General features: G+C 42.7%; 1 protein-coding gene across 5 annotated transcripts; it reads left to right on the plus strand.

Annotated features, from left to right (window-relative positions):
* Positions 1–28,707: 28,707 nt before the first annotated feature.
* LOC105017552 (MAM domain-containing glycosylphosphatidylinositol anchor protein 2) lies at positions 28,708–229,280 on the plus strand. Of its 5 annotated transcripts, none has more exons than XM_020056496.2 (18): positions 28,708–29,777; positions 109,244–109,383; positions 120,069–120,243; positions 136,257–136,453; positions 139,475–139,613; positions 141,182–141,451; positions 154,451–154,542; positions 154,640–154,877; positions 167,875–168,195; positions 185,846–186,115; positions 196,078–196,226; positions 200,321–200,498; positions 210,710–210,730; positions 212,742–212,897; positions 217,215–217,376; positions 223,394–223,524; positions 223,643–223,742; positions 225,108–229,280. In XM_020056496.2, exons 1-18 carry the CDS (start codon positions 29,705–29,707, stop codon positions 225,194–225,196), a joined length of 2,901 nt encoding a protein of 966 aa, XP_019912055.2. In that variant the 5' UTR covers positions 28,708–29,704; the 3' UTR covers positions 225,197–229,280. The 5 variants fall into 5 exon arrangements, with proteins under 5 accessions (XP_019912055.2, XP_019912058.2, XP_019912056.2 ...); XM_020056499.2 differs by having other exon boundaries at positions 167,902–168,195; XM_020056497.2 differs by having other exon boundaries at positions 139,478–139,613.
* The last annotated feature ends 59,078 nt before the right edge of the window (positions 229,281–288,358 follow it).

Consider the following 288,358-nt stretch of genomic DNA (forward strand, 5'->3'; position numbering starts at 1 on the left):
GGCAGATTTATAAAACATATTTGCCTTTCTTATCTGGAAAGCTGCAGGGTGTGCAGGCATTTGATCCAACACTGTGTCACACCTAAGCTTTTCAAGGTATTGTACTTTGCTATTTAGGCTGACATGTGGTTAGAATGGGGTTCAGGTGGAGGCCTATAAACATTAGTTTTCTTGATAGATGGTTAACCACAACCAAATATTTATGTTTCCATTAAATGATTCCCAAATTCAATCAAATGCATAAAATAGGCAACTCGAATAGGCAATGGCATAAAGCAGTCAAGGTTGCTAGATATGTTTATATACAAACATTAATCAGGGGAGATCTGTCATTTATAAAGAGCCTGCAAGTTGTTTGTTAATTCCACTATTAGAATATCCTTCAGTGGAAACGTGACTGGTGACAACATTAGGCTAATGCTTAGCTTAAATTAGCAAAAACAATAAATAATGACAACTTACAATCTACATTCAAGGGGTTAAGGGAGGCACGGCTGGCCTTTTCGTTAGATAGGTTTTTGGAGGCAGATTGGGTTGCAGGACGCAAGGAGAGTGATGTACACAAATCCATTGAACTAACGGATGTGTAGCCTACTTACGCGTTGTTGGGCAGTATTCATAAACTAGTGCAGAGTAAACACTAGAGCCGAGTAAACACTAGAGCCGAGCATTCACAACATTAATGCCTACTCTCCAATGATTTGAAAAAAAACAATACCTGTGAAGCGCCAAAAAAATTACAGGCAAACAATAAGTGCAGGCAAATATTTGCAATCCTGACAGCTCCCGCTAAAGTCAAGCACTAACTACAGTATGGATGGCTCTAAGGCTCAAACATTTTAAATGCATTTACAGTGACAAAGAGATAACAGTACGCCGTAATATAATATAGGCATTTGTGTGTGTGTGTGAAAGAGGGAGGCAGAAAGAGAGAGAATGTGAGGTATGAACAGAGATTGGGCCGCAACACCGCAAATCGGCAGGCAAGTGGACCACTCTGAGTAGGAGCAAGTATAGCGATGACAAAATACCTTTTCCAGAGCCTCGTTACTGGCCCAACAACCAGCGGCCCAGCAGGAATGTTGCTGATTCTCCCAGTTACTCACTCCGGCATTGCCCACCGGTTCTCATCATGATAGATCCCCAAACTATTATTGGTCTACTAATTACTAACAGCCTTTAGTATTTATATTTCATTACAGTACAGTACTATCCATTAATTACCACAATTATAGTTATATACCGGTACAGCTTAAATGTAGGCTGTGTCTTCATTATCATGAAGGCCATAAGATTATATAGCTCTTCCTGACTAATTCCTTTTGACCAACCTGCCCTCTGTGACAGGACATTATCAGCAACTGTTTGGTACATAACACATAACTAAAGTTGGTCTGATTGTACAGGTATGATTATATTGACTACTATACATAGTACATACAATATATAATAGAAATATGATTGTCTTATTACATTTATTTTGTATGAAGTCCTATCTTGGTACAATGCCACAAAGAGTTTAACTGAGATATTCTACTAAATTCCAGCAGAATGTAACTGTGATAGACAGAATAGAAACAGAATATATGCACTCTACAATAAGTGGTTCTTCAACCTGTATACGGGTGCTTAGAACGTGTTTATTTTTTTACATTTAAAAAAGGCAGTATGAAAGCACAAAACACATGGTTTACTGTTTGAACCTTTGTTTTGTGGGACTCTGTAATTCTTCAGAGAAATAACCAATAACAAATTCCTAGTTGTACATTGATGAACTATTTTCCCAATGTCAATAGATTGAAATTATTCAAATTAGTTAATTATCTAAGTAACAGTACTACCACATAAGATCTTTCATTAGTCTTTCCACCTCCAGTGCCATCCGTTAACCTTGTAGCAGAAAGGTGGAGGGTAATACTATTTATCATTGTTTCAGTTAATGATAGCCACAGTAAATGACTACTTCCTTTAATCATTCCTATACTGAAAAAAAAACAAAAAAAAAACGATTCCTGCTTATGCTTTGATTATACTTCATGACGTTAAAAAATCCTTGTTAAAATTATAGTGAGCCAAAGTCCGCATAGGGAAAATCTTTAACGTCTGTTCAGCCATGCACAAATGTGTTATAACAGTAAAAGATGTAATTTCAATTACATTTTTAATACACTTTTTATACCTACAGTGGTCCTGGAACTTACAATAAAATTAAGGATCTGTGATATGACCGTCTTAAAATAATTCCATATGTTAGCTTTGTATATGTCATGAAGTAAAGGCTTACACTTCGCGTTCTACCCCACATAAGCAATCCAGAGCCCCACTCAAAAGCTTTACCGTACTCCTTTGCTTGTTGAGCAGTTTAAGAACTTACTGCTGAGAACAGCAATAAAGCAGCAGAGTTGAGGAGGTGAAAAGAGAAAGACAGAGAGATAGGGAGAGAGAGTAAATTCTTGTCTATTCCAATCTGATGGATCCCATCCTCACCTGGCAGCAGAGACAGTTTAGGGCTGACTCAGGAACTGCCACTGAGGAAAAGGCTCATTGAATATCTAAAGCCATGTTCACACTGGCAACTGGAAGAAACTAAAATCCAAATTGAATCCATTTTTGTATGCAGTCTGAATCAAATATACCAAAACGCCTCTAAAACCACATTCATAATTGGTTATAAATTAGATACAAATATAATTCCTGGCAATGTAGCATTTCTCTGTGGTCAAATAAAACCGTGTTGACAGTTATTTATCATATTTGGATAGACATACAGAAATTCTGTAGGTCCTGTCTCATCAATGGTAGATTTATCAGGTACTAACATCTAGAACATTTCCATGTGTTACACTAGGTAATGATTCCACATCAATGGAAGGAGGCAATAGTTGTCGCCCAGCACAATACTAATCCACCAAGGATTGACTCCCAGGCCCATGAACTGTCCTGGAGCCTTCCCTAGGGCACTCAGATTTGCCCAGTTGAATATGTGGCTCATGTCAATAAAGCATCAGGGGGTTTCTTATTCCTGGGCCTTTGTAAAAAAACCTGAACCCCATCGAATCCAGACACTTCCACCTTCCATCAAATCTAGGAGTGTGATCCTCTAAATGTATTAACTAAATTAGGGTTGTAAACATTAAAACAATCCTCTTCACTGAATCAAAATTGGTCTTTTTTTTTTAATATTAATTTCCCTTCAGTTTTTCTATGCTGAACATGTGAAACGCAAAATCCCAGTACAGACTACGCAGTCCTCCAAAACACATTATAGCCTAACACGATTGATTACAAAAGCCTGCAGAAAGGTGGGTGATTTAAATAAAAGACATTGTGCGATACAGATTAACGAAACATAATGTGCTTGGAACTGCCCCTCCTACCGCTTCCTCCTCTGCCCATCAGTTTATGTTCAGTCTTCGTTCTGTTGTTTGTGTGTGTGTGTTTGGAATATCACAGCCTAGTCTTTTTTCAAGATGATCGACCCCTACTTTAATGAAGTTGCAAACCAATAAATTGCAAGTTACAGCGTTCCACTGCGAAGTACAGCTTTTGAATAGCGATAGATAGGTGGTCCTATAATACACAATGCTGACTCAGTCTCCCTGATGGCTGATGTACAGTATCTGTACCACGCCTTTTCTTTCTCTCGCTCTCCACCTTGCTGTGAAAGATGCAAGAATATCTGTTATTGGAGGTAGCCTATAGCAACTTATCGGTCTCCTGCCATGAAGAGACAGCAGCAAAGCCCTGTATGTCTAGCAATATTTTTCAGAAGTGAAATGAGATTGTCTTGTAATGCAGGTGGAATTGAGGTACCTGCAATGGAAAATGCTTTACCATCTGAAAGAGCCAGACCCACCGTGAAGGGCAGCAGCCGTGTGAACTATATGCAGTACACATAACTATATTGCACCTTAGCGGTCGTTTACAAAATCAGCAATAGGAGCGTATACTTATTTAATATTGTATTCAAATTTGAATGACAAAAAATGTATATATATATATACGACAGTCACATGCCTAATATCAACCAATTAGCGGACTGCTAAGAACAAAACAAGAAGAATCTCGACCAAACAAAGTAGACCTGTTTGAGCCACAATCTTGACCAACCTACGCCATTATGCAATAAGCACACAGCATGGCGTTTCAAGGTGGCTGGTGGGCCAGTGGTTAGGGAATCTGGAGGGAACCGACCAAGACAGGCCATATCAGTGGCAGATCTTACCATCTACCCAGGTCCAGTCACAAGCTGAAACATTCTCCAAACTCAGACTGACAAATACTATATGACAATTGAACAGCCCTATTCCTTTCTTTGTGAGACTATCTAACTCATGTTGCTCTGTATATGTATGTATATTATGAACTGTAAATCACAGTCTAAGTTGTGACCGATGACCTGATTAGTTAACAAGACGATTCAATGGGATGATTGAATGTTCCACCTGATTGTATTTTAAATAAATTTTTGTTTTCTGTTCCAGGCCAATTCCCATAGGAAGTGAATACAGTCCGTAGGCATGGTGGAGTCTGGGTTTTTAACAATGTAATGGCTTTGATTGTTGAATGAATGGGGAACAGGATATATTGAGTTTGAGGGAAATTAGATGGACGGCTCCCTTCTGGGCTGCACCACCTCCTGTCTTTCTTTGTTCTTAGTTTATTGGTTCCTTGTGTGTTAGTGTCGTTTTCAATTGCATGGTTTGTAAAATGTTCCTGGGTCAGTTACAAAGGCTTATGCTTAATCAAAACATTAACTTTTTTAACCAAAAAAGTTAATGTTTTGATTGTGTATTTCTTATAATTGTGTATTTCTTATAATTATAGTATATTATACTACACTCACCTAAAGGATTATTAGGAACACCATACTAATACTGTGTTTGACCCCCTTTCGCCTTCAGAACTGCCTTAATTCTACGTGGCATTGATTAGAAATGTTGGCCCATATTGATAGGATAGCATCTTGCTGTTGATGGAGATTTGTGGGATGCACATCCAGGGCACGAAGCACCCGTTCCACCACATCCCAAAGATGCTCTATTGGGTTGAGATCTGGTGACTGTGGGGGCCATTTCAATACAGTGAACTCATTGTCATGTTCAAGAAACCAATTTGAAATGATTCGAGCTTTGTGACATGGTGCATTATCCTGCTGGAAGTAGCCATCAGAGGATGGGTACATGGTGGTCATAAAGGGATGGACATGGTCAGAAACAATGCTCAGGTAGGCTGTGGCATTTAAACAATGCCCAATTGGCACTAAGGGGCCTAAAGTGTGCCAAGAAAACATCCCCCACACCATTACACCACCACCACCAGCCTGCACAGTGGTAACAAGGCATGATGGATCCATGTTCTCATTCTGTTTACGCCAAATTCTGACTCTACCATCTGAATGTCTCAACAGAAATCGAGACTCATCAGACCAGACAACATTCTTCCAGTCTTCAACTGTCCAATTTTGGTGAGCTCGTGCAAATTGTAGCCTCTTTTTCCTATCTGTAGTGGAGATGAGTGGTACCCAGTGGGGTCTTCTGCTATTGTAGCCCATCCGTCTCAAGGTTGTGTGTGTTGTGGCTTCACAAATGCTTTGCTGCATACCTCGGTTGCAACAAGTGGTTATTTCAGTCAAAGTTGCTCTTCTATCAGCTTGAATCAGTCGGCCCATTCTCATCTGACCTCTAGCATCAACAAGGCATTTTCGCCCACAGGACTGCCACATACTGGATGTTTTTCCCTTTTCACACCATTCTTTGTAAACCCTAGAAATGGTTGTGTGTGAAAATCCCAGTAACTGAGCAGATTGTGAAATACTCAGACCGGCCCGTCTGGCACCAACAACCATGCCACGCTCAAACTTGCTTAAATCACCTTTCTTTCCCATTCTGACATTCAGTTTGGAGTTCAGGAGATTGTCTTGACCAGGCCCACACCCCTAAATGCATTAAAGCAACTGCCATTTGATTGGTTGATTAGATAATTGCATTCATGAGAAATTGAACAGGTGTTCCTAATAATCCTTTAGGTGAGTGTATAATATCTGTGTTTTGGTCTCTACTACACCCTACCTCTTTCTTTATCATGTTATAAAATTATATTTAAACCGTTTTTTAACTGTTTAAATGAAATGTTTGAAATACATGTGGTGTTTTTGAGTCACAAATGTACAAACTGACACTTTTTTTCTTGGCTAGCTAGCGTTAGTTTTTTTTAAGGCATCTGGACACAGTGCCAGCTTTTTGTTTCACTTGGCTGCCTGTCTCTGATCTTTTAAGAACATTATGTGTGGAGTTGCCTGAAGTTTGAGAGGATAAAAAGATAGAGAAATACAGCAGTGCTGAGGCAGAGAGCTTATAGTGACAACAACTGGCTACTAAACTGAATATTGTGTGGTGAACTTTCTGATGCCTAAAGCTGCTAAGGCCTCACCAAAGTGTCAAAAACAATTGCTCTACGTAAGACGCTGCAAGACTCATCCACAGACTCCATTACCATCATCTACCATTCCCTGACCACCTCTCTCTGCTCAAGCCATGACCTGACCATCTCCATTTCTGGAGGATGAAGACTTGGTCTCTTTTGGTTGACCTATCATGAAATAGTAATGCTTGCTTTTTTTCTCTTGAAAGGTTTTCCTTACATTTCCTACCCCATTTCATGACATCCAATTTGTGACTAATGCCCTGCTGCACCGCAGTGACCTCCAGAAGATGCTGAGACATGTCCTATAAAGCATAAATGACGCCATTTTGGTTCTTATCGCATTACTCGCTCAACAAAGAAGTCTAGACCGGAATCCTTTCATGCCCTAGCCAAGGAGTTGTTACAGCACGATGAAACAAGACAACCATTGATACAATTCATCACCTCCTAAAGCCAGGGTGGCCAAATGCACTGATCTCTGCGGGATCCCAGGCTAATCTGCAAGCAGGATTTGAAACCTGGACTCACAAAGCAATTCAGATGTTTGACCATTTGTTATAATACTTCGTAGCTTTCTAGCCTCGGTAGTTTGATTAGAACAGGTTGCAGCTAACTCATTTGTAAAATGTTTTCAAAGATATTGTGTGCTAGCAAGTTAAACGGCTATCTAGGCTTTTGAAGGGAAAGACTATTGATTCACAAGTTAAAAAAAATATGTAGCATTTTCGAACTGAACTCCTGAGTAAGCAAAATCACAAGCACCGCCACCAACTGGCTTACACACTGGTCTGATTCATCTCCTTTACATTCTCATTATGCAATTAATCACTATTACACTTTTAATTGTTTGCTGGCACCTTTTTAATATTACTAGCTTGAGTTATCTTGGGTGGCAAAGAATATGGTCATTGCTTTTTTGGGTGCTTTGTGACTCCCACTTCCTGTTCTGGTTCATAGGACTGTGAAGATACTTTTGGTTGCATTGCTTATGTTATACAGATGGGTGTCTGAACTGCGTACTAATGGCCTGAATAGACAACTCAGAAACTTTCTACACAACTACTCCCCTTACAAATAGGTAATGCAGTCAATCCCTCTTCCACTTTAAGCCAGTAGGGACTGAGTCTGAGATGCATATCATTGACATTCGCCCTCCATGATATACGTGCCAGTCTGTTCTGGACCAAATTCAATTTGCCTATATCCTTCTTTGCCACAGTGTGAACAAAGCTTGAGAAAATTCAGCTTTTATATACAATGGGATAAACTTTTAGATGAAACTTAATTCAGTTTTATAGAACTTATAAAACGTATCATTTCTTTCACCATACACATTCTCCGCTCTACTGTAAAATGTAAAGACTTTGTGGATTTAAACTACATTAGGGATTTTAAAGAATGATATATAATGAACTAATAAATATTCCCAATTGAACTAAAGAGAAATAGTTCCAGGACAAGAGAGCTCCAGGATCAACATTGAAAGTCCTGATGGCACTTTCAGATGGCAGAATCAGTCCTGAGAGCATATAGGCAGACGAGAGCCCAGGTAGGATATAAACTAAGTCTGCAGGAATCTGGTAAGGCCCCCTCCATCAGCATGGGTCTAGTACTGAGCACGCATGAGAAAGAATTACCCTCCTGTATCAACCGGAATACGTTAGCCCACTATTGATTCACAAGCCGTGCAAATGCTCTGTGTGATCAGAGGTAGAATCAGAGTCTTTATTTCACCTCTACACGCGTACACACGCACATTATATCACACCGAAAAATAACACACCCAGAACCTCACCCACACACAAACTCACATACACTCGTATACATTATTGATGCGCTGGGCTTATCAAATTGAAATAGAGAAATGGGAATGTGAATTAATCATAGAGGGCTGAAGTCACTGGGAGCTCTCTTGGAGAGGGTAGAGGGGCATAGCAGCAACCGCCGGGCGAGTAGAAGAGTGTAGACCTCCACTCTGACAACTGGCCCCAGTTCACTTCCTGTCCTTCTACCCCTCTGTCTTAACCCTTTCAATTTTTGCAGATCTATACATTTTGATGATGAAGGTCATGCCATTATAACCCCGCCCCACCTCTCATATTTAGTCTGTATCTTTCTCTCCAACCCCAACCTCACTCTCCCTCCATCCCTCTCTCCCCCTCCATCCCTCTCTCCCTCTCCATCCCTCTCTCCCCCTCCATCCCTCTCTCCCTCTCCATCCCCCTCCATCCCTCTCTCCCCCTCCATCCCTCTCTCTCTCTCATCCCTCCATCCCCCTCCGCCCCTCTCGCTGTATCTAAATCTGTTCTGCTCTGGCAGTCTCTCTGCTTTAATCCTATCTGATGAGGACCCGGTGGTCCTGCAGCATAGAGCAATGTATGCTAATTTCGACTGGTTGCTAAAATGGAAATTATACCATAGCTCTTAGAGCCAGCAAACTGATAATGTAGTCAGAAAAGACACTGTTCTATTATTACGCAAGTTGGGGGGAAAATGAAAATATATGAAGGTTGTCAGATTTGATTAAACAATGAATAATACATCAAGGGGCTACGGAGGTTTAAAGAGAAAAAAACGTTATGATGAGGACTTTTATGTGTTGTCTGAGAAACAGCTTTAGACATTAGTCAGTTAAAGATCAAGACAGAGAGAGAGTGAGAGAGAGAGAGAGAGATTGTGAATGTGTGTGTATACATCAGAAACTCTGTGTTCAGTAAATTGTGTACATTGGGGGTAAGATAAATTCTGACATGTTTTCTCTTTTATGCATTTCAGCACGTCTTCCAGAATAAAGGACGTACAACTCACACAATGACATTCTGTAAAATAGCTACAGGTAATATTTACCTCCCCTAAGGCCTTCCGAAAGAATTAAAACATGATAATATGCACATTAGTGATCATCTGTAACCTCCTGTCACAGTTCAATTGTAATGATTTGATTTGGGGAGCAGGATGCATGTATCTCAGTACTGAGTAGTCAGTGACGTGGTTAGATGGCATTGTGTTCTGATTTAAATCAGGTGTCTGTAGTTCACAAACCTGTAATAGGAAGCACTTTGTGTTCATAAAGTGCCAAAGTTGAGGTATTGACCGCAGGTTCTTTGTGTGAAAGATACCATATGGCGATACATTTCTGCAAGATAGCAAATGAAACAACTTGTATCTCTGTATTGCCCCATCACTCACTGAAGTATCATTATTCCAACTCCAAGCACCGAAGACTAAACTAAAACAACAACATATTAATGCTATTAACAAGAGGGAGCGGCATCTCACAGCAAAAAATGATTTTGTGATGTTGCATTAACATATTTGGAGTCCACTGTAATGTGAAATCACTTATGGAATTGAGTGAATGCTTGTACAGTGAGGGTCAAGTCACTGGGGAGTGCAACTATAAAAAATGGGACCAAACAGATCCCTCCAATGCTAGGCACAATGTTGCTAGCTAGCTTTCAGGGAACATGTCACCCAAGACAGATCTAGAGGAATACAGGTTGATTTGAACTTTCACTGAAGATCAGATCAAATTGGAAAGCATTGCTTAGCCAACGTTGGGATTGGTGGCAGGAAAGCCCCACAGAACATGGCTGTTTAGACCAAGGAAGTGAGGGATGGTCATTTCACCAATCAATAATCAACTACACCAAGGCAGAGATAATAAAAAAGAAAAAACTGTGATGGCTCCTTAGAAGATTTCCCTGCTGCATCATAAGAAAACTTGAGTGGTTGCCAGGAGTAATCAAATACTCAAACTTCTGCCATAGGAGGCCCGTGGGCCCTTCCAATGAGACCAGGTCTACGTCGCCAAGGATTGAGCCAGCTTTCAATGGTCCCTTGTCTAGTTGAGTGGTGCCGAACACTAATCAAGCGTAAATACCTGTCTCTGGACAGTCCTGCTGGTAACAGTTTACAGCTTGGAGATACATAACCCAAGTCACAGTTAGGTTGTCGCTATGAGATGGTGGCACAGGTGGGTTCCAAGGTACCCCAGCTTGAGTCCTGGAAGTCATTTGAAATACATAAACGATTACTAGAAAGAGAACTTAAGGTTGTGACCTTAACCCCGGTTATCTCAGAGTATTTCCCCAGACCATCTTCCTAGTGTGAACGATGAATGAGTCTTACTTTTTTAAATTACTTGGAGGAAGAGGTAGCTTCCCCTCTTTTCTGTCCGCTGTGACTTAGAGACACTGCATCAGGTGAAAGAGCCAACCCACACGGATCTCGACATACAGCCAATCATGGCTGGTGTAATGTGATAAGAGCTTCTAATGAATACCCAAGGGGCATCCCATAGTAAAATACCAAACTCAAACTCTCAGAGAACCAGGATTACAGTATAAACCTTAATGGTGCACTGTGTAGAATCTTGACTCTGATGTTAATAAGAATTAATTTAATCACATGACTTATCGCCTCCTCTTCTTTCCTTACCGAATGAGATCAGGATAGTACCAGCTAGTCCACGTGGTTTATGGTGAGGAGGATAGTACCAGCTAGTCCTAGTGATTAATGGTGGGGAGGATAGTACCAGCTAGTCCATGTGGTTTATGGTGAGGAGGATAGTACCAGCTAGTCCACATGGTTTATGGTGGGGAGGATAGTACCAGCTAGTCCTAGTGGTTTATGGTGGGGAGGATAGTACCAGCTAGTCCACGTGGTTTATGATGGGGAGGATAGTACCAGCTAGTCCTAGTGATTTATGGTGGGGAGGATAGTACCAGCTAGTCCTAGTGGTTTATGGTGGGGAGGATAGTACCAGCTAGTCCATGTGGTTTATGGTGGGGAGGATAGTACCAGCTAGTCCACGTGGTTTATGGTGAGGAGGATAGTACCAGCTAGTCCTAGTGATTTATGGTGGGGAGGATAGTACCAGCTAGTCCATGTGGTTTATGGTGAGGAGGATAGTACCAGCTAGTCCATGTGGTTTATGGTGGGGAGGATAGTACCAGCTAGTCCTAGTGATTTATGGTGGGGAGGATAGTACCAGCAAGTCCTAGTGGTTTATGGTGGGGAGGATAGTACCAGCTAGTCCACGTGGTTTATGGTGGGGAGGATAGTACCAGCTAGTCCTAGTGGTTTATGGTGGGGAGGATAGTACTAGCTAGCCCACGTGGTTTATGGTCGGGAGGATAGTATTGCGAGTGTCTAAAGCTAGTATAAGGAGATTACAAGTCAGTGCAAATGACAAACGTTATTCAAAACATTAATTGCAGATTTCTTATGATAATTTCTTCCTGTATTTATGCTAATAGTACAGAGGAAATCTCACGTATGGCCCCTTTAAGTATAAATAAATAAATACAATATATACATAATTATTGGGAAAAATGATAGTCATAACGCAATACCATGCAGAGAGCAACTCGTTATTTTTGGCACATTCCAAATGAACAAATAAAACCCAACCTGTGTAACTTCCTTATCTTAATGTAATTGTAATCCTGTAAACAGGATTACGGCGCACAGGATTATGTTACAGTAGTTACTTTTAGTAGTTACCTTTACTCAGTGACCACAGAGCATAAATCAATATGCCGGTAATAAGGTCAGGTGGTGCTAGAACCTCTCTTATCTCTTTCACATACAAAAGTCTATTTATAGAATCCTACCTCGTGACTAAAATACTGCCCTGGAAGGCCTTGTGTCAGTGCAATCCCTCAACAATCACAGGAGGAAATGAAATCAATATTTTATATCGGATATCGAATTCTAATTCTACTACTGTGATACATCATTCCACTTGGAAGCGTAGGGACATGGTCGGTGCGATCCTTAGCTCAGAAATGGACAGCCAGGCGATCCGGTCATCTTAGCCAGCACTTCATGAGTTGAACCTATCTCATTAGTCTTCAGGGCGATGGTTCTGGCCCGTCTTCAGCCACAGACCCAGTATTCCACTGTCATGGGGTTAATTCTAATAACCTGAAATATAATAGCATTCCTTAATCAAGTCCCCGTTTTTCCTTCCATTTCCATTCGGGTTCTGGGAAAGAGAGAGGGAGTCAGATTTCCTTGAAGTTAATAACATTGTCACAGTACCTTATGAAATCAACAGCGTGTAAACAATAACATCTGGAAAATACATGACGCATGTAATGTCTGCTCAGCCTCTATACCCCCTGCCTCAGAGAGAGAGAGAGAGAGAAAGGGGGGAGAAAGGGTTGAGAGAAAAGAGACAGAGGAAGGGGTAGATGAAAAGAGGAAGGGAAAGAGAAAGAACGTGAAAGGGGAAGAGAGACAAGCACAATCTATAGAAGGGACAATGAGCTAGGAGAGTGATGGAAGCGTAACCAAACACACAGAGTGAGGTAGGATGAGAGACTAATGGGACCAGGGCAGAATAAAAAATTGACGGAGAGGGAGAGAGACCAAGATGAAAAGTCTTTAAACCTTCAAGGCTACCCTCCTCTTGTAATTAGTCAAACCCACAGCGGTAAAAAAGATAGAGACCTGCAGTCTGGTATAAGAGGCTAACACAAGGATGAAAAACTGAGTCAGGCCTTCCAGCCTACACTCCGAAGCTTAACAAACTGAGACGTCTTTATATAACAACTCAGCTGTCATGACAGGATAGGACACCTGAATTTGATCAGAGAAACTGAGTGGTGTCCTTCCTAATAAAAACACGTGACAGATTAGCGTGGTGGCAATCTCACGTTGGATCATCCAACATACAGACGCGTGGACCCCTGAAAACAGGGCCGCTGACGTTAAATTGACAGGTAACGAGGACCCGCCTATTAAATAACATGTTAAAAGACGCGAGCAAACCTAATCTTCTCACACGGTCTCCCCCGTTACAGGATCGTCTTAAATAGAACGGGGCGCTCTCGCTTTCTCACTCACTGCTGTCTGGCAGGACTGTGAGCTCTGACAGTTGGTGTTGGCTGACCTCCCAAGTCGTCACTGTATGCCTCTCCCTCTGATGGAGAGCCAGCTGGCTGAGCTGAGCCCGATCCACATTCCACCGCCAGCACACCGGAGACTGAGCGAACCCAAGACAGGACAGAAGAGGGGAGGGAAGGACAGGGTCGGACGGGTGGGAGTCTATCAGGTTGTCCTTCGGGTCAGTTTGTCAGCCTTTGTTGTTGTGACCGCTTGAGAGCAGGGAAGTCACCTCGCTTTGCAGGATGTCAACCGCTGTTCGGCAGCTCAGGCTACCGTGGCGGCATTCCTGCTGTGTTACCGCTTAGTCATGCTGCTGCTCGTCAGATAAAATCCCATCGTCTTAAAATCTTTTTTTTCCACCCATTTTTTCCCCCCTTGTTCGAAAAGGCAGATGCTGAAGTGGTTGAAAGAGGTGGAGAGGCAGAGCAGCAGAGAGTTGCAGAGAGTGGTAAGGAAATGTAGAGAGATACTGGCTGAGACAGGTGGAAAGAGAGAATGGGTTCAGAGATGCATGGAGAGAGGTACGGCTGTAGAAGAAGAGAGGCATTGAGAAAGATGGGAGCATCTATTTATTACACTCCCCTCTGATCTCCTGTGTACCTGTGGGCCATTAGGAGTAGCATTGGGGTCAGCAGTGCTGAGGGAAGCAGTCAGGCCACTGTCAAACAGTAATTAGAAGGTCCCAGTCCAATCCCCACACACAAACACACATCTGTCAGACAAAGGGCAGGCCAGGTTTCGTCATCCAGAATCTATACCTGGTCAAATAATGATCGGATATACAGCAAGAGGCCATTATTTAAATTGTTAAAAATGTCTTCATAATTCTCTAGTGTAATGAACCTCTCAGTAAATGCGGTACGTTTAGTTCACCTTAACATCTGCTACATTACAGGACAGTTTTTACTGAACAATATGCTCTTGTAGGTTATTGAACAGCCTTTGAGATATGTTTGTTCCATTTGGTAGATTTCCCAGGGGTATGGCTTGAATCAATTGATGATCCATTTACCAGTTTGAACCCCCATCCAAACCCTAACTTTTCCACTGGACGTGAATTTCCCACGATACAAAAATAACAGTTTCTGTAACACAAATTCAGAAAAGTCCTTCCCCATTTCGTTCTGTTTGCTGATGCTGCACAATGTTTTGTCCATTGCAAACCAAATATATTGCAACAGAATCTCTAGAATCAATAAACTCCAGGCCCTTTCCGTTTAGCTGAACATTCCACGAGTCCACGTGTAATTAATGCATGCCTGGTTAGTTAGACTTCCCACTGCAGTTTCACCTTCTGAAATGAATGCAAATTCCTTAAATGAAACTTCTAGATCTATTTTGTGTTCATTTCAGTGCTGCAGAGTGAGAAGGAGACTGAGCCCCCTTAGTAATGTGTAGGCCTGCCAGATTCACAGTTATTCACCGTCACGTTGAGATAAATGCAGCATTTGTGAATCTCCATTACCCAGTGTTTTTCTGCATCTGATATACATTAGTTACATGTAAGTAAGCTCGTTGGATGCCTGCCCAGCAATTAATCGACAGGCAGAAAATGTAGCAAATGGTGAAAAATAAGTAGAATATGCAAGGCTTCCATTCTTCACTACCTAACGCTCTCTACCTCCCTCCATACTGTTTTTGAGCGGATGTTTGTTCAAGTCAACATCCAGATTTTGGACAGGAATTAGCATACTAACAGTACACAGACTCAAATGAAAGGGAAAGAGAAATGGGAATAGCAAATGTGGCTTTATCTCAGAAGTAATTTGCATCACCTTCTCTCTCAACAAAACATTAATCTAATTTCCTAATTAGCATGGGAGCAGATTTACAGTTCAGGGCCTCATGAAATCAAGGAGGAGATGCAACATGCTGAAAATTCAACAGAGACTCAGGTGCACCAGCGACAAACCTAAATTATCATGACAATGTGATCTCCTGCGCTTCGAAGAGGTGAGAAGGGCATAGGTCCGCTTGAACGAATAAATATGTATGAACCGCTAACACTACTAAAGCAGAATCCCAAAGAATGTCTGGATAAACTTTTGTGAAATTCAAACCCAGTAAAATGCAAGAACCACTGCACAAAAGACTCTAAGAACTTATAGTAGCGTTGTGCAACAAAAGTTCAGTAATGTACTGTGCGGCCGTTTGCTCCTTGTAACTGTAAAACATCATCAATCTTTAACACGTTGACAGAACGGCACAGAGCGAGTTGACATTGTTCCCAAAAGCACACTTGACTGCAGCTTTGGCAAAATAACTCATGACTTTACTCTAAGTTGTAGCACTTTGCAGCACTTTGGCTTTTTCATAACACCTCAACCGTCCGGATAAGTGCATTCCCAGCTGACTCCAAGTCGGATCGCGTTGCTCAATCCGGCTACATCCGTCACGGCACTGGTGGGGGGCAGGTTTGTGCAACTGAGAAAGGTGCCATGTGTGAGGACAGGCAGGCGGTTTAGTGACAGGCAAAGTGACAGGCAAAGTCTTCAGGTAAGAGGTTTGATCCGAGCAGGCTACATCTCCAATGCACCTCATGACATCCATCACCTGCTTCGTAGGTTTGCCTAGTATTCAAGAGTGTTGGGCCTGCAAACGAAGGACACAGATTCTAAATCCTGAGCCGACAAGGGTGAAAACCCTGTTACGGAGTTAACTGTAACTGCCGCCAGATCACTGGTGTAAATAAAACGGTGTTCTCAGCATAATGTAGCCAAGTGGAACTAAGGTACATTTTTCAATGTTTCAGGTTTGAAAGATGGACGCGTGGTGCACAGGTCACAGCATTCAGCAGTTTCCATGTCAGACACGAGAAAAACACTCACCTTTGTTTCCGGACCAAGGTAGAAGGCTCTCGGTGTAGCATCCAGGCTTTCGTTTGATTGTAAATATTTATTGTTGTGTTATTGTCACATTGATGTCACACTAAGTGTTGTCATACGAAGTTAGAAAACGGATGCATGGTTGCTTCTTAGGAAAACACAGTGACGAACATAGTCACCCAGACAGACTGGGTTACACATTAAGAAACGTGACCTTTTATCTATATTGTATTTCCTGAATTACATTTAAGGGATGTATTATGCTAATATCCTTTGGTGGTTATAGGTAGTGGCTGGCGCTAATGGCTGTCATTGTGTAGGAGTGTGAACTAATCTATTGTAACCTGAAAGCACTGATTGTAATATTTTATTCAGCAAAATCACTGTAAAAAAAACTCTTTGTTGAGGCTGATTCTTATCGCTCATAAACTTTATTGGAATTCAAACTGTGCATTTTACTGTTATTTTCGGTGTGCAATTAGCATTTGGTAAAAATTAACTTGGCTACTTTTTATAAAACATCACAGACTGTTTGCCCGTTATTATAGACGCAAAACCTGTTTGCTGCATTAATCCAGTGTTACAATACTTGGTCAAATGTATGTCTATGTCTAGCATAGGCTATATATAAGTATATAATAAAACCCACAAGGTGCAGGATAACCTGCGATGACACAATGGGTGAGCCAGTAACTCCATTGTGTGCTGGACATTTCATTCTAAGAAGGCGTTTTACCTGGCAATACAGACACCGATAACCATTTCTGTTTTCTTAATACTGTATGTAAAAGGGCACATGACTGTTTCCATTCAAGTTCAAAACGGTACACGTCAGTACCAGTCCTGATCAGTATCACTGACTTCTAATCATCCCTGCAAAACTCTTGGTGTCTAAAGGTGAATTTATACTACCACAGAAAGTGGGTGCATGGTCACCGTTTGTGGAAAGACTGCGTGAATTTGTTTAGTTTTTTCAGGGTTCTTTCTGTGCTTGTACGTGTGGCCTTTTTTATTGAAGCTAAAGATCAGATGTTTGCAAGCACAACTCATTGGGGACAAATGGTTCAGTAGTATCCCCCGGCCTTTGCAGTTAACGGTGTCATTACAGAGCACATCTCAAACACAAGGAAGTCTTGGGATCTGTATGACAATCTTATCATTTTTATTTTAAACCAAAGTCAAGGTGAAAACTACAGCGTGGCCCAAGCAAAAAGGCATCATCTGCTGTAGGTCTACCAGAGAGTGAAACAAAAACCAAGGCAATTATTACATCTACACCGAGGAAAAGAGAGCACACAGAATGAAAAGCTAGCAGTTTGTGTGTGTGAGTGATGATCCCAACCTAATGGGATCTTTCCAGTCCTTGTTTTGGTTTTATCTTGCCCTTATTTGGGCTTTCCTTCCTGTCTTCCCTCCCGGACTCAGTTGATCAGTTTCATTCTTCTCACCTGTGTTTATACTCATCTGTGCCCGGTTTCCCTAATATGTAGGGGCAAAAAAGATCCTCAGATTGAAAAACCATTCCCACTTTGTGTGCGCGCGTATAGCATGTGTGTGCGCACCCGTTTGTCTTGATCAAAGACATTTTACCAGTCCATTACTTTTCAAAGGACGCCGCAACAGAACCGGATGCTGGTTGAAAATGAGGGCATGACAGAGTGTGATGGTGCAAGACAAACAACATTTATCAATCACAAGATTAAAGAAACATGAGGCCTACTGGGGTGACTGGCTTCAGGGTGTTCCAGCTAGAAGATAAACCACCGTTAATCTACTGAAGTAGTACTTTACAGACTTTATAAGAACTTTCAACCACATTTAAATACACCCTTTAAACAGGACTTGTCCAGCGGCCAGATATAAATAGGAAATATTTATTTGTATTTTAGTGCCCTGTTCCCTGAATGAAATTCACAGATCAAAAAATTCACCCTATAAACAATTTAGACCACGGCCATCATTCAAAGATGTAGGGGTGGAAAATAGCATAGAGGTATGAGTTTTGTTTTCACCCCTTCGGGGTTTGAAGTAGTTGATTTCAGATGACATTTATAGCACCAACTCCTCAGTATTGTGAATATGTACTGTATACATACTGTCATGTGATTAGACTTCTTTACTCTGCCAAGGTTAAATTATGTAAATGTAATGTTGTCTGTGTATGATCCATATGTAAAATTCCACCATCGTGAATAATTTTTTTTATTCTCACAGCTCAATGGAATGTGATTGATGACGTGATTTTCTATTTTATCAGGTGGATACAATACCTTTAGACAAAGCTTTGTCCTGGTATATTTCATCAACATGTTCTGATTTACCCCATAATTCATTGCTTTGTGCTATTGCTCCTGTCTTCAATAAAGCTTTAGAAAATAGCTCATTTTCAAAATCATACAGTCTATGCCATACACGCAACAAATAATAATTACAATTGAAATTAATATAATGGATTCAGATTTTTCTGGGGTTTTTCAACCAAGCAACCATTATCTACATCAATTCTAAAAATAAGTAGTCAAACAAACATTTGTAATTGTTTTAAAATGACAAAGTATGTCACTTTCTCAAAGCGCTTGCCCAGGTACAATAACAACTGACATATGTTTACTTTTGAAAAAAGGCTAACAATTATGATTTTTATTCACTCTGCTGGTCTTAGCTACTGCAATTTAAAGTGGAGTTGATTACTAATCTCATTTGCTGTCGCTCTTCATTGGAGGAAGTTGGTGTGCTCTGAGTGAGAGATGCACTAGATTTATTTTCTCTGCACAAGAGCAGTCAAGGATAGAATAATTCAGGCTAACTGCTAACCTAACCTGTCCTTTGATTCGTGTCTTTCCACTGGAGAATAAAATTATAAAGAACACCGCCTTTAAGGAGGCTGCTGGATATAATACAATGGAAGTTCCATTTTACCAGACACTATTGTAGTGTTAAAAGGAGGTAAATAATGAAGAAAGGTCAGGTCGGCTTTCAGAGTATGAGATGCTCTATTGACAAAGACATGAGCAGACATAACAAATGCCAAAGCAAACAGTCAAGACAGACTCCTGGGAGAAAATTCTACTATGGTTCAGTCACATTCTTAATACCCTTGTGAATCTCTGTTTAAACCTAGTTTTGCTTCATAATGTGCTTTGCGACAATTGGTTTACAGTAATCAAATTCAACATATTACAACATTTTGAATACAGGTTTCAAAAGACAGACAGACCATATTTCACTTCAGTTGATGAAATTAACCACTACCTCAGTGTTGTTGACAGAAGAATAAGCCCTCATTTCTAGACCATAAGAAAACTACTACTTCCTCGATAAGACTCAAAGGTCTCACAGAGACTTAATTAACTTCAGAACAGCCTGCAGGATAAACTTGTATTCTGTATAAATAGTCAGAAAAAGTCACTGTTCATTTGTGCTTACAAACGCTTAACAATGCAGGGTAAATGAGCAGGTCAAAGTAGACAAATTCATTCTTCAAGTAGGAGTTATTAAAACGTTACACATGGGTACCTTTGTATATAATGACCATGACTTCATAGATAAGGGTTAGGGTAGCCGTAACAAATGTCAACAGCAGCTCAAAGAAAAGAGAAGGGTATGTTTGTGTACAAGAGCAGTGTATCAGTTGATTTTGTTCTCTGTTTGGGTTGAACTTTATAGCCCCTGTTAAAATCTTAATGTTTTGATCAGGTCAGGATTTTAATTTCGATTTCCTATTCATTAGGACTGTATTCAATTAACTCACTGAATGAATCAATGTACCGTACTGAGCTCGTTGAATCAAACAATCAATCTGCTGATTTACAATTAATCCTTTGGGACAGAATCAATCTGCTGACTCCACTTGGGTTACTGTATAATGAATGAATTCACCCAATCTTCAAGTGCTGTTGTCGGTAGGTCATTGTGGTCACTGAAAAATGTACATCATACGAATCACGGCAGTGGTCTTTGCCTTGAAAAGGAAGAGTTTCAGCAGTCAGTGACTAGTTTTAACTTTGCCCAGATGAAAATGTTGCTCTGTATTTAAGCCCTAAATTTAACTCAACAACTCATTGAATCTATTGATAATTCAGCCTGCCCTTGGAGTCTTAGTGGTGGGATGCAAAGAAAGCACTGTCGCTGACAGCCTCTTGATAACAACTGCCATGAACCGCTGCACCTCGTTGTACCTCAGCCTACCTTCCTCACACCCAGGTTATGTGTGTAAACTCTGTCGACAGCTCCTCCGCTGACACGAATTCTCAGGGCGTCTGAAACGTTAACCAGGCTGGAGAGACCCGGGAGGGAGGCGGCGAGAGGCCGCGCGGTTATGGACCTTCACGCTATCAGGGGAAAGGGGGAGAGAGAAAGAGGGGGAGACTGAACACCTAGCAAGGGACAGGGGACTGTATGAAAAGCCTTTCGGAGGGGCCAGCAGAGAGAACGAGAGAGAGAGTTTGTGTGGGTTGGAACCTTTGTAGAAAAGACACACATGTCAAGACTGTCATAACCGCCTTCTGCTTCTACAACCAGGCAGAGGCATGCCCCTCAGTCTCACCGTGTGGAGGGAAACAAGGCAGTTGGCAACCGTGATGCTCTACCTCTTAAGGAATCATATATACTGCCATTTTTTAATACTGCATGTGCTCACAATTGGTCTGGGTGAAATATCACATCTTCTTTTGGAACAATTGATATTTTTTTAATGAGCAATGAGCTATCTCCATTCTGATATGTTTTATTTTTCATAAATCATGCGGTGTATCTCACAGGTGTGGCTAATTGTCTCGTTATCAACCAAGTGCTAGGTGGACAACTGCAGGATGCTGTCTGGAAGCCTGGTGGATTTAGATGTTTTTATATTAGCTTGATTTGAAACTAGCACTAGCTATACAGCAATAATAATGTAATGTATCTTAAAAGATGTAACTAACTCAGCAATTACCTAAATAAATAACGTTGCCACTTATTTACATAGCTTGAAAAATACTTAGAAGCACTGAAGCCAAAGTTATAATTTAGTTAAGTCAATGTACATAATATGAATAACCTTGAGTGAGACCTTAGTTCCTCTGTGCTTTAGCCCAAAAGGCTAATGCTTGTGGGAAACAGCAAAACATGATCTGGCTGTCAACCAAGTTAATTGTGTGTGCAGAAAAAAGTACTACAAAATACCATCCAAAAATCTAATTTTTCTCTCTCCAAAATCTTTGTTTTCTCCATTGAGATTAAATTTTTTTTGTGAACCTTCTTTCGTTGTTTAACAACCCACTGTGTAATGTCCAGGCCTGTCCTCTTATTCTCTGGAGTTCCAAGAGGTCTCAGTTCACCTTGCAGTGAGTCATGTGAAAATTATGCCTTTTCCATTCAAAAACCAAAACACATGCAGCACCTCCTTGGAGGCCTGCCTAACCACTACACTCCATATGGGCTAAAAAGCATTACGCTAAAGACATCTAAGACTGGTCTTCTGAGCGGAGGAAGGTAATAGCGAAGTGTTGGGCCATCAACGTGACGCTTGGAATCCTGCCGTTTTGGGACTCCTGTGTCATGTTCACAACTCCTACAACTCCCCTGGTGACTGTCGAACAAAGACAGTCTCGTGGAGCAGATAGAAGTTCAAAGTAATCATTCGCTTCAAATGCCACATTTCAGTAGTGATTGTTGACAATTTGAAAGGAGAAACACAGCCTAACACAAAGGCGAACAGGAGCAGGGTCTGTGTTCATTACTGAGCCCTGACGAGGCTGGAGGTGGGCTTTGTTGTTGCAGCACGATCCTCACTGTGTACAGGCTTCCAAGCATGGCGATGGAACTGGAACTACTTTTCCCACAGGTGGCCGCTGGGCTATTGAAGGACAGCATTCTGGAAGCAGCGGAACGGAAAGACTGCACAGTGTTTCGTTCTGGAATTGTTCATGTGTGTCGTATTGCCAGCGGATGCAGAATACCGCCTCAATGTAGAAATGCAATAGCCTCACGTAACCTTGCACGTTGATTATCATAAACGATCAGATTCATGTTTAACCCTAATGGGGGCAGTGTGTGGGTGTGAAAGAGAGAACACAGGCATGTGTGCGCGCGTGGAGACTAAATAGCTGGTTCAGTCATGAAACACATATTTGGGATTTACTGTATTATTTCCTGCCATATACAACTTTCTCAAGCTGTAATTTGTCTGAACGTCATTTAATGTATTTCTTAGTCCCAACCCCATTGCCATGGAACTAAAAAGCCTCAGGGTTCAGGTCTGGCTGATTGTTATAGGCGAATCTATCACAGCAACCTCTCAATTACACACTTTGGCTGGATTCTGGACTTATTTGGCTGTTCTGTATATTCTGTATTGATGCTTTAAAGAGGTCAGTGTAATGCATACCGTGGAGTCATTGACACAGTCAGAAACTCTGGTCTATAAGCGGTAAAGAGGTTAATGGAACTTAATGGAAACATTATGAATCTTCTCACTGACCAAGAGCAAGATTTGCTTACATTTATGCTATTATTTGAATGTGTATTTCACACAGTCATATACTCTAATCCTGAGAAGGAATTTCGAAATGTTATGCAGCAACAAAACTGCCAAATATATCAAAATCAGACTTGAGTAACTACATTGTGGGCCTGTTACAATACATAAACCATTATGGATTTGATGATTATTCACTTTGTTAGATTAATTTTTGACTGTGTGCCAATGTTTCCGCCTTCCACTGACTTCCATAACCACATATTTACTCTACAATTTGTCCTGTTATCCTGGTCAAACATATTTGACTATAAGCCAAGCTACCCTAGTATGTTAAATAGGGATTCTATGTGAGCAAATAACAAAACAGTTGGATACGTATTGTGTACGTACCAAATTATCAAAGTAATGCAACAGCCAATGCCTCTGTGTACAAAATTAATTTCCCACTTACTCTGAATAACTTACTGGTTGTATCGCCTTAAGCTCCAATGACTGAAGCCAAAAGCTTCCTCTGCAAGCATAGATCAGACTCTCACAGTACTTCAAAAATTCAAAAAAATGATTTTTAAACTAAAGAAATGTTGCTTTACAACCAAATGCTGCTTTACAACGATGTTTTGGATTATTGTGTTACCACATGACCCAGGTGTACTTCCTCTCCAACTTATTAATCGACGGCCTGATATTCTTCTTTATTGTCCCTCTCTAATGCAGAGTAGAGTTTATTGTTCCTTCAGTGACGGCATGTCTTCTGTGACCAGAGGCAGCAGGCTTCCAGAAATCTCCTTGCTATCACTACCATGCTTGACCTTTGATAGGGGGCTCTTACTGTGGAATTTGGCTAAAAAGCACCTGGAAGCATGGACCAGCCATAGCCTTTTGACGCCCCTAAGCAAGATTTAGAATTATGTAAATTCGTGAACAAAGTCTAATAAAAGTAATCTGCCTCAAAAGATTAAGAAATTAATCTGAATATGCAACCAAGAATTATTATTCAGTGAGTTGACAATTTGAGAATTTGCGAGTTTAACCATATTCAAATGGATTTACTTCATAGGGAAAATGATGGAATACATTATGTAAGGCATATATACACAAAAGGGATGAGCTACAAGTTACAAGGCATTACTTAAAAAAGCATTGACAACTTAGATATATACGTGAACAAAGAGATGCCTACTATTTCAGGCCTTGAGGGCTAACCTAAAAGAAAAACATTGTACAATCTTATCAGTGGAGAGCAGAGCCGAATAAGAAACACTCCCAAGTTATAGTAACCTTGAACTAATCAATCGTCAATTTTCCCAGAGCTGTGTGTGGGGTGATAAGAACAATGAAGAAAAGGGGAACATTCCTGAGAAAGATCATCCCATGTGGCGCAGGCAATCTTTCGCTGCACCAAACTGACCACCGCAGTCTAGGTTTGAGCCCTATTGGATATGACAAGATTTGACAGGGAAAAATGGGGCAAAAAACTATCCATTTAATAAAACAGAGGGGGACACATCTCATCCCGTAGCTGAGGTTACTACTACGAGCCAGTATGTTTCAGCTGTAGCCCTTGGTGGCAGGCAGCTCATTTTGGGAGCTGGGCTCACACCAAATATTTAGCATTGTATCCATATTTATATCCATATATATATATATATAATATAATATAAAATCTTGGAGGGAGAATTCCAATGACAAAAACAATGGAGGTCAAAACCCCTGGACATGTGGCCTGTATGCACAGTCAGCATTCGGCCATGATTTCTATAGATAATTACTAAATAAATGAATTTTAAGAAAAAGAAACCTATTGAAAACCTACTAAAGCACACTGAATTGCTTCTATGTATGAATTATGCTATATAAATAAACTTGCTTGCTGGCTACTGATGCACAACCAAAAAATTTGCCCGGATGACTGATTCATCCAAAGTGGATTCATCCAAATAAACATAACATTCCGACAGCATAGTAACAAGCATGCTATTGGTGGTGAAATGTGCTGGGGCTACTAGCTGCCTCTGGAAGGAACCAGAAAATCCCCTCATCAGATCATTTAAATGAGAATGTCACGCCGTCCTTCTCAGGTGAAGCTGAAGCGCACGTGGGTCATGCAGTGTCGCAATGATCAAAAAACACACGAGCATGTACACATCTGACCCGCAAACGGTATTGTTTTAGAATGGTCTAGTCTAAGTTAGGCTCTAAATCCAATTGAGATTGGATGGCAGCAACTGAAACTATCAGTGTATGCTGGAAAACAAAATCTTGGTGAGTACAATTGCTTTTCTGCATCTTAAGAGTGGGCTAAAATATAACTCAACACTACAACCATCTCCATATGTAATTAAAACATCTGTACCTTTAACTTAGGACATCTAAAACCAGGGACTCAAGATAGAGAGACTTACACAGGGTTTTCCAGATATCTGGGAAATGAAACTGAAAGGGAATTTCCCTCCATCCGTAAAGACTAGTGGCATCTGACGAGTAAACCAACCCTGAGATGTGTTGTTCTGAAATTGTTCTACCCTAACCAGGAGGAAAAGTATCCTCAGAGCTTTTGTAGCAGAGTGTTATTGACAACATGGATAATGACGTGACTTAAGTGAGGTCTAAATGACCTTTTGATACAGGATGTTAATGACATAAATATAAAAATGTTGTATTTGTTCGGTAGGGTTCATTTTATATCTCATTGTTTTTTGGTTGAGAATAACACAAACAGGTTGAATTGGGCGAGAGCCAGTGCACGCTGAGCACATATGGTTAACATGAGACATTGGGAGAGCTGAGCTCCAGCACTTCCACTGGCCAGCAGGCTATGTCATATACAACTGCTTCTATTTTATTGTCAGACGCTATTTTTGACGGCCGTCCTATCCTATCAAGGGTATGGGTTAGAGCCAACCCTGTCGCCACAACCCTGTCGCCACACACAAAGCTCCCCCTTTCAAAATCCCAACTTAACCCCTGGTCACAAATATGCAAAAACAGAGAGCATCAGAAAGGGGGCGAACTGTTTTTCAAACTGTATCTCCACTATACTCCAATACAGGTCCCACTGGCACTCTCCACACAGAACCCATCACATCTACTGGCCTTTAGAGTATTTTAAATGTACATTACAGCACTCTCCTCGGAATCTCCATCCCCTGTATAATGCAAGTGCAGCCCCATCCATCTACTTTGGGCATTATGATTGGGGATAGGCGGACATGATGGATCTGAAAGTATCCATTATGGTTCACTGCGGACGAGTGGACCTATAGGGAGTCTGATCAGCAGTAGACAGATGGGGGGCTAAACTCTACAGGGCCCCTGGTGCCCCTCCTCCCCAACGGTGCAGGACTCGGTACTGGATGAACAACTCTAAGGAACATGGAGAAGACAAAATGATCCACGGCTGACAGATGGAGGTATTAATATCAACTGCAACTACGGAAAACATATAGGCTTTTTGAAAACATAAACATGCCACCAAAGACGCACAAACACACACACACACACACACACTGTCATGCACGCACACACAGACTTTAGCAGACATGATAACAACACACACTTCTGCTCAAGAAGCGTGGCTGAGATAAAACAAAGCCCACTTGAAAAAATAAGAAAGAGTCAAAAGGTCCCGGCCCTTATCTTCCCTGTGTTCCACATTGTGACTATCTATCTTGACGGGGAACCACTTTAATCTCAAATTGATAGATTGTTCTAATCACTCGGTTATTTGTGGTGAATTCAAAATGAATTTGCACATCTCTTAGACCATTTCATCAACTCGTCTAAGCTCTTCTCAACATCGTACATTTATCACGGCTAAAACAGTCAATTTTTGTCATGGCCTTTGCATAACAAATGAGTCCGTTTTTTTTCCAGCCACAGTGAAACTGGGGGGGGGGGGGTGAATCTGTCTCTGTCCATTCATTAGTCAGCTAAGTGCCCACATTGGACCTAATATCTCAGTCACCACTGGCCTGATTTGGACAAAACTTTGTCAGTTCAATTACCTGCTAAAAAGATGCAGCATTTTCAATATTACTCTAATTATCCCAAGGGGGTGCTGATAGCAGTCCATTGAAATGTGTTTTAGTACATCTCAGACACCACTGCTGTGATGTTCACCAAACCGGAGTGATTGATGAGCATTGCTGTGTGTGCTTGAGCCCACATTTATACAGTTACACAGAATGGCTAAAACATAAGTATTTTATATTGTATTAATGTAGTGATATTTGACACGTCACCATGTTGTTATAAGACTGTGATGTGTCATAGAAATCAATTCAAATTAAATAGTATTTTACCAGAAATCTTCTACATACTATAGGAAAAAAAATGGAAAAGTGGTCATAGTTTATTTACCATCAGCATTTCCGGCCTAAGCTCTTTCTCAAAGCCAGGCAATCTCTGACCACGGATATGGAAACATTGCTTCTCACCAAAACCCGACACAATGGGCAAGCTGTTGTTAATTTACCGCCATTAGATGGCGCTGCTTACATAATCAGTCTCAGTTTTATCAGAGGTGACAAGTACTCTTCATCATTCATTTTGCCCTCCATCAATGATGTGGACGGAAACAACATCAGCATGCAGGCCAGTATAGTAGGCAGTCTGTTTATGGACACATGCCAAGAGTCGTGTTTAAATATTTATGATATTAAATCAGGACAGGCCAACAAATATATTAATAGCAGATTGTTATTATTCATTTTTCTTTATAAGCCCATCCCTTGGTATGGTCAGATGACAGGGTTACCTGGAAAATAAGTTTATTCTAAAAACAGGCTTAGTTAGTTTAAAAACAAGCTTCTTCGTGTCCTATCTCCCTCAGGACATTGATTGGACACACAATACCCCATAATGACAATGAAAACACGCTTTTAGAAATGTGTGTCCGTTTATTGAAATAAAAATGGAATTATCTCAACTACATAAGTATCCAGACCATTTGCCATGACACTCAAAACTGAGCTCCAAATTGAGGTTAAAACCATGTTTAAATGTTTCTAGAACTTGATTGTAGTCCACATCGGGCAAATTAAATTGATTGGACCTGATTTAGAAAGCCGCATTTGTCTATTCACTGTGCACGTCAAAGCAAAAAGCCAATAAATCCAAAGAACTATGCTTCTCAGCGGCAGTGAGTGGGAGACTGGTCAGGATTTAAGAAAGAATGAACAGAGCAAAATGCATGGTGTAAAATACATTGAAGAAAACATGATCCAGAGCACACAGGACATTAGACTGGGGCGAGGCAAAACAACACTGGAGTGGCTTCAAGACAATTTTGTGAATGTCCTTGAGTGGCCAAGCCAAAGCATGGACTTAAATCACATAGAATATATGTGGGGAGACCTGAAGATAGCAGTTCACTGAGTCACTCCCCATCCAATCTAACAGAGTTTAGGAGGATAAGAGGATCTACTAGGAAGAATGGGAGAAACCCAAATCCTGCTTTGTAAAGTTGGTAGGCATACCAAAAAAGATTAGAAACTATGATCACTGCCAAATATTGCTTCTACAATGTTCTGAATGAAGGCTCAGATTACTTTAAAGTGGCACAATTTTCCAAAGACTTGTTTTCGCTTTTCATTACAGGGTATGTGTGTAGATTGATGGCACATGTTTTTTAATCAATTATAAATTAAGTCTATAACAACAAAACGTGGAAAAAGTGAATGGGTCTGAATACTTTCTGACGGCCTACGTTAATGAATAGCCTAAGTGCCCGCAGCCAACGCATTCAGGTGTTTTTTGGTAGCTGTGGACCTACTGTCTCTTTTCACAGCATAAAGGTTTCGTGATTTTTAAGCATGTACCTACAAGCCCGTTGCCCATTGTAGCTAAGCTGTATGAGCAGCCCTTTGCACTGCCAATCACCTGAAAAAGATCAACGAAAAAGTCTTAACTAGAAGTAAGTTAACATGTCGAATATGACTGGGCTTCACGATGTTTGTTTGGTGTTGATTGCAGTGGTCAGATATCTCTCCTGAATCCAAATGAATCTCTCTCTCTCTCTGTCCATCCAGCAGCTGCACTCACACACGCCTCGACTGACGCTGCGCGTAGACTTCCATACAGATGAGGGCTGGAAGCCACGCACACTTTGACGTAACGAGAGACCGGTTGCAGTTCTGCTCGGTATCGGTAGCAACGCAGCACATATTGCGCAACATGACAACGCTCGGCACGCACCATAGCCGCCAGTCCAGCAGGTAAAATACCTATCCTATAGGGTGGGAAGAGAACAGACGACAAGCTCCTCGTTTTATTCTACACCGGAATCATCCAGGGAATCAGATGCACGCGCCCCTCTCAACCTCTCTCTCTCTCTCAGCACCAGACTCACCCTCCTCTAGCTCCGGATCAGAGATGACTTGCGTACCGCGTCGGATGCAGTGGAGATGTATCCGTGAGTGAGTGAGCACACCAGCCATCCCCTGAAGACCCGTCATTTGTCAAATACGTGTTTTCCTCAGCAGCAAATCAAGGAGAATCTCGTTGGGATCCAAATGGCAGCGTTTTTAACAAATTCCAGTTCATGGATTCTATCTAAACAGACCTGGAATAATCCATGACCCTGGATATCATCTCAAACTGTCCGCAGCTTGGAGCATCGGTGTGACCACTCAGTGAGGAACCCTGGGGTCAGCACTAACGTAAAGACTGGGAGAACAAACATACACAATTATTGGATCCCACTGACATATTCTAGATGGTTAATATGCTACACTGTCATCATTAACAGTGGGCTAGGGCGGTAGTCTCCCTTCCTTGGGTCTATTTAGTAGAGAACCGCCAAGAAAGCCGTTGGTTCACTATACGCGCAGCAAAACGTTTCTTTTTCTAAAACAAAATCGTCAGTCCTTGATTTATTGTTACTCTGTTTGCTACTGAGGTGAAAAATGGCATTTTACCTTCTGCTTTCATAAATTACCGTCGCAAACCATTCAGAACATACATTAGTCAACGCGCAGATTGGAGCGGCAGCGGGGTATTCAGTGTTCTCTATGCACGTTCCACCTCGCAAACCTCCTTCCTCTACCCTGAAAGGACTTCCCGTTGAGTGCTGGATATGTTGAGATTAACGTGAAGAATGGACCTAATAATCTCTGTTCTTGGGCTCCTGACGCTGTCACTGGAAGGCATCCGTTGCCAAGGAGTTTACGGTAAGTGTCTCTTCATCTGACCGACTGCAACGTACGTGATCATGACCTTGCAAAATATATGCCTATAATTTCAATCGCACATCTGGCGTCATAGTAAATATCGAAACACTCATATGCATGCTCCATGTTGCAAAGTGAATTGAGTTACATTCACAATATAAAGGTGAGATATGGCAGGAGAGCTGTCTATCACCCAGTGGTGAGTGACCCCGGGCCAGGATACTGAACGGAAATAATTCGGTATCCTGAACATTCCCATTCATCACAAACGAAAAGTCTATACATAGCCCATCAATGATGTCTATTGATAAAGATCACCTTTTTGTTTGCACACAAAGTAGAATGCAACCGGTGGCACAGACGCTTGCTGGACTGAGTGGTCATGAGTGCTGACAGCAGTGGTGCTCTCATCCCTGTGGTTATAACATGAATCATATGAGCCCGCGAAGGAGCCACCTCAACTTCGAGCTGGATACAAAGGGTCAGACAGTAACGACCTGCAGCTGTGGCTACCAGTGGCACTGACCCGAGAGAGATGACTGTAGACCGGAGAGAATGCACTGGCCGGATCCAGGCTTCAACCGCCAACGAGGCAGATGCCTCCGAACCAAGCAGACGTGCTTTTAACCAGTGGCCTCATCCAGAGACGCAGGGACGACCGTCAGTCTGAAGGGTTCAATAGAGATGGATGACGGTGATGACATACATCTGTTCTCGTGTGTTAGAATAACATCGGCGCGGGAGCGCACCAGGGCTGCAGGCATTCTTCTGTGCAATGATGAAATGCATGACATTGCCACAGAGGCATGTAACATCTGTGTGCTGCTTGATGGCGCCACGGCATGTCCCCACTGCTGTTGACCAATGAGGAGTTTGCAGTCAGACGACGCTGGGTCAAGTAGGAACTGGTGGTGGCATAATATTGACGCAGTGCCAAGCTGGCATGCTTCGCCGTTATTCATGTTTCTGATGTCTGTGGTGCAAGAAAAATGTGTATTTTATGATCGTCATCAGTCTCTCTTGAACCCTCTACTCCAACTGTCTTTATCTTGATAACGCCGTCCAGTGAATAGCACAAATGCTTACTTGGGTACCGTTTCGTGGAGTTTGTCTCATCCGATGGTTATTGCACTAAAAGGTACATAGGGAGGTTATCCAACTGGAATGGAAGCTTGAAAGACTTGTTGATGATCTAATCTGACATTGTAATAAACACACATCAAGCACCTCCACAACTGACTTTGTGTTGCTGAGTTGTATCCAAGCTTCTGGGGTGGAGCTGGGACTTCCAAACCTTTGTCCCCCATAACCCAAGAGGATATTTTCTCTTGGTCTGATGTTTGAAGTTGGGTTTCCACGAGGGAGACTGGTGTTCAGAACCAACCCATATCAATAGATCACAGTCATAGCAGTGCATTGTATTGCATATACAATTCTGCCAAAACACCTGCGAATGATTGGCATTTTGACTTCTTGTGACATTTGCAAATGTTTTAGTTAGACATTACAATGGAAAGGCCTAATCAGTATTCAGGACCTTCATGGCACTTCCGATATGCCGTCAGGAATGACCTAATCCCAGAGATACCCAAGTGGGCTCTCGGACCTTCAGTGAATCAAACGCATGCCATATCAAAGCTTTTGCCTCCAAGGTCCTCACGGCATATTATACTGTGATGTGACTGGACCATCCATACTCATGTACAGTATGTCAACAGGCAGGCACTCACTTATTGAATAAATCATGCCCTGTAATGCCTGGTACAAGTACAGGGAGACTTCTGCCTTAAAACTAAAGGCCTGCTAATTGACGTCAGCACTGAACAGCAGCCCTTGGTTGAATAGAGAGACAGAGAGAGAAAGACAGAGAGAGAGAAAGAGAGAGAGAGAAAGCGAGAGAGAGAAAGAGAGGGGGAACGATGGAATTGTTGGTGCCCTTGTCTTGTTCAGCGAAGACAGAGAAGAGGGAAACTAAAGGGGCGTTGATCCCCCACCCACCAAATCTTCCCAGGGTTCTTTGCTTTTTGTCGGCACCCTCTCTTATAGGGCTTGTGGTTCAGTGGCTTTCTATGTGTGGGGGCTGAGTGGATGGGCTTATTTATAGTGACATCCCCAATGGGGAATTAGATATTACATGGCTTTAAGAGAGAGAAAAAGAGAGAGAGGGAGAACGTGAGAGAGAATGGGAAGGGCGGAATGGAATGGGGAGAGAAAGCAAGACTGATACACTGAGTTGTCTTATTTTAATGAGAAATACTTACTGCACAAAAAAACAGCATGTTACCCCCCCCCCCTCCCCCGCGCACCCACACCCAAGAGAAAACGCCATGAGGACTAAGACCACTAAAGGCTCCTAACCACCTATCCTCCCTCAGCAAGTTTATAATAACACCTCACGAACACAAGCCTGCCCTGCTTCACAGCTACATATGCTAAATCACTACAGTTGGCTTTTGGCAAAGACTTTAATGTATGTGAGCTACCACGTGTATATGCACTGTTGATCGTGCCCCATTATGTTGAAATGAGCTTCTGGAATAGTACACTGTATATGTTAAAAGCAGTTTGTGTATTCTGAATGTCTCCAGAGGAATGTTTATTAGATAGAAATCAAACATATCACACGTAGTTGACAGATTGGAATGTCAATAGGCATTGTCCCACTGTTTAGGAATTATGGGAAGCTGACAGAAAGTATGATGCATCATCATGATGCCAAATTGGATATAATTACAGTGAGGAAAGCCACAAATGATTTTGATGATTCTCTAAAAAGATATCTTGACTTACCAATTATTTTGTATGTCTTAAATATTGTGTTTCCTGTTGCATGATGGCAGATATTCACACCCTACACGAATTTAAGAAATGCAACAAATGAATATGAGGCTTAAATGAGACTGTGCACAGTGTTCTCTTCTCTGTTGGTGTTGTGGATGTCAGCCTTACTCAGGGTCAATACGATGTGTTAGCAGTCTGGGATGATTCAATTGCTCAGACTCATTATTGATGGTTGGTGGTGGTTCTGTGCTACAAAGCTGCAGGCCACATTATACTAAATATGCCCTATCTTCATTTGAAATACCTGTTGTTTTAGGAATTGCCCAACTTGTAGTTTTTTTAATGGTTTATACATACTTTTTATCTATATTTCCAGGACATTTGACTTTTTAATCAAACAAAAAAGTTATCAGCCCTACAAATATGTCTATTAATTATAATGTACTTAATTATTATCTGTTGCTGGAGGAGTTATTGTCCTGCTTTAGGAGACTGGCTCAGATTTAGATATGGCATCTGTACAGTACTGGTTTGCTACAACATGTGTTCTTCTCTCTCTCGCTCTGTCTTTCCCTCTCTGTATCTCACTAACACCCAAAGACCAATGATGGATTAAAAAATGTTAAGCCATCATTGGTCTTTATGTGCCAATTATTTGGCAATGTTATACTATTCCAATATGGTCCAATTGAGCTGGTTGGCAGCCATATTGAAAATAACCACCAGGGGGTTAATGGTTAAAACCTGTGATGTTTAGACATGTCCTAGTTGTGTGTTAAGTGTGGCCACAATTTCTTTGCTTAACCGATGGACTGTGTCAGTTTTTCCTATTTATCAAATTTTTCTTTTTTTGTTCTTCACCTCAGTCCCACTCTTTCTCGCTCATTGATTAGGTAATGCCTTCCTCTGCTCCGAAGCTATCCTCTGCTCCGTTTGGTCTTTCCTCTGCTCCGTTTGGTCTCTGGGGGTACGATAAGCTTCCAGTACCTCGGCCAGGACTGTCGTCTTCCATCTCAAGACATGGAGTACCAGCTCCACCAAACTCTCAAGTGGCAATTACTCTATATAGTTGCAGAGCAGTCAGCCAATGTGCGATGCGTTTAAAATATTGCATAATATAAGGGAGAGGAACAAGGCTTGTTTCCTTCGTTTCTTGTTTTGAGGAACATTACTCCTTATGATATGATGATGCTGGAGCTGTGAGTTAAAGTAGAATATTCGTCAGGAGACATCGCCTTCAGTTTGTTCACTTTGCATCACAGCCTCTGACAGACAACTGCCTTGGGACGCTGAGCTCTGACGCCGAGCTCCGAGATGCTCCTGATCATGTTCCTCCATTGCTCCACAGAAGCAACAGAAGCGAAGTCCCCGCCACTTCTTTCCCTCTCTTGCACTGCCATTGAAGTCCCCGCGATTCCTGGGGTTTCTTTTCATGAGGCTTGGTTCAGACGCTCTGGCTTCTAAGCTATGCAAATGCATTCCGCCAGAGAAACTAAAGCCGCCTTTGTTGGTTCTGAGAAGCCTCCTCCTCCTCAGAGTTCTTCATCAATTCTCTTGGATCGGGACCCTTCCACTTCCCACCGTAATGAGACAGCAGAGAGCTCCCCCTCCCTGGTTCTTTCTCTGGCGTTATCCCTGCCTGTCTCCCTCACCCTGGTTCTTTCTCTGGCGTTATCCCTGCCTGTCTCCCCCTCCCTGGTTCTTTCTCTGGCGTTATCCCTGCCTGTCTCCCTCTCCCTGGTTCTTTCTCTGGCGTTATCCCTGCCTGTCTCCCTCTCCCTGGTTCTTTCTCTGGTGTTATCCCTGCCTGTCTCCCTCTCCCTTTCTATTTCCCATTTTTCTATCCCTGTCCTATATGTTGTACCTCTCCTCCTGTCTTTCTCTCACACCCACCGCTTGTCGCCTCCGCCTGTAAACTCTGCTAGCATACAAGCCACGAGGGGTGAATGGGGAAGGGAAGTAGAAAGGAGTGAAGGAAGGGGGAGAAGTTCTGTACAGCCGAGTGCCAATTTGGAGCAGCGGACCGGTGGGCGTATGGGGACTAGTGTGTAACCTGGGGCGGGGGATCGGGTTGCTGCTACTCACTCTGAGGCTGGAACTTCCTCGCACGAAGTGTCAGTTCGCATGTGACCCAGTCTTGGGAGGCTTTGGTGCTCTGCGGTGCTTGGATAGCAGGCACCCAGGAGTTCTACTTCATACCTGGGAATGGAAACAGACTCACACTGATTGCTGCTATTTTCCCGTTTGAAGTGGAAGTTACTCATTCTGAAGAGCTCTCCAAAGACCCAGTGTTTGGAAAGTTCACTTTGTATAATGGTGGAAAAGCCGGAGCTAGGTTATTACCATGACATGGCAGCCAGTACATACTTAAAGGAGCAATATTTAGAATGTAATATCAGAAAATGTCAGTGCATATAGTATCTGCAGTGATAATGGAATGACTGTTTTATAATATTAGATCACCCAAAAGTTTTTTTTTGGGTGCATAGAGATTGCCATTCTAAAATGCAGACATTGTACTGGATAATAGAAACCAGACCGGCTTCCGTTGTCAAATGGAAAAGCGACACCCTCAGCTCTTTCTCAAGCACATCGACAGACAAGTGAAATTCCTCTGTGCTCTTCTGGTTGCTAAAATGTCACCACATTTACGTGAGACAGCAAGCATTGAATAGTGTGGGAAATCATTGCGCCATCTACGTCGAAATGGAATATGTTTTCAAATATATTTCTTTAAATGTTGTTTGACTGGGGTGAGTTGGTTACAATTCAAACTATTGTTGCTGCGATTCACCTGGCTTCCATTTGGAGAATACATTCTACACATTGCTCCTTTAAGTCTGCACTGCTACATCATCTGCTCTGTTACTTACACAGAATAGCAGCTGTCATAAGACCTAGAGAGTTCTGTGAGGGGGCGCACTTTTGAATAGCCTATTCATGTGCAAATACCAGGTATCATCGGTATAGAGTAATCTCATTTGAATGGCGAATCAATTAAAAGACTGGTACTTGACTACGGCAAACTTTAAATGGTCAATGCCAATGCTGTCATTTTGCATGATTCCATACTCTTTATAGCGGCCTTGGTGATAGCTGTAAACTGGCAACATCTCCTGTGAGGATGTTGGACAGTACCAGAAACACCAGTCACCACTGGTCATCAACATAGACCTATGCTGCTGGACAGAAAAGGCTTATACTGTGCCATTGTAACCTGGCTACCTTATTGTAGAATTGTATCCTAGCTTGCTCACTAGTCCAGCTCCCTAAAGTAAAAAGCTCCGGTTATGTCCTGTCCAGCCCTGCTCTGATATTGACGTGATAAGGCAAATTGTTATTTGTTACATCAGGTTGTAAATATGAATACATATTTTGACTATAGAGAAAGAACACAAAACATACACTGTATTCTTAGACAATAACACCATCTAATCTAGGTTTGATATCTAGGACTGAATGTAACAGTTAATACAGCAACGTATTAGATTTACTATATATCCTAGGCTAGTCACTAGTAAGATGCTATTATAATGTACTAGACTTGGGACAGTATGCTTTTACTGATTATGATGTCAAGCCTACTCATCGAAAGTTCTCTATTCATTTTTTATTTGATTGATGGAACCACCTCGCTTGATCAGTTTGAAAAAATCTTAAATGTTAGTCATTTCACTGATATTCTTGTGCATTTGTGCATTCATCTGAAGAGGGCTTGCAGGACAACCACGGAAACCAGTATCAATTTGACTAATGATGTAACTTTTAGCAAAGTGCTGGAATACTTTACAGGGATATTTAATGGGGAGAGAAACAGGGAATGGACACATTGTAGGTGTTCAGGACCCTGCATGGCATTTTATTAACATGAACATTTATCAGCAGTGGCAGGGGAGGAGGTGAAGGAGTAACCCAAAACAGGGGAGGAGGTGAAGGAGTAATCAAAAACAGTTGAGGAAGTGAGGGAGTAACCCAAAACAGGGGAGGAGGTGAGGGAGTAACCCAAAATAGGGGAGTAAGTGAGGGAGTAACCCAAAACAGGGGAGGAGGTGAGGGAGTAACCCAAAAACAGGGGAGGAGGTGAGGGAGTAACCCAAAACAGGGGAGGAGGTGAGGGAGTAACCCAAAAACAGGGGAGGAGGTGAGGGAGTAACCCAAAACAGGGGAGGAGGTGAGGGAGTAACCCAAAACAGGGGAGGAGGTGAGGGAGTAACCCAAAACAGGGGAGGAGGTGAAGGAGTAATCAAAAACAGGGGAGGAAGTGAGGGAGTAACCCAAAACAGGGGAGGAGGTGAGGGAGTAACCCAAAATAGGGGAGTAAGTGAGGGAGTAACCCAAAATAGGGGAGTAAGTGAGGGAGTAACCCAAAACAGGGGAGGAGGTGAGGGAGTAACCCAAAACAGGGGAGGAGGTGAGGGAGTAACCCAAAACAGGGGAGGAGGTGAAGGAGTAACCCAAAACAGGGGAGGAGGTGAAGGAGTAATCAAAAACAGGGGAGGAAGTGAGGGAGTAACCCAAAACAGGGGAGGAGGTGAGGGAGTAACCCAAAATAGGGGAGTAAGTGAGGGAGTAACCCAAAACAGGGGAGGAGGTGAAGGAGTAACCCAAAACAGGGGAGGAGGTGAAGGAGTAATCAAAAACAGGGGAGGAAGTGAGGGAGTAACCCAAAACAGGGGAGGAGGTGAGGGAGTAATCAAAAACAGGGGAGGAGGCGTCATATCTGGAGCGGCGTCCCAGTATCGGTATTTGAGGAATGGGTACTGGCGATCGTAAGTTCAGCAGCCGTTCCACTCTTCTCCTCCGGGCTGGCCACGAGACCAGAGGTGGGCAAAGGCTGAAACTAGTTAGGAGTAATTCCCCTTAGTTGCAATTGTCATGAAGGGAGATGACAAGAGCCTGGATTAAGACCTGTGTGCGGAAAGGGCGTATGCATGTTGTAGAGCATGAGCCAGCAAGAGCAAGTTATCGATGTTAGTGGAGAACTTGCGTCTCATGTGAAAAAAGAAGTCAACATCTTGGAAAGCTTTTTTATTTAGCTTTATTATTATTGGTATTTATATTATATACATTTATATACAAATGTACTATATACATTTGCAATGGATATGTAATCTTCGCAGACAGAAGTAACCTAAGTTAACAAATTACCCAGTAAAATTTGCGATCATTTAATCATAAACAATCAAGTGAAATGCAATGTCATTGTGTGGAAAAGATGTAAAAAATCGACACCCCTGGCTATAGTGAATTGTGATTGCCAGTTTCGCTGAAATAACTTCATGTAGCCGTTTTTTGTAACTGCATACTTGTCTCTTACATTGATTGGAAATAATTTATAGCCACTCTTTACAGTACTAATTCAACTGTGTCATGTTAGAGCGCTTTCTGGCATGCACGGTCTGCTTCAAGTCCATACACAGCATTTCAATAGGACTGAGATCTGGGCTTTGACTTGGCCAGTACGCAACTTTCTATTTCTTATTTTCCAGCCATTTTGTTTTGTGATGTTGGTGTGTTTTGGATCATTATCTTGTTGCAAAATCCATGTTCTGTTCAGGTTCTGCTTTTTGAAAGATGGTTCCATATGTTTCTCAATAATTCCCTGGTAAAATATTGAAGTTATAGTTGATTCAATGATGGCAAGTTGGCCCTGAGGCAGCAAAGCAAAGCAGACAGATTTGTGAACAATATTTGAGAGAGGCCTTTTGTGTACATAGAGAAAAGTTTTATGATAAATGGGGGCAAAAACAAAAGTGTTGCGTTTATATTTTTGTTCAGTGTGGAATGCTATAATGGTCTGGGTGTTGTTTAGGGCCCTCTAACCCTATACCCTCCATTGTGTAACGTGGCCATCTTTTTTTACCCACTGTAGCCAAAACGCAAATGGCAAAATTAGGATGGAGGTAAAGAATCCTGCTCCCCATGGCTCCACATCCAGCGGCCTCAAAAACATGTACAAAAAGCATTATTGTTATACAATGGGCAGGATAGGCTATAAATGGGAATTCCAAACCCCAGTTTGTACTGTGTACTTGGGCGGATCTTAGCTTTCACTCCCATGGGTGTGAGGCATAGCTGAGCCCGTCCTACCTGTAAAATCTTACTCTCTACCTGATTTCTCAGGTCCAACATATAGGGAAGGAATACTGCGTTTTAATACTTTTTGCCAATGATTTTATGACATTTTATATCTATACAGTTAGATGTATACATGTAAAGTGTTGAACCTATATTTCATGAGGTGGTATAAAAGATCCCAGAAATGTTTCATGAACACTAAAAAACTAATGTTTAGCACACATTTGTTTACACAGTATTAGAATTCTTCCTTTGTCAAGAGGATCCAATCCATCAGACAGATATGGTAGAAATTGTTGCATATTGCATTTCGAATTTTGCTCATTGTACCATGATGAACAGAGGCTGTCATTAGGCTACAGAAATTCATACCTGCAGTTACAAGGCATCCTTGATGGCTGCTGTTGGACCTGGATCATCACTGTCTTCCCTGACATTCTCAAATGACGCTGCCATGCTGCTACTGCTGTCATTGTCACTGTTAGTAGACTTACTCACATTAGGCCTCTCAATCTTCTCATCCTGCTGCTGTCATTCTCACTGTTAGTAGACCAATTCTCATTGGGCCTATCAATCTTCTTATGCCTCTGCTGCTTTAAAACTTTCCTAAAGACATTTGTCAAGGGCAGATATAACATAGTGTTTTGCATATAGATATAGCTTTTCTTTTCTGTTTTGAGCAGCAGACCTACAGTATTTTGGTAAAAAAAAATATGTTATGTTAAATTAACAAGCTATCTTTCACAGCTCAGAATTTAGCTAACTAGCTGGCAAGATTGGGTGTTACATCCCTGCACTCACCTATCGCGAATCCTTCACACCAGTCAATGCTCTGCCTTTGGTTGTATTATGTTTTTAGCGTTTATCTAGTTAGCTGCTAAGACTAGAGTCTAGATAAACACATTGTTTCTGTTAGTCCCCTTGTAGACGGTAAAGGTTGGAAATTACAAATATCTCTTTTAACACATGATATAATGTTAAACTGCTAGCTTGTCAGTTAAACATTATCCATTTGGCTTTACCCTGTCTGGATGTACATCTTGATGAACAATACAGGCCACATAACATTGTAAATGCAGGCTAGTTTATGTAGCTTTGTCATTAACTATGAACGTGATGACAGTATGTGTTTGCTCATGAAACTCCTTTATCATTCCAACTTCAAACATACACACACACTAACCATAATTAATCCAAGACTGGAGTTTAGGAGGTATCCCTGCTAAAGTATCAGGAACACACTTCAGCCTTTCAGTGACGCCGGAGAAATGCAGGGGAGTCTGATTGGTCGGCTGATGCGGCACCACACAGACTTCTACTGGCTGCGTTGGTCCTCCAGCCCACACCATTGGCCCACACAGACATTATAAGGGCTGCTTCTGTGAAGTGATGTCTGTTGTCATGGCGATGCTACACAAGGTGTCGCAATGCTATTTTCACGTCCCCTGTCTTCCCCTCGCTGGCCCCCGCCATCACTTGTTCCCTCCTTCCTTATCTCTTTCCACCCCTTTCTTTCCCTCTTTCCTCTCCAGCTCACCTCTCCCTCGTTCTCTCCATTTATCTGTCGCTGTTTCATGCCAGGGAATCAATCCCTGAAATAAATGTGAAGTGATTGCGTCCCGAAAGCTCCTCGCGGCAGCAGCCTCACACGTGCAGGAGCTCAAGAGAGTGCCCGGGGAGAGACGCAATGGGAGAGAGAGCAACAACATGAAGAGGGAGCGGCAGAGGGAGAGAGTCTTCAGAAATCACCTCCATGTCATCCTTAGCAAGGCGACCGAAGGAAGAGGAAGAGGGCTACTTATCTTTGTAGCGAGTAATGTTTAAGTAGCTCTGACAAGCAGGAACAGTGGCCAGGTAAGCGAGTTGACACTGATGCCTTCAGTAGTCTGCTCACTTTAAACCCCCGTGATAAAGAGCTCAGTCAGCGGGGGAGGGGGGGGAACACTGCGACCCCCCCCCCCCACACCCGATACTCCCTCTCTCTTTCTCATCTTCTTCCTCCCTTTTCTCTCTTCTCGTTACACGGAGAGACATTCAACAGAACGGCAAACACACACAGGAGACATGCTGACACTGTGGCAGATCGGCTCACACTGTTCACAGTGTGGTTTCCGTGTGTGTGTGTGTGTGTGTGTGTGTGTGTGTATGCGCGTGTATCGTTTATGTAGGGCACCGCTTTGTGATGTCGACAGAGAGACAGAAATATTCACGCGGCGTTCATTGTGCGATGCGTCGGGGCGTTTGTTCGTACATTGGTTCGTTCACACATCAAACAAACAGTCACTCCAGGACGGGAAGCATGATTCAGGATTTGTCTCAGGGGTGTCTGTGAACATGTGACGGAGACATTATGTATCTTATTTCACCTACTCCCAGGCCATATCCAAAATGGCTCTCCATTCTCCACATGGAGCACTTCTTGTGATCAGAGGCCCGCACACCTCACTCCGACACTCTTTAAAGAGGATATCTACCAGCGCAGTTGCTATTTGATTCCTCGCCATCGGAATACTTAGGTCTATAACGGTTGTTTGATACTGTTGTTTGAAACTGTCCGTTTTAACTCAGTCACCACTGCCAGATATAGACTTACTCCGGTACTTGTAGGATCTCAAATGGCTTTATTCCTTGTTCTTGTGTGTCAAATCCACTTCGTACCTCATCTAGTGTTTCCCAGAAGGTGTTGCTCTCTTGGGGATATGCTCTGAGTTTGGTGAACTGAATCCTATAGGGAAGTGAGGGACGTTAACTGTCACATGTAACACAATTCAGTCACAATTCGCCATCACCAGACAAGGAGCAATTCTGGATACATTTTTTCTTTAGGTTTTAACAATGGCCCCTTGCACCGAAACATAAGATCAAGTCGTACGCGCAGATATTCACCGAGCAAGAAACCATTTCACACCTATATCCCCCTTTAGGTCCTCACACACTCGCCTGTCCCCCACGGCTTGGTGGAGAGCAGGGAAATCATAAAGAATTCATGTAGAAGCGCTACTGTAGCTTCTAGAGATGAAAAAATGAAGAAAACAAAAAAGAGACAAGAGGATTCCAAGCTGCCGGCCAGGCGGAAAAGACCAAACCCCTCCGTGACCAAGTGGGCAAGGTGCCGAGCACTCCCACAGACACCAGTAATCCTCTAAACCAAATATAGTGGTTTATGGGTTGGGGTCAATTGTTTGATCGCGCACACTGAATGGACTGCTGACCTGCCATAGGAAACATGTGAAAAAGGTAATTCCCAGATCATACAATATGTGATTCAGTACGACAGGAGCCCAACCGAAATTACTACAAATAAGGTCCAATTCAGTACAGGTCTGTATCCTGATGCTAATGCTCTTAAGACATTGTTCCATTACAAAATCCTTATCAAAAGATTTTTTCTATCTTTGGAGACGTTCATACATTTATAAAAAAAACAATAGCTCACCCCCAAAGAAACATTTTCCAGCTCCCATCTACTGCTTGCTATTAATATTTGATGTCATATTTTGTTATGAATAGGGAGAGGAACTAAATGAAAGGTGATTTCAAGCAAAACATTGTATTAGCGGTGGAGGAGGATGGCTACTTACTTTCCTCGCTCTTTCCACTCCGAGGAGAAGTATGTTAAAAACAAGGCCGTCCCGCTATGTGAACAGATATGTGCACACACCCACAGCTGTGTTCTGAAGTGCTGACTGGCTGCTGACATTTGAATTCCAACAACAAAAAAAACCTGAGATTAGGAAGGCATAGGCAACATAGTGCGGGGACAGAGATCCGGGAATAATCTCTCGCTAGGTAACCTTGCTTCAATATTTGCGTTCCTCTGTACTGTCTTTAAAAGTCCATTAACTTAGCTGTGAATTAAACAACATGTTTTGCCCTTCCTTAAGCCGGATCTTTTTAGCAATTTGCCTAGGGACTAAGTTAGACCTTGTGTTTTGTAAAATTTTTAGAAATGTGAATTAAAAGGACGAATCCCATTTGCACTCCATTACCTTAGTGCACTACTTTAGACCAGAGTCCTATGGGCCCTAGTGTGCCATTTGGAGTGCAGCCTAAAGTGTCCAAACCAGCGCTCTCTCACTGTCATGTTGGTGTTTACTGCTTTGTGCCTGCATGGCTGTCCTCTCATCCGGTCCATTATAGTATAAAGTATTCACTAGGCTGTGCTTTGAGTCACCATTCATGGAGCGAGACAGAGAGAGCACAGCAACACTGCCTCATAAACCTGTCCTTTAGCACCACAGGAGAGAAAGCAGGACAGAGAGAGAGAGAATGGGAAGAGAGGGGGAGACGGTGATATCAAGAGAGAAAGGGGAGAGAGAGGTAGAAAACCAGGGAGAGATCGATAAATGAGTCAAATAAAGATAGAAAAGCATTTCTGTCGGATGAGGCGATGTCAGAGGAACAGGTGGATAAAGAGAGAGAAAACAACAAACGAGATATGCTGATACATGACTGGCAGGCCGAGCGGGAGAGTTGGATGGAGAGAGAATGGGAGATATATAGAAAAAGAGAGCCTCTGAAATGGAGTGTTTTTACTGATTGGACTTGAAGTAGAGACCTTTCAACACTATGATCTAAGTGTCTACGACAGATGCCCACAGCAAACCACCACACACACACACACACACACACACACACACACACACACACACAAACACAACAGCAGGAAGTGACAGTCATTGTCAACATCACCCAGTCTTTTCACAGGGAGGTCTGACTCTCATTCTCCCCCATCCCCCCCATGTTCTCCTTCTCGATTGATCCTTCTCTTCCTCTTATCGTCGTCTCCCTCCATCTGTCTATTTCCCTAATCTACCCCTTTTCTCGCTTCCATCGCCCTTCATCTCTTTCTTTCTCCTCCTAGTGTGTATGGTGCTGGCAGCGTGTGGGCTGTTTTCAATGCTCAGGCCTCAGGGGCCAAGAACTGGAGACTCAGTGAATGACATTGGCCTCTTTTTGGAGAGCTAGCCTGTAGCCTCCACTCCTCAGTCGAAAGGAAGCTCAGCTAACTTTTTAAAGTGTTTTTGTATAGTATAAACATATACTATGATTATAGCTAATATGTCAACTCCCTCCTTCCAGCAGCAATGTGAAGCTGCTCTTGGCTTAATGTGAACGGCAACCTTCTCACGAACCTGTACATTTTAGGAAATTAAGAATCTGCGATAATTAGATAACTACCAGAAAATCTATTCAACACTAATACCTAAAATAAGTCCTTAGGCTTCAAAAGCTGTGCCAACAGAAAGGAAATTATATTAAAAAAAAAGAAATACTTTATTCCAAGTACTTCATATCAAGTCTTTAATGCGGTTTGGGTCTTTGTGTTTGATTTATGGATTACAATGTAAAAAAAGATTCAAAGCACAATGAAACCACATAAAGTGCATCTGGATAAGAAGATGAAATATGTTTTTTGGAATGTTTTTGAATGTAAACCCATAGTAAATATAAAGATACACAGAAAGTGTTTTAAAATATAATCAAGATTCTTTTGAAATACATATAGTTGTCTTTCAACATCAATATTGGCATTTTGTAAAGTTATGTAAACATTTTTGTGGGCTTCAGTGTATTTGAAGGTACATATTTCTCACACAATGACAAAAGGGTATTAGGTTATAACCCAATAATTGATTGATGATAAGGGCCATTGCAGAATATTTGTTTGTGGACTTTCAAAAAAAGAATTACAAAGCTTTATTTAAAATAGTAAATTTAATTGAAATTGTTTTGTAATTTTCCGCACCTAATGACACAACCACACTGTTCAAAGTTATCCTGTGATTGATTCAATTTGTCTCTGTAAAAAAATAACATAGAGTGAGGAAAGATAAATGCAAGTTAATTTGTTGTTCAATATGTAAGTATCATTATTAGGATAATGAGAAAATGTAGAGATTGGCCTCACTGGATGTCTGGTTTTAATCTCTTATGCTTTTAAACATCTTATCTTGCCACCACAGCTCTGCTTTTAGAAGACTGTGGATAATTAAACATTTTCAGACTTTATGATTCCTTTACATGTCTTATGCATGTTTGATGAAAGAGAAGTATGCATCTACAAGTTTTATTTTGCAGCCGGTAGTTCAATGAGATCTAATGGATCATGATCAAAACCATCAATGGTGATGTATTCTCAAATTCTTTGCTTGCAATGGTTGAGGCAAATACAGCATCGTGCAATTTTCACTTTAACACCTTAACATACTGCTAGTCGACTGAGCAGTGCTTATCGATGCCTGCCAAAAATGGCAAACTGGGAAATGATCAGATACTTACTTCATTGTTAAACATACTAAAAAACAAAATAATTGATTTAATCCTGCACTGGACAAGTTTTGAAAAACTAACTGTTTAGAAGCTGTAATGAAAGAAAAAACATGAAAATGTATGACGGTTTGTCTCTAATTAAGTTGAAAAAAAAAAAAAAATCAAACACCTTTAACAGTAGTGTTTCCAGTTTCTGGCATGATGTTGTGGACCACTTGTTTAGGGGGTGTTACGACACACCTGGTCATGGTTCATTTGTTTTCTTTACACTCCAGCAAAGTTAAGATTTAGTCTCTTGTTCTGGGGATTCATGGTGCTTCATTTGAACAGTGTAGAGGCTTGTTTCAGGTTTAGGAGGTGATACTGTAGATGGCCCTATACATACTCAACTTGACGAACAACCCATTTGGCGAAACGGTTGAATTCAGTATTTCTCCACAAACATTATTACAAGAGCATTAGGATGACACTTTAATTCCACTGTTATATTCCCAAGTAAGTCAGTTGTGAACCAAATCTCATTTTCATGGCTACCCGGCCAGAGATATTCAATTGCCAAAGAAACAAAGAAAAACATAAATAATGTAAAAAATCAAAATAAATACCAACACACATATTGTTAGTGTAATCGTTATTTGGGAGGATGTACTCTCTGCTGCAACAAAGCCCACGTGTCAAATGCTCTTGTACATTGTTTATACTCGATGGGAGCCATGTCACGCTTGCCTTCACATTCTCTCATAATAGCAATCATGATGGCAGTATATACGGCAGCCTACTGGAAATAGCCTCCCTAATCTCTTAATAACACACTCTCCAGGTGGCCAGGACGTGCTACTGTTGGTTTTAGTGCTACAGAACAGGATGTCCTATATAGCTAGTCTCTCCCTTAGAACTTAGGAATGGAGTTAATGGATTCGGAGGAAGCCATTTCCATTAGCAAACGAGGCAGTCTAACGTGGACCCAGGCCTCGGTAGTAGTTGCCTTCTGCGGTGTGTGTTTATGGTTGGTGGCAGCCGTGTGCGTGTGCAGCGTTTCTGCGGAATTTGTGCGGGGTTGGGCGTAGCGGTGTGTGTTGGTCCAATAGCATGTTGAGGCTAGGTTAATTGTCCTTCTGAATGTCCACTTAAATCTACCCTCAGCTCCGGGGCGAGGCCGGAATGGCGGCGTGTCGCTCCAAGACTCCCCATTTTGACATTTACATTTTAGTAATGTAGGAGACGCTCTTATCCACAGTGACACACAGGATTGCGTGCTACATTATCACGCTGTTTCGTACTGGTACCTCCACAACCCTTTTGTTGTAAGCGTCATGGTCTACCGACTAAGCCGTGCATATGGACCTCTCTCTTGGAATAGCTCGCAACTCAAGAGGAGAAAAAAAAAGGAGAAGGAATATACATGTGATGTAAATCAGCGGTTCCCCAACTCCAGACCTCCAGTAGCCCTACGTGTTTTTTTGCTGTTGCCCCAAACAAATGGAAGCTGATAACTACAACTAATCAAAGTCTCTGCGATTAGTTTACCAAATGGAAACAGGTCTGCTTGCTTCGGGCTACAAGAAAATATGTGGGTGTGGGTAATCGAGGACTGGCGTTGAGAAACACTGCTCAACACTGGATTACGTCAAAGGCACTCCTGTTGCTCTCCTTCACAAACCTCCCCCGTAAATCCGAGGACCGAAAACCAAACTAAACACTTCGTAGATCACTACTTTTGACTAGCGTAGTGAAGCACACCGCAAATATGACGCCAATTGGGACAGCCAGAGAGATAGGTTGGCCGTCATTTAGGGCTGCAATTAGGAAGGAATGAATAATAGACTAGTAACCAGACAGCAGAGGGGTGAGACTTGGTCGACTATTCGGTTTTGCAAGTGTGGCTGCAGTGAACAAGTGCCTGTCGAAAGGGGAATGCTATGGTTCGGATGTGCAGTATGGATCTGTGCAGTATGTAGAGTATGCGTAATGTATATACGTTCCTTTAGCACTGTAAGGAATATTCTCATTAGCATGCATACAGGCGAGGTATCCAAAGTTTCCCGATTTCCACTCCTCACACGTCAGACACTTGCCCTTGTCAACCTCCATGAATTATTTCGAGATGGGGGGAGGTGTTGTCATTCAAACCTGGCAGGGCTGAGCCCGCCTCCCACGCCGTTCTGGGCCCTTACAGTAGACTGTCTGGCCGTCCTCCAGTCTCCCTGCCTGTCGCGCGTCTAAACGGGTCTACTCTGCAGTGTAGGGCTGCGTTCCAAAAGGCACCGCATTCCCTACAAAGCTCACTGTTTTGGACCAGAGCCCAAGGAAAGTAGCGCGCTCTCCAAGGGACAGGGCGCCGATTGGGACACTGCGAAGGGACCTCTTGCCGAAATAATCAACGTTCCTCTGGTACCCAGGTGGGCGGCAGGTGAGCCGCTGAAGGCCGACAGAGGTGTTCGGCTCATGGCCTGGCCTTTTCCTGAACTAGGGAGCGGTGTTACTGTTAAATGACAACCAGAGGGTCACCCAGAGGTTCCTTCACTCTGTGGATGAGGATGCCTCATTTTGGAGGGGGCGGGGGGGTTGAAGCTTGATCAGAAGAAAGCATGACTAGTGCTTCCTGCTAGTTCCATTGTGCTCCGGTGAAGCAGGCATATACACAGACACACACTCACACACACTGATCCACCTCCTGGGAGCAAGACAGTCTCTTCCTGCTGCTGAGGCCTATGGGTAGCTGACGCCCCTAATGAACATCAGCAATATTTGTGTGTTTCTGTGTGTCTGTTGGTGTGTGTGCGTGTGTGTGAGAAGATGGTATGTATGACGGTGTGTGTGTGTGTGTGTGCTGCAGGCGCCCATCAGCCCGGTGGAGCGACCTCCTGCTGACTCACACACTTCAGAGGAGGAGGGAGGATGAGGGAAATGAGAAAGATCTGTCATTCTCTCCCTCTTTCCCCTTTTGCTACACTCCTTTATTCCTCACCGGATGTACCATGACCTGGTTCTGTGAAGGAGGTTGCATAATACACTGCCAGGGTTTCTGGGTTAGGCGGGGATGGAGGGAGGAGGAGACGACGGAGGTAGAGGAGGAGAAAGAACGGGAGGAGGGGATACAGGAGATGGAGGAGGGAGGAGGAGGTGGAGAAGTAGTAGGAGGGAGGGAAGAGGAGATGCTGGAGTGGAAGCGAAAGAGGTGGAGGAGACAGAGGAGGGGAATGAGGATATGAAAGAGGAGGATGAGGAAGGGGGAATTGTGCAGCGATAAGCTGTGTTGACAGCTTTGGCTTTCTCCTTCTTACCACCTACACACACACACACACACACACACGGCAGGAGTTGAGAGGATGCTGAGTGGGAGAAAGCCTACAGTGAGACGGCAGGGAGAAGGTCACTAACCATGGGAAACATGCGCTTTCTACTGTAACAAGACAAGAGGGTCAGGACTGAATACTGCGGAGCACACCACTGTACACACTCATTAAATGCATTCAAACATTCATACACACATACAGTGGGGAGAACAAGTATTTGATACACTGCCGATTTTGCAGGTTTTCCTACTTACAAAGCAGGTAAAGTTCTGTAATTTTTATCATAGGTACTCTTCAACTTTGAGAGATGGAATCTTAAAAAAAAATCCAGAAAATCACATTGTATGATTTTTTTATAATTAATTTGCATTTTATTGCATGACATAAGTATTTGATCACCTACCAACCAGTAAGAATTCCGCCTCTCACAGACCTGTTAGTTTTTCTTTAAGAAGCCTTCCTGTTCTCCACTCATTACCTGTATTAACTGCACCTGTTTGAACTTGTTACCTGTATAAAAGACACCTGTCCACACACTCAATCAAACAGACTCCAACCTCTCCACAATGGCCAAGACCAGAGAGCTGTGTAAGGACATCAGGGATACAATTGTAGACCTGCACAAGGCTGGGATGGGCTACAGGACAATAGGCAAGCAGCTTGGTGAGAAGGCAACAACTGTTGGCGCAATTATTAGAAAATGGAACAAGTTCAAGATGACGGTCAATGGGGCTCCATGCCCCATTGATCTCACCTCGTTGGGCATCAATGATCATGAGGAAGGTGAGGGATCAGCCCAGAATAACACGGCAGGACCTGGTCAATGACCTGAAGAAAGCTGGGACCACAGTCTCAAAGAAAACCATTAGTAACACACTACGCCGTCATGGATTAAAATCCTGCAGCGCACGCAAGCCAGCGCATGTCCAGGCCCGTCTGAAGTTTGCCAGTGACCATCTGGATGATCCAGAGGATGAATGGGAGAAGGTCATGTGGTCTGATGGGACAAAAATAGATATTTTTGGTCTAAACCAGGAAGAAGAAGGATGAGCACAACCCCAAGAACACCATCCCAACCGTGAAGCATGGAGGTGGAAACATCATTCTTTGGGGATGCTTTTCTGCAAAGGGGACAGGACGACTGCACCGTATTGAGGGGAGGATGGATGGGGCCATGTATCACGAGATCTTGGCCAACAACCTCCTTCCCTCAGTAAGAGCATTGAAGATGTGTCGTGGCTGGGTCTTCCAGCATGACAATGACCCGAAACACACAGCCAGGACAACTAAGGAGTGGCTCCGTAAGAAGCATCTCAAGGTCCTGGAGTGGCCTAGCCAGTCTCCAGACCTGAACCCAATAGAAAATCTTTGGAGGGAGCTGAAAGTACTTATTGCCCAGCGACAGCACCGAAACCTGAAGGATCTGGAGAAGGTCTGTATGGAGGAGTGGGCTGCTGCAGTGTGTGCAATTCAGGTCAAGAACTACAGGAAACATATGATCTCTGTAATTGCAAACAAAGGCTTCTGTACCAAATATTAAGTTCTGCTTTTCTGAGGTATCAAATAATTATGTCATGCAATGAAATGCAAATGAATTACTTAAAACTCATACAATGTGATTTTCTGGATTTTTCTTTTAGATTCCGTCACTCACAGTTGAAGAGTACCTATGATAAAAATGACAGACTTCTACATGCTTTGTTAGTGGGAAAACCAGCACAATTGGAAGTGTATCTAATACTTGTTCTCCCCACTGTACATACATGCTACCACTTACGTCTCCGCGTGCATGCAGGCCCTCACCCGCAAACAGTCAGGCGAGCACACACAGGCATAAATGAACACACTCTTGCTCCATTTGTTTCCCCATTAAAAGGCTTGCCGCGCATGTTATAGGGCCATTTCACACCGAGCAAACGGGCGACAGCCACGATGATGAGGTTATTAAACCGCTGCCCACGCCGAGAGAGCGCAGCTTCCTGGGGGGTGCGCGGCTCTCTGTCAGCATAGATAGCCATGATTTGCCAGGCCAGGCCTTTTTGTGGTCATACATTCTGCCTATGACCGAAATCAGTCTGTTTTAAACCATAATAATCTTTGACTGAAATAGCTGTTGTACAGGAAACAATAGTTTGTCTGTGACTGAGATAACTGTTGTACAGGAACAATAGTCTGTGAAGTGGATGACAGTTTTACTGTAAACAATAGACTTTCTGTGACTGACATAACTCTTCTCTATAGGAAACAATAGTCTGTCTGTGACTTAACTCATTGGCTTTTTCTTAGACACAGCTGAATGTTGCTGTTTATCTGATAGGTCACCATATAAGCATGTGGCTTGTCAAACATGATCCATCAGTGAGCAAAGCTGAGCAGACAGCAGGCTCTATAGCCAGACAGTAGCCTCTGTACCCAGACACTGGTCTCCATACCCAGACAATAGCCTCTATACACAGACTCTATCATCTATACCAAGACAATAGACTTTATACCCAGAGTATAGCCTCTATACACAGACTCTATCATCTATACCAAGACAATAGCCTTTATACCCAGAGTATAGCCTCTATACCCATCACTAGCCTCTATACCCAACACTAGCCTCTATACCCAGACAGTAAGCTCTATACCCAGACAGTAAGCTCTATACCCAGACACTAGACTCTGTACGCAGACTATAGCCTCTATACCCAGACACTAGCCTCTATGCCCAAAACTAGCCTCTGTACCCAGACACTAGCCTCTATACCCAACACTAGCCTCTGTACCCAGACATTAGCCTCTATACCCAGACACTGGCCTCTGTACCCAGACACTAGTCTCTATACCCAGACACTAGCCTCTATGCCCAGACACTAGCCTCTGTACCCAGACACTAGCCTCTATGTCTAGACACTAGCCTCTATGTCTAGACACTAGCCTCTATGTCTAGACACTAGCCTCTGTTCCCAGACACTAGGCTCTATACCCAGACACTGGACTCTGTACCCAGACATTAGCCTTTATACCCAGACACTGGCCTCTGTAACCAGACACTAGCCTCTATGCCCAGACACTAGCCTCTGTACCCAGACACTAGCCTCTATGCCTAGACACTAACCTCTGTACCCAGACACTAACCTCTGTACCCAGACACTAGCCTCTGTACCCAGACACTAGCCTCTGTACCCAGACACTGGCCTCTGTACCCAGACACTGGCCTCTATACCCAGACACTGGCCTCTATACCCAGACACTGGCCTCTATACCCAGACACTGGCCTCTATACCCAGACACTGGCCTCTATACCCAGACACTGGCCTCTATACCCAGACACTGGCCTCTATACCCAGACACTGGCCTCTATACCCAGACACTGGCCTCTATACCCAGACACTGGCCGCTGTTAGAAATCGGCCGTTTCGTATAGTGGTTGTAATAATTAGCATACCCGTTTGTCAAGGGAGAGAGAAAGTATATTATTTATTGCAGCATTAGAAAGTCTTGTTCATGAGGTTACGGACCTGGTCTTCCTTACACAACCTCAATCTCATCTCAGTCAATCTCTTCTCACTGTAATGTTGGTTACCAGCTAGCCTATACATTAAGGGCGTTTCTAACTTTTTAGGAGTCAACCCCCATGCCATATGGCCATCGTAAACATTCCTGTCATTAGAGCGCTACCTACTGAGAGATAATCTAAACAGAGGTGTTTCTGTTGTTCTCATTATCTAGGCACATTCACTTCCAATGAAACGTACATTCATATTGTAATTGTTAATGCTCAGATTCTACAGTCCCCCCTATCAAACATTTAAAGAAAAACATTACATGTTTGATAAAACATTACAATTCAATTCCTAATGAAAAGAAAAGGCCCATACGCATATGTTACAAATGACTAAAATGAAAGAACAAAATGAGTATCTGACCAATCAGGTCCTATTGTTCCTCAAATGAAAATGAATGTAAACAAGACAATTGACACACCACACTCCGACACATAACTCAATGTATGACAGTCATCAATCCTGTCCCCACCTCAGATTATAAAGGTCAAGAAACATTGACATCAACAGGTCATTATCAGTGTTAACGGTGTTCAGCAGAAAACCAGACTCAACATGACATCATGATTAAAACATTTCCCCCAAAGTCCATCGAACAATCAAAACCCCCCTTGTCCGTATCATGATCCATGCGACAAAATCATACAAAAGACTTATGCATATCCTGTTGTACCTGTGACAGATTTCTACCTTTAAAATAGGGAAAACATCTACCTTTGACAGGGACCACCTATAATAGGGAACAATTCACTGTCCAAACAAACCATGATAGCCATCATAATGTAGATCATTAAGCATCATCACAAATACGCCGAAGTCCAATACTGGGATTGTCATCGTATAGAGTTTCCCACCCGTCTTGCGAGAAACAAACCTTCATACATATGAAATCACCATATCAGTTCATTTAGGAAAATCTTAGATTGTAAGGAAAGAAGTTAGTTTCCAATCAAGTGTCCTTCAGTTCTTGTCTTCAGTTTCTTTGTCTTGCCTCAGTGATGAAAGTTCCAAAATCAGTTATTGCAGTCAGTGTGATGTGGACCCAGCAATTTGCCTGGTTGTCCTAACAAGTCAGTGTAGGTGTATAATGGATAAGTGAGTTTCCAACACTTCACTTAATCAAGATTAACACCACAACAGTGTATTCCACTGTGTTGGGACCCTGTGACCTTTCCAGTCAACTGGCCCGTGGTACTCTGACCTGTAGTATTTGGAGTCCTTTAGGACTCAGGTGGATTCTCCTCATCTCACTGTCAACGATTCATCTATAAATGGAGTGTGAAGCCAAGTGATCTGACCCTGGCATCGTTCTGCCATGTGAGTGGTCAGGAAAATATGAAACAGATTCAACCAATGTGGTTGTAGAAGTCCTTCTTGAACATGTTGCTGGTACTCACACACTCAGTTGTCTGTGTCCAGTCAGTGACATGATGTATCATCAGAAAAGGGGTTGTGATGTCCTGATCTGTTGAAAGTATAACTGCAAAACAACGATTAGTGTGGTTCAACAGTCCATCGGACTTTCATCCACTGGGTATGGTTCCGTCAACTCCCAACAATGAAGACAATAGATCAGTCCTGAAAACTTGTGGATCTCAGAAGTTCCATCATAAGAGTGAAGTGTACACTCTATTCAGACAAGTTTCCATAAAAGTCTATGTCAAAGTTCCTTTCCCATCCAGAACTGGCTTGGTTGTTTTATGACTCCTTGTGCTATATTAATGCCCGATAGCAGCTAGCAGTGGAATAAAATTGTCAGACTTGACTTTGCTTAGCCAAATCAGAAATGGTTAGATCTATACTATTCAACCATTAAAATGTTCGACCTTACATCAACCAAAACAATTTCCAAATAAACCAATTAAAAACATCCTGTAAATGGAAAATGTAAAACATAACAGATGCCAATGCTCCGTTATAGCTATGCAAACAGGAAAAACTAATTTTTTCACAAAACTCCTTATAAATACCAATTTGATTTGCCTTGAGCCCTAAGCTCAACTCTTTCCAATCATAATCAATTATCATATCATACATCCCCCCTGCCTTCACTTCATTAAGTCAATGGAAAATGACACCATGAGTGAATGCAAAACAATGACAAATAAGGCTACAGGAGGCGCCATCCTGAACCCACACTGGCCATCTTTTCAGGACAGACATGAAAAATAGAGAATTGGTAGTAGGGATGGATCTATAATCCATTCGATAAGGAGTTGCATCCTGTATATTCATCAAAACAAAGTGAACAAGTTAAAAAAACACAAACATTCACTAATACAAAGACATCAATGTGCAACACGGTCGCTTGTGCGAAGGAATTATAAACCATATAACCCATTAACAAATTTTACCACATAGCTAAACAGCTCTCAAATTTGTCTTTGCCACAGTACCATCACACAGGTCTGTGAAATTGGCTATCATGCATTTATAATATCCTGTAGTTTCTTGGCACATGCCTAACTAAATTGTTCGGCCCCCAGGGGATAAACTGTGCAACTAAATTGTAGGAGTGAAAACTCCAGCCCATGTGCAGTGGTTCACCTGTTGCAACCACCAGGGCAATTGTATTAGCATAGCGACAGCAACAACTTTAGAATTTTTACAGGCAACGGCCAAACTACCTCATGAAAAACAGTGTCTTGAGTAACCTCCTAAATTTTAGGGAATTCGCAAAGTTAGATTCATTTTTATTCCAAATAGTGGCGGTCAGCTAAACCTTAAATCACAACTTTATGCTTTTTCTTTGTTCTATCATCAACAATGGGGGATGACTTTTGGTCTCTACCCTCACTTCAGTTGGTTTCAAAATCATACATTTCAACATTAAAGCTATTGAGAGGAAAATATATTTAGCTTTCACTTAATGTTTGTTTATCCCAAAACTGTATATGCTTTTGTTGATAAAATTACCATAGATGAGACCAGACTGAACACTCGAATTCAACCCTTAGTAATAGGCTACTCTGATGTAATGGGAAAGGTTGCTACTATGAGCTCCACCCATTTATGGCAATCCATTAAAAAGGCCAAATGTTAGTTTATGGTCCTCAGACTATCCTATCAATTTAGCCGACATCCTTGATTAACTGGAGATTTTGATTTAGTGTCCAACCCATCTAATATTTTCGCAGTTTGTAGAAATGTGCTCATCATTATCTATACAACAACTCAACATTAGGGTGGAAATTAAGAAACTCTTAAGAATGGCAATCCAGACAGAAAACAGATGTATGACGTCACTAAAATCAAGGTACAATAAGTAATCCAAAGGAAACTCAATGTAGGCCTTAAACACGGTTACATCAATTACCTATTTGTTCATTAGTCAATTTACCATTTTAGAATTTAAACTCCATTAACGAGTATCAGGTGTTGGTTTTGAAAACAAGCATTATCCCAGTTATCGTTGGTAAATACAAATAAGAGAAACTATATTATTTAACCAAACTCAATTCAGCATTTAAAATACATCTAATTGTTATGTTGGGGAATAAACTCGCTTCAGCTGTATTACCCTTTTTTTTTTTTTTTTTTTAAGGCTATGACTATATTGGATTCAAATTCAGTCCTCATGGAACACAGCGTGTCTCCTTAACGTACAAGTCTATCACCATGTGGATTCTTCATCCTACCACTTATACAATATATAAGGAGAGCGAAAACACAATACGTTAACCTTTTTGTAAGACAACCTTGAGACTATTTTACCAGATTAGAAAATCATTGTACCAAATTCTAATTCATCATAGGTTTCAGATGTACCCACTTGTGCTAGCGAACAGCTCAGCAAGCAACAGACAAGTACCACGTGGTGGGCCTTGATTAAGGCCTACCTACATTGTGAGACCCCCCTTGAGGCCTTACGGTTTTAAACATTATCATCAACTCAATAAATACGTTTGACTCAAAATTACATAAGTACACATGACAAAACAGGTTATTTCTTGAATACCTATTAAAACATGTTCAAGCATGACAGAACAAAACAGGCTATTTCGAATGCCTATTAAAACATGCTATATAACATTCAATTGCTTCTCAAACTACATGTAATATTTAAATAAGCTTGGCTATTACCGAGGAAGGTGATCAGGTTTCCTTGATAAGTTCCAGCTTCATTTAATGATTAAGTACGATACATTTTTAGGAAATAAACATTTAAGAACTCTGAATCAATGATTATGAAAGCTCACGTCAGTTCCTAGTATTGTCCATGATTCCAGGATCCCATAAGAGAGACTCCATCTTGAGACTACTCTCGGTCAGCCAGGTGGTCAAACAGAATGAATCTTCGTCCATTTCGATTGTCTCCTTTTGCGCCTTTCGACTTTTGTCCTTTCTCGGCCATCTTAACTTTCCTCTGTCTTCTCTCTTCGTCTGTACCACACTCTCCATCTGTCCATATACAACTTCCTCGGAATCCATCTTGTTTAGCCGGAAAACGTTCTTTTTCTTTCTGTCCATTTCGAGTCCAGGCATCGTTGTTAATGATCCTTTTCGTTCTTGATGGTATCCTATTCGCGCCTTGCTTTTTAAACACGAACGCATCATGCGCGTCAGAGGCTGCAGTCCTCTTGTTGTATTTGTACAACTGGACGGCATTATATTTTTACTTGTACAAGTCACTGTATAATTGCCGAAAAATACAATATCACACACTAATCCCGAAAAGGAAAATGTAGTGTCATCATACTATGGCGACATGGAATACAGTTCAGCACTGAAGCACACCGGTCAACGCCCCAACAAATTGAGACGGACTGTCCGCACCCGCAGACAGATTCCACGCAATAAAAATCACGGCCTAGTCGGGTCGTCATAGGGCTTGTTTGACAAACTAACGCTTTTTGCAATCTTGACAGTTCGTTCTATGGCGTAGTTTTATGACTCACTGTTCAGTTGTTTTCAGCAACCAGTAACCGGGAAAAACAACTTCTTCCTCGCGATTGCAAATCGAGCCCCTAAGCTCTCCAACCAAAGTTCAGCAGAATCGTTAAAACATATCCATCGGGTCGCGGCAGCATCGTGTTAGAAATCGGCCGTTTCGTATAGTGGTTGTAATAATTAGCATACCCGTTTGTCAAGGGAGAGAGAAAGTATATTATTTATTGCAGCATTAGAAAGTCTTGTTCATGAGGTTACGGACCTGGTCTTCCTTACACAACCTCAATCTCATCTCAGTCAATCTCTTCTCACTGTAATGTTGGTTACCAGCTAGCCTATACATTAAGGGCGTTTCTAACTTTTTAGGAGTCAACCCCCATGCCATATGGCCATCGTAAACATTCCTGTCATTAGAGCGCTACCTACTGAGAGATAATCTAAACAGAGGTGTTTCTGTTGTTCTCATTATCTAGGCACATTCACTTCCAATGAAACGTACATTCATATTGTAATTGTTAATGCTCAGATTCTACACCGCCATACACATGCCCATCTCAGTAGCGCCGGCCATTTCCCATGTTCCCTGGTTTTCAGCTGGCTCATCATTTCCTGTCCTGGCCATGTCCCAGTCTCTATTTGGGATATATTTTCTTCCAACATGGCTTGACAACAATCACTCCACACCAACAAAACATAAAGTATTGACCGGCGATTACATTAATACAACCGTAGCTCCATAAATCTCAGTGTAGCCTGGTCAGGCACTGCCAGTGCTGTGGACTACAGTAACAGAACAACAGCTTCGTTAGCCTGCTCAGCGTAGCTCGACGTAAGCTCAATGTAGCCTGATATTGCCCAGCCAGGGAAGTGCCAGAGAGTTTCGAGAGCCCAGGGCTCTAGGACTAGCAAGCTGGAACGGGAGGCTGTCTCCAGGCCATAGACCATTAGTCAATTCCCTGTCACACAGTGGTGCAGATGAAGCCAGTGCGAGTCAGACTGGTCCGTTAACTGCCGCCTGGATGTACACTGCAGATTACTGTACATACATGATGGAATAATTCAGATTCATGTGAAATTAAAATGCAATGCTTTAAACCACTTTGTGGGGTAATTGTAAATCTGTGTATTTACACTGTGTGCTTAGTCCATATTTACCAGAATACAAAAGGGGAAATATTGACTATAATAAATTCCTTTGTGTTTCTCTGATTTTGTGGATTGCATTTACGTAGGGGCTCTTCCCCAGACAAATAAATTGCTCAGGAAGGTAATGTCCATCGCTTTCTGAATGACAACACACACGCTGTACAAAGGACGGAAAAGTGAATTCACATTCGGACATTCACAAAGTGAAGCTATAAATTGGATCTTTCCTAGGCTGGGACAAATAAGGACCATCGTGCACTCTGCTATTTACCCTTCTTGTAAGATCATCTTTTGTTATTGTTTTACAGTCCAAACAGCTGTTGAATTCGGCCCGTAGAACGGTTTTGGGGAGTGGGTGGATGAGATTAGGGAGTGTGTGATTGGCTACATTTCACAGATCCAACACCATCCCAAAAAGACAGATCGATACCTGCTGCAAGTCATTGTTGGGCCCAATAATCACCTCAGGTGTATACTTTTTATGTGCAAAAGCGAATAATTGTTTAACATTACATTACATTGTATAACATTACATTATTGATTCAAATGTTGTCCTACCACTTGTACACTTCATTGACATAATCAACCTATTATCAAGTCTTTTATTTGATGCAGGGGCAAACACAAAAATGTGCACCATCTTGGGGTCTCCAGGACCAGGATTGGGAAACGCTGCAGTAAACACTGGGGATGACTATACAGATCTGTGTTCCGTATTCACCCCTAGAAAAAAGATTCCAAAAGGATTTTTTGGCTGTCCCTGTGGGGAAACACTTTGAATTAACCCGACTTCAATCCTGGGTATAAAACTTTTGGTTCCAAGTAGAACCCTCTCAGGATTTCATGTACAACCCCTGTCCACGTAGGTTTCGGTATGAAACCCAAAGCGGTCCTACCAGAAAACAGAAATGGTTCTCACAGGAACAGCTGAACTCTTCTGTTGCCCTTTCTGTCTAAGTGTATAATGCTGTTCATTCCTCTCTCCATACTTTCCTATGAACCGGTTGAGGCTCCTCATTTGTCTTCAACACCACAGGGTTTCTGCTGTTGAAAGAGAATGCAATGTGTCTGTGAGATGAAGGGAGCAAGAAGCAGCTCACTAAGGAGCACCCTGCCTTGCCTATCGTTTGTTCACAGGCCTCACTTGCTGAGAGAAAAGAAAGGGAATGAGAGAAACACTGGAAAAAAAGGTAATTTGATTCAACCTCAAGAAGGTGCTTAATTCCCTGGTATCAAACTTCAACAGGCAGTTGGTTAACCCAGGAATAATAAAATGCAATATCCTTCCACTAAAGAGGTACCTTGAGCTCAATGCACAAACAGCCATTTCAACATTTTAATAAAAGTCTTATTTATCCTAATCTCCATGTTTATCTGCCTAGGTCGTGTCCTGAATCCTTGGGCTTATTTCCTCCTTTCTGCATTTAACTTGCAGTCCCATTTCCCGGTTCTTGGTTTATCTCACACAAAGCCAAGGTGCATCAATATAAGCCAACAAGACAAGATGTCTCTTCATTGGCCAATCAGTTTTAAGCATTAGCCGTTACGGTGAGAAAGAGAGAGAGAGAGGGAGAGAGAGAGCCAGAGAGAGAGAGAGAGATAGAGATGTACTGTCTCATACAGGAGGAGAAGTGGAGATAAGATTAAATTATTTCCTTTGAAGGTGCGTCAGGCAGCTGTGGCAGTGGTAGCCACAGCGATGTCTGCATCAGACACGAGAGCAAGGCCATTATTAATATGCAGTGACACAGGCATACATACTGTATGAAATGATCCTGGACATTTCGTCATGGATCATAAAATTCCACAAGGTGCCTTTTCCTCAATGCATACTGAGAGCCACTGCCGCTTCCGCACCTCGCATATAAATCACCACGGTCGATGTGCTAGAGAGAGAGAGAGCGGGGGGGAGAGAGACAGAGGGACTGTTAGAGAGAGGGGGGGACAGGGAGGCGGGTCACAGAGGGAGGGGGAAGAGATAAAGAGAGAGATGAGAGAGAGGTATAGGGAGAGGGGAAAGGCTGGGGTGAAAGAAAACTACCATAGTGTTTTATTACAGCACGCGGCCCAGACAGAATCATATTAGTTTTGAGCCGTTAGACTCAACAGCAGTTGTTGGCCGTGCTTTTTTATGTGTGACAAGAAGGCCACTAGGCCACTGGACAGTCTGGTTTTTCTGGACAGTCTGGAAGTGGGCATTGTAGGGGGGGGGTCGTGTTGAGGAAATGTGACTTGGCCCTCTTAAAAGTAGTGTACATAGAAAATAGGGAACCATGTGGGACGCCAGGACACGTGTGTGTGTGTGTATATATACATATATACTGTATACACACTGTTGGTAAATCAAAAGTCTCAGTATAGCTACAGTACAACACACTGTAATAGTACTGTCAAGGGACGTATCTGTCAGCAATATGCACTGTAAAGGCAATGTCTCCCAGGGCTATATATGTAAAGAGAAGTATCTCTCAGAGAAACCTCACCATGAACCTCACCACCATCTCTCTGTACAATACACTGTAGATGGAAGTTTCCCCTAGTATACACAGTAACGAGAAGTAACTCTCAGTACACAGTACATGTGAAGTAACTCTCAGTACACCGTAACGAGAAGTAACTCTCAGTACACAGTACATGTGAAGTAACTCTCAGTACACCGTAACGAGAAGTAACTCTCAGTACACAGTACATGTGAAGTAACTCTCAGTACACAGTACACGTGAAGTAACTCTCAGTACACAGTACACGTGAAGTAACTCTCAGTACACAGTACACGTGAAGTAACTCTCAGTACACAGTACACGTGAAGTAACTCTCAGTACACAGTACACGTGAAGTAACTCTCAGTACACAGTACATGTGAAGTAACTCTCAGTACACAGTACACGTGAAGTAACTCTCAGTACACACTACACGTGAAGTAACTCTCAGTACACAGTACATGAGAAGTAACTCTCAGTACACAGTACACGAGTAGTAACTCTCAGTACACAGTACATGTGAAGTAACTCTCAGTACACAGTACACGTGAAGTAACTCTCAGTACACAGTACATGTGAAGCAACTCTCAGTACACAGTACATGTGAAGTAACTCTCAGTACACAGTACATGTGAAGCAACTGTCAGTATACTGTAAAGGGAGGTCCTTTTAGGTTAGATTTCCTCTTTTACACCTGGGTTCAAATTCTCTGGGTAACTGGACTTGGCTTGTCTTGACGTGGCTTGTTTAAATGGAACCAATCAAATCGGCCCACAAGCACAACCCCGTCTCAAGACCCTTGAGATGAATGTAAGTGGTTAATGTATGATAAGGAAGCCCAGTGCTGATTCACTTTTTAAAATAATTCACACCCAGTGTTGTTCTTCTAACAGGTACTACAGTGTAGAATTGGAAACACCCAATACTTCACTGGTTTATATTGTAATAATAGAAAACAATGTTTTTTCATCAACGGAAAAATACTTCTTGGACTCTACTTGGAGTAGCTGAAGGATTTCTATTGCCGCCCCGCATTTTCAGAAATGTTCAGAAATGAATTGCCTCCTATTTTTAAGAATACACACGTCTGCCTATATGCTGATGACACAATCCTTTATATCAGGTAAAATATAAAAGCGTAGATACTTTTTATTCAAATAACTATCTTAACAATATAAAAAGGGTTTCTTTCTAATAATGTGAGTCCTATATCTTTATATTTGTTAGCTGGCAAAAAACTCCCAAACTAATAATTTTACAATTATTGCAAGAGATAAAAATGCTTGAAATATTTTACTGTTAATAGTTGTTTTAAAGTATCTCGGTTTGAGAATAGATTCTGAAAAATCTATTAGAAAGGATATTGATGAGTGTTCTGAAAATGGGACAATTAGCCAAATGGGACATGTAACCTCCTGAGCTTTGATAATGTATGCATTTTTTATTTTCTCTTAGCTATTTGGGATTAGTAGGACCTGATAAGTATAAGTATATAATATCTAAGCATGGCGCAGACAACTGTCCTCTAATAAGGACAATACGTTTAAGTTAAGCAGAATGAAGTACGTGGTGCAGGAAGCCTAAAACAGTGTCCTCATATGTGGATACAGAGTCTCAGGAGGTTAAGGTAGGTGACGGAAATCTTTGAATGTGTCCCATGTTTTTAATACCCACCCCATAAAAGAAATAAACTATAAGCTCACAAAGACCGTAGTTACAAATATATAGTGTACATTATGAGGTTGAAGATCTTTCAGATATGAAGTCCCGACAGACTGGAATACTATAGTTTACGTTTTGCAAAGCATAGAGCCCCTGAATGGTGCAGCAGTAAAGCCGTTGTCATGCCGATTTCTGCGTCAATGCCAGACCCGGATTCGAATCCCGGATCAGCCCAGGGGTTCTGCAGACCTATGCAGTTGGCCATTGCGGTCTGGATTTTCAGGTTTGGCATCTGAATATGGTTGTCTTGCCTCAAAATGCTCCAGCGACTCCACATAGCGGCTTGGGAGCCTGTGAGCTCGATCAAGGTGGAAGGCAGAAGAGTGCCTTCCTTTCTTGCGTGTAAGGATTCATAACAACTGCAACGGCACTGGATATGCTTGGGTAGATGCATAAAATCTCAGCATATATTGGCTGAAGTCTGTTGGAGATTGCTGCATTGAATCAGTGCTTTAATAATGAACGGTATGTCACAGAAACATTCAAATGGGGTAAAAGTGAATGTAAAAAAGCCCCTTTTCAATAATTAAGATAAAACTGTTTTATTCAACAGTTTTTCACTATGTTCATTACTGCTCACAGTGTAACACCAATCATCACGTAATCATCACAGTGTAACACCAAGTCAGTTAAACTTCATGGATATCGATCTGTCCATTTAGGAAGCATAAGCGATTGTGAATCAATGTCACCTGGTTTGGTGTAAAAGAAAGTGACAACAGGTTCACTGGAGAGGCAAGAGCAAGACGACCCCCAAAAAGAGCATGGTTCTGCAGGTGGTGGCCATGGACAATTGCTCTCTCCTTATCCTTCCTGACTGATTCTTCTCTAGTTTTACATTTTGATGGTGTCCTTGTCACTACTGGTAGCATGAGGCAGTACCTGCAGCCCATTCAGGTTGCACAGACGGGTCCAGCTCCTCCAGGATGGCACATGCCGTAGTTAGAAGGTTTGCTGTGTCACCCAGTACAGTCTCAAGAGCATGGAGAACATTCCAGGAGACAGCCCATCACTTGAGGAGAGGTGGACAGGGCCGTAGAAGGGCATCAACCTAGCAGCAGGACCGGTATCTGCTCCTTTGTGCGAGGAGGAACAGGAGGAGCACTGCCAGAGCCCTCCAGAATGACCTCCAGTGGGCTAGTGGTGTGGATGTTTCTGACCAAACTGTCAGAAACAGACTCCATGAGGGTGGCATGAGGGCCCAACGTCCTCTAGTGGGTCCTGTGCTCACAGCCCAGCACCGTGCAGCTGTCCACCAATGGTGCCCTGTTCTCTTCACAGATAAGAGCAGGATCACAATGAGCACATGTGACAGACTTGAAAGAGTGGAGATGCCACGGTGAACGTTATGCTGCATGCAACATCATCCAGTATGACCAGTTTGGTGGTGGGTCAGTGATGGTCTGGGGAGGCATTTATTAGGAGGGTCCCACAGACCTTCACGTGCTAGCCAATGGTACCCTGACTGCTGTTAGTTACTGGGATGAAATCGTCAGACCCATCGTCAGACCTTACGCTGGTACAGTGGGCACTGGGTTCCTCCTAGTGCAGGACAATGCCCAGCCTCATGTGGCCAGAGTATGTAGGCAGTTTCTGGATGACGAAGGTACTGATGCTATTGACTGGCCCTCATGTTTCCTAGACCAGAAACCAATTGAGAAGCTCTGGGACATTATGTTTTGGTGCATCCAATGCCATCAAGTAGCACCACAGACTGTCCAGAAGCTCATTGATGCCCTGATCCAGGTGTGGGAGGAGATCCCACAGGACACCATCCGCTGTCTCATAAGGAGCATGCCCAGATGTTGTCGAGAGGTCATACAGGCAAGTGGGGGCTATACACACTACTGAGTCACATTATGAGTTGCCGTGAAGAAATTCTCACAAGTTGGAACAGCCTGTGATTTCAATTGTTTACTTTGGTTTTCAGTATGAACTTATCTTCAATATACAGCTTCGGAAAAAATTAAGAGACCACTGTAACTTTTTCTTTCCTTTCCAAGAAAGTTGAAAAGGAAAGTTTTGAGTGAGGAAGAGAAGCGTTCAATATGCAGTGGTCTCTTCATTTTAACCCTTCTGTTCCTCACTCAAAACCTTCCTTTTTGACTTTTTTGGAAATGAAAGAAAAAGGTGCAGTGGTCTCTTCATTTTTTTCCTGGAGCTGTATTTTGTTCATCGAGACCAGATGTGTCCCTTAAGTTTTTTGGGCAGTGTTTATATATATGCACCAATTAGCCATGACATTATGACCACCTGCCTAATATTCTGTAGGTCCCCCTTTTTACACAAAAACAGCCCTGACCCGTTGAGGCATGGACCCCACTAGACCTCTGAAGCTGTGGTATCTGGCACCAAGACGTTGGCAGCAGATCCTTTAAGTCCTGCAAGTTGCGTGGTGGGGCCTCCATGGATCGGACTTGTTTGTCAAGGACATCCTACAGATGCTCGATTGGATTGAGATCTGTGGAATTTGGAGGCCAAATCAACACCTTGAACTCGCTGTTCCTGTGCCTCAAACCATTCCTGAATTGTTTTTGTTTTGTGGCAGGGCGCATTATCCTGCTGAATGTGGCCAATGCCATCAGGGAATACCGTTGTCATGAAAGAGTGCACATGGTCTGGAACAATGCTCAGGTAGATGGTATGTGTCAAAGTAACGTCCACATGAATTGCAGGACCCACGGTTTCCTAGCAGAACATTGCCCAAAGCATCACACTGCCAACACAGGCTTGCCTTTTTCCCATTGTGTTGTCCAGGTGATGTAAAAGTAAATGTGATTCATCAGACCAGGCCACCTTCTTCCATTGCTCCGTGGTCCAGTTCTGATGCTCAAGTGCCCCATTGTTGGCGCTTTCGGCAGTGGACAGGGGTCAGCATGGGCACCCTGACTGTTCTGCGGCTACGCAGCCCCATACAGAACAAACTGCAATGCACTGTGTGTTCTGACACCTGTCTATCAGTACCAGAATTAACTATTTCTGCAATTTGAGCTACAGTAGCTCGTCTGTTGGATCGGACCACACAGGCCAGCCTTCGCTCCCCACATGCATCAGTGAGCCTTGGCTGCCCATGACCATGTCGCCGGTTCACCGCTTTTCCTTCCTTGGACCACTTTTGATAGGTACTGACCACTGCAGACCGGGAACACCCCACAAGGGCTGCGGTTTTGGAGATGCTCTGATCCAGTCGTCTAGCCATCACAATTTGGCCCTTGTCAAAGTCGCTCAGATCCTTACGCTTGTCCATTTTTCCTGATTCTTACACATCAACTTTGAGGACAGAATATTCACTTGCTGCCTAATATATCCTACCCACTGGCATGTGCCATGAAAACAAGATTATCAGTGTTATTCAATTCACCTGTAGGTGGTCATAATGTTCTGGCCGATCGGTGTAACAGTAGTGCTAAAAAGGTCTGTACATACATTCCTTTGATTACCCAGGACTCTAAAACACTCATTAAAACCTATTAGGTGTCAAGTAGTAGGAGATCTCGAGGTTAAACAACAGTACCCATGCACAAAATGGTTGTTGAACGACTGGATAATTGAAATTTCTACCCCTCCCACCCCTTGTCGTCTCTCTCCTCCTCATCCATCTGTCATCCCCTTGATAGATAATCCAAATGAGCTGTCATCCATGATTGATTTTTACATTTTCATATTTCAGGGATGATGCCTTTCGCTTTGTGTAAGCATAATTAGGAAGACGCCTGTTACCCACAGCTTGGCATGGTTGAGGCCGATCACAGTCTGTTTGTGAGCGCGCGCGCGCGCATGTGTGTGTATGTGTGTGTGTGTGTGTGGGGGGGGGGCATGCACTTGTGGGTATGTCTGTGTGGGATGTAATGGCATGTAAGTAAATCTGGAGAAGGAGCAGATCACTATGTGAGCATGCATGCATATTGGCAATTGATTGTACGCAAATGCATTTATGCAGTGGTAGTCTCATGATCCAAATTAGATAAATAATACTAGACGTTTACAGACGCGTTAAGATTTCTGGTTGTCCTTTTTCATTTCTTCCCAAGATAAAGGTTGCACTAGGTTGTTTACTGACATTTTCACGTTTTCTCTGTGGTGTTCGAGCTTTCATCCAAGTTTTCTACTCTACAGATGCTTACTGGTGTTAGGCTGCTTCATTCGCTGGAGAGGCGTTGCCATGGTAGCTCTGCACGTCTTTGTATGTCACAGTATGGTTACACTTGAGCAGCCAACAGCGAGACCGTATTTCGTCAGTGTTGACACCATGTCATTGTCGGAGACACCTACTGTAAATGAATGACAATCTGCGACCACTTTTTGCTATTCGGTTTTGCTTGTCATGTGTAGGTCATAAGAATGTCCTCTTTCAAATCATATACTCAGTACTAAAACCCCTGCATTGTTCAATTCCATTTCAGTCTAAAATTGAATAACAAATAAAATAATTGATTATTACGTTTTACTAAAAGTGTGTTGAACCATTCTCATTCTGGACAGGTGGCAAGATGTTGTTCATTCTGGACAGTGATATAATCTCAGGGTTGTGGGGTTTTATTATAGTACAGTTGGCTAAACAAGGCACCATCACTTATTTCAACTACATGGGAGAAATGGACTGTGTCCAAACTTTCCACTCTGGGGGTAGATCAGGCATACACACACACACACACACACACACACACACGTGCATACGTGCACAAAGATACACACGCATCTTTTAGATAGCGTTAGATTGACTGCTACACAGTTTACTGTGTGTGAAATGGAGAAAACAAATGGCGGCATGTTCCTCATCCACATACTTCCCAAGCTGCCTTGAAATTGTTGGTCAAGGCTGTCAAGGCGGGCCTTAACTTGGACTGACTTGGACTGACATGGACAGCAGGGAGGAAAAAAGATTTCCATCAGGATCAATGACAGACTCTTCTCCTCGCGTATCTTCCAACAACCCAACAACCCTCATTGTTATTCGCCCTAAAGCGAGAAACTCTCAACCATCCAGTAACATCATAGAACAATGGAACGGCAGGTTGATGGTGATAATATCCCGGTTTCGGAGTTGTCGTGTGACCCAAATGTCACCGGCTTGGCTTAATAGTTCTATAATGTCTGGATATTATAATCACCTGATTATGTAGAATGTTGCAGAAGTCTGTCATCGCCCCTCTGATTAAAATCCCCAGCGGTTGTGGTAGCGCAGGAATCTCCATAAGTCATTACAAAGGAGAATTATTTATTTCGATGTGCCGGAAATTACTTTCACTGCGAATTACTTAACAGATGGTTATAACCAGTGTCGTTGACCTGTAATACGTAATGACACGTACGTCCGTGTCATTTCCGTCCGCTATCCCCCCATGCAATGCCCAGTGACATGGGAAATGATCTGTTGGGCCTGGAACATGTAGCCATCGCATAGGGACACCGTGGCCTCGTGTCCGGGTTGCAGAGCCTCATTGCTAATCACGGCCACACTGCTGACGGAGTGTGTCTGCAAACACAGAGCTCCTCAGTGGGCTGCCCCGTGCCCTGTGTAACATACTGCCTGGTCTCTGCCGCCGGAGCTGTCCGCGAAGACGTCTCCTCTCTCTTATCCCCATGTAGACACACGTAAGGCTGGAGAAACACTAACAGATGTGATCTGCCCACATACAAAACAGTTGGCTACTTGGTGTTTAGGAGTGGTGGACTTTGACATGTGGTCCCATGAATGCTTGTTTTGCTAACAGTTTAATTGGGTGGATATGGGTCAGACTCTGTCTTGTTAGCATCCATTGCTAATTATTTTTGTCCCGTTTCAGGAAGACTGAACACGACCTCTATATTAGACGTTTTATAACGGTTCTTTTAAAGAGATTTCAGATAAATTGCCTAGCTGAACACATTGGTGGTATTGTCATTGCAGTTTTCCTTCAGCATTTCATTTAACAGAATCTGGTTCTTTAATGAAGCAGCGTGTTTTATATAACAGTCACAGTCTTCAGAAAGACAACCGGGTATTCCCCTGATGACATGATTAAATAACACTGGTTGAAAATGACACATTTGATTTCATGATTGCAGAACCGAGAAAACAGCCCCCAATTTATTATGTGACACCTTTAGTCCTTTTTAAGATGATTTAGATGATCCTGTGTTCATAATTAAAATAAAATGTTATTTCATAGAGATAGGAATAATTTCAAGGGTGTGAGTTCCCAAGAGATTACCTGTGAGAGCGGTTGGCAGTTCTGATAGGTAAAGTATAATATATACAGCTTCGGAAAAAATGAAGAGACCACTGCACCTTTTTCAAAAAGGAAGGTTTTGAGTGAGGAACAGAAGGGTTAAAATTAAGTGACCACTGCAAATTGAACACTTCTGTTCCTCACTCAAAACTTTCCTTTTCAACTTTTTTGGAATGGAAACAAAAAGGTGCAGTAGACTCTTCATATTTTCCGGAGCTGTAAAAAGATAGGTGCATGGATGGATAGACAGGTAATTGTTTAACCATTGTCATTACTTTTATATTTCAGTATGAAAAAACGTTACCGCACTTTAAACATAATTTCTCTAAAATAGCTATCTGTTCAACTGTACATAGGGAATTATAATGGGGACGGCAAGGGATTTTATTTATTACACCAACGAAGCAACTTGAGGGAGTGAATCTATGACCTGAATCTGTTAGTCTAACACCTTTACCAATTACTTGAAGGGTTCTAGCTGAACCTCTCGGCAAGGTCATTGGTGTTAAAGCTACAGTGTTACTCAGGAATGTAATGGTGAAATAGTCATTTGTATGGTAAGTGAGAGATTATGGCTCCTGAGAGAGAAATTCTCCTTTCCTTTCTTTTCCATGACCATGTTATTATAGTGTTGGTCTCCTCAACTCTCCCTGCAGCTCAGCATAAGCCTTGTTTCTCCTGTTCCCAAGTTGTCTCTGCAACAAATAACCTCCTCAAGCTTTATGACACCTATCAGAGAGAAGCATCTCAGATCAGACCAATCCCGTCCTTCCTATCTCTTGTTTGCTCCTGCTTTGTTTCTCCAGTAACACATCCGCTACTAACCTCGCATTCGTTCCTCCACTGACCCGGGCCCCTGCTAACCTCGCATTCGTTCCTCCACTGACCCAGGCCCCTGCTAACCTCGCATTCGTTCCTCCACTGACCCAGGCCCCTGCTAACCTCGCATTCATTCCTCCACTGACCCGGGCCCCTGCTAACCTCGCATTCGTTCCTCCACTGACCCGGGCCCCTGCTAAACCTGCGTTTGTTGCTCCATTGATCTGGACCCTGCTAAAAGTATGTTTTTTCCTCCACTAAATCTGAGTTTGATGTCAGGGCTGGTTTCTAAGGAGAGCAACTGAGGAAGCGAGAATTGTTCTGCAGTGGGGAAGGCATTAGGAGACACTCCAGTCTGACAGGTATCTATAGACGCCATTGACTTTAAGTTAAAGCGCTGTGTGAGGTGATCAATCATAAGAGATGACTCCGGACAGAGGCTCTGGGTGATGCATTGACCCCCTCATCCTGCTTCACTCTCTCTGCAGTGGCACTCCACCATCAGGGCAAAATTACCTCAGCAACCCACACTCCTCTCCACTCCGTTCATCTCCCCTCCCCTTCTGCACTCCAGAAACCGCCCCATTTTACTATTCACAGAGCAACTCCGTTTTTTATTAGCTCCTACATTATGTTGCGGTTCTACGACACAGTCTGTGCTTTACTACTGTACGCACTGTTTGTTTAAATTGGAGTTCATGATCTACTTGCAGTTACACAAAAACACATTGTTATTATACCTTATAGCTACAGAATGTAAGATATATGGCCTGTCAAATTTTCAATCTACGTTACTGTTGTTTATCTGTCTTGAGGTGCTCTCACAAAAATGTTGAACATAGAATAACATTCAGAGTATCAGTAAATTTGAATAAAGGCAATATTTATTCTGTAAAGAAACTATATGAAGTGGGTGGTTCCACCAATTCTGTCCTAACATTGTTTTCCCATTTCAAGAGGATCAATTACATATTTATATACAGTAGTATATATAAGTGCTGGCCTATTAAGTGCCAAATAAAGTAACTAGCTTGACAGTTTAATCAGTCATGTGTCTCCTTGAGACAGGAGGAACTAAAGCGTGTTGTGTAACAACACAGAGTGGAATTTTCAATGCGAGCTTAAATATTGGACAGACATAAAAGGTTCACTAATCGCATGAAATGAACTGTAATCTTCAAATAAGGCTTTTTCCAAGCAACAAACACACAAGGATCGTGAAACTGTTTTGATTTAAGCCGGTTGAAATCTCAGAGGGCCCCAACATCGATGGAGGGCGTTGTCAAAATCCCACATTTATTAATACAGACTTAATTGATTCTCTGTGTGGTCTATATTATAGAGTACTATAGAGTAATGTAATATAACAGCCTATAAGGGGGTGTAAGATATTAACCAATATACCACCGCTAATAGTTGTTCTTACACACAACGCAACATAATAGCCTGGATTGGCCATGCAGCACGAGTATGGTTATTATAAACTGGTTACCAATGCAAAAGAAGCATAAAAAACATAAAATTGCTAAGACTGGAATAGGGTGATTAGAAAATCGCAGGAGTGTAACTGTTTGAGTAATCATTAGAGAGGGTTCAGCCAACACAGGACATGTTGTCTCACCAAGTTCTGTCTTAGATCTGACTGACAGATCCTTGTAGAAGTCTTTGATAACCCTAGTTTAACATCAAGGGATCTACAGGCCTCTTTCTCCACGTTGCACGTTGAAGTGCACGAGTCAACTGTCTGCAAGAGTCCGCACCTAGTTGGCATTCATGAGAGGTCAGGATGGATGAAGAATATCAAGACATGACTGACGTCTGCCAGATAAAACCTGGTAAAAACTCCAAACTACTGGAACACTGTGCTCTGGTCAGATGAGTTACAGGTGGAGGTGTTCGGCCACAATGCTAGACGTCATGTTTGGCCAAAAGAAAAACAGTGCCTTTGAACAGAACGACCTTATACCAAGCATTCAGGAAATGGTATTATGGTTTGGGACTATTTGGCTGCCTCAGATCCTGGAGAACTTGCCATCACTGTCAACCAGAAATTCCATATTATAACTTTTAATATTTTAGGAGAACGGGAAGAAATATTTTAAAAACAGCCTGAATGTAAACCAACAGGGCAATAATCCAAAACACACCAGCAATGCTACAACAAAATGTGTCAGAAGGTAGACATGGAGGGTTATGGAATGGTTGCTGATGTAAGAAACTAATCAGTTATATGAGGTAATATAAGCCAAAGGGGGCAACGACAGCTATTGAATCTGGTGTTGCACTCATTTTTTCCACACTATGAAATCCATTTCTGTTGGTTTTTGATGAATAAGTGATTGCAGTTTCATTTGTTGAATTAACTTACCTTCATCTGTCAATAGTGTTGAAGTCCATAGTATGTCCAAATATATATATTTATTTAAATAGAACTTTCCCGGGGGTGTACTTACTTTTTCACATTACTGTATTTTAGCCAGTCAGCATTCAGGGATCACATTGCCTGGTTTGAAATATAGAACAGACAGGTACAGTGGTAAAAGGACATTTAAAGCCAGTGAGGAACAGAAGGGTTAAAATTAAGAGACCACTGAAAATTGAATGCATCTTTCTCCTTTTTGGAAAGGAGAGAAAAAGGTGCAGTGGTCTCTTGTTTTTTTTCCAGGGCTGTATAGTAATTAATAATTTGAACAGAAAAGTATAGTGCAAAGACAGAGCTATACTCATTTAGGATAACCAAACCTTTGCTTTCCTGAAAAGAACTCTGAGGAGGTTGTCTGAGGAGGCCCTGCAATCCTCATTTCACAGCACGGTTCTGTATGCATCCCACCCTGCTGTCTTTTACTGTACATACAATCATTAATCTGAATTTGGGTGATAAACAGAGGTCTCTACCTGAGTAGAGCTTCTCTTCGAATATATGGGGATAGAATTTAGTTACTCAGGCTATGAAAAGGGTACTCATGCTGTTGAAAGACCAGCGTGCTGAAAAGGCCTACATTATTCTTAAATTTCTTGGAAGGTGGGGACAAAAATGTAACCTTTGTTGCACTTAGGAGGTTGCATGTACATCTGCAAGAAAAGAGAGCTCAACTGCTCTGTCCTTGTTAGAATAGGCTTACGACGTGCCCTTAACAGAAATGACGCTTTCAGTGCTCTGCCAGTAAATGTACACACCCACAAGCACACCCAGACAGCCTTTCTTCTTCTCCTTTCTGTCTTTCTCTCTCTTTTTCTTTTTGATCTGTAGCCCCCCAACCCCCCCCCCCCCCCCTTCCCGATACACTGCTCAATTTTATGCTGCCGTGACCCTCTCACCACATGAGGTGTCATTCTGGCAAACAAAATGTCAGCTTGGTTTTGGAAGGGGAAGAAGTATTTCAATCACCTGTGTGTATCAGTCCTGGGCTGTGGGTGAGAGAGCAAGTGTGTTCCATATGCATGATGTTCTTTGCAAGAATACAAGCCTGAAATACTTCTGATGAGATGGAATGACTGCGCATCCACTTTGGGCTAAATTTGAAAATAAAACTCTGTCAACCAATGGAGGATAAATCTGCCTCTTAGCCTGATTCATAGTCCATCTGCCAGTCGTCGATTGACTGAAATCTTTTCAGACGGCGGCATCGTAAAAGCACGATTGATACGCTGCATTGAGATTGGTCATGGCCGATTATGAAAAGTATAAACACAGAGACAGCTGACAGCCATTTTATACACAAAGCTACCACCTTGGAAGCTTCTTTTGATGTATGGCAGATCCATGATAGGAATACATAAATGTGCTGTAAATACTGTTCTTTGGAAACTAATCAGACCCCTTCACTTTCTCTATATCTTCTTGTTTTATAGACTTCATTGATCATCATTTTTTTAATTTTATTTTTATATCAACCTACATGTGATAGGCCATAATGGCAGAAAACAAACAATATTTATTTTTTAATTTGAGCCAGTTTGTTAAATATGTAGTCTAATAACTGAAAAGTAAATAAATATTCCTTCACCCTGAAACACCAGATTGAACTCAGATGCTTCCTGTGTCCTTTTTGATCATCCTTGAGATGTCTCTAGAGTCCATCTGTGACAAATTGAATTGACTGGACATGATTTAAAAATGCACAAACCTGTCTTGGCAAAATGCCTCCAGGTCATGCAGAGTCTTTAGTCATTTTGCATGAACCACTCGTTTGAGATCTCCCCAGAGTGGCACAATGATATTAAGGTCAGGAGACTGTGATGGCCACTTCAAAACCTTTTTCTGCTGTAACCACTGGAGGGTCAACTTGGCCTTGTGCTTAGGGTCATTGTCGTGCTGGAAAGTCCAAGAGCGTCACAAGAATGCACATTTTCTGCCAGTATTTTCTGATAACATGCATTCATCTTGTCTTAAATTTTCACACGATTCCCCGTGCCTATAGAGCTCACACCCCCCCAAAACATCAGTGAGCCACAACCATACTTCACAGTGGGGATGGTATAGGCTCTGTGCACAAGCGTATGGACGAACTTCCGCTTTAGCCAGATGTCGGCATATCATTTTCCGGTTTACCCGCGTTGCCCAACATTTCAGTTTTTAGTAGATGTCTCCAAGACCTGCCTAAAGTAAGCATTAGTGATGTCCATCGAATTGTTGATGCCTGGTCCCCTGCTCCAACAAGCAAGCGGAACAAGGGATTCAAACTCTACGTATCGAGTTATCTGTACAACTACGAGGATAAGTAGTTTACTGTGGTGTGCCGGCCGGCTATCGGCTAAGCTAGTTAGCAACGGGTTCCTTTTTAGTGTAGTATTATGCAGGACAATAGAATGCATAAAAATTCACCCTAGCCTCAAAAACGGCAAAAGAACGCTGGCTGAGCTGGAACGCTAGTGCTTCACCATAGCAAGTGAATTGAAACAAATCTTCGTTCAGCCTCTTCTAACCTGAATGAAGCTTAAAATTCCATAGCCTAAAAAAAAGCACCAAAACAGGTTACTACTGTAACCTCGTTTCAGAACGAAACTGAAAAATAACAACTGGCATAGGAAGTAAACATCTGGTCCTATATGGTATTAATTGCGCTTAAACCAGCGTTACGTGGAAGTATATAAAAAAATCGCCTTTTCTGACTATTTCTAGTCTAGCGTTTGAAGTCATTGAATGGCGCAAGCCATATTTTATTAAAAAGAGGACATTCTCCTGATTAAAATGATGCCCCACTTGTACCTTGAAACTTAAATGAGTCACGTACATTATATTTCTTTTTTTTCCGTACAACAGCATCACTCATCTTGTTGTGAGTTTAGGTGTTTACTAATGCGGATGAGTATTAGTAAGTAAACCGGAAACTGCAATACCGACTTCTAGACAAAAGCGGAAGTTCCTCACTACGCTGGTGCACAGAGTCTATTCTGTTCACTATAGGGCTTGTTGACCCCTCTCCAAACATAGCGCTTATGGTTACCATAACGCTCTATTTTGGTTTTGTCACGCCAAACTACAATGTGGCAGAAGCTATGAGGCGTGTCAAGGTGTTGTCGGGTATATTGTAACCAGGCTTTTTTGTGGCATTGGGGTATTAAATTCTTCTTTCTGGCACCTGAACCATTTAGCTAATTTTTGTTCAAGTAGCGTCGTATTGTGGTCCTTGAAAGAACCACACAGTCTTTTTCCAGCGGAGCCTGTATTTCTCCTGAGGTTACCTGTGGGTTTTTCTTTGTATCCCGAATAATTCTTCTGGCAGTTTTGGTCTACCTGATCTAGGCTTGGTATCAAGAGATCCCCAAATGTTCCACTGAATAAGTGATTGAATAGTACTGACTAGCATTTTCTTTGGATATCTTTTTATATCCTTTTCCATATTTCCATTACTTGTTACGCAGGTCTTTTGACAGTTCTTTTCTGCTCCCCATGGCTCAGTATCTAGCCTGCTCAGTGCATCCACGTGAGAGCTAACAAACTCATTGACTATTTATACACAGACACTAATTGCAATTTAAGAAGCCACAGTTGTGGGAAATTCTCCTTTAATTGACATTTTCACCTATGTGTGTCACCATTTGTGTCTGTAACAAGGCCAAACATTTAAGGGTATGTAAACTTTTGACCAGGGCCATTTTGGTGGTTTCTGTTATTATCATGATTTAAAAAGAAACCAAACTGCTATGTGATAATACATGGTTTCATATGATCACTATCCATTTATAAAATAGTTTTTTGCATGATCAGTCATATTTTCAAAATCAATGCCATTATGTCACAGTTTCTGCCAGGGTATGCAAACTTATAAGCACAGCTGTGTCACTGATGTGCTTTTACAGTGTAACTTAACTTTCCCCAGTACATCCATTCTAGACCTTGCGTGAGTTGGCACTGTGTCAAGTATACTCTATCTCCACAAACTCCCTCAACCAGCCTCTTCTGGTGACCTCTCAGAGGTCAGCCTTATTATTTTTACTCTATTCAACATTAATATGGAAAATAATATTTAATATTTGCATCATGTTTGAACATGCTGACCCATTTGCTCGTGGGATGCCTTCCTCAGGATTTCAGTCTGTTTGACAGCCAGACCTTGCATACAACCCAGCTCCTCTGAGCTTAGTGTAGGCCCACACCAGGTTCACCCTGCCAAGGAGGCAGAATAGTTTATCGTCTTTAAATGCTAGGTCTGCATTTTAAATGGCACCCTCTTCCTCAGGCCTTGACGAAGCATTTATTTTCATCTTTATTTTACTAGGCAAGTCAATCGTGAACAGACCTGCCAGTCATTGGCGTAGTCGCAAGCCAGCTAAACCCAGATTATTTACTTACCAAGGTGACTTGCTACTAGCCTGATCTTACACTACATAGCCTGCTAGTCATACTATCTAGTGGTAGGCTTCATGCAAGGCTGCATTCATTCATGCACACAACAGCTAGCTGTCCAAGTAGGTTTTAGCAGTCATATAGATTCAATTGGAGTCTATAGTACCTAGCTAATAACTATAAGAGCATTACACTAAATCATCCTGCATTCTACCTGTTTTCCATCTGGCTAGCTGATCATGGACATCAGTCCACCACTTGTTTATTTTAGGTCATATCAAATGTAAATAACAGCATTTGATTTTTTACAGTTAGGCATTAAAAACATCAAATAGACAGGAGAAAACACAAGCAAAACAAAGATAGCTACCAAATGTTACCTCAGTGTGTTTTGGTTGACAGTCTGCTGAAGTTAATGTAACTAGACTTCATTTCACATACTTGCCAATGGGAGAATACAATTAGCAATCTAAATATGATATTTACTAACATATAAAAATGAATACAGTTTCTTATGTTTTGTTGTTGTCTGGATGTCAATGACAGAAATGTTGGGAGAAACCTTTCAGGTCGAGTGAAAGCCTCCTGGTGGAAGTATTCACGTTAAGTCAGCATGCCAAAACTCAAAATTTGCTCATTTCTAACAAAGAGCTTTGGAGTCAGTTATTACTTTAGTGATCAACAATGGCCATAACGATCCTTCTAATAAACGTTGTTCAAAATAAAATTAATAGAAATGTATCTGTATTTGAATCTTTACTTCCTAAAGCGTTTCACTTCCCCTTTAACACTTATTTTGAATGGTAAAGTTACATAGCATGTAAATTACTTCAGCAGCACTGTCCAAAAGAGTGCAAAGATTTTAACAATTGATCCCAAAAGGTTTAAAACAGTTAAGCCTTCCAAAAGCAAATCAAAAACATAAACATGTACTAAACATCAGTACTCACATCAGGTACACAATAGACGCTATGCAAAATACAACACAAAAGGAAAACCATAATCTAAGGAAACACTCTTTAATTAAAATGTACTAACATTCAGCTGAATTGTGACGGTGAGAGTGCAATGTGTGCATAGAAATTAGGCAGATGGGATAAAAAAACAAAAATCAAGCGGTAACGATATTCTCTTATTGTATTCTTCTTTTCTCAAACGTCAATTCCCAAACATACAACAGGGAAAACAAGAATCCGTGCTGAACTGTGTCAAACAAAACCAATGTATCCTGAACTAATGACTACGTGACAACAGGTGCGTCCTCGGGGTGCGCTGCTGCCATCTCGCTCCAGCTGGTGGTTAGTACAACGGCGAGGTGGAGCGCCGGTGAGGAAGAGGAGCTGCGGTGCAGCGTGGAGCAGACATCACATGAATTGCATAGAAGCACCATTTAAGCTTAAAGGTTTATTTGTCAAATGCACCGAACAACACAGCGCCATCCTGCACAATGACATTCTTGTGACATGGCACCTGACAACTACGTAGTGAGAATAAATTAAAAAAAACTAAAGCAAAAATATAGCAAAACATAAAGCAATAATATACATCAAACTGTAAACTTGCAGCTGTTTAAAACTAATACTGTAAACCAGCAGCAATATGGGTAGCAATATTGAATATTATGGATATGGCAAGTATGGCAATAATATACACCGATCAGCCATAATATTATGACTGCTGACAGGTGAAGTGAATAACACTGATGATCTTGTTATCATGGCACCTGCCAGTGGGTGGGATATATTAGGCAGCAAGTAAACATTCTTTCCTCAAAGTTGATGTGTTAGAAGCAGGACAAATGGGCAAGCATAAGGATCTGAGCGACTTTGACAAGGGCCAAATTGTGATGGCTAGATGACAACTGGGTCAGAGCATCTCCAAAACTGTAGCCCTTGTGGGGTGTTCCTGGTCCAGATACAGCAAACCTTCAGAGGTCAGAGTCCATGCCTTGACGGGTCAAGGCTGTTTTGGTGGCAAAAGGGGAACCTACACAATATTAGGCAGGTGGTCATAATGTTATGGCTGATCAGTGTACATACTGTAACAATGTAAACTAGCAACAATTTTACAGAGTAGAATGGGGAGTATGAAACATATGGGTAGAAGTACTGAATATTATAGATGTGTGTAATGAGTGTAATATACTAATGAACATTTAATGTACCTGAAAAGAGCATCAGAGCATCTGGAATGTTCATGTGTGATCAGTATGATCATAGATCAGTGTTGCTGGTTGAGAGCCGTATGGCCTGTGAGTCTGGAGGTTCGTGCCCTGATGCTCCGGTAGCGTCTTACAGACAGCAGCAGTGTTAACAGACCATAGCCTGGGTGGCTGTGATCTTTGATGACGTTCCATGCTTTCCTCAGGCATTATGTATAGTAGATGCCTTGCACGAAGGTAGGATGGCAGCCAATGACACGCTCCACAGATTTTACCACCCTCTGGAGGGACTTGCGGTCCGCAGTGGAGCAGCTGGCGCACCAGGCAGTAATGCAGCCTGAGAAATAATCCAGTGTTGAAGTAGCTTACGGATAATTCCATATGTGAGGTGCAAAACAACTAAAACCTTATTTATTTAACTTGAGGAATCTCCAGGGATCTCCAGATTCAGCCATCCCATATCTTATACCTTTAAGCCCATGTCAATTCTTACCTTCTTAGCTAACTAATCAACATGCTTTTTGAAGGAAAGCCTAGCATCAATACAGATGTCTAATTATGAGTGGGGGCATATTAAAGTACCTGCTTTAAGAATCAATTTCAGATCAACAAAAGCTTTCAGCAAGGCAATAAAGCGAGATTGAAGCTGCATATTCGGCAGATAATCAGTGGGAAACGAACATACATCACATACATAAGTTTACATTCCCATACATACGTTTAATGCTTTGATTTGCTTGTTTTACAGTGAACACTTATTACAAACGTTACACTATTGTTTATGTAAATAGTGAAAAGAACCAGACCAAGAATCAACCCTTGTGGGACACCTTTTGTTATGCTCAGGCATCCTGATATTAACACCATCTATAAGTACCGTTCTGTTTGTTATCATTTTAAATTGGGTACACTCAGCCTGCTTCAGCTAATAGATTAACGTTTCACAATAACTAACAATTGACCAATACAATTAATAATATAATTCAAAGCATAAATATGAAGAGTTTGTGCTTCGATTTCCACAAGAGTACATTTATAATATATTCATTAGTGAGGAAGGAAGTTCAGTATTTACCAAGGATTCTAAAATGTTCGCTAAAAGAAAGATTTTAAATCGGGTAGCACTTATTTCTTAATTACACGGGTTGTTTCTTAATTACATTGACTTTGTTAAAGGGGAGTACATTGATCAACCTTCCAGACTTTAGGGATCATACCACAAATAACCATAATGTTCAAATTAGTGGAATATTTCAGAATCATTTGTTTTTACATCATTAAAAAAAAAAAAAGTAGAAAGGTGTTGAAGTAAAAAAGGAATATAGAGAATTTAAAGATTCTTTCATTGAGTCGTCTGGAGGTTTGAAAGGGAAGAGCAGTAGACTGACTGACCTGGGTCAAATAAAAAGTCTACAGAGATAAAATACTGATTAAAAGCCACTCAAGGACACACAGGCGCAAAGCACACATACGAACAGACTGCATTGTGAAGAGAATGTTAGATGTCACCACGGAAACAATCAAACAGCGAGGCAACAGTGGTTGGTGACACATTTCTTCTAATTTTAAACAGAACCCTTTCCTTGTTACTGGACCAATTGTCATCATCGACAATGTTGCCATCACTTGTCAACACCATCATTCATTAGAAGCGGTGGATGGAATACTCAACGGCCCCATCTCCATCCATAATACAGTCAGTTTGACCTTCCAGTTGATTTATCAGATGCCTGTGGACACGGGGCATGTTCCTTTGCCCCAGCCAATGAAACTCATCACATGGACAAACACAGTAGTGTGTTCCAGCCTCCAACCAGCCACCTCACTAAACAAAGACCCATTCCATTTCCCACTGTCTGGAGGCATACACTGTAAACAGAGAAATTCAAATCACAAGACTTTGAAATGAAACCATGAAAGGTAGTGCGCTCCACTTGATCAAGTGTTTTACGGTGTTTTAATGTAAACTCAACGTCATCCCAAGTGTTAAGATACACAAAAGGTGTTTTTAACTAGTGAATAAGTACTTTAAAACAACCAGTGGTGCTTGAATCGGAATACTGGTGTTTATTATCAGGATACTTGCAAAAACACTTCTCAAGTTTGTTGTAAAAGGCTCCAGCATCATAACAAAAACAATTAAACATAAATGTTCACTGATGATACAGTGTGTATATGTATTTAAACTTCTAGAATTATTTCTTCACTGAATCTTTAATTATTTAGTGAAAATGTAAAACACATTTTGTTAAAATGTATATCAATTTCGATTGAACTGTTCTTTTCATCATGTACACTATGTGCCAACCCAGAAGCTCCAGAAAATTTGACAATCAATCAGCTTCCAGGTTGTGATCACACTAGTATCATGTTAGCCTTTGTCTAGTTGTTACTACTACATTAGCCTTGACATAGATTGTTCTTTCCATAAGATTTCTGGCATTCCGTTGCATGGCTAGATTGATTGAGAAATCCATGTTTCTTCATTCATTAAATAAACATAGGTTTAAATATACACAGTATATTTAATGTGTATGTACAGTATTTATATGCATAGCACCTACAATGGGCACGTGAGCATCAGAACTGGACCACAGAGCAATGGAAGAAGGTGGACTGGTCTGATGAATCATGTTTTCTTTTACATCACGTGCATGGCCTTGTGCGTGTGCGTCGCGAACCTGGCGAACACATGGCACCAGGATGCACTATGGGAAGAAGGCAGTGGAGGCTGGTGGAGGCAGTGTGATGCTTTGGGCAATGTTCTGCTGGGAAACCGTGGGTCCTGCCATTCATGTGGATGTTACTTTGACACGTACCACCTGTTGCAGACCATGTACAGCCTTTCATGACAACGGTATTCCCTGATGGCATTGGCCACATTCAGCAGGATAATGTGCCCTGCCACAAAGCAAAACATTTTCAGGAACGGTTTGAGGAACATAACAACAAGTTCAAGGTGTTGACTTGGGCTCCAAATTCCCCTGATCTCAATCCAATCGAGCATCTGTGGGATGTGCTGGACAAACAGGTCCGATCCATGGAGGCCCCACCTCGCAACTTGCAGGACTTAAAGGATCTGTCGCTAATGTCTTGGTGTCAGATACCACAGCACACCTTCAGAGGTCTAGTTGAGTCCATGCCTCGACGGGTCAGGGCTGTTTTGGTGGCAACAGGGGAACCTACACAATATTAGGCAGGTGGTCATAATGTTATGGCTGATCGGTGTACATACTGTAACAATGTAAACTAGCAACAATTTTACAGAGTAGTATGGGGAGTATGAAAAATATGGGTAGAAGTACTGAATATTATAGATGTGTGTAATGAGTGTAATATACTAATGAACATTTAATGTACCTGAAAAGAGCATCAGAGCATCTGGAATGTTCATGTGTGATCAGTATGATCATAGATCAGTGTTGCTGGTTGAGAGCCGTATGGCCTTTGAGTCTGGAGGTTCGTGCCCTGATGCTCCGATAAAAATTCTGGGATCTCCTGATACCAAGCCACGGTCAGGTAGACCAAGAAAGATTTCAGCCAAAACTGCCAGAATTGTTCGAGATACAAAGAAAAACCCACAGGTAACCTCAGGAGAAATACAGGCTGTTCTGGAAAAAGACGGTGTGGTTGTTTCAAGGAGCATAATACAACCCTACTTGAACAAAAATGAGCTGCATCATTGAGTTGCCAGAAAGAAGCCTTTACTGCGCCAATGCCACAAAAAAGACTGGTTACAATATGCCCGACAACATCTTGACACCCTTCACAGCTTCTGGCACACTGTCATTTAGAGTGACGAGACCAAAATAGAGCTTTATGGTCGCTATGTTTGGAGAGAGGTCAAAGAGAAGAATACCATCCCCACCTTGAAGCATACTGGTGTGTGAGCTCTAATGTCATCCTGTGAAAATGTATGGCAAAATGAATGCAGCATGTTATCAGAAAATACTGGCAGACAATAATTTGCATTCTTCTGCACAAAAGCTGGCCATCACAGTCTCCTGACCTTAATATCATTGAGCCACTATGGGGAGATCGCAAAACTTTGCATGACCTGGAGGCATTTTGCCAAGACAAATGGGCAGCTATACCACCTGCAATAATTTGGGGCCTCATAGACAACTATTACAAAAGACTGCATGTTGTCATTGATGCTTAAGGGGGCAATGAATAATATTAAGAACTAAGGGTATGCAGAAAGATTTTTCCATTGTTGCCATGTTTTGTTTTATGATTGTGCCAGTCTGTTATAACCTACAGTGAATCCCTTAAGAAATAAAAGACATGGTTACAAACGGTACATATACTACCAATTCTCCAAGGGTATGCAAACTTTTGAACACAACTGTAATATAATATTTTCTCTATACTATTATATATAATATACCATGTACTATATTCTCTAAACTATAATATATTCTGTATATTACAGAATATTCTAGACTCCATACTACACTCTCCATACCTCCATTAACCTTGGTTGTTTGTCATATGTTTTATATCTTACATTGCCCTACAAGCGCAACACTCCACTGAATTAATGATGTCCCTAATTGGTGCAATACGTGCCTATAGTGAGTTAAAAATATTCTTTAAATGCACCAGCGTATCTCTTCAGGGACGAAGTGTCCTCCTAGGAACATTATGTTATAAACAAATAGAAAAAAAAAGAACAGCATTTAGATTAAAGAGAACATAATTTCCCTCCACATCGGCCCTAGCTGTCCTGGAGCATTAGCGAGCTTAATGGTTATTTTGTTATTTATTGTGTTCAACACTTACGCATAGTCCCACCTTTGGGATTCCCTGCTCTCGCTGTTCCCTATGTGGCTGTCTTCAGGGAGTTTGATATCTATTCAGTTCTTTGTTTCCTTTGCCAACATGGCCTGACATTTTATGACTGGTTATCTGTCAGCTTCATTGGAATAGCATACAGGCATGGTTTTAGAAACAATATTGCTGAAAATGTGCAGTAAACTTTTTCTTCAGAGCATCTGTTTTCACTATTTGAGGCCATTGGATCCTCTGCTTGTTTTTCAAGAGGGCAGTAGTGGCTCCTGAGTAGTTGGGTAGAGTAGTCCACATGTTTTATTTTAACAGACGTGCATCCACTATAGCTGGGGTTTCAAGTCTTTGACAATGTTATAGTCACTTTCTGAAATAGCCTAATCACCTTTTGAAGTTGTTTTTGACCATTAGTAATCACAAACATCTGTCACTTTTATTAAAAAAAAACATTCCCTAATTCCAGTGACAATGTTCCCGAAGTTGCCTTGCTATGCTTGTTACTGCCAACGAGGATCGATGGCTAACGTTAGCATCTAAAACGAATGGCTAATATAAATACAGAACTGGTAAGCCTAGCTAACTATGGACAACAACTCGTGACTAGTTTATTTTCAGACTTAAGTCATGGGTAACTTATTTTTCCACTGACCACCAAATTCAGAAATGTAGCTGTACATTTCAAACAAGAAAAGTGTGTAGCTTTAGCATCATGATTGCACTGTCCACAATCCACTAAATCCTGTTTCTTTGTTCATATCAGGTCAGCAAGAAGTTACAAGTTGATGACTGCCCTTTGTCATCTGTCATTTAACGGTGTACATTGTGTAACGCAGAATTCCTGTTTAACCGATCTCCTCTGCGTTATTTGTGTGGCAGCACCCATAATTGACTGTGTTTTTATAAGACGTCAATTACAACTACTCATTAGCACTTATGGTTGCCTACCTGATATAGAGACCTAGGTTTATCTCAACAGCCCAAAGTGATCTATAAATGCTGTGCTGTAAAAGACAAGTGGTGAATTCCCTACAATTTCATTGGACTCCATTGTTAGCAAAATGCAACGCAGTTCAAGCACTGGGCATTTAAAAAGCTTGTTTGGACCAATTTCTTTTCACAGCGCAATGTACACACATTTACAAAGGCTTTATTCAGATTGTTTACATTCATAACATAATTCATGCATTAATAAATACGTTGTTTCCATTTCACCCCAGCACACTTCTACAACACTGTCTTGTTCATGTGTGTGTGGAGCAGGTTTCATTTGAATGTCTCAAATGAAACGCTGTCACCGTCATCACATCTGAGACTGTCTCACTGATGAACACTACCAACACACAACCCTGGGTGATCACCACTTCACGGGACAGTTGAAATTATACCACTAGCTCCAAAATGAGCTGTATTGTGTTTTTTTTTGTTTCACAGTGAACACTTGCAAGCTCTCACACGGACACATTCTGTGTAGAGACTACACTGCATATATACTGTACGCACCTGCACACATACAACCACACATAACCAAACATGTAGCACACAGAAATAGCCAGAAAACCCCAGAAACATTCTACCCCTGCAAAATCTGGTAGCAGCTGAGGTTGCTGCTGATTTGTTTACAAACCAAACAGTGACAATGCAAAGGCTTCCTTGTAATTATGACTTGAAGTGTCTTTTAATGCGTGCTGTTAGGTGTGCTAGGGAAAGTGTACTAGAAAGTCACCCTAGACTGCTCCTTCTTATCTCTGCCCTCCTTCCTACCGTGGTAATTGAACTGCTGTCTGGCTGACCCAGCTCTTAGATTAATCCTGACTTTTACAGAGTTAATTGAGGCCGGAGGGCTGGACAGGGGCCATTACTTAGGAGTTGTCGAGGTGGGGGGTTGGAGGGGCCCGGGGGAACGGAATGGGAGTGGGTACTATGTCCCCTCAACCCCACCGGAGCGACTCTCTGCAAAGGGAGTTGGGATTATGTTTCTATTTATTTCCTTCAGTTCCCAATGTACGTCCATCCCCGACAATCAGTATGCTCTCACCTCCTCTCCCTTTTTTCCTTTTTTCTGGTCTGTATTATGTCACTATTTCTCTGTTGCCGATTCATCTCCTTGCTCTTTCACTTTCCACCCAGCCACTCTCACTCTTTCTTTATCCACTGAAGATCTCACATCGGGGAGGCCTTTGTAAGATCCTCCCATGGTGCCTGTAGCTTTGTGTGTTGGTGGGGAAACAGATACGTGGAAAGACATGGTATTATCTTATTGTTATGCTAGTGTTGTCCTGTAAAAATGCTAATGAATATACTGAATACAATATATAATAATAAATGAATTGCAACATAATGGTGTCGACACGTATGAATAAAAAAGCAAAAATAAAAAAACTGACCTGAAACAGACCATTTCAGAAGTGTATACTATTATCTTATTGAGAATGCTGTCATCTTGTTATGGATGGCAGTCTACACAGATTAATATTTTTAATGACTGTTATATTTATTGGGTATGCCCACACCATTCCAACAGAGAATAGCTTCTTTCCAACACGCAGTATTATCATTTTTGGATAAGAAAATAATTGCACTTATTTTTCAATTAATTACAGGACATATTTAATATAATTCTGGTTAGTCTGGACTGTTAGTTTAACTTCTTACCCTCTCTCATTAGACATCCCAAAGAAAGAGAGAAAAAGAAAGAGAAAAAGAAATCAAGAAGCAAACACCATCCCTCATCTCTCATATGAGTACCTAGTTATCGCCTTGTCCCCACAATGGCTCTGTCTCTTTCTGTCTCCCAGCCATGTTGAATTTTGTCACTAATGGTTTCTCATTACTCTCCACAGTCACTGTTCTTCAGGAGGTGATATACGTTCAGCAGCCAGCCATCCAGGGAAGAGAGATCTAGAGGATTCTTACTAATGCCTCACTCTTCGATTTACACATTTACAAAGACTGATTTAATCATATAATTTCTCTTAGTGGCAGGCAGAACAGGACAGACAGGCTGGTGGACCATATTCCCAAAGAAAATCATGCACTCAGCCTGTGGGGAGACACTGCTAGGCTTATAGGTTATGCTAGAGCTCAGAGTGCTAATTTAAATTCCTGGAGGGAAATACTCTGAGAAATAAAGGTGCCTTAAAACACCTTATGGCCTTCTAAAACTGGCCAAACACAGCAACAATGTACATTGTTTACAGTTCCACTGATCCCTTCAGGAACTCTAGAAACCCGGTGTAAAGGGTTAAACAAGAACCTTTTTGTGATGGAAGGAGTTACATTTAGAACCTTTTTGTGATGGAAGGTGTTACATTTAGAACCTTTTTGTGATGGAAGGAGTTACATTTAGAACCTTTTTGTGATGGAAGGTGTTACATTTAGAACGTTTTTGTGATGGAAGGAGTTACATTTAGAACCTTTTTGTGATGGAAGGAGTTACATTTTGAACCTTTTTGTGATGGAAGGAGTTACATTTTGAACCTTTTTGTAGATGGTAGCAGCATATAGAGTGACGACTGGAAGTTACTTTTGGCTACCAGATAGTCAATTCTGTTCATCGGTTCGCAAACTGCAAATTTCAGTCTGCCTTGAATATTTATGCATTTTCTAATATCATACTAATTACATTGTGTTATACACTAATACAGTGGTAAATATTGCACCTCTGGGAACTAATACATTTCTGTAAGCCTCACTGATGCTATAAAGGATTTAGTGTTTTAACTTGACATAAGATGAAACAACAGAACAGATGAACAGGAGTAATACACACACGGCTTAAACAGACCTTTGTGAATCTCAAACCAGCCCCTCACCGTTGCTCACTTACTCATCTGACTGCCCTCCATCGTCACATGCTTCTGACCAAACTGAGAGTGTGAATTTGCTTTAAACTCAGAAATCACACGTTGCCTTATGGGATTCCACTTGGGGGTATACAGTGGGGCCCAACTATGAGAGACAAAATCAGAAAAGAAATTCCAGAAAATCACATTGTAGGATTTCTAATGAATTTATTGGTAAATTATGGTGGAAATTAAGTATTTGATCAATAAAAAAAGTTAATATCAATACTTTGTTATATACCCTTTGTTGGCAATTATAGAGGTCAAACGTTTTCTTCACAAGGTTTTCACACACTGTTGCTGGTATTTTGGCCCATTCCTCCATGCATATCTCCTCTAGAGCAGTGATGTTTTGGGGCTGTCGCTGGGCAACACAGACTTTCAACTCCCTCCAAAGATTTTCTATGGGGTTGAGATCTGGTGACTGGCTAAGCCACTCCAGGACCTTGAAATGCTTCTTACGAAGCCACTCCTTTGGTGCCCGGGTGGTGTGTTTGGGATCATTGTCATGCTGAAAGACCCAGCCACGTTTCATCTTCAATCCCCTTGCTGTTGGAAGGAGGTTTTCACTCAAAATCTCACGATACACAGACCCATTCATTCTTTCCTTTACACGGATCAGTCGTCCTAGTCCCTTTGCAGAAAAACAGCCCCAAAGCATGATGTTTCCACCCCCATGCTTCACAGTAGGTATGGTGTTCTTTGGATGCAACTCAGCATTCTTTCTCCTCCAAACACAACGAGTTGAGTTTTTACCAAAATGTTCTATTTTGGTTTCATCTGACCATATGAAATTCTCCCAATCCTCTTCTGGACCATCTAAATGCTCTCTAGCAAACCTCAGATGGGCTTGGCTTAAGCAGGGGGACACGTCTGGCACTGCAGGATTTGAGTCCCTGGCAGCGTAGTGTGTTACTGATGGTAGCCTTTGTTACTTTGGTCCCAGCTCTCTGCAGGTCATTCACTAGGTGTGGTTCTGGGATTTTTGCTCACCGTTCTTGTGATCATTTTGACCCCACGGGGTGAGATCTTGCGTGGGGCCCCGGATCGAGGGAGATTATCAGTGGTCTTTCATGTCTTCCATTTTCTTAGAATTGCTTCCACAGTTGATTTCTTCACACCAAGCTGCTTACCTATTGCAGATTCAGTCTTCCCAGCCTGGTGCAGTTCTACAATTTTGTTTCTGGTGTCCTTTGACAGCTCTTTGGTCTTGGCCATAGTGGAGTTTGGAGTGTGACTGTTTGAGGTTGTGGACAGGTGTCTTTTATACTGATAACAATTTCAAACAGGTGCCATTAATACAGGTTACGAGTGGAGGACAGAGGAGCCTCTGAAGTCACAGGTCTGTGAGAGCCAGAAATATTGCTTGTTTGTAGGTGACCAAATACCTATTTTACTGAGAAATTTACCAATAAATTCATAAAAAATCCTACAATTTACCCCACTGTATGCATTGTGGCAAACCTTCTGGAAGGGGGCACTGGAGGGTGTCACTCAGGGATGGGCAAAATTGATGGTGATGGGGACCACAGAATGTATGTACTGGCCGCCGGGGGGCCGCAGATCCTTATCCTGAAATACACGTTACCATTAATGTTGTTTGAAACAGCTGGCATTGCTGTAACCTATCCAACTCTGTTTCATACGAGGTTTGCATTGGCTAAACGCTAAAGGCTACCGCGTTTGCTACTATAATGCAACCATAGCTCGTAGTAGTAGGCTACCATCCTTACCGTTCAGTCTCGTCATCTGTCAACAGAATATAACGTTAGCGTTTTAAATGAATATTTCCGGACAGTCAGTAACTTTAAACTACTGTTGTACTCTGAGTAGAGTTGTGTGTTTAGTCTCTGCTGTTTAGTTAAGTTCATGGGATTTGTTGTTTTGTTATCGTTTTTTACAGTGATATCGAATTGGGTATCAAGGAATCGTGGAATTTTGCATGTATTGGTATCAACTAGTACATTTCTGGTATTGTGACATCCCTAACAGGTATCATCAAGTGTTTTATGGCTCAGACATCAGCACACTCTCAGCTATGTAGATAGACATCACAACAGCTTTCTGAGACCCTGAAATTACTGTTTTATGTTTACATTTGCAAACATTTATTTACTTTACAACAAGGTCAAATTGTGATATACATTTATTTCAGATTTTTTTATGTGTATATATCCTATTACTGTTTCCTAAATTAATCTGAGGGCCACACAAAGAGGGGGTAGGGGCCGCATGCGCCAGTTGCCCATGCCTGGTCTAATTAGTCCCTACACAGTTGTTTTTTTACACTCTCTGCTTTGCAATACTTGTGCAAATGGTGAAGGTTTGAGGGCTTCAGGGAATAAGTTCAACTTGGATGCAATTTAAAGTTTCAGTACAGCCATTTGGATTTCAAGGTCTAATCACTTACCAAGGTGTTCAAACAAGGAAAAAAAGGTCACTACTTGAAAACAGGAAGTGTAATTATCTCGTGTTATATTTTGTAATTAGTGTCTAATTAAGTCATAGACATCCAAAGAGTTCCTAAATAATCAATTACTTAATAATTTAATCAACCAAGTACTATAGAGCCAAATATCCCATGACGCAGTGGCCCCTAAGGACAGCAGTTTGATGCATACGGATGTGTTTTTTTGGCTCGAATGTGAACAGTTTTTGGTTCCTGGTAAAACCAAGGTTCTAGCCTCACATCATCCTGATTTCAGTTTAACAGAGCCTCAGTCCAATAGCGATGCAGAGAGACAGAAAGAATAGGATTTGACAAGCCGTCAACAGCAGCCAGTTGGCACATTGTCTGCTGTTCCTAGTCTCTTTGGGCTACCGTTTCCACATAGTGTAATCTGAGTGTCAAAGTAGCTAGTGGAGACCAACTGCATGATGGTGACTGAGTCTTTGTGAAAGAGTCTGATAAGAGGAATAAGACCAACACCTGCTACTGTTTGCACTTCCTCAATCTCTGTCTATTGTACTCGTTCTCAGCAGGACATGCAGGGCAATAACAAAGACCCTCTTTTCCCCTCTCTTCTACTTTGTTATTGTTTATAATTTAGATTATGTAGAGGGTTCACCTGTTTTTCTGTGCCTTTCTTCTTTCTCGCGCACCAGAGGCACTTAGTGGTTGACTTGTCGGCGACCTCTGTGAGCCATCGGTAGCAGACGCAGGTCACAGATTGAAATATCAAACGATCCGCTCCGCCTAGCACGACAGCTCTAGATCTGCCTATAAAAGCACAAACACGTTCCGACTGAATGGCTTTTATATTCTCCCCTTATTGCATTGAAAGAGCTTTAATTCAGGCCCTCGTTCAGGAAGGGGGAGAGTTTGGTTTATCTATTCAGCCAGTATAATAACACAAACACTTCACCTCTGTATTTATACCCTACACGTCAGCCGCGTTTGGCAATACCAAGAGGAAAAGAGGCCCTTTGATAATTCAGTTTTAATCCTTTTCCTGATGGCGAGGGGGTTTGTTTCAATCCCCCGTCATGTTCCGACTGTCTCGAGTGCTGGTCTGTGTTTAAAACGGACCCCTCTTCACTTTTTAGTGAATTGCTTTTGACCGCAGCCCACTGGCCAGGTCAGGATGTAAGGTTGGCCTGGCAGTGTGGAAAGAACATTTGAATTTCATAAGACTGGGTATCAAAGCGTAAACAGTGGGCGGGCACTAGCTGGGGGTGGTATGGTGAAGGTTGTAATGCAGGAGGAGAGGCAGGGTTAATAGTAACATTATCGATGGGTGAGGAGACAGACAGGAAGGCAGGGGACAGAGCGCTCTGTTGCTGGTTATGGTGGACTATCTGATTAGCCCTGACATCACTGATCAGAGGCCACCAACTGGTTCCTGTCATTAGACCAGACACACCACTGACAACCACCGCAGGCCACAGCACCATATTAATAAACAGCCGCAGGTCATAAGAAGCCATATTGGTCATATTAATACATTACACCACAACAGTGTTCAGGAAGTAGGGAGATACTGGTGTAGCTGTTGTGTCGCAACATAGCAAACAATAATACTGTGATGCCTTTAAGTGATAATTATTTCGTAAGAAATTGTCCAGTGTTGCCATCCAGTACTAATGATTTGTTAGCCACGGGTCATCTTTGTTTGACAATTATTGTTATTTTTCTATATTTGGTAAAGAAATAAATAGGGAGTGTGTCTCTGAGAAATACCTTATTAGCCTCTCTCTTAGGTAAAAAGCTATATCCCCCTTGATGCCGTGTTTTTAATTTACTCACAGAAAATACTACTTTCAATAATTTCAATTTTCCACGGTTTGCAGCAGTTCTTTAATTTGAGAGCAGAGCAGAGCAGAGCAGAGCAGAGCAGAGAATCTCCCTGAGCTTCTTGGAGCAAGAACAAAGTCGGAATGTTTAAATATTTCACTAAACAAGAAGAATTTTAATTTTGCATGCAGGGAAAGATTGATATAAAGTGAAAATACTTCATGAAACATTAAGGGGAATCTGTCCAGTACATGTACAGATTCAGCGCCTCGCAACGAAGCACCTGTGCCATCGCTCTTTTAGTGGAATCCAAGCCCGAACACAGTACAAATACATCAATATCAGACCATGCAGTTAAATCTGGCTGATGTGAGGTTACTGATGCACTTCTCTTGTTTCTTTTTAAACACACGTTTCCATATCTGCTATTCCATACTCTATGTTCTACATACTTTCTCTCTCTTTCTTGTTTTCTCTCTCATGGTTTTCTTTTCTCCAATTTTGTCTCTCACCAGTCTCTTCCTGTTTCATTCTTCTGTCCATTCTCGGTTAAAATGAAAGGGGTTATTCACTGAGGTGTAAAGTACAACAGGCTGGTGTGGGAGTTAGAGTTAAGGGGATGAGACCAAGCAACTAACCCTGTTTCTCTGTGGGATCCTGGACTTGTGAAACACAAGCCTTGTCGCTATATGGAAACAATATTACATTAGAAATGTCTGTGTGCGTCTTTGTGTGTGCATTTGTGTTTTCACAATATGATTAGAGCAGTGTCATCATTGTTTTTTTTTTCTGGCACCACATATATTAAATATTGAATAACTGTTTTAATACTAAAGTGGTTAGAGTGATTTGACCCAAAAAACATATAAAATAAAATTTGCCAATTTGAGCACCTAAATAATAACACAGATGGCTTTCTAATCATTAACAGATTTTTCAGATTCACTGATTCCAAGTCTCTCTTCCTAATTCCTTTCTACAGAGTAAACGACCAACCACCATGTACAACATTAATCATGTTTACAGCACCATGAGTATTAAGGGGAACTGATCAGAATGCATATAGAAGCTATTCCCTCAGACCTTTGATGCTACAGAATGAGAATGATTTTGATAGAGAAGAAGATGGAGAGAGGGAAACAGATCAAGAGAGGGAGAGAAACAAAGACTGAGAAGGAGAGGAATACAGCAAGTGGAGAGAGAAAGAGAGATAAGACAGGGAAAGGAAGAAAAGGTAGCAGAGAAAGAGACCATTACTGGAGGGGGCTCCACAGTTATATCGATGTATTGAAGAGCAATCAATAGGGTAGATCAGACCTCTTGGTTCTTCGTATGGATTCCCGTTACCTTTTGCCAAAGCAACGGCTATCCTTCCTGGGTTAGCAACAAAACAGCTATTTGTAAGATTTTGACCTCACAAATTCTGAAAAATTATAATTATAATACAAGGGGTCTGTGGCGTTTTTATATGTAAAAAAAGTGTGGGGCACAAACCATTTCAAAATATAGGATACATACTAGTAAAGCTACAAAACTCCCTCTTGCTACTGATCAACAAAAAGCGTGGCTCCACAAAACACTTTAAACGACAGAGCAGCTTGCTTCTACCAGGTGTTGTAGTACACATACTGGAGAGAGAGAGAGAGAGAGAGAGAGAGAGAGAGAGAGAGAGAGAGAGAGAGAGAGAGAGAGAGAGAGAGAGAGAGAGAGAGAGAGACCTTCTTGTGTAATTGATTTCCTTCTCTCTCACACACATGTAAAATTACCAGTGTCACATTTACAAACCTAAATTAGGAATGCAACCAAGCTCAGAACAAATGTGCCTACAGGGCCATATGTGGACAGCAATGAGCTCAACACCACTGAAGGCCACAACGAAGAATAAAGACAACTTTTTAGGGATACAGATCCATTATATGACAACAACCTTAATAGATAAGCATGGACACACTCACACTTGTCACCATCTATATCAATCGATCCACCACAAAAATATGACCAATGCACGGACCAGCACCACAAAGGCAGGATGATAAAATATGCTTTCACTCACCAAGGCTGAGGGCTCACTTGAAGAGAATGGTGGCACAGTGGTTCTTCCTCAGGGCAAACTTTTCGATGACTTTGGGAATGCTGAATCGGCTGGCTTTCAATGGACAACATGGCCAATGTTTTGAGTCGCGGCTGTCCCATGGTATTGTGAGTGAAGGTTTTTATCCTCTTCAAGGTGGAAAAGTTCCTCTCTGACTCGGATGTCGTCATAGGTGTTGTTATGATAATTTTCAGCAGAGTGACGGTCTCAGCAAAAGCCTCCTCTAGGTTGTTCTCATGGATGGATCTTAACAGAGACAGGGCCGTCTTACCAGTGTGAAGCTTTTCCTCGTTTCCTACAGGCCATAGTTTCACTGCACAGTCAAGCCCAGATGTAGGGAATGACAGGACAAATTGTGGGAAGAGTGAGCTGTCAACCAGCTTGGCAGCGATCAGGTGGTCACTTGGTGAAAACCTCTGCTCCACCTGGGAGATGACTGTGTCGCATGTCTCCTTCATCACCGACGCTGTGTTGGTTACTCGTCGGCCTGGCTCGTCTGTTCCATCGTGAACGGTGGCAGCCCATTCATTAGTTTCCTTCCGCATATTCTGGACATTCTTCTTGAAACGGGTGAGCACACTGCTAATCCATCGATGTTGTATAAAACATCAACTTGAAAAAACTATTCCAGCAGCTGCTGAAAGGCTCGGCCCCAGAGTTTTTTTGACAGGCTGTATGCCTCACTTATGGTGGCCTCATCCCATCCTGGTTGTGTGCGTATGTCCTCCATACACAGGAGCAGCGCAGTGCGGTTTTCCCAAACTTCATTGACAGTTCTACTCTACAGTGGGTGGCCTTGGAATGCACTACACGTTTTGGAGCGCCAGAGAAAAAGGTGGCAAAAACAGTTAAATGTGCAAAAAGCACCTTCAGGATGCTGATCCTTGCTGAACAAAGTTGCTGCAAGGTCAGGTTCAGCTGGTGAACATAGCAGTGTGTATGTGGGTATGTCTCTTTCATTAGCATCTGTACCTCTCGGACATTTCCACTCATTACAGCCGCACCATCATAATTCTGAGCGATCAGCTTTTCTCCCAGCTTCAGTGGTTCCAGCACACCCTTGATGCTATAGAGAGGCCGGGTCCAGTTTTATCTTTGACTTCCACAAACTCCAAAAACCTTTCTGTCACTGTATTGTCAGGCAACATGTATCACAACACAACCACCATTTGTGATTTACAGGAGACATCAGTTGTCTCATCTGGCTGTATGATAACAAATAATGTCTCGTCCACTTGCTTGGCTATCTCCTCCCTGTACACTTCATACATATAGTCTAACAGTTTGTTTTGTATAGTACCAGATGTCTCTTTGAATATGGGCTGAGCGTCATAGTGCCTCCGAAGTCTCGAATCGCCCTCACACCTAGTCTCAAACATGCATCTAAATATTCCAGGAATCAGGAAGTCCACCGACTCGTCGTGCCCCTGCAGTGCGTTTTCACACAGTTTAATACATGTTATGATCTGACTGAGAACGTACCTGTTTTTCTCCACCTGTTTGTTATGCTGCTCAATGGAGCGCCTGTATGCACTGTCAACTTGGGCTGCAACATTTACCCTTCCAAGTAAGCCCAATTTCACACCATTGTCCAGATGACTCCCGCTGCTCTCATGTTTTGCAATCCCATCAGAAAGATGCTTCATATCTTTGTAACCCGTCCTCGACCAAGTACCATCTCCACCAAATAACAGACATGGAAAACAGAAGAGTGCCTTCTTTTGTATGCTAACCGTTAGCCACTATTTCTTCAAAAACCACTCCATGTTAAACCCGCGGTTACATTTACCAGCAGTTTGAGTGATGACAATATCCCGTGGCTAATGGGCACCAAGTCGCTTTACTTCCAAGTTTCTCCTCCAAATTAAGTGTTTCAAACCAGTGCTCGAGTAGGAAATCCACTTCATTCCTTTTCTCAAGTTATCTGGTGTTTGTGAAGCTCTACATTGATCACACAAACATTCTGAGCTTGCATATTAATATTATCACATGTACAGTGTACATTGCATTGTGAGAGAGGGGCTAGTCCCACATTTATGCTTAGCCTATGGCCTACTGCTGCGAACCCGAATCGGCAGAACGCTTTCTGAAGCAGCAAGGCAGGGACCAATGAACATCAAATAAAATCCTAACACAAATGATATGCACTTTAAGAACATGTTATATCCATAAATAATAAATTATAGGAAGTAATCTTTGAGAAAATAAAAATAAACATTTGTTGCAGTTCTTTCTGTTGACAACAGGTGGGGCTGTGCCCCACTCGCCCCTAATGACTAATAACCCCTGCAAGGGGTATTGGACATAAAGATCTGGAGACGACTCAAATATAGTAGTATACTACCCAAATATCTCTGTCTGGGGCCACTAGCCTGGGACAAGTACTGCATACAAAGAGTGTTCGATCAGTTATAATTATACCGTTGGAAGGACAGAAGGTATATCTAAAATGCCAAGCTAGCTAGATTGTATCTTGTTAGTTCCGGTATGCTAAATGCTTTGAAGCTGTCTCTGTCCTGCACCACTACCCAAGGACACAAAGCTCTACAAATGCTCAATTGTTCAATCAGTTATTGCAATTCAAGATAGGCTGTAAAAACAGTCCTTCCAAACCCATCGTTGTTGGCAGATCCGCAAGGACGGATTAACTTCACAATTTCTTCTATACAATACAATAAAAATAAAAACAATACAACTAAAGAAGTTAGATTATTAACTCTTGGTGCATGCTCATTTCGGTTTTAGACTGGGTCTCTGTTAAATCACTTTCTACCAGCTGCTGATGTAAAAACGGCTTTATAAAATTTGTTAACCCGAGTTTTAGCCTGAGTGTTAGCCCGAGTGTTAGCCCTCTAAAACTCTGAGTTTTAGTGTTAGCCCTCTGAAACTCTGAGTTTTAGTGTTAGCCCTCTGAAACTCTGAGTTTTAGTGTTAGCCCTCTGAAACTCTGAGTTTTAGTGTTAGCCCTCTGAGGAAGTGTGTTGACCTCCACTGATAGACCTGGGATGGACACAGCGGTGGCCTGACCTTTCTGTGATGATGGAGCGGTTCTGAAGCGTGATCCGTCAGGCTAAACTGCACACTTGATCTTAAAACAGATGACATAGAATTTGCTTTCTAGATTGACTTTTGCTGTGTGTTCATTTTCTTTGGAGCTCACATGATTGCATTGCTTCGTTTGTGACAATCAGGCTTACCAAGACGGCTCCATCCGTCTTTGCCACGTTGGTTTAAACAACCATTAGCGCTCGATTAGAGGCTAGCTGTAATGTTCTGTGTAATCACTATTGAAGACATTCAGATATTGCAGTGATGGAGTATGGGGAATGCTGAATCATCTGAACAAGCATAATGTATTTATTGGACGCAGGCAAGCAATTAACTGTACAGCCTGTAAACCATGCTTCATTTGAGGATTCCTCTGATGTATATCCCCATTTTATTAGATTCTAGAAATGCAATTCAGAAGGTTCCAATAGATTGTTTAGGAGACGAAGATGGATGTTTTCTGAATTCACAACACAACAAAAAGCTTTACAGCCTGGTCTTATAGAGAGTCAGACTAAGTCCACTGGCTTATAGCTGAGATTTCATTCCAGTACGGTACTGTAGGGTATGTACGTTCTTTCCCACTATTGTAAATCACATTACTGTGTACATAATGATAGGGTAGATAAAGAGATCACTCTGTTTGTCTGTGTGTGTGTGTGCACATGCATGCTTGTTTCCTCTGTGTGTATGCGAGAGTGAGTGCATATTTTTCTTCTATGTGTGTGTGTGTGTGTGTGTGTGCGTGCGTGAATGTATGTGTGTGTTTCACAATCAGATAACCCGGCTGGGTGTGCAGGTAATTCAATTTGTGTTTTAGAGTCGAAACGCTGCAGGAATAATACTTCAATGATGTATGGCCCCTCCGTCCACTAGTAATGTCTTCCAGTGGAAAGCAGGTCTTATTCAATTAGGCCCCTGTGTAGATCTGGCCACATAAAGGGTTTGTGCTCAACCCTAAACGTCTGAGTGTCTACAATAGAGAGTGACAGTAGTTGGCCCTGGAGACCTTCACAGCCACTATCATAACTGACCTCCTCGTCTGGTTCTCTTCCCTCCCACGTCACCGTCCTGGGGTCACTCCCTGTCGTATCTCTCGCGGGAGTCGATAGGCGTAGAGTAGGCAGCTCGCTCACCGGCCTTAATCAGCTCTGCAGATGACAATAAGCAATATGGGAGTAAGCAATAGGTGTTTAGAGGGAACCTTTTTCCTAAAGTGAGACCCAAAGCATACAAGCCCAGTCCCTCTGACGTGTATTGTCTAGTGGAGTGTATGGGGCCCAGTGCTGACTGTAACTGTGTGTGGGCAGACAGCCAGGTTGTCAGCCAGACAGGGACAACAGTCAATGAGCAATATCACTTTAGTTAATGGACTATTAGACAATGGGTTTAGTGTTTATAGAAAGTGTAGCAGTGTTGAATGAGGGAGCACGTTTCTGATTGGTACCGTTTAACATACATTAGCTTCAAGGTCTACTTAGTGTACTGTGGCATTCCTTCCACCCGTCCAATGGGACGCTGGGGTGCTAACTAATACAACCACTACGACCTATAACACATGTACTAATACAACCACTATGACCTATAACACATGTACTAATACAACCACTATGACCTATAACACATGTACTAATACAACCACTACGACCTATAACACATGTACTAATACAACCACTACGACCTATAACACATGTACTAATACAACCACTACGACCTATAACACATGTACTAATACAACCACTACGACCTATAATACTAATAAAAGTAATATCAGAACCAACACCACCGCAAGTAGTGTAGTAGTAATACAAGTGTTTCATTAAATATGTAAAGCGCTTCACTACACAAACATTAAACTGTAATAAATACAATCCTAGCACATAACATTGTAACCAAACAACAGATCTATTTAGTGTTCTATTTAGATTCAGTAGAGTGGATATCAGTAGATAGTACTCGGTCATTCGCTGTGCCTTTAACAGGACCAGAGATTCTGCAGCCCTGACACTGACTGGAAGTGGTGTGTTTCACAGCCAGGGAGTAACGCAACAGCCTGTCACCCTCAGTGTTTGCTTCCACTTCGGGGCTGCTGAGGGCCGATGGACCTGGAGGAGTGAAGGTTTCGCGTGGGGAAGGAGTGTCTGACAGACACTTGTTGATAGCCTGGTGGGTATGCGAACCAAGATTGTAGTGTCAATGCGTGAACATATGGAAGCCGTTAGAGGTTAAACCTTACTGGAGTGATGCGAGGGGGAGGTGCAGGTGAGGTTCTGGATGTGTTCCGGACATATTGGGGCTTTCGTACCCCCTTGGCAGATTTGAAAATGACAAGGGTACCACAGTAGTCCAGGCGGTAAGAGATAAAGGCATGAATGAGTCACTCAGCTGCAGGTTGTGACAGCGCGGCTTGTAGCCTGGCTGTTCCGTAGATGGAAAGACTTTGATCAGACTTTTGATGTGGGCCTCAAACGGGAGCAGATAGTCAACTATGAAATCCACGCTGCAAACCTCACCGGAGGGGAGGCCTTTGACACCATTATGTTTGATGCTTCTAAGGATGTTGCAGCTACCAGTCAGGGAGACCTTTCTTTTTCAAGTTTAACCGCGGGACACCGAGCTCTTTCATGTCATGCGGGCAACTGAACAGGAGTGCAGTGGCTTCGGCAGTGTTGGTGGAGACTTGTAGCCGAGTGTCATCAGTGTTATAGTGAAAGCCCAGCCCGGGTGTCATCAGTGTTATACTAAAAGCCCTGCCCGGGTGTCATCAGTGTTATAGTGAAAGCCCAGCCTGGGTGTCATCAGTGTTATAGTGAAAGCCCAGCCTGGGTGTCATCAGTGTTATAATGAAAGCCCAGCCCAAGTGTCCTCGAGACGTTTCACTGTAGCAGTATGTGCATACAAAACAGTAGTGGCCCCAGGACCAAGCCTTGCGGCACCCACTTGCAGACATTTCTTGGGTTTGACCTGTAAGGGCCGATGACTACAAGCTGGGAAGCTATTGCTTGAGACCAGTCCAGGAATGTGTACAGTGGAATGCTTGTTTTGCAATCTCTAGGACGCACAGCTGACCATTAGCATCTGAATGAAAGAACACTGGCATCAACCATATGCAAATGTAAATGAGAGGGAGCAAAATCTTTATGGTGTAAATGTTTGAGTCCCAAATACCAAATCCATTCAAGGAATCCAGCAGCAGACAAACAACATGCAATAATATTAAAAGAAATGTTGCTTGACATAATAAACAATTTTAATGAACAGAAACCATATAGCATTGAACTGGCTTCAAATTAAAGCTGAGGGCAAACAACTATAATAAACATAAATCCAACAGGGAATTCACGGACAACAAGAAGTGCATTAACAGTCTTTTTGACGTGAATACCCAGCCATGACAAGCTGTGAGTGCATTTGTCAACCTGACTAGCATTAACCTACATAAAGGGGGGAATACACATTTGGGGCAAGGCCCTCTCAAACACACAGCTTGAGGAAAATGGGACAAATATAAATAACAAATACATAACTTACAGTGTATAATCTCATTATGTTGATTCATAGTAATGCTGAAGAGTGATTATCTTAAAAAACAGGAAATGGGGCTCAGCCTTTTTCCTAGGCCTATGTCAAGCCTGGCAATGGAAGCCAAATATTGACTTTGTCAACAACACAATAAAATGGCTGACTGTTTGCACTGTAGGTTTGCTGAAGCCACTGTTCCGAAAGGTGAGCGACTACAGTGTCAACACCTCATTAGTGTTAATTAGATGACAAACAGGGACAGAATGGAAGTCCCAATATGAATACACCTGCTAATGAATCGGAGCAACAGGACATGGATGAGGACGTGATTGGTAAACAATACATTTTGTATTGTTATCATGCAACTGATTCAGCTCTTAATCAATCCTGTATAGTTAGAAATCAGTCTTCCATGTGTGAGATCTCATTCACAATTTGGATTGTAAAAATGATATATTGCAAAACACAGACATTACATGACACGAATTGACACGTGACCTATGGGCTATACATTAAAGGGCCATCGGCATAGAACTCAGATTTTCCCATGTAATAAACACTGCAGTTGTTTTGTGTAAGAGCCGTTTGCTAGACCATTCTGCCAATCAGTTGTGTAAAACATTCCTAACACTCACAAAATCAGACTGCATTGTAAATGATGGCACATTTTGGAGTCATAAAAAACAAATATACACACATAGTGTCAATAATTTCACGTGGGGCTAAGTGGAAAATATACAGCTACAAAGTATTATTTTTTTATTAATTACTTTTCGATTTTCCCCCAATTTCCTGATATCCAGTTGGTGATTAAGGCCCTGCATCATCACAGCAGACCCAGGACTGTCAATGTTAAGATACTGTATGTGTCTTCCAAAGCAAAAACGATACTGTTCTGGTTCTATTCACGCTCCTCACTTAACCAGGAAGTCTAGTCATTGAGGTGACCCTCATTCATAATTTAGTCATTTAGGTGACGCTATTACCCAATGCAACTTACAGTACTGACTGCATATAATCTTGTATTGCCAACAACGCACCAATCAACATTTTGTGGCTCAGTCTATGAATAAGGTAAAATGATAAGTCTCACGCGACTTCTACTCCTCTGTACCGCTGCTTTCTAACCACAGCCCGGTGTGACATTTCCCCAATACTGTACATGTGAGTGGTGTTAGTCTTCCAGGATCAGGTGTATCCAGGGGCCTAGCGTGGTGAGAGAACCTAGTATAAACCCATCCCTTCCTGGGCAAGAATAATGAGGTGTTAGGCCCTGCTGGCTGGGCTTAGCAGCACAGCTCCCAAATGCAAGAGTTATGGATATTGTGTGCACACATACTCACACACACACACACACACACACACAGCTCCAAAGCTCCCCTGTGGAAGGCAGGGTTATGGATAGTCCTAGATAAGCCTGCCAGCCGGCAAACACAGCAGCCAGCCAGCACTGTGGGCATTGATAGGACGATCAGTTAGCTCCAGGTTCACAGCAGCCAATCACTATAGAGTTTGTTGGCCCGGCGGCACCCAATCTTCCAAGCCAGATAGCTACTCTGTCCTCAGCAAACACTTCTTGGCTCCTGGCTGGCAGTAGCCAACCATAAAGGAAGCTTCTGGCTTGCTACAGCCAATCATCCAGGGGATGGCTGGGACCAGCCTTTCAGCAGAGAACTTCTGATGGGTTCCAGCCAGTCTGGGTTTTATCCTCCCCTACAGATGCCTGATTACGGTTGTTTTGGGAACCAGAGTAGGCTCAACAGGCTTGTCGTGCCAATGTGACACTATAGACATTAGAGCTCCTCCAGGGCGGAGAGGAGAAATCCACTGAGGCCGTGTCGACTAGAATGCTGCAAAACTGTGTGCGGGTATGTGTTAATGTGTAATCTCCTTTTACAGTACGTGTGGTGTTTAGTCTATAGTTGTGTCAGGGGGCTCTGTTCAGCTATTTACCTCAGTCTAAATAACCACTGTATTATGATCCCAGTCGCTGTTAAGTCGTAACACTCAGCCTTAACAGCAATATAAATGGAACAAGTTGGCTCATGAACATCTACCGGTTTGTTATTATGAGGTGGGCCGTCAATTTGTATTGATGTGAGGAAGCGTGTCTAATCCAGTGAAAAACAACACAGCGTTAACAGTTTTACAGAGACGTTTCTTATGACGTTGGTGTTGTGTGGGTGATTGACTGAGCGCCTACTGTCACATGACCATGTGCTGTAGTAGTAAAGAAAGGAAGGTGGTCAGACACAAAGGAAAGCTTCGTGAACAATACAGATGGTCTCTGAAATAAATATATTTGCTTTGGCGAACGAGAGAACCTCCGAGTGATAAAATGTTGCCAGATGTAAACAGTCACATTCACACGCCACAAACAGAAGCCGGGAATTTCTGAAGGGTGTATTCATGCGTGCATGATTGTTGATGTGTAAAACAAGTACACACTCTGCAGGGTGCTTCCCTGCGTGGCGTCCCCTCGACAAGACTATTTCAGTCAGTCTGTAGCTGATAGAGAATGGAGCACTCAGAAGCACGTACAAAAATGCACAAAGAGGTGTCCCCAAATTCAGCTGCTGTAGTGGAATGTGGAGGGACGACTTCTGAGATGTGAAAACAATGACTCCTCTACAGGACTGGGAGTTCAGTCTCCTAGGCTTCAGCAGGTCTACAGTTACAGGATGCAAGTGGCCAGTAGGCGCTGTAGTAGTTGTCCTTGTGGCAAAGCAGTTTCAGTGCCTCTGCTTTAGCACCATGGACAGTGGCACCAACAGGGGTGGAGGGGCCTCATTGTACCAAAGCCAGTATACCAGAGAGTAGGATGTGGAGTGAAAAGAAAAAAAGTCTGCAGAAAAGTTACCTGTCAGACTGCCAAGTACTGAGTTATTGTACGGGTGTGAATTAGTCAAGACCAGAAGGTATTACTATTTTCATACATGCGGGTTACTGACCTAATAGGAGCTTGTTAATCACTGTGGTGATATACGTATGTGCGCTGCACGTTAAGGGCGCTTTGCATTCGCCTTGGTGTCAGGGGGCCATGCGGTGCATTCTGGGAATGCTTTTCTATAATGAGTGAACGGGATTGATGAGAGGCAGCGATTTCATGTTTAATACAGACCTTATTCAAATGGGGAAATTACATACTTGAGAAAAAAAGTGTTTTCTATATTCGGCCTATTTTTCTAATAGGGTTTTCATGGCGATATGCTTAGGGGATGATGCAGCATAACAACCTGAACGCAATTGTCCTGCCGGGCAAACAATATTACGTTCCATTCACTGACCACTGACATTCCCATCTCATTTAAAATCCTTTGGAAATAGTTTGTAGACAACATTTCCCCTTGTCAGGGTGGAGAGATAAGATCATTATGAAGACTATCTCCGAACATTTTGAAGACTATCGCCGATCATTATGAAGACTATCTCCGATCATTATGAAGATTATCTCACAAAATTATGAAGACTATCTCCGACCATTATGAAGACTATCTCTGAACATTATGAAGACTATCTCCGATCTTTGGTACACCACTTCAAGCTGGGCTTTCAAGGGCAAAAATCCCATTAGCTCTATACAGGCAAGCTAAATCCACATACATCAAGCACGTGAATGTATATGACATACAACACAGAGTGGGTCTGTTTTCATAGCCAGTCTCCTGCCGTCTGTCTTCCTGGGCACATGGTGGATCTGTGCTGATGTGATGCTGTCTGCAGTTCATTTACTACGGCCATTTTGGGACAGGAGTGCATGGGAGTGCATTAACGGGCCTGATCGATGCCCGCTAGCATCAGGTGTGGACGGACGGTGATGGTCTCAAGTTTCCTTAATGTTGTGACATTGCCGTGAATGTCTTCCCACTGTTGAGCGCAGAGCGGTGTCACACTCATCCTCCGTGACACAGCGATGGAGGTGCCTTTTCAGTCGCAATCCAGCCGAAATTATTTGGGTAAAAGAAACAGTTGAAAAATACCATCTGCTTCGAAACTTTTAACCAAATGTAGATTTGAGTGTGGCTTCCTGTAACCTAGAGATTTTAAACACATTTTCTGCAATTCCATGCCTGTTTCGGTGGCTTCATGTGCACAAACATTGCATCAATTGGAGCCTGATTGTCTAGCTTTTATTTTGATGATAGTAGATTCTCATATTTCGACAGTAGGACCAAGATCCTGTCTACATACTGTCTGTTTGATTGCAGTATTGTACAAGCATCCCGCCTGGACCCCGGCTGCTTTTGGGATCCCCAGGTGTTGGCGAGCGCGCACGGCAGATTGCAATAATGCAGTACTAATAGTGTTATGAATAGAAAAGAGATTACCTATGCACTGTTAGGTGCTCCCAGATATTTAATGTGACTGTGTTTCAACCATCTGTGAATCATCTGTGTTTGCCGCTTATCCATTACTGTTGTCCACCTGTAACGCAACGCGCTAAGAAGTTGTTGTTTTTCAGTACATCCAGTGAATGAAGGGCTTTTATTGCTGTGCACTTTCGTGGCATTATCGAAACCTGCTATCGTATTTCCCCTGTCATTTTCGTTGGTCTGTAGTAGTGACGTCAGCGGACAGAAGCTATTAGTTTCTACAGCGGTGGTCCTTGTTCCTGATAATGGCTCAGGGTGGGATTATAGAGACACAGAGAAAATAGACTTTAAATGGTTATTGTTCCCTTGTACACCATTCTCTCTCTATCCCTCTCTCACTCACTGTGACTCTCCCTTTCTCTCCTTCACTACCTCTCTGTTTCTCTCACTTTCTCTCTGTATCTGTCTCTCTCTCTGTATCTGTCTCACTTTCTCTCTGTATCTGTCTCTCTCTCTGTATTTGTCTCTCTTTCTCTCTATTTCTCAACCCCCCTCTCTCTTGCTCACTCTCAGACACTCCAGCTCTCCCCATGATTCTCATGTGTTGTCTTCCTCAACAAATATGCGCACGCACACACACACACACACACACACACACACTAAGAAGCCCAACAGGGCCAAGAAACAAGTAGAAAATGTTTAATGGCCTTGAGGGGTTGGTCTGAAGACATTAAACTTAGCGTCAACGAACCCCAGCTGTTTGGGCTTTTTTTCACATTCATTTGTTTGTTAAATTTAGAGTCTCTCTTTGCCAAGAGCCCCCCCCACCCTGCCTCTTTCTGGGGCTCTCTGTCTCAGCCAGTCCAGGACTGCGGTGACACGCCGGCTTTTGCCAAATCCCATTAAATCTCTCCATTGGCCGACTATGGATAAAGCTGTCTCCGTCTCCCTTCAGTGGGACTGTGAGGGCCAGGCTGTCTGTCCAGTGGGACCCTGTTCTTCTTCCTCCAATACACATGACATAACATGGATGCGTGCACACACACACACACTCACACTCAGTTACCTACCCCTCGCAGCTGGGTAAGTAATGCCACTATTAAAGATGCATTCTGTGACTTTTGACCACTGGTTTTAAAAGTGGCACTGTTGAGCCAAAATGGGTGGCTGAAAATAGTGTTCTGCATGACAGCGTTTCTGCTGCGATCGTTTCACTGTGGCGCTCCCCCACGGCCACACATTTTCATTTTGAAAGTTAAAGCTGCCCGCGAAAATACAGCTGTAGTGTTCAGCCACACTGGAGGCATGTCACATGAAACGCAAGCAGTCCAGCTCTCTGGTTTGAGGCAAAATGTATTATTTTATCCAGATGCTGTTCACACAAACGTTATGAAGAATGGATTTGATTGTTTTTCATGTTTGTTTTTCATACACAAAGGGGATATCCTAAGGACTATATTAATTTGATGTTTGATAGAGAAAGAAAGGGAAAAAAAGACAATGCCATCTGACAGTTCAGCTTATTTTCAAAACTCTTGGAATGAGTGCATATATTCCCTCAACATTAATGGTTGGATTATGGCTATTCAATAGAAAGAGGATATTTGTCATTTTGCACACAACCTCAATCGAAATTTAGGTTTTGCATCCAAAGGTGATGGGAGCTGCCATGATGACCATCCAGGACTCATTTAGAGATAATTGCCTTGCTCAAGGACAGACTATTTGTTTTTTTTCCTGGCCACAGTATGTAAACAGTATAGTTTAGGTTGGCCTTACTGACAGACCAATGTGTTGAATGGGCTCCTTAGAAGATATATGGCTAAACTAAAGTATACCCCCCACCACCACAGCAACAACTGAGATATGATAATGATTCTGCTTATAGATTATGTAAATGGAAATTACATATTACACATCAAGCTCAAAATGGGAAGTTTAAAAATATATAGTTTGATGTTTGCAAAAGTTCTTGAATGTATTTCATTAAGAAACAACAAATAAAATATTGTCACATATGGGGTTCCATCCTCTTCTGCTCCCCCAGCCCTCCTGCTCCTTCTGCTCCTCTAGTCATCCTACTCCTACTACTCCTCCTGCTCCTCCAGTACCTTCTGCCGCCATGCTCCTATTGCCTTCCAACTCATCCAGTTCCCCTTGCCTCCCTAGTCTTTTTTTTGTTTCAGGTTTTTTCTCTTTATTTTTAGCATATATTTGAAATGAACCCTGACCCTGTTCTGACAGCTTGAGAGACACCTACGCTAAATACTACAGTTAGCCATTCCTGAATTTAATTGGTACTTCACAGGTTTGGTTAAATGTTAGTTAGTCAGTCAACCATACCCAGGTTACATGTTAGTTAGTCAGTCAACTATACATAAGTTATATATTAGTCAGTCAACCATACCCAGGTTACATGTTAGTTAGTCAGTCAACTATACATAAGTTATATATTAGTCAGTCAACCATACATAGGTTACATGTTAGTTAGTCAACCAGTCAGTCAACCATATGTAGGTTACATGTTAGTTAGTCAACCAGTCAGTCAACCATGCATAGGTTATATGTTAGTTAGTCAACCAGTCAGTCAACCATATGTAGGTTACATGTTAGTCAACCAGTCAGTCAACCATATATAGGTTACATGTTAGTTAGTCAACCAGTCAGTCAATCATATGTAGGTTACATGTTAGTCAACCAGTCAGTCAACCATATGTAGGTTACATGTTAGTCAACCAGTCAGTCAACCATATGTAGGTTACATGTTAGTTAGTCAACCAGTCAGTCAACCATATGTAGTTTACATGTTAGTCAACCAGTCAGTCAACCATATGTAGGTTACATGTTAGTTAGTCAACCAGTCAGTCAACCATATGTAGGTTACATGTTAGTCAACCAGTCAGTCAACCATATGTAGGCTACATGTTAGTTAGTCAACCAGTCAGTCAACCATATGTAGGTTACATGTTAGTTAGTCAACCAGTCAGTCAACCATGCATAGGTTACATGTTAGTTAGTCAATCAGTTGGTCAACCAAACATAGGTTACATGTAAGTTAGTCAGCCAGTCAGTCAACCATATGTAGGTTACATGTTAATTAGTCAACCAGTCAGTCAACCATACATAGGTTACATGTTAATTAGTCAGCCAGTCAGTCAACCATACATAGGTTACATGTAAGTTAGTCAGCCAGTCAGTCAACCATATGTAGGTTACATGTTAATTAGTCAACCAGTCAACCATACATAGGTTACATGTAAGTTAGTCAGCCAGTCAGTCAACCATACATAGGTTACATGTTAATTAGTCAGCCAGTCAGTCAACCATACATAGGTTACATGTTAGTTAGTCAACCAATCAGTCAACCATACATAGGTAACATGTTAGTCAGTCAACTATACATAGGTTACACGTTAGTCAGCCAGTCAGTCAACTATTCGTAGGTTACACGTTAGTCAGCCAGTCAGTCAACTATACATAGGTTACACGTAAGTCAGCCAGTCAACTATACATAGGTTACATGTTAGTTAGTAAGTTAGTTTGTCGGTCAGTCAGTCAGTCAGTCATTTGGTTTGTCAGTCTATCTACATTAATAGGCTACATGTTAGTTAGCTAGTGAGTCTGTCAGCCAAGCAAACATACATTAGTTTGTTTTATAGAGTCCCAACTACATAGGTAAGTAGTTTTTATAGATTCCTAGATACAAAGATTAGTATCCATGTATATTTGGTTTGGGATGTGTTGGTTCAGACATCACAGATAGGAGGGAAGGGAGAGTGAGACAGAAAAGAGGGGGAGGGAGAAAGGAAGGGAGTGTGGTTAATCCTACATATGTGTCAAGAATTCTATGCGTGTATGTGTGTGCGTGTGCGCATGTGTGTTTGCTTGCGTCAGTGCTTCTGTGCACCCACTTGTGCGTTTGTGTTAGCTTGGTATTTGTTTATGTACATCATCTTGTGTGCGGATGTGTGTGCGTGTGTGTGTGTTTGTGTGTGTGCATTTGTGTGCTTTTACTGCCTCTATGCGTCTCATTAATTACCCTTGTTTCTCTAGTTTCTGTCTCTGCAGCTCATCTCAGGACTGATAACATGTAGTACAGATACTGGCTTATTGGAGTAAATGGCATTAGCACCATGTTGCCTCGGTGCCCTTGGGTCGTTTCCTAAGCCTCCTTTGTTTTAAGTGGCAGCCGAGTGTGAAGCTTTTCCCTACCCAACTAGAGCTGTTAATCCTCCGTCCCGTCCCCCACCCCCCCCCCCCCCCGGAATACACTGCCTAATGGATAGACCCACTGTAGCCTCTGTCCATGTGGATGACTGGTTAGCATTCCCAGTTAGCGTCAGTCTCAGTGTTAATCAATCTGCGCAACAGTTAGCGGGCAAAATGCTATTTAATGTTGTCAAGCTAACATGCTGTGAAGATGGAGACAGGAGACAGACAGTGAGAGAGCGTGTAGTCGAGCTGTTATGACCACATCATTAGCGTCTAGCGAGTTAACTCGTTAGCGTCAGTATAAGGAGGCACTGCAAATACGATGTATACAAGTACACATTGTCACTGGGGCACATTACCGAATCGTGAAAGTGCCGAGATCCCATGTATTATTGTGAATCTTTGCTTTGTGGTGTGAGTCTCATGAGTATTTGGGAACAACCCTGGTAAACTGCCTTACATGTCCCGGCCTAAACCATTCAGTGTACACACACCACCACCGTATGTGACCTTTCATCGGACTCTAGGTGTTGGTTTCATGCCACCTCATCATTCACGCCCCAGTAGGCCGAGCACGCATCCCCAAGCTTGCCTATCGTCTCTCCCTGGCTGAGCTAGAGAAGACATGGGCCGCTGACCTGACGTCGCCCCCACCTCTGCATGGGCCTTGGATCCCCCCAGGCCTCTCCGTTCTTTCTCACTCTCTTTCTCCCTCTCTCCATTTGGTTGAACCCCAGGTAGCTTCAGTCCTCATCACCATCAGCGTGGCTGTTGTAGCGTAAGGAAGAGAGAAAAATACCTGTGCTGTAATTAGATGAGGATGGACAGCTGTGACAGCTTGTGAGCAAGCGCTGTGAAGTGTCAGTGGGTGGCGAGACTTGCCTGAGAGGGCTAGCTGCGCAATGGTTCTCCAAATGAGTTGCGACTTGAATGTGTTCAAACGGGTGACTTGTCCAGTCGAGTTGATTTACCTAAGTTCTGAAAATCAAAGTTTATTCGTGTCACAGGTAAACCAATGAATTGTATCCAACAAGCCAAGCTGACGCGTATGGAATGAAAATTCTTCTTTCAGTTCTTCAGACAGAAGAATTATACTTACACAAGCAATGATACATTTCGTACTTATACATGCCAAATATGTAAATTATATTGGACATTGCAGTTTTCCTTGTCGTAGCTATTGAGATACATTAACCGTTCTGTTTGTCCTCCGCAGCTCCCCCTACGGTCCGCATCGTACACTCGGGCCATGCGTGCAACGTGGAGGAGGAACGACACACGGAGAGGGTGTACACCATCCGGGAAGGAGAGACTCTAGAACTCACCTGTCTGGTCACGGGACACCCACGGCCACAGGTCAGTGTGCCCGCCAAGCAGTCTGGACGGCCAGTCAGAATGTCACAGCTCCCTCCACTCAAACCCTTTCTTAATATGCCAATACTGGTTTTAGACCAGTCCTGTTCGGAAAGTGTTCGATTTTAAAATGACACGCTGTGATAATTTTGTATAGTACAGGAAAACCTCTCTCTCTGCCTCTCTCTAGCTCATCTATCACCCCCATCAGTATATACTGTATTTGATTCTCTGTCAGCACCCATTACCTCTCACTACACGTTTCCCCACTAAACCGGCTTATACGTTTTATCCCTCAATTATTGCCGTTCCCCATTGTTCTGTGCACCTGAATATTCATAATTGAAAGCTGGCAGATTTAATGAGAAGTGTGAAGACAAAACAGCAACCATGTCTGGCAACTCAAAACCAATAAATAATAAAACCGGGAAATAAGATGTCGACGTTCACCGGGAATAGAGGAGAGGGTTGGCTTCCTGACAAAGACTTGACACTGAATCAAATCAGACAATTATATCAATTTGTGTCAATTTAAAATGTTGACCTGCCGCGTTACACGTGCCCGACAGTGCATCCAATTTGCTTGATTAGTTACATTAAACGGGGAATCTTCGGACGGCGTTATCCGCCATTTCCATTTGTTTGTATTTAATTCCCCGCTGATCGATATGTTCGCCGTTCGTTTGTACACTTCCTGTCCCACTGGTGCGGATGCCGAGGAGCCCATCGATTTTTATATCCGCGTCGAAAAGGTGAGGGGAACTTAATGAGAGGCCGCGACACGCCATTCATCTTCTGCTCTCATCCATGGCCACAACCACTTCTTGTCTCCATCTTGACTTTCTCCTGCTAATTAAAAATTGCGATGAAAGTGTGATGCGAGAGAGAGAGAAAGGGGGGGGTGTTAAGGACAGACTGAGAGAGAAAATGGGAGAGAAAGAGAGAGAAATCAAAAGACTACATGGCATTAGCAGGACAGACTGGATATCCTTTGAAATTGAGTCATTATCCAACGACAGGGTATGAACGGGGGTGCTGTCACCCTGGACTGGGGTGGTGCAGACTGGGTCTCCAGTAGCTCTGAGGTGTGCACGGACTTTTCGGAGGGTGGTTGGTTCTATTGGACTGGTTTCAGGGCCGTTTGTAAAACAAACGTGTCTGCCTTAATCAACTAGAACGTTTTAAGTTGATAATGATGGTTCATCTTTTCATTCAAATTAAAAATTAATTTTCAGAGCTAGTTCATAATCTTAGCCTGTGCTTATTTTCTTCATCTTTTTCTTCTCTTTCTCTAAGTTCTGTCATTTCTCTAACTGCATGCTAATTTGACTATTTCAATGTTCCTCCTCCAAGAGAGAAGCAGATCTGTGTCCCTGAGTATGCAATTACTCTTTACCAAAGGTTATCTGCAGTTTTCAGAAAAGATTGCAAAAGTTTTAATTAGGAGGAAGGGGAACCTTCAGTATGTAAAGCAATTGTAATTAATTATTTTTAATAACTAATGGTGCATGTGTGTTAGGTTAAAAGCAAAACGAACTATTTCTGCTATATGAAAAGTATACAGACACTAAAGTATTCTTATCTTCCGGAAGTTAGCAGTGCTAATGAAAGGCAACTTACTGTTAACTGACATGAAAATGTAATGAAGTCTATGTGGAATTTAATCCACAGCACCATTAATAATGTTGTTTACAAAGTCACTGATCCATATGGACTTCACAGGACAGTGATGGGAAGCTACAGATGCAGCATCTTAATTTGATTTTATTATCATATTGCAAAGATTTACCATACCTGCAAGAAATGCTAATTTGTTACGTATTTGGGATTTAAAAGTTTTCCGATCTCTGTAACTTCCACGCAAAAATGTAATTTACATAACAATTTAGAATTCCTGTTTCTGCTGAATAATTTTTCCGCATTCTTAAACTGGCTCAAATGAATACACTTCATAGATTTTCTACTGTATGATATCATGTCAAATGTTTTTACAAATTCCCTCCATATTATAGCATAAATACAAAGACGACATGTCCCTTGTGTCCGAAAGACCTGTGTTCTGGTCAATGGTCTTACTGAAACAGACGGAAGCGTGCAGAGCCAATTGTGACAACCGAAAATGGGCCATTGTTGGCAAGTTCACCAGCGATTAATTCTTTTCATGTCTATCAATATGCAACATTTTAAATTACCCACAATTCCCTCAGGCACTACCACTGATGGAGGCTCGGGCTCCAACCAGGCGGCAGCTTTTTCTCAGTGTGGCCCTCCCCGTCCTGTCCTGCCTTCACATCAAGAAAATAAAGACGTCAAATAATAAAACACACACGCGCGCACACACACACACACACACCATCCTTAACTTTTTCTCTTCAAGTCCATTTATTTGTCAGATGAATGTATGTCCCTGTCACTCTGTACTTGCAGTATGGTATTTACTACATGACACTGCTCAGCTTGCTATTATGAAATGCCCCTGAGTTTTGGACCTGTTGGAAGGCAGTCAGGCAGGATCTTCACTAACGCAGGTAAAAGCTTCAGGTTCCTTACTGGGGGTCAGATAGTAATGTGAAGTACTTGTAAGCCCGGGCTCAAGGGGAAAAGAGATGTATAGTGTATAGACACTGCTTGAAGCCAGAAGTTTTGATTAAAATCTCAGTGGAGGCCAGTCTAGTACTTTAGTCTCTCTTACCCCCTTCATCTTTGTTTCTCCCTCTGTCCTATCTCTATCTGCATCTCTCACTCTCTGTCCTATCTCTCACTTTCTCTCTCACTCTCTCTCCTATCTCTATCTCCATCTCTCTCTCACTCTGTTATATCTATTACTTTCTCTTTCACTCTCTGTCCTATCTCTATGTCCATCTCTCTCACTCACTCTCTGTCCTATTTCCATCTCTCTCTCTCACTTTCTCTCTCTCTCACTCTATGTGTTCTATTATCAAGTCAATTCCAATTTAAAGGGCTTTAACATCATAGGACACATGTTTACATTACCAAAACAAATGGAGAATTAGAAAGTTAGAATAGATAATAAATAACAAAAGTAGAACTGAGGCTGTACATAGTAAAGGTTTTTGCCGGACCGCGTAAGCGGAGCCGGCCAGGAAGAATGTTGTTAAATAGCAAACCTTGTTAAATAGCAAACTGCGTTTGAATCTCATCCCAGTATTCTGCATTAGGATTTCTTCCGGATAGACAAAAACTTTGCTGGCTACAACCTTCAGTAGCTATGTTATAATAAGCCTAAAATAAAACAAATTCCTGTTATATTGCGACTATTTCTGGTGGGTTTTCAAGTATGCATCCATGCATACTTTTTCTGTGAAAGTAGATAAAAACGTTGCTGGTTATAACCTTCAGTAGCCACGTTATAGTAAGAATAAACTAAAACTGTTTATGGTTATATTGCAACTACAGTGAAGGAAAAAAGTATTTGATCTCCTGCAGATTTTGTATGTTTTCCCACTGACAAAGAAATTATCAGTCTATAATTTTAATGGTAGGTTTATTTGAACAGTGAGAGACAAAATAACAAAAAAATTCAGAAAAATGCATGTCAAAAATGTTATACATTTATTTGCATTTTAATGAATGAAATAAGTATTCGACCCCTCTGCAAAACATGACTTAGTATTTGGTGGCAAAACCCTTGTTGGTAATCACAGAGGTCAGACGTTTTCCTGGTGGGTTTGCACACATCTCAGGAGGGATTTTGTCCCACTCCTCTTTGCCGATCTTCTCCAAGTCATTAAGGTTTTGAGGTTGATGCTTGGCAACTTGAAACTTAGGCTCCCTCCACAGATTTTCTATGGGATTAAGGTCTGGAGACTGGCTAAGACACTCCAGGACCTTAATGTGCTTCTTCTTGAGCCACTCCTTTGTTGCCTTGGCTGTGTGGTTTGGGTCATTGTCATGCTGGAATACCCATCCATGACCCATTTTCAATGCCCTGGCTGAGGGAAGGAGGTTTTCACTCAAGACTGAACGGTACATGTCCCCCTCCATCGTCCCTTTCATGCGGTGAAGTTGTCATGTCCCCTTAGCAGAAAAACACCCCCAAAGCATGATGTTTCCACCTACATGTTTGACGGGGGGGATGGTGTTCTTGGGGTCATAGGCAGCATTCCTCCTCCTCCAAACACGGGAAGTTGAGTTGATTTGGTCTTGTAGCCCATTCCAGCCTTGTGTAGGTCTACAATCTTGTCCCTGACATCCTTGGACAGCACTCCCCTTAAGAGTGTGCTCCTAATCTCAGCTCGTTACCTGCATAAAAGACACCTGGGAGCCAGAAATCATTCTGATTGAGAGCGGATACAATTTTTATTTCACTCATTAAAATGCAAATCAATTTATAACATTTTTGACAATGCGTTTTTCTGGATTTTTTTGTTGTTATTCTGTCTCTCACTGTTCAAATAAACATGTCATTAAAATTATAGACTGATCATTTATTTTTCAGTGGGCAAATGTACAGAATCAGCAGAGGATCAAACACTTTTTTCCCTCACTGTATTTCTGCTGGGTTTTCAAGTACGCATCCATGCATAATTTTTCTAGATAACAAAAGAGTAGGGGTTTCCACGATTCTCTTGTCTTTTCACTTGACGAAAAAGTCAGTTATCGTCACCTATATTGATAGTTATTGTATCAATGTCATTCACGAATGATAGAAAAACTTTGTTGTGCCATGAAATGAAATAGCTTTGGCAGTGTAAAGTTCATTTTCATTCTCATTAGCGATTGCTATATGTTTATGACTATTTCAATTAGTATGTTAGTAGATACTAGTAAGTATATTACTGGCTAATAAGCTGTTAAAACAGCCAGTGGCATACAGCCATACAGTTCATAGATGCTATTATTGCTGGAAGTAAACCTAATAAGAAACGTTAGTCAGTTTAACACAAAGCTTAATAGAGATTAGCGAAATGCTCAAATGTGTATCTCCGTGGCGTAGTGGTTAAAGACACATCCTCTCACATGGGAGACCCTGTTCGAATCCAGGGAGCATTCATCACTTTTAATTGCGTGCCGGCTGAACCATGCTTGCTATTCCTTTTATCAGGGTCAGTCACAATGGTCAAGCTCTTTCTCTGTCTCTCTCCCACTGTACTCTCAATTCAGTTCACTTAAATCAACTCTCACTGTCTCTCTTTCCCTGTTTGTCTCTCTTACTCTTCTTACTCTTTCTTTTTCACTTGATTTCAATTCAAAAGATGAGTTGGATTTATTGGCAAATGAAGTATTTAGAAATGAACAAGTAACATTAGGGCGTCTAGGTGGCCTAGTGGTTAGGGCATCAAAATTCTGTCTGAACGCTTCCTCATTCTAATCCCCCGGCCGCCAAGGGAAACACTATGTTGTTCTGTCCCTGAGCAAGGCAGTTGACCTGAATTGGTTCTTCCCTGTATGTAACCTTCCCCTCAGTGGTGTAAATATGAACTCGTTATTAATCAGCTTGCCTGGTAAATAATGATAAAATAAAGATTAAAAACACTGGCATTTGCAAGAAGTAAGAGAAAGATAGACATTCAAATTTAGAAAGTGTGTACAAAATAAATGCAAACAATAAGTCTATCTGTCCAGCCCTGTACAGACTGCTGACTTCAGTATCTGTCTAAGGTTTTCCTTTTGTTTCAAACAATGATTCCCTTATGTTGTCATGTTTTTGAGAGGGACACAAGAAATGTATCTCAGTTTCTACCTCATCTATTTCTCTCTGTCTGTCTGTCTCACTGTCGGCCTGTCTAAGGTTCTCATAGTACTCTATAGATCGAATATAATGGAACATTCCAGTGGCCTTCCTTTCCACTGCTACGGTTCAGATATTTTTAGATGTACTCTTCAACAGAAATGGCCTTCTGAGAAATAAAGGACACGGGTGCGGACAGCTAAAGTAATGTTAGATGGAACATGCGGTGGAACATGATTAGAACATTGTACTTGTTGACAACCTCTCTCAGACAACATGTTGGCTTTTATTGCAAAATAAAAGGGCCCCCTATTCTCTATGAAGTGCACCCTTTGACCACAGCACTCATCAGAAATATTTTTACAATCCCATATTCAGGACCATGTTCAGTGTTTGTTCAGCATGATATTGGGTATCAACACCCAGAGCATCAGTTTCAGTTGCTCCTGTGAGGAATACATCTTAGAAGGCCTTACTATCAGAAAAAAGACAAAGTAACTCATGTACTCTAAAGCAGAGTTTTTCAACTCCAAGCTTAGGGACACTAAGTACTCCCAGTTTTCTGCTGTGTCTTGTAGTTAATTGCATTTACCAGCTATCCCAGGTCTAAATCAGTGCCTGATTAGAGGGTTGGAATGAAAACCAGCAGTACTTTGGGTCCAGACGCCTGGAGTTGACAACCACTGATCTGAAGAGATTCATGATATTCATTTTCAGTTTATTAATTATGCACAACGTTCTTTTTGGCAGCAATACAAATAGCTGCTTTGCCCAGAGGAATCAAACTTATGTCAGAGACTTAAGTCAAAATTAGGAACTGAATGCGCTTGGGAAGACACATCTTGACATCGACCATTAACGAATCAGCTTGGAGTTGCTGCAGGGTCTTAATCACAAATTGGATAGCATTTTTTAAAATATTTTCTATATTGATGGATAACATTATGGTTTGTAGAAGGAATTAAAAATTATACTGATGGAAATCCTGAAAATGCTACTTTTGGGGTTTACCAAATCAATCCAATCTATGAGAACAATATTAGGTTTTGGTCTAGATTCAACTGTTTTCCCACAGCACCTGTAAGATAATGGATGGAACAATGGAGCAACAAGCCAGGGGCCACTGGGACATGTGACTCTCATGAAAGAGCCTTACTTTTCTCTTCACTGTGGAATAGTGACCAGAGCTCCAGTCTGCCACCACTGTACAAACTGTGTCTGAGAGCACTGTCTGACAATACGCCAGCTACACTCATGAGCAAACACACTCGCCCGCACGCGCGCGCACGCACGCACGCGCTCACACCAGCTACACCACAAAGCAGACACCCCAAAAAACCCATTTTTGTTTCAATTATGTGCTGGCTCAAGTTCAGACAGGTAGGGGAGAGGGTCAGGGGATATGAATTAGCTGGAAACAGCTATGAGCTTCTAGCAGGCTATAGCGTCAGCGCCAGGGGGCCAAAGGCCGTGGAAAAATATGATGTAGCTCCTGTTGAGGTGCTGTCGATTGGGTTCTGGAGTGGAGACTGTGGCTATAGCTGCCCACATATTATTCTGTGCGGTATACCGATGGAAGTGTACAGCGGCCCTGTGGAGCTCAGCTGGAAGAGCACAGCACTGAAAACGCAAGGATTGTGTTGGTTCAATTCCCGTGCGCGGGGGGGGGGGGGGGGGGGTCAGTGCGTATAACATTTCAGGACATGCATTCACTGCTGTATGTCTTTCCAGATAAGTGACTGCTGAAATTCTTTGAATGTAAAAACGTCGGTGCTGTAGAACATGCTGCACTTCATCCGGGGGGTTAGCCTGGTCTCCCTGGGCGATGCTACAGAGGCCTGTGAATTATCGCTGGCTGACGGCTTTGCAGAGCAACCTCCACTTCGGTATGTGCGTGGCATAGTGTCTGTGTAGTCTTTGCTGTTTGACATTCCGATATTTCACCCTCCATGAAACTGTATCGCTTGGTTGGTTGGATGGTTTGATAGTTCGTCTCTCGTGGTTTTTACGACTTGATACCTGTTGATTCTGCGGCTGTGTGTTTTCTGATTCAGATCTAGGAGTCGTAGTTGAAACGAACAGTATTCCCAGTGTGCAGTAAACATGGAAATAAAAGACCTATTTTTCGCCGTCTTGAAACGACTATGGGAAATCCTGTTTCTCTCTTTATCCCCAGACTGCCTTTGATAGGACGCCACGTCTGTTTTTCTCTGGGCTCTGTCTTACTGGGCCACTCTTGGTTGCACAGACCTCATCTGACCCCCTTCCCACGGACCCCCCTCCAGAGCTTAAAGATGGCGAGCAATTAGAAACCATTCCACTGTTAGGACGAAAAGGCTGGCACAATGTGGCAGTGTGGGAGATTTACTGAGGGCGCGTGTTCCGGCATATGATACCACACATCACAACAGCCATTATAGCCGCTGTACATAACAATTAGCTCAGGCTGTCACTATGTGCTGTCCAGCACTGCAGGGAGTTAGTAAAGGAACCTTCCACACGAGCGAATGCTGATCTTTGTTTCAGAATGTCAACTTGACTGACTGACTGACTGGGAGAATAGCTTTATCGCTGTAATTACTTTCCCTCTAAGTTTCTTTCCCGTCCAGAAACAAAACAGTTTTGTGTTTTCTACTGCTGCGTTTTTATGGTGGAGATGGAACAGTTGACCTCGTGACCTCCCGGTCTCTCTGATTTGTAGTCGGAAAGAATGGTTCTCGGAGGACAGAGCCATTTCACACCCGCGTGACCTTTTGAACTGTACTCTCAAGTTATGGAAATAAAATGTAAACCAGACTTGGGCTTATTTGTAATGGTATTAGCGTCTTGACCCACAAAACAAGCACTGGAACAGTATACAGACATTGGCGTGTATAGAATGATGATTTAGAGCGGTTTGGCCTTAGACTTTGCTCTGTCTCAGTTAACCCTTAGCCCTTAACCCAGACACTACCCATAGCACATTATTCTAAAGAACTACATGTAGATACGCAAATTTTAATCCAAGTATGCCAGAGGGCCAGACTGAATAACACGTATTATAATGTGAATACTCATTCACTCCTCTCAGATCTAAAGTGTTTGTCTTAGGGCTTGAATAAAAGAGAGAAGTGGGTCAAACTTTACTCTCTGGCGTACTCTCCCAGAATCCCCCGGTGGGTACACATATCACCTCCTCAAACATAAGTTCTCCATCACCCAGACGAAAGGAGGCATGGAGAGTAGTGCAAAATGGTTGCTCCAGGAATACCTTCCAAAGCCTCCCATCACTCAGAAACTGTGGTCTACCGCCATGTGAAACAAAACAGCAGCACTTTCCACTTTGAAAACCAAGAAGGTTATTTGAATACCTGCTTCTTAGTGTCCTTCGAACAAAACGGTTATTGATATTGGTGCTTTGCGAGAACTCTAAAGCCCTCTATTCAAAAGGCAGAGGGGAGGAAACGAAGGCGAGGATCTAAGCTGGTGGAATATTGAATTCTGCTGAAGTCGTCATAAGCGAGCTCCGTCTCTTTGTCTCTTTGTGTTCAGAAGATGGTGGGATCTGGAGAAGTGGTGGAGCGGAAGTAAAAATGGATAGCGGAATATGTATTTAGAGAGAAAACTTGGCTTGATCCTATTTATGCACATAACTTATTTAACTTGTGAGGAGAGGTTCTTTTGATGAACTCACGCTGTCCCTTAGTGGAATAATAGGGGACAAATGTACTCGAAGGCTTCACCATTGATTTCTGGCTACAGTTTGAGGTTTTATTATTTTTTGGTTCAGTCTTTTCTCTTTCTCTATCTACTTTGCTCATTTTCAAACAAACCGAGCCAATTGAAGGCTTTTTGTACCCCACCTTTCCAAAGCAGTGAAATCGCTTCTTTCTCTCTGCGTCTAGCCACTGCCTGGTATGAAAAACACCCACGCGCACAGAAAAGTGGGTGATTACGATACGATATGTTGCGCGGACTCTCTGTCTCTCTCCTAGTATTTCTGTGTTTCTCATACTCTTTCATCCCTCTCTCGCTCTGTCTGTTTATCTCTCTTCTTTCTGTTCATCTCCATCTCTCTCCACTCTCTCCTTCTCCGTCTGTCTGTCTGTCACTAAAATGACGGAAAAGGTCCCTTTGACTGCAGCCGTAGCTGAGGGTGAAAGCTGAGCCTGGGATAAACCCACATCCAATACAACAGAAGAGCTATCTCTCCGACACCACCCAATCCCCCGCCTATTACCCTCCGTTGATAATATCCTCATTCCATCCGATTTTATCTCCATCAAATAGGGTGCTATCAGTCACCAATATGATGCCATCGCTAGCCAACACGGTGATAGTGAGGAAATGCAAGGCCATGCTGTGTGTGTGTGTGTGTCTGTGTGTTTGCTTAGCAAAGCCTGTCTATCTGTAGTCTAATCCAGGAGTTTATGAAGAGAGATGAATTAGCCCGCGTGTTCAGTGGTTCTCTGACAGCCTTGTGGCATTGACCTGCAACACCAATCCAGGATTTAATATGGATTGGGTGGGGAGAGAGAGACAGACAGAGGGAGAGAGGACTGGTCAATTACACTTCCGAGTAGCAGACAAGAGGATCAGAATGACGTCCAGCGGACTAGCGGTTACTGCCGTTAGTGAAAGGCAGAGAAGCTGGAGGTGAGGGTCTCATCGATAAATACATCCGATCTCTTTTGAGGACGATAAGATTCAGACACGATGTGTTAGGTGATAAGGTGTGGTTGTAATGAGTAGATGAAATGGATTAGAGTAGAGCATCACTTTTCCAGGTCTTAATGGAGGTTAACAACGCCCTGTTACCTGGTGAAAACCAAAATGTCTCCCAAACGTTGTTTCTTTTCAGGAAACGGCAACATTCTTCTCGTTGCTATTTCTTTTTTTTTACATTAGGTTCTTATGTTCTTATACCCTTTAACATTTGAATCAATCCATCGGTGGTTTTAAAAGAAGCCAAGGTTTCATGTCTCACCAACCACCTGTTCTGTTGTTCTGTGCCCAGATCCGGTGGACAAAGACAGCAGGCAGCGTGTCGGACCGCTTCCAGGACTCGAGCGTGTTCAATGACACACTGCACATCTCGAAGATCCAGAGACACCAGGGGGGGCGATACTACTGCAAGGCTGAGAACGGCCTGGGCTCCCCTGCCATCAAGTCCATACGGGTGGACGTCTACTGTAAGTACCGCCGATGGCAAGTTACGCTTGTCGCTTCGTTGTTCTTCCCGGCGCAATCACATCCCATTCAGCTCTCCGCCTCATTTCAACCACGGGTTAATGATGCCCTTTTAAGATGTTTTTTAATTTTTTATTCCAATGTGTAGAAAGGTTTGTTGCGCAATTCCATGAAACGTTGGTCGTTGATAAATATGGTGATACGCAGACACAGGCTCTCCGTCAATCCCGGTCGTTGATTAAAAAGCTGCTCCGGTGGCAAGCGTTTCCGTGCGCTCGTGCTCTGGTTTCCTTCCGGACCTCATTAACCGGGAGAGTCCGCGGCCATCCGTCAAACTGAACGCCGATACGCTGTTGGTTTTATTGTGCCGTTTTGGCGCACTTCCGTCCTTTCGAGGGCTGTTTCGCCTCACCAACATGAACGTTCTCGCTTATTTGCGCCGTATTGGAGGTGTTAACAGGTGAGGTGACCATGTATGTAAGCTAAACAACAGCCTTTCGGGGGCACGTTTGTTAATGCCGTCAGTTATCACCTCTAATTCGGTGCAAAAACTCAATACGAACCCGTTTCGCGGTTCACCTTTTTTCAACACTGCGGCCGTTCGAATCGGGACTCTAGCTATACATCCTCTCTGTGTGGGAGGAAACGTGCAGTGGACAGCCATGTGAACAGCATTACCCAGTTAGCTTCCAGTCTAGTGAACCTAGCCATTTGTGATAGTGAGGTCTGATTGGAGATGTCTAGGCCATCCACTTCATCTCCAACCCATCTCCTCAGAGGCGCAGTTAAATGGAGGACGGTCGCTCTAATCTGAACCCTAAACAAGAAATCGTCATCTGGCTCCCAGACACACAGAACCTCCCCGGACCCACCATTCCGTGATGGGAGCACTTAAAACCGACACATTCCCTTCCATGACTTAATTGCCGGTGGTAAACCTTTTCGCCCGGGTTCTTCTTTTCTTCCGCCACGCTCTCTCTGGCAGAACACAGCGCTGCCCACTGTTGTTACCTCCGTCCCTCCTCCCAGCCCGCCGGATCGTCAGTCCCCGCACCCTCATCCACCCCCAGCCTTCCCTCTTCTCTCCTTGGCCCGGCAGGGGTTAACAAAGGCAGAGGAACCGTTTTCATCCGACATCTAAAGCCTCCCCGCCGTCTGCCAGTCACTCCTGTCAGTCTTCCACGGTGCGCCCCGGTCTGTCTTTGTGACTGGTGGTTTAGCTGCGCCACGGCCCGAGCTCTTCCTCTGCTCCCTCTCTACTTCCCTCTCTAATCTCCCTTACTGCTATCTGTCTCTGTCTGCCTCTCCTTCTTTCTTACACAACCCCTCTCTCCTCTTACTCGTTCTCCTTTCCTTTCTGCCTCTCTCTCCCCCCTTTCTGCCTCCCTCTCCCTCTCTGTTTCCCTCCTTGTCAGCTCCTGGTCCCTGGGTGTCCATGTGGCTTTCTGCTCTTGTACCTGTTTATTAGTTCTGACGCGAGCAGGGGCTGTGGAATACGAGAGGGTTAGAAAGACTGGCACTTGGAGGAAGGTTGGAGAAAAAGTGTCTCTCTCTCTCGCAGCTAGTCTCCTTCCCTTCTTCTCCACTGAACGGCCATATTGGCATTGAAGTGGATTTCTGGAGGACTTTTGGTTTTTCCTGTTCACTCCTTCCACACTGTTAACTGTAAACTATGGAGACAAAACATCCTCTGACAGTGACTAACATCCCTTTGTCACTGTTATAGCTTGAGAACAGGATGATGAACAGGATTGACCGGCGGCCATTTTGAGACCTCTGGGTCTCACAATTGCATTGTTTACAGTTTAATGGAGCGTGAATGCTGAATGGGCATCGTGGGATTGAAGCTGAGACTACCAGACAGCCCAGCTGTGACATCCAGACCATCATTCAACTAATGACATCATCCTCTCCAGTTACTTGGCTCCCTGTCCAATGAGGTCCCGCGTTTTGTTTTCCAGAAGATAAACTCCATCCATTGGAAGGGGATGTGGAGGGACCGGTGCATAAGTCCACATTTCAAGCCTGTAATCTTATCCTGACATTAGCAATGAAAACACAAGAATGTTTGAACTAATTACAAGCTAATTTTATACAAGCTAAATATTCACGTTTTATTTCCTTCACAACACCAGAACTTCACTTTTAGAGAAATATTACGAGTATGTTTTACAAAGGGAATTGTGATAAATACAGTAACTACATGTTTAATGAGGAAATTCTTCATTTGTTACAGCTATATTTTTATTCATCTGAAGATAAAATATTAGCATCCGACATTTTAGTAATTTAGCAGATGTTCTTTTCTAGAGGGACTTACAGTTAATAAAGGCGTCTTGCAATAGCTTCGATATGGATATAGCATATCTCATGTCATACGCAGCATACAGAGTTACAATGGATTGGTATCGACTTTCCATGACCTGCATACATTTGCAAGGATTCTGTAAATATTTGCAACCATAGAGGTGCATAGCCCTAAATCCTAACTCATATCGTAGTATCCTCAAATCAGCATTTTATATTATTTAAACAGTGACAGTGTTAACAGTTCTAGCCTGTAGATGCCTTTGTCTCTGGCCTTGTAGTGCATGCACACTTCATTAGCTGAATGTTGTGTTGCACATCCAGCAGAAACACGCTGGATTGCTCCAGTGAAATGTTATAGCTGTCCCCTGAGGGTGAGTTTAATTGATGGGCCTCTTTTGCAGCTCCTGCTATTTTTAGTGCTTTGCAGCCTTGATTTTTAATTAGCATTACAATTGCTGTTTGGCCGCCAGGGCTCGACAACAACACCTTGAAAAATTGTGTTGACTGTCTGTTTTTCAGATGTTGTACGGGTGTGACGGGACTTTAGTTTGGGTGGGAATTTAGGAAGGCGTGCATTTGAATGTGAATTTCAATGGTGTGTTTTTGCATATGATGTTTCGGCGGTCTACGGTGAAGTATTTCCAGAAAACTTTTGTGGCTTTTCCTTCCTAGTCTTTCAGAAAGCAGAGGGTTTATTTAGCAAATTCTGTCAGATTTATTTTCATTTGACATGTTAGTCAGGGTTCCCAAACTTTTTCCCCCAGGGCCGTCCTTTTCAGCATGTGAAAAAGTCACAATTCTTTAACTCTTTCGACTTTAGAAAGTGGTTGCTCAGCTTCTGTCCTGGAGGCAAACCAAAGATATTCCCACATGCATCTGAGTCCCCTCTTCCTCTGGCAATGTTTCAGCTATTTTGCAACAATAATGTTTGAATTTTTTTTTAACACATATCCAAATCATTACAGTTATTTCAGTATTCTTGAGAGCGAGAGATAGAGCTAAATGTAGGATAATCCGGGACGTATTGCCCAAGTCACTCCGCTCACATGACAATCCATCTGAAATCTACTTCAATATCAAGAGTCCCAATTAACAAAGGAATCTTTGGTTTAGAAAACAACTAGATGACAACCGATTTCATCACAATGAAAAGAGCAGTGCCCCCCCCCCCCCACCCCAACGACCTGCTGCTCACTCTCATTTTTATTGGAATTCAGATTAGTGGGGAATCAGGACAGTAAAAAATAAGTTGTTGCCTTTTAACGTGTTGGTCCATAGAAAGGCAAGCAGGGATAGATGTCCTCTCACACGTTAATAAAGAACTTCCTAAAGTCTCTCCATTGATCGATTGGTAGCTTTTCCAGAGAAGCCTGGAGCCTCTTCTTCTTTAGTTCCTACAACTTTTTTCATTTCATCTCGGCTGTATTCCTCATGTTGCTTTGTCAAAGGCTGCATTGATAGAAAATGGCCTATAGCGTTGCAGTAGGGGCTTATGGCTGGCTTAAAGGACTTCATTGGCAGGAGGACTTCGCATCCCCAGTGTAATACTTTTCCGATGAGAAATGAAATGGCAGAGTACAATTGACTCCAGTGAAGTACAAAAGACTCATGTTCTTCATGTGGCATGCGTTTCTCATGAGGATTTCAATAGCGTGTACTCGAATTTGGACTAGAAAACATCATTGCACTTAAATTAAGTTTGCACTTATTCGAAGTATACTTGTCAGGAGTCAACGGTACAGTGGCTAGTAAAAGTACACACCCTCAGAATACTATTTTCATATGTCCTCACACCCTAGAGTGAATACTTGGCAACAATCACGGCGGTAAATCCTTTTAAATAATACTCTAAGTACAAAGTACTTTTCCCATAGTGAAATTGAATAATTCTGAGAAAAATAAGGGACAAAGTAATTGCATTTTGTAGGAATCATTAATGGACAGCAATGTTTCAGTCTCCTCTCTGAATTTCAAGCGAATGTAAGTGAGGACCAAAACTGGATCACTCAGGAACACTCAGTACCTCATGGAAAGCCATGGACACTAATCCAGAGCAATTTACTGTAGTGAGTGAATACATTTTCCTATCTTTTCCTACTTTCCCCCCACAACACTGGATTTACAAACACCCTGCTCTTATTAAGTGAGCTACAGGGGATCATTAGTGTACCTACAGATGTGGTTTAGGAAATTACATACATTTTAAAATGATAAATACGCTGGAGGAATCGTTGTCATAGGAGTCAACCAACAATAGGGACAACAGCAGTTCTTCTGATTCATATTCCACATTTGAAAATTTGGCGACTACATGTATATCCTCCTACAATGTTTAGGCGTTCAACTCCGAACTACCGTTGATATGTTCAGACTGGCATAAAAAATGTTGTATGGCATACTTTTGTAATTATAAGCGTTTAAAATGTGCATATGTTAACATGGGTTTAAATGAGAGCCACAAGGATACAGAGATAAAAATTCTAAATTGTCGTGCCCAATCAACCAATAATACCAACTTTGAAGGTTTAAGGCTATCCTAAATTACATTTCTGACTAATGTTTATGAACATTATACTATTTTTATTAGCATATTTTGCAGTGTTATTTAACCCTAAAACTGTATCTCTTGAACTGTTTAAGCTAGAGGGACCAAACAAACTTCATTTGACATGTTTGGGCAATCCTTAAAGAAAATGCGGAAACATTTATTGACTATATAAATTATTGCATTGCATTGTTGGTGTAAATTAACAACAAAACATTATCTCTTGAATTGTTTAAGCTCAAGAGACCAAACAAACTTTTATATGAGATGTTTAGGCAATCCCAACTTAACATTCTTAAACATGTTTTGTCTATGTTAAATAGCGTAATTTTCATTATAAACCTTATTTAAAAATCAAAGAAATTTGGAACTCTTTAACATGTATTATGTATGACTGTGATTACATTAATTAAGATTATTAGCATTAAGTTATCAGATAGCAAAAAAACTTTGTTTCAAATGTTAAGATTATCCCAACTTAAAATGATTGAATATGTACTACTATAAATATATGAATTAGCATTATTTGCATAATTAGCATTAATTAGCATAACTCTATCTCTTGAATCACTGAAGCTAGAGGGACCACACAAATGTTGTTTTACTTAATTTAGCCATCCCAACTTCAAATTCTTAAAACTCTTTTTAACGTAAACAATCTAGCAAGCCCACCACATTAACTTTTGTAAAAAAATTAAAATCTCTTTTTGAAGATCAATTTACTACTACCAGAAACATGTTACTAAAAGATGTACTTAACAAATGCAACATCATGCATGCCTACATCTTATTTGGTCTTTCAGTCTAAATAAACTGTTTGTTTTACGCTAATGGTGATTTTAAATTGAAAACGCATGCAGACTGTTTATCGAGTCCAATTTCAACACAGAGCACGGCTGACAAATGAGAAATATTAAGCTCAGCGCTTTAAGGAACAGCTATCTGAAAAACAGTGCAGAGCTCAACCACATCTGTAGGACCATCTGCATGAATAATCACATGAACATGAAGAGCAGAGACAAGCTCATTTCTATGCAGCTGATAATAACACAGCTGCTGATGCTAGTTCACTAGTTGACATTTACTATTTTGGTACATCTAAAGCTAATATTAGCATGCTGGCTAACATTAATGCATGAGGAAGTACAAAAAAACAGCTGAACTTTGTGACTTGACAAGCTTTCCCTCCTATTCTTTTGTCCTAGTTTGGATATTTCTGTTCTGTTTCACCAAACCTCTCTCCAAAGAACACATCTGAATTGTATACTGCACTGGACATTTTACCAGCTCTCCTGCTGGATTTAATTTCACGTGCAATATCTTGCTCACTCTATTTCTTATGCAGTGGAATAAGATGTTGAACAGTGTTAGGGCGAATAACATAAGAGCTGCTAACAATAGCAGCAACATAGTCAAGCCAATGGTTATGTGTAATCACACTTGTGGCCAGGAAGGTTCCGACTCAGGGCTTAACACGCAACAACATGCACAAACACCCACACGCCTCCTCAGCCGTGTAGACTAACTCACAGCGTGTGTGTGTCCAATAATATGCTGTCTCTGTTTATGTTTGCCTAGCATCCAGCGGCCTATTAGAGTAGAGTTGAGTTCAGCTGCGCGTTCTGAGGCCATGCAATAAAGCGTCTTTTTTAGTGGCGTCGCCTGTGGGTTTGGATGCGATCTCCGGCAGCCAGGAGGTGTTCAGCTTCCTATCTCATCAGGGGTCCAGTTTTATCTGTCCTACCGCAGCGGCGCCTGGTAACCGCGCGGAGAGGTCGGGAGGTATGGAGCGGATAATGGAGCCCGGCAAAGTATTCAGAGCTGGATCATCTGTTGGATTTGACTGAGGCATTGTGCAGGCAGGTTGTGGGTTCAATTCCCACAGGGATTACATACTGTACACATACAGTACTTAAATGATCAGGCTGCCGGGTAAGTAGCTTTGGATAATAGTGTCTGCTAAGTTGCACCTACTATATATTAGTACTATTACGTTCTTAAGCCCTGTGTTTTTTTTATTTGCACTCTTTCCGATGCTATTATTATTATTATTATTATGATTATTATTATTAGTATTATTGTTATTATCTTATTATCCCTTTGGAGTCTGTTCTAGCTTTGTGACAGGCTATTGTATGGAAACATGCGTATATGTATTTTGTATTTTGTAGTGTGTGGGAGATCTGAGTGGCTGGTTTTGTGTGGGGAGTTAATGTGGATAATGAAAACCAAGTCATCATCAGCTGTCCAACTGCCGAACCCACTTGTGGAACACTAATTATCAGTCATATTGTGTTTCCTCCTACAAAGCTAATTGACCCTTGGTGGATGACGCGGCTACATTATACTTGCTCTTTAACGAAGGCTTTGAAGGATTTCTGTCACAGCGCATAAAGAGACACCCCCACGGAATAATGCGACTCAAAAGTGTGTAGCATGATGATGTCATACTACTCACCGCCCCGTCCTGGATTCACAAAAACACCAACGTTATTCTGGTCTGTTCCGTTCTACTCCACTACACCATGTCACATCAACTCTTCGTGTTAAGGTGAATGGTTCAGAGCTAATTGGATCACCTCCCACGGATGTGTGAGGAGACATAGGGTTGGATGAGTGTGCGGCTTCTGGAATGTTTTTTTTTTTTTTTTTTTATGTTAACGCCTAGGTGTGATGAACGCTGAGACTTTCAGGTCTTCTACACTCTGTGAAAGGATAATAAGCACAGGATGTGTACATTGTTGAAATGGTTGCTGATGTGCTTAATGAGGGTAGCTCACACCTGAATTTGACTCCTAAGGCGGCACTGCTTTCGATGCATATATTCTTTGAGTAATATGGATTTAAGCCGGCATTGTTTTGAATGTATACATCATCCTTCCAGTACAAAAGTGTAAATGCAACACTGTTCTGTTGTGGTCATCTACCACACGAGATGTGCTCGGCTTACTGATTCTTGTGAATAATTTGAACACCTGGCAAACAAGCCACATGAGTCACAATCAAATCCCGGGCAGCTAAATGTGGTTCTTTGGTCTCGGTCAGCCTAATCAGTTGTCTTTAGATGAATCGTCTGTCCAGTTGTCCAGACGGGAACACCCAACGTGACAGAGCTTGTCTCAATTTACAACCTGCTTGGACTATGAATAGATATTGATGTACGCGTGGAGGGCTGAACACTCGCATGATAATAAGAACGATTTATGATCTGTTAGGATAGGCATCAATTCTAACTGACATAAAGATGAACCCGAATGATCAAAATCCCATTATTGACCGTCAATAATGGTTTATTCAGACACTGGTTGGTATGTTAACGCTGAAGGCCAGTGAAGTATTGTTGTCTGAAGAGGTCTCCTGAGAACTATGAAGACCATAAATTGTGACTAGTGACTTTGGTTGAAATTTAAGAGGCGTTTCATTCCCACATCGCCTCGAAGTCAATACAGGGGCGTTGACACAACAGAGGGCTTAACTGTTGAAATAAACATGAGGCTGAAGATTCAGTGGCCAAGTGTTTGCTGAGCGTCGGGGGAACGGCTAAGGAACGTAATTGCAAGCTAATGACACATCTACACAACCATTGTAGATGTGTTTTTTTTTACAACAACGATTGTTTATGACTGCTCGTCCACCTATGTATGCAAAGGACCCTCTGTAGAACAAAGGAGGGAATGAAAGCGAGCGACGCGTACCATTGAGTTCATTCAGAGGACTGCTTCTTGGACGGTCTCGTACAAAGCCGTCGGGCGGTGTGAGCGGTGTGTTGTTATTTAGCGCAGGGGAACAGAAAACAAAAGGGCTTGGTTTGTGTCGTTTTCTGGGGGGAGATGAATGGGAGAGGATATGGGCCCAGGCAGACGCCTCTGTCTCCCTGAAACCATGGAGAGGAGATTCATTACCCAGTCTGTGTGTGTTTGTGTGTGTGTGTTCCACATACACCTACTCCTCCCACACACACGCGCGCACACACACACACACACATTTCCATCGGTACTCATTATCCCCATCATGGGGGGTGGGAGGGGAGGGGGGGGGGTTGCTGGAGTCTAACCAACCCATCCATCTCAAGCGCAGAAGTGCATGCTGGGTATGACCCAGGCACCGATTTAACTCCCAATCTCCCCCCTCGTCTTAGGATAGACACTCTGAATGCAAGGCCACTCAATTCATCCACGCCCTTCCTGTTGTCAGATACTGAACCAAAATAGAAACGCAGCACGTCAGTGTCGCATTTCACGAGCTGTACTGAAAAGCAGCTTATTCCTCTGAAACGTCACGCAGAGACATTGGTTGACATCCCCGCTAGTGAGCGCTTCTCCATCGCATTCCATCCCACAGACAGTCATTTGAAATGGTTGCACGTCGCATTTATGTTTCTGTGTTCGACATGCACACTGTTGAACAGCAGCAGCTAAGCCACAGTAGCGCCGTATCAGGTTAACACAGACGTTCTGCCCGGTCCGGTGACCATATCACACTCCGTAATGTTATACGGACTGGACACGATGGATTCATTGTAGTCCACACACACACTTCACGAGGTCCGTGTTTTAGGGATTATTGCACGTGTGTTGACGCAAGGATTTCTATGTACTTCATTAGTTCAGGCCTTTATTCTGAAACAGGGTGAACCTTTGGTGGTTAAACAGTGGGAATGTCCTCCAAATCCCTTCTGGCTCTGCCTTTACAACAGGGTGAACATTACTCCACGCCACCTCATCCCCGTCCGCAGTCCATGGCTCCGGCCGGGCCTAATGATTTTAGTCGGACAGGTGGGTGCGGCGTTAATGCACTGCGCGTCTCCTGTCGGTCAGCGGGTCACCCCGAATGGGCAGATCTAGGATCAGCGCGCTACTCGTCAGTGCTAACTTGTAGCTATAGAGGGGGGAAGTCAACGGCGACCTCAGGTCAGTGGGAAAGGATGCTGTAGTCTTAATCCGCTGACATGAGGGAGAGGTGGGGGGTGGAGAGAGATGAGATGCAGAGAAGGAGCCTGACTTGTTTATCTTCCCTCCCTCCCACCCACCATCCCTCCCTCCCTCACACCCACAAACCCTCTCACCCTGCGCCGTCAGAGTTACAGTCTTTCAGGTGAAAACTAGGATGTCGAGACTCTGATTGAATAATTCAGAGGTTTTTACGATGCAGCAGGACAGCATGAAAAACAGAGTGTGTTTGTGTGTGTGTGTGTGTGTGTGGGTGTGTGTGTTACAAGCCACAGGAGAGCATGCCAAACAGCCAACATGGCTGAGGTCCCAGGGTGCCCTTTTGAACTTGAACACAACTGGCCCCCGCGACCCGACCTCTACATGTTAGTAGAGAAATGTGAACACACACAAACATAGACACACACACACACACACACAAAATGGAGACGCAAAGGGTAAAAGGTATGGAAGGTCTCTGTTTTGTTACAGTTTGGTGCATAAAAGCGCTATTCATTTGTCAGTGTTTAGTCTATATTCATTTCTTGGTATTTATAATTCCTGAATGCAAATCACAAACGCCGGGCCATTACCAATGTTAACGAGGTTCGTTCAGTGGGCAAATGTTTTGTGAATGTTAATCAATGTTTGCCAGGTGTCACCCAACCAATCAGTATGTATTATTCCAATCTAATATCCCCCTTCAACACAAAGTTCACAGTGACAACACAAAGTTCACCCTGATAATGCTGAATCTGTTGGAGATGGGAACCTTCTCTCCATGTAGTGCCTACGCTCCTGAATATTCATTATAATGCCATTGACATTTCCCTCCGATAGCAGAATGCCAGTCCTACGGTGTGTCGGCCCGGAGAACTCTTAGTTTATAGTCATGGCTGTTGAGCCCGCCCAGCCTATCGTGGTCGAGGTAATGTTACAGTTGACATCTATTTCCATAATTACCATCCGCAGAGATCCACATACATCTACGTCGCTCACTGCTTTCTTCCATCAGCGCCAGGCTTCATGTCTGTCTTCCTGCCTGTCTGTTTGTCCGCCTGTCTGTCCGCCTGTCTGTTCCCACTCTCTATTTCTTTACACTGTGAGAGAGGTGTCTGTTACATTGTTAGACTTCCGCCCACATATTACAGCTATTGAATGGGCTGCCCTACTCACAGCTCATGCTCATTTCCTTCACACACACAAACACGCACACACACGCGCGCACGCAGACTCCAACCGCCTTTTCATTTCTTCCATATCTGAATGGGTTATTCTCCTTCTCCCTGACAGGCAGTGTTGAAAATGGTGAGGGACATGATTTACAATGGACCAATATCTTCTGTACTGGAGAATGACATTCCGTTTACAGAACGAGACAGAGATATCTCTTTCAAACAGGCGCTGTCATTGGAATGGTGTGTGGATGCATGTTCTCTCACATCTAATACAGATGTATACAGCTAGTTATAAACTAGGTGGTTCCAGCATTGAATTCTGATTGGCTGAGAACCTTGGCATTTGAGACTGCATACCATGGTAAATAATAACTCAAACTGTTGTAGTGTGTTGGTAACTGGTTTGTAATAGCAATAAGACATCTCAGGTGTTTGTTTTATGTTGTAAATACACCATGGCTGAATACTGTGTCTGGGCACTCTGTGTTGTGCCTAAGAACAGCCCCCAGTCACAGAATATTGGCCACACACCTTCATGCCTTATTGCTTAAATGGCATGGTGGATTCAGGTGTTCCATGGGTACATTGTAGAAGCCAAATCACTTTGTTGGTGTTATTTTATGAATTGGGTGGACTTCAGAGGGACAAGATCTGAGCTAATGTCTCAATGTTTGTTCACTCAGCAAACTTCATTTTCAGTGAGCTGAATGTAGAAAATATTAAATTGAGTGAAATTACGCATTCATGTTTGCCCTTGTATGGCAAGAATTGTATATGCTTTGTTCAGCTCAAATGAGCATCCGTCCTATAACAGATGGTTGTCTTACAATTGTGTGTCAAAGCAACAAACTCTGCTTGAAGCTTGTTGAGTATAATTATAAATTCTGTTTGCTCAAAAGCCCAGCCATCATTTCACAGCATGCTCAATCGCAGGTGAATCTTCATTGTTGCAATGCCTGTTTTTGCATGTACAGTACTTAAATAATCAAATGTCACACACACACAAATAACCTACATTGTTCCAGACAAATCCAATCTGTTAATATTTTACAATTTTTTGCACTAGCTATTAAAATGGCTGTTCCATTTTATGTTGTTTCTTTCATAGCCTGGCAGACATTCTCAGTGCAAGATATGGCAGGCTGATTATAAAGTTGTTGGAAATGTTCCCTTAGGCTAGATTCCAAAAGGATTTACAGATCACTTCGCTAGCAAGCATTGAGAAGTTTGCTTAACAAAATGGCACTGATGTCCAAATGTGACGCAGTAAGTTGCCATAGGATTGTGAATTTGCGCAACAAAATAGCGTGGAGCTTTTTATATGTACAGTTCTACATAAGCCATCTGCAACACAACTGTGAGTTTGCTCAACAAAAATGTATCCAAATGTACAATCCTATTCCATTTGGTTTCAGTTTCAGGGGTATTCAACTCTTACCCCATGAGGTCCGGAGCCTGCTGGTCTTCTGTTCTACCTGATAACTAATGTCATCCACCTGGTGTCCCAGGTCAAAATAAGTCCCTGAAGGTCCACAGTTGAGTTTGAGGGGTTTTGGAGTCCTGGTTAACCTGAAGTTTATGAATAAGTAATGTAACACAATTACATCATTCAGCAAATGTTGCACTTTAATTGTGTATGTCATATTCTGTGAAAGGAAATGTTATACCATCAGCCTGAAAGTACAGTAGGCTCCATTTTACCTACAATGCTCATGTATTGCGGTAATGTAATCTTATGCAGTGGTTCCCAACTTCGGTCCTCAAGCACTCTGAATAGCACACATTTCTGTTGTGGCACTGGACAAGAACACCCAGTTCAACTCAACGAGGGCCTGATAATTAGTTGACAAGTTGAATCAGCTGTGCTTGGCTGAGGCTTCAATGAAAATGTGTAGTGTTGGGGGAACTCAAGGACCAGAGTTGGGAATCACTGTTCTAATGAATACAATGAGTCTTCTCTGATATATTTCTCTCATTAATTAATTTAATCGCTTTGTGTGTTTCTGTCTCGCCAACATAGTGGCCTTCATTTGCCAACAGCTATCAGCTCAACGTGTTCCGACGTCGGTTAGACAAAGTCCTTTCCGTTGGCTCCAGCTTACCTTCGGACGGCCACTTAGTCTTGTTGTTCCCCTGGTTTACCATTTCGCCAGGCCGGTCGAGATCATCCATTGGCCTCTCAGAGGGAGAGACGTCACTTTTGTGTCTGCCAGAAACACAGACTTCTATTTTTCCTTCCAATTTATTAAAGGGCACTTTCAGAAGCTGGTTTTAGGCCTCTGTGTTGAGAAATGGGAGAGGGGTTGAGGGAAGAGGCCCAGAGCATTAGGGGCCCGTTGCCAGGTAATAGCTGCTCTCACTGATAACACTCGTCCACGACTCTTTCCGTCATCCACCAAAATATCCCCCCTCATAGGGAGCGCAGAGGACGTTCCACCCCGTATTGAAGGAATGATTGCAGTCGTCAGCCGACGAATCCGCCACCTCATTAACCTGACATCTGGATGCCTGCAATTTGCAAGTTTCCCCCTTTGTCTGATCCCCCCCACCCCCCCGTTTCCCTTTCCCTTAGCCGAGAACAAAAGCAAATTGCTTATCTTAGACGTAATGGGACTATTTCTTTCCGCGGAAGGATAAACACAGCGGTGTGAGGGAGGTCGATTGACAGCACATTGTAATCAAGCTGGGACAATGATTAGTGCCACGGCAACAGGGTGAAATTAATCCACAGCCCTCTGACGTGACAGGCTGACGGACCAAAGCCTCATGGGGGTTCTGATGACTCTTTCTTTCTTTTTTCTTTCTCTCTATCTATTTCTCCCTTTCTCTCCCTTCCCGATGACTTCCATAGATTACAGAGGGTGGGAGGTGTATCTTGAGGAAAATGGACATGAAAGGAAGTGTGCTTCACGTTTTGAAGTGATAATTACTAGCTTTATTCTCGGGACTTCCTTCTTTAATCCGAACCACTTGTCGGCCCATTTGTCTAACACCGTTTGAGTGCAGAGAAATGTTTTTCGCTGTTCAACTGGGAATGACTGAAACCCAACCTTTTAGTCAAAGGGAGAAGCTCCTCTTTGTGTCATGGCCGTGCGCTCAGCGTCCACTGACGTTTTAAAACGGGTACACGCTTCCATGGAGCGTTGAGCTGTGTACAGACTTATTTACCAGAACCGACCGTTAAACCTGCAATTAACAACCCTGAAAAATGCTGTAGCTGATTCTGTACCACGGTGTACACACACACACACACACACACACACACACACACACCTCCTCTGGGCTCTGTACGTTAAGCTTCACAATCATCGGAGCATGACTTCTGAAAGTAATTGCACAAGAGCGACACGCGCAGCAACGTCCTCGCAGCGAAGAGAGAGGACTGATGGCAGAGGTGGAATTTTTGGTTTGAAATTCATCACATTTTAATCCTGTGCGTACATTTGCATATTTCTGTATGTGTCTCTTAGTACTGTTCTCTTTAGTATCCATCCCTGTGTACATTTCTTTCTAAAAATAGCTCAGGCCATCCCTACAAACACACACGCATGCATGCACAGATACACATACAGACAAACGCACACGCACACAACATTTCTCTTCTCTCAGAGGTAATTGATGCCTATACCTGAGCTGAGCCTCTTTGATGTGTTGCCACACACAGTCTGCATGTACACATGCAGACTCTCGCAAACACACATAGTGATGGCATGGCTGTTGGATGAAGTATTGACTGCTGCGAAGGTTTGATTAAGGTGCCGTAGGCCAGAGCATGTTTTAATGAAACTGAAGAATCAGCATTCTGGTCTGTGTGTCTTGTGTGCATGAGGATTGTATGTGTGTGTTCTGTATGTGAGTGTGTGTGTGAGTGTGTGTGTGTGTTCTCATGCTCCCTGATTAGGCCCAGGTTCTGGCATAGCTCTGGTGGTGAAAAGAATGATGAAGGCAGTCTGAATTCAAAGCATGATTCCATCCACTAACATCTCCAATTCAATGCCTCTTATCGTTTCCTCAGCAAAAGGTTAGCGGCGTAATGAAAATAGTTGTACACGGAGATTGAGAGATAAATTCTGCCTTCTTCCTATGTGCAAAAAAGGTCATCCATCCATAATCATTTAGGACTTTTTTTGGCGTGAGGGTATAACTCGCATTGGTTTTTCCTTAATCGATTCCATTGAAATTGTCTGGTTCGCTTGATTCGAGAACTGATTGCAACTCAGAGAGAGATGAAAAGGGAAATGGACTACCCACCCCCCTTTTAGTTTATCTGACTGCAAATTGACATAATCTTAAAACAGCATTAGCATGCTAAAAGACACAGAGTTATGACGAATACCCGTTTGCTAAAGCTTTGTTCGTCCGACGAGAAAGATTATTAACTTTCCATTTAATCAAACGCAGTGCGCTTTGCTCAAATAACAAACTGTCAGGCAGATGGAAAACCTCCCTCTAATATGCTGGGAAATGGGAATGAAGAAGCAGAGATGTATGTTTACAGAGCCCTGGTTGAGGACAAAAGGGCAACTAAATATTATCTTAGCAAGTGATGGCATTAGGGAAGTGTTTGTGAAGGTTATTAGGGAGTTTTGTGGACCTAGCTAAAGTTTGTCTTTTGCAGGAATTTAATCTTGAAGGATATGCATGCTAACTTATTGATTAAGATAATCGATACAGTGCCCTCCATGATTATTGGAAAGCTAACAATAAAAAAAAAACATTATATGTTTTTCTCAAAACGTCACAATTATTGGCACCCTACTTTTAGGACATCAGGCTCTGAGAGATTGGTATGAAAGTAAATGTCTATAGGTAAAGTGGAAGTGCACGCCTATATGTGAAGCGAAAAGTACAATTCAATAGGTGAGCTCAAAATAAACGTCTTTTAGGTGAAGTAAAAATAAAAAAGCAGTTCCTGTTTTCTTCCTACAAATGTTGACAGGGTGCATGGTGGGAAGCCCACAACCCGGTCATATGTGTTTACACTGTAAATGAACCACATCTGAATCCGTCAGTGACTTGATGCACCCTCCTCCTCTGTTCCTGTGTGCCTCCAGACCTGGACGACCCTGTGGTGACGGTGCACCAGAGCATAGGAGAAGCCAAAGAGCAGTTCTACTACGAGAGGACCGTGTTCCTGCGCTGCGTGGCCAACTCCAACCCCCCGGTCCGCTACAGCTGGCACCGCGGGCGAGATGTTCTCTCACAGGGCTCCGACAAGGGAGTGGAAATCTACGAACCGTTTTTCACACAGGTAAGGTTGTGGCAATACACCATACAATTAATGCAGTCAATACATCGTAGAATATGTAAGAATGATGTTAATATACCATACTATACACTATAAAAGGATGAAGTCAATATACCATTCAATATAAAAGGATGAAGTCAATTTGCTTTGCAATATATTAGGATAAATTCAATATGCCATACAATATATAAGAATGAAGTCAATATAATGTAGACTTTGTGTGGTATAACATATATTTACATTAACTAGGGTGAGAGAGAGAAGATAGGACTGGAAATATCAAAGATAGAGAGTTATGTTATGGAGCATATAAGCAAGCAGGTCTCTGTCTCTGCTGTTCCCTCATCTTCATCTCCTCATCCACCTCTTCCTTTTCCTTCCTCTGTCATCTTCCCCTTTTCTCTATTCCAGTCATCTCTCCTCCTCTTCTCATCCACCTCTCCCTTTTCCCTCCTCAGTCATCTTCCTCCTCTTTCTCCTCCTGTCATCTCTGTTTCCGCGACTCGGCCCATTGAGCGTTTGTACTGAGTCAAGATAAAACACAGGGGTGGCATTTCAAACCCAGCATGGGAATATGGCCCGGTAATTAGCCAAAAAGTGACATGCATTTATTGAGGTCTCCCTCCTCCTCCGTCTTCCCTCCTCTCGTCTCCTTCCTCTCCTTACCCCACTTATCTGCCTCATTCCCCATGGTGAGCAGGAGAAAACAGAAAGATCAGGGGACGCGTTTGAAGCCAACACATTTTGTTTTCGCATCGCTAAATTCCAGCTTACCATTTCTCTCCCCTGGAAGTTTGAAGGAGAGGAGAGGGAGGTGCTGTTAGGGGCAGAGAGGATAGACAGAGGGTGTGGGGAGATCATTCAACAGAGGATAGGGAGGTGCTGTTAGGGGCAGATAGGATAGACAGAGGGTGTGGGGAGATCATTCAACAGAGGAGAGGGAGGTGTTGTTAGGGGCATATAGGATAGACAGAGGGTGTCTGGAGATCATTCAACAGAGGAGAGGGAGGTGCTGTTAGGGGCAGAGAGGATAGACGGAGGGTGTGGGGAGATCATTCAACAGAGGAGAGGGAGGTGCTGTTAGGGGCATATAGGATAGACGGAGGGTGCCTGGAGATCATTCAACAGAGGAGAGGGAGGTGCTGTTAGGGGCAGAGAGGATAGACAGAGGGTGTGGGGAGATCATTCAACAGAGGAGAGGGAGGTGCTTTTAGTGTCAGATAGGATAGACAGAGGGTGTCTGGAGATCATTCAACAGAGGAGAGGGAGGTGCTGTTAGGGGCAGAGAGGATAGACAGAGGGTGTGGGGAGATCATTCAACAGAGGAGAGGGAGGTGCTGTTAGGGGCAGAGAGGATAGACAGAGGGTGTGGGGAGATCATTCAACAGAGGAGAGGGAGGTGCTGTTAGGGGCAGATAGGATAGACAGAGGGTGTCTGGAGATCATTCAACAGAGGAGAGGGAGGTGCTGTTAGGGGCATATAGGATAGACAGAGGGTGTCTGGAGATCATTCAACAGAGGAGAGGGAGGTGCTGTTAGGGGCAGAGAGGATAGACAGAGGGTGTGGGGAGATCATTCAACAGAGGAGAGGGAGGTGCTGTTAGGGGCAGATAGGATAGACAGAGGGTGTCTGGAGATCATTCAACAGAGGAGAGGGAGGTGCTGTTAGGGGCATATAGGATAGACAGAGGGTGTCTGGAGATCATTCAACAGAGGAGAGGGAGGTGCTGTTAGGGGCAGAGAGGATAGACAGAGGGTGTGCGGAGATCATTCAGCAGCGCCGCGGCCGGGTCCTGCCGGGGTCAACGTTGAAAGCTTTGCTGGCGTGGGAGTTTTGATCATACATCTGTGTCTGTGCAGCCAGACCGACCATCAACCAGTCCCTCTGCTCCCACAGTTCCCCTTATAAGGCCATTTACCAACACCTTTTCATTCCTCCATTAATCCCACCTCTCTTACAGTGTCCTACATCCAGTCCCTACATCCGTTTCACTCCTCCTTACGACCCGTGACGTTAGTCACACCAACCTTAGCCTTTCATCCATCCCTCCATCCCCCCCCGCAAATGTCTTTTCCATATCTCCGTCTTTTTCCGCCAACATTCCGTCGTCTAACCTCTCATTATCCGTGTCTGTTCCTGACCCCGATCCCTCACATCCTTCCCCCCCCGTCTCTATTCCTTCCTCCATCCCTCCTTCTCTCCTTCCTTCCCTCCACCTATTTCTTTCCAAATTGATTTTTGTTCCCATTTGTCTCCCACTGTGTTAAACTGGGCTCTGAATCATCATCTCACCAAAACACATCTTCCCCTATCTGCCAAAACCAGAACGGGATCGGGAGGGTTGGGGGGGAGGGGGGGGGGTGGCGCTGCAGACGGCAGCCACAGACCGAGTCCATCCCTAATCAAATACAATTAACATCCCAATGCCGTGCGATATGGTGATGATCATCGGGGGGGAAATGGAAGAGATGCGCGATTAGGGCTGGTGGGGACTGTGATTGTGGCTTGTGAGGTCTGATTTGGCAGGCTGACTGAAGTCCTAATCTGACCCCCTGGCGGAGAGGAGGGAGATCAAAGACTTCTCATCACAGCCCATCACAAATCTCTGGGTGGAGCCACTGTCTCAGTCTGTCAGGCGCATACGCAGTGAAACTGAAAGACCCCTAGTGAGGCTGTCAGATGTGGAGTGGCGTAGCGCTTTCCATGACGTTCCCTGGTTGCCTTCTGAACTATGCTTTTGCGCCCAATGAAATAAGAAAAAGCTTTTATGTGTTATGATGATTTAAACCTTGTTTTAAATATTTGGAATCGGTTCCCTGTTTCGTGATTCTCAGTAAATGGGAATGTCTTAGGTCTCAGAGGTAATCGTTCAAATGCCACCCAAGAGTGTTTGCCGAGAATATCTTGGACGAACTTTCTGAAAAGTTTCCCGAATGTTTCAAGCTTTTGGAAATGCAGTTCATTGTTGGTTTTCATTTGATTCGCACACATTTGCACACTAGTGTTGTGGTTGTGTATCTGAGCTGCAGGGGGAGACAAAAATCTTGAAGTTGAAGAACCTTCGTCCTCAGGACTACGCCAACTACAGCTGCATCGCTTCTGTTAGGAACGTCTGTGGCATATCTGACCGAAATGTCGTCTTCAAACTGACTAACAGGACAGGTTAGTCTACACACTCACCCACAACTGGTAAGTATTCTAACTGACTTACAAGACAGGATAGTCTACACACTCACCCACAATTGGTAAGTCTTCAAACTAACTAACAGGACAGGTTAGTCTTCAAACTCACCCACAACTTCTGACTGACACACCAGCAATACAGATTCATTTTTAAACTCAATAACAAGTTACTTTTCAAACTCACTCAAGACAGGTTAGGCTTAAAACTAAACAACACAGGTTATATAGTCTTCAAATTCACCAACAATACATTCACATTCACACTCACCTAAAGGATTATTAGGAACACCTGTTCAATTTCTCATTAACGCAATTATCTAATCAACCAATCACATGGCAGTTGCTTCAATGCATTTAGGGGTGTGGTCCTGGTCAAGACAATCTCCTGAACTCCAAACTGAATGTTAGAATGGGAAAGAAAGGTGATTTAAGCAATTTTGAGCATGGCATGGTTGTTGGTGCCAGACGGACCGGTCTGAGTATTTCACAATCTGCTGAGTTACTGGAATTTTCACGCACAACCATTTCTAGGGTTTACAAAGAATGGTGTGAAAAGGGAAAAACATCCATTATGCGGCAGTCCTGTGGGCGAAAATGCCTTGTTGATGCTAGAGGTCAGAGGAGAATGGGCCAACTGATTCAAGCTGATAGAAGAGCAACTTTGACTGAAATAACCACTTGTTACAACCGAGGTATGCAGCAAAGCATTTGTCACAACAAGTCACAACACACACAACCTTGAGGCGGATGGGCTACAACAGCAGAAGACCCCACCGGGTACCACTCATCTCTAATACAAATAGGAAAAAGAGGCTACAATTTGCACAAGCTCACCAAATTTGGACTGTTGAAGACTGGAAGTATGTTGCCTGGTCTGATGAGTCTCGAATTCTGTTGAGACATTCAGATGGTAGATTCAGAATTTGGCGTAAACAGAATGAGAACATGGATTCATCATTCCTTGTTAACACTGTGCAGGCTGGTGGTGGTGGTGTAATGGTGTGGGGGATGTTTTCTTTGCACACTTTAGGCCCCTTAGTCCCAATTGGGCAACGTTTAAATGCCACGGCCTACCTGAGCATTGTTTCTGACCATGTCCATCACTTTATGACCACCATGTACCCATCCTCTGATGGCTACTTCCAGAAGGATAATGCACCATGTCACAAAGCTCGAATCATTTCAAATTGGTTTCTTGAACATGACAATGAGTTCACTGTACTGAAATGGCCCCCACAGTCACCAGATCTCAACCCAATAGAGCATCTTTGGGATGTGGTGGAATGGGAGCTTCGTGCCCTGGATGTGCATCCCACAAATCTCCATCAACTGCAAGACTGCTATCCTATCAATATGGGCCAAAATTTCTAAAGAATGCTTTCAGCACCTTGTTGAATCAATGCCACATAGAATTAAGGCAGTTCTGAAGGCGAAAGGGGGTCAAACACAGTATTGGTATGGTGTTCCTAATAATCCTTTAGGTGAGTGTATACCATAAAGTCTATAAGAAAACACTAAACCTCCTTCATCCTCTTCTTCCTCTCCAGCGTCTCCATCCATCAAGCTGCTGGTGGAGGACCCCATCGTGGTCAATCCGGGCCAGACTGTGTCCCTGGTTTGTATTACCACAGGCGGAGAGCCTAGCCCCACGCTGAGCTGGGTCAGCAGCTCCGACAGCCTGCCAGAGAAGAGCGTGGTGAAGGGTGGGACGCTCACCCTGCCAGGGATCACTTCAGATGACGCCGGGGTCTACAGCTGTGTGGCCAGCAACAACGTGGGCAACCCGGCCAAGAAGTCTACCACAATAGTGGTCAGAGGTGAGGGGGGCAGTGACGTGGGCATATCGTATAACTCTTAAAAAAACAATATCAGCCTTGTACCGAAGTTCTGACCTCTTTGTGACGTGGGCATATCGTAGAACCCTTAGAACAACGATATCAGCCTTGTACAGAAGTTCTGACCTCTTTGTGATGTGGGCATACCATAGAACCCTTAGAACAACGATATCAGCCTTGTACAGAAGTTCTGACCTATTTGTGACATGGGCATACCATAGAACCCTTAGAACAATGATATCAGCCTTGTACAGAAGTTCTGACCTCTTTGTGATGTGGGCATACCATAGAACCCTTAGAACAACGATATCAGCCTTGTACAGAAGTTCGGACCTCTTTGTGACGTGGGCATACCATAGAACCCTTAGAACAACGATATCAGCCTTGTACAGAAGCTCTGACCTCTTTGTGTTTTATTGCACTGTATGTGACTGATGGACTGAAACTATCTCAAAATAACTTATCTGAACTCATTTTCACCATTTAAGTGGCAGGAATGATTATTAAAATGGTTACGACAGAGTTACTGCATAGTCCCTTAAGTTCAACAGTTTCTATAGAGGTAATACATTTACCACAATAACCCCCGAGTTACTACAGTTACTGCAGAATTGTTGCTCCAGTTATTACATAGTTACTAGAGAGTTACTATAGTATCATTTTACTACCATTGACAGATGTCATTACAGGTTTTTCATTCGGAGAGCTGTAACACATTACGCTTGCCAGCCCCACAGGGTGGCTTATGTAAAGATTCCATTCAGTGCAAGAACAGTCTATGTTCTAGTTCTATGGGTGCAGCCAATAGCAATGTGTTGCATGTAAAATCCCTCATTAAAGACACTTATTAACTGGCCAATTAGTCGTTAAGCCAAGCCAGTGAAATTGAAGACACTGGCTATTTAGCCAACAATTGGGATGAAGACTTAGCGTCCAAGGCTCTTCCCCTCAGGGTGCTTGACACACGGAGCAGACAACAATTGTAAAGTTGCCTTTGGAGAAGCCGAAGTAGGGTGAGACATTGCGCCATTTCATATATATAGTGCGAGCTTCTGCTGTTGTGGTGATTTTGTGTGGGAAACTGTATTGCCAATATAATAAAAGAGCCAAGTGTCTGTGATTGCATTGGTTGAAGCACAGTGCATTTGAACATGCTGAAAACAACATCTGGTTTGGATAGTGATGGTGGTGTGTGTGTGTGTGTGTGTGTGTCTGGGTCTCTATATGAGTGTGTGTGTGTGTCTGTGTGTGTGTGTGTGCCATAGGGTTGAGCGATGGTACGATGCCAGCTTCTGTCTACAATGATTGACAGCCATCATTAATGGTGACAACATTACAATGTCACAGAAAAAGTATTACATTTGAACTTCACTAGTCGCGTTGGAGTCCTGCAGCATGCAACCATGCAGCGCAATTTCAGCTGATCCCAGATCAGCCCCAGTAGACATTATGTTATATGGCTAATTGTTTACAAAAAATGTAATGTGACTTGTTGGTCTAGGCTTGGTCTAAAGTATTCTTTCATGATCCATCTCCAAAATAAATCTATACGCTTAACTGAGTTCCATCTTAGGAAGTAGTTGGGGGTGAAGCCTAAATAAAAACCTAGTGGACCTTATAATGAGAGAGAACATACAAGATATACTAATCAATAGGTGTAGGAGGATATGCTCAGTGTAGCTTAGATCAAACATATGCAAAGCCTACAAAATGTATGTAGTTATATACATATTAGGCTATTCCAGTCAACAGCCAGCTTCATGGATGCATAGAAAAGAAAAAATCATTTTCAATTGTGGTCAATATTGGATACCACAAATGCTCTTCATGTCAAGTTGCATTTTATAGGTGCAATTCTCTCAAGTTTAACTCCTCTTAGGGCAGCAATCGTTTAAATAACTTAATTACTTACTTGTAATATGTAACGTGTTCCCCAGACCACATTGTTTAGTAATACATGCAGGTATAGTCACCTGTTGTTCTATTGAAATCAAGCTCGAGTTCATTAAAACAAACTTGATCGATGACTAACTAAATAAGCTAGATGTTGCTCCTAGTAAAATCTAAAATCCTTAAGCATATCATCTACTCACGCGTTAATCGAACAGGCCAGGTCCAAATACACCCAACAGTGAAATCGTTGTATACCTTAAAGGTACTGAGATATGTTTTTAGGAGCGACATCATTTGAATGCACATGGTATTGTAGTTATCTTTGTTCAGACCATCAATTCCAGAGCCTCAGGCCAGGTCTGCCTTTCCATGCATTGGGTGTGCTAGACAGGACCTATCTGCGTGGCACACAGAGATGCCCTCTCACCCTTATTTACTATTTATGCAGGGCTGAATGCGGATGTGCAATCTTTAGTTAACAATGCAGAAATCGATCTGCAAATAATCACTGTTCAAGCAAAATTGTTTTCAGAAAAATCCCATTTCACAGGGAAAGAAAATAGTACACTATAAGCCTACTTTGGCGGTTGCAGTAAATGTCAGTTTGACACATTAAACATATAAACAAACATTTCCATACTGCCAACATATCTATTAATGTCCTTCAATTGTATAATAGACATTAAATCCCACAGCAAGCCTTTTAAATAAGTATGAACAAAATGTCGACTTCTTTGCTTGATTTTGAATAAAAATTCTACAGCCATAAGATGAAATGAATTAATATTCATTACATTCTGTATAACCCTTCTTGTATGAAACTGTCTATGGCAAAACAATGAATAGGCATACCGTAGTCTAGAATTATAGCTGTGAAGACAGGCTTTACTATCCCACCAAGTCAGACATTGTTTTTAATGATTTAGGACAGCTCAACTGGTACATTATTTATTCGTCTTTGTGTGTGCGTGTGTGTGTGCACGTATTTGTTTGTGTGTCATTTTGTTGATGGCACCCCTAGCCCTTGAAAGCCCTCTGTTGCGGGTGTTACCAAAGGGGCTGTCTGTGTTTTCCACAGATCTGTCTTCAGCAGATGGTGGCGTTTCTGCCCATGCTGTCCCACCAGCCGTGCTGGCTCTTGGTTTGGCTCACGCTCTACCACAGTGCTGTGTATGCTCGTGCGCGCGTGTGTGTGTGTGTGTGCGTGCACACAAGCGTGTTTGGCTTGCCCCCTGTTACGACTTATCGCGCCGTTGGCTTGGCCCTGCTCATCTGCCATGATGCTTTTCGTGTATTGAAAGCAGGAGGGACGTCTCCAAATGCAGGTCAATATCCTGGCTGTCCGGGATCACATCGAAACGCTTGGCAAAGAAAAAAAGGACGCTTTATAGGAACAATGACTTGGACAATGGATGGGAGCTGTATTTTTCAACAGTGAATTGTTTAGTTAGAGAATGGGTTCACCGCGAGGCGTGTGTGTGCGCTGGCGTGTGGAGGTGTCAGTTTACGGGCGTCAGAGAGACAAACTCTGTTAGGAATGTCTTGAGGACGCCTAGGTTTTGTTAAAGAAACAAGCTTGACGGCATTCATCTTTTTTGCTCCTAGCACTCTTTTGCCTTTTACACATGCTGAGTACTGTGTCTGAGATTTTCTCTTGCACTCACGATTTTAAAGTGCTGGGTGCAGGAGTCTGAAATGAGGGGAGCTGGAGGTCAAATCAAACATCCACAATCAAACAGGTTTCTGCTGTACCGTCATCGTCATGTTGCTTCTTTCCCGACAGTTCCTCCAGGGACTTTCTTCCTTCCAGATTACTCCAAATGAGGGATCAGCAATTCCAGTCAGCAAACATGAACACAGACGCGCACACACACACACACAAACACAAACACTCAGAGACTCTTTTCACTTCTCGTTTTGGGTTTCTGTGTAATTATAGCAGAGAAAAGCTGCACTGTGTTCCATGGAGAGGCTCCTGCTGATGTGATTTAGGCTGTTTGTTAGGGAAAAACAAAGCCCAGATGATGTGACTTGTAACAGCCCGGATGTCAGCATGTAAATCAGCATGTGAATGACTCTGGAGCTCGTTTCTGGTCCGGAGCCGCGTACATTTCCATTTATTAAAGGACACATGTAAAGGTCTGGACTAGCGGGCCTGGCAGAGTGGAGCGGTGCGATCGGATGGTAAGGGGTGTGGTGTGTGTTCGCTGTGTTTGTGTGTGTTCGCTTGGGTGCATTCACAAGTGTCCAACCGGAAATTAAAGCAGAGATCAACCACAAGGTCGTTCGCAGCATCAGCTACCTGTCACTCGGCACATTGAACGTCCCTGTTGGCGTGCGCCAGTATATGTGTGTGTGTGTAGGTGTTGGCATGTGAAGGCATGTTGTGAACGTGTGATAATGGGAGGGTCCGGGTCGTGTGTCTTCGTGTGTGTATGTCTGCGTGAGTGAGTGAGCATGTGAGTGTGTTTGTGCGTGTGCGGCTGGGCTCTGGCGCTAAGGTCTTTGTACCCTGTAGGTCTTTACCCTTGAAGAATGTCACATAGACCAGCTATCAACAGAGCCATCTGGCCTTAAGAGGACTGCTAAGCTAGACCTACTAATTACGGATGGATGGATGGAAGACAGACAGAAGCCATCTTGTGGTGCCAAACTAGAGATGGCTATTGAGAGAGAGAGAAATGGGCAGTGTGAGTGTGACAGAACCCCTTCTAAGCATCCACCATTAGTCCCCATCTGAGGCAAGTGTTCTCGGTTGGAGCTAGCCATCTTCCAAAATGTTCCAGACACTCCCCTCACTCCCCTTGCTAGCTCTCCGTCCGGTCTGGAACATTCCGGCCTTCTCCAGGAGCGCTCGCTCCGTGGTGCTGGATCCCTGTGTGCAGGGTGATGACACGGCATGGCTGGGGGCGTTGTGATCCTGGAAGGGACCCAATCATGAACCATCTTTCAAAGTCAATTCAATAATTTCCTCCTTTTCAAGGTCAACGGGGCCTGCTCAGTATTTTATACCTGCCACACAGCATGATAGGATGTTAATTGTTTGATTGTGTCATGCATTACACCTGTATGGAAACATCTGCATTTGTTAGGTTCCTCCACTCTTTTATTCAGGTTTTTCCTTTAATTAGTCACCCGTCTCCATATGAATGTGTAGAAAGAGAAAGGCCGATAGAGAAAATGAGAGGTACAGGTGTCAGCCACATTTGACAGACAGTTCAACAGGGATGTGAATGTTTCTGTGTGTATGTCATTGTGTGGCCCTCTAGCAGCTAAGCAGCTCCCATGAGGGGGTATTGTAATCCAGCCTCTATGGAGGACCAAAAGCCCAACAGAGACATCCGTTTTTGTGTGATTATCTGACGATTCATGTTAAAGCCCACCGCTTGTTGTTATTCACCAACCGCCACAAAGACTATTACACACAGCCACACACAAATAAACACACTCACGCTCACGTTTCTATTCTTGTGGGGACCTAAACCTGACCCAAAAATGTAGTATGTTCCCTATATCTAAACACTTAACCTAAACTTAATGACTTAACGCTTACCCTAACCTACATAATTGAACCTTCATGTCTGGAGTTGAACTGGCCCTGATGCCTAAACCTAACCAGCAATGCCTAAACCTAACCAGTAATTCCTAAACCTAAAAGTAACCCCATTGCCAAATTGTATTTCGAATACGGAACAAGAAAACATATTCCCATTCAAAACCCTATTTTGACTAATGCTTAACTTAACCATGATCCTAACCCCAAAACCCATGAAACTACCCCTAAAACAGCCTTCCTCTCATGATGCCGGGGAAGTGTCCCCAGAAGGTCGGATTTTCCTAGTTTTCCTGGCCTTGTGGGAGGTACACTTCAGTAAAACAAAACACTTAGCTTTCTCTGGGAGAACATTAAAGTCTCAAGCACTTTGGCTAAACAGCACAGCAGGAGCCGCATCATGATTCTCATTCATAGAGCCAAACAAAGTGGCGGTAACTGAAGAAGCGTCCTATTCATTAATGCCGTAGCTCCAATGTCAGTGTAACCTCTTTAGATAATCAGAGGGGGGAACATCTTGCTTGGCGTTGCGAAAGTGTTGTCTAATGTCTGCGTATGCACTCAGAGGACTTCTGTGTATTTCATTCAAGTGTTTAACACCATAAAAAGGCCCGGCGAGTCATTTGGACTCAAATGTAATTTTAAATGGAAGTTCCTTACGTTCTCTTTCTGGTAAATCCGAGTAGGAATCTCTTCTGTGGAGAGAAGCTTTGACTAAAGCTCTTTTAAGCTAAAGGATACCCTGGATCCACTACTTATTTATAACAGATTTTCTCGCACACACACAGGTCCCCTTGTTCTATAAAAAAATAAAAACATGTATAAATATTTATATGTATATATCAGGGCGGTGAAGAGAGAACCAGCTATTAATAATGCAAGGAAAATGTGTTTTTGTGTACATTAACTATCTTTCTATGCCTAGGTGCTCATGGTACTTGGACACAGTAAGTTTCCTGTCTTTTTCCAATCTGTTATTTTCTTTCCAATTCGGGATCAGGCTCTCCGCGCCTCCCCACAACCTGCCCCTCCCCTCTCGAGCTCTGGTCTGTTATGCTTATTCGTCTCGGCCTCGGTTGGCTAGGCTAATTCGCCTCAGCCATTCTGTAGGATTCCAATTTTCGTGTCTGGGTCTTCCCTGTACGCCGACAAGCTGATCGCACAGATTCATCATATATGGATGAAGCGCTGGAATGGCTGTTAGAGCGGACTGAAACTAGCGCCGTGTCAGGTTTGCCCTTCAGCGGGAAATGGGAAAACTCTGTGAGCAGGCGGTTACTGCGTTAAAGATTCACTGGGCGTTTGTAGCGATTGCTGTTGTTGTACGGCCACAACACTGCACGCGGTCCCTTTTAGCAGACACCGTGTTAAACCAATGGACAGTACGTGAGCGGTACGTATATGGGAACAGCTCACGTCATAACCTGAAGAGGAAGTCACTGAGGAAGTAGCGAAAAGTCAGGGCGGGCTGGTCCTGATGGTGTGATAAACCCCTTCTGCACTTTGTTTGGACTAACAATGGAAGTGGATGTTTCAGGGAAGAACGCGCAGAGCTGGTTCGGTGAACAACGTGTTCTCAAGACAACGGTTTGGTGGTCTGCACTGTGTTGGACTTGACATTGGTTGGAGTGTTCTCAACGCTTAACTAGAGTAAAGTGGATTGTTGCATTTTTAAACCAATGCGAGCACTGACACCTGTGTGCCACACACACAAAGGAACCCCCACACACACACTCTCTCACACAAACACACACAATGGGATCTGATTGGATTATAGTAGTCCCCCAGGAACTGTTCTGTGTACTAGAATGAATGGAATGCTGTAATGGACCAGCTCTACACGGAGACAGCACAAAATAGCCTTTTATACAGTCGAGGAACCACTCTAAACCATTTTAATGAAATGACTCTCCTTACTCTACCTATTTCTATGTGCTTAACTATTCCTCTGATTAGAGCCATTCTGTACGTCATGTACACAGCTTCAAGTGTTTGTATAACTGCTTCCACCATTGTGTCCAGATGTCCAATATTATTACTGTACCGTGTTCCACCTTTCAGGGAGTGTTCCAACATATGGACGTTATTAAGTACTGAGGTGTTCTCTTGGGAGCGTGCACACAAAGAGGTCACTTGTCCTTAATACTGAGCGTTCCTATTGTGAAGGTCACTGTCTATCCCTAGCTATACTGTGATTCAGCACAAGTTATTTTATATTAGCAGACATACGAAATTGCATCCGCAACACATAATACATATCAGATGTAGAAACAAAAAAGCTGACTAAAATTCTGTATAGACATACATTCAACTCATAGCATAGATTTTTTAGACTGTATTCTAACGAAACAACTGGAATTGGCTGATTTCAAACTGGTACTAGCAAACTATTTCCTATAGCCACCATACACAGCTTTTGTTCTTCGGCTGTGATGTCATCGAGGTGAGTTTGAACTTTAACCTCAACATGCTATGTGAAGTTAGGTTGCTTCGCCTAGCTGGCCCATTTTCATTGGTTAACATCAGAATAATATTTGTAATTGTGGAAAATGCCATGGTCATAAGAAAGGTACAAGGGATGTGAAAGAGGAGACTTGAGGTTTCCCTCGTTGCCATATCTTTAAGGTCTGTTCACAGTTCCATCTCTCAACCCCTTCACCAGGATGACATAATATGGCCTCCAGATAACAAGATCCTCCAGATCCCAATCACAATGAACGCAGCACTCCTCCCAGCTCACAATCCCCGAAATACAATGCCCGTTCAAGAGTTTGTGATAGCTTTCTAATGTTCTTTGATCCTAGCATACCTTCTGTGTTTTTACGATTTAGCTTCTGCTAGTCTGTGCCTTTTTGACATACACACTTGCATTTTGTATTTTGCCTCCTAGTTTACATAGCAAGTATAGCAATAATATACATTACTATCTATAATATTCAATACTTCTAACTATATTGTTCATATACTCCATTCTACTCTTTTTAAAATTGCTGCTAGTTTACACTGTTATGTATATTATTGCTATATTTCTTGCTCTATTTTTGCTTTATATATCTCTTAATTCTTACTACGTAGATGTTGTGTGCCTTGTTACAAGAATTTCATTGTGCAGGATGACACTGTGTTGTTTGGTGCATTTGACAAATAAACCTTGAACTTCTGGATTTCCTTTGTTTGTATCGACTAGTCGACTTCTGCCTGTTCACATATGACCAACCTGTTTGCCTGCTCTTGGGTCTTGAGTTGAAATTAAATTCTACCCACTATGCAATTGGGACGATACCTCTGCCTCTCCCGAGTGGTATTATGGGAGAACCAATGGAGCAAATTTGTCAACAAGACTTTGTTTGTGAGAAATATTTAACTGCAGAGGATCGTTACCCAGGTTCACTTAGAAGAGGACTGAAGGTGAATGCAATTCCATCAAGTTACCCAGTTTAACCCGTGGAGACAAGGCAGTAAATAATACTTCAGAGTAAATAATTCTTCCAATTGCTATGTTATAATACACAAAGTACACATTGGCTCTGGATATTCTGGGCAAGGGTTGGGGATTAACATGTTCACCATCGCCCCCTTTACCTGCTGGCAAGCTTCTATTCAGTCAATTCATCGTCTGTATATTATGGTTAGAACAAATAAGGCTCTATCCCCCGAAAAACATCCTTCGTATGGAGTCAGACATAACATGCATGTATTTTCCTTTCTCTCTCAAGCAAATTAAGTTTGACTGTCCGAGGTGAATATCAGAGATCAAATAGGTAACTTGCTTTCTAGCTAGTGAATACTAACTTTAGTTTACTGTGATGTATACACTTACACTTCCTGAAAGAACACGTGGATTAATACAACTGTGAACAAAACTGACTGGTAAACACAGGAAGTACCCGTTTATTTGAAATGAGAATTTTATTGCAAAAATAAAACTTCATTTTGAGGAACAAAACATCGTCATGTTCTTTGAGGTAAACAACACCTATAGTCTTAGTTTGGACTGTTTTAGAGTAGTTTTCTGCTTGCAATGCAGCTTTTGCGATAGCGGTATGAACAATTTCCATTAATGAATTTGTGCAATGCTAATAACGCTAATTACAGACTGAGACAGAGCTGAATAATGGATTGTTTAAAATAGAATGACTCTTGATAAATCAAAATAAATATTATTTTTGAACGAACTATCCCTTTAAAGCACATACTGTCAATTTGAGGGTATCCAGATCATCCAGATCGGATTAACCATTTAGAAATCGCAGCATGTTTTATAGTAAGTCCTTCCGTTTTAGGGTGCATTAACATTATGTACAGTAAAGTAGCTATGTTTTGTAGTTTGTTTGAGTGCCTGAAGTTAGCTTTGCTTAGGAGTAGTTTGAATGCATGAAGTATTCTAGTTTAAGAAGAGTATGGCCAAGTTATAGCTGCTAGGTCACTGAGATTTGACAGTTCAGTGCAGAAGTCTAAAAATGCAGATTAGAGGCTGGTGTGATGTTGGATTACAAAATGATCTAATGTCGAGACACTGTTTTATGACGAGGTAGTATATCCCAATCAGTCCCAATACTGGCGTCCTACCTTACTATATACAAAACAGTACTTCACCATCAGTAGTATGTACATGTAGTATGTAATATGCGATTTGAGATTTGGCCATTGCTTTCGATTTACATATAGTATAGTGGTTGGCTATTTAACTGTCATTGTTTTCTAAAGAAACAAACCTGTCATGGAGTGATTCTAAATAAATGAACCCGCCATGTTTCAACTAATTGGTTTAACAATGGAGAATTATATAACCGACACCCAGCACGTGTATAGCTTAGCGGCGTAGTGGTTAAAGACACAGCCTGTCACAGGAGACACCGGTTTGAATTCAGTGAAGGCAACACCATCATCCCTTCTAATCACGGGCTGGCCAAACTAGGCTTGCCTGGTTCCTTTTCTTGTTTGGACATCCAGAAGAGAATTTATCATTCCAGTTCATCTGTTCTGATATGGTTTTTAGGCATGTTTCAGTTATGGTAGTGACTGTCAAAAGACCTGCGTAACAAGGTAATGGAACTTTATAAAGATGGAAAAGGATATAAAAAGATATCCAAAGCCTTGCAAATGCCAGTCAGTACTGTTCAATCACTTGTTAAGAAGTGGAAAACTTGGGGACCTCTTGATACAGAGCCATGGTCAGGTAGACCAAAGATTTCAGCCAAAACTTCCAAAAGAATTGTTTGGGATACGAAGAAAAAAACATAGGTAACCTCAGGAGAAATACAGGCTTCTCTGGAAAAAATCGGTGTGGTTGTTTCAAGGAGCACAATATGACGATACTTGATCAAAAATGAGCTGCATGGTCGAGTTGCCACAAAAAAGCCTGGTTACAATATGCCCGACAACACCTTGACACGCCTCACAGCTTCTGGCACACTGTAATTTGGAGTGACGAGACCAAAATAGAGCTTTATGGTCACAACCATAAGCGCTATGTTTGGAGAGGGGTCAACAAGGTCTATTGTGAACAGAATACCATCCCCACTGTGAAGCTTGGTGGTGGCTCACTGATATTTTGGGGTTGTGTGAGCTCTAAAAGCACAGGGAATCTTGAGAAAAGTTATGGCAAGATGAATGCAGGATGATATCAGAAAATACTGGCAGAGGTGAAGGTGAAGAGTGGCCATTACAGGTCTCCTTAATATCATCGAGCCACTGTTCGGGGACATCTCAAACGTGCGATTCATGCAAGACGACCAAAGACTATGCATGACCCGGAGGTATTTTGCCAATACGAATGGGCAGCTATACTACCTGCAAGAATTTGGGGCCTCATAGACAACTATTACAAAAGACTGCATGCTGTCATTGATGCTAAAGGGAGCAATACACAGTATTAAGAACTAAGGGTATGTAGACTTCTGAACAGGGGTCAGTTAAATTCTTCCTTTGTTGCTATGTTTTGTTTTATGATTGTGCCATTCTGTTATGACCTACTGAACAGCTGAATGTGAATCCCATATGAAATAAAAGACATGTTTTGCCTGCTCAGTCATGTTTTCTTTACAAATGGTACATATATTACCATTTCTCCAAGGGTATCCAGACATTTGAGCACAACTGTACATTGGTTGATGTTTGCATATATGGCCATTTGCAGAAAATCCCTGACTATCTTAATTCAAACATTTGTTAGAAATGGTTATAAAAAATTGCTCTCAAGACCACAAAGTTCTTGAGGTACAACAAGTCTAATCAGACTTGGGTGAAACTGCATTCAAATATGACCCAAACTCATGGAATTGCATGCATAGAGCCTTTAAGCTTGACGTTTCTGTACTTGAATGATACATTCTGATAAATTTTTATTATTAATTGTGATTCACCCAGCTCTGGTTTACCAAAACACAACGTGGAATTGATTTTATCCCAGCATGTATAACAATGTAGCCTGACATGAGTCTAAAATGTTTACAAGAAATGTCAGCTGTAATTCATTCCTTCACCGGATCACATCATCACAGACATTGATTTGAACCATTCAGTCTGATCTTTCGGTGCCAGACCTTTTTTGGACCCTGATAAAAACAGGTCTTTGGGTCTGTTAATGTTCAACAGTTTGTGGTGTGTGTATCTGCCACCAGGTGTAACGATATTCATGTATTTTAAATGGTCAAATGATATCGAATAACATCAAAACTCCTCCCTTCGCTCAGCTTCAGCGTCACAATGTTTTGCACATTCAATTTGCTGTGTTTAAATCTGACATGCAGGTTTTGTTTTCATTTTCCTCCTCACCAAGCTGAATATGATAATGTCACCAGGGAATTGCTAGATGAAAAGATTTCCGTGGCACCGTCAGTCTTTTTCCCGTGCACACGAGATGAATGGTACCGCCGAAGCTCTGAAAAACAACGCAACATGCATTATAATGGAATCAGCCTTCTATTCGTTTCTCTCAGAAGAGCTGGGTTTGGAGACGGTGTTTGGAAACTAAACGGGATTAGCAATAAAATATGTTTCCATTGATATTTTTCAAAATGTTGAGCTTTCTGCCCGTGTGTGTGTATATGTTTGATGACTTCCTCTCCAATCAGTGATAGCAACTCTTGCTTGATTGGATGTACCTCATCTCAGACTGACTATGAATGGCCAAAGTGAATCTCAGACAAACATATTTCAATCTGATCAGCAAGAAGTGAGTTTGCTACTCTACAATTTGCTATCCCATTCAAAATCAATTTCCGAAGCATTTATAAGCGTCACTAAATGTGGTTTTGTACTCTTTCCTCTGACTTCCCAGCTGGTGTGCTAGTTCCCTTTTTTAGGTTGGAAAAGGGAAAGAAAACACTGTTTCCCTGTCTACATATAGACAGAAGACCAACTGTATCTGTAATTGTTTTGCAAATATCAGTGAAGCAAATGTATGTCTATGGCTACATTCAAATTGAGAGTGATTCAGAATTACTCCTGTGGATAACCCAGACATTCCTACAGACCTGGAACCTCTCTGAAGTTCTGATGTGTGTGTGTGTGTGTTATTGTTCTCTCCGCAGCGCTGAAGAAGGGACGTTTCTGGATCACCCCCGACCCTTACCACAACGACGACAACATCCAGATCGGTCGTGAGGTGAAAATCTCCTGCCAGGTATGTACCCACAGACACACGCGCGTACGTAGACACACACACACACACACACACACACACACACACACCTTTTTCACACTCCTGCTCAACGATCCAGGTGGAGGCCACACCCCCCGAGGAGCTGACGTTTGGTTGGCTGAAAAACGGACGTGCCCTGCGCAGCTCAGAGCGAATGGTGATCACCCAGACAGACCCGGACATCTCCCCGGGAACCACCAACCTGGACATCATCGACCTGAAGTTCACCGACTTCGGCACATACACCTGCGTGGCCGCTCTGAAGGGGGGGGGCATACCTGAGATCAGCATCGACGTGAACATCTCGTCCACTACTGGTGAGTCTCACACACCGACATGTCAGAGCAGGAGACACGCATACGCTCCCCAGCGCTCAGCCAGAGCACAGTACTGGTGAACTGCACTGCTCCGGGCGTACTCAGACACAGCAGGGAAACTATACATAGAGTGCTTTCGGAAAGTGTTCAGATGCCTTCACTATCTTCACATTTTGTTGTGTTCCAGAGATAATTTACAATTGATTCAAAATACATGTTTTTCCATCAGTCTATTACAAACAGTACCCCGCTAATGGCAAAGCAAAAATATGTTTTAGGATAAAAATGATCAAACTAATGTACATAAGTATTCAGCCCTTTGCCATGACAGCCCAAATTGAGATTAGATACATTCTGTGCCCTTTGTTCCCCCTTGATGTCTCTGGTGCTTGATTTGTAGCAAATTCAGACAGCCAACTTTCTATATAATGAACTCTCCATAGACCTCTGAGATGCTGAGGCATACTCCTGGACAAGGTTATGAAAAAATGCTAAAGCGCTGAAAGTTCCAAGGTTCACAGTGGTATCCATCCATTATGAAATGGAAGACTCTTCCGAGAGCTGATGAATAGTGCAAAATACAGAGAGTTCCTTGAAGATCCAGGAGCACAGACTGGCATGGATATTCACCTTTCAGCACAACAATGACCTAAAGGACACAGCAATGCTAGAGCGGCATTAAGACAGATCTGTGAATGTCCTTGAGTGGCCCAGGGCTAGCCCAGACTTGGACCACATTAAACAACTGTGGAGAAACCTACGTTTGCAGTTCACCAACACTCCCCATATACACAACAAAATATGGAGAACGTCACTCCTCATAAACACAATAAAATATGGAGAACGTCACTCCCCATAAACACAACAAAATATGGAGAACGTCACTGCCAATAAACACAACAAAATATGGAGAACGTCACTCCCCATAAACACAACAAAATATGGAGAACGTCACTCCCCATAAACACAACAAAATATGGAGAACGTCACTCCCCATAAACACAACAAAATATGGAGAACGTCACTCCCCATAAACACAACAAAATGTGGAGAACGTCACTCCCCATAAACACAACAAAATATGGACAAAGTCACTCCCCATAAACACAACAAAATATGGAGAAAGTCACTCCCATTAAACACAACAAAATATGGAGGAAGTCACTCCCCATAAACACAACAAAATATGGAGGAAGTCACTCCCCATAAACACAACAAAATATGGAGAAAGTGAAGGGATCTGAATACTGTAGATTATCAGGAATGAACCAATGGTCATAAACACACACACGACATTAGAAAGGCTTTTTTTATTCCTTTCTTTAGTCAACTATTGAATTTTCCGCTATTCATTTATCCAATAAGTGACCTATTTTCATCCCCAAACTAATCAGAACCAAACATCCAATCATATTGCCTGGTATTTAACTACAGAAACTAAGGTTTCATCTTTAAATGTACCATATCCCCTGTAATTCACTACTTGACCCAGTCTCTAGTTAATGGTAATGGGCTAAATAGGGAAATGGGAGTCTTTAAGGACCCAGCCTTTCTCCCAAACTAATTCCATCCCCTCCATTCATTTAATCGTCTTCTGCTCCTAGCTTTTGTGCAACAAACATGACATGCATTCAATATACATCCAACCTGGGTGACATCAGATAAGGTCATTTTGGTGGTTAGACTGGAATAGTGGCTTTGTTACAAGAGAACAACCAGAGGTTGAGCTTTTGGTTGTTGCCAGAGCCACAGGACTCATGTGGTCGGTGGATTGACAGGGGTCAGGGAAGGAAGGGGTAGTTGGGGGGAGGAAGGAAGACAAGAAGGGGTTAGATAGAAGAACAAGCGCACAGGGTTCGGATAGGGGGCTCAGGGTGACATCGTGGGTAATCCCTGCTCAGAGGTTATTCATTGATCGCTCATCCCTGTGTGTCGCAGTGTCATCTCCTATTATTGTACTGCCTCCATCTCCAATGGAAGGTATCCGATCAATAATATCAGGGCTTCTCCGATTGGGAATTTCCACTTGGAATTCATCAGCCATGAAGGCTGGTAGTCTCTCATCCTGAGCCTGTTTGTTCCCAGATTGGATTTACCAATTGAGACGTGGTTCTGCTCCTGAAGAAGCGTTCCGAAATTGTGGGCTGCAGGTTTCGTGTTTTTGAAATGTTTGTTAATATTGTTAATATACCGTGTGTGTTTGTGACTTATGGTGGTTATGGTTATAGGGGTTTTGGTTAGGGTCAGTGGTTAGGAATCATTGGACTTTTTGATTTGGAAATGTCCCTAAAAGTGTAGTAAATCAAAATACCTTTATGTGTGTGTGTGTATGTGTGTATGTGTGTGCTTACACATCTGCCTGTGCTCACTTTCCTCTACGTACGTAGCTCTTGCAAGCCCCCTTTCTCTCTTTTAACTGCACATCATCTATGACAACCCACCCTGCTGCCGTAGAAACATGAAAGCCTGTTGTCGACCTTTGTGCATAATTAGCGTAAGATAATCCTTTGATAATCCTCGGTGCAATAAAACAGTGGGATCAATCGCACCTGCCCAGTTTGTTTCCTCATTATCTTCTAAGTAGTGCAGCCTTTTCTTTTGGAGGATGCGCGCACGCGAACGTGTGTGTGTGTGTGGGGCCCACTGATGCAGGAACAGTCTTTAATGTGGAACAACACTGCTGCTGTCTGAGTGGAGAAGAGAGAAACACAAAGGAAAACAGTTCATATGATTATAATATACTGTAACATGAAAGGGACTTTTGTGCTTGGATGTGATTCTTTTTAAGCATTATCGTTTTATTTTTTGGGGTGCTGTACCTGGGGTTGCTGATGTGATATGATAAAAAGGTGAGTATAGAGTGATGCAGCCAGCATTAAACTATTATAGAATCAAACTGTGTACTTCTTTGGTAAATGTCATTCTCAAGATTTATTTGGGGCCTACACTGCTAAGTTCAGAATTAGCACAAGTGCTGTATCAACACAAACAGTCTTTGTTTCATATATTGGATGTCACTACTGTACAAATTAACTTAATGGGCAATTTCGATGTCAGCCAATGACCGAGCAGTTTATTAGCCTATTAACCAATGGCAAGACTGTGAAGTTAGTAGTTAGGAGGAGTTACTCTGTAAGGGCCTATATAATCTGTTATGTATAGTACGTCAACTAGTCATGGAATCCGCACGATAAAACTCCAACCACAGAAACCTGTTATAAAAAATCTGAATCACATGAATCTGCAAAGGACATTTACACACAGCCAGAACCTTAAATGGTCCTGCCAGTGGTAGACAACATATGTGAATGAATACAGAAAATGTACACAATGAATATCTTCAACACTGGTCTTCTTTAATGCTGCGTCTACGTTAAAGTTGTCAGAATTACAGACATTGGGTGGTGAACATAGCGTGAGGCAATGGGATAAGAGCCGAGTTTAAAGATGAATGTTCAGATGATGTTACAGATTGTACATTTACAATTTCGGTAAAATCTGGATGCAATGAGATGAGCATAGTTTGGGTGCAGCTGTCTAGTTTACTGTTTTCAGTAAAGAGCATTGTTTGTCTCTGTGGGGCAGTTCACTCCTTGGTAGGACAGAAGACTACTTTGTAGGGAATAAACTAAATGTATTTAACATTCGCCCATAAGACAAACTGGATTCATCAGTGATTCCTATGTCCTGAAACTTTCTAAAGAGGCAGTAAGAATTTCCCCTCTGTGTGCATTTGCCTGTGGTGTTGTCATAGCCATTAGCATAATGAAAACAATTGTGTTCTGGTAGATAAAGTCTTCTCCACAAACCTTCTTCCAGTTAAATGTGACATATATCCTAGTTGTTAAAGCATTTGACCAGTAACCAAAGGTATCTTGTGGTGTCCCTGTGCAGTTAACATTAATTACTCCCAAGTTGTTGAAGTAAACATCTTAGGTCAGCTAAACAAGCCTGAAAATATGCACACTTGAGGTAAAGTTAACGATCACCACCACCACTTTCCTCAACTAAATTTTTTTCTCTCCCAATGTGGTTTAAGTATTATTGTGGACTTACAACATTCAATAGTGTTCCCAATTGTTTTCTATTAAGAAAGTGTTTTTTTTTTTTGAGCAAAAACCCAGAAAAATAATGGTCAGGCCCCCCACCACATAAAAAAGATTGTATAGTGTTTTTTTGGAGGATAACTAAGACATCTCTGCTGCCCTACTGAAGGGAAAGAGGTAATTACAGTCTCATTTAGAAAAAACATTTAGAGCAGATTACGCAGCATCTCTGCCAGGGCCACATGTCGTGGAAGTGCTTGGAGAGAGATGAAGACTCATGCACAAGAAGTGTTTAGAAAGGGTTGGAGTCAATCTAAAGTATCACAGTAAAACTCCATGGCAGCTAAACACTGCTCCAGGCCAAGTAAAGGATGGCAACTATTCCTGCTTGTCATTTTGTAAATGCCTGATCTCTAAGGCAAAATTCTGTGAGTGGCATTTGAGATAATGCATGGGTCAGTGAGACTCTCTTCCCTGACCATGTGGGCCAAACAGATCAAGCTATATACAGTTAAGTCCGGAAATATTTGTACACTGACACTATTTTAATAATTTTGGCTTTGTACGCCACCACAGTGGATTTGAAATGAAACAACTGAGATGCAATTGAAATGCAGACTTTCTGCTTTAATTCAAGGGGTTGAACAAAAATACTGTATGAAACATTTAGGAATTGCAACCATTTTCATACACAGTCCTCTTATTTCTGGGGCTCAAATGTAATTGGACAAATGAACACAATCATAAATAAAATGTTAATATTTTATATTTTGTCAAGAATTCTTTGCAGGCAATGACTGCTTGAAGTATGGAACGCATGGACATCACCAAACGCTGGGTTTCCCCCTTTGCGATGCTTTGCCAGGCTTTTACTGCAGCTGTCTTCAGTTGTTGTTTGTTTGTGGGTCTTTCTGCCTTAAATTGTGTCTTCAGCAAGTGAAATTCCTGCTCGATCGGGTTGAGATCAGGTGATTGACTCGGCCTTTGCAGAATATTCCACTTCGTTTCCTTAAAAAACTCCTGGGTTGCTTTGCAGTATGTTTTGGGTCATTGTCCATCTGTAAAGTGAAGTGCTGTCCAATCATCTTTGCTGAATTTGTCTGAATCTGAGCAGAAAATATGTCACAATACCCTTCAGAATTCATCCGGCTGCTCCTGTCTTCTGTCACATCATCAATAAACAGTGCCATTGGAAGCCATGCATGCCATCACACTTCCTCCACTGTGTTTTGCAGATGATGTGGTATGCTTCGGATCATGAGCCGTTCCAAGCCTTGTCTGTTCTTTTATCTTCCCATCATTCTAGTACAGGTTGATCTCAGTTTCATCTGTCCAAAGAATGCTGTTCCAGAACTGGGCTGGCTTTTTTAGTTGTTTTCTGGCAAGGTCTAATCTGGACTTTCTATTCTTGAGATATATGAATGGTTTGTGCCTTGTGGTGAACCCTCTGTATTTGCTCTCGTGAAGTCTTCTCTTTACGGTAGACTTGGATAATGATATGCCTATCTCCTGGAGAGTGTTCTTCACTTGGCTGGATGTTGTGAAGGTGTTTTTCTTTACCATGGAAAGGACCCTACGATCATCCACCACTGTTGTCTTCCATGGACGTCCAGGCCTTTTTGTGTTGCAGAGCTCAGCAGTATGTTATTTTTTTTCTCAGAATGTACCAAACTGTTGATTTGGCCACTCCTAATGTTCCTGCTATCTCTCTGATGGAATTATTATTATTTTTGCCTAAGAATGGCCTGTTTCACTTGCATTGAGAACTCCTTTGGCTGCATGTTGTGGGTTCACAGCATCAGCTTCCAAATGTGAATGCCACATCTGGAATCAACTCCAGGCCTTTTATCGGCTTAATTGATGAAGAAATTATTAAGGAATTATTATAATTATTAAGCCCACAGCTGTTTTTGAAACAGCTTTGGAGTCAATTGTCCAATTACTTTTGGTCCCTTGAAAAAGAGGGGGCTACATATTACATCCTCCAATTTGGGTGTGAATATCCTCAAATGAAAGCTGAGAAACAGCACTTTAAGCCCATATTAATTATTTAAATGTAACTTGAATATATTTTGGTAAACAGACAAAATAACAAAACTAGTGTCACCGTCCAGTTATTTCCGGACCTTACTCTAGATGTTTTATATGTTTGCCCTTTTGTTTTAGATATTAATCATAAAATATTGCACTGGGCAATCTTTATCCATAGATGTATAGATGTTTCACATTCTCCTTTGTAAGTCACATCAAGAGGGGTAGCGTAACAATTTTTTATTTACAACAATCAAAGTTGCATAAAATCCATTACAGCAGATGAATGACGAGTGCAGGCAAATCTGTTCCTCACGAAGAGTTCAGTTTTGCCCATCCTTGCTTTCCAAGCACAGCCCCTAGAGTGCACAGCCCAGCCTCTACCTCACCCGACAACCATTTTCCTTCAGGCAGCCCAGGCTAACACTTATCCTGAGCAAAACTCACACCATATTTCTTACTACCCCCCCCCTTCTCTCACCCCAAACACACACACACACACACAAAAGTGTGCTAATATTTGCAATCATCCCACTCTCATTAGCTAGCCAAGCCTCTCTTTTTTTCATTTGATCACTCTGATATTCCAAAGCGAATTAATTATTCATGAGCAGAATCTAAACGAGAGCCCAGATTTCCCCGTCCAGTATATGGCCGCCTCCGTTCTCATGCTACCGGGTCAACACAGTCACCGTCCTCTTACTCTACTGTAGCTGAAGACAACTACAGAGGGAGAAAGAGACAGTGACTTGTCCTATTCCGCTTAAATGAATCACATTCCCCATTGCAACTTGTGTGATCTGCACTTAACAGGGGGGTACATTTGTTCACATTAAAGTCTATTGAAAGACAAGGAAAATAGATTGACCTACTATAGTGACTATCTGGCAAGCTTTCAGTGAACCCAATCCTTATTCTCTGAACTATGTTGCAGCCTTGGTTACACGTGGCAACAAAATATCAAACCTTGCCAATTTGCTACAGTATACACACAGTTGTAATTGAGCATCGTACTCCCACATCTCCAACCCAGTCCCACAGAGATATAAGCTCCACTGGTTTCTATCGTGGCTCCTAGCTCAGCCCGAGACCTGTAGTAATTGATTCAAAATAATTATTATTGGGATAGAAAATCACCTCTCTCTTTCTCCCACATTTGGGGAATGAATCTGTTCCTGAATAAGCAGTTTCTCAATCATCAGCCGTTTTCACACCTGGGAAACCCAACTGCATAGAACACTGCTCCACCCAAATGAATAACTGCAGTTAATAAATCACGCAAATCAATTAAGGGCTCAGTTGATTAAAAATAAGGCACCACGCTGTATTAATAAATATTGGTTAGAGACCCTGGCCTTCTAGAAGCAGAGTTAGACTTGGAGACCACCTCTAATTTGATTTATTTAATTTGGAATATTTGCCTTGGGTAATATTGCTCTCTCAGAACCTTAGTTCAGCCCCACTGCAAAATATTACCTCAACCCTTAGCCATCCAGAATCAGGGGTTGAGACCGTTTTGAAATGATCCATGTCTTTAGCCCATTACTCTGTCTGTCTTTCTCCGTTCTATCAGTTAAACTGTCCAATGTTTGTGTTTGCTATAATAAAATGGAAAGATAGACACAGCAACCCAAATATAATATAAAAAGTGGAGCGCTGAGTTGCAATTTAATATGTTATCTAGCAAGCATAAACACTCTTTCTCTCCAGTTCCCTTGTTGGCTCACTGAAGTTATGGGTGAATGAGTCAATGCATTTGTTTGTAAGTTCTCTGTTGATTCAACCAACTCTGTCAGGTTTGCTTCAGCTTCCGTGCCTTTTAGTGAACAGCAAGTTTCACATCAGCGAACGGAATCTCCACTAATATAACCTGTTTTATGAAATAGTCGGTAAGTGTAGCTAGAGAAGTAAAGCCGTTTTTAGTGATGGATGGAGCTGTTGTTCACCCCTGTTTGTGAAATGCCACACATCACGGCTGAGGAGAACCAAATTTGCCATGGTGACGATCAGATATGGCCAGACCCGAAACCTTTCAGTGGTGTGTGCGGTACCTTGTGAGAAGAAACGCACAGAAATACAAAAAGCCCACACACGCACACACGCACACACGCACACACGCACACACGGCCACATAAGACATTCACGCACGTACGTGTAAACATTTGCACGTGTTCTAGTCCTGGAGGATTACACATGTTCTCATGAGTGACTTTCCCTGTGCCCTTGTGGCTTGCTATGTCCCCCGTAGGACTGACCCAGTATGTCCCAGCAGCAAATGGTGCTCACAGACACTCACACTCCCCACAGGGGTATAGCTCAGAGGAGCTCCACGGAGAGCGCTGTCACAGATCACAAATGTTTCTATCCTAGGGTCAACTCTCTCTCTCTCTCTTTCCCTCTACGTCTGAAACACTCAATTAGCATAGTGTTAGCATTGAGAATGGGAAGTGAAGTCACGGCACTCGCGCAAAGAGCCCTGTTGAGTCGTCGTTTATTTTCAGAGCGGGCGCGTCGCCGTGCCCGCCCGCTCCCCCTGACCCCTGCGCCTCTCCGAGCTGCGTTAAAAGAACAAGTACCGAGCACCTCCGTATATTGGCAGTCAGCTCACATAGTCAGCTGTCTGTTGTGGCGGTAGCGGCGGATCCCTGGAAGGCTCCGGCAATCAGCCTCTGAACGAGTGGAGTCATCCTAGCTGACACCCCAGAGAGGGGGCAGCCTGGCCGGGGTACAAACAGGAGTGTCCGAACCTGGGTCGGACTGAGCCCATGGGGAAATCAAACCTTACATGCAGACACACCTTCTGCAAGCATGCGAGCGCACACACACACACACACACACACACACAAGGGCGCAGCAGGCACCCATGGGGGTACAAATAGTGTGTGCGCGTTTGTGCGTGAGTGTGTGTTCTCGTTAAATGTCATACAGACATGTACAGACACAAACCAGTGACACAGCACGAGAGAGAGAGAGTGTGTGTACGTGTGTTGCCACAATGGGACAAAGGCAGTAGATACATGGGTTTCCATTACAATTGCATTCTCCAGCCAACAGCACAAGCCAGTACCTGTATATGCCCAGTGGGCTGGAGCGACATGGAGGGGCTAGCTTTCTGTTTGAACGTGAGCACAGACGATATGTCTCGTGTGGGCACTGATGGCCTATGTGTTGGTTGGCATGTCATGTGGCTGAACTGGCACACAGCGTATCAGGACATTTGCAAACAATGTTCGTTGCCACTCTGGAGATCCCGGGAGACCCCGAGTGGCACAGCGGTCTAAGGCCCTGCGTTGATGTGCTTTAGTGGCCCTGCTGCCGTTTTTTTTTTTTCTGGTTGTGTCATTTTGTGGCCCACAAAGAGCGACGTGAATTGCCCGATCACCATCCTGGTTCCGGGAGGATTAAGCTGGCAAGGGTTGACTGGTCACGTTGAAGTTCTAGCGTCTTCTAAAGACAGATCACGTGTCTGTAAACTAACTGTGGTAATTAGCCAGAGGAGCCTTCTCATCCAGCCACATTGGTTCCAGCTAAGGGAAAACCTATGAAATGTTTTAGCTATTTTGTAAAAAAAAGTCCTAAACAGTCCCTTGTGCTGGTTCCCCTCACAAGTGTGTTTTCATTCTTCTCTCCGTAGCGCCTGTACAGAGGATTCTAGTCTATTTAATTATGTTTGGCCCTGCTGTGATGAGGTTGTGCGATGTTGCAAGCCAATAAATTGCGATATACGTAATGCACATGCTGCCTCGGTCCGCCTGGTGGTCATTTGGTCTGCTAGCTCACAATGAAAGATGAAAGTGTTTGGCTTCTAAGGAAGTAGCTTGTTTTCTGAGGCGCAGTGATGGTGGCAGTGCTACAGGCGCAACGCCTAACCTTCTTAACGGGCCACACCGGCGGACCCCAAAATGTCAAAGGCAGAATGTTCACAGCCTTCAGTAGAATGTATCGCTTTGCTGCGCCCTGTTCATCATGTGGCGCCATACCCACCAGCAGAAATAGGATATTTTATTTGTTTAACGTTTACATTTTTAAACAAATGCCAGTTTAAACGTCAAGAAAAGTTGTAGGCTAATCCCGGCTGAATAGCAGTGTGATAAGAAGGCTTGGCGGGATTTGGCTACTCTTGTTGTTGGAGTGATGTCTTTTAGTGACCATACAAATCCATTAAAGTCCCTAATAAACAGTTGCTAAATGTAGTATTAATTGCATATTAACGACTGATGTTGCTGTTCTGTTAAGTGGCTTAATAAACAATTTAAAGTTTCATTTTTTGGTCGCTTTGGTACTATTTACACAAGCATGCGGTAAGTATTCACAGCTCTCAATACAAAAAATAAGCGGATCATTGAAAAAAAAGCAATTTTTTCAGAACTTAAAGTACATTTTATGTTGACTAAAGACGATACACATGCACCAGCAGTCAATGTTCATCTAGAAATACAACCCTCACATGAAATGTGTGATGAGCCACAAAAGACCACTGCATTGATCATGTACAATATCATACTGTCAAATACAGGACATAATTGCTATCCATAGTAGTAACCATAACTGGTAACCACATACTGTAAGATGGGGTGTGATCACTGGCAATGTCTTTCAACATGAAGCAGGATGGACAGCAAGGCAGAAGAGGCAATCAGACCGCACTTTGACAGGCTCAAAACCTCAGACTGATCTGCTCTGAACCATCACAAGCTACATCTTTGTTGAAAAAAAGCAGGCTTGGACATGGCCAAACCTCATCATTGTGGGCGCAATATCATTGGCCAATGTGCAACTTTCCAACTGCCTGGGCAATGTGGGAGAAACAAATCCATGTGTTCAGTCACAATTAAAGATGGACTGGTAGGACGTAAGCCACTTTGGGTCTGTAACATTTCCCATATTCAGAATTGAGTTCAGGAAAGTTTTTGGGACAATCCCAGATTTCTGACACTACCTGCCCCCATAATCTCCTTTCGTCAACTCTGGTGAGCAATTATTTTCATCATGGAGGTGGAAGGTCTATGAGCGCCATCCCCATGACCATGTCACCCTCCTTCAGTCCATGGATAAGCTGTGGAATGACATCACTGGTGATCAGTGTCAGGTTAGGATTTGCCGTGCCAAAATGTTTTTTACTCACTGCATTTATTTTGAAGTGGACATGACCAAATGTTAAAGATATAATTTAAGCATATAAGTGTGGTGTATGCAAAATAAATTTTTCCATTTCTTACTCACAGTATTTGTTACATTTGATTAGATGAGAAACGTATGCTGCAATAGAAGAATTTTATTTTTATTTCATTGATCATACTTCTGGTTATCGGACAGAAATTAATGTGCTGTAATGTACTGTAACAGATTACCTTCAGAGTCATTTTGAAACATGAATCTTGCATCGTTTGTTCTTGGACTAAAAGGTTGTTACAATGACTGAACTGAACCCATGTACTCGTTTTATTTCACAAAAATGGAATTCTTGAATCAATGATCTTGTGGTGAAACCAGATGAATGCACAATCAGTTCTTTTGAACACTTGCTGTGATCACGTAAAGCAACAAAAAAATAGTACCAAAGCAATTACCAAAAAAACTATAAATACTGTATTCAGTTTATCCAGCATAAACCAACACCAGTGACTGAAGACATTCTGAATAAATAACCCATTATAAAACAAGTTGACAAGGACAGTGATTTCATTCTTTCTGGGTCAAGTCACCCGTTATTTCATCATCATCATCACACAGATTCATTGGATGTGTTGTTGCAATATGGTTTCAGTTGACTGGGTGGAGTTTCGACCTGGTTTAAGTCCATGGAGGGGTCGTGATATGGGAAGCTTGAGCTTTGGTGTGATCACTGGGGTTTGTTGGGTGTGAATTCATGACTGCTGGCATTGATTGTATTGTTTATTTGAAACAGAGCCTGCAACTGGTTCCCTGGGTTCACACACACACACACACACACACACACAACACATACTAAATGGCTGTGTTTTATAGGCAGGTGTGCTAATTAGACACGTTTACTGTGTCCAACCCACTTGATTACACTGGCAAATTGTTGGTGTGTGATCCAACCTGCCAGTGCCAGTGTGTTTTATCTTTAGCCACAGGACACACACACACACACACAGAGGGGAATCGATGGAGGCGTCTCAGTAGAAGTGCATTCTTTGGCCACAGCCTGCCTGTTTCATTACCTATTCCCTGCGTACTACTGAGATATACTGGTAGGGAATCATTTTGTTGTGCTGCCCTCCCAGGGACAATGCATCCTTCACCAGGTAGGCAGAGGGGAAGTTATTTGTTGAGACGTTTGTATCCTTCGAATTCGTCAAATTTGTTATTTGACTGGGATTGTGTGGTTTCTTAATGTCAGGTCATAATTTTTTCACCAGAGGTTCCACTCACCTGTGTAATCTGGGAAACTAAAGGTTGATGATGATGATGATGATGATGGACATGGTAGCCATAGAAACTGACTGTGTCTGGTTGGCGTTCTCTTCTGCCTCATGTCTTCCGGGTCACAGCAGGAGTAGAGGACAAACAACCTAAGCCCTAATAAGTAACATTTTATCAGAAGCAGGCACAGTAAATCATGTTTCAGAGACATTTTAGTTGATTCCTCTGCTTGACCTTGGCCTGTGACGCCTGCTTGCTCGCTTGCTCATAAATGCATTGACCAAGCTAACAGCCCTCACTCTCGTTGCCGTGTTTCTCACCTCTCGCGGTGTGTAGCCAAAACTCAGCTGGTAGGAACATGTGTATGCGGCCAAGACTTCGCTGCACCCAAATGCCATCAAGTTCACCGCGAGCATGGATGCTCATCCGCTTTCGCAATCACACCTACCCTGTACCACCCCCCCACCCCACCCCCCCGTCGACCGTTCCCCTCTTACCCCGCCAGCCGACTTTCTAGAGCCCCATATCAGTCCCTCTTCTGTTTTTCCCTTTCTTAGTTCCCCCAAGCCTGTCAGTGCCGCGGGGCAAGAGCCCCCTGGTGGTTCGTGAGGGCGACACAGTGGAGCTGGAGTGTCTGGTTTCAGGGAAGCCCAAGCCCATTATCTTGTGGTCGCGGGCCGACAAGGAGGCGCCGATGCCGGATGGGAGCATGCAGTCGGAGAGCTACGACGGCGTGCTACGGATCGTCAACGTGTCCAGGGAGATGACGGGCTCCTATCGCTGCCAGACCAGCCAGTTCAACGGGTTCAACGTGAAGCCCAGGGAAGCCGTGGTGGAGCTCATCGTCCAATGTAAGTCGCTTTCCGTTGTTTGTTTGGGGAGTGGCTGGGGTGGGGAGGGGTTGTGTCCAGGACCCCTGTTCGGTGGGTTTTTGGGTGCCTGTGTCTTTTGTGTTTCCCTTTTTGCATGTTTGTCTCAGACAATCACCGTTGTTCCTTTTTGCGCTAGGTCACCCTCTCGGTTCTCAGGCGCCTCTTATTCTTTCTGCTGGCAGCTCGTCCGTGGCGCTCCGACCCGAACGCGTTTTGAGGGGGACGGTTTGTGGTCGGTCCTGTCCGTCAGTTGCGCTGTCCGGCCTCTAAAACGGAGGCAGCGCTCCATTTCGTTGGCCCCCTTTCAGCCTCTGAGCCTCCGCAGACACGGACGGAGGGCTGTGCTGCTGACGTATGGGGGCACATAGGCTCTCCGAGATGCCATGAGGTTGACGTCTTAGTGGGGAGCCGGCGAGAGGTGGATGAGTGCACCTGGAATGAGCTCGCCGGCTCAGCGGCCTTCAGAATGGTCCCTTAACTCCAGTAGTGGCCTGTTCTCCCCCACCCCCCCCCCCCCCGCCGCCGAAACCCCACTCCTCATTAAGATGTGACATTCAAAGATGGCTTAACGACTAATTAGCGGAAGGCTAATTTATTCCCGCTAGTATTCATTTTGTATTCATTTATGTAGATTTGAGTGGAATATTTAAAATCAAAGACATGGATTCAAAGCAGTGTCACTCCTTCACAGGGACATACGTTTTGCAGGAGAAAAAAAAAGAGAGAGAATTTGAGAATAAGGGAAATTAAAGCAACCCAAGCATGGTGAATTCATACAGTTTCTCTGGCAAGTGATTTTATGAAATGAGAAAACATAGGGAAAGGGTTGACTCTGGGACTGTGTTGCATGAATTCAGATTGGTCTATTGTTATCGGCACTTCAAAGATTTCATGTCTGTAATCCCCATTGTTTTTCTGCGTGGCCCAGTTACACTAGTTTGTTTGTTTGGTCGTCACACCCTCCAATCAAAACTTCTATTTACATTCCATCTAAAGCCAAGAAAATCATAACTAACCGGATCACCACTAATAGAAGAGGCTCAACTGAAAGTTGTTCTTGGTTCAAGAATAGCCTTCACGAGTACACTGTAAACATGCCATCATTTGACTCAGTAAACAATTTTTGGGCACATTTTTTAATTATAAATCTCTAAATGACTCTAATGTAGAGTCAAAAGTTCCCACGGTGCTTGGGGAAATGGTGGCTTTTCTATTTTAATGTTTTTTTCCAGGCATTGTTTAACTATGGCCATCATGTCTGTATTGCCGTTAATGAGTGGGATCTGTGAGGAAAATGAATGATGTTTTGATGTGCTTTGAAGACTAAACACTTTTCTCATAGACTTTTTTGTGATTATGAGGCGGTGCATGACGGCTACGCACCGATGCCATGTCTTAAACGGTCAAAGGAAGATGTGTGGCAAGCAATTAGTGGTCTACTGTAAATTGGGACACCTCTGGAATCAGGCATGCTCACTAAAGAAATAATTAACCCTGGATTAAGAAACACAATCAGATTTTTGTCTAAAGATTCGGTTTACACATTCTTTTGAGAATCCCAATTTCTGTCTGTGGATGTTCTATAGATGGTAATAATATTAACAAACTATCAACAAACTATATGTTGATAAGCAGCTGCTTGCTGAGGTTAGTGTTAGGTTTAGAATAAGGTTTCGGGTAAGGGTAAAAGTCAGGATTAGAATAAAGGTTAGGGTAAGGGTCAGGTTTTCTAGATAGATAGTGAAAGTGTTTATAGATAATCTGTAGAGCGTCTACAGACATTCTTTTGGGACTCTCAAAATAAAGTGCTACCAAAGATCCTGCCTGACTCCTATCTGAGGGTTCTATCTGTCTTCCATCCAGGATTTCCATCTAATCCAAAGTTCTATGTGGCTTCTATATCAGAGTTCTTTCTGACTTCAATCCCTCTTTATAAAAGGCATCAAAATCTATCACACATTCTGAATGCCTACTTCGAGATGAATAAGAAAGGTCTGTACTCTCTTTCTTTCTGCTTTTTCATTCTTTCCAAAGGAGATGAATGAATGCGGTCTCTCTTTTCTCCATTCTTCCCTCCGTGGAGAGCAATTTACGCCCACCAGCAGCGATAGGTCACTACGGTCCAGTCTTCCTTTGCATCGCTCGGCGGCGGCTGCAAGACGCCTCCCATTCCCCAGATCGTTTGTCTTAGGGCAGCACAATTAGATCGAAAACAAAAGCAAACAAGATAACAATCAGGCCGTAACTCAAAGGCCTGTCCAGAAGCTTTTTAGCAACCCTCTGCAATCAATCGCATTCATGAAAATATATCTTAGGCAGCAGGCGTGCCCGTGCTTCCTGAAGAGGAGGCCAGACATGCTGCTTCTCCTCATCAAGAAAAACATGCAGATCAAAGATAAGACGAACATTTGTCCCTAAATGATTGTTACTCTAAGACAATATGAAGAAAAGAAAAAACGATCCAGGGTCTTTCGATGTTAAATAGATCCACATCAAACCCTAAGAACTAATAGCAGCAAAAGGTTAGATAAAAGGTTTTGTATATTCAAACAAAATACAAAAGGTTTCCTATATTCAAACAAACACTCTGAACTATTTTCAAAGACATTTTTGGGAGACTGATATTCACCAAGTGCACAAAGTATTTTTGCCAATGAGACTGTAAATTGTACATCATCTCTTCCAATTAAACATGACTCCTGCTGGCGGCTAATACCTTACATTGAAATTGCCTCTGCCTTTAACATACGAATAACCTGAATTGAAAGGTTTGACAAAAGAAACAGGTCTCCGTGTACAACTACCCCAGTTACATCCAAACAGAGTAAATATATATTCCCTCACACACACACATGCAAAACCAAAAACATTCTCCCACACTTCAGCCAGATCATGCTTGTTTTTTAATAACCACTACCTCCCAGAACCATAGCATTTGTTCTAATTCTGAGGGTATACGTTACCCATTTCCTAGTGAAACGGCCTGTTAATATCACATATAAATCATGTCCACGTCAGTTCCTTCTACAAAAGATGCTCTGTTCCCGCTTGTCGCACTGACAACTTCCTGAATGTCAAAGCATCATGGCCCGTCCAGTCCATTCAATCAGTGAGTGTTGTGGGAGCAACTTTTTCAGAACCATATTCAGACAGGCCCAACTGGCACACAGACTGGGCTGAACAAAGCACGTTCATTGCCGATCCCAGTGTGTTAGGATATATATATATATATATATATATATATATATATATATATATATATATATATAATTTTGTAATATATTAAAAATAATAATTCACTATTGCTATCGAAACATGTTTGCTTTGGCAACTGTGGCAACCATTCATTCAGGCAAATAAAGCACCGATTGAATTGGCCTGAATTTAATAATTCATATGATGTGATGTGTTCTTGAACACCAAACAGTGTCAGATGAAGGTCCTCCACCTGTATAAAGAGCCTTGAAGGACAGTAGCCATAAAAGAAAAGAGGGTTATTGTATTATGAAGCACACATTGCATACAGCTGGACTGTAACACCGAATTGTAGCAGAGTTTCTATAATGTACTCAAAATGTTTCAGATATGTTCCAATCCGGGGCCCTTTTAAAGACAAATTAGTCATCCACGACCACACACACCTAAGCAACGACACTTGAAGGATTCACACTAGCGGCCTTTCGGGTTGCTAGGCCAACGCTCTAACCATTCCGCTCTACGGGACAAACACGTTACTGAAATATAGTCCCAACCCTCTCCTGTCCTCTCCTCCTCCCTCATTCTCTCCTGGCCAGTCTCCCGCGGCGTCGGAGCGAGGCCAGTCCCTCTGAGATCTTCCTCCTCGCCTGCTCCTCCAGACCGCAGCGGGAAACGGCAGCAGCATGCCGTCTGCGGAGCCGTTTCTTTCTCCCGGCTCTCTCTTCTCTCGTCCTCCTTTCCTCTCTCCTAGATCCCCCTCTCATTGCTCCCGACTCTTTGCTCTCTCTCTTTCTGCTCCTCCACTCCTCTTTCCCCTTTACTCTGCACTCCTTTTTCCTCTTTCACTCATCCCTCTCCTGTCTCTACCCCTTCACTCCTCCTCCTCTCTCCTTCCTCTCCTTTACCTCCCTCGCTTTCCTCTTTGGTTTCCCCTCTCCCCTCTTCCTCCCAGTCCCTGAGCACAGCTGCCTATGTTTATATTTCCCATGTCCCCCTTCTGCTGTGTCTCATCACCACCATGCTATGCCCGTTGCTGCTGTGATTCTTGCCCCAAGCAGAGCAGCGGCTCCAACTGACGTACATCAAAAGACACGCAGAGGGGGATAAAGAGACTGTTGTCTGAAAAATAGCAAATAATGGACAAAATTAGGCAATTCTTCTTTTTAATTAATTTTCCTTTCTGCGTCAATAAAGGCGAGAACGACAGCCCCCCCGGGGGCTACACTTTAAAATCAATCATATTATCACCCTCGACTAACAGCACGCCTTTCAACAGCAAATTAATCTACACGCATTACGTTCCAAAACAAGGCCTGGCTACAATGCTGAATTTGGCGCCTTGCATTTTATGATCCTCGTTTTTTTCTAGAACTATATGGAGTTGATCAGCAGCGTCAAAGAAACGCCATTGGCACAGCAGCAAAGGTCAGTCAATGTGTCATTTGTAAACAGGAGGTGGATACAGAGCCGTTTACCAGTCGATGTTGGAAGTAAACCTATTAGTGATTCTATGAAACCCGCAATTTATGATTAGCATAAACTGAATACTTTTCAGTTAATTAATATTCCCTCTCTAAAAGTCTAACAACTCTATGGTAATGCAGACCCTGCTGTCAGAAGTTGATTGTTTCCGTTCTCTCTGGCCTTGGTTGGGAAAGGCTAACAGGGGTGTGTTGAAGCGGAGCCCCATTGTTAGTCTGCATTATTCAACAACGCACGGAGACTCATTACGAAAAGCTAAATGATCGTTAAATATTCCGTCGGTTTGACTCGTGGATTACTTTTTGGTCCTGTGTCACAACTCAGCCTCGGAACACGTGGAATGTTCTAAGGTTGCACCCATGGTAAGTGCTCCTGAATTGTCTTTAGGTGAACGGTCAATATTTCTGTGTTGCCGGCGTGCGTGTTTCCCCCGGAGGCTATGGAAAAGTCGATGCGGCCAGAAAACACGTGCCCATATGACAATGTGTTGGATGCTGGCTTGGAATGGATGTTATAAATCTGGGTTGTACCAGTGTACCGAACAGCCATTAAGGGGTTATCAACAGCCACTGGCTGAAGGGTTGGGGGGGTTTTAAGGGAAGGACTGGGGGGGGGGGCAGAAAGGAAGATAGAAGGTTGTCTCCAGCAGTGTGTTCCCACTGGGCAAGTGTCTACTTCCTGTCACTCCCAAATGGAAGTGTCAGAAGTCAAGGGAAATTAAATCTGAATGCCAAGCTCTGACTCCCCAACAATATGTATGTACACACAAACTCATACACACACACACAAACACACACACACATCCACTGCGTTTATTTGCGGGTGATGTAGATACGTACTCTGATAGAAATATCTAAAGCACGGCGCGTCGTCTACAGGGAAATGATATCCAAATGCTGACGTTTACTTTTGTCAAACCTGTTAGCTACTGTCTGCCTGGCAACACGGACCCAGGCGATGGCCGTGCGCGCAGTGTTTCTTCCCCCAGTGTGACTGTGAGTACTGAACTCTTGTCCTTTCTGATGAGTTCCTGCACATTACGTTCACACACCCCGTGCCATTACCACAGAGCCCCAATGTTCATCCCCAAAACGTTGACACGTACAGTACAGGTGCAGAAACACCAAAACACGCACACGTTAATCACACACGATCCCTCCGAATGTGTGACTTCGCAGCGACCCAGCTGGCTTCCCCATCCGCCCTCGCTAAGCTAAGAAGCCAGCAGTTGAAGTGTGCTGCCGTTCAGGGAATATCAGAGATCCTCTGTACCGCTTCACCCTCGTCAAGCAGCTGTTCCAATGCAGGAGGAGTGTGGAGATATGGTCGTAGAGCCCTTGTTACCTTTCGAAAGGCTTTTCTTTTTTTCGTCCATTTGACACAGCTTCTTTACTCATTTGTCTTTGTGCGAAAATGGAACCGCACTTACCGCAATTCAGTCTAGTGCCACTCAGCCAGGCTACGGAGCATAAGGCCCAGTTTGCATCCACTGTACACAGGCCTGCAGTTTTAATGTAATAGGCATAGATTCGGTCCGGACTCCATTCTTCTTCACTGTGCTTATTGTTTCCCTCTGCAAAAGCACAGGCCTGTTTCAATTGTGGGAGGTGCGGTTTGCTGTTTACATTGAGCAGAGAAAAAAGTAGTCCCCCATCTCATCTGCACGGACACATTGGTAAATATACACACACACACACACACACACATGCATTCACAGGGTGAGATCAGACTACAGGCGCCGCTCTAATCTTTTCTCTGACACAACCACAATAATATACACTGTCCTGAGACATTCTTTCTGTTTGTTCCTCTAATCCTTTGTTAGGTTATTCAGTTCACATGCCTACTTAGCAGGCAGCTAGTCCAACTTACCACGGTGGTTCGTTTAATTTATCATATAAGTCATTCATAAAAACCTTGGTTCTGTGAGGCTAGGGACAGGGGGCTGGGGGGCACGAAAACAAAAATGTCCTTTTGGATTATCGTCTTCATCCCTCATGTTGCTGTTGCCGCGCTGCCTTTCTCTTACCTCTGTCCCAGAGCACCTGCTACACACACGCAAATACACACGCAAACACGCCTCGCACGCGCGGGCACACATCACAGCAACATCAGTGCAGCTGATCCAGTCTAAACTGTGGCATATGCTAATTTGGGGCGATTAAGCCTCCTGTGTGTAATTGTCTTTGTCTCGTCTCTGTTGTTGTTTTAAAGGCTCCCTGTGACTTGTGTCGAACATCTGGATAGGCCTTAGAAAGGTGTCAAGTGAGAACATCGTTAGCAGAGATCGTTACAGATAAACACGCACAGGCCTTCACGCGAAATCTCCCACACGAACACATACGAACACACACGCTAACTCGCGTGCCCGCGCTCTCTCTTTCAGTGAAATTAAATGGGGATTTATTGTCATGACAAAATTTTTTTACAGTGCGCAGCAATTCGAAAATGAGACAATTAAATAATTAATAATGAACAAAAGTGAAAGAAACTAAAATAATCAGGAATTCTGAACACTCGTTGCCACCACAAAATATGAAAACATTTCGAATGTTATATTATAAAATATGAAAATATTAATGGCAAGGAGAATAAATTAGTTTAAATGAGAGTTGTCTGTGCTCTACTGGTTCCTCTTTTCTCATGGCAGTGGGTCACAAATGTAGCTGCTGTTGTTGTGTGTTGTGGTACATGCATTGGAAAGGAGATTAGGAAGATTTTTTCTCTCAACAGAAGGGCTATGTTGAATGAGGCTGTACAAAGTCAAGGCCTTTCGTATTATCGATCAGTCACAGTGGGCAGGTATTGCGACACTGTGTTCTCCCTGTCTAAGGCAAACTAGCATTCCCATTTGCTCTGTTTTGTTTGATTCTTAATGCCAAAGACCTGCTGTTTGTGGAAGCCATTCAGTTGAAGTTACCCTACAGTGTTGATGCTTAGGCTAAGGTAGGTGTGATTCTAAGTTGCACTAGGACAAGAGTAGGTAACTCCAGTCCCGAAGGGCCGAAACCTTTTTCGTTTTCATCCTCTCTAATTCAATCTTTCCAGGACAGAAGATCTCTACCACTGCTACAGGGCAACAATATCTGGCTCGAATTTTCATCCGTGATCCTGGCATCTGTCGTTTTTTTTTAACATTGTTTGTCTTGTTGAGATTCAGTGTAATGGCCCACACATCACAGGATTTCTACAAATGATCTAGAGGCTGCTGGAGGCCCTCCTTGGTTTGGGATAAAAAACAAACATGAGATCATCTGCAAAATTACGTAGCCCCGGAGATGACCGTTCATTTTATTACTCGCATGCTTGCTTTACTAAGTTGCATGCTCACTTTACTAAGTTGCATACTTGCTTTACTAAATTGCATGCTTGCTTTACTAAGTTGCATGCTTGCTTTACTAAGTTGCATGCTCGCTTTACTAAGTTGCATGCTCGCTTTACTAAGTTGCATGCTTGCTTTACTAAGTTGAATGCTCGCATTACTAAGTCGCTCGTGTGCTTTAAGTCACACACGCGCTTTAGTAAGATGTCCATTGCAATGCTTTCAGTACTTTCAATGAGTGAAACAGTTCACAAGTGTAATATAATAGCTAGATGACTATACATTCTTATCTTGTAATACGTAATACACAAGTAGGATATTCTAGGCCCTAACTGAGCACTGAAATGCCATTAGTCGCACTGAATTGCAGTTAGTTGGGCATGCAGTGGGGGCATGCTCGTTAGTAAAGTGCATCCCCTACTTTAGTGTGCATGCGTACTATACAACTTTTTTGCCCTCCATGTCCTCTCCAGGGCTCTGTTTAAAATAAAACGTAGAAAGCGTGACGTCACTGAAAGCGGTTCTAGTGCCTTTGCCAATTCATTGATATAGATGTTGAAAAGAGCGAGGCTCAATTTATCTCATCCCCTGGCATTGTGTATTTATTAACACTTAACCATACGCTTGTTGTTTGTGTACATTCATTTTTTTTAACATGAAAATTGCTTTAGGTTAACCTTGGTTTGTTAGAATGTGAAGGATGTATACATAGTATTGTTTATCTATAGTTGACATGGTCTTAGTAGCATCTTAAGCACCGAGCTCCGGTACATATGTACATAAATAATTATGTTTGCATGTTTTTTTTTCATGTACCGCAGGGTTTTTCTTGGCTCAAAATTAATCAAAGGTGGTAGTCCAACCCTCGCTACACCCTCCTCTGTGATATACTTTATATAATGTGGCTACACACTTTAAAAAGACAACTATTATAGTGTTAAATCTGTACTGTTGTCCATTTGAGCAGCTAATACACACTACAATGTCCTCCCTAATAGCAACCAAAATACAAGAAATACAGTACCTCACAAAAGTGAGTACACCCCTCACATTTTTGTAAATATTTGATTATATCTTTTCATGTGACAACACTGAAGAAATGACACTTTGCTACAATGTAAAGTAGTGAGTGTACAGCTTGTATAACAGTGTAAATTTGCTGTCCCCTCAAAATAACACAACACACAGCCATTAATGTCGAAACCGCTGGCAACAAAAGTGAGTACACCCCTAAGTGAAAATGTCCTAGTAGGCTATTTTGTTTAAGAAATGCATCAAAATATTATGTACACAATAGCACCTTTTGTTTTAACTTTGTGGCCAGTTCTTGAGGAGGAATTGCCTGAAGTGCGACAGCAGTCGGATGTAGAGGAGTACACTGGTGCTGAGGAAGAAAAAACGTCTAGTTTTCTTACCTTTGTGTGATGCGCTTTCTGGTGCCCAGAGCTACGCCCTAGTGAGTCCCGCTCAGAAAAGAAATCCAGGATCAGGCTGTTTCCCAGCGGACCTCATCACCGTCATCTACCGTCCTCTGACCTCGAACTGCTCAGGTCATGATCTGACCCTCATCTGTCTCCTGAGGATGCAGCCTTCAAAGACTTGGCCTCGGTTGCCTGAGCAGTTATGATTATTGCTTGCTTGTTGCTTTTACAAGCAATTTGATATTCTATGAACGCGCTATAGAAGTTCAATACATAATTAGTATTATATATGGGCTGTCGTACAGTATTTTGGTGAGAAGCCGGTTTGACATTTGCTCAGGATATTGTTTTCACTGAGCAAATGTTTGAATCTGCTGTCTACTGAGACAAGGTTTATCCATATCCACTGTATTTATACAGAAAAGCATTATTTGGTCTTTTAGCTCTGTACTCCTAACAATTACTATGATTTGTTTCACCTTTATTATGAGTTTAAAGTATTGATTCTCAGCATTTATTTGAGGGTATTTGTGTACATATTGGTTTCAACATTTGGCAATAAAAGCACTTATTTTCCACTATTAAAATGAACCAAATGTATTGGGTCAATTGGCTTGACATGGGTTTGTGGTTAATCAATGCATGTTCCGTCACACTATTTGTGCAGGCATAAGAGAGCTGTCAATACATAGTCTTGATTCTAGGCTTTGCATTTGCCATTGGATTCTGCTATTGGTGCCTGTCAACATGAGGACTGAAGCCAGTCCTTTAATAGTGGACAATGTGACAATGGGTTAGGGTTAGTGTAGACTGAGGGTGAAATTATAAGCCATTATAAGGGTGAAAAATCTGAAAAGAAAATATCAATAGTGTATGACCAAAGAATGCTCATTATACTGAAGCAATTATCAGCCCCAAAACACTTCTGTATGGTGCTTGCAATGCCAGGGTTGTGGATTTCATTCCCATGAATGGCAAATATAGAGAAAAACCCTTTGGAACATAATCATACCCCTTCACTTTCTCCACAGTGTGTAACGTCATAGACTTAGTTTGTAATTGATTAAATATACAGTGAGGGAAAAAAGTATTTGATCCCCAGCTGATTTTGTACGTTTGCCCACTGACATAGAAATTATCAGTCTATAATTTTAATGGTAGGTTTATTTGAACAGTGAGAGACAGAATAACAACAAACAAATCCTGAAAATTGCAGGTCAAAAATGATATAAAGTGATTTGCATTTTAATGAGTGAAATAAGTATTCAACCCCTCTGCAAAACATGACTTAGTACTAGGTGACAAAACCCTTGTTGCCAATCACAGTGGTCAGACGTTTCTTGTAGTTGGCCACCAGGTTTGCACACATCTCAAGAAGGATTTTGTCCCACTCCTCTTTGCAGATATTTTCCAGGTCATTAAGGTTTCAAAGCTAATGTTTGGCAACTTGAACCTTCAGCTCCCTCCACAGATTTTCTATAGGATTAAGGTCTGGAGACTTCTTGAGCCACTCCTTTGTTGCCGTGGCCGTGTTTTTTGGGTCATTGTCATGCTGGAATACCCATCCACGACCCATTTTCAATGCCCTTCCTGAGGGAAGGAGGTTCTCACCCAAGATTTGACGGTACATGGCCCTGTCCATCGTCCCTTTGATGCAGTGAACTTGTTCTGTCCCCTTAGCAGAAAAACACCCCCAAAGCATAAAGTTTCCACCTCCATGCTTCACGGTTGGGATGGTGTTCTTGGGGTTGTACTCATCCTTCTTCTTCCTCCAAACACGGCGAGTGGAGTTTAGACCAAAAAGCCCTGTTTTTGTCTCAACAGACCACATGACCTTCTCCCATGCCTCCTCTGAATCATTCAGATGTTCATTGGCTAACTTCACACGGGCCTGTACATGTGGTTTCTTGAGCAGGGGGTCCTTGCAGGCACTGCAGGATTTCAGTCCTTCACGGCGTAGTGTGTTGCCAATTGTTTTCTTGGTGACTATGGTCCCAGCTGCCTTGAGATCATTGACAAGATCCTCCCGTGTAGTTCTGGGCTGATTCCTCACTGTTGTCATGATCATGGCAAGTCCACGAAGTGAGATTTTGCATGGAGCCCCAGACAGAGGGAGATTGACAGTTAATTTGTGTTTCTTTCATTTGCAAATAATCACACCAACTGTTGTCACCTTTTCACCAAGCTGCTTGGCGATGGTCTTGTAGCCCATTCCATTTGGAATCTGATTGATTGATTGCTTCTGTAGACAGGTGTCTTTTATACAGGTAACAAACTGAGATTAGGAGCACTCCCTTTCTGATTGAGAGGGTCGAGTACTTATTTTACTCACTAAAATCCAAATGTATAAAATTTGACATGCGTTTCCTGGATTTTTTTATTTTTATTCAGTCTCTCACTGAAAACCCATAAAATCTCATGCACATAAGTATTTAGACCGTTTTCTTCGTTAAAACTCCAAATTGATCTCAGATGGATCCTGTGTAATTTAAACATACTTGAGGTGTCTGGAGTCCACCAGACATGATTTAGAAAGGCACAACGTTGTTTATTGAAAATATTAATATATTTTCACAGTGCATGTCAGAGCAAAAACCAAGGCATGATGACCAGCTCCATGTAGACCTATGGGAACAATAGGCATTGATCTGGGGGAGGTTACATCCCCTGGAAGTAACCTTTTACATATTTGGACATATGGATATGTAATCTCCTCAACACGTGACAGACAAAGTAACCCAATTTAACAATAAACACTGCTATATTATGCTTTGTAATCAATTATTAATCAAACATTTACAGAAATGCAGTTTCAAAGTATAGAAGAAATTCAACCCTAGGTTCAATTGCTGGTGTTGGCCCATTTGTCAGTAATAATACTATTTATGTAGCCATTTCTTGTAACTGTCTATAAGCCTTTTAAATCAACTGGGAGAAAGTTTTTGCCCACTCTTCTTTACATTACGGATTTAACTGTATTATGTTCAAGGGCTTTCTTCGCTCACGGCTTGCTTCAAGTCCCCCGACAGCATTTCAATAGCACTGAGATCTGGGCTTTGACTCAGCCATTCCATAATCCTCAGTTTTTTCTTTTCACATTTTGTTGTAGCCATTTTTTGACAGGTGGTCTCACATTCTCCTGAATAATTCTCTGTTACAATATTGAATTAATGGTTGACTCAATGATGGCAAGACCTGATGCAGCAAAGAAGCCCCAAACTATAATGCCACTGCCCCCATGCTTAACGATTGGTATGAGGTTCTTCAGTTTAAAGGCAGCGTTTTTATTTCACCAAGCATGGCAACCAACATTGGGGTCAAACAAATCTCCTGAGTAAAAGCCATATGACATGCTGCCTGAAGGACCCTGACAACATGAGGAAAAATATTATCTGGTGTAATTTGACAAAAATTAAACAATTAGACCTGAATGCCAAGCGCTTTGTCTGTCAAAAGCACCGTACCTCTTATCACCTGGTTGAAAGCATCCCTACGTTGAAGCAAGGTGGTGGGAGCATCATGCGATCGGGATGCTTTTCAGTGGCAGGAACTGGAAGATCAGGATTGAGAGAAGAATTGAGGGAAGAATGAATGGAACAAATACAGAGGTCTCTAAAGAAACCTGATCTAGATTACTCGGGACCTTTGTCCTGGTACAACTATTGTGGTCGGAAATGCAATTAGTAAATATATTCTTCAATATTTCAAAGTGTATCACCAAGATATCGATGCTTAATGCAGTACTCACTTTTTTCCAAATCAGCTTGTTTAGCCGACTCCAGTTAAAAGGGTTTAGTGTCTCCATGTGAGATCACTTTAAAAAAAAATATATATTGATCCAACCTCAGTTTTGCTGAGAAGCCATTGACTTGTGTAAAGTTAGTTAGATAGCTAGTTAGCTGTCTGCCGAGGAGAAAAACGAATGAACTAAATGTTCTGCTTTAGAGGTGGGACTGGGCAAGAACAGGAAGCATCATCCCTCCAGAGCTGTCTTTTTGATTATGGAAACATTTTGACACCTTTTGCATTTATCAATAGATCTGTTGATAGTAACATCACTGAAATACATCCAATGGCTCTATGAAAGAAGGACAACTGTGCCTACACGCAAAGCAACTTTTAGCACAGATGGTATTACATGAAGATTGTGAAATAGAACAAAATATGACTACATACATTTTTCAGTTCTCGCTTGCCCTTCAATACATATTCTGAGGTACCAGAGAGATTTTTTAACAAGCAAATCCCATTCCCGTGCTCCTTCTGGCCAATTATTTGCAAAATAAATCTCACTGACCTAGAAATCTCTCAAACATGATACAAACCACCTAAGGGTTGCCCACGGTGAAATTCCCCTTTATGTCAGTAACATAACAAAATGTGGAGAAAATCAAGGGGTCTGAATACCTTCTGAAGGCAATTGAAATGTATCCCCTCACTGATGTAAGTTGCTCTGGATAAGAACATCTGCCAAGTTACTTAGAAAGGTAAAGTGCAAGATACAAACCACTGGTTAGCCTTTAAAGCAGGATCTATGAAAGGAACTGTGGTGGAGGGCGGGTTAGGGCTTGGACACTTATGGCTGCCACTGGAACAGGCCAGCTTGTCTTCATTATTTATTTACCTGTTTTTGGCAGCAACTGATTCATTTCTGAAGTGTACAGTGACATACCGACTACTAAAGTACAACAAAATGCCTCTAAACTCATTTTACAGTGCTTCATTATACTGCATGATATTTACCACAAGGGCAAAGATTCTCATCCTGTATTTGACAGAGTTTTTTGCATATTTGTTTCACCATTTAGAAATTACAATACTCCCTTACAATACTCCCATAATCTCTGTATTTCAGTGCACCAATAGTTTCGGTACAAATTATATTGTCTTCTGTTACCCTTTGATACCACCACAATCTTGGTATCTTCTCTGGTGATGCTCTGTCAGTTGTTTACTTAGAGGTCTTTTTGCCTCAAGTCTCATCATTAGCAAATTAAGATTGGACTCTGGAGACATCTGGAGATTGACTTGGCCAGTCAAAAACTGTTCATTTTGTTGTCCAACTCCCTAGTTGTTAAGGCAGTATTTTTCAAGGAAATATCATGCAGTGTAATTTAGCACCGTTTTAATGTTTCAGCATGGGGAAAGTACACTGTTGGTACTGATTTTTCTGGGTCACTGGGTTTTTGGTTGGATTATCATCAAACCATTTTGTCATCATTGGTAATTTTCTGTGGTTATCTTGTTGACATTTTTCCATTTTAGATGAAAGCTGAAAGGTCAAATATACTGTTTTTTTACTCTCAGGTGCACAACTTAACTGTTGCAGTGAAACATTCTGTCCAAGAGGCTTTCTAAAATGGATTGAATTTGTTGTCGTACAATTGTTTTCGATAGGTTTCTACGCTGCTGTCCTTCTCTCTGTAGTATGACCTGATAGTATGCCGAACATTGCTCTGGCCCAGCCGGCAGAGATTTTATGGGGATGTCAGTGGTCCGACTGTGAATGGTCTGAGAGGATCTGGGTTGAGTTTGATGAAACGAATCAACAAAGGGCTTGTTTATATTACGACACCTTTACAGAGACATATCAAGACTCAGTACGTTTTTTTTGTGTCTGTAATCTTGCAGATATCAATGGCCCGAGACGCCGCCTTCCGAGGTATTGTGCGCCACATCCTTTTCGATTGAGTTTATGTCAGAACTGTATAGATATTCTGTGAAGTGTGCATGCACATCGCTTGATTTACCCTCTGCTTATGTGCAAACTAAGAAGTATATTTAGCGTTTCATTCTTTCTCGTAATGTGAATAACAGGTGTCCACTTGTGAGTGGAGTGACCTGTTCATTTCCACTGATGGGGTTTGTCCTCCTGGAAATGGTTCATCTCCCTCTTGAGGGTCAGGAAGGTGTCAGTATTAATGAAGCATAAAGACTCTATAGGGAGATGAACTGTATGTAGCACAAAGGAATGCGTATTTCTCTGTTCAAATTATTTTCTGATTTATTTCTAACCAGTTAATGGCATGGGTTAGGTCTGTGTTGTTTACTGTAGCTTAGCATCGAATGTCTGTTGATGATGTGGTCTGTGTGTAGAGGGGCGTGGCCTTCTCTCTCATGGGCCGCTCTCCGTCAAACCTCATCTTTCTCAACCTCTCCATTCCATTTCACCTCCTCCTTCAGCTTTCTCACCAGCTTTTTCAGCTGTCTCATCTCTTTCAGCTTTCTCATCTACTCCTTCAGCTTTCTCACCTCCTCTTTCAGGTTACTCACCTCCTGCTGCTTTCTCACCTCCTCCTTCAGATTTCTCACCTCCTCTTTCAGCTTTCTCACCTCCTCCTGCTTCTTATTTCCTTTAGCTTTCCTATCTATTTTAGCCCTCTCATCTCCTCGTTCACCTTCTGATTGAGGGAGTTTTGTTGTGCTTTGGTGTTCTCTGGGCCTGGACAGACTGAAGCATGTGGGCCTGCTGTTACAGATCCACCTGTTTTACATCCAGCTGGGGGGAATTTATCCCTCATTTCAGTGCTCTATTCTGGGGGGCGGGGGGGACTTCTCTTGTGGTTCATTGTATTCTGAGCTGTTTAAGGGGGAGGGGTTGAGCTTCTGTGTATATTTGTGGTTACTCTGCATTCTTACAGTTCCAGAGTGGAGCAGGTTGACGAAAGCACAATGCTGGCTGATTTGCCACATTCAGCCAAATCGGGGTCGGCACGTGTCAGGAATGCCATGACGTGCTGTAATATTATGGAATACATGTCACAGTTTAGGTGCGGAAGTGTAGTGCAATTGTCAAAAGGTTTACCATTCTATACGCGTGCGTTGTGATTTTGTACTGTGATTTTATTCCAATTCAGTGTTGAAAACATATTGCTCACCATGTGTGCTACAGAGGGACATGATGGAGCCATGAAAAACCTGTTCATTTAATCATATAATCTGCAAATGGTGTCTCTGGACTTTGCTGATTATTTTTATAAACATTCAGTGTCTGGGGACTGAGGCCAGGCCGAAGGGGTTGGGCAAGTAGGTAGGGTGAGGCAGACAGGACAGCGGGTAGGCAGAGCAGGTGGCTGACAGGCGGGCAGGAGGAGGTGTTTGGAGGCGGGGTAAGGTGGGTCTTGGTAACGGAGAATAAACAGGGTTAGTAGGAAGGAACAACTAACCTGGGTGCTCAAACTACGGTTTGGCGCGGCCGTGAACGTTACTACCGAGTAGTGAATAACAACGATCAAGCACCGGACAGACGGAAACCAGGGTATGTATAGGCAGGCTGATGAGGGAATGAATAGCAGGGGCGGAGACTTGAGGGGCAGTGGGGGAAAACAGGAACTGGAGTGCGGGAGCCCGGATCCGGCGCCCAACATACACGGACAGAGAGGAGAGAGGAAAAGCCTGGCCCGGACTACAAGGAGGTGGATGAGGAGGGTGTGACATTTATAAGTGTTATTGATACTATGTTATTACATCAACTAAAAATTGAATTAGTAGACATGACTTTAGCTAGAGTGACCACAGTCTAGATTTATTTCCTCCTTCCCTTTTTTTTATTCTATCGCACGTGCGCTCTCACTGTGACTCTGGCTACCCCTCTTGCATTTCTCTCTTAATACCTCCCTCTCTTCAATCTGTGGGTCACAAAGTATACTTCTGTGCTGGTCCCACGGTTAGGTGGTCTAAGCACATGTAAGTAACCCCAGGGAGATAAGTTTAATCCCCATCTCAACCCCTCCCACCTTCTCTCTCCTCCCAGTCCGTCTTCCGCACAGTTTCTAATCTGTCAAAATAAGGCAGAAAAAAACAACTGTTCTTTAGAATGCATGTAAAATTGCTTTCCTTTAAGTAATCCAAAGTGTTTTGTATGCTCCCACAGTGAGCTGAGAAAATGACTCTAGATAATCTGTGTAGCTCTCAGTCCCTGGTCCTGGATTGGTTGAATTCTTCCTCCCTTCCCCAGGGTCTCTCCTCCTCTCTGTGTCCTTCTAAAGTCCTAACACTCCCTCACCATTCAAAGCCTACGGTACTTTCCCCTCTGACCCCTTTTTTTTTTCTCTTCATTTTAGAGAAAGGCCCTCCCACGGGGAAACGAAAGATGAGATGAGACTGCCTCTCTCTCTCGTTCACATATTTAACACTCTCTCTCCTTCGGCCGCCTTCCTTGGTTCCTCCCGGCCACCCTGACCCCACCCTCTCTCCTCCCCACCAGACCCTCCTTCGGTGGAGCCTGTGTCCTTGGAGTTGCGTCAGGGCCTGGGGCGCTCGGTGTCCATGAACTGCCGGGTCCTGCGAGCCCACCCGTCCCGGGTGCTGCGCTACGAGTGGCGTCTGGGGAACCGCCTGCTCCATGCCGGGCACTTTGACCAAAGCGACGAAACGGAGTACACCGTCAAAAGCCTCACCCGCGAGGGATGGGGGGAGTACACCTGTGACGTCATCAATGAAGCCGGCGCCGGGCGCTGTACCTTCTTGGTAACAGGTGAGCAACGGTTTAATGCGTTTTCGACTCTCATTTCATTCTGCCTGTCATCAGTCGCTAATTCCACTCATTGCGAGTGCCGCATTCCCGGGTTTACTTGTCCGATGTAAGAATGCAAATTATGCCGAACACAATTTATATTGGCTCTTTCACTAGGTCTCAGAGCACTTCACATTTTATGAGGTAAAACTCATATCATCGGTCCCTTACAATGTGTTAATTAAACCCAACCACTCGGATTGACGCGCAGCGGAACTGCCATTTTGTGCCCGATCTGCCTTGCATCATCTGCATAACAGAGTTCTGATTCCCTGTACCCCCGCCCAGTAATTCAACTTCCCAGGGATGTATTCTTGACGGCAGGATGATGCGAACGATGTCTGCGGCAAATTGAAACCTGCCTGTCAGGCGGGTACGCCACGAGATAATTAATTGAAGAGGAGTGTTGGGCGAGACAGGCGGGAGCCTAATGCATATTGTCAATTTGAAACAGACATGAACCCTATTTGACTACCCGGCTTCGGTCGAAAAAAAGAAACACCACATGTAGGATCCACGTGAGCTTCAGAAGCTACCTATACACGTCTTGGTGAATGCCAAATCACACCCTATTCCCTAAGTATAGAATTACCACCCTGGTAAAAATTCATGTGTGAATCGTCATTTGGGACACATCGCTCTAGATTACTAATGACAGTTCTTATTACACAGGAAGGACCTGATCCTTTATACAGGAAACCCATACGCCGGGTAATACATGGGTATTGCCTCCCGGCTGTTTATTTTTAGATTGCCATGCTGCGTTGTTTTGTGGCGGAGAGCCTGCCAATAGCAGGAGAGGTCCGGAGCCACGCCATCACTCACGCCGAGCGTTTGTGTTTTATGACAGGGCCAGATTAGTTCGGAGCGGGCGAGAGGGAGGAAGAGAGAGACAGAGCAAGAAGGGAGACGGAGGATGAGAGTGGGAGATAAAGAAAAAGATAGATTGCGAAAGAGAGAGAGAGAGGGTGAGAAAGAAAGTGCCAGGGGACAGTGGCTTAAGTGGCAGAGGATCAAAATGACAAATACCGCCGGACGCCGAGCTCCCCGTTCATAATGGGGGGGTCTGGGAGACGGAAGGCTTCGCCCGGGTCGTGCACCTCCCTGTCCTCCGCCAGGTTAAGATGGACAGTGTCTGGTGGGGTCATATATCAGTCCGGCCCCCCGAGGAGCGGGTATGGTGGAGACGGGGAGATCATCTCTTCCGGCCATTTGCTTTTCTCAGCGGGCTCGTTGTTATCACTCACCTCCTTCCTGTCTCCCTTCTATTGCCGTGCGGCCCCGTTCCCTCCATCATCACTGCAGCCTTCCCTCCAACCCAGTTCTCACGGAATCAGACCCCCTCTCCCTCCTTACTCCTTACGCACGTCCAGCGCTCCTTGCATTCGTCGCACAAGCCGTATGTCCCCCTCCCTCCAGCCATCTCTCTCTATCTACCTCCATCCATCTCTAACACCACCCCCTCTCTCTATCTACCTCCATCCATCTCTAACACCACCCTCTCTCTCTATCTACCTCCATCCATCTCTAACACCACCCCCTCTCTCTATCTACCTCCATCCATCTCTAACACCACCCTCTCACTCTATCTACCTCCATCCATCTCTAACACCACCCCCTCTCTCTATCTACCTCCATCCATCTCTAACACCACCCCCTCTCTCTATCTACCTCCATCCATCTCTAACACCACCCTCTCTCTCTATCTACCTCCATCCATCTCTAACACCACCCCCTCTCTATATCTACTTCCATCCATCTCTAACACCACCCTCTCACTCTATCTACCTCCATCCATCTCTAACACCACCCTCTCACTCTATCTACCTCCATCCATCTCTAACACCACCCTCTCTCTCTATCTACCTCCATCCCTCTCTAACACCACCCCCTCTCTCTATCTACCTCCATACATCTCTAACACCACCCTCTCTCTCTATCTACCTCCATCCATCTCTAACACCACCCCCTCTCTCTCGATTTACCTCCATCCCTCTCTAACACCACCCTCTCTCTCTCTATCTACCTCCATCCATCTCTAACACCACCCTCTCTCTCTATCTACCTCCATCCCTCTCTAACACCACCCTCTCTCTCTATCTACCTCCATCCCTCTCTAACACCACCCCCTCTCTCTATCTACCTCCATCCATCTCTAACACCACCCTCTCTCTCTATCTACCTCCATCCATCTCTAACACCACGCTCTCTCTCTATCTACCTCCATCCATCTCTAACACCACCCCCTCTCTCTCGATTTACCTCCATCCCTCTCTAACACCACCCTCTCTCTCTATCTACCTCCATCCATCTCTAACACCACCCTCTCTCTCTATCTACCTCCATCCCTCTCTAACACCACCCTCTCTCTCTATCTACCTCCATCCCTCTCTAACACCACCCCCTCTCTCTATCTACCTCCATCCATCTCTAACACCACCCTCTCTCTCTATCTACCTCCATCCATCTCTAACACCACGCTCTCTCTCTATCTACCTCCATCCATCTCTAACACCACCCCCTCTCTCTCGATTTACCTCCATCCCTCTCTAACACCACCCTCTCTCTCTATCTACCTCCATCCATCTCTAACACCACCCTCTCTATCTATCTACCTCCATCCATCTCTAACACCACCCTCTCTATCTATCTACCTCCATCCATCTCTAACACCACCCTCTCTCTCTATCTACCTCCATCCATCTCTAACACCACCCCCCCTCTCTCAATTTACCTCCATCCCTGTCTCCATTCAGCCTTCCCTCTCTCCCTCCCAGTGCTCTAGATTCCTACCATCTGGATGTTTCTGCTGCCAAAGGTTCGGTAGCTTCGTTAGTTAGTGGCCCCCGGGACACAGAAGGAGCACAGTGCTCCAAATCCACTTTGGGCTCCACGATTATCCCTGAAATCCAATATACTCTGTCCCTCCTTCCAGTCCCTCTTCTGGCCATCGGCTGGGGTTTAGCTATCAGGCATTAACAGTTGAAGTAGTTGACCTGTTTAAGACGGTGCGGACACAAAAGTCTGGAGGCCCCTGAATCAGCGTGAGACCGCAGTCACGTGGAAACTTAACCCAAACATACAACAGTTTGACTTGAATTTCGTTTCGGTTCTGTGTATTATATTCACCCCAAGATCTGCCTACATGAACCGGCATATCCATTCTCTTTTAGCTCTCATTCACCCATGTGGATCTTACTACGTTTGCATGAGGCCCTTACATCAATATTTGAAATGACTGCTAAGACATTGTGTTGCAGATTGTGCATATGGGCATACCACGTTGTGAAACCAACGTAGCTTTAACGTCTTTCAGTCATTCAGTTATGTGGAGGTATTTTCCCTCTGAGGCAGCGCTATTCCTGATAAACTACAGCAGCAGACTGCAGAGAAAAGGGAGAGGGGGGAGAGAGAGAGAGAAAGGAAAAAGAGATAGGGGGGTTGGGATGGGGTAAAGAGGGAGAGATAGAGAGATATCTCTGTTTGCCTACAGTGGAAATTTATCAGCCAAAGCCACTGGCCAAAAGCCAGCGGAGGTCGATTAAACCCAGGGTCTCAGTTATCACGCCAGGGAGTGCACACGCTCACACACAAACACTCACAAACACACGCGCACACACACACACACACACACACACTGAAACCATGCAGTAGGACACGCTTAGGGGCAAACACACACTCTATCCCACTGATACTAAGGAGACCGATTATATTGGGGGCAGTGTTATTCAAGTCATGTTTTTATATACATGCATGTCTGGATGTGTGTGCGTGTGTGTGTGTGTTTGCAGGTCCAGAGTGGTTTGGGGGGGGCAGTACTCAGAGTGTCTAAAGCCAGTATGAGGAGACTGCATGTCAATGCAAACTGGTAGATTGACTGGCAAGAAAGTTTAAATGTTTAAAGTTTATCTTAGCCACCCCAAATCATTTTGTGCAAAAAACATATTTGACTCAAAACATTCACCTCAGATGTCTTCTGTTCATTCATTCTTATGTTAGCGGTACAGTAGAATCTTATATATAGACCCTTTAACCCTTTGGCGCGTACGATCACACCAGTGTGATCAATCTTGAGTGGTCCCTGGAGCGTACGATCACACCGGTGTGATTAGAACGTCATGTTTAGAACGCACCATTAGCATACCTAGCTACAAGTAACGTAACAATGGCTGGTAAAACCGCGCTATTATTTACTCACATTTAGCTCAAACAGTGTTTATAACTTTATTTCCTGATTGTAATTGTTTCAAGACCATACTATGATATTAACCAGGTAGAAAGCATTCAAATCGGGACAAGAAGTGTTAGTTACGTACCAACAGACAGCCAACACTAATGCACAAAAACGAATTATATTAGCGACTACTACCGATCAAAACCATTGCAAAAACTTTCTAGAAGTTACGTTCCCCGTTGTATGCATTTTATATAGTTTATTCATTTTCACTGCATTGAATAACTGGTCACGATTTGTTAGCTAGCGGGCAGCTGATGTTTGCTAGCGGTTAGCTGACGTTTTCTAGCTAGCTACAGTAATAAATCAACCAACTTTTGTAGCTCTTAGAATTCGAGTCAACGAGAGAAGCTTGCAATGCAATGCATGTAGTGTTCCTTACCTAGCAAGGTGACTGTTCAAAGGCTGGCATGAGTTCAAATGCTGCAGAGTACCGAAGTCACGTGCAAAAAAACTCACGCTGGGGGGTCGGTAAGGAATATTTGAAACTCACTCGTGAAAAGGTTAAGAATTCTGGGTATTATTTAGAGTTAGGATAAGTATTCGGTTTAGAGAACATGAAGGATCGGTTTTCAGGTCCCTACTAGGAGAGAAAAACCAATGTGTGCGTGTGCGTGCGTGCCAGGCTTGGGGGGTATCTGCGTTGGCTGTGGCTTTACTGAGATGGCCCTTTAATCCTGCCAGAGCAGAGTGGTAAAGTGGCAGCCAGCGTCTTCAGAGGGTTTAATCTGTACCCCTCAGGCTTGGCAGAGCCCTGGCATGCTTGGTCAGAACGAGCCCCTCCGTCCTTTCTCTCAGGGTGGCATAAACTACTCGGATCCACTTGATGGGACTGTTTTTCTTCAAATCCTGGTCTTTGGGAAGCACTTAGGATGCAGGCTTTGGTTCTAACCGAGCATTTATAAAAGGCTTAATCCGCACAACTAAGCTTTGAAATGACAGGGTTATTTTATTTGGTTATGGTCTTGGGGTCCCAGGGTCCTATCGTGAGGACAACACCGTAGAAAGTTGGCTTAAAACTTGGCTTTCCATAAAGAGCTCCACTGAAAACGGTCACTGTCGTTTGAAAACGGTCGTGCATTACGCTTCACCGTCTGAAATGGCGTAAGGGGGAGACGAATGGCGCCCCTAGCCCGGCTTTATAGATGCGCTGACAGCGTCTTCATTCTCCACCAGTATGGGGTGGGAGATAAACAAATGCAGCTAAATGATTACATAATGGTACAATGATGTTTATTTATGATTAATGTGCAGTGCTGCTGGGAAAACCTATAAAATGTATTAGTCTTAAAGTAGTAACTTTTGAAACATTTTGCATACTTTATGGGGAGAGTTTTTCTTTTTTTTTTCTTTTTTTTTTCCGACTCTGAATGGATCTTGTGAAAGGTTGATAAATTATTGCTGTTAATACTTGGCTGATATGCATTCCTATACATCCACAGGACCAGGAAAATAATCTCTAAGATGAATATGTATATATTTTTTTTATTCTGTAGGATTTGTGCCTACAGTGCTGAGAATATTAATGAGACGAGAGAAAAGAATACCTGTTTTCACTCTTCAGATACCCCCCAGGGTTCTCCAGTTCCTCAGTCCAAATTACTTTCCATTACAATTCTGAAAGCATATAAACAACATGTTATTATTAATCTATTTTCTAACATCATCATATTTACTAGTAGTCTGGACCTGTACAAAATGTGCTGGATATCCGTACATTTTGTGCCTGTGAATGCAGAGAATTGTCCTGCTAAGAGTAGCTGTCTGACAGTGATGGATAGCCAGTGGTGAGTGACATGATTTACAATGGAAACCAACGGGAAGCATATGAATGGTGCTAATCGATCAGTTATCTGCTAGGAGTCTGTCAGCCTTGAAGTGCAGTTGCACATTGTCGGGTATACTGTTTGTAGTGGTTTGACACGCAATCCCTCACCGTGTACCGATACGTTGTGTTTGTCTACGCGGCGGTGTCATTTAATAAAGGTTTTCTTTTCAGTAGCAACATTTAAGCAAAACATGTCTTTAATCCAACCCAGCCGACCATTATTATAACAAAAGTGAAATCGTAACCATGGCTCGGTTGACGTTAATAATACATTCATCTCCAGAAACACATTTCCCTTGGCATTCAGAAACCAGACTGGAGCATTGTCATTTTCTATGTCTAGACATATTTACTAGACAAAAGCACTGTGATGTTTGCATAGCGGAGTTGGAGCATCATGAAGATTTGTGTGTGTCTCCGTGAGCTGCTGTGTTCTTTGAACTCCTCTCCAAACAGAGTACATTTAAGGCCCGGAAAACAAATCTGTCATTTGGGTGTTTGTTGCTACCATTTCCCTCAAAGGTTGGCGTTTGTTTCTCAGGCCTCGTTGAAGTTTGGGTTAAGCGCAAATTTAGTTTCATTCATGTTGGTGTTTAGATTCAGTTTATGTTTATGTTGTAACACATTCTGTGCCCGTTTGTGTCAAATGTAATTCATTGTTTTATTCATGGGTACAAAGGATTGTTCCTTTGGCGCGGTCATTAGCATACTGTATGTCTGCTATATAACGCTTGTTACCAAAGCAATTCTGTGTTCATATGAAGTCTCAGCTCCAAATCATCCATCTATGGAGGTACAAACTGGCTAGCATATGGTTGCAAGCAAGTTTATTTATATAGCACAGTAGAATAAAAACAAATACTAAAATGAAAACATATGCTTTATGTAGAATAAGAAAATAGAAGCAGAATAAAAGCCAAATAAATACATAACTGGTAGAGTCCGTATTACATTCCCTGCAGGACCTCTTCTCTAGAAGTAGCACAATGTTCAGTCACCCCTGGAGTGAAATGGGTAGCGGTGCTGGGTGGTCAACGCTACGCGTATCTTGTTTAGTCCATTGGATTAGTCCATTGTTTTAGTTCATTGCAGTGCATTAGCTTACTGCTGATACACATAAAGTAATCCCATACCAGCATGTAAATTAAATAATCTGCTAAAAGCTAAATAACCCAAAGTCTTTGTTTTTGAATCATACTCGTAGCTTAAACGTGCCTGATTTGTTGTTTGCCGATCTGTGCTCCAGTCTATTTTGGTTGTAGAGAGAGAGCAAGAGAGAAAGAGGGAGAAATGGGGTTGAAAAACTGACACTGAGACAGAAAAGAGAAAGAGAAGAAAGAGAAAGAGAGGGAGATAGAGGACAGCGCAGGCTTAGTTTGAGATGTCGAAGGAGTATTGTTTTATTCCCCTCCAAAATGACCTGTTTCTGTACAGACACAGCTTCATCGACCTCCAGATCAAAGCTGACTTTTTAAATTACATTTATATACAGAATGTCCTTTCAGGAGCGGTTTTCTCTGACAAGTGTATGACCTTTCATAGTCACATGTCAACAAAACATAGAATAAATAACAAAGGAAAACAATTGACGAGAGACAGAAAGAGAGAATCAGTCTTGTCCGTGGGTGTTTCTGTATCACATCTCGGCGTGAGCTTGGCCCACAATCACCAGGTATAATTGTACTGCATTCAATTATTTAACTCGGATTGTGTTTACTGGAAATATGATTACTGTGGAGTACTACTATGTCACAGTAATGTCAAGGGAAAGCACAATTTGGTATTAACAATTTCAAAAGGGTTAATCGTCCCTAAATGATAGATGGATGGACTGTTTAAAGAACGGTTGAGATGATGTTCAAAATACCCACAAAAAATGTTCGTCTGAAACTGTGATACAGATTAGAAATTGGAGTGTAATTCTATCAGCTGCCTTACCTGAATAGGTTTTTTTTACATCTTCCCCAAAACTTCATTCTCTTGTTCGCCGGAAATGATTTTATCTTGTTGATGTATGAATAGTCCCTTAATATGTATTGTAATATTTAAATAGCTTTTTCCATAGGCTTGTAATCGTCACTCGGCAGTCCGAGCAAATGTAAAGCATCATTAACCTGATATATTGTCTATAAGATTCGGTATGACACCCACACAGGAGAGATTGTAACTTATTATCTTGTGATTATGAGAAATGATCAAACTAGTGAAAGGCTGATATCTGCCTAAAGCTGGGTATTGCTCTCTTATCACTATTTTTATGGGTAGTTAGCACTTCTGTCTTCAGAAACAGAATTGATTGATTGGAAAAGTAGAAGGTTTAACCTCTGAATTGATTGATTGTAAACATTGAAGACTTATCCACCAAATAGATTGATTGGATGGTACAGTCGCCATATCTTAACTTGATCCACGTTTCCCCTAAGAAATGTTTCAACCCCTACAAAAATAACCATCAATTATAATCCACATTATTTTCCTGCTGTGGCAAACCTGCTCAAATTAAGATACGGCATCAGAAAAGCAGTTGGGCTTGTAAAATATGCCTGGGTCATAATGGAAGTCCCTTTTAAAATAAAGATAAGAAGAAATCCAAACTTGAGTATGGAATGCAGTGAATGGGTCCAACCGTGAGATGATGTTGCTATGATCCTCAACACTTCTCTATCATCTAGTGCACCTTACTGAAGGCATTATGAAAGTAATTAAAAAATGAAAAGAATTGAAGTAAATACAATTGGCATGTCTGTTGGCCTTTGTATTTCATAATGCATCCATTTTGCTGGGGGGCCCTGGAGACATTTAATAACTTTCTCCCACACCATCTGGCCCTGCAGCGTTTCCCTGGTTGAGTTCCATTGACCGATTCACGGTATTTACTATAACTCGTCAGTGTCATAAACCACTTTGACAGCGTTAATACACTTTGCTGGAGGAGTTATCAATAAATTGCTCTTTTCTCAGCTTCATAATGTCAGATCAATGCATTGTTTACTTTCAGTTAACATTCATCTCTTTCTTGACGATTGCAATTTGAAATCAGCATGTACTTCCTTTTTTGTGGAATTTCATGAGGCGCTTGAGATTCCAGCGTGGTCTCAGGGAGGTGTGTGTCAGGCTGTCTTTTGGAGAGTATCCTTTCGAAAATTGCTTTCTAAGTATTTGTCTGTTTCCTTTGACCTGTGAGAAATCTCTTTGGTAAGATGTCAATTGCATACTCCTCGCGTCCTCTCTCCTTCTCAAAACCCATTGAAGGAGAAAGCCAGAGGTCCCTGCCTCCCCTGTCCGTCTCTTGCAGTGGATTTTGAGAAGGAGACGACGGGAGAGGACGTGACGAGTATGCAGTGGAGAATCTCCCTTTCTCTTGGCTCCTTTATAAATACAGTCCTGAATATGTCAAGGAACTCCCTTCAAACAACCAACAGTACTGTTCTGTTCCTATCAATAACTCTACCTACAGTACTGTTCTGTTCCTATCAATAACTCTACCTACAGTACTGTTCTGTTCCTATCAATAACTCTACCTACAGTACTGTTCTGTTCCTATCAGTAACACTGCTCACCCTTTGGCTTCCATCAAACCAAACGCTTTTATCGACAAAATGTCTGAGAAACATCCTCCCCCAACACTGGGTTAAACACAGGCATAATACAGGGTTGCAGGAAGCCACCCCAGGTTGATGCCTTGCAGCCTTTGTGTGGAATTATCTATAACATGACACTATGTTTTCTGTACAGCCGTCATCATGATAAAATAGCTCTGTCACGTGTGGTTCCCTCGCGTCCTTGGTGGCACGGGTGAAGGTGAACATTATCTGATGCGTTTTCGTCGGGATTAAACGTTCATTTTGTTTCTGTTTACAGGCAAGGCGTTTCCCCCCGAGTTCTACTACGACACATACAGCCCTCTGTGGCAGAACCGGCCTAGGGTCTACAGCTTCAAGCTGCAGTGGACCCAGATGAACCCGAACACCGTGGACCGCATAGTGGCCTACCGCCTCGGCATACGACAGGTGAGGAGCCGACGCCTTCTTCCTTCGCTGCGGGTGAGAACGGGCCTTTTCAGATGACTAGAACGTGTCGCCGTGTAGTAGAAAGCGCTAAAACGGGCGGTTGGTGCCGAGGCTTGGCGGACATTGCAGTAGTTGCCTGTCACTGTTCTCCTTGCGCGCCCCTTTGGGCCCGGTGCAGCGGGAGGCCCCGTGGAGAAGAGTGGCAGCCACCAGTTGTGTTTACCTGCAGATGGAGGGAAAGGCCTCAGATGACAGGCTGTCAACATTGATCGGTGGTCGGCCGAGACTAGTCCCCGGTAATGCTTTTTTAGCCACAACTTACTTTTACCACAATAAAGCAAGTGTTTCAGTGTCCGTCCATTTTAGGGTGGGGGGGGCGGGGGTGGGTAGAGTGTCCTGGCATTGATCTCTGGGCCATATCAGTGTGGTGGTTTACAGTACGTTATCGGTGTTGTTCGCCCGCTTCATGATTAGACAACATCGCCAGCTGAACCCCGTTGTGCCCAGCTCCTCTATCTCTTCCTCTCACACCTGTTAGCACATTAGCGCGTCGCTAACGTCATTAAGCCGAGTCTAGGTGACACTATGTGTGATCTCGTTGTACCCATAAGCCCCTGCTGTGACAAAGTGTCTCCTTCCCTTTGCACACAGCGGGTAATGACTTTGGCAGCATCCAGGAATGTGGAAACGTGGGCTAGCTCTGCGTGGGCCTTCTTGTCTGTCTAGCTCGCAGACTTGGTGTCAGAGTCCACCGCCAATGCAGGGACATTTCAAATACATTGCTTTCAGGGGGGGTGGGGGTAGGTCAGCAGAAGCTCTTATTCAGAACCACTGCATTACAAGTGATAGTTGTCTGAACTGCCATACTCAGATCTTCAATCTTTTTTTCTTTCTTTTTTTAAAATCAATTGTATTGTAACTCCAATTGTGTTTTCGTGTTAGGAATCTCAACATGAAAAACACATTAAAACTGGGTACCGCTAAATATATTTCTGTCAACGATCTTAGTCGTGTGTTTGGTAATATATGAGGTTGTGTTTGCGTGATTCGTTCATTCGCCACGGGAGCCAACTTGTTCTTGTTTTTTCCAGTCTGTCTTGTTGTTTCTCATCTCCCACCTGGCAAGCAGAATCGTTGTTTGCGAGGACTCGTTTTTCTTTCCTCTATTTTTTTTTACTTCTCCCCCTCGCTAACCAAAGGTAGTGGAGTGCATTTTAACTAGGCTGTGTATCCCTGAGCTCCCTCAGATACAGGACGCATTACGCTTTAGGGGAGTTGAGGAAGGGGCCTATCTTTAACATTTTCCTTTAAGGCGAGCCTCCCCTTCATGTTTCATCTGGCGAGAATGATTGAACGTTGACCCCCTTTGAAACCCCTTTTCCCCCGTTTCACTTTCCTCCCGTTGCAGAGGGAGCTCGGCTTTCGTTCCTTTCGGCGATCGAAAAAGCAATAGAACGTGAATGAGTAAGAAGGGTTGGGGGGGTGACGAAAAAGAGAGAGTGTGTCAGGGAGGGAGGACTGTCTCCCCTCCTTCATAAATAAATAAATGCTTAGACACCCCTGGTAGGATGCTGAGCAGAGCTCTCCGAGACAGTGGTGCTGTAATGAAAGTGTCGGCACGTGGGCCTCTGGTCCTATTTATAGCTGGAGCTGAGTGGTTAACGCTACGTGTGTTGTGTTCCCCCTCCGTTCCCACAAAATCAGGATCCTTTCCCCTCGTTCGCCGCCTTTGAATTAACAAAGTGGGCTTTGGGCTTCCGTAACGGCTCACCTGATGCCCTGTGTGGAAGGCAGACGGGCAGAGCAGGCCGTACGGGCCGAGGAAAGAGCAGAGTACAAGTGGTTAAAAGGAAGGAGCGTAGAGGCGAGGCAATGGCACGAGATGCACACTCAGGAACCACCCTGCCGGTGATGGCTGCTTCCTGTCCATTGGCTTCACTTCCTGTCCATTGGCTTCACTTGTGGCCCTGGACACTTGCTCCTCTCACGTCGGCACACCGCGAAGGTTGGAGAGTGGACGCTCCTCTCTCTCCTGTTCTGTCTCTTTCATTCCACTCCTTTCTGTCATTTCATCCTTGTTCCCTCCTGCTTTTCCCTCTCTTTTGCTCTCGTCGCTCCTCTTTCCTCTCTCCTCCTCAGTCAATTGGTCTGTCAGTCAGGGTTGGATCAGTGAACGGGCAGAAGAGCCGCACTGATCAATAGCAGCAGACTAATTAAATGCAGCCAATCTGTTTCTCTCCATCCCCTCTCCCCTCCCTCCCTCCATCCCTCCCTCCCTCTCTCTCTCTCTCTCTCTCCCGTCCCTAGCTCCCTCCTAATGTTGCCACTTTGATTAGTCCTATGCTTTACTCTGCTCCTTTCTCTTTGATCAACTTCCCTGGTTCCTAAAGGTACAGTCAAAATCCCACAAACTGTTGCTACAGTCAAGTTCAATTAAATGAGATATGGCACTTTTTCTGTCTTCCTCCCTGTGAAGAAACACTGAGAGTGAAAGGTAGAGAGATATATACAGAAAACCATAATTGCATCAAGTGGCCACGAGTCAAATTAACAATAATGGGAGAATAAAACAGAAGCACCAAACCTAAAGAAGTGGAACAGGGACATGCACTGTTGTAAATCCCATTGAAACAGTAAAAAGCTTCTGCAATGAGCAATTAGGGTTTGATTTAATTAAGTATTTAAAAGACAATTCGGTTTCCTGATCCCGGAAAGATGGAGTCATCAACTTCCATTTGTTGAGTCAGAGTTTGAGGCAGAGTGGTCCTGGAGCCAAGATTGTCATTTAAGGCCTCCATCTGCTCCGAGTGTACACAATTGATTATTCACACACACTCGTAAGGACGCATGTGTTTCAACACACTCTCACATGTGCACACACACTCTAAAGCGCACGCACACATACATACTCGCAGACACGCACATTATTATAGCTTCGTCTCTGGACACCTTTAATTCATATCAATAGCCAGCGGTGCCTTTTGTATTATATGGTAGAGCAGGAATTAAAACGCTTGACCCAAACTGTTACACCCTGACAACAATTATGAGTAACAGACAAAAACAGAGCTGTTTACCTGTGAGCCTCGCTGTTATTTAGTAGTTAGAGAGCACACACTGGTTAATTGCTTAATTGTCACTGCCCTACCAAACACACACACACACAACACACGCACAAACTCTCCTCCATGACTTCTGTCTCCTCTTTCTTTTCTCTCTATCCCGTCAGCAGTCATTCACACGGCCATATGGAGGCTAATTGTGATGCCGAAGTCGTTAGCGTTCTCTTTTCCACATCTCTGCTATGCTAACTGATCCTCTGGGAGGAAATACACCCCCTTTTTCCCTTGTCATCTGATGTTCAAGCCCTTTTCATGGTTTCCAATGAAGGCAGGATCCCGTCTCTTGCTGTTTTGAAATCTGCACCGGTTCAAAGTCACACTGCCGTAGTCTCACCACCAGGCATAAATAGCGGGGTGTTGACACTTACCTGAAATTAAATCATCACCCAAATACAGACTCTAGGGGGCAGAGACAGACAGGTGTAATGGAAAAAACAGTTTACTGTTTGAGAGTCTTTGAAGACAGGGGCCCGTTCTGTCTGATCTGATAGGTAGAGAAACATTGGACTAGTGGTTTAGAGGGAAACTTCAAAGATGAATATCTATATGTATGATGAGAGGTTGTCGATAAAGATGAGAAGAAAGAGGACAGTTTTGTGATGTAGCTTGGTTAGATTCGCTTCTGCTTTGCGGAGGGTGTTTGATGTTCTTGTGGAGCTTTGTAGACGTCATTCATGATGTTTCCAAGCTTTGGTGAGGCATACCTCCTGTTCCACAGTGTGTGGTTACTCCATCTCTTTAGGCTACATTAGACGAGAATCAATCCAATTTATTGACTCACTCTTCTCTTCCATTTATGACGGCAACGCTGGTTGGAATTTCTAGAATGTGGGACTATCACTATTTGTTATTTACTTCTTGACTGCGTGCGCGCGCCTGCGCACAACTGCGTTGGCGGGCTGGTGTGTGTGTGCGCGCGTGCAGGCCCGCGTGTCCCTTTCACTAACTCCAGCTCTGTGTCCTCCCGTTCAGACGGGGCTCCAGCGGTGGTGGGAGCAGGAGATCCCAGTGGAGGGAACCATCACCAAAGGAGAACTGATCACGCACAACCTGACAGAGCTCATCAAGCCGGAGGCCTACGAGGTGCGCCTCACTCCCATAACGCGCTTCGGAGAGGGGGACTCCACAATCAGGACCATCACCTACAGCGGTGAGTACACCGCTGGATCCTGGTCAGATCACTACAGATCCTGGTCGGATCACTACATAATCCTGGTCAGATCACTACATAATCCTGGTCGGATCACCACAGATCCTGGTCAGATCACCACAGATCCTGGTCAGATCACTACAGATCTGCGGTTTATTTTTTGTCTTATGACAAAGATTTTGGACAAAAACAAACTGGAATTTTGTGTTTTTCATTCAGGGTCTAACAATACACCTGGCAGTTGCGCGTGGTTTGATTAATGATAATGGGGACAGTGAAATATCTGCAGAATGTTGGACTGTGGATTAGGTCAGTGATCTTCCACTCATCCTGAACTGCGGCTACAGGATAACAGCTTTCATTAGGCACATCATCCTGTGACGAGGTAGTCATGGCAACTCGTTCTCTGACCACCGAGAAACACAGGGAAGTCGTGAACAACAGGAAGACGACAGGTTGCTAACAGGCCGATGGTGATGTTTTCAGGGCAGATTTCCCTGATTAAAGATATTGACTAGATCATCCAGTGTCCTGATAGACAAAGTGCATTCTTATTGATCGGACAAAATCCAGGAGATCGTTGACAGGGTGAAGCGAACATACAGTAAAATCCATAAGGGGAGGCAGATAGCTTAGTGGTTAGAGAGTTGGGGTCATTAACTGTTTGGTTGCAGGTTTGAATACCCAACCCAACATGAGGAACAATCTGTTGTTGTGCCCTAAAGCAAGGCATTTAACACAAATTGCTCCTGTGCGTTGAAGGTACCGGATTTTGACCCATTTTATTTTTCGGTTCCTTCAGTGTTGCTCCAGACAAGGAGTTATTTAAATGACAAAAATGTCCTTTTCTTTAGATCAAGCCGATTTTTATTTGTAAGATTAGGGAAGATTTTAACAACATTGCAGGTGGGTGATTCCAAATAAGAGAAGGGCACTAAATAGAAATCACCTTTTTTATAGGGAGAAAAAATATCCATTTATTGAGTACAAGTAGATTTTCTTTCATATACTTTTTTTTTTTTAAAGCATTTTGTAATCATTATTTGAGTTAATGGTTCACCACTGAGACTGGGCAAGCCCTACTGCAATCTTACCCAGAGAGGCAAAGATACACATTATCATAACATCTGCCAGTGATTTCAAGATGCCATCTAGCAGCTGTATCAGGATTACACACCATCATGTCGTATTAATGAACACCGGGCCACGGTTTTGCCAACATGGATAAACCCTAGTCCTGGACAAAAACAATACATGACTTTGTGCAATGGACTTAGTACAGGCCTAGGGTTGGTTTACGGTGTACGCAAAACCGGCCCTTAGTGTAGTCAGGCTCCACTGCCGACGGGACCTGGGATTGAGAAGCACTCTCCCGTTGGCTGCACTGCGTTCTGTCATACCTTCTGCCTGCCTTCCTGTGTTGCTGCGTTCTTCAACCCAAGATGAGCTACCGCCTGACTGCTGCAGTTTTTAATTATTCAGTTTCACTGCAGCTCGTCTGAGCTGCGCGAGGGTGCAGCTACGAGTGTCTCTGAGCCCCAGTGTGCGCGTGTGTTCCTGTGACTGTGCTAATGGCTCATTACCGTGGCCTCGGAAGAGGTGTGGGGCTGCCCTCCTTCTCACGACTGCACGGCCACACATACTGTAGCAAGCTAGGGCACGCGCCGTCCTTTGGGGATATCTCGCTCGGCTCTGCGGTAAAGCCGGAATAGGGAACCTTGTTGCAATTATGCTTCTACCGTCGTTGCTCTCCTAATGTTTGTCATTCTTCAAAAGAGATGAAGTGAAGGAATGCATGAGGCAGTGATATCCCCAGGCAGGTCACGCAATCAATCATGTACCAGAACTTTGCGAAAGGACAGTGTTACGGGGTATAATAACATTATAATTACACCTGACGTCAGCTGGTCGTATGGAAATATCATTTGCCGTATGTTTCAGAGCCTTAACGAGCTGCGGGAAAGTAAGATAATGACTGGCTATGGAGCCGCGTTAGAATAATTTCTGGTCGACCCGGAGCACGTTAAGTCTTCATTGGCGTCTGGGATGATGATGCTGGCATGGTAGCTCTGGGTCTGACAGTATAGTAAGATGAGAAATCACTCCCCTGTGAGCCAAACAGCAGAGCGTAGCAGGTTTCTTGGTTGAAAAGTGCTTAGTGTCCCATGCTGGCGGTGGTGTGAGGAATGGAGGTGTCACCAGTCTTCCCTCCCACGGACACTGTTGTGTTCTGCTGTTGTGACAAAGTCAGCAGCTGTTTGCGGATCCAAATTCAGTCTTTGCTTTACAGCAGTCCACATCCGAAGCTGTCTGGATGTGTAGGTGGCTACCTATTTGTCACAAATGTTGGCAGTGTTGAAAAAGGCTCTATATTATTGGTCGCATTTGCTCTGAATGACATTTGATGTGTTCTGGAGGAAACTGAATAACACGGTCACAATACTTTTGGCTGGATCAAAACCTGAGTAACTGGGACTGAACTCTCAAGGTTGGGGGTGGGTAAGTGATGCGTCCACAGAGAGATATAAAGACAGTTAAAAAACAGAGGGAAAGATGGGGGGAGGGACAAAAAAACCTTCAAAAGCAGGACACAGGGATGTGATCCCAAAATAATTTCCATCCCAGAGTTTCGAGCAGCTTCTGGAATTCACAGCAATTATTCTGGTCAGCAATTTTGAGCTGTGAACAGGCCGTCGCCCAGTGTTGCTCAGAAAGAAATGGCCCCTCTCAAAGACCAGACCCTTTAAATGTGATTGATGTGAATCTTGGACAGGGAGCAGTGGCCGGGGATTGCAGGTTTTCTGTTTATGAACAGCTGGGTTGCTCTGGCCTGTCGGGACCTTGAATATTGCCTCTGCTTTATAATATGGCAGTGGAGCTGTGGACACAGTAGCCTGCCGAGAGGAAGCGTGGATACATGTATATATATGTATATATGTATTTGTGCATTTGTGTTTTCGGGTGCGAACTAGTGGGTTCGACGGTCAGCCAGTTCATATGTCATTGCTGTCACCACAGTGGATTTGAAACGAATGCACTGGCACACATCTAGCGTAGACATCTCTCCACGCATATCGGAGTTTGGAAAGTTATTCCACAGAATTGTAGCTGATCGGAAAAGCCCCAGGGAGCGAAGCACCAGCATCAGCCAGGAAGCAGAGAGGCGTCGTCAGGGGGAATATACAGTGGATCACGGAGCTCTAGAGACTCCCTTGCGAAGCAAATTAAGGTCGTCAGATTAGTGAGCGTGCCCTCACACGCATTTACCCACATTACTTCCTGGTTAGATATGTAGTGTGGAATAAAGCAGAATGGCTCGGTGAGGATTCCTATGAGGAAAACTTGCCTCTATGTTCAACTCGCTCCCGAATCCGTTGGGAGTTGTTGTGATGAGACAATGTCCTTAGATACAATTGAATATGCTGAAGATGGGGAAGAGAGAAAAGGGGTATACATTTTATAAGTATATATACACTACCGTTTAAAAGTTTGAGGTCATTTAGAAATGTCCTTTTTTCCCACGAAAATATACATGAAATTAGGTTGAATAGGAAATATAGCAAAATGAATAGGAAATGTAGACAGTGACAAGGTTAGAAATAATGTTTTTTTATTGAAATAATAATTGTGTCCTTCAAACTTTGCTTTCTCAAAGAATCCTCCATTTGCAGCAATTACGGCCTTGCAGACCTTTGACATTCTAGTTGTCAATTTGTTGAGGTAATCTGAAGAGATTTCACCCCATGCTTCCTGAATCACCTCCCACAAGTTGGATTGTCTTGATGGGCACTTCTTACGTACCATAGGGTCAAGCTGCTCTCACAACAGCTCAATAGGATGGAGTTCCGTTGACTATGCTGCCCACTCCATTATAGACAGAATACCAGCTGACTGCTTCTTCCCTAAATAGTTCTTGCATAGTTTGGAGCTGTGCTTTGGGTCATTGTCCTGTTGCAGAGCGTATTGGAAATTGACTCCAATCAAGCACCGTCCACATGGTATGGCATGGCATTGCAAAATGGAGTGATAGCCGTCCTTCATCAAGATCCATTTTACTTTGTATAAATCTCCCACTTCACCATCACCAAAACACCCTCATTTGGTCTACATCTCACAAATGTTCTTCTTAGTGATCCGAACAAGCTTGGTCTGTCCGTAGCATTTTTTTCCCAGTCTCTGTCAGTCCAGTGTATGTTCTTTTGCCCATCTTAAAGTATTCTTTTTATTGGCCAATCTGAGATATGTCTTTTTCATTGAAACTGCCTAGAAGGCCAGCAACACAGAGTCATCTCTGTAGTTGGCATTGAGACTATTACTATTTAATGAAGCTGCCAGGTGAGTTGAGTCTGTTTCTCAAACTAGACACTCTAATGTATTGGTCCTCTTGCTCAGTTGGGTACTGGGGCCTCCCACTCATCTTTCTATTCTGGTTAGAGATAGTTGCTGTTTTGTGAAGGGAGTAGTACACAGTGTTGTACGAGATCTTCAGTTTCTTGGCAATGTCTCGCATGGAATAGCCTTCATTTATAAGAAAAAAAATAGACTGATGAGTTTCATAAGAAAGTTATTTGTTTCTGGTCATTTTGAGCCTATAATTGAACCCACAATTACTGATGTTCCAGATACTGAACTAGTCTAAAAGGCCAGTTTTATTGCATCCTTAAACAGCACAATAGTTTTCAGCTGTGCTAACAATTGCAAAATAGTTTTCTAATCATCAATTATCCTTCTACAATGATTTACTTGGTTTAGCAAATACAATCTACCATTGGAAGATAGAAGTGATGTATGCTGACAATGGGCCTCTGTGCACCTATGTAGATATTTATACAGCGTTTTTATTTTTAAACCTCACGTTATGTGCCGAATGTGTTATGTTGTTTATATGTGCGTAACAATACACAGAATTGTATTGTTACTCCTTATCAAGACTTAAACCTTTAAAAACCTTAAACTTTACAAGTTGCAATACATATCTCAGTATGAACCTACCCTAAACTTTTTCAGTCAATTAAGGGAACACAGTAAATTCCAATTCAGTGCAATCCTTCTCGATTTCGAATTTCTACTTGAAGTTCTGTTTATTGACTGAAATGGAATTCCATTGATTGTGACTGAGAGCCTCTACATGTTATTCATGATTATGTGTTAAGTTTTGCAGACTTGGTGTGAAACCCATAGACATTTATCATTCTATCCCCCCCAGAATCTTAAGTGGGTTTAAACAATGCACTTTGGATTTTGAGTGAGCATGTGAGGGTGCTGAGCGCGGTAGTGTGTGCGTGGTGAAGGTAAAGAAGAGTACAGGGGGGGGGGTATGACAGCACGAGACACGTTCATTTAAACTGAGGCTGTGTGACTCCAAGGCTGCAATCAATATATATTGTTAGAAGCAAGGCCTTTGTCATAAGCAAGGGGACCGGGTTCTAGAGGTAGACAGAGAGATAGTGACATAAAAACGGGTTATGAGAGAATGGATGGGAGTTGAGGGAGAAGGGAGAATTGGGACTGCATAGAGGAAAAGAAAATAACTCTGTCAGAAAACACGGCAGCATCGGTTTCTCAGGCAGGACTGTGGAGTCCTCTGTATTGCAGAGTTCTTCTTCACTATGAAACTACTCTGTGTGGATATGTGAACCATTCTCCCCAAGATGTTTCAACTGTGGTAGTTCAGAAAGGACCTGTAGCAGCAGTTCTGTTGTCTTTCACCCCCAAACTGCGGGCTTTACAATATTCAACCACAAGTTGGTGTCTGCTGTCAGTGGTTTGGACTGCAACATGTACCTTTAAATTGATTAGCCTTTTTTTTATTTTGTCCATCTGCGTTACAGACAAAAAACATTTCTGGGTTTTTGTTGTACAAGCACAAAAAAGAAAATCACCGTTCAGGCTTCTGGTATTAGCAGGCAGCTGATGGAGCAAGAGAAAAACACTCACAATGACTCACCGGAACGTGTCTCTTTAAGAAAGGAACGATGCAACCGCAAAACAACCTGGCTGTCCAAACCTTGTGTTGAACCTGGCAGTTACAGCACAGAACAGTTCTTTCCTGTCTGGAGCTGCACTGTTCCCCACCGAGGCTTGTTAAGTTGCAAAGCTCTCTCGTTTTGCTGCAGCCATGCCGGTTTACAGAATCACTTGATAATTAACCCATACTGGTGACCTTGGTCAAATGGCCTTTGGACTAAAAGGATGGAGGGGGAATAATTCATCGGGCACTCGTCAGATGATGGTGATTATCTGTAGTCCAAAACCCTTCATGAGCTTAGCAATACTGCTTTTGCTAATCCCTGGATTTTGACATAATATTCTGTTCCAACATATGAACTGCTAATTTTTGGATACTGAACTCATTTCTTTTTAATTATTTACATTCAGTCTTTAAGTACAGTTTTGCTTGAGCTCTTGGATATATGAAGTATGTTCAGAGCATAATGGGTACTCTGCATCATGATACCTAGCAGTAAAACCTTCCATGAAGGTCACAAGGTATTTGTTCATCACCACTCTTTAACTCTTCTCTCCTTTCCTCTCTTGTGCTTTATTCTCTTCCTCGGTTTTCTCTTTTCCTTTTCCCTCCTTGCTTTTTATCTTCTTTCCTTTTATTTCACCTGCATCTATACCCATGAAATGAAATGTTATACGACAAAGTTGAATTCCACAGCCACAAAGTCAAAATTGACAAAATGTTGTTAATAACATTGTTAAGGTTAGGCAAGGGGTTAACTGTGTGGTTAAGGTTAGTGGTATGTTTAAAATTCCCTTTCAAGAAGACAAATACCAGACACAAGCAGGGTTAAGAGATAGTAGCTATGGTATCTAGTGACTCCACTTGTTGTGTAATGGATTGAGAATGAGTTCTTAGCTATTTGGCCGCCTCAACACAATAAGTCAGAGAAATGGCTCGTTCCTTATTTTACAGTGTACTTTATAACATTCGCTCAAGCCTTTTAGTTCTTCACCGAGCCAGCCCTTCAGTTCTCAACCAATATTCCTTTACACAGGTTTTCTTTGTGGGAATGATTTGTTATTACTTGATTTAATCGAGTGGATTATAATCAATTCCTTCCATGAGTCCCTGCATTCCATAAATCATTGGCAGTAACTGTAACAGTTCTGCGGTTAAACTGATGTATCACATCTATTCACAGGGACAGGAATCGATCACTAAAAAGCCCATGCATCTTCCTGACAGCTTAAATTGTATTTACTCTGCAAGAAAATGAACTGCAGGTCTGACTGGCTTACACTGAAACAAACAGCGTTTCCTAACCTTGACCTTTCTGTGTTTGGCCACTGAGCTGAACCCTCTTAAATGATCAATGAGGAATGTTGATGAAGCCTGGCTGAGGAGAAGCAGCTTGAATGTACAACGACCCTGATAGCTAGGTATTTTAAATGAGGAACACAGTACTATTCCATTTTTGAGTGGAATACGATCTTCTTTTTCTGTGGATGTGAGGACGAAACAACAGAGAGCTCACTGGTGGTGTTTTGAGATAACATTTCTAGAGATTGGTTTACTGGGCTATATTATGAGGAAAAATTCTGGACCCTACATTTTTTCATTTTGTTACATTCATAGTGTGCTCCGTGATGCAGAAGGACTAGAGTGCTTATTGGTTGAAAATAGACATCCATGTCAGAGTTGAGACCTTTTCTTACTCAGGTATATCCTGGAGACAGATCTGCCCTAAAGGAAGAAACGCATGTGACTCAATGGAGGGAGTGGAAACATGTGTCCTAACTCTGAAGTAACTCATTTGAAGTTAACATTTAAAATGGTTAAGGTAAGGGCTGAGGTTTGTGATGGGTGAGAGTCAACTGTACACCGTAGGGCACATTGCTCCATCAGGTAGGCTACCACGGGCACATTGCTCCATCAGGTAGGCTAACACGGGCACATTGTTCCATCAGGTAGGCTAACACAAGCACATTGCTCCATCAGGTAGGCTAACACAGGCACATTGCTCCATCAGGTAGGCTAACATGGGCACATTGTTCCATCAGGTAGGCTAACACGGGCACATTGTTCCATCAGGTAAGCTAACACAAGCACATTGTTCCATCAGGTAGGCTAACACGGGCACATTGTTCCATCAGGTAGGCTAACACGGGCACATTGTTCCATCAGGTAGGCTAACACGGGCACATCGTTCCATCAGGTAGTCTAACACGGGCACATTGCTCCATCAGGTAAGCTAACACGGGCACATCGTTCCATCTAGTAGGCTAACACGGGCACATCGTTCCATCAGGTAGGCTAACACGGGCACATCGTTCCATCAGGTAGGCTAACACGGGCACATTGCTCCATCAGGTAGGCTAACACGGGCACTTCGTTCCATCAGGTAGGCCAACACGGGCACATTGTTCCATCAGGTAGGCTAACACGGGCACATCGTTCCATCAGGTAGGCTAACACGGGCACATCGTTCCATCAGGTAGGCTAACACGGGCACATTGCTCCATCAGGTAGGCTAACACGGGCACATTGTACCATCAGGTAGGCTAACATGGGCACATTGCTCCATCAGGTAGGCTAACACGGGCACATTGCTCCATCAGGTAGGCTAACACGGGCACATTGCTCCATCAGGCACATCGTTCCATCAGGTAGGCTAACACAGGCACATTGCTCCATCAGGTAGGCTAACACGGGCACATTGTTCCATCAGGTAGGCTAACACGGGCACATTGTTCCATCAGGTAGGCTAACACGGGCACATCGTTCCATCAGGTAGGCTAACACGGGCACATCGTTCCATCAGGTAGGCTAACACAGGCACATTGTTCCATCAGGTAGGCTAACACGGGCACATCGTTCCATCAGGTAGGCTAACACAGGCACATTGTTCCATCAGGTAGGCTAACACGGGCACATCGTTCCATCAGGTAGGCTAACACAGGCATTGTAGATGGGATGGGATTGAAACTTGCACTCCGGCTCTGAGGCCTGCGGGTTCATTCCTGATTCTAGGCACCTTTATTATTTGCTTCTCTGAAACCATAGCCTTTAACTGATTCACTGTGTTTGTTTGTTTTGGGCATTTTTATGCTTTATTTGTCAGGAAAGGGGGAAATATAAAGGAGAGTTTTGCTTAAAGAGCAGTGGGCCGCATTCAAAACTTGAGACTCAGAGGTTGATGCGAGTTAGGAGATTGTTGCCAGGTGACTGACAGCCTTTGGATTTTCTTTAACGCAAAAACTGCAGGTCTGACTGGCTTACACTGAAACAAACAGCATTTCTTAACCTTGACCTTTCTGTGTTTGGCCACTGAGCTGAACCCACTTAAATGATCAATGAGGAATGTTGATGAAGCCTGGCTGAGGAGAGGTGGCTTGAATGCACAACGACCCTGATGGCTAGGTATTTTAAATGAGGAACACAGTACATGTAGGAACAAGTGAGACTTCCATTTTTAAGTGCCTCCGTCCTTCTTCTCACGTTGACGTCACCCGTTGACGTTTCCTACCAGGAACATCACATTTCACATAATGATAGTTTGTAGCCTTATCACACAACCAAGGGGTATTCCTGAAAGTAACCAAGCTGAGGCGTATTACAATATGTGCTAACATCTTGTTGTTTATTTAACTGAGTTATGATGCTTCTGAGCTGAGGTCACCTTGCGTAAGGATGTGAGCAAGTAAAGGGTAATAGTTCTAATCTGTTTCATTTATAAGCTCATTAACGTGGTCTGGCTATTCTTAGTAATGCTGCTCTGACAGCAGACAGCGCAGAGGGGAAGTGCGTGTGCGCGCGCATTTTCCATTTGTTCTCGGATCCCTGCCCATCTTTAACTCTGATAACGGCTGCCTCCACCTCACCAGAGATAATTTCTCTATCAGTTATGGCGTTTTAAAGTTGATTAACATTTCCAATGGGGGACTGAAGCAATGATCGCGCTCACAGAGAACTTGGCGTTAGATGTCAAGCCGATGGCCTGGGCTTCGTCGTTTTCAGGCTTTGTAGTTACTTTAATCCGAGACATACCAACCCCCCACCCCACACTGTTTTCGAATCCGGTAGACGTTTCCATGACGCTACGCTCCGCTGTGACTCAGCACACATCAAGGACGAAGCGCCAGCCGTTGTCTGAGTCAGCAATGCTCTTCAAATGACAGAACACAGTTGTTTACTAACCACGCCTGTTTCTCTCTCTCTCTCTCTCTCTCTCTCCTTCCGCCCTTTTTTTTTTGTTTTTCAGCACCGGTCAACCCTCACCTGAGTAAGTAACTTCTTTATTTATGAAGTCTCATCACTTAGCATGCCTCAGCGTGTTAGAAGAAACATCCCTCAGCCTCATAACGAGGCAGAGCAGCGCGGCCCTGGGAGCAGCAGGGAGACGGCTTTGGAGAGTCCTGTGGTGTAGTTCTACTTTAATATTCCGGATAACTACACTGGGAAGAACTGCTTAGTATTCCGGAGAAACAATGTGGAGGAGAGACATTTCTGTGCGCGCGGGAGGAATGCGGGAGCACGGAGTGAAGGGGGCAGGGTGTGTGTGTAGAGTGTTCTGTAATGCGTTTCATGCGCTCTCTCCAACGCAGTGTGAATTATGTGATAGTCAGGGCCCATGTACATTCATGCTATCTCATTACAACCCCCCTCCCCCCCTTACACAAACACACACACGCACAAACCATTGAACAGTCCCTCGTAAAAGTGTCAATGTGTTAGGTTAGTAGTTAGCACATACACGTCGTGCTGTCATTACGAACGGCGTTATAAAACCTCCTATGTTTCGCCTTCAGTCTTGTCAAAACCACTGCACACCTGCCCCCTCTCCTCACCTCTCCCTCCCGTCCCCATCCTTCTTCATGAGGGCCTCTTCCATCGAGGTTGGCACGTGGCGTATTGACACTGGCCCCGAGGGAAACATTAGGGGCCAGGCCCCCATTTAAATCTGCCTGCATGGAAGCAGGCAAGAGGCCAGTCAAAAGTAGAGGTCTCGCCTTTATTTCCTTTATCTTGCTTTCTCGCCGCACTCATGTGTGCCTGTGTGTGTGTTTGTATGTGTGCATGCATGCATATGTCCTCCTCCACTCCCCGTCACAGCCCTCTGCCCCCCTTCTTCTCTTTAGTACCTGTGTAAATCCTGGAGCTTCTGCCTCCACCAAGGTCGCCGCTCCAAAACCCCTTCCAGCCTCCTTTAGTAAATCAATGAATATTTACCACGCGTGCCCATACGCCCAAATCTAAATGCTATTTTTAGCCACTCGTTGAAACACATTTCTGTTTCTGAATGTCTTCTGGTTATGGGATGTTGTTGTCATATTATATTACCAGATGTTACAGTTTTATGACTATATATATACTGTATATATATATACACACACACACACACACAGCAAGTGGATTTACCGGGGTCTCTAAAGATAAGAGTGTGCACGTTCCTGTGAATTAATGTGTATGTTTGACTGGTACTGTATGTTCTAAATCTTGAGATGATAACCATATCCCTTGTACCGGTAGCGTTGGAGTTCCCTCACAACCTGAGCCCTAGCCACATTTGACATCAGACTTGTATTCCCACAGTTACACAGCATGTCTTCCATTACGATTCGCCGCCGCCATTCGTGGTCCAGAAGTGTTGTTCACGGTCAGCGATTGCGGCCTTAAACTCCGGCTCTCTAAATGTTAGACACACATCAGTCAGCCCCGCGTTTACGTCCACGTGACGAGCAACAGTAACTCCCTCTCGTGGACCACGCCACAGCAGATTCATGGTCAGCTGTCTGAAAAGCGTTATGTGAATTCAAACGGGGGGCATTAGCGATGCACCCATCAGTATACATGCGTGTTCGCCATTGACCCTCGCATTCACATGAGGGACTCAAGAAAACATTATAGAGTCCACCGCCGACAATGATTCATGGTCCAGTTAGCAATGTCATGGTCATTTACTCTACCAGAAATACCACAGGGGATTTCCATCTAGTTTCCATTTTACTGTATTATGCATGACTCTAACTGTGTTTCTCTGGCTCATTGGGGGGTACAACAGCATTCATCTACCACTCAAAGATCGCAGAGACATCAGGAGGTCAGAAGACGTGGTCCTAGGGTTTCTCTCGCTAGCGTGAAACACTTACAACGCCAGGGTTGTGGGTTTGATGCCCGCCGGGAGGGCCAGTATGAAAGTGAATGCACTCACTACTGTCTGTTTGTCTGTTAAATCACTTAAACATTGAATGTTTATTGTAAAAACAAAATCTTTTTCTGACACCGCGCCTCAGGGGAGTTCCACTGTAGCTTCGAGGAGGAGCCCATCTGCATGTTCACACAGGACAAGAACGATGACTTTGATTGGACGAGACACAGTGCAGCCACCCGTGACACCAAGTACACACCCAATACTGGGCCTAGCGACGATCGCCGCGGTTCCAAACAAGGTAAGGCCACGCAGGACGACCACTTGGCCTAATACAGCGTGGGTTATTATGATGTTAGAACAGTTCAAATCCTGTTGCCATACCGATGACTGCGTTATTTAGTGTAACTTGTTACGCTCATAACACGGCAAAAGGTTGAAAGTGGCACATATGGACCCTGACAGATTTCACCTAGTCAATTTACAGTAACGTTCTGTATTTGATGTCAGAGAATGCTATTGAAGGAGAGGACTTTATATAATCTGAATGATGAGCAGAACGGAATGAGCCTTTGTGTCCGTCGTGAAGAGAAGAGACCTCAGAACACATCTGAATACAGTCATGACTCCCCGATCTGTTTCTTTGAGTTGCCTTGTGAAAACGTATAACTGCAAGACGGTTCGTTTTTTTAACTAGTCCCTGTTGGGAAGAAAACAAGCTTTGAAATGATACCCAAATTGCCCACCAGACCAACACTGTGATTTATAATGGCACGCTTTTGGACGGCATAGACAAAAACAGAAATGTAGAGTTGTGTTCCAGAAAACGACAAGTGCTCTGATTCCTTAACGGCACAGCTGGGAGAGGTCTAATGTCTTCTTATTCTGGAACACTCTTTTCCCACCATAGTCATGAAAGTGCATTGAAATTACAGCACTCAGGTGCACACTCACCTCTCACTCAAACCACACATTCTACGTTTTTTGATGTATTTTAGGGCTTTTGATGCTTTATTGACAGAGGAGCAAAAGTGGGAAAGACAGAGGGGAGAGTGTGTGAAAACAGCAGTGTAACTGGAGTCTAACCAACACTGTAGCAGTACATGTGCAGTGGGAACAGAGGCTTACACCGCACTACCAGCCTAAGCCAAGGAATATTCTTATAATTATGATGAATAAATGCACCAAAAAGAAGAATAAATATAAAATGCACAAAAGCAATAAACTGTGTAAAAAAGAAATCCCTTTCCATAAAATGGTACAATGGTATACGTATGTTCTGCTTATTTGATTTGAAAGAATCTGAATGTTTTAATTTGGCCCTATCTTTGGAGCCCAAATGCGAAGGGATTAACTAGCTAGATGTTTACACTTACTTGCTTGACTTAAGTTATGTATCGGTTTGTGACTCATTTCAATTTTAGTAATCAACATTTAAAACATATTTTTTATCTTCAGCCAATGAGCCTTCTATGGAGGTCATGTTTGAAAATGTCAACTTTAAAACTCGCGACTGACATTTATCACATAAAACGTATATGGTATACCAAAATCAACTAGCATTCATCCATTTTTGTATTATCGTTATGATAGAAAATTTTTGTAGACAATCAGTATTTCACAATGTTCTATCAAATCACATTAGTAGGGGTAGAGCAAAAACCAGATGACTATGCTCTCCCTGAGTGAAAGATTTGTGTGCATAGAGAACTAAAAAGGGGCATTGACCAGATAACCAGAAGTGTAAAAAACATATTCCTGACCTCACTCACAGCAGATACTGGGCTTCCCAGATTCAGCCACTGTAATGTTACATCTCATGTTTGTCCTGATGTGAATGCCGATGAGCAAGGAAAACGACAATGTTGTGACTATTTGAGAAGTGAAATCCAAGAGCAAACTGAAAAATATGGTTTAACTTGCAAAGCGTGTGAATTAAACGGCAAACACTGGAGACTTATTTCAGAAACAAAGACCAATTATCACCCATAATCTTGGACCGGACAAGATTATCACGTTGATCAGCAAGAAAGCACGCCAGAAGATGTACCCGTCTCTACATGTCAACCGTATTCCATCCTCAACTCCTCCTTTATAACTTATACTTCACTTGTTTGAAAGCGAGTGGTTTTGTTGAAATAGTGCAAATACATGACAAAGTACACAATTTCCTGGGACCCGTTTTGGCTCAACAGCGCCACTTGTACAACCAGTGGCTGAATATCCCAGAATGCATCTTTAACTTTACCCAAATAAATCTATATAGATGCATATACCTAAACTGTAAGTCAGAAAATGTATGAATGGTAAATGTATGTATATTATGAACTCACCGCTCATATTCAGTTATCTTAAATACTCACCTAATATTGTATATAAATATAGGTCAACTTGGCAAAGATTTTGTGCATTCTTCCCCTGTATGTTATCTAACACCAGCAGCAGCATTACAACAAGACATTTACTGGCTATGTTTAAATGTACTTAACAAATAGTGTGGGTGATTCTAATTCCAATTCTGAATCTAAGTTTAAGGTGTAGTAAAAATATGTCTGTCCCCACAAGGATACTAAAACCTAAAACATGTGCGTAACCACCTCTTCCTCTCTCTGGTTTCCATGGGGACAGTGGCTGACAGAGTTGCCTGCTAGCGTTCAATATCAGATAAGAGTAAATAAAGTCTAAAGGTAACATTCAGCAGGGGTTAACTGTAGTTTAGCATTCACCCGTGAAAAATTGTTTCAATATAGCACATGGATTGTGGCTGACTACCAAAAACGTTGACTGAACCGAAAGATTGAAAGGAGGAATGAAAGAAAGAAGCAAAAAAGGAAAAGCCTCACACCAGTGACAGTGAAGGACACATTCAGTCTGCTACTGTATCTTAAAATGAGAAAGTAACTTCCTGCTGGCACAGCCAATCAAGGACAACCTGAAGGTGGACCACACACACAAAAGTACACACTGGTCACCATGGTGACTCAATCCATCTGATGCACACATTCACACTCGCACATTCACACACACACACACACACACACAAACTCACACTGCAAGAAAGCCCTGAGCGAGCAATGATTTCGTCTGTAGGAATGTGGCAGAGGCACTAGGCAGTAGACAGCAGCTGAAGGAGTAAATAATGCATTGACTATAATCACTCTAATGTGTTGAAACTGTCCAGCATTTCATTACCAACCCAACAGTCCGGAGGGGCAGCAATTATCTGATATCAAATTCAACAGAAGATTAAATTCTATTTGACTTTGACCGGAGGGTGTGAAAGCTTGTTCTCTGCCCTCGTTACCTTTGCCTGCCCCAAAGTGGGGCAGTAGATAGGGATGGAAGTTGTGCCATGTGTGGGGAAGGTTATATTCACTGCTGCTTCCCCACATGAGGCAGTCGAATTACCCTGAGACCATGGCCATCTTGTCAGTCCTCGCTGCCCTCTGGTTAGTGTTCACTCATTCTGACAAGACATGTATTTAGCGGTGCAGCAGATCAGACAGCCTGCTGGTTACAGCATTGGGCCAGTAACCAAAAGGTTGCAGGATTGAGTCCGCAATTCGACAAGGTGAAAGATCAGTTGCCGTGCCCTTGAGCAAGGCACTTCATCTTAATTTCTCCTGTTGTCACTAGGGATCGAAGAGTCTTCTAAATGACAGTTTTGAATGGAATGGAATTTGACATGCATGGAGCCACCATTTGTATTACTTGGTCTTAAAAGATACCAAATAATAGTTTTCCCCTCTATTTTATCAATACAAATCTGTTGGACATTTTACTCTTTTCAACATGTCTCTCAATAAGAGGACAAAAACAATGTTTTGATTTTACTGAAATATTACAATCATATATCTTAATCGATATTTCTCGCTATTTTCGTTTTGCTGAATGCCAAGAGCATTACCTATTGTATAATCCAATGGCAGCTGATCTCTGGTGGACAGACTAAGAAAGCATAAATGGTTCCGTAGACAGGAAACAACGATATGTGATGTGTGCAAACAACATTAGTTTCAGAGCCTTTGACAAATCATGCAATTGCAGATGTTAGAATCCTTCGAATTTCTGAAGGGGAAGGGATTTTAGCCGCATAGTCTTGCTCATAATTTGGTAAATGAGAGAGGGGTAGAGGAGCTCTTCGCTCTGGTCCCGGTCTTTATTGAGCATCTGACCAATTACACAAGACTTTTATTCCTGGGATAACTGATTTAATGCCAACATGAGGCTGTTAGATTGGTGCCCAGCAGCGACCCGGCCAGTCTCATAGAATCACTCCTTGGCTCCTGAAGACAGCTTGGCAGAAAGCCCTGTTGTTTTAGATAGACACACCCACCCACTGCTCTCTGTCTCACTGGGCCAAGACAATACTCTGCTTCAGATTCCAAATATACCGACCGACATGCCAAAATCTGCTTTGTAGGTGTTGGCTGGATATGAAGGTTGTCTTTTATGCGTTTAGGGTCCGCTGAGTTTATTTGAGTACATCTACCGTACGGTCTGATGTCATACAGGAAAAAAAAAAGACATACTTGAAGTAGAAGTATCAACTAATAAAGGAAGGTCGATATCACAGGCTAAAATAACTATTTGGCTATATTGGGTTTTCCTCCCACAGGTTTCTACATGTACATCGAGACGTCGCGGCCTCGGAAGGAGGGCGATGTTGCCAGGCTGGTCAGTCCCTTCTTCAACGTGGCACCTAAGAACCCGTACGGCATGGCCAACCCCCCAGCGTACTGCTTCGGCTTCTTCTTCCACATGTACGGCAAACACATTGGTAAGGACATCGTTGCCACCTTGTTTGTCTTTGAAGAAACGTTACCACGGAGAAATAACCCACGGACCAGATTCTCTAACAGATATATACTGTAGTCTCTCCTCAATGCATGAATCACAGGAGGCTTCTAGTCGCTTCTGTTCTAATCGCGTACAAGGGTCGTAATCATCCGTAGTCGTTTGTATTTCTTTGAGTAGATGACGTGCTTTCGGAGGTGATGTTTAGCTGAGTAAAACCATTTTCTCTTCCCCAGTGAAGAGGCACTCTAAAGCTCTCAGACTCTTGTCACACGGGGCCATTTGTGTCTACGTGTGTGTGATCCTGATTTTACATGTGGGGATCAAAAGTCACCAAAAAGATAGTAAAACCTGAGAGTTTGGTAGCTTCACGGTTTTCAGTAGGTACCCAAAAGGAAAATGGCCATATTCTGGCTTAGGGGTTAAGTTTAGGTTATTCAGGTTAGGTTCATGTTAGGTAAGGTCATGTTAGGGTAAGGCAGGGGATCAGTCATATGGCAATCCTGGCAAATGCTAGAGGGTCCAGACCAGGGTGAGTTTGTGAAGAATGTATGTATATATATTTCATTTTTGACAGGCCGACAGCTCATGGTAGTGTTTTGTAAAAATGTATATTAAGTGTTTGGCTAAGTCCCTGACATTACCTGCTACTCAACCAATGGTAACTAAATTGTCTAAATAGTTTTAGAGGTCAGTGTTTAAAAGCACTTTGACATCTGCGAATGTTGGAAGCCTGCATTTTCCAACAAGCTTTGGAATAGCACGTAATCTAAGAAAGCTTGGATGTCATTAATCAAATGCCATTGTCACTTCAAAATGAGAATCAGCGCATTGTGTCAGACCTGAATGGCACGTTGGAGTTCTGAGATCTCCAATCTTCCCATCAGTACTACTTGCTACTGCACACATAACTTAGGTGTGTATAACTCAAGTCTTCAAAGTGAGACCTGTCAGTCCTCCAAAGAGCTAGCAGACTGGTGCAGCTTAGCAACAGCAGAGAATGAGGGGAGGGTAAGGAGAGATAGTGAGAGAGGAGCATGGGGGCGAAAGACAGCGAGCGCATGAGAGTGGCATGAAGTATCACCTCACCTCTTTCTTTATCTTGTCATTTTCCAAGAGTGTTACCAAGGAAGCGTGGAGACAGAGACGTGTTTGCTGTGGAAAGATCTGAAGCCAGTCTCTTGGCTGTGCAAAACATCTTCGGGTAAAACAACATTATCCCGCGTTCACATTCTTAGGACACACAGACCCAAAGCTTCACTCCGGAGAGTGATACGCTCTGCCTAGTCTGGCAGAATGGACACGTCGGCGTCAAACACCTGGAGTGGAGGAGGAAGAGGAGTGGAAGTGGGCGAGGGGGGTCTCTGGGGAGATGAGAGATCCTCCTGTGCTTGGTCGAGGTTGAGCAGGCTATGACATTTCCAATTTGCTCAGATTGATCGTCGGCCAAGCCCCCATCCCCAACTCCCCCTCTGCACACCCACCTCCCCATCATCAGTTGGTGGTGCGTCTTAGACCCAAACCCAGGCCTGTTAAGACCAATGCACGTCGACTTCAGGGGCTGGAAACATGCAGCCACTCCCTCCCTACCTCTGCTGTGAGGCTGCTGGCTTGAAGCCCTTCACTCTCTTCCTGAACCAACTCTCATCTCTCCCTGCCGCCTCTCCCCTGTCGCTCCCACGCCTCTCTTTCCGCACAGGCCAGTGGAAGCCAGACGATTGCGCTTTTGAGATTTAGCCACGCTATGCTTTACCACAACAGATCTGCAGGAACACAGAAATCACTCCGAAAGGTGGGTGTCACCTCGACTGTTGTTTTATCGGCGTGTTTTTCTTGTGGGACTCGATGTGTGACTCAGACGTAGTAGCTGCGGCTCTGCTCCGTAGCTCAGTGATCTGGACTACCCCGATAAAGACTCTGTTCGCCCACACTCAGTCGAGACGGTGCGGCGGCAGATGGAGAGTCTCAAGAGAGCAGCGAACACGCGAGACGGAAGGAGAGCGTGCGAGAGAGGATTTCCAAATGTAGCCAGCGGGCATCGCTAGTTACCTGGGACGAGGTCAAAATGAATTACTGAAGCACACTTCAAAGTTAGCCTTTGGAGATGGTGTCATGTTTGTTTACAGGATTAAGTCAATGAGTGTGCGCACACACACACACACACACACACACCCACACACACACACACACACACACACACACCCACACACACACACACTCACACACCCACACACACACACACACACACACACAGTCTCACTTGCTCACAGGCACACGCAAACACACTCTATAAGTAATCTGTTTTATGTTGAGTTGAGCAAAGTGGCAGGGGATCAGGCCTATTTCATTAGCTAGGAGCACTAATGTTACCCTGTATTTAAAGTAATGTTATGTAATGTTAATGTATTCTGTAGGGCTGTTTCCGTGGGGCTGTAGTCACTCCCACTGGCCATATATCGGGACGTGTCTGTCCAGTGGCTGTAGGGGATTTAACACACTGTATTAAAGTTTATCCCCTTAGGGTTTACTGTTGTTAGTCTATAGAAAAGGGATTTTACCAAATACAATTCTTAGCAGCGGAGGGATGAAGTTAATTGAAAAATTCCTTGCCTCCTTTTTCTTGGAATGCAGCATTAATACATGTGTACACAACACGCAGGTGGGTGACTTGGTTAAGGGATATCTGTGTATAAATATAGGCTGTGTGCTTGTTAGTATTGGAAAGGGAGAAAAAGAAAGATCTCGAAAGTTTCTTCAAGATTAGTCTGCAACAGATCCACATATGCCAAAATATGCTTGTAGGGAATACAGGAGTTGGCTAAAGAGCTGCATGCTTAATCCACTTACAGGCAGACGCACGCACGCCCCTTTCATCCACAGAACCAAATCCCACTAATTTTCCATGCCTGCATATTTATATCAGTTTTTTCTACGGTCTGAAAGGGGTAGGGAGGAAAGAAAACATGGGAAGAAATCACCTGAAACCTTTTTTTTTTTATTAGACCCTGCAACGTAAATACAGGCTGTTTGAAGTAAATTCATTAACAACGTAATGAACGCATCCCTGATTTGAAGAGCAAACAGACCCTGTGTCTGCAGCTTAACCACACCTGTCAGCCCCTCCCTATTTGACAGTTACCTATGGAAAATTAAAATAGAGGTGTACCTTCCGATGAGGTAAATGACATGCTGTTGGGGAGACGTTCGTAATATTCATAATATACAGTTGTTTGTTAGGTTAAATACCAACTCTTCTGTTTGAAAATGGTAACGTTCAACCTGACGATAGCCCTTCCAAAAACATCCAACGAGACATCGCCATTACCTCCATTGGAGCACAGTGGCATCCGGTAAATTGGCACTGATTAAACTCACACTCTACACTCAGTATTTGCCAAAATAATTGCAATCAAGACACGGATGAGTTCCTGGACCTTGGTACAGGTAGTTTGGTCCACTCTTATTGTACAAACTGATCCAGTTCTCCCAGATTTGAAAGATGCATGCCAACTGATGTTTCCAGGTCTCTCTGTAGATGTTCAATAGGATTTAGATCTGGGGTCATTTGCCGATCCCTTCAGAGCAGTCCATTTGTCTCGAAACCCTCCCGAGCGATTTCTGAAGTGTGTTTGGAGTATTGTCCTGCTGGAAAACCTGTGACCTTGAATGGAGCCACAACTTTCAGACAATCATTTTGAAAATGCACTCAAAAATGTGTCAGTATTCTCCCAATTTCATGATGTCATGCACACTTTCAGGGCGCCCAGTGCCAGAGGCAGGAAAGCAAGCACAAAACATCACTGAACCTCCTCCATGTTTGACGGTGGTGAAAGTGTTCTTCTCTTTGAAAGTGTTATTTTGTTTTCTGTACCAAAAAGCTCTAATTTGGTCTCATGAGATTTTCTCAGAGGGATTGTAGCATGTTCAGGTGTCTTTTGGCAAATTGCAGTCTGGTTTTCTTATGTTTCTTTCAGCAGTGCCATTCTCCATGGACTCCTGCCATACAACACCCTTTCATTGAGCCGGCGATATATGGTGCAAGTTGAAACTGGCCCACGTCATGTCTTAAAGGGCAGCTTGAACCTATGTGGCAGTTGACCGAGGTGCTTTCTCCACCACTCAATCGTTTGCTGCAATCTTTCATCGAGTTTTCACTTGCAGCCAAGTCCATGGAGGTTGGCAACGGTGGTTTGGGCCTTAAACGTCTTGGCAACATTACGTATGGTGAAAATACGATCATTAAGGACTCTGGAGATTGATTTGTAGCCTTGTAGGCCAGGCTTGGGTACAATCTTGTGTCTGACCTCCTCATACGGTTTTCTGTGTTTCTTTCTTTCCTTTCTTTATGCCAGTTGTGGTACACACAGTGACACAAACATATGTGCATAAAGGAAAGAAAAATGGGAAAATCAACTGCTTGAAATCAAATGATTTTATTCTAGGTGTCAGTAGTTTCTTTCTGGACTTTCTTGAATAAGCTAAGATTTAGTAAATTGAATAGTTCAAATGTCCCTATAGTTTTGGCTATGACCGTTATAGTTAGGTATAACAGCTACCTGTACTTAACTATAACAGATCTTTCAATTATGTGTCCTGTATGTATCAAGTATCAACATGGCTGTCTCTGTCATTCATCTACCTAGTGTTTCTCTATTTAATTTGAACATTCCCGCTGAGCTTAAAAAATTGCTTGCTGCGAAGGAAATGCCTGTCTCCGGCCTACTACAAGGGGACTGCTGGCAGTTTCACTGGCAACTATACTGCTGGAGTTAAATATTCTATAATGAAAGTCTTCAATGAGAAATAGACCATATTATCATTGTTATTTCCTTTTTGCCTACTGGGATGGCTTTTCTCTGCTGATGCTGTCAAACTTTTTTAATAAGTTACACGATCAGCAGTTGTTTATTGTAGAAGTCAACCTGCAGTTTTAGGTGGTGTCTTTTTTTGTCAGGGGGAAGGGAAGGTGACGTTGCATTCAATTTCGTCATCTCACAGTATTAGCCAACATCAAAGGTGCTTTACCAGACTAGTAGTTTAACTTGAGCTTTCACAGTAAACATGTGAACAAAAGGCTTTTTAAATCGTATGTGAGGGAATATTCTGCTAAGGATCTGGGATGTTTAGCTGAGTTCCAGCTTATAAGGACTAGAAAAACACTGTCATCAAAGTAAAGATATAAAAGTTGTTGGTTTTTCAACAAAAGAAAAAAAATTGCTTAAATTATTTGGCCATTGATTTGAGTTAAACGTTATTCTTAAGTGTTTGAAAATAATTAATCGCCACTTGGCAGAACCTTGGAATTAATAAATTCCAAATCAATTCATACAACCCCCAGTTAACCTTCGCCCTCATTCACCACCAAGCTTCTGCTCAGAATACTGAAGAAGATACAGATTTGGAATTTAGAATGCAGAAGGCAGAGTGAAAATGTGAAAAGTCTCCAATAAAATCACCCTCAAGACACCGCTTAGACTCTCCACTCTTAAACTGACATTTAAGACCAAGTTATATGCTCTGTTAAGCACTCTGTATTGACAAGTTGGGGGTGTTTTCAGCATTAAATGCATCACCTCTAAATAGCAACTGATGATGTATGTTCAATTGGGGTGTGTAAAATGTCTGAGTCGGTTGAAACATGGGACCAGAAAAAGGGTGGAGGACTTAATTGGTTTAGGTGTTCATGTATAAGCTGTAAGATACTTGAAAAAAAGTGTCTGCTAAATGACCACGTAATATTGAATAATGGTGGGTTGCAATTACTTAGGTTGGTTTTAGCATCTGGTGGAGAAAAATCTACAGTGTATAATGCAATCAGCAAAAGCCCTTGATCTGATTATTAGCAGAATTCCTTTTTAACCGTACCTGGCCATATCGGATCATGGTGAAAATCTTGCAACAATAATAGATTATGAAGCTACTTATTGGCAACATTTGACACACACCGCGTGTTGTTGTTTTTTTTTACCACATTTGGCCTTGTGGTCCTCTACTCTGTAGGGACCCTGAACGCGTTCCTGAGACAGAAGGGTCATGCTGCGCCCGAGGCACCTGCTTGGTCACTAAGCGGTAACCAGGGTGACCGCTGGAAACAGGCCAAAGTCAGCATCCACCCAACCGCCTCATTCCAGGTGAATAAGGCCGTGTGTGATTGGACGATTCGGGAGTTGGCCGGGGAATAAATCCTCTCTTTAACTCTGTGTATAACTGTTATCTCGTCGTCTCTCCACCCATTCTCTCCCCTATCAGGTGGTGCTTGAGGGTATCCGAGGTCCGGGCATTGAGGGGGACATTGCGATCGATGATGTCACGCTCGAGGAGGGAGAGTGTCGGGATCTACCGCCCATTAGTGAGTACAGAAACACAGGAGGAGGGTTCATCACTAATTGCTCTTCCAAGGATCGTTTAACAAAAGAAAGGTTTGGGAGAGGGAACGCTTATTTTAGAAATGCCATAGGTTCATTTTGAAGTCAGCACTCTCCCAGCTCTCTCTCTTTCTTCTCTTTTTCTTGCCCTTCCCTTTCTCCTCTCTTTTTCTGTCCCTCCTCTCTCTCTTTCTCTCTCCCTTTCTCTCCCTTCTCTCTTTTTCTCTGAAGAAGACAACTTGTCCCCAGCAGCTAGTCTCACTGTAATAAAATATAAATAAAAATGTGACGTCGCCTTGGAAACAGGGCTCCTGTCGCATGAATGATAGCAGTCCCAACCAAACGGAGCACTGTAACAAGCAACAGTCCTCGAGGAGTAGAGGACAGTAAGTACATAAGGGGGCTGGAGAGAGACAGAGAAAATAGAAAAACAGCATAGGTAATGGCCTGCAATCAAGGAGGCAGCCATGTTGGGAAGGCAGAAGGAGAATTACTATATACCTCAATGCAAAAAGGAGATTAAAGACTGGTTCTGACTGCAACCTTGTATTTTCATAATTGTCTTTTTCCTTTTATTTCCTTTTTCTTTTCTTTTGAAATTGATTTTCGATTGAAGGAGGGTTAATCATTTGTTCTAGGAACTGAATGGAGGGAAACACTTAAGTATAATTGTAAGGGACCTCTTTATGAAAGTTTATAATGCTTTTTGTCAAGTTAATACAGACCAAAATATTGGAAGGGAAAGTTACTTGTTCTTATCTACAATAACACTTAACTGAAATAGGAAACTATGAAACATCCATACCCCATCCACCAATGAATTACACTGTAAGACTTCAAGCTTATTTTCAGCATAGAATAGTCATTATGTACTATGTGAAACAGAAAATAACAATATTATAGTACACCTCTAGTCACAATGTCAATAAGGTATCAATGTTAATAAGGTAAACTAAACAATATCCAGCCAAGTTAAACAATCCAAGGAAAGTTGTTTCAGACATTGTGCTGGCAGTTTGTCTGGCAACCAGGCTCCATTATCATTCAGATCAGTTTAATCACTTCATTAGTAGTTAAGGAGTTAGTCACCCAGGTCGAGAACAGACGGACTCTCCATGCATTATGGATTTGCCATCTCTCACTATGAATCTTACATGATCCTCACTGCCACCATGGAAACAGCATGTGTTTTAATAAAAGTTATTCAAATGAACGATTTTGACTTCTAAGTATCCCTGGATATTGTTCCTCAAGAGAACTTTGTGGGTGGAAATCGAAACTTGGGATATTAGCAACGATAACATGAAACGTTATTGACTATTTTATTATTCTGTTTCCACCCCCTTCAGATCGCATCTCTTCAGCCCCGCCCTCGTCCGCCCATATATGGTCGCTCAGTGTCACTTTGGCGATGACCTTCCTGTGGGGTCGAAGGTGACCTTGCCCTGCGTCATCTGGCTGAGACGAGCGGCCTGACCCGGCCTCGGCCCCGACATCGGCCATGGCGTCTGTGTTCTTGTACCCTCAGCATCCAATCACCAAAGATTCATGCATTTAAAAGGCGGGGCTTTCAACACAGACCTCCGCAGAGGAACGAAAATCAATAAAACCGACGAAAAAAAGGGAGAGAAATAAAACCCACAAAAGTAATAAAAGATTCGCAAATGTTTTTTTAAGAGACAACTTTTCCAGAAAATTGCTCCCCAAGAGCAGGATTGTGAGCACTTTTGCAATCGCAAAGCCAGGTCTTTAGTGACGCCTGGACTTTAATGCGAGTGGTTCACATGCCAGGCGGGAGAACGATTTGTAAAGCACAAGTGCAGTTTTGCCAGTCAGGAAACTTCAATTAAAAAGTATGGAGGGAGAAGAGCTGTTGGTGACTTTTTTGCTTTTCCCCAGCTCAAGAAAAATCATGGAATCTAAGCTTTTCTGCGTGCTACATTCATTAAGTTACACCTGACATGCATCATGGAAACGTTTCACCCTTTCCAGCCACCCTCACCTGCCCTCCGCACCATGTCTGTCTGTTAGCTTGGTGCTTTACTGCAGAAATTCAAAACTCGGACAACATTGGGTTATCTATCATGGTTCTCTCTCCCCCTCCTTCCCAGTAGCTGCTTCGGTAAATCAAAACACTGTGCTCACAGCCCCACGCGGCCAACGGAAGGCCAGACAGGCCCAAGGTCCGTGTGTTTTATGAAGCCAAGGAATGGAGGACAGAGTTGAAGGTGGGTGGGGCAGAGAGGTGGAAAAAGGTGGGGGATTTAGGCGATGGACGGTTTTTGGGTCAGGACAGATGATTTGGACAGGGCAGGTGGACGTCTGTGGCAGTCAGAGAGGTGGGTCGAGGTGAACGGGCAGGCAGGCAGACCGACCGGCAGCTGGAGGTCTAAGGCTAGAGTGGAGGTATGAGAGTAAGGAGCGGAAGACAAATGAGAAGAGAGGTGTCTCTGTTCTGCGCCAGCCAGCCGGCCGACCCCCCGCAGCTGAGAAACAGGTGCCACTTTCTGCCATGAAACAAAGTGCCTTCAGATAACGAATAGAACCGAGCGAAACGTGGGCCTGGATGGTAACACCAAACACACCAATGTTAAATTGATCACGATGACGTTTCCTCGGCTGTCACAGACGTTGGGCTATTTCTTTTCACACACGTTCATTTTGCCCAGCAAGTGCTTGCGAGAGGCATGCTTGCGCAGAGAGATTCAGTTCAAGTTGAGTGTGTGTGTGTGTGTGTGTTTGTGTGTGCGCGTGCGGGCGTGTGCGCTTAAGGCAAAGGACAGTTGAGGCTAGTCAGGCAGACGGGGCGGGGGGGAGTTGTGGAAGACGATAGGTTAAACCTCTGCAGAGCTTATCTTAAAGATAGGGGCGTACTGTAAGAGGACAAAAACACTCGTTATCGATCCATTGCCTCGCTTTCTCCGGAAAATTCTCCATCCCAGCTGAACAGACTTGTGTTTTTTAAGATCATAACTATTGATGAGAAAACAATGCATCGTGCAGGGAGTTGGTGAAGGCTACTGCAGGCTTTACTTTAGATGGAATCCTGTATGGCTCGCCCCCCCCCCACACCACACCTTCACCATTTATATCGAACAGTGTGAGAGAAAAGACACATAATGATCATAATAATAATGATATTTTATTACGAGAATGTTTCTCTGCTTTTACACAAACTGTGAAGATTGACTGTGGAAGATCTACCCGAGACCGTCCATTTCCTTAACCAGCTGGTTTTTAAAACAACGTATTGTAAAAAATAATTTACAAAAAAAAAGACTAAAAGAAATTGAGAAAATTCCGTACATGTTGGTTATGAAGAAGAAAAAAGTTCTGAAGACTTGTTGGTCTTGTTTCTTATATTTTTTGTTGGGAAAATGATCTGACTTTTAACTTCCTTTTATCTAGTTGTCTACCTTGCATTGCTGAAATATCAAAACCTGACAATGGAAGCATAAGAAGATAAACCTATTGGGTAATTGTATAACTTGTAAATGTAAAGAAGCTCTATTATAAAGGTTTATGATCAATGTTTTATGTTGGAGAACTGGAAGCACAACATATAAGCTCTCAACATATAAAATGCAGTATATATGACACATATGTGACCTGTTCTCACAAAGTCAGGCTTATAGATCCTCAAACATTAAACACCATCAGTGAAAACACCCCACTTACTATGTTCTTATTAATTATGTTGACATTAATGAAGTGTTAACCATCCAAAGACAAAAACAAATCCATGTAAAACTACCAGTCCAAAACGAGAATGGATTACTTTACGAGACAATAAAGCTAAAAGGATTTCTATGTTATCACGTAATAATTTGGCCGGTACTGCAACTTATGACATAGAAAATGCATTGTACTGAAAACACATAAGAAATATAAGCCTGGTTTGGTGCGAACAGGTCGTGTACGTGTACGGGCAAATGCAGTGTACAATAGGTGTAATAAGAAACAGAAACATGTAAAGAAAAAAATACCATGCATAACTAAACAGAGCAGAATGATAGGGAGCCGTTATAGAGCATTGATAACATTCTCAGTGTTTATGTTATCGTTCCTAGGATATTATCACATGTACTGTCAAAGATGTAGTCTGGTTCATTTATTTCATTTTTTTTTTGTGATTTTCATTTTTCTACCATGCATATGAAAAAAAATTGATGTGCCATAATTAAGAAATTCTGTTCGGAGGCCTACCTGCCCTTTGTAGAACATATGTTCACAGAAAAACATGTGGTTTTTATTTCCAGAAAATTAAATATAGCATTTCCCATGTTTTCGAAAGCTGTATAGGTCAAAAGGTCAAATGCAGGTCAATGATGCCTGTTAATTGATCTTTTCTGACCTGGAAACAGACGTAGAACACAACACGTTACAGTGCATTGTTCAAAATTCAGTTCGGTTTAATATCTGCGAACAAGGTTTTCATTTTGCGGGAACAGAGTGGCGTAACAAAAGGGCTAAAGTGACCCTAGCACAGAGAAGAAAAGAGGCCTCTAGATAGAGAAAATGTTTTCTTTCGAATTGGGATTCTCCATTGAGGAGATCCCCCATTTTAAAGTAGTCAACTAATTCGGTTAGGTAAGGTCACTATGGGACTGAGGTCGTCTGTGGGGATCAGCCAACACTATCTCACGTTAGATGTTCCCAGAGGTAAGCGGAAGAATCTCCGGGAGCCGTCAGTGCTGGGTGATTCCACACGCCGGCCCACGCCAGACAATGATTTATATATACCCTTAGACAAACATGACTGCAAGTGGCAGTAAATCACCCGACCTTAGCTTTATACCTGTTTAAACAACACGCCAGGTGGCAGTGTGGACACTTGCAGTTTGCTTGCTAACTCGTTGAAGTAGCAGATAAAGAAGACGGACTACTTAAAAATGGGAGACGAAGAGACCTCTTTTCTTTATATCTCTTTTCTTCCAGAAAGAGGAACCATGTTATGTGGACCTTGGGAATTCGTTTAGTTCTGGGGATCATTGTAGTCACATGTTGTCCATCATAACAGAAGGGCTTTGTCACGTTGTGCTATTCTTCACCAGATGTTAATATTCTTATGTCCCGAAACATGTCAGCATCACTTCCTGTCACCAGTCGGCTTATGCCCTTGGGGTATATCTGAATACTCTGAAATTGCTACCTCTTCTTTCCTTCAACGGCTCTGATCTAAAAACCTGCTACCGTGGGAAAAGTTAAAGCAACGGGTGAATATTTTGGGAAGTCGTAATATTGAGCATTTCGGCTTGTTTTAATTTCAGTACAGAATGAGGAAGGAGACTAGGAGGGGAAGCCATTTTAGAGGGAAGACATTCTGTTTTAATAGGATGTTTCCGAGAGTTTCCTGTCTTGTGCCAACACCTTGTATTAATAACCACCCGTCATTCTTCTGTGTTCTGTGTTCTATTTATATATAATTAAGCTACTTTTTCCACTATCTTTCTTTGAATTCGTCACCGTTTTTTTTAGCCATACTTGCAACTAATGCTAAAATAAAGAAAAATGATATTTTATGTTGATGTCGTAAAGTGAGTTCTGTTATCGGATGAACATGTAAAACGTGTTTGTTAAATGTTTTTCTACACCTGTGTACCGGTATGACTTCCTGAATAAGCCCGTTTTGCTTTTTGATTAGTCCTCTAATGTTCTTCTACTCTCCACGGCACTCAGGATTGTTCTTGGGACCTTCAAGGTTTAAGGCCTCGCCTTGTTATTCTTCCAGTGATCACCTGTTTTCACCTCAGACGAATGGAAACAAAAAGCTTTTGTGTTCCGCGCCAGTTGTTCTTTTCACGGTGGCCGTGTGCATTTTCTGTGGGGCTGCCCTCCCTGCTGAGTCCTGCAATAGACCAGTGACTTTTCCTCCGGGCCTCATCGACCAGACAGAGTGATAGTGGTGAAAAGGACAGCGAAGGGGAAAAGATGGAGGAATGACAGTGAACTGAAAACCTCTGTGGGAGCTACAGCGACCCCAGTTGAGTCCAAAGTCCTCCGACGGCTGAAATTCCACAGCTCTTTCATTTGGCATGCAGAGTACTACCCATCCACCACTAGGTTCTGTTGGGAGTAAAAGGAATGAACGTTGACTAGAGTAGACTATTTTTTCTCGATAATTGCACTAATTCCTTTTAGGCCTCTCCTGTCAGATAGTTTACACTGATGTGTTTCGGGGGTTGTACTCAGAAACAGAGCGTTGCTGTTGGCCAGACAGACTGCTTCTGAACACAGTGCATGTCCTTGTGAAAGTCTCCGCTCCTGTCCCCAGAAGGTTTTGGCTTATTTGGCATTGTACATACGTGCGTGATACATGTGTAATGGAAAACAGAATCAATATCCAGGTTTCCTGTGTTCAGACGTTATATCATCAAACAGGTTCTGTTCATGGTCCCAAAACGTGGGAATCCATGCTGGAAAAAGCTCAATAGTGAGTGGGAACTCAGTGTATGTAAATGGAAGCTCGCAACATATCAAACCAATCCAATTCCTTGCATAGGTTGAGCTCCAGATGTGCTCCCAACATTAGTCAAGGGCGACAGTGCATGAGAATGGCCTGGAAATCTCTTGATTAAAATGTAATTAAAATACACCGCCATATGCAAATTTGGATGTATAGAGCACCCTTCTGACAGAACGGAATTCAGCATTTCCTTCAGCATTTCTCAAATATTTTACAATGTTTTATTCAGTGTGAAATCAGTAGAGAACAGTAGGGAACAGCTAGCACCAGTGGCCATATTGGAAAGGATTCTTCTTGAAATTTCCAATAAACATTTTGTCTCCGGCTTATCCAGACCTCCGAGGGAAGTCGAAGCGATGTTTTGGACGTGGCCCCAAAAAGCAGGTTGTTGGTGCGAGCTAGTGCCATTGTTGTTGTTGATGTAACCATGGAGGTTGTGCGCGATGCCCCGAAGGAACTGTAGAAAATAGTTTTATTGTTTTATGAGATGCAGGGGTGTGTCATTCGTCTCCCTATGCCTCCGGGCAACCCTCAGGGCAGTCCACAGATACGCAGCCTGCTATGGACGACGTGTGTGTCTGCGTGTGTGTGTGTGGGAGTGCACGGGTTTAGCTATACTTGTGGGGTCCAACAATCCCAGCAAGGATAATAAAACATCGGAAATCAAACCTTTTTTTGCCAATGTCCTTTGGCTAGGATTCTGGAATTCTGATGATGTATGGTGGTAAGGGAAAATATGATCTTGGATTTTGGATTTATTTATTTTTTATCCCACCTGTGTGTGTGTGTGTAACAAAGAATCTTTGAGCAGATTAGCTTATACAGATATGCGTTTATATAGTATAATGCAGGTATTGTTTTAGAAATCAAATTAACAGGAGAGCAGTACCCTCTAGCCCTACCAAGATCACATCTAAAGCCTGCTGCAAGCCTTGGTGGTTGAAATACTGCACACTTTGAGGTCCAGTAGTGAAATGACTGCGATGGTGTTGTGTAGAGCCCGGCCCCAATTTCGGTTACTGCTAGTATCATTGGCGTCTCATGCTACATCCTGTCCCTAACTTTACATGGACACATTTGTAAGTTTTTAACACCGCTGGGCCAGTTGAGGATTTCTGTCCAGGAGCTCATTAAATACCAAGGTCCTGTCATATGGTACGAGTTAACACATAGTGCTGAAAATGGAATGTCTTTTACACAGTGTTTTAAAGGTACTCTAAACTTTTCGCTTGTCACCTTTATGATCTTGTTTTATCCCCTGCATGCCCTCCATATATCGTGACAAACTTCCTTTTTTGTCTGGATGATAAGTTAGTCCCATAAAAAATTCAGATTGTTTCTGCAGCCAATAACCCTTGGTAGCATTTGCCCTTTAAAATCCTAAGCACTTTCAATTACCTTCTATCTCTCTCTCCCTCTTTGCATATCTCCTCTCCTCCATCCTCTCTCACTCATCGTCCCTCCCTCCCTAGTCGCAGCTCAGCCCTGAGATTGCATCCGTAGATCCAAATTAGAATGTGCTCGTATCTCGTTCCTGGCGAACAATGCCATTTTACATTACAAGATATTCCCCTCTCTCTTTGCCATTCACCGCAACAGTGTTTTGTTTACATGGCTACCGTTGGCTTTATGGGGCGGATGGGAAAATGTCATGGAATGTTAATGGGCTGCTAATATCCCTCAGAAGGGGTCTAGCTGCACCAGTCAACCCAGATCTATTCAGCGTAACAGCTGTCTGTCAGCGAAGCCCAGCAGCCAGATGATAATGTCTGATGCCACCTCCGTATTGACACATCATGAAGGGCAATTTTTATATCTGGGTTCCATCAACGGGCATCAGCATTTGCGAGCAATTTTGCCATTTGCATGCAGTCAGGAGTGGTTTAAGGAGATTAACCGAGACTTTTTTTGATAACCATTAGAGCTAAAAGCATTGCAGGAGTTTGGCATTTTGATTTTAGATGAAGTTTTTATCTTTTTTGCCCGTGCACATCATCTTCCCTATGATCCACCGGAGCAGTGTGCACAGACAGTCGTGTGAAGCCCAACGGTTTGGTTTTGTATGCAAAAGTCACCCAGACGATTCGCAAACAGCCTGGCGGCATTGGTAGGTCCCATCTCCTTCCTTAATCAACTGCATCTTAATTCAGCAGCAGTCTGTTTCAGAACCGTCTCCGAGTGTGCCCTTCATTATTCATCCCTCCATTATCAGCTCCGATGCACCACTCTCCGTGCATCATGAGCTCATCTTACCCCCTCTACTCGTCCCACTCTCTCGCTCCCCCTCCACACGTGGCCCTGGGACTTGCCTGTCCGATCCCGGGTGATGTGACATAAATTATTCCGTCTCATGTGGAGCCATCTCGGCCATGTTAAAGCAAAACTTCAGCCTGAATTATTGAACAGTACGTCCAGTCGGTGGGGTAGCCACCCCAAACCCCCCCCTTCTCATCATAGATGGGACTCAGACATCCGTGCTCTTATTCTCTGGGCCTGTTGTCGGAGTTGGATGCTGATCCAGGATCAGTTTAGCCGTTCATGGGACACACTGAATAATTCAGACGTAGAAGAGAGGTCTGTTCAGTATGACATGAAGACGATACAATTCCCTTTAGGGTGACCTATTGTGTTTGACGGTTCAGTTGGTGCAGGTCGCACCGGTACCAGTGAAGTGTTGATGGATATGGTTAGGCCCAACTCATGGTTGAACCCCAAAACCGTGTCTAGTGTTCAGAGTATTCCACATCGGTAATCTAAGGTACATCAGCTCGCTGCTTATGACTGAACATTCTTGGGTTTTATCTTGAATCTGTGATTCGGTGATGGGCAGCATTACCTCTGGAGTATAGTCGTGTCTGATCCGTGGGAGCTTGGTGACATGTATCCGCGGGAGCTTGGTGACATGTGACTCGTGTTTCTCCGTCACTCCCATGGCGATGACACCGCTTTTCACTGGGCACAGCGTCGGAAGGCAAAATCAGGACCTTTTCTTATTAGCCGCGTCATGATTACTCATTGTAACCACTCTCCTACACACTGCTTTCTTGCTCACTGACACCACTTTGGCTACTGAAGGATGACAGTCAGGAGAAGTGACTGTAATGAGAAAAAAAACAACTATTGTAGTTCATTATTTCCATGACAGGACAGCCAGAAACAGTCTAAGTAGCCCCGCCCTCATTTAAACTCGATACTTGGTGGAGAGCAACTCGTGGTACCAAGGACACTAATAGCTGATAGCGATTTTTACACCAAAGCATCTACTTCACACCAAAAGTATGGCAGTACAGTTCCAGAGTTCCCACGAGTGCCAGGCAGAGAAGAGGACATGTAAGTTGTGGTCGTGAAAGCATGCAGCTGTGCATGTCTTTTCAAAGTGAAGAAACTTGGAAAACATTGTTTGTCCATTATGCAACTACAGAATCTTGCTCGCCAGTGCTAAAAGAAACACATTTGCTGCCCGTCCTCCCCTCGGCTGGGGGTGGGATCAGGTGACTGCAGAGTTAGCTTCATTCAATTAAACCTCCATCGCAGAAGTTAGTGTTTCCACTAACTCACAAGTCACTGTTTGAGCCTGTGTAAAAACCTACATCTGCTACCAAGGCAACCTCGCTCACGAGTAGTCAGCATTGTCATGGCGTGTTTGAATGAATCCACGCTTTAATCCCGATTTTAGTTTTTTGTGGTTTGTATTCCATCTCCATGACTCCTCAGTAAAAGATGATGTCTTAACTGACTAAACAGTTAGTAATTTCCCTCTATTTCTTTTCCGACAATCTTCTCTCGTTTATTTTATTTTTTTTAACCATTTTCCCATCACACCACTTTGAAGCCAACACCACAATCAAAGGAGGCTTGTCTGTTTGAAGAACAAGGGGAGAAGAAGCATGTAAATTCCCTGCAATTATTACAACAATGACTCCAACTTTTACTTGGAACTTTCATCCGACGACGAAAGACTCGCTGGAGGAAATGGTGTACTTCCCTCACTTCAAAGGCAAGTCAGCTAGAACCAGAAGGGATGAACACCCAGGTTTCCTTCAGAAGAGTATTAGCATCAGAATGGAAGTTGAAACCTACTGAACGCATTACCTAAGGGCAGGCTCCTCTGTCTAAAACTACGTTTGTCAGTGTTCACATATCTCTTCACTGGCCGGTTGAGCATCTGCTCTTACAATGGTCATGTAAGCTGGCTAGAAATCATTTGAGAAATGTCCCAGCATCAGTTCTCGAACATAATATGCTGATGCCCGGTTATGCTTTGCAGGTCACACTTCTTTCTCTAATCAGCGCTGTAGCATTTTGGACGGTTCTTTTTCTACCAATCGATCGCAAAGGACAGAATGTAATTATACAGTTATCATTCAGAATGCAGCATTGTACAAGGGATATGGTTTGGTCATTTCTGCTATGACTTTGGGGGTTTTGTGGGAGGTGGTGGGGGTTCTCTGTAGAGGTCATAGAGTCATGTAGAGTCCTTTTTGAAGTTAATGATGTTTGTCAAAAAGAACTTCTGTCACACAATTTCTTAACAGAAATGTAAAATTGCATGTCCAGCAAACAAATAACAGGTAATTGTTGTGCAATCATTCTGTTACTCATGGTGTTTTTATCAAAGCTCTATTCTTACCAGGAAATAAGCGTTTTCAAACACTTTCTGTTGATGTGTTGTGCTGTGGGACTGGAGTGTGACTCTATGTACTTCACAGCATCTGAGGTTCCAGTCAAAGCCTGAAACTTGTAAAGACCTGTGGGAAAGGTGATACCACACAAGAGCCTGAGATGGTGTCAGATAGTTGACTACGTGAGACACGACAGGCCGGAAATAAAAACCTGAGTTGTGGAAAAGGTTGACGTCAAGCACACTCACACACTTTTGGGAAACCTCTGTGCAGTTCAGGACCTGAGTGGCAACTTTTAAATGTGACATTTGATGGTTTACACTTTCAGTGGCTGCCAGTCCTGTCTTGAATGGGAACTGCAATTTCTGGAATATTGTTTCTATGGTTGGTATTGCCTTTCAGTAGTTTCTTTCCTAAAGTTCTGAGTACAAGTGAAAAAAGTTGGCTACAGTTTGGAAATCTTAAACCTACTGCTTGAGGATCCAGTCTTTCTGGCCACTGATTGTAAATGTGGTGCCGATGAGCCAAAATGGGTCCCAAAAAAACTTTGTATAATGCCATGTATGTCACCATATGTGCCCCATGGCATCAAAATCATGCTTTCAAACTTGAAATGGTATTGCTAACTGAGGTGTGATAGTGAGTCCACTTATTGATGGGGCGGGGATTAACTTACATCCTCTCCCAGGCAGGTTCATCACAGCTCACATTGGATTTCAACTTCTTAATTGCTGCCCTAATAGCAGAGATGGGTACTTTCAGGCATGTAGTTATATATTTCTTTTACAGACATTGCATAAGTTATGAAGATTAACAATCATTTCAATTGATGGTTTCTCTAAAGACCTTTGCCACGTTGATAGATGAATACATACATGGGTGTCACCTCATATTTATACCTCAGTAAGACAGGAAGCCACATATGACCACCTAAGAGTTCCTAATGACTCAGATGAATTTAATAATTTCTAGTGGCGTGAATAATCCTCCTATGTTGTTGAGAAAAGTATGAAATATGTGTTATATCAGCAGGGGTGACGTATGCTGTGAATGTTTGGACGATTGTAAAGTCCCGTGACTGACAGGAGAGAAAAGAGCGAAATTATGTCACCCAATGTTTCAAAAAGGAAGGTGGGTGTAGTCCGTGAGTAGTGGAATTTAACCTGTTAGCTTAGTCCGTAGTGAAATAGGCTACTTTTGCTCCCCTAACATTAGCTAGGGTTCACATTTCATTTCTCATTTAGTCGACATTTAATCAATGCAGGCAAACTTTTAGCAAACTGGGGCCCAATGTGATATATTTTCTGGGGGCCCAAAATCCCTGGCAGCGCCCCTGCAGTGTAAAATCAATCTATTACAAAATATTGCCATTTTATTTTTACCAAGGGTGCCAATAATTGTGGAATGCATGGAACACAGTCTATATCAGAAGTATACACACCCTTAATAAAAATGCAGCTTTTGTTGATGTAAAGGTGGAAATCAAGACAAATCATGTAAGAATATTTTCTCACCTTTAATAAGATCTGGTGAGTAACAATAAAATACATGATCAGAAAAATTATGTGCAAACATTCTCCTCTTATTAAAGGTGAAAAAGGTCTGACATGATTTGTCTTGATTTCAGGCTGCATTTTCATTAAGGGTGTGACAATTTTAATATCTTAAGTATAGATTTCCTGCTAATATTGTCCAATCTTTGTCTCTGCATCCTCCTGGTCTATTGTTTTAATTCAAGAACTCATCTCAGTTTGTCATGTGTGATATAAAAAAACAAGATCAGACAATGTCTTATCGCATGTATGTGGCATAAAATTGCATTAAATGTGTTTATAAAGGTCACATTTCTTTCAGGTCTAAGAGCCAGTTTAACCTATGTGTGCCAATCCTTACTTATATGCTATGATAAAACATTTGAACTGCCCCTTCCTTTTTTGTCTTCATAAAAATAAAAAAATAAAATTAATATGATTAATGATTAATCAATCCTGCCTGCATCTGTCTTTCAATCCACAATATATATTTATCTGTCAAAACTATAGACCAACTATTAATCCCCTCTAAACTTTGAATTTACCCTCTAACTTTCTCTAATTCATTATCTTTATATTGGCTGTCCGCACAGTCAAGTGTGAATGTTTAATTGGGCTCTGTTATGTTGTGATTCTGTTCCCTGGGGTAATAAAATATATAGATTGGCTTGGTGGAGTGAGACTGTGGCCCATGCTGCCTCCGGAGGCCAATCAATAAGAAGGAACTGTAAATATTAGGTCATGTGGATACAGTCAGGGAGAATCAATTTCAGTGAAATGGGGGGGGGGGGGGGGTAGTGTAACAGGTTTACACCGTACCATCATGAGTCATGAAGACTTGTTTTAGCTAACCGGGTGAATCCCAAAGTATTTGCTCAGCAGGGTGACTTGTTAATTCACTGAACAGGAAACTCAGTCGATCAAGAGAGTCAATCTCGGTTCACCCGGAACTACGGCCGCGTAATTGGTACAATGCTCGATTAAGTTCTGAGTCTATTTCAGAATGGAACAGAGCTGAATGCAACCCAAACATTTTGAAAATGATGACCTAGCATGTTGACAAGCCCAATGTCCACACCCCCCCAAAATTTGAAAGATGGCAAAGCCTGAATAAAAAAGTTGATTTGTCCAAAGCACCCAAGCCAATGCTGCTCATTACCTCATATATTTAGTTGATTTAAATTTCTACTCTGGTACCATTTATTTTATGTCATCTGTCTAGGAGAAGTCGTTATGACAACCGTTTCAGCCACATGGAGTAAAATGGCTCTTCATACAGTGAAAGTGTCATTCCACCCCCGGTCTCCTATGGGCCAGTCATTCCCATCACACCAATTTGCCAAACGACTGAAACCGATCTTTGTTATTGATCCTCTGTATATTCCTTTTAATTCGGAGAAGTTTACAGTGAACTACATTTGGATGGATCCAGCGGGTGTGAGAGATTTGTGTGGACATTAGCGTGTGTTAGAGATTTGCACTCAGAACACAAAGCACTTAAAATTCCATTTCACTGTTAGGAACTTAAGCTGGATTTGTATCCAATTGTCATGCAAGGCCGGGCAGAAATAAGAAACAGCTCCCGCTCAAACACAAAACGGGAGTGAGGCTGACAGTGTGCAGTATTGCCCTCTGTCTCTCCCTCTGTCTCTCCCTCTGTCTCTCCCACTGTGTCTCACCCTCTGTGTCTCACCCTCTGTGTCTCACCCTCTGTGTCTCACCCTCTATGTCTCTCCTATCAACATTTTATGCAGGGACGGCTATTGAAGCTCTCTAGGTTCCAGCTGTTCAATTAAATTCAACACCCCAGTGGAGGTGCATTTTTGGATCCATTAGGGGGACACATAAGGCTCTGTGCACTTTACTGCCCCATTGTCGGGGCTTCAGGCCCAGGAAGTGAAACAGAGTGAGAGAGAGAGACAGTTTGGGGGATGAGGGAAAGAGAGAGGTCTTGGAGCCCAGAGAGAGAAAGTTGAACAAAGAGCAAAACGGGTTAGGAATAAAGAAAATGCTTTGAGCCAGATATGTAGTTGTCAAGTGGTTTCAGTCCGGTTCTGTCATGATGTCTGACAAGGATCAGCATGACTTCAGGACTGAAATGACCCCTGACCTCTAAAACTAGTGGTCTGGAAACGTCCAGGGGTTAACGGGAGATTGAAAGGCTGTTGCTGAGACACAGCTCTGTGATTCAGACAACAGAGGAAGTACATTGCAAGAAATGTGTATGTTCGTGCATGTCCGTGCGTGTGTTTCTGGGGGTGGGGGGTGGGGGGGTCAGAGAAGGTAGGGAGGAGGGACAGGGGTGGGTCGATACAGTATGTGTGCTGAATAGTGAGCAGTGGATGGAGGAGAGCTGGAGTGAGATTTAAAGATTTTGCTCCTCTGTTTATAGCTCGTATGGATTCTCCAATCCAGATGGTTTGGTATCCTTTGAGCTTCTTTCTCAGAATGTGTTCTGTACTTTTCTCATACAAAGCTTTTTTTTTTTTAAACCATTTTAAAATTCTCTCCCCATCCTACAGGAAGTGTGTTTAAAATCAATAGGCCCATCTGGCCGAGTACAACAATACACCAGCTCCCAGGTCTGTGATGTTGGGATGGTTGCTCTAAACCCAGACCCATTTGGGTCTTTGGCAGTGCTGTCAAAATGGACATTCTATAGTTTCTGTTTGAGTTGTAGCGGTTGATCCGGTAGGGGCAAAAGTCCTCAGGTGTAGTATAGTCCAATACAATCTAAAGGGGTCAGTCCTTAAGATGAAATGGGCACATGGGCCAACCTGGGACTACAACCTGGGACTGCTAAATAAATGCCTTTCCAACAAAAAACTAAATGGGTGATATAACTAGCAAGCATACACACACATCCTGCAGGTCTTCACACACACAGAGACCCACTAAACCCACTAAACCCACTAAACGATAGCGACTCTGGTCACCTTCAGATAAAAACAAAAAAGGTTGTTTGAACAGCCTTCTTGACAGATCTTGAGAAATCCGTAGTTTTTTTTTATTTAAACTTCAAAATGACATTCCCAGTTAGCGCTGAATGTTTCCACATAAGACTAGGATTGCCACCTAGACACTCGCTGGTGGGATTTTATTTTCGGAGCACTGGATCAGCCTAATCCTAATGTTTTATAATGTTCCGTAGACGGGACAGTGAGAGGTTTATAGAAGAGAGGGAAAGATATTCTTAACTGAAGGAGAAAAAGGCTGGATTCTAGCCCACCGCTAGAGCACATCCCACAAGCTGAACAAGAACATTAACAAGTGACCAAAAACAATGGAATTCACGGCAACATCAATTCCCCAACCCAACACAATTTTCTATGTTGTTTGTCTAACCTGATAGCAGGTCAAAGACGCACGGGCAGCCAATTTGTTGTGATTTCTGTGATTAGAATTCCCTCTGCCTTTCACCAGCTTAATAATTCAGGACTTTGTTGTCAGCCTTTTGTTTTATTCACATACCCAGCACCTGGATAGAGGAAGCAGCCTTTATTTGGCACTTATCCATAGGCCACATTCACACCGAGGCACAGATCTCAATGAATAACACTTCAGTTGTCCTTGGCTGTTCTTTATTGTGAGAAATCTTGATGTATTTAAACACAGGGTTACAACAGGAGGTAATGATTACCCTCTACTCTTTTCTCTCCTCCCCTTATTCTCTCCTCCTCCCCCTCAACTCATTCGCTCCTTGTGTTATCTAATCGCTCACAGTCTGATTTCCGCCACTTTTCCCCTTGACTAGTCCTATGTGCCGTTCTTCTATCTCTTCATCCCTCCATCGCTGCATCCCTCCATCCGCTCCTCCCTAGGGAGCCGTGTGAAGGTGAGTCAGACGATTATTTGCCCAGAGAAACGGGACCTTTCTCTCACTGATGTATTGTGCCCTTCCAGAAACCACCGCAGGCATCACACCACACGGACACACACACACGGCCTTCACTCTATAAACAGGACTCTGAAATACAGGGCAGTGGGTCAAAATGAGGCAAGATATTTTGGCGTATTGGAGTTTCTGTGTTTGTTGTGTGTTTTATGTTGCCTGTGTGTGTACCAGAATACGCCATCCCTCCCTCATTCCTCACGTTCCGTTTCTCTTTCCTGTCTCCTGCTGAGGCTGTGTTCTCCTCACTCCTACGGAGGGGGATGGAAACCGCATACCGAAACCGAGCTTACTCCGCCCCTTCTCCACCCACTATGCCACGCTGAGGTGCCGCTAGTCTTCAGAGGGCTCTGAGATGATCCATTAAGCCTGACGCCCAATCAACCACACTCTGAGCGACTGTAATTGTGTTCAATTGGACGTAAAAGTGAGAAACAACTCATCTCATTTGAACAATAATTCTGCAACATTACACCTATTGATTGTCACTAGATGTTATTTATGGTCTTGTTGAATTGTGCGAGCAGAGTGGAATTAAAAAGTTTGGCCCGGGTCCCCGAGTTTCCTAGTCTTACCCATCAGGGGATTTCTCTCTGTATTTCTCTCTCCATAAGATTATTGGTTTTATGCTAAACAGAAAACAACCAAGCAATGGTATGGTTTGTGTGTGTGTGTGTGTGTATTCATCAGTATTCATTTTTAGTTTAATTAGCGACAGTAGCCTATGTGTACGTGATGTTGCATGGAGATTTGAGAAATCCGTTTTGTTCCAAAAAAGCAGCAGTGTTGATCGATAAAGACCGTGTTGAATTAGACTAGTTCTTTACTTACAGTGTACCTAGTACAGATTGGCCCCTTGGAGACAGTGTGTATATACAGTAGGTTTATAAACCAGCAGTGTAAATAGAGCAACTCTCCATTAGGGCTGATGACCATCTTTCACACATTGGTCAAATCAGTTCTACTGAGGAATGAGTGTCTACTGGTTTTCACTTTTACCATGTACTTGATTAATTAGGTTGCTAATTAGTCAGGATCTCCCCTCACTTGTAAAGGTCTCAGTTGGACACCAATTGAAAGGAAAAAAAACATAACCAGCATACCTTAACCTAGCCCGAGTGCCACTCCAAATAAATACCCTGCGTAGGACTAGTGAGAACCTGAGAAAAAACCTTCTGGAAAATCTGTCACATTTTACGATCTTTGTGGGGTCCCAAATGTTCACAGAGACCTGATTATACACACACATACAAACACACTCGCACAAACACACAGAAAAAAAAAACACACACACGGAATGGAGAGGGAAGTACCTGGTTCTGTAAAACAAATAAATGCAGAGCACAGCAGAGTGGAACAGGCTGGTACTGATAGCAGCACAACTAGATTCATATCAACACTAATAGCAAAGGACTTTTTAATAGACTTAAATATGCAAACAACTATCAGCCTGTAAACACACAAGTTTACAATAGGAATGAGTCCCTTTTGCATGCACTCCATCCTGCAAGTCAGGGGAAAACAGGGGCCTGTTCTGTCAGGAGAAACATCAGGTGTCCCCTAACCACTTATCCTTCAGGGAAACAGGTTCCAGGTTATATAGGTCCAAGAGTTTGAGGGAACACTGTGTCAGTCCAAGACTTTCAGGCACCAGTTATGGTGTTTGGACAGCGGGCAGCGGAGCTCACAAAAGGTTGTGAGGTGCTGAAAAGCACCAACAAGAATTTGGCAGCAGTGGTTGCATTCCCAGAGCTATCCTACGAATGTACAGTGGGGAGAACAAGTATTTGATACACTGCCGATTTTGCAGGTTTTCCCACTTACAAAGCATGTAGAAGTCTGTCATTTCTATCATAGGTACTCTTCAACTGTGAGTGATGGAATCTCAAACAAAAATCCAGAAAAACACATTGTATGATTTTTAAGTAATTCATTTGCATTTTATTGCATGACATAAGTATTTGATACATCAGAAAAGCAGAACTTAATATTTGGTACAAAAACCTTTGTTTGCAATTACAGAGATCATACATTTCCAGTAGTTCTTGACTAGGTTTGCACACACTACAGCAGGGATTTTGGCCCACTCCTCCATACAGACCTTCTCCAGATCCTTTAGGTTTCGGGCTGTTGCTGGGCAATAGGGACTTCCAGCTCCCTCCAAAGATTTTCTATTGGGTTCAGGTCTGGAGACTGGCTAGGCCACTCCAGGACCTTGAGATCCTTCTTACAGAGCCACTCCTTAGTTGCCCTGGCTGTGTGTTTCGGGTCGTTGTCATGCTGGAAGACCCAGCCACGACCCATCTTCAATGCTCTTACTGAGGGAAGGAGGTTGTTGGTCAAGATCTCACAATACATGGCCCCATCCATCCTCCCCTCAATACGGTGCAGTGGTCCTGTCCCCTTTGCAGAAAAGCATCCCCAAAGAATGATGTTTCCACCTCCATGCTTCACAGTTGGGATGGTGTTCTTGGGGTTGTACTCATCCTTCTTCTTCCTCCAAACACGGCGAGTGGAGTTTAGAACTAAAAGATTAGACCAGGTCATTGACCAGGTCCTGCCGTGTAGTTCTGGGCTGATACCTCACCATCCTCATGATCATAGATGCCCCACGAGGTGAGATCTAGCATGAAGCCCCAGACCGAGGGAGATTGACCGTCATCTTGAACTTCTTCCATTTTCTAATAATTGTGCCAACAGTTGTTGCCTTCTCACCAAGCTGCTTGCCTATTTTCCTGTAGCCCATCCCAGCCTTGTGCAGGTCTACAATTTTATCCCTGATGTCCTTACACAGCTCTCTGGTCTTGGCCATTGTGGAGAGGTTTGAGTCTGTTTGATTGAGTGTGTGGACAGGTGTCTGTTATACAGGTAACAAGTTCAAACAGGTACAGTTAATACAGGTAATGAGTTGAGAACAGGAGGGCTTCTTAAAGAAACCTAACAGGTCTGTGAGAGCCGGAATTCTTACTGGTTGGTAGGTGATCAAATACTTATGTCATGCAATAAAAGGCAAATTCATTATTTAAAAATCATACAATGTGAATTTCTGGATGTTTGTTTTAGATTCCGTCTCTCACAGTTGAAGAGAACCTATGATAAAAAGGTACAGACCTCTACATGCTTTATAAGTAGGAAATCCTGCAAAACCGGCAGTGTATCAAATACTTGTTCTCCCCACTGTAGTAGAACCATACTCAATTACCCTTTTAAGACATCACATCAAAAGATCTCTTTCGATTGTTTACAGCGATTGTTATGTGTACCGTGAATGCAGTAGAGTGTGATAATAAAGCAGGATAATAGCAGTAAGTACTGTATAATCATGTGCCTACAATGAAAGCTAGTCATAGGTTATGACAAGGCGATGATCATGCCATGTGTACTAGAGTGCAGGTTGGACTCTAACCCCTAACCCCTAACCCTAACCCAGGGAATTAGCCAGGAAGAGAGTTATAATCGCATGGCCTTTGTGAGATTACATGGCACCTCATGCAGAAAAGCTAGACACAGCATGCATTATATCTGCCGGCAATGAGATAGTACTGTGATGACGTTGGTGAGATGTGACTTGTCCTATTAATACTGTGGACTGTCAGGGTGCTAAAAAAATTAAAACCACTGGATTGATTCTTATATGACGTTATACTCAAACCTTTGATTGGAATGGACTCTGTATATGTTCTGATAACCAAACAGTTGAACATAACATATGTAACAGTCTAAAAGCCAAATATCATGTGACCCATGTATACTATGAGGGCCTATGAACATTAATTAGAGAAACCAGGACATTTAAATAAAACATTTTCATTTACATGACATTTAAATAATATGTAGATAGACCTTTCTATTTAAGAAGAATGTAGGAGAGGTTCCAAACAGAGATTAATTACATAAATATAAGTAATTTAGCAAACATTCTTAACTCTCAGAGCAACTTACAGCTGTGAGTGCATACACCTTCATATATGAATTTAAACACCAACCCCCGTGGTAATTTAATCCACAGGGGCTTCCTATGAAAATGTATATATGACATGACGTGCTAGAATGGTAAGCATGAATCAAGTATGAGATTTCTCTAAATACCATCTACACATTGCTGCTTGAATAAATTCATGGTTCCCTTGATGATGTGCAGTCAACCAGTTCCAAAGAATTAAAAGAAGCCCCAGATCTTGACATTCCCTCCACCATGCTTAACTGTTGGGAAGGTTGTTTTCCTTTGAGGCCTTGTTGGGTTTTTGCCAAACATAGCAGTTTGGCAAAAACCCAACTAGGCCTAGAAGGTCAATCTGCCCAGAGAATGGACTTCCAGAAACCTTCAGGTTTGTACAGGTGGTCTCTGGAAAAGTTAAGATAGGCAGTTTGTTCTTGTTTTTTACAGAAGTTCTTTCTAGAAACGCTTCCATGAATGCCACTAGATTGTGTTTTTATTGTTGAAGCATGCACAGTAAATTGCTGGGAAACAATGGTCCTGCCATTCATGTGGATGTTACTTTGACATGTACAACCTACCTAAGCATTGTTGCAGACCATATGCACCTTTTCATGGCAACAGTATTCCCTGATGGCAATAGCCTCTTTCAGCATGATACTGTACCCTGCCACAAAACAAAAATGCTTCAGGATTTGTTTGAGGAACACAACAACGAATTGGGCTGATGGAGCTAATTTTATTTTGAGATGGTTGTTTAGCCTTTTCAAGACTGATGTGCTCTCACTACCCTCCTCCTGAAGTTCTCTTGAGATCTCCTTCTTCTCAGTGTGTATATAAAAGAATAATGGGGTTAACATACTTTGAAACAGCAATAGGTGTTTAGGTCAGATTTATAACAAATCAAATGAATGACAGACTGCCTTGTCTGTAGCAACCAAAACATGAAAAAAAGCATAATAACAAACAAAACAAGTAAGTATAAACAGACACCTATCTTTTCTACTAATAAATGGTTGCTTATGTTAAGTTGTGTGTTCCTTTTAAGCCTATAAATCGCCACCTGCAGGCTGGCAACGTTCTTCCCGTCAGTCCTGTTGTGGGACAGTTTGATTAATAGGCTTCAAAGGAACAAGGCTATGCCTCATTCCATTTCATCATCAATTATTTATAAGGTAATGTTCAGACTTTCATGTTTATCCCGTAAGTATATAATTTGGTGGTCAGTGGAAATAGCTTAGCTAGAGCCATGATTAGAACATAATAAATATACTTTTTAACAGTTTCAACTAGCATTTTTAAATAGCATGAATTAACCCTAAAAGAGTATCTCTTGAACCTCTGTACAGCATTGAATGCAGCATTGTACCTTTGCCATCAATGGGCCTCATTCACCAATATCGTCCTGAGTTTTTTCTTAAATTTGTTCTTAAAGAGAGATCCTAAGAAAAGTCTACGTCAGATTCATGATGTGTTCTTAAACCGCAGAATTGTACACACCTATGTCCTTATATTGATGAATCCATGGTCCTCGTGAATTGAAAGCGCATGCAGTTTGTTCCTAATTAGCATAGGTAAACGCCACACCAGTCCCCATGAAAGGCCATGAGACTTCAGGGTTGTGTGCGCACAGAAATCACATACAGACATTTTTAAGAAAAGTTGAGAGGTCAAGAACGCCCAAAACAAATTCTAACGATGGTGGAGCATCGGACTCAGAACCTTAAAAAAAAACTCTGTAGTTCTGAAGTGGAAGTACTGCTGCAGGAAGTGAACAGCAAACGAGCTGTCATGTTCAGTAGCGTCAATAGTGGATATAAAATATCAACAAGAAAAGATGCATGGAATGCTATTATTGGTTCAGCGAAATCTGTAGCCAGAGAAGTGCGCAAAACTGCCAAAAATCTCAGGCCAAATTTTTTTTGGCCAAACACAGAAGAATAATGTAAATTGTTATTAAAATATATTATAAATGATGAAATACTATTGTAAATTCAATCCTATATATTGTAATACTGTAGAATTGAAGAAAACGCAATAACTAATTATTTGACACTGAAATTGGTGTAAGGGTGCCCAAATTGGGCGTAGACTTGGTTCTTATCTAAGAACAAAGCCCAAATAAGAAAACATTGGTGAATGTATCGTGTAAACTGCATAAGTGGGTTTTAAGAAGGAATTTCTTCTGAAGAACGGTTGGTGAATGAGGCCCATTATTCCATGGTTGACTTCTATGTCATTAGTGTGTGAGTAATGTTCATACTTAATTATTTTTGCGCTGCATGTTAAGGATTAGTACTCATTTCTTTGACCAATAACTGATTGCCTGAAGGGACTGAAATACTTGTCTGTTGATATTTGGCAACCTCTCCTACTACACGGCCAGTCATGAGCTGCCACTGCAATACATAGGCACATACAATTTTCACACAGCATTGATGGGTGGGTGTTTTCTGTGGAAAGTGGCGGAAAGATCCCACGTTACTTCAGAAGCTAGCAGAAGGCAATTTAGTTTTACATTAAACAATGATTTCTGCCACAAATCTTTTGAAAAATCTTGTAGTCTGAACAGGCCTTAACTCTCTCCCTTACTCCTTCCCTACCAGTGTCCTTACCTCCTCGCCTCCCTGTGTCCTTACCTCCTCGCCTCCCTGTGTCCTTACCTCCTCGCCTCCCTGTGTCCTTACCTCCTCGCCTCCCTGTGTCCTTACCTGCTAGCCTCCCTGTTTCTTTACCTCCTCACCTCCCTGTTTCTTTACCTCCTCGCCTCCCTGTGTCCTTCCCTCCTCGCCTCCCTGTGTCCTTCCCTCCTCGCCTCCCTGTTTCCTTACCTCCTCGCCTCCCTGTGTCCTTACCTCCTCGCCTCCCTGTGTCCTTACCTGCTAGCCTCCCTGTTTCTTTACCTCCTCACCTCCCTGTTTCTTTACCTCCTCGCCTCCCTGTGTCCTTCCCTCCTCGCCTCCCTGTTTCCTTACCTCCTCGCCTCCCTGTGTCCTTACCTGCCTGTCTCCCTGTGTCTTTACCTCCTCGCCTCCCTGTTTTTTGGCCTGACGGAGCCTCACCCCCCCCACCCCAGGGACACACAGCATAGCGTGTTTACTGGTCCGAATCAACACACAAACGAGGGAATAGCGTCACGTGTCAACATACAGTGAATAGAGACATCCATACATACAGGGAAAACACACAGAGATAGCTCCCCTGTGCACGGCCCCTGACTAGCAGAGGATCCCGTTTTACATGGAAGAATTTACTGGATTGGTTGAAAAGGGAACCTCTCCAAACAGCTCTTCTGTCAAAATAAGTATTTGAGGATTCTAGTTCCAGGCTTTTCATTACTGCCGGCTATGTCAGGTTAAGTCGGGTTAAGAGGTAGACATAAACTCTGTGATACATAGTTCATATACAAAAGCACATAATATCTTCTGTAGCTTTCATGTCTCAAGGGACCAATCACAAACACATACACCAGACATTACACCCACCACAGCACATCACACACACACACACACCCATCCCAATTCTCAGTTGTTTTCTGATTTGCATAAAACCAATAATGTGATGGAGACAGAAAGAAACCCCCTGATAGCTCTCTGAAGAGAAACAGGTCTGTGTTTTACAAATGGGCTGATCTGAGAACTGCATCATGGGGGATTTCAGGGGTGTAAGAAGACATTTTTCCCTCCCTCCCACACACACATACACACACACACACCGCTCCATTGGCCACGCTCCCCTGTCATCACTCCATCTTATCGCCTTGACAATTAGTCGGCTGGAAAGGAGCAAGAGAAAAGGATGGAGAGAGGGAATGAGAGAGGGAGATGGTGCGGGGGGCGGAGAGTCAGATAAGAGAGCCCAGACAATCCCCTCTGTTCTTCATCCTACCCCCCCCCCACACACACACACACTTTTCCCCACTTGTTTTCAATATCAAGAGGAAATAAGCGCCGTTGTCTTGGATACTCTTGACAAGGCCCTTTGAGTTAGCCAGATGTATTAGGACACTCCGTCCCTCATCCGAGGCGGACAAGAGTCGAGGGAGAGGAAAAGAGAAGGACAGTGGATGTACTTCACACCTTGGCCAAATCAGTGTCAGTGCGTGTGTGTGTGTCAGTGCGTGTGTGTGTCAATGCATGTGTGTGTCAATGCATGTGTGTGTCTGTGTCTGTTTGTGTGTCAATGCATGTGTGTGTGTGTGTCTGTGTGTGTGTCAATGCATGTGTGTGTGTGTGTGTCTGTGTGTGTGTCAATGCATGTGTGTGTCAATGCATGTGCGTGTCTGTGTGTGCGTGTGTCTGTGTGTGTGTCAATGCATGTGTGTGTCTGTGTGTGCGTGCGTGTCTGTGTGTGTGTCAATGCATGTGTGTGTCTGTGTCTATGTCAATGCATGTGCGTGTCTGTGTGTGCGTGTGTCTGTGTGTGTCAGTGCATATGTGTGTCTGTGTGCGCGCGCCGCGCATATGTGTGTGTGTGTGAGAGAGAGAGAGATCCCCCGCCAGCAGTCAGGACACACAGGTTACAATACCAATACCAACTGTGACCTAACAATATTCTCTGGGGGGGGGGGGCAGGTTGAAACACATATGAAACATTAAGCTATCTTTCAACTGGGAGAAAAGATTTAGGTTGTTATTTGAAGGAAAACATTGTAGAATCCTACCTCCAAACAATTACACAACTTGTCTCCTCCTTGTCTTCACTTACAGAACAACACCGGTATAGTACCAGCCAGTTCAGACCGGTACAGTACCAGCCAGTTCAGACCGGTATAGTATCAGCCAGTTCAGACCGGTACAGTACCAGCCAGTTCAGACCGGTATAGTATCAGCCAGTTCAGACCGGTACAGTACCAGCCAGTTCAGACCGGTACAGTACCAGCCAGTTCAGACCGGTATAGTATCAGCCAGTTCAGACCGGTATAGTATCAGCCAGTTCAGACCGGTACAGTACCAGCCAGTTCTGACCGGTATAGTATCAGCCAGTTCAGACCGGTACAGTACCAGCCAGTTCTGACCGGTACAGTACCAGCCAGTTCAGACCGGTATAGTATCAGCCAGTTCAGACCGGTACAGTACCAGTCAGTTCTGACCGGTATAGTATCAGCCAGTTCAGACCGGTACAGTACCAGCCAGTTCTGACCGGTATAGTATCAGCCAGTTTAGATCGGTACATTACCAGCCAGTTCGGACCGGTATAGTATCAGCCAGTTTAGACCAGTACATTACCAGCCAGTTCTGACCGGTACATTACCAGCCAGTTCAGACCGGTACAGTACCAGCCAGTTCTGACCGGTATAGTACCAGCCAGTTCAGACCGGTACATTACCAGCCAGTTCAGACCGGTACAGTACGGTTCAGACCAGTACAGTACTTGTTAGTCCAGGGTGGTTTACAGTGGGAAGATAGTACTGCGAGTGTCTACAGCAAGTATAAAGTGATTAGAAGTGAATACAAACTGTTTGACGGACCGACGAGAAAGTTAAAATGGGGAATATCTCAGGCACTCTGATACATTTTCTATAAAAAGATTAATTGAAACATTAACTGCAGATGTCTATGGGTCATTTTTACTTGAGTTTATGGTAGTAGAACATTAAAAGTCTTACATATTGCCCCGTTAACTTAATGCAAATGGTCCTATATTAATTGGACCTGGAGTCATTCTGAACTGTTTTTACTCCAAGAACATCAGTCTTTTTTAGGGATTTTTATTACATTATTGTTGATCATCTTTCAAGCACCCATCTGGGTTTTATACTCCTGAAAACCAATCAGTAGATTGGAGAGTCCAGATTTGCAGCGTCTAAAACGAAAAAAACGAGTTCCATTTTAGTGTTCGGTGATGCAGCCACTCATTGTTTCACACCGCTGCTTTGAATGAAATGGCTGATTGAGGTGTAGCCATAAAGGCATGGTGTGACATTCACGCAGACAACACTGCCAGTCTGGTTTCCCTTCAAGAGTGACACAATTGTTTCACCACAGATCTCCTGCCTTTTCTCTTTCATCATACGAAAAGAGAGAAAAACAACACTGCAAATCCAAAAAAGAGAAGCTCTTTGGTATTCCTATTTTTTGGCACTTACACCAATTGTAAACACATTTTAAAGAAATTCTCTGGGAACATTCCAAGACCATTTATTGTTCACTGGGTTTACTTTAATTGACCAACAGATGGAGATACAGTAACAAGATAGTTTAAGATTAATTCATTAGTGGTCAATAAAGCATAAAGGTCCAACTGAAATGTTACTTCACTTTTAATCCAACCCCTACAAATTTGAGTGGGGGTTGACACATTGGGCACATTTAGGGTTAAGAGTCTTGCCCAAGGACATAATTACTTTTTCAATTGTTCATCTCAAAATGTCATCTAGAAACCTTTTGGTAACTGGTTAGACGCTCTAACAAGGATCCTTTGCCTGTTTTTCTCAATGCAACAGTCGCCTGAAATGACCCAATCCTTTCTGCTGTGATTTTAATCCAGCTGACTACTGAATTTCCATTACAATCCACAGTAGACCACTGGCAAGGACGCAAGCCAAAGTGAAACTGAAACAAGAAATTAACAATGACAAAAAGGGAGAAAATTGAAAATTACAAGGAATTACATGAGCTCACAAATATTTCCCACTCCAAATCCAAACTGCGAAACATAAACCAACAGGGGCAAAAAGACCCCGGAAAATCTGTTCCTTTAGATGAGGACCATATGCTGCTGGCTGACGGCCTCCTGTTACCCACTGGATTCACAGACAGAGGTGGGAATCTCTGGAGATGGCTGGGGTGCGTGTTTCAGCATATTTGTGTTTGTGTGCTATGCTGTGCGTGTGCACGTTTGGTTGTGTGTGTTTTGCGTGTATGCACAGCAATTTCACACACATAAAACTGGAGCTGGAGACCGACTCCATTGGTTGGGAGTGTCTTCACAGCATAAAACTGTGTTTTTTATATATTTGTTTTTACATTTCAGTAATTTAGAAGATGATCCTATCCTGAACAACTTGATGTTAACCTATAGTGTCTTTTGGCAGCTGTTGGTCCACATTTTGGTGTCTATCCATAAAGGGACACTGACAGGAATCCAAGGGCACAGGACAGAATTTAACATTTAGGACCCAAATCACGGGCCAAAAAATATATATATTAATGATATTGCTGTCCAAAAAACAGGTCATAAACCTTTTATTGTTTAATGTTTTAATTCATAACTTGGCAACATTCAAATCCCTTTGTTTTCAACACAGGTAATTTATTATGGCACCTCTTTTCAATTCATAACATAGTTGGTCACAATCAGCCATTACTTAACTGCTACATATATTCTGACGCTCTCTATTTGATTTGTCCTTCCACTTCTGTGCTCCTGGTTTTGTTTGCATGGTGGCAATTTCTTAGCTTGATAGCTACTGTAGGATTTCTTCAGTAAAAATACACTTACACGCATTTTGCAATTACTCACCTGTCAGAAAGTGGTTCGGCACCAATGTCACGATAGAGAATGACATTCCAAATAAAAATATGAAACATGGAATTACCTGTTCCAACACAAAAGTGCTACCTCAGAGTTCGACGTTCTTCTTAGCCTTGCAAATGTTAGCTTAGGGTTCCTGATAGCTAGCTATAGAGAGTTGGTCTTAATCTTCTTTCGCTTCCTTGCCATTTTCGTAGTGTATGCTGTAGTAGACAAAGGAGGAATTGATCGTGTGTAGTCTCAATCTCTAGCTACCATTATAGTTTCTTACAGTAAGCCAACTTCGCTCCCTATGGCGTACTTATGCTTTATATATCATCCAGGTAAAATGCGCATTCACAAAATAAGAAGAAAGAAGGCCTTGCAGAATGCGATTGGCTGGAACAGGATTGCTGGAACAGAACAGGCTGGGAAGTAGCGGCATGCTACAAAAATTGTAAATTGACCTTCCACTAGCACTGAACAGTCCTGGACCTAGGACAACGTTCACGGTTGTCCCCTCCTGTCAAAATCACTGTATTATAAATCAGCAACCACAATATCATGAACCACTTTGAGCAAAAATGTTGGACATTGTTACATAGAGTACCAGACATTTTAATGGATGGCTAAGATGGCTGTTATGTAAATACATCATAATGTTGATTCTAGATTTATATTATATATTTTTATGTCCCCATGTAATGTTAATGGGGAAGGCATTAAGCTTTAATGACAGATTAAGTGTGAGTGTGTGATGTGTGTGTGTGTTTCTGACTTAACTGCAACTGGAAAAACTGTAGCTAAATGAGACAAAGTTATCTGATGGGGATTTTTTTCTGATTTAACAACAGTTATTTTAACAGTCCCCATTTTGAAAAAGGCATTTTCTTTGTCTTAAGTGTAAGGCAAAATTAAAAATGGTGTAAGAATTCAGGCTAATGTTATGCGTTACAGGTCAGGTTAAGGGTTAGGCATTAGGTATACTCTGTGAATGTCTTTCTGATCTTGGAAGATACGTTTCATTTTGGAAATGCAATCTCTGCAGAAGGCTACCAGATTGAACATTGCACATTATGCAAATTAGAGTTTGCTAGCTAGCAAGTGAAAATAACTGAAGATGGGCTTCAAGAAAGCCTAATTGCTTGATTATTTTGTCCTTCAGTCCATTACAATCAAAGCATGGTATGGCTGTAACTTAAAGTAAAATCTTTAGGACAACATTTCAGGAAATGTATGTGCTATAAATCATGAGATCATGACCTTTTATCATTTGACAGCCCTAACATAAACTCCCCCGTACCTGAGGTTTTAACCAAACCAGTCAGGACGACAACCTAACCTTAACCCAGTCAGGACGACAACCTAACCTTAACCCTTAACTCAACCAGTTAGAAAAAATACCAAACCATCCTTGCAAAAGGGTACATGCTTACTTCAAGAGTCTACATTAACTTTCCCCACAAAAAAAATTCATTCGAAATGTGTGGTACCACGTTGTTTTCCGCGTAAGTAACTGTCAGTGCATTTCTGTACATGTGTCGCAGCGCCTCGCCACAGCTGCAGTGTTTAGCCACACCGGACCCAGGGGACAGTGAAGCAGAGCAGAGCGCAGTGTATGCCAGCATGCCACAGCTGGGCCCATCTGTACACAGAACATGGCATCTCCCTGAGAAGCTCAGCTCCTGCACTAAGGCACAGCTCTCCACAGGCCCATATGTGCCCGTACCTTCCGCCATACTGTTGCCGTTTGTCTCCTTAGTTGACTTTGCCACAGACGCGTTGAGTTCTGTACGGCCAGGGTGCAGGTCAATAGTCTGAACTGGCTTCCTCCACCTCTTTCCCATAGCCGCACAGCAACTAAGGAAGGAGACGCCTTAACCCGCGGGGCGCATCCTAATAGTCTTCCCCCCAGATCTGGGCCAGTGTAATAGTCACCCCAGAAGACAGAGGGCGACTGTTAACAAGCGTGGACAGTCGGTCTTGGTTTGACAGCGCTAACTCACAGTGCGCCTCTCCTGTACACTATGGCCTGCTATCCGCGACGGAACTATCAGCTCTGCAGCCTGTTTTTCACTCTATTGACTCTCGGCAATATTTGTCAGCCATATTCTACATGGTGAGCTGGAACTCTGGTAATAAGCCTAGACAGCGAGACAGACAGTGGCTAGCAATCAGACGATACCCAGCCCAGATGTGGCTGCCAGCAAGCCATCCACCAAATTACTAGACAGAGTAGTTAGAGCGATGGACCCCCGGGTGCTTCATAAAATAACGAGGGAACCACTACGGAGAACTGTAATAGTCTGAAGTCGCTTCCTGTCATTCGCAGACGAACCCCTGCCTCTTAGCATACAGTACACAACCTTACTTCTACAGTCACCGAATGATGTCGTACCGTCAATTCTCGTCTAGCAAAACATACAGAAGGATAGAGTAGCTAGAGAAAGAGATGAAAAGGTAGAGCGAGAAAATAAGAGTCAGAGAGAGAGAGAAAAGGATGAGAAGATTAATAACGAGGGAGAAGTCTTGTTAAAGCGTAATGCGTGTGGCTTATGCTTTCTCGATGTAGACCTCATATGAATCTCCGGTGACATCCAATTCCCTGCAGTACTGTGCACTACTATGTACTCCCCAGGTTGATAGTGTCAAAGGGCTATGGAAATAGAAAGCAGGATGTCATTTCAAACAGGCATCATTAGAGATCTGCCTTTTAAGTGCATGTAATGAGTGAGCACGCTATAAAGGCATTCAAGTTCGACAGGAGGCGACTGCCAATGTCGTGTGTTACGAAGTCATGAGCCGTGTCAGATTTATTCTACTGAGATGTGGCGTTATAGGAGAGCGCCTTTTACTCTCATGTTCTTATTGACACTAAATCGTTGTCGTATGTGTTTGCAGTGGCACATTTGAATACTTGGTGTAATCCCGCTCCGCCCTTATGAAACCAATGTCCTTGCCTTAGGCTGTGTGTGTGTGTGTGTGTGTGTGTGTGTGTGTAAGCAATGGGCATGACGCGGAGTGGTCAGCCAAATCCGCACAGGGTGGGTTTCGCAGCAACCTGAAACCAGGCCAGTGGGAAAGTTCCTACACCGGTACGGTACTCGCTTTCCTGTCGAGCTCTTCCCACTGCATCCTATTCATGTGATGAACACACCCCCACACACACTCACACACACACACACCCACGCCCATCCACGCAGGACACTGACCGTAGCAGCGCAGCCACATCCACAGTGGAGTCAGTGTTTCCAGTGAAATGCTGAGTAGCTGTTTGGCTCCACAGCGTTCCAATTTGGCCCTTCTGGTGTCTTTCCAGAACCACAGACCTCTCCTCCCAACCGCCCCCAAGGCTGTCTCTCTCCAAGGTCATTATCTACATCATCCAGTGCTGTATCCAGTGCATCCATGGTCATGTCCAATTAACCCATGAGACTGTACGTGATCCCCGCAAAAATACGGAAAAATCTCTCTAGAAGGAAAAAATATCGTTGTGTGTGTGCGCGTGTACGCAGAGTTGGGGAGTAATGGATTACAAAAAACAGTAACTGTAACCCGTTGTTACCAACAAAAATGTTGTAATCAGATTAGATACTTTTGAAAAAATTTATGATTCATTTTGGATTACTTCAACTGAATAATTATGACACGTTGTATGTTTGAGTTTGTTACTTAATGCTATAAAAACATTGTTATTTGAACCAAAATATGAACTGCGCGCTTCAGTTGTGTGTGTGATCATCATGCGTGCAAAGGTGGACGCGCACAACCAGTTTAGTGGCGGAGGAAGCGCTAGTTTGAATTTCTCTGGTTTTGGTTGGTTGGACGGCTTGTAAAAACAGAGTATATCTTCTATAATATTAGGAGAGTCATATAACATTTTATTTATCTACTCGATGCATAATTCTCAGAACAATGATAGGCAATTGGCCTACCTGGTGTTATATCTTTTTCAAGTATCAAGATTCAATTGTCAAATGCACCAAATAACAGCCAGGACAAATTGCACCGAATAACTTTACTGGAATTGTTTAATAGATTAAGCAACTATTTGTAAGATAGCTATAACATGGCGCTGCTTTCAATATAAAACATTATATGGTATTTACCACAACATTTTAGGATAAAATGTGATTCTGCTTGCTTAGCATCCCTGTTCATTGGTTATCATTGGCTGCTGACGTCATTTACTTTAAGCTAAGAGTGCAGGTTTATGATCACAGTTTATTTCTTTCATTTGCGTTTTGAAAATCAATCACTGGTGGCCATAATATTCGCAGGTTACATTCGCGCAGGTAAATCTTATTTGTATGCGGGTGTTCACGATTGCAGACATGCATTCGCATACCGGGGGTTAGATTTTGGGTTATGTTCAGATAAGAAGTCAGATTCTGGAAGATCGAAGTTTATTGGATTAATTGGAATGACTGAATATCTGACAGACCTTTAGTGTGTAATGTAGAGATGTGGCCGATTCATATTGAAGTAAAAAGCAATGGTTTAGAAACCCTTTTCCAAAGGCACTGTAGCCTTCACAACCCATAAGGTAAAATGTGAGTTCCGTTTTTGGCCAGCTATGTAAACTCTAACATTGATTGATCCCACAAAAGGTGTTCAGTTGGTAATAAGCTATTCCAATTTTTTTCCAATGCCTCTTAATATGAAAGTAATCTAAAAGTAATTCAAACTGAGTTTGAGTAATCAAAAAGTTACGTTACTGATTACAAATGTGGACAGGTAACTTGTAATAGATTACATTTAGTAGTAGGAAGTAGTTAAGTAGTGGAATGACAAGACAGACAGTGGTACACCTGGCACCTCCTTACTGTGTAACAGTGTTTTAATTAACAACATTCGTATTTAGTTCTCTATAAAGAGATTTAATTAGTTATAACATTTACACTTTGCAGTCTTTTTTACAGTTTTCTCGATTGATTATAAGCATCGGTCAATACTGAAACCACAATAACAAAACTCTTCACACAGTGTGCATTAGCAACATGCTTTGTTGCAAAACAATTAATCTCACTCTCAAAACTCACTAAAACCACCAAAACACTTCATACATCTCTCAAAACAAGCTTGTTCCACCAAAACACTGGCAACAATTCTTACTCAGAAACACACACTGTCACTCATAACACACTGACCTAAAAAACACTAATAACATTACATAAATGACAAAGTTTTTTGATCACAGAATAAGATAACTTTACAGTTTTTCCCGATTGCTTACAAGCATCGAACAATACTGAATACAGTAACAAAACTCTTCACACAGTCAGCAAACGGAAGTGTATGCGAACCAAACTGTGAATAATTTCTCATTGCTTTCACATAATATGCATTCAATGAACACATTCCCCAAAATCTATTACAGTTTTTTTGGATTGCTTAAGCACGATTTTCAAAACAGGGCCCGTGTTTTCAAAAGTTTATTTTTACACACAATAAGCACAACCACACACCCAGTTAGCAAAACACTACAGATCCTTTGCATAATTAAACACTCTTGTAAAAACTATATACTTCTGTTTAAAAACCACACTTTGTTACCATATGAAACACACACGTTTCACATTACTATACTCTGTTTGCATGAGTTACACTCTGCTGTGATAAACCTAAAACACTTTTAGCACTTCTACTTCCCTATGATTAGAGTAGGCTACCATCAACAAAGTACAAATATAATGTAAATTCACCAAACACTACACAAGACCAATGTTGCAGACTGAAGAAACTCATTTATTTCTCAACACGCCCAAAATGTTGACATGGAGATTCATAATACTGTAACAAAATGTCACTTTACATATTGTACTGTAAGTTTACTGTAAAAAAAAAACTAAAACAAAAAAAACTAGACATTGTCTCTTTGCCTAGCTGGATCTGGCCAGAGAATTTCATCAACATCGCAGGCAATGTTGTCATTAGCAAGACACCTTGGAAAGAAACGTCTTGAATGACGAATCCATCCTTGCATTGCTGCTACCTCCATCTGGTCACAGGCCTCCTCCATGGCTTGGATGAGGGGTACCTCAGCCTGGAGACGGAGATCATATACCTTCCACCGCCATGCCGAGATACAATACCTATTTTCCAGTCGAAATGTTCTTATCACACTTGCCACTGTGTATGGGCTTAGATTTGGCTGTTCTCGCAGTCCAGCCTCCATCAGCGTCGGGCCGTGGTGGACAACGTGGTCAACCAGTGTTGCGCGGATCTCATTTGTCAGATTCGGTCCTCTTTGAGCACCTTCTTGTCTTCCTCTTCCTCTACCTCCAGCATGGCCTCCATCTCTTCCTCTTCCTCTGTTGATTCCTCTTCCTCCCCTTCCTCCTCCTCCTTGTCCTCCTCATCCTCCTTGTTCTCCTCGTTCTCCTCCTCGTCTTACTCTTTCTCTGACTCTTTCCATTGTGCTTGAAGACCAATGAACTCACCTACTGCTTTTTATAGTGCTTATACACCTGATTGGTGTGTTTACAATTAAGCAAACAAGTGTTTGCACACCTGATGACTGTGTTGAACCAATTGGTTGGACGGTGTGGTAATTTGACAGTCAGTGCTTTGGTATTGCAAGGAAGTGACTTCATGATAGATGTTTGTGTGTAATGTATGTTAAGTGTGTTTAGTGTTTTGCAAATCACTGTGTGTAGAGTTTTGCAACAAGTGTGAAGTTGACATTGTGCTTATAGTTGTGCAAATATGGGCTGATGTTTTGCTTCTTGAGTGTAAGGTTTTGCTGATAGTGTACTACTTTTAATTTTAGTGTGTAAGCAATCCAAAAAAACTGTAATACTGTAACAAAATGTCACTTTACATATTGTACTGTAAGTTTACTGTAAAAAAAAAACTAAAACAAAAAAACTAGACATTGTCTCTTCGCCTAGCTGGATCTGGCCAGAGAATTTCATCAACATCGCAGGCAATGTTGTCATTAGCAAGACACCTTGGAAAGAAACGTCTTGAATGACGAATCCATCCTTGCATTGCTGCTACCTCCATCTGGTCACAGGCCTCCTCCATGGCTTGGATGAGGGGTACCTCAGCCTGGAGACGGAGATCATATACCTTCCACCGCCATGCCGAGAAGAACTCTTCTATAGGGTTGAGGAATTGAGAGTATGGTGGAAGATATAGGACGGTGAAATGTGGATGTTGCTGAAACCAGTTCTGAACCAGAGCAGAGCGGTGGAAAGACACATTGTCCCAGACAACAATGTATTGCATATATTGATTTGATTTGCTGCTGTTATGTTGTGCAATTGGTCCAAGAATGTAAGTATGAGTGCTGTGTTGTAAGGGCCCATATGGGCATGGCGGTGGAGGACCCCATTCTGTGTAATGGCTGCACAGAGTGTTATATTACCCCCACGTTGCCCTGGGACGTTGACTATAGCCCTGTGGCCAATGATGTTTCTTCCCCTCCTTCGTGTTCTCGTCAGGTTGAACCCAGCCTCATCTATGTAAATGAACTCATGCTGGATCTCCTCTCCATCCATTCGTAAAACTCTCTGAAGATCAGTGTCAGGCAAAATTGTGTAGTTCAGTGTAGATGTAGTATACATATTACAGTACAGTAAAAGATTGAGACAGTATGCAAGATCACACTGCTAAAGTGAATACATACCTCTGCATAATCATGCCGCAGTCGTTTCACCCTTTCGGAATTGCGCTCGAAAGGCACTCGATAAATTTGCTTCATTTGAATACGGTTTTTATTTAGGATGCGTGCCAGTGTTGATGTTGAGACCTGATGGATATTGTTGAAACTGGCGTGGTTATTGACAATGTTAGTTCGGAGCTGATTGAGTGTTATAGCATTGTTGGCCAAAACCATGTTTACTATCTCCCTCTCTTGCTGCTCTGTGAACATAGGAGGCCTTCCCCCTTGTCGTTCCTGACCCTCAATCCTATGTAGAAAAAAAAAAAAACAGTATACAATAGTACAGTAATTTCACAGGAAAAGGTAACAGAAGTGCTGATAGTGCATAAAACAGAGTACTGTAAGCAGTTACTGGAACCGTGCAGATGTTTTTGATATGATGATATTCATACAATACCTATTTTCCAGTCGAAATGTTCTTATCACACTTGCCACTGTGTATCGGCTTAGATTTGGCTGTACTCGCAGTCCAGCCTCCCTCAGCGTCAGGCCGTGGTTGACAACGTGGTCAACCAGTGTTGAACGGATCTCATTTGTCAGATTCGGTCCTCTTTTAGCACCTTCTTGTCTTCCTCTTCCTCTACCTCTACCTCCAGCATGGCCTCCATCTCTTCCTCTGTTGATTCCTCGTCCTCGTCCTCCTCTTTCTCTGACTCTTTCCATTGTGCTTGAAGACTGATGAACTCACCTGCTGCTTTTTATAGTGCTTATACACCTGATTGGTGTGTCTTCAATTAAGCAAACAAGTGTTTGCACACCTGATGACTGTGTTTAACCAATTGGTTAGACGGTGTGGTCATTTGACAGTCAGTGCTTTGGTATTGCAAGGAAGTGACTTCATGACAGATGTTTGTGTGTAATGTATGTTAAGTGTGTTTAGTGTTTTGCAAATCACTGTGTGTAGAGTTTTGCAACAAGTGTGAAGTTGACATTGTGCTTATAGTTGTGCAAATATGGGCTGATGTTTTGCTTCTTGAGTGTAAGGTTTTGCTAATAGTGTACTACTTTTAATTTTAGTGTGTAAGCAATCCAAAAAAACTAACTCTTTTCTCATTCAAACTCAACCACCTACAAAACAATATATTCACAGCACGTTTTCTCAAATGCTTACACACTGTTTTCAAAACGGTTAAACAGAATGATGGTAACTGGTGTGCATTTCTTCAGTAACCAGATTGAAATATAAAGAAAATGTTTGATATTTGTTAGAACATTTTAATTATGTTAGAATATTTAGTCAATCCAAACACAGTTGATTGCAGTTTCAACGGAAAACCGACCCAAGTGTTGTACACTGTGCCCTTTGAGAGAAACGGTGAATGTGTGAAAGAACTCCGGTATGTCTGTTCAATAACCAAACAGGGTATTTACACATCTACACATAATATAAAGTACTTTAAAACTATGGATTTATTGGTTTTTTACAGAGTTATGGAGATGGAAGCCAGTCAAACTGCACATAAATTCATCTTTGTGGATGAAGATGGATTCAACCTGGCAAAAACACACCGCAGGGGAAGAAATGTGATTGGATAGAGAGCCACCATGGATGTCCCAGGCCAGAGAGGAGCTAACATCACAATGTGTGCAGCACTGTCCAATGATGGTCTGCTGTAACACAAACTACTCATTGGCCCTTACAATACACAGAGGCTAGTGATTATACTATACTTGCTGATGTTTGTTTGTTTTTGTTGCAGCCCTGGAATTTGGGTAAATTTGTTTTTTGTTTGAACTTTTAAAAGCAAAATTTACTATATGCAAAGATGTAGAAACAATAAAGGATATTCCTTCAAATAGCTGTGTTTGTGATTCATTCTTGTTTCATATACTTTAGTAAAAAAGTATATGGAAAATGGGGGGAATGTGTTCATTGAATGCACATTGTGTGAAAGCAATGAGAAATTATTCACAGTTTGGTTCGCATACACTTCCGTTTGCTGACTGTGTGAAAAGTTTTGTTACTGTAACGTCTGTTATGTTCGATGCTTGTAAGCAATCGGGAAAAACTGTAATTGAAGGTGTACTCACAAGCTGTATTTACAAGGTGTTAATTATGAGTGTATAGGGTCTCGTAAATACCTGTAATTTCCTTAATAAATTGAATGGACTTTTTGAATACGTGCTTTTGGCAATACAGGGCCAATAACACCTAGCAATTTTTCTGATCTTATTTCTCCTGTATGAGTTCTGATTGTACCCACGTGTTTTCTACACACAAATGCACGCACACACACACGCACACACACACACACACACACACACACACGCACACACATGCAGTTGTCCTGCCGGCAAATTCATTCTTCACACCAGCCATTGTAGTACTCCACAATTAGCCACGCTTTGTTTGTGCTAGACATTTGTGCCTGACATTTTCAATTAGAACAAATAACAGAGCTAAAATAGCTAATTACAGGACTGAGACTGGGGGAAGAACACCTAGTGTCGTAATTGATGCCATTTTGTCTGGATTGCATCATATAGCTTCTAGGGTGTTTACAGGTAACACTTACATTAATAGTGTAATCATCTGATTTGTTTGATGTTTCTGCCTTAATTTGTAAACGTATTAACAGTGACTCTGATTTATATCACCAGAGATCGGACTCATAATACAGTCTTTGTCGTTCAGGTAATTCTCATGTTTAATGCTCTTCAGGTTGCACCATTGCAAGCAGGTTCATTATCAGATGGAAAATCATGAATATCCAAATGCACTCTAAGTGCATTATTAATATTTATTGGCATGAAGCAACCTCATTTACATGTTTTATCTTGCAATACATGAACGTACACTAGACTTTATGGAAATGGAAATGTCGGCGGCAATCTGATCACGGCAAAAGGATTCAGAAGCTCAAGGTTGCCCCGGCCCGCTGAGTCAGAGTACACAGATTCTCCCTGAAGACTTAGTCAGTGAATAGCGGTGTTATTGCTCAGGCCTTGACTCCTCTCAGACGTTTCCTCAGGCGATCCACCGCTGCCTACAGATCAGATCAGCCGGGGAGGGTTAAATGTTCCATGAGACTAGTTTCTGAGGGACGTGGGAATGAGGGTGCCTGGGTCCTGGGTTTCTAAGCAGAGAGGGGGGTGAGTGGGCGGTGCAGAGGGCGAGAGAGGAAAAGACAGGTAACTTATATAATTCCTCATCGAGGAAACAGACACTAATGAGGAAGCAGGCGTGGAGAGGGCAAACATCCACCGCAGGGTCACCGGCACAAGTCAACGAGTCACCATTACTATGCAAGCACAGTTATCAGGTCCTGGATCAGTCAGAGGATCGGATACTCCGTGTGGCTAAACGATCTAACACCGGGTCTTAACTGTTCCGTTGAGGAGCTCGATGAATTTTTAATGAGGTGGGCAGGGGGATCCTTGGGTGAGGCAACGCGAACAGGGCAAGACCAAAGCCAGGAAAAGCCCAACTTTATGCAGTTTAGTCTGCGGCGTTGATTGTGTATTGACAAATCAAAGCTCCCTTTAGCTTCAAACCCCTAGATTCTGTCCATACATCACACCGTCTAGCGTTCTCGCACCGGCAAGGGGGAGGAGCTGGGCTGGAAATCCTCATCTCTGTTGATAACCCAGACACAGAGCAATGAGCCGTAGGTTTTCAGCAGGTTTACATGTCACCCTATCAGAAGGCAGAGCTGTCTGAGCCTTTAGAAAGTTATAACAATAACTCCGAGAATTCCTCGTCCACCAGCCTGCGACTAATGATGAAGCGGGTGTGAAGAGGTCAAGCGGGGTCACCAGCGCGGTTCAGCGAGTCACGATTGCAATGCAGGCAGCAGGCACCAGACCCCGGATCACCGCAGTGGATGTGATCCTCTATGCAGAGGAGGAATCTAATGAGCCACCCACATCCACGCACATCCAGTCAGAGTACATCTCTACATTAGCGCAGCACCCCTGGTTAGGGGCCATACGTCCGCAAATGGTCACGTAGCATTAAGAGTGACCTGACGTTCTTCAGCCTGCAGGCCGGGAGCTGAAGCGAGCCCAGCCAAAGATGGAGGCAGAGAGAAAGCGAGAGGGGAAATATAGATAGGAATGCGTTTCGATGAACATATCTGTCCGTATTCTTTTGTTTGCCTTTTTTTCCTCCACCAAACATTAAGGTCATTAGCTGGGAGAGTGAGCAGCCTTTAGTTCACAGCACACTAAACCTTAGGGGCCGGAGCTGATTGAGCGGCCGAGTGGAGGTTTCTGTCAGAGAGCAGCTAGGCAGACTGGATGAAGGGATGCCTGGAGATCTCGTTAGCCTCTTCCCTTATGACCGGTATGGAACACAACGCCGGGGGCCAGGCTTTGTCTCGTGGTTACCAGAGAGCACGGAGGAACGTCAAGGCTACCCACCTAAAACACAATGTTGTTCAGAAGGTTATGACTGAGCCTCTATGATGATTCATCTTGTCTTTGCATTTCAATGGCGGATGTTCATGGATTTTGTGTATTTTACATCCGTAACAGCCTTTTGACAGTCATTCATCAAATTCACGAGCATAGAGTTTCCAGATGTTAATATTGAGGAGCAGTCGGTCTTGAAATTGATTTTAGAAGTAAACATTGATCTTATGTATGAGTTGTCTTGTGTATGAATCAGACCATACTGTAACCCTCTGAAACACTTGAAGCAGGTATGGACCATATATTCCCCTGAGGATGACGGATGAAGCCCACAGCCAAACATGACTAGTTGCCATGGTTTCGCAAACAGTCCCCGGTAACACAGTAAACAGGTGAAATTTTGCATTGCTGTGGCTTTCCCATTAGGTAGGATTGAATGGTTCTCTAGGCTAGCTTGCCCTCTAGTTGTGACTTTAGAGAAAATATGAGCAGGTAAAATGCAGGTACAGGAAAAGTTATTATGCTGTCCCACAACCCCATTTTTTAGAGGAAAGCAGTAACTAAGTTGCTCTGGATAAGATAATCTGTTTTAAAAAAGATATATGAAGTTATGATTAATATGTAACGATATAATAGCAGATGTTGTCTCTGATTGTTTTAGCAAAGTAAAGACATTAGTATTCTGTTGATGTTTCTCTCAACACACACGCACACACACAGTTGGTATTCTAAAGCTAATAATGACATTTCAATCCCCCAATGCTGAAAAATGTGTCTGTAATTTACAGCTTTGATTAGACTTTGATCTATTTCAGATTTATAATTTAGAATAATGACAATGACCCATGAACTAAAAGACTTTGTTTAATATCATCCCCTCTCATCTTCAAAACATTGCACTGCCTTCTCTGCAGCTGTAAAGTGAAGCAGATGATAACATGAAGAGGTGTGTGGGCGGTACTCTTCGTTTGATGCTAATTCACATTCAACTTTCCCAAATCCTTTTTTTGCCATCCATCTTTCAATCACAGTCTGCAGAGGGAATAATTCTCCTCGAATCAGGGGGGGTGCCAAATTATGATATGCAATAAAATCAGAAAGCAAATAAATCGATTTGGATTCTCGGTGGCCCGCGGTGCATGGCTGCCCTAAAAGGCTTTGATAAATTCCAACCTCAGACAGGGATGTGCAGTGTTGTTGTTTAGACAAACACCGTCTTCGGCGGTGAATATATTCCTGCTTGGTTCAGATGAAAGGGAACAGTGATTAGTGGACTTGAAAGCACCCACGAGGAGGACCTGTGTGAAGTCTTCACGCCTCGCGCATATTAGCCACCCATCAAGTTCCCCGCTGTGAAGAGAGGACACACGCAAATTCCTTCCCTCACACACACATGCACACGCACATAAACACACAGTATAAACAAAATATACACACACATAATAAACAAACACCAAGTCCCACACTCACCACAACCTTCCATTCACACACCACACTGCGTGTTCCTTCTTACAAGTTTTGCCCATTTTGGAACTAAATGAGAATTTAAGTGCTGTGTGAGGTTAGGACACACGGGTCATAGTAGCAACCAGTCTTGTCCGTAATGACAAGCGGACTGAGCTCTTGATGAGTCTAAGAGACATAGGTTAATTAGCGTGAATCACTGCCACTCCTGGCCTGCGCTGACGACTAATTTAATGGCTTTATTACCCAGCCTTTTTGCATAATTAAATCGCTCTAATCTTATTTGCAAAGTATTGTGGGGGATAAGCCCAAGGTGCTCTCTGGAGCAGGTGAACCGAGAGTCAAAAGAAGTATCGTCATGTCAACACACACACACACACACTCCAGCAAACCAGATGTTGAAACACACAAGAAAAACAACCCACTCACAGTAAACGTTATTCGCTCACTGCCACACTGTAGATGTGTCTGATCAATGAGAAACGCCAGCAGGCTATGTGGGAATATGGATCAAGCATGAAGATTCACCTCCATTCACCACGGTCAGGTGCTGACACAAGACGCCATACATGATATACCCTCCAACCATTTCCACATCAAGGAGGCACTCTTCAGAGCTCTCATATCATTTCTGCCACAACATCTGAAGGTAGGGCTCAGCAGCCGAAATGTTTTTTTTTCTCCAGAAAATCCAGTTCTTACAAACGAGATCCAACTTCTCAGTGAGTCAGCACAAGGTAGTGTTTACCACTTGCATTTCTTCAGTAAGGGACTCCATTAATCCCGCCCTGGTAATTAACAGTGGAATCTATTGGCTGCTTGAACACTTGAGCATCAGGCAGCTTCTTAACCACGCCCCTGCAGGTCCATCACCTAAACATTTCATTTGGATGCTGCCTTGCTTAAAACAACTGTTTGGATAGACCACTAAAATAAATCCGAAGGCCATGTTTATGCAGTTTGGGGAGATGAATTGGGGAAGGCTTTCAGACCATGTGGAAACCTCAAACGGGAAAGATGTTTATTTGGTAGTGGCTGCCATTAGCGTAGCAAGGTATCTACTGTCAACTCAACAACTATTTGGCACCCTTCATGAATTTGAGCAAAAGTGAATGCAAAAAATAAACGACACAATGAGTATATGAATATTTTGAACTCTCTAACATAAGGCGGTGCTGTATACTTTAATTTCAACGCAAACTCACATTCACAATTTAAAACACAAAACATTATACTGAGTAGTATGATTTTTTTTCTTCTGCAACACATAGGAGGTATCAAAAGTATTTGCACCCCTAAAGAATGTTTTTTTTAAAACAAAGTGACATCTGTTATGAATTTCAATGCTTTTTCAATGCCTTTCACCTGTTCTTGTTTCCCTGGGGCATTCATATGAAGTCGCACAAATGTAAAAGCCTTTTGTCATCCATCACCATGGGTAAAACAAAAGCCTTGTCAGCTGAAAGGAGACCGATGGTTGTTTACCTTCACACATCAGGTAAAGGATATGAGAAATTCAGAAACATTTGGAAATACCACTAAGCACAGTCAGGGCAATAACCAGTTTGAGAAGTTTCAGAAGTCTGGAACAGTTGCAAATTTGTCAGGAAGAGTAAGCATGTTCATATAGCCGTCACACTCGCTAAGAAAGATGGAGAAGGTGGCTAACGAGAATTCAAGGTTCAGAACTACATAATCTAGAGGAATCTCAGGGGTTATAAAGTCTGAAAATCAACTGGTGAGACGCCGACTCCATAAAGCCTTTACTGAGCCCAACTGACAAATTGCAGCACCTGAACTTTGCCAAGCCTTATTGGAAGTAACTGGAATAATATGCAGTGGTCAGGTGAGACAAATACATATTTTTTTGGCAACAAAAATGATTGACAACAAAAATTATACTGCATAATAGAAAAAACACTGGATACCCAGAGTAAAACAAGATCATTGTGCTTTGGAGATATTTTGCAACTAGTGTTCCAGGGCCCTTGTAGAGATTTTAGCCCAAAACCTGGTTGCCTCTGCCAGGAGACTTGCCAAACATACATAAATCACTCAACACAGGAATTGTTGCAGGACCACAAAATCAATTGTTTTACAATGGACTCAGTCTCCAATTGAAAACACGTGGACTGAACTGAAGAGGGCAGACCACAAGCACAAACCTAAGACTATCATGGATCTTGACATAAGCTGTATGGAGGAGTGGTCCTTCCAAAGGTGTGCATCAACCATGTAAGCTTTGGAAGAGCCTCAGTGCTGTTACCCACTCCAGTGGAGGATTCACAAAATATTGACTGTATGGGTGCCAATACTTTTTAAGAAAGATATCATCCAAATCATAGACGTTTTTTGTGTTTGAGAAATTGTTGTGTTTTCATAAAAGTATACAGCACCCTCTTATGTTTGACCCCAGAATATGACGCATTGTTTGTTTTGTTTATTTTGATTCAGTTACATTTCATTAAGGGTGCCAATACTGGTGTCCAAGAACTGACTGTACATTGAAAAGTGGATCTGTACTGTTCACAGGCAAAGTATGATGTAGAGTTACAGTAACATCAGAAAGAGGTCCAGTAAATTTTTTAATGGGCCGGTAGCACATAACCTGTCTCAGGAGATGATTTAATTTTGACCGTCAAAACCCGAAACTATGAGGTTGTTGTAATGCAACATTTTTAAACAATGTAATCTGTATAGCCTCAAAACATAGTTAAATATTATATATCACAGCTTTATTTCCTAGCTCTGTCAATGAATTTGAGATTTGTTTAATTTCTGCAGACTCATCCCTTGTCTTTTTACTAAAACACAGGTGGAGTAAAAGCATTGTTATTACAATTAAAAGGATATTAAAAGGATGCCAACTTTAACCAATCATCTTCAAAATAAATGTCCCTGATTCACCTTCAATGTGAGTTTTTTTTTTTTACATACATTGAAAAACACAATAATACATTATTTTAAAAAGAAATCAACTGACAAGCGCTTAATTAGTGTAGCAACAACAACCTTCTAATGAAAACAGACCAGAAATTCTGTTTATCCCTCTGGCGTTAGGAGAAAGCTTTTTAAGGATGGAGCCGTTTAAGACTAAGCAGTCCGCTGCCTGTTTGGCTGCCTTAGAAGTTGGTGACAGGTGCCTCTAGCAGGCATGGCAGGCCTCAAGCACGTTAGCGCTCTGCTAAACACTCTGTCACCAGCTGAGTGGAGCTTCTTGCTGGGCATGTTTAGATCCAGAACATCTCTGAAAACGTCCAGGAGACTATGCTATCAAAACCTCTTCTCCGTTTGTCAGTAATGTACTTCTAGTAGCAACACAACCTGGTGGAGTCAGGTAAAAGAGAACAGTAGTAAGAGCAACTGGTTGGCATTGGCAATGAGTAGCTCTCCAAAGGCGCCTTCAAAAGCAATGAAGAACAAATCATGCAAATGATCCACTCAATGACAACAACATCCCCTTCATGTCTAAACCGACCTAACACACGTTCAATCACATTCAATCAGACCCACGACAGCGACTTAGCATTACACACCGGTAGCAGATACAGTACGACAAGATGGGCAGAACTACACAAGACAGCACACTCTGGCGTTCTGGTGTAAGACAGCATTCATCCTAGCCATCGCGGTGATCTATTGAGATGCACCGAAACAATGGCACGTCCTTGTGTGGGACGATGCCACTCACACTGATAAAACGGGCACATGGTGACAGTATCTGCCAGATCCCGATGACAACGCCCTGACGACGGAGCACACTGACACAGCATAAGGAAGTCAGACTCTATTATCCTGAATTACATGTACATCCCAGGATGTTGTCATATACTTAAACACACATTGAATATTGTGTTTGACACAAACACACACACACACACACACACACACAGAGACACACAGTACACAAAATTCACAAAGACCCACTGAATACAGTATAAAACGAGGAGTGAAGCCTATGAAGTTCCAGCACATTGCATTTGCCATGAGACCGGCGGGCAATCATGCTGGTGAAATGAGCCTGAAATTGTGAGGAAAAAGAAGGCCGTTTTGACAGGCGACGTACAAATACCATGCGATAGAATCTCAATGAGGCCTGAAAAAGGGAATGAATAAATAGATTAGATTGAAGGGAGCGCTGGAGCCCCACAGAAAGCAAATTTAATTACGAGGAGGCTGTCTCCTGATTTAGAAAGCAGGGAGAGCTGAGAGCTCATCTTTGCACTAGAAGAACCTGCCGTGATCCACCAGGAGGACAGCTGCCATCCGTCCTGACAACATTCACACAGAGAGGAAGAAAAATTGTATCAGCATATTATCTGATGAAATTTATCCAGGGAGAAATAGGTCGAAATGCCAGTCTGTCTCTTCAGACTTGAAATGGAAGGAGTCAGAATGAGGTCTAAAATTCACCACACCTCCTTGTTAGCACTGAAACATACTATGACAGCATTCAAATTTACATTCTATTCTGGGATTGTCATGGAACGCTAACATGGAAGCCTGTAGCAATTTCAAATCAAATGAAGAGCTTTCTGAACAGTATATGAAGAACATAATAATATCTGTAGTACAGATAGAGCTTATTGACTAAAAGCTGTAGGCACCTGCAAGACGAATCAGATTGGTTCTCATTTATCTAAGGTAACTTAACATAGCAGGTCTTTATAGAAACACAAATCCCCACATAATGGTCTTGACATCAGCAACAGAAATTCATGAGAATGTTCTCTTCTGCACTGCTCAATCAATCCAGTACATCTGAAGGAGGAGCTAAGGTAGACTGTTGCCCTGTTAACATCATAGGCTCTTTCACTGGTTGTCTGACCTCCACAGTGGAGACTGGAGGTAAGGTAACTTAAGCAACAGAATGTCTACATCTAGATCAAAGATGAATTTAATGACCAACAGCTGATAACAATCCATATTTCATGAAACAGCATGAACACCACACATTGCAAGTAACTGAGCGTACTACAACCACAAACCAAAGGAACGGTAAAATGAGTCAAGCGGACACTTCTATATCTCCCTGGTGCTATTTGGTTAAATGGTTCTGCCGCCAGACCACCTTGCCGGATTTAGTGTGGACACTGAAACGCCTCAACCACTGAGCTCAAAGTCAATCCTCAGCAGGGAGGCAGGCAGAAATATGTGCCACTCATTTTTAGCAGAATTACAACAATTAAAATTCAGTTCCCAGTAATTATGAGGAGACATTAAATGTAGCCTACCCTGTGGACACTCTAAGGCTCTAGTTAGCAAGGGGAACTGTAATGCATGTATGCAATTGAAATATCCCAGCATCTTAATGGGTCATGCGATTAAAATTGCATTAGTGAGCGGTGTCACAATTACTTAAGTCATTTTAAGTACATTTTAAACCATTGACTATCAGTAATCTCTCCTGCAGTAGAACAGCTTGAGTAGTTCTAAAGTGCCTTTGGAACATTGATTTTAAAAAGGTGTATTGAACATCAGAGTACATTTTGAACAGATCCAAAGCACTCAGGTTTCCCAGTGGAATTAAGATAGAGGATAAGTGATGGAGAAGTCTGTGTTTGCGGTAAGCGACATTACTTGCCAGTCACAACCATCCTCGCGAGTACTATGGCTGCGTTCGCTCATTCAGCAGGCCAAGGCTTATACACGCTCACCGGCTCAGTTCACGCGTCCAGCCACCAAAAGTATTATGGGAAACACAGTTATTACAGCGTGACATATGTTATGTATTGCATCCTTAAGTAAAGGCCATTTGAGCTGCAGAGGACAAGTCAAGTTGAATTATAAAGACAATCCATTTCAGTCTGCAATACACATAAACAGGTGCCGTTTGGTTCTTCCCAGGCATGTACATGCAGTCTGAAGGCGCTCAGTCGCTCACTAACGGCTTAATCGAAAAGCCAAATTGAATTAAAAAACGGGTTAACTCAATTTGTTTGGAAGGACATTGTTCAAGGTACTCATTAACTTTCAGCTGGTGTGGAGAGTGGGGAGCGACGAGCGCCTCAGGAGACGTGTGTAGTAAGAAGGCCTTCCTCAAGGCATAACTAGTCGACCATGTGTCGCAGACAGAAATAATCACAAAAGACTGGGCTTACACACACACAAACACACGCACACGACCGCACACACTCACGCCCACACGACCGCACACACACGCACACCCACGAACGCACACCTACATAAACACACTTCAGTACACTTTTTCAAGGATATGATGCATAATTTAGCCAGAATAAAAAAAATATGAAAAATGGATTTGTTGAATGCAGTTGACTGATGCTCTCTTTTCTTTTTGGAAATGGTGACTCATCAGATGGGTTTATCATAAGGCACCTACATGAAAATCTGTCTGCTCGCCATGCTGATTGAAATATGTGTGCGTTTGTGAATACACCAGTTGAACAGATTATTTTGTACTATAGTGGAGCTGCCATTCTTACCGAACAGCTTCAATTACCGACTTCCAACTCCAATCACCTTTCTAATCAAGATCTCTTTCTGTCTTTCCTCTCTCCACTCTCATTGTCTCTCTACCTCTCATTTGCTCTGTCACAGACCTCATTCTCTCCCCGTTTCATTTGCTCTACCCCCCCCCCTCATTCGTGGATGCCTCTCTCTGACACTTAAACTCTCTTTCCCTAACCCACCAGATCTTTCCTCCACGGGGTCAGATTTTCATTTTATTTCCATTTGCGTCATTGGATGAATCATCGGCTATTTTGTCTCTCAGTCAGTATGAGAAGACTCATTGTTTCACCTTCCCCCGGCTGCAACTGTCCAAAGTCTGACCAATGACTGTTATTACTGTACATTTCTTTCTGCTCGCCAGCCCCATTCATTCAGTTCCCAGCCCCACCGACCACCCCCACACCCAGGACACTAGCACCCCCCACCCCATTTTCGGACTTACATACTGTAAAGCAAACTGGACACGGCGAGGCCTGCAGACCTTGACCCTGCAGACGGCGCCACTTGCCCAGGCACACCCCTTTCCCTTCTGCCTGGTGTCTGAGCCGCAGTATACGGAGGAGCAGAGCCCAGGCACCGTTCTGCAGATAAGACATGATGAATGCAGATTGTTTGTGGCCTGACAGCCTCATTAGTTTACAGTGGGCTGGAGCCTGCGTGAGGGGCCACACCTCACAGCCCCAGGAGAGGGAGAGAGGGGCAAAGGGAGGGAGAGGTAAGGAAAGGAGAAAGGGATGAAAGAACGGAGGGAGGAAGAGCGATAACGTAAAGGAGGGGCCACACCTAGCAACAATCAACTCTGGAACGGGAAAGGGAGACTATAGGGAAGAGAGAGCGAGAGAGAGAGACTAGGGAAGAGAGAGCGAGAGAGAGAGACTAGGGAAGAGAGAGAGAGAGAGACTAGGGAAGAGAGAGCGAGAGAGAGAAGGGTCACACCTCGTAGCCCTGAACTGGAGGGAGAAAGACAGAGATAGAGAGTATGAAAGAAATATACAGAGACGGAGAAACTGAAAAAAGGACAAAGGAGAAAAGAGAGAGATAAAGGCAAGTGTAAAAACGGATCCAGACAACAGACTTAGCACGTCTCAACATATTCCGTCCAGCTGTTTTTATCTGTGGAGTATTTCTCCCCTCTGAATCGCTCACTAGACCAAAGCCTCCCCGGTCATATCTACTGCTTTGCTCTCTCGGCTCATAAAGACACAGGGGCTTTGCTTTCAAGAAACAGAATAGAAATAAAAGTAAAACTTATATTTCTCTAGTGGCAGGAATGGAGCAATATCAGGAAATGCCATTGGTTGCTGGATATGAAGTCAAAGATCTTTGTCGGACTGATTATGATTTTGTTTCAGAATATAATTACTGTCACCTGGTGAGGTCCGCAATATGGCTACCATGTCTGCATTTGATTGGACAGCAATCATGCTTGGCAAATAAGTCAAGCATGTAACCTGAATTTTTGGCTGTGTGTGCATATATTGATGAAGTGGGAAAGACAAATGACAGTGTTCTGAAATAGCAGTTGGACTCTGACCCATGATCCAGCAGTAACTGTACCTGTGCAGAAGAGCCAGAGGCATAACCACCCTCGTAAATCACTATTGTAAATAGCTGATAAATATACAATTGTAACTAGCCGATACATATGTTCGACCAGAGTAACTCTTTCAATTTAAACATCTAAGGTATGGCCAAATTCTTTTTCACACTGTGATAATATTCCTCAGCCTGAATAGTACAATACTGACCCCTCACACACACACACACAGACAGAGAAATTGTTGAATTTTAGGTATAATTATTAGGTTACAGAGATTAAGGTGAGGTTGAGATTTAGGTTAGGTTTAAGGATTAATTACAGTAGGATTCTTGAGGGCAATCAACTTTGGTGTCTCCATTTAGATAACTTAATCAATGTGTGTGTGTGTGTTCCTGTTTACTATCTGATTGAGGAATTTTGATTAAAGAGTAAAACAAGTAAGATCATGCAAAGTGACAACATTTGGCAGGCCCTTACTTTAACAAGAAGGATTATTTGGCTTGAGGTCTTAGGAGGTTTAGGTTAGAATTAGGGTGAGGTTAAGCATAAAGGTTAGGTTAATGAGGTTAAGTTTACGGTTAATTTAGGATTAATGTTACGGGTTAGGTAAAAGTTATTTTAAAGGCAAAACATTTTAGGTCCTCACTATTATGGTAAAACCTACATGCTCGACTGAATGTGCATGTGTGTTCTGGCTCTTTTATTGTGGAGAAATGAAAAATATTTCATAGTCAGATTCTTTGGTGTTCTGCCTTTACAAAAGTGAAACATGAACGGGTGGATATTTTATAAAGAAAATAACAAACCATATTAGGCAATTAAGGTGCTCCTCAAAGGGGAAAAAGAAAGATTGATTTACAATGTTCGCCTATTTTCATGTCGTTACTAAGGTAACGCATTCATAGATGTCATTATTTCAAAGTACTATAATTGCCAGCCTATACTATTCTGTAGTTTAAGTGACATGTACCTGTACCTGTAACAGTACTACCCATCATCATTAGCCATCTGTCCCACAGGGAAAACATTAATTTATTACACTTTTGGCCCTCAAATTTCCACAATAACTGGCAACATCTATTTCTAGCCCATGTAAATTTAAATAGAAGGTTGCTAGTCTCTGATACCATAGTCCTACCATCATGCTCTTTATCAAGGCACAAAGTAGAATAACGGCAATGTTTAGGCCACAGTATAAAACACATATCAGACCCCTCTATCTGCATTTGATCCAACCCTAAATCACATCAATTATTTTCAAGGTATTGTCCTATGGCCAATGTTTAGGCTACAGTATGGTTAGCGTGGGGTTTGGGAGGGTGCCTACATACAATATCTCTCCTAATGGATGGTTGGCCACCTTTGACAGATGCAACATCATAACCAAATCATTAAATGATTGGGGAACCAAATGCAAAAGCTATATTGCATTAATAATAGGCAAATGTACAATATTTAGACATCGTGGCTGGAGATGTTGATCTATACATCTGGAAGAGCATGTAAGATGTTTGATAATTTCATTATCATAAATTGTTTAGGTGGAAACGTGAATGCCAGTGACTTCAGTGATTGGCTTAAACTAGCAAAAATAATACTTACTATGCTGCAAGCTAGGTGTTGGAACTGGCCATCTAATTAGTCTTTTGTGCATCATTATTTTATATGCTAGGTTCCTACCTGATCCTGAAGGCATGTCACGGTCCTTTTTCATCCCCGAACAACAATACTTGGTACTGACACACAACAGGCAGGAGAATTCACACACACTCAGCATCTGGAGTCCATTTGGAGAAGAGTGTCGAGGAGGAGACACTTCCTAGCCTGATTGACATCTGACTCGAAATCTTCCAGATTTCAGTCTGGAAATGGTGTTTTGATGTTGTCGACAAAAAGTGTTAATCAAGGGATTGCCCACCGATGGTTGGATATCCTATTTTTAAATGGAACTAATCATAATCTATGATTTACTGAAGCATCGCTCCATGAATCCAAACTGTGGTAAATCTGAAATGTAAACCCTCAACTTTACCCTCGCTCATTAATTTGCGCCTTTACACGCGCCTCCACCATTTGAACAAGTGTCCCAATGCTGATGGAGGGAAATTGAGCAAGGGTGTAGGGGCTAATTGCACCCTCCGCCGGCCCATTCAAGCGAGTCTGTACTGAGGTAGCAATTAACTAGCAAGCTGAATCTCATAAGGCACCGCATTATTTTGGAATTTCACCCAATTTCACCCAAAAGAATGGAAAGGTGTGCCTAACGACATGACGTGCATTTGTTTACGTCGCTTTTCACCATCTGTAGATGATTCGTCAGACAATGAAATGATGTTCTTTGAAAGTGTTTGATAACCCCTTCCAGATTCATTGGTATAAATATTCTTTCTTCTGAGGTACACAAACAGGAATTTTGATCCTTGCATGATGTATGAACACATACCCATAATGTTAAGACCAAACCAAAACAAGTATTAAGTCTATTTGTGCCGGACCCTTTCAAGTTACTCTAATGTTGTTCACCAATGCACCTGTTTTGGTGCACTTGCTTCTAACATTGGATAATCCTGGCAAAGGGAGATGCAGCCCTGGGCTTTGACTTACAAGCAATTCAATTACAGTGTCAGTGACTCTTTACATTCAAAATAGAAATACATTTTGCCTAGCTGACTGGTAAATACTTACTAAAATAAAATGTGCTTTAACATTAGAACCTCATTCTGGTCTAATTTTAGGAAGGTTGATGGAAATTCCTTGTTTATTGATAACAATGAAAAGCATTTATTCGGTAAATTGATTTGTAGTGTTTCAGAATGTGTGTGCATGCATAGTCGCTATTCATGGCCCAAGTGTATGAATGGACACCTGTTGTAAGGACAAAAGAGGTCTGAATGTTTTTCAAAAGTCTATTATAAGACCAAAGAGAGCGACCACCAACTAGTGCTGGAGAAACACTGAAGATTTAGGTTCAACTCCCCATGGAGCTCCACTGCAACTGGGCTGTGCAAGACCCCAGCGTCGTTGTGAGGAAATGCCAGACCTGCATGGACAGATTGAAGACATTTGGAAGACAGAACTTTGGTCAGACATTGTATAAGCAGACCTGCAAAAGGCGAAAGAGATTTTTTTTATTATTGCTCCACTCCCCTTTTTCCAAACCTAATAAATGTAAAGAATAGACAATTAAAACAGATTTAAGTGCAAGCATTGCTTCACAGTATGCATGTAAAATCTGTTATAAAAATAAGACAAACAATCCTGCATATTTGGCAGGGATGTTCTCAGAATAATTAGAGATGCTTTGCATGAGAGGAACCTATAGATTGGGACAGACAGCATATGCATACAATTTAGAACCTTGTTTTTTTCTAAAGGAAATTCAATATTTACTTGATTGTTCTCAAGAAGAAACAGTAACAATTCAGACATTAAAGTACATTACATTTTAAAGAGCAATGTGCAGGTTGGACACCCATATACAGCATGGTGTATATTAATGATAAACAACTAGATTTTCAAAAACTGGAGGAATATATAACCGCCATAAACAATATTTTAAGATAAAATTGTGATAAAATAACTTTCACATCTATCTATCACTGACCGGAAGTGACGTAACGCGAGGGAGTCCGGTCAAGTTCATGCTCAAATTACAATGGACGTGGATGAAGAAACCGAGCTCTCCAACTTCGGCGAGCATGCCTATGATGCAGGGGAAACTGGAGTATTGGGCTAGCTAGCTGCCTGCCAACAGCATGCGGGGGAAACGGGGTGTTTGGGCTAGCTGCCTGCCAACAGCATGCGGGGGAAACGGGGTGTTTGGGCTAGCTGCCTGCCAACAGCTCATAGCTATAACCAGAGGTGGGGGACTCGAGTCACATGACTTGACTCGAGTCTGACTCGAGTCACAATTTTCAGGACTTGTGACTTGCTTGATTAAAGTATGAAAATGACTTGACTTGACTTTGACTTGAGAACAAGTTACTTGAGACTTGACTTGACTTGAAGTGGAAGACTCGACAATGACTTGAACTTATAATAAACAAACAGCAATAAAATTATTTTATATGTTGTGACATCAGCACTACTAATCAGCGTATGTGCCTTTAACGCTGCACAATTCAAACCATGGCAGACAGTAACGTTAGTCGAGCTCCACAAATAGTATCGTTTGGATACAAGGACTTTGAACTGGACCGTGTGAATAAAAAAAGATTTGCCAGATGCTAAATATGCAACAACATCAAATTTCATTCGTCATTTTAAGAACCACAAGGAAAGGTAAGAAAGTAATCTCTTTATATTCAGTTTCACTAAGATCTATAACGATTAAGTTACTAATGTAATGAATTAATCTTTTGTTTGTCATAATTTGGCCTTGGTTGCATATTATGTTTGTTTTTTTCTTATTAGAAATGTGACCATTATCATTACTGAATACATCTGGTAAATAGATGTAAGGGAATTTGACTATAACAGTGGCATAGCCTGAATTTTAATGTTGATGGGCATCTTAAAATGAGCGGGCATGTATATTATTACACGTAGGCTATAATGTCTGTATTAAATGTGCGCATTTTCAAGTGTTTGTGGACTGTGCGTGGAAACTAAAAAGCATTGTGCTTACACCATAACAGTTAACTTTACTGCATGAAAGGCTAACATGGAGGCGCCGATGTGATTACTAGCACCTAAACATTTCGAAGAGTTAAATTTTTTTACTCATACAGACAAGAATAATTACAGCATAATTACATATTAGGCAGTTTTTCCAGTCACAATAATTAGTTTATAAGGTTGTTATTATTAACCCTTATTACATGGATTGGCTGAATTCCAGTGCAGAATGCGTGTTATTTCTTGATAACAGACCGCTGCCATGAAAAACAGCACGTTGCTATGGACGCAGCAGGATTCTAACCAGAGACGGAACGGTATTTGATTTTGAAATCGAGCTTCTCACCGAGCGCACGTCAGAAACCGAGGACAGTGTGTGTGTGTGTGTTCATCTCTTTAGTACTGTGACTTGACTTGACTTGAAACTTATAAGGACTCGACTTGACTTGCTTAGGGAGAACCCTTGACTTGACTTGACTTGCTTGATTTATCTGAACTGTGACTTGAGACTTGACTCGAGACTTGATGGTTAAGACTTGAGACTTGCTTGGACTTGACCATGTGTGACTTGTCCCCATCTCTGGCTATAACTTTGTGCAAACTGCATTGATGTCAAGGCAAACAATTGCAAAAACCTGTTCTAAAGCTCAGTCTCTCCCTCTGTATACTGAAGCCCTGATGCTAGGAACTTGCAGTCAGCGCATTTTTAATCCAGATGAGGGAATGGTTTCAGGCGCAATTTTAGCTACTCCTGTCATAAAATCAACAGCTACCAAATGTTTTGCTAATGCAATACCCAAGCTAACATGTAGTTGCTCAAATCACTTCTTTATTTTGAAATTATTAGACTAAAACATTACAAAATCAGCCAAATTAAGAGTTAAAAGAATTAAAAGTAAGACTTACTCTGCTAAGAGCTCTTTTTGGTGCATGGAATTTCTGCAAGTGCTAGCATTTGGTCCTCCAGTCCTGCCCCGCCAGGTTCAGGTGAAAGCTTTGATGGTGGTGGACATGATTCCATCGAGTGCACCGAGGGAACAGCATCGGTAATCAGCCTCACATGGTCCTTACTCCCAAATCCCATCCAGACTCCAACAAATCTCCAGGTCTATAACTCTCCGGAGTGAAATGAGCACCACAAACGACCGAGTGTGTGGTGACCGACACGGCAGCGAAGTCTGCTCTCTTCACCTGCACAAAACGCACCCAAAAACAAAAGACCTTGCTTTTCCTAGAAGGAAAATTCCAGACAGGCTGGAATTTGTGCAACTAGCACAAACACAATAATTTACCATTATGACTTGACTTCTCTAAAACTTTCTCTATATCTCACTCTCTCTCACCACTGTAGAGTGAGAAGCGGAGCAGGAACACAACCTATTGTTTGCCTCTGCCTACGTCATATGACGCGTTGCTAGCGGGAAAGGCGTATTTCAGAGCCTAGCTTAAAATGGGCACTCTTTCATCAAAATTTCTGCTTTAGGGTTTGTGTAACATAGCAATTTCTACTTCTGCGTTTTTAAAAGACCTCTTCAGACAACAGTAAGTATTAATTCAGTTATGAATTCAGCCTGCACATTGCTCTTTAAACAATGCAAAACACGTGACCTTGTACAGAACCCGCCTAATCATAGGATTTATTTAGACAAACATGCAGTTCATCCACAGTTCGGTGCAGATATATTTGGACATCGTTGTGTTCGCTGCGCCATCCTGGTTGGGTCTGTCATTCTGTCACATTTTTGATGAGGCAGGACATGAGGCGCAGAGTTGGGGAACATCCTTTTAATGTCTTCTTATTCCAAACTCAACAAACAGAAAAACAACAAAAGGCACAAACAACCACAAACAGAAGAGGGCAACTTAAATAGGATTCCAAATCAGAGGCAATAGGGAGCAGCTGCCTCTGATTGGGGATCATTGACCAGCAATGCTAACAGAGATGCCTAGAGGCACCCCAGCCAGGACCTGACAACATCCAGGCCTTTTTGTGTTGCAGACCTCATCAGTGCGTTCTTTTTTTTCTCAGAATGTACCAAACTGTTGATTTGGCCACTCCTAATGTTCCTGTTATCTCCCTGAGGGATTTTGGGTTCACGGCAACAGTTTCCAAATGCGAATGCTGCACCTGGAATCAACTCCAGACCTTTTACCTGCTTAATTGATGAAGAAATAACGAAATAACACACCTGTGCATGAACCAGCTTTTGAGTCAAGTGTCCAATTACTGTGGGTCCCTTGAAAGAGGAGGCTACATATTAAAAAGCTGTAATTCCTAAACCCTCCCTCCAATTTGGATACCCTCAAATTAAAGCTGAGAGACTGCACTTTAAGCCCATAGTCATTATCTAACTGTAACTTGAATATATTTTGGTGAACAACCAAAATAAAAATAAACTTGTGTCAGTGTCCAATTATTTCTGTATACTATATACATACTTTCTATATTTTTACATTTTAGTTTTTTGGCTGATGCTTTTATTCAGATCAACTTAGAGAAATTAGTGGATCACATGGCCTCCCCCTACATTCTTCTGGTGGAAGCTTGACCCATAGGGGTGTATACACTGCTACAAACTATTAAGGGAACACATAAATCACACAACGTGTATTGATGAACTAAATATATTAAAGATTTAAAACTTTACTGTACATTGTGTACTTCAGCAAGAACAAAATGATGTAACAACAGTCAATGAAAACTAAAATCACCAATCGATTAAGGGCTGGTTTCAAACTCCAAAAGTTAAAGTAAACAATTGAAATCACAGGCTGTTCCAACTTGCGTCAATTTGATCACAGCAACTCATAATGTGACTCAGTAGTAGCAACTCATAATGTGCCTGTCACACTCCTGACAAGGTCTGGGCAAGCTCCTGATGAGACGGTGGATGGTGTCCTGGGGGATCTCCTCCCAGACCTGGATCAGGGCATCGGTGAGCTCCTGGACAGTCTGTGGTGCTACTTGGCGGTGTCGGATGCACTGATAGATAACGTCCCAGAGGTTCTCAATTGTATTCTGGTCTGGGGAACGTGAGGGCCAGTCAATGGCATCAATGACTTTGTCATCCAGGAACTGCCTACACACTCTGGCCACACTCTGGCCGGGCATTGTCCTGCACCAGGAGGAACCCAGGACCCACTGAACCAGCGTAAGGTCTGATGATTTCATCCCAGTAACTAACAGCAGTCAGGGTACCGTTGGCTAGCACATGGTGGTCTGTGTGTCCCTCCAAGTAAATGCCTCCCCAGACCATCACAGACCCACCACCAAACCTGTCATGCTGGAGGATGTTGCAGGCAACATAATGTTCATCACGGCGTATCCAGACTCTTTCACATTTGTCACACATGCTCAGTGTGAACCTGCTCTCATCTGTGAAGAGAACGGGGCACCAGTGGCGGTACTGCCAGTTCTGGGGTTCTCTGGCGAATGCCAGTCGAGCTGCACGGTGCTGGGCTGTGAGCACAGGTCCCACTAGAGGACGTCGGGCTCTCAGGCCTCCCTCATGGAGACTGTTTCTTACAGTTTGGTCAGAAATATGCACAGCCGTAGCCCGCTGGAGGTCATTTTGTAGGGCTCTAGTAGTGCTTCTCCTGTTTCTCCTCGCACAAAGGAGCATGTTGTCACTTTCATTTTAACCAAAACAGGTGACATTGATTCACAATCGCTTATACTTCCTAACTGGACAGATTGATTGCCCCTGAAGTTTAATTGACTTGATGTTATACTGCATTGATTATGTGAGCAGAGTAGATGCTATAATAACAGGGATGTTTAGTTTCCTACCTGATGCTGAAGTCATGTCACGCTCTTCCTTCATCCCCGAACAACAATACACTTGGTACTGACACACAACAGGCAGGAGAATTCACACACACTCAGCGTCTGGAGTCCATTTGGAGTGTCAGAGGGGAGAGACCTCTTAGCCTGATTGACACCTAACTGTTGCATCTGGCAGAGGTGAGAAGCTGAAACTCTTGCTGGAGTACATGTGAAGGGTCTGACTTCATTGTATTTTGCTGTTGCACGTTCGCACTCCGCCTTCATTGACGTCCGGACCAGACAAATTGATTCGTGATTTTTAGGTAAGTGACTTTCTGAAACCATGCTGAAATGCCACATAAAGCGGTTTTCTCTGTCAGCCTGCCTGAAGAGGATCATGGCTTGATTGACTCCAAAAAGCCTGAACCGGAGAGTCACAGCTCTCCCTGCGTTGTGATTCACGTAGGTGGCCTTCTCACTCCATGCGTTTTTGTAGCAGAAAGAACAAAGGATGCCATAAAATGTCCCCGGGAGACACTGCTGTATTACAGGCTGATGTTTAAGCAAATCCGTTCTGGGTTGCCACCAGCTTGGATGGGGGTGATTTTATTTAAGATCCAGTCATTTCAAAAGGCAGGTCAAACCAAAAGGAAAATTAATTGGTTGGACTTAATTGCAACCTGGGAACACTGGTTACATGCTTCCGGACACGTTACATGCACACCTCTACCACTGAGAGTCAGCCAGACAAGGGTCCTGAGCAAGAAGCATGACATCTTTAAGAAGCCTTTGTTAGAAATGCATCAGCACAACAGGTGTCAATAGGGTATTCAGAAGCTTAAATGCCAAGGTTGCCCATATAAAAAATGTGTGAATGATAAATTGTACTCTACAGATATTATTTATTTGACTGATTGTAATGTATGACCTCTTTCTACTAGTCCCCAATTACACAAGACTTAACACATCATCAATATTTAACTAACCTCTCCTTCTTAATGTGGAAAAAAGACTAATAATTGAGTAGAGTGGAATGATCCGGGGAGGGAACTCATAGCCCTGTTTCTTTTCGAGGCCACTAATTGGGGAGCTAAACTTTCCAGGCACACGTCTCCATGGCACCTCACCCACGGGGGAGATGGGGGGGAGACGGGGGAGTCAGAAGTTGTGAAGGACAATTGAGAAACATGTGAAAATTGAATCAAAGCCATGAATTAATCAATAGGAGGAGAAGGTTAAATGGAGCTCCTAAACAGGGGACGGGAGGCGCAATACCCTCATGCCACACCGCGCTGCTACCATACCACACTTCCTGAATTAATCATTTCCTGTGAAGGTCCGGGGCCGAAGGGGGTCCTGTGGTAAAAAGCGCCCAGTCACTGTAAAATTCACCCCCGGAATCTTCCTCTGTGGGATCACAAGGCCGGGCTGGAGAACAGGGGGGAAGCTATGCAGCCGGTCTGAATATTTACAGAGTGAGATCACTTAGCATATTCACCCGGCCAACAACACATTGGTGCCCGCTGTTCCTTACAGGAGCCAATTTAGGATGCCAATGTAATGCAATTAAACACCATAACCAGCTAATTTTGATTGCACTGTACAGAAGCGTGCTGACGCTTTATTGTTTGGTTAGAGAAGGAGGTGTGAGCATGGGTGCGCATGCAGGCATGTGTGCCCCTTTGTCTCCATTTCCTTCCTTAAGATTTTCACATTAAGGATGAGTTCATACAGTATCTCACAAAAGTGAGTACACTCCTCACTTTTTGCAAATATTTGATTATATCTGTTCATGTGACCGAAGAAATGACACTTTGCTACAATGTAAAGTAGTGAGTGTACAGCTTGTAAATTTGCTCCCCCCTCAAAATAACACAACCCACAGCCATTAATGTCTGGCAACAAAAGTGAGTACACCCCTAAGTGAAAATGTCCAAATTGAGCCCAATTAGCCATTTTCCCTCCCTGGTGTCATATTACTTGTTAGTGTTACAAGGTCTCAAGTGTGAATGTTAAATGTGGTGTCATAGCTCTCACACTCCCTTATACTGATCACTGGAAGTTCAACATGGCACCTCATGGCAAAGAACTCTCTGAGGATCTGAAAAATAGAATTGTTGCTCTACATAAAGATGGCCTAGGCTATAAGAAGATTGCCAAGACCCTGAAACTGAGCTGCAGCACTGTGGCCAAGACCATACAGCGGTTTAACAGGATAGGTTCTACTCAGAACAGGCCTCGCAATGGTTGACCAAAGAAGTTGAGTGCATGTGCTCAGCTTCATATCCAGAAGTTGTCTTTGGGAAATAGACGTATGAGTTCTGCCAGCATTGCTGCAGAGGTTGAAGGGGTCGGGGATCAGCCTGTCAGTGCTCAGACCATACACCGAACACTGCATCAAATTGGTCTGCATGGCTGTCGTCCCAAAAGGAAGCCTCTTCTAAAGATGATCCACAAGTAAGCCCGCTGAAGACAAGCAGACTAAGGACATGGATTACTGGAACCATGTCCTGTGGTCTGATTAGACCAAGATAAACTTATTTGGTTCAGATGATGTCAAGCGTGTGTGGCGGCAACCAGGTGAGGAGTACAAAGACAAGTGTGTCTTGCCTACAGTCAAGCATGGTGGTGGGAGTGTCATTGTCTGGGGCTGCATGAGTGTTGCCGGCACTGGGGAGCTACAGTTCATTGAGGGAACCATGAATGCCAACATGTACTGTGACATACTGAAGCAGAGCATGATCCCCTCCCTTCGGAGACTGGGCAGTATTCGAACATGATAACGACCCCAAACACACCTCCAAGACGACCACTGCCTTGCTAAAGAAGCTGAGGGTAAAGATGATGGACTGGCCAAGCATGTCTCCAGACCTAAAACCTATTGAGCATCTGTAGGGCATCCTCAAACGGAAGGTGGAGGAGCGCAAGGTCTCTAACTTCCACCAGCTATGTGATGTCGTCATGGAGGAGTGAATGAAGATTCCAGTGGCAACCTGGGAATCTCTGATGAACTCCATGCCCAAGAGGGTTAAGGCAGTGCTGGAAAATAATGGTGGCCACACAGAATATTGGTCCCAATTTGGACATTTTTACTTAGGGGTGTAATCACTTTTGTTGCCAGCGGTTTAGATATTAATGGCTGTGTGTTGAGTTATTTTGAGGGGAGAGCAAATTTACACTGTTATACAAGTTGTACACTCACTACTTTACATTGTAGCAAAGTGTTATTTCTTCAGTGTTGTCACATGAAAAGATATAATCAAATATTAGCAAAATTGTGAGGGGTGTACTCACTTTTGTGAGATACTGTACATTAAACCTTTAGTATGTAATTACAGTTCACATTGCAATGATTCATCCATACCCGTGGAGCCGTGGGAAGCTAAGAGCTTCCATCAGTTGCTTGTCAGTGGAGTGAGAAAATGGATTACAAGTCTCAACTCAACACAGCAGTACTTTCACACTGAACTAAAAATGAGTCTTTGAGGAAGAAAGTTAGCTTTCTGTCTGACAGGCGTAACATTCCTCACTCCGACTCTTTGAAGGAGCCAGATACAATCATCTCTGTGCAATGTACATCCGCACATATTTGGGTTTACCTTTCTGAGTGTAAAATGTGAAATTGAAAATGCGAAGGCAACACGGCGTGGTAATTGGCAACGCCCGGCTTGGCTCTGCTAAAGCTGCGGGAACTAAGCCCACGCAAATTGAAAAAGCATGGTAGTGGAGGGAGAGACAAAAATAGAGGAAGGGGGTGTCCTGTATTTGGCATAGCAAAACTTGCCAAATCATTGGAGCGGCTAAAGAGAGACAGAGGGGGAAAGGGCCAGAGGTCAGAAAGATGATGTCACAGGGAGAAACTCATATCGGAGTTGGCCAATCCCCAAAAGAAACCAGCAGAACAACCTATGTCAGATCCTGACCACTGTCAAAACACCACAGCAACACAGACAAATGAATACCCACCAACCCAGCAGACCCCACACCATCCCAAACTCTAGTCCCCAAACACCCAGTGTCCTACTTTCAAGAGCACAAACGAGTGCATAGAAGTCCAAGTGAACAAAATATCTAAAAGTTTTGAATTACTAACACAAAAAATATAGTAATTGATTGCATAAGTATTTACCCCCTTATGTTAACATTTGTACAGATGCCTTTGGCAGAAACTATAGTGATTAGTTAATTTGGATAAGTCCCTACCAGCTTTGCTCATCTGCACACAACGTTTGACCATTCTCCTTGCAAAATTGCTCAAACTCCATTGGATGGGGACCTTTGGTGAACAGCAATTTTCAACTCCACACATACTCAGTAGGATTGAGCTCCAGGCTGTCTTCCAGGATTGCTCTGTACTTTGTGCTGTATCCATTTTGCCTTCTATCTTCACTAGCTAACCAGACCCTGACACAGAGAAGCATCCTAATAGCATGATGCTGACACCACGATAGGGACTGTGTACTCAGGATGATGTGTGGTGTTAGGCTTGCACCCAACAGAGCACTTAGTGTTAAGGCCCAAAATCTCTATTTTGGTCACATCTGACCTTAGAATATTTTTCCATTTGGTATTAGTGTTATACTTGCCTTCTGGCAAACTTGCCTTCTGGCAAAGATTTGTTGTGATTTTATTCAATAATGTCTTTCTTTTTGGTGGACCGTGCAAGTGGAGCCGACCAAGAAGAACAAATGTCTCTGATTGACTGACTGACTGGGTGTGTGACTGACAACCCATTGTTTAATAGTGTAATGGTTAGAGACACAGCCTGCCACATTGGACACTAAGTATTGAATCTGGCCAGGGACAAAACTAATTAGGATTAGTTGAGGATAAACTAAAACTTCACTGGCTATAAGCTACAGTTGCTACATTTAAGCCAAAAGTTTAAAAAAGTTTATGGTTATGAGAAGATGGCCGAACTGCAACCAACATGTCTAGCGTCATAAATAATTTGAAGTGTTGTGTAAGAATATAGCCATTACGTATAATGGTTGCATTTCTTAATAACATACCCGTCGAGAGTGAAGGGAGAGAATTCAATCGTTTATTGAAACGATCACAGTAAGTGTTGCCTCTTTGGTGTTCAAATCAATATCAGTGATTGATTTGAACAATACACACTGATTTACAAAAGGGAGCGTACTACCCAAAACTCAGAGTACTATAAGCCCATTGGCAATTATAGTTGCGAGCTTTGATAGAACGTCAATTCCTGTGAATGGATACAAAACAGTGTTCTGTTGTTATCTAAACACATTTAGTCATATGATAATCTCCCAGTTGGAATGTCTTGAAATGCTGCTCTCTCACTCAGGAAGAGCAGGTTAGAGTGAGGGCAAGGAAACATTGTTCTCAACCAACTAATGCCCTTGATAGAACTATATGAAGAAATACATTAAATATGCAAAAAACTAACAGACAATTCGTCTTTAAAGGGATAGTTAATCTAAAATCATATTTACCTAAAAATGCACTAACCAAAAGTTAGTCCAGAATGGACATAGTTATTTTTTCCAATCATCCATTATTCAGCTGTCTGTAATTAGCGTTCTTAGCATCGTCCAATTTCATGAATGTAAACTGTTCTTCCCACTACAGCAAAGCTGCTTTGCAAGCAAAAAACTACTCCAAAACACTCCAAACTACATTTAGTGATCTGTCGCGGTAGCATTGATTTATTTAACTGTACAACTGTACACCAAACAACCGGCAGAATTTGGTCAATCCAAACCAGCACTAGTGAAACATTACCTACTGCCACTCACATAGCTTGTATGCTTCAGCGATGACATCATTGGGGTGAGAATGAACTTTAACTGTGGAACCTCCCATATTTTCACCTGAAATTTGGTGAAACACCTTAACTGGACAGAGGTGGACTCAATTAGACAATTGGTTGCACCACAGCTCATTCAGGTGTGTCAGAGCAAAGGGCTGAAAACTTCTTTCTGATATATTTGTAATGAATTTAGATCATACAACAACACTTAACAAACAACTCAAAGTACTATTAATAATTCCATGACAAAGATCCACAACAAAAACCCTTATGACAATTTACAATTCTATAAAATCAATGTAGTGTGATCAAAACTGAAATTCTTCCATTAGTGCCAGAGGTTTAGAGAGGGATGCACCCCTTCCTTCTTAAAAATGTATATACAAAATAACTGGTGAGGGCACAAAAACAGTCTGGCTCTTGGCATCACCCTACTAAACTGTGAAATCAAATTTCTATTCTTCACCAAACCCAGATTTTCTGAACAAATTCTGTCTGTATTCAGCCTTAACAGTGAATCTCAATAAAAATAAAATAATGGTGTTCCAAACAAGTTCCAAACACCAGAACTAATTGTATTTAGACGCTGCTGTCTTACAGCAAAAAAAATATTACAATCATTACCTCTGCTTAAATATTAAAACCACAGGTAACTTCAACAAGGCTATGAATGAATTAAGTCAAGACAGTTCTTTCAATTAATCAAAAAGGACAAAAAACGAATCTGGCAATCGTGATCTGAATCAGAAAATACTTAAATCAGTTATAGCCCTTTGTGATTGGATGGTCTGTGGTCCACTTACTGACCAAGAATTAATAAAAGGGAACAAACACCAAAATGAGAGACTGCATGCAGAATTAAGCAAGAAATATTCTCTGATCCAACACAAAACCAGAAACTGTTAAAGCACAGCTGAATTAGGGCAGTACCCACTAAAACCTCAGAAATCCCGAAAACAGCAATTAAATTCCAACACCACCTAAAGTAAAGTGTCAAACATTCCAGAGCAAAACCCTACAGAGGATGAAAAATC

The sequence above is a fragment of the Esox lucius genome, chromosome 18 (assembly GCF_011004845.1).
Source record: "Esox lucius isolate fEsoLuc1 chromosome 18, fEsoLuc1.pri, whole genome shotgun sequence".
NCBI lineage: Eukaryota > Metazoa > Chordata > Actinopteri > Esociformes > Esocidae > Esox > Esox lucius.

Bases quoted from the DNA above. Each gene is read 5' to 3' on its own strand.
- LOC105017552 (XM_020056496.2), top strand. From the start codon at position 29,705: ATGGACCTAATAATCTCTGTTCTTGGGCTCCTGACGCTGTCACTGGAA. The intron at 186,116-196,077 runs GTGAGCAACGGT...TTCTGTTTACAG, and splicing joins CTGTACCTTCTTGGTAACAG to GCAAGGCGTTTCCCCCCGAG. The intron at 210,731-212,741 runs GTAAGTAACTTC...ACCGCGCCTCAG, and splicing joins ACCGGTCAACCCTCACCTGA to GGGAGTTCCACTGTAGCTTC.